Genomic DNA, 288,358 nt, shown 5'->3' with positions numbered 1-288,358 from the left:
CTCTCTCTCTCTCTCTCTCTCTCTATCTGTCTGTCTGTCTTTCTCTTTTTGTACTGGGATTGAATCAAGGACTTCACACATGCTAAGCTGGTGAACCAGAGATCTAGAGGTGCAGGTAGGGACTGGGGGAGACATAGGCCTCAAGGCCATGCTCCCAGAAATCTACTTCTGTCAGCTAGTCTCCAACTAAAGGGTCTAGAACCTCTCAAAACAGCCACTGCGAACTGGGGACCAAGCTCCCAACACATGAGCCTTTGGGGGAGGAGCACTTTATATCCATTCCTAAGAGCTGGTAGTGTTATTCAGTGTATTGGCACTTAACTGGAAAATCGCTATTATTTGGGATGCTGGGGTTTGAACCCAAGGCCTTGCACATGCTACTGACCTATTTTTTTCCAGCCTGAAAATATTTGTGTATAATAATATATACATGCAGAGTGACATGTATCCATACATAAGCGTGTATGGCAACCTCTCAGTGTCTCTTCCTTCTCTGTCATTTCTTTGTTGTCAGCATTAGTATGTTGGCTGCTGTTTAAGTAGAAGCTACAGGTACTGGAGTGAGCTTGGAGAAGTCATTCTGGGTTGGAGTTCTCTCCTGTGATCCTAGAAGCCATCTCTCCCCATCTTCAGTACATAATGTCTTGCTTACTTGCTCGTGTCAACTCCTTGTGTAATGAAATTATCTCTACAGTTTATTCCATCATTTCCAGCATCTTCCACACTATATGCTTTAAGAGATTTTTTTTTTGTGGAGTAAATAAATATTATAAGTAACAAATGTTAACGAAAGTGTCAGTTATAAAATGAAATGAATATACTGTACTAAAACTATTCTTTATTGTTTTATTTTATGTGTATGTGTTTTGCTTGTATATGCATGAGCGTGCATGCATGTATGTTTGTGTGTGTGTGGATCATATACATGCCTGCCTGATTTCTCCAGAGGCCAGAAGAAGGCTTTGGATTCACTGGAAATGAAGTTATATGGTTGCTAGGAATCGAACCTCGATCATCCGGAAGAGCATCGCGTGCTCTTCACTGCTGAGCCGTCTCTTCAGACTTCTAAAGCCGTTATTTATTATCTCATATTATATATATCATATTATATATATCATATTATTATGTCAATGGCTCTACCAAGACCAACTTCCAGATGCATTTCTTTGCCTGAGTTTTCTATGACCATCTGAGACTCAAATGAGAGGGAACAAATGACCATGACCACCGCCATTAGTCACCTCCCACTAGTCAGGGGATAGTCAGGTCCTGTGCCTAGGGTGGGATCACTCTAAGGTGTATGTCTTAGGTTTTGTTTCCAGGATTTCAAAGCAGGATTAAGCCCTAGGTACTTATAATGATAACTCATTTGAAAGTACAGGAGATACAGCTCAGCAATCTGCCTCCTCTACCGTGCTCCCATGATAATGGTGCTCAAGTGCCTGGGCCAAACAGCCATGGACTCAGCCTCCAGGACCTGGGCAGTAAACCAAATCTTTCCTACTTAAAGTTATTCTCTCAAGTCTTTTCATGAAGCCGTGCAGAATTGCTGTTACACCAACTGCAGCAGTTATCTTTGCAAAGCATGGCAAAGCAAATGTGGGATCCAAGCACAACCAGGATCAGGTGAGTGCTGGCCACGCATGGGCCAATGGCTACAAGGAGTGATAGGCCTGTCATTTACACTCGACTGTTCTCTAACTGTAAGGTTGCTCAAGGGTACTAATAGTTGAATGAATTGTACTTAAAGCCAACCCAGAGCAATGTCATCCTTTGACTATAGATTTCTGATAAATAGACTTTTTATGACAACTAAGGAAATTTAGATTGCATGAAAGAAAATGTGTTCTAAGATAAGTGAAATGTGGTATGAATTAACAGCCCTGAATTCTGCAATATGAATGTGTATAGCCAATAATTCATGCTAGAAGCTGAGCCTTATTCAAGATATCTTCAGCCGGGCGGTGGTGGCGCACGCCTTTGATCCCAGCACTTGGGAGGCAGAGGCAGGCGGATTTCTGAGTTCGAGGCCAGCCTGGTCTACCGAGTGAGTTCCAGGACAGCCAGGGCTACACAGAGAAACCCTGTCTCGAAAAACCAAAAAAAAAAAAAAAAAAAGATCTCTTTAGCCCCTGTCTGTCTTACTTGATCTTTATCTCTCAGATGCAAGATTCTTCTAAGCCTACACATTGTGATTCTTTTCCTATGATCTGCACATAGCTACAAATATTACTCAGTAAAGGTTGAATCTGGAGCTAGAGTTGCCTGGTCTGTACTTACTGTCAGGATTGAGCAAGCCTCTCCTCTGTCCTTTGAGTTTCTCTTTGGTAAGATGGTCATTCTATTTACTGTACATTACAGAAATGAAGCATGGGTGAGCTTATCAAAAGTCTTATAAGTGTAACTGGTACACACTGTACTCTAATACTGTCATTCTGCCTGCCATCTTTATCACTGTGTAGAGCAGGGAATGGCAAACGGTGGCTCTAGAGCCTAATCCGGCTTATCTGATCTCTACAATATGCAAGTGAAGAATGATGTTTACATATTTAAAAGTTCACTAGCAAGAATAAAAAACAAATAGCCATCAAAAATATATGTGGCCCATAAGGTAAAAGCATTATCTGTTAATTAACATAAGTTTGCCAGTTACTTGACTAGAGGGTGATTTTTTTTATTTTTTATTTTTTAAGATTTTTTTTATGTATATGAGTACACTGTTGTTGTCTTTAGACACCAGAAGAGAGCATTGGATCCCATTACAGATGGTTGTGAGCCACCACGTGGTTGCTGGGAAGTGAACTCAGTCAGTGCTCTTAACTGCTGAGCCATCTTTCCAGCCCCTAGAGGGTGATTTTTAATTGGAATATTTAATCTATTTACAATTAATGTAATTACTGGCCCAAGGCTTAACCATCCGTATGACTATTATTTTTGTTTATTACCTGAGAAAATTGCTCCCCACTACTAACTCTCAAATCTCTTTGGAGTTCATAAGGACCCACTAAATTTTCATTTTTTTCCCTCTTACTTAAAAACCAACAAACAAATTCAAGCCAGTTGTAGTAGCTCTTAGTCCCAGCACCCAAAAGTCAGAGGCAGGCAGATCTCTGTGAGTTCAAGGCCAGCCTGGTCTACAGAGTGAGTTCCAGGACAGCCAGGGGCTATGTAGAGAGAGTCTGTCTCAAAGCAAAATCAAAACCTCAAGATTACACCATGACCTTAGACACAGTAGAGTTTCCAGAGCATGAGTACTGTAGCGCCTCTTGGATAATGTGAGAATGTCGAACACTTTATTTAACACTATCGTATCCTTCTTTGTTCTAGTTATCATAGATTTTAATTCTGTATACATTTTTATTTACTTTTTATTTACCCTTTTTTCTTTTTTATTGTATATTTTATTTACATTTCAGATGCTATCCCCTTTCCCCTTTTCCCCTCCCTAGAAAACCCCTATTCCATGCCCCCTTTCTCCTTTTTGCCATACAATTTTTTTTAATGTTAATCAAAGGCTTTATAAGTTTGGTAATGCTCAATAACAAGATGCCCATACAATCAGAAGTGTAACCCAATACCCAACCTAGATATACCAACTATCTTTAACTGGTGGAGACACTCGAACATCTGCCTCCATGTCTCTCTCTCTCTCTCTCTCTCTCTCTCTCTCTCTCTCTCTCTCTCTCTCTCTTATCACCTAGCTCCTCCTCTCCTCCTCTCTTTACTTTTCCTCTCCTTACGCCTCCCACCTTAGCTCCTCCTATATATCACCCTTCCTGTTAAAATAAAACTTTTATCTCAAAATACAATTAGAGCATAACTATACCAATTTGTGTCAGTGAGGTACAAGATAGACCTAATACCCAGTCCATCATTTTGTTGACTAACCCGAACCTCTGTCATCTCTCCTAACTAAAACACTTAGTTCTGAACCTGGCTTTTTTCTTGGCTTTAGAATGAATGTCAGCTGAAAACCATCCTCTCAAATCTTTTCCCTCAAAGTAAATAGCCAGGATTGACTATGAGTCTTCAACCCTGTCAGAAATCCAGAATGACTGAGTTAACAGAAATTATGGGAAGCACAAAGCATAGCTTCTAAAACTTAGCCAATTTATAGTGACTGCTGAACACATAGACAGTCCCTATACTACAAAATGTTGGAGCATCTGATTTTCAGCATTCTGGCCCAGGATCATATGACAGACCAAGTGATGCAGAATTATTAAGGGCTGATTACTCTGTATTGGCAGATATAATCAGTCGACTATTCTGCAAGTGTGTCCTTTTCTGGACAGAAATTTGTCTGTAGAAGGAAAGAGGCAATTCTTGCCTAGTGGCTGTCTCACCACAACTGGAGTAACTCCAAAGATTCTCAATTTCTTCTTAGAATCCAAGACAGGAAGCTGTCAGGAGCAGACAGGTCTCTAATTAAAATGAACATTAATACAGAAATGTTTGTAACATTAATTCTGTGGACTTCTGACATTTTGAAAACCAACTATCCATGTAAGGCAATCTGGACTGTTGTCTGTTAACTCCTCTCAGCTATTTCTAAATAAAATATAGAAAACACCCTAACAATAAACTCAGAGCCATGAATTTGCTATAGTCCCTTAACTCACAGGCTAACCATCTCAAATCAGTTAGAAAAGTTAAAGAAGGACGGGGTCTAAGACTTGTATTTCTAAATGTGTTATATAGGCAAAATGCCTATGAGAGTAACAATATTCATCTCACTTTTATATTAATAAGAAGCTCATACCAATGAAAACCTTAAATTTGAAATAAAAGTAGCCGGGCGGTGGTGGCGCACGCCTTTGATCCCAGCACTTGGGAGGCAGAGGCAGGCGGATTTCTGAGTTCGAGGCCAGCCTGGTCTACAGAGTGAGTTCCAGGACAGCCAGGGCTACACAGAGAAACCCTGTCTTGAAAAAAAAATGAAATAAAAGTAAATTTTGTACCATTTAAGAAATTATAACTTCATCTTAATAACAATTATACATATTTCTACCAATAGGGTATGGCTGTGCAATAAATCCTAGCTAATCCTCCCTGTTCCACCAAAACCACTACTTTTCCCTAGAAAGACAGCCCAATATTAACCACCTCAGTCCCCAAGCCCAGGGAATAGGGGTGCCAACTCTTCATTAACTTCTTCAAGCTGATTATGGGCATTGAGATATTAGAAGAGTGGTTGGGGGAAGAGTAAATTGATAAGCCTCTGATGCTGTGTCTTCACTGCATCCTGCTGGAATTCCAGGACATCAGAAGTTCGAGCAGGTCTGCTTAGCTTGCTTGATGAGTAGATATACCAAGGCTGTGTATTCTGCAATATACAATTCTCAAAACGAATTTTAGTATCAAGATAATTTTTTGTTTGAATTCTGGAATCTAGTCTTCTGGCAGCCTGCCTCTGTCATGTTTAATCCATATAACTCTGGGAGTTTCTATGAGGGTGTGCTCCCACCATCCTCCCATTCCCGCCTCCCTGCTCTCGAATTCCTCAACACTAGGGAATCCAAACTCTCAGGCACCAAGGCCCTTCACTTCCACTGATGCCTAACCCTTTACCCCATGCTCCCTCCTCCAATTACTATGAGGATGTGCTCCCACCATCCTCCCACCTCCCTGCTCTCCAAATTCCCCAACACTAGGGAATCCAAACTTTCAGGCACTTCCACTGATGCCTGGCAAGGCCATCCTCAACTACCTATACAGGTGGAGCCATGAGTCCCTCCCTTTGTGTTCTCGGGCTGGAGAATTTAGAATGGCTCCTCCAGCTTGTTTCTTAGGACCATTTGCTTGAAAAATTGTTTTCCAGCCTTTTACTCTAAGGTAAAGTCTGTCTTTGTCACTGAGGTTGGTTTCCTGTATACAGCAAAATGCTGGGTCCTGTTTACGTATGTAGTCAATTAGCCTATGTCTTTTAATTGAGGAATTGAGTCCATCGATGTTAAGAGATATTAAGGAACAATGATTGTTGCTTCCTGTTATTTTTGTTATTAGAGGTGAAATTATCTTTGTGTGGCTATCTTCTTTTAGATTTGTTGAAAGAGGATTACTTTCTTGCTCTTTCTAGGGTATAATTTCCCTCCTTGTATTGGAGCTTTCCTGCTATTGTCCTTTGTAATGCTGGGTTTGTGGAAAGATATTGTGTAAATTTGGTTTTGTCGTGGAATATCTTGGTTTCTCCATCTATGGTAATTGAGAGTTTTGCTGGTATAGTAGCCTGGGCTGGCATTTGTGTTCTCTTAGGGTCTGTATGACATCTGTCCAGCATCTTCTAGCTTTTATAGTATCTGGTGAGAAGTCTGGTATAATTCTTATAGGTCTGCCTTCATATGTTACTTGGCCTTTTTCCCTTACTGCATTTAATATTCTTTCTTTGTTTTGTGCACTTGGTGTTTTGATTATTATGTGACAGGAGGTATCTCTTTTCTTGTCTAGTCTATTTGGCGTTCTATAGGCTTCTGGTATGTTTATGGGCATCTTGTTCTTTAGATTAGGGAAGTTTTCTTCTATAATTTTGTTGAAGATATTTATTGGCCCTTTAAGTTGGGAATCTTCACTCTCATCTATACCTATTATCCTTAGGTTTGGTCTTCTCATTGTGTCCTGGATTTCCTGGATGTTTTGTGTTAAGAACCTTTTGCATTTTGCGTTTTCTTTGACAGTTGTCTCAATATTTTCTATGGTATCTTCTGCACCTGAGATTCTCTCTTCTATCTCTTGTATTCTGTTAGTAATGCTTGTGTCTATGACTCCTGATTTCTTTCCTAGGCTTTTTATCTCCAGGGTAGTCTCCCTTTGTGATTTCTTCATTGTTTCTACTTCCATTTTTATGTCCTAGATGGTTTTGTTCAATTCCTTCACCTGTTTGGTTTTGTTATCTTGTAATTCTTTGAGGGATTTTTGTGCTTCCTCTTTAAGGGCTTCTACCTGTTTACCTGTGATCTCCTCAATTTCTTTGAGAGTGTTATTTATTCTTAAAGTCCTCTATCATCATCATTAGAAGTGATTTTAAATCTGAATTTTGCTTTCCTAGTGATATGGGGAATTCAGGACTTTCTAGTGTGGGAGAAGTAGGTTCTAATGATGCCAAGTACCCTGGGTTGCTGATGCTTATGTTCTTGTGCTTGCCTTTCACCATCTGGATCTCCTTAGTGCTACCTGCCCTGTCTCTGACTGGAGCCTGTCTTTCCTATTATCTTGGTTGTATCAGAACTGTGTGGGGTGGGTGTTACTACTGGGGTTAGAGCTGGGGCCCAAGATCTGCTCAGTGCTCAGGCACAGACAGGAAGGAACAAGTGCTCCAGGCCAGGAGTGACTTCCTGGATCCTAGTGGGTCCCAGTTACTCCGTGTTTGGGGCAGGTGTTGCTGTCTCCTTACCTAATTTACTGCCTGGGTTAGAGCTCCTGGGAGGCCTGCTTCGTCTGGGTTCTGTGAGATTGGGGGTCTTATTTTCCCTTTATGGTGCTCTCTGTGTGCTGTGAACTTCAGGGCCTGACTTTTAGGCATTTTCTTTTTTGAAGAACATTTTTTAGAATTTCTTTGGATTTGGCTTGGTTGCTGAGAAGTTCTTTCCAGGTTTGTCTAGAAAGTCTTTTTTGCATCTCCATCCAGAGTCCATCCCTCAGTTGCTGGGTCAGTGGCCGGCCAGCTCTTGTCTTTCACCGCTTCACACACCTGCACACACTGGTTTTGAAGTTTCCTGTGAGTCTTGTTGTTCCTTTGAAGTTCCTGTGCTCTTTCCTCTGGCAATGTTAAGATTTTCTTTGCTTTCAGAGTGTTCCTGTGATTGCCTAAGTATTGTTTCTGTGTTTTATCCTGTGAGAAGTTCATAGAGCTTTGTGAAGCTGTGATTTTTTTTGTGTGTGTGTCTTCATCCTCTTTTCTGGTTAGTTCAAATCCATATTCCAGGCAAAAATTTTATCTATTGCTGGGCCTAATTTTATACTAAACTTGCTGTTTCTAATATTATGTACTATTCCACTTACTTTTGGAATTTTCTTTTGCCTTTTAGGGATTGAAGCTGGCATCTAGTTTCTTAAACCACATTAATCATGTGTATCTAAAAGCCTTTATCTGGCTAGGCATGATGTCAAGAACATATGAGCCAAGCATTTGGGAGGCAGAGGCAGTCAGATCTCTGTGAGTTCAGGTCAATTTGCTCTACACAATAAGCTCCAGAACATTCCGTGTTATATAGAGATACCCATCTTAAAAGCAAGCAAACAAACAAAGTAAATAAAAGCCCATACCTGATCACTTAAATACTGGAATTACTTATTGTACTTAATTTTATTATCTATTATTGGTCCCTTCCACTTTTTCTGGTTATTTGGTCCTATCTCTTGACATGGATGATAATTTTTCTTTAAGTTATTCAATATATATATATATATCTCGATATACCATTTTCAACTGCTATAATGGCTACTCCAGGCAATAAACTGGTCTCTCTCTCTCTCTCTCTCTCTCTCTCTCTCTCTCTCTCTCTCTCTGCCTAGTGATCAGAATGTAGGACTTTCAGAAACCCTTGCCATGATGATAATGGATGCACCTATGAAACCGTAAGCAAGCCCTCTACTTCTTTCTTTTATGAGTGCTGCCTTGGTCGTGGTGTTGCTTCACAGCAATAGAATAGTGAGAAAGGCAGGTAGAGAGAGTCATTTTTCTTCCTGGGTGTGGCTACTAGAGATTGTTCATGTTTCACTGGATGGCTCGACACACATGTGTATATGGGCAGCAGAAATTGTACTACATGGGTTATAGAAGAAGAATGAGGAGGAGGCGTAAGGGAAGGAGGAAAAATGATCGTGATGAAGAAGATGTGGAGAAATAGGAAAGGGAAGACAATGACGTCAAAGGCTGTGTGAGGAGGGAAAGAGGTGAGTAGGTATGATCAAGATACATTGTATGATTTTGTGAAATTGTTGGGGAATAAATGAAAATATTACTTAAAAAAGAGAACAACAAAGAAGAATGTTTTAGTCGTTCAAGTTCCTCCATGATGCATTTCAATTGAAAAAATATTTGACTTAAATGTAACCTGGACCAACCAAAGAACAAGCCTGCGCTGGACCTAGGTCTCCTACACATTTGTAGCAGATGTGCAATTTTGTCTTCATGTGGGTCCCCTAACAACTGGAGCAGGGGCTGTCTTTGATTCTGTTGCCTGTCTTTAGATCCCTTCCTCCTGCCTGCACTGCCTTGTCTGGCCTTAGCGTGAGAGGATGCGCTTAGACTGACTTGCTGAGATTTGATGTGCCAGGGTAGATTGGTACCTGTGTGCGGCTCTCCCTTTCTGAGGAGAAGGCGAGGGGGTAATGGGGAGGGATTTATAAGGGTGGAACTGGGAAGAAGGGAAGGAAGGTGGTGGGGAAGGGGATGTAAGGTGAATAAATACATTAAAACATGTAACTTAGAGTCGGTTATTAACTAAAGGACACTAAGAAATGTTAAGGAAATATGGCTCCCATTGTTCCTGACTTATATCAAAATGGGCCGGGCTGCGCATGTGTACGGCTCACGTTCATACCGTCATGGCTGATGGAAGGATGGAAGTCCACCAAGGGCAGTGTATGTATGTGTACGGCTCACGTTCATACCGTCATGGCTGATGGAAGGATGGAAGTCCACCGAGGGCAGTGTATGTATGTATACGGCTCACGTTCATACCGTCATGGCTGATGGAAGGATGGAAGTCCACCGAGGGCAGTGTATGTCTTTACCCTGAGGTGTGATGTGATAGCTGAATCCATGTCTATACAAGAAAAGGGGCAAAAACAGCTTTCCTGGACGCTCATGGGCATGAAATGAGTGTCTTCCTTGAAAGTGAAGTACTGTGTGTCCTGTCTCCTTTCCAGTGACCTGTAAATGACACGTAACTTGGAGCCACTCGTCTTCCTTCTCTGCCACTAGGATCTGCTTTCAGTGCATTTTATCTGACCATGTCCTGTGTCTTAGCTGATGGACAGCCAAAGTGATACTGCCAGGCCACCTTGAGTATAAACCCAATCTCTGAACATTGTTTTTAATTAAAATATAGTTGTGTAGCTGGGCACTGGTGGCGCATGCCTTTAATCCCAGCACTTGGGAGGCAGAGGCAGGTGGATTTCTGAGTTTGAGGCCAGCCTGGTCTACAGAGTGAGTTCCAGGACAGCCAGAGGCTACACAGAGAAACCCTGTCTCGAAAAACCAAATATATATATGTATATGTATATGTATATGTATATGTATATGTATATGTATATGTATATGTTTGTGTTAAAAAATTCTTCAAGTAGATGTTATTTAGGAAATAATTTGGCTGATAATAGAGATATCATTTTAGCTTTCTTAATAATGAGTGACCTTCCCTTAAAATAACCAAATATCCATTTGTTCTGAATAAACATTAGAAAGTGTGAAAACAAAGAGTTTGTTAACATGGCCTTCTCATCCTTTCTCTTACCCTTGGAAGCATGTGGTCAGCAAAGACAAAGGGAGACTGTGTGTTTGCAGGAGGAGCGATTTAGCCTGTATTTAAAGGGTCATTTTGTAGGCTGCCTAGCTAAGCATGTGGTGCTGAAGACTGACTCCTTTTATGAGCTTTTCTGCATTTCAAAAATGCACCATAAAACCTAGATGGCAAAATGCCCTCTGATACCAGTGAAATATCATTCCAATCTGTAACTATTACTGCGCTCGTGGTAGTGAATGGGTTCAGCTGGGGGGTCACTTAGTCACAGCACTTTAAATGAGACATGCCATGAATCTTACATGAAAATCACACACACACACACACACACACACACACACACACACACACACACACATCTATACCTAAATCTAAACATGCACCCAAGTCTGGTACTAAGGAGACTAATGTTGATTGTTGATGGTTTATAAAATTAAAATCTTTCACTATATGTCATGCATCAACAATTGAAAACCAGTTTTCTTGCTTTGAACAACAACAAAGGCCACATTGTTTTGCTACATTTTCTTCCCCATAAAGCATTTCTCCATGTGGTTAACTTTCCCTGGAAGGGCCTGTAGTGGCTGAATAGTCTTTATTAGCACTATTGCACTATAAAATGGGTTATAATCCATCTCTGTATTTTACACCTGGAGGCTGTCTCAACTTAATACTACTAGGAATAGCTTTTGTCTTTTTAGCTTATATTTTTTTATTTTTCTTTTTCATGAGTTTTATGTATACAGAGTCTCACTCTATTTATAACCAAATCTTCGAACCATAGAGCCCAGGCTAGCCTCAAACTTGTAATCCTCCTGCCTGTGTCTTCTCTAAGTGTTAGGATCATAGGTGTGAATCACCAAACCCATCTCTTAAACAACAACAAGAACAACAATAGCAACAACAAAAGGAAACCCCATTTTTCACAAGAGAGTCCCAGAAAAGCACTCACAGGAAGAAGTGACCTCCTAAAGCCCACGATAGGTTTTTGTGGCTATTTCCCAGTATCCTTCCTGTCAGCCAGTAATGCATGTCTGCTGTGGTTTGCATGGTGGAATCTCCGCCAGACTTTGTGTGTTGAAACTTAATAGCTGATGTAATAGCATTAAGAGGTAAGATGCTGGCCTGGATGTGTTCATTCACTTGGTAGAGCGCTTGCCAAGCATGCACAAGGCTCCGAGTCTAACGTGCTGCAAAAAAGAAAAAAAGTAGAAAAGTGAAAAAGAGATGGGCCCTTTGAGTGATTAAAATGACTGGTGATCATTGAAAAATGGAGGTATTTCCCGATTCATATGCAATGGGGTCTTTCGAGTTGAGCCATTATGATTGGATGAGGAGATCTCAGGAAGGCCGCAGGTTGTAAGTTCACTTCCCTTCCTCTTCCATGCAGAATGTGGTATTCTTGCCCTCCAGACAAAGTGTTCAAGTGTCAGCATGTGATCTTGGACTTCCAGCTCCTAGAACCTTGAGAAAAAAACTTCTGGTCTTTATAAAGTATCTGGTCTAGGTTACTTTGTTATGGTAGTAAGGAGCCTCTAAGGAGCTGAATATATTCTTGAGGCTTATATGTTACATATACATAAGTCTATGGTAGACAAACCCCCGATGTTTCGTGTGTATGTGTATCAGTGTGTTTTGTGTGTCCATGTATCATAGTGCTCAGCTTTTTAAGACCATTCTGTATTTTCTTGGGTCATTGCTTCTGCCTGCTGCCTCTTCCTCTTTTCCATTTTAAGCAAGACTGACCTGAATCTTGAGATGCAAACCAGCAGTGAAGTGGGCTTTCACGATCATTTCTACTAAAGACTGTCAGCTTGATTTTGCAATGACCATACCATTGATTTATAAATGTATTGATATTATTTTATGCTTTGTCCATCATACCCCTAACAACCATTGATGTGGTCTGCCTTCTCAGCTTTATAAAGAGACTATAAAGTGGTCCGTCACTGTTTTAATTAGTACTTGTCTAATTACTTAGTAAGACTTGGAATTTTTCGTAGTCTATGCAGACCTTGGCTCTAACAACCTGTAAACGCCTACCAAGTTCTCTGTTGGGCTTTTCTATTGGATCTTGTTTAATGTTTTTCAAGAATACTTTAAATAATAAAGACTTTTCTTTGTGGTTTTCTTTGATGCGAGGGAATTTCTTCCTATCTGTCACCTAATGTAATTTGGGTTAAGAATTAAAACTAATCAGATAGAGCAAGATTTCAAGTGATGTTCAGTTTTGACATTCATGTCCTTTATCAGAGCTACCATTCAGTCAGCTTACAGCTACATAGAAGCTACCTTCCCTACCCAGGGCCTAGTGGCAGCCCATTGAGTTCACGAGGAGATGTTAAACATAGATTCGATCTTCACAAGGAGATGTTAAACACAGATTCTATCCTCAAGGATCTTAAGGCTTTGTAATATTGGTGGAGCAAACCATCAAGGAAAAAGGAAACAGAGTATATAGACAGGCAGACACACAGACAGCTATCATTGTACAATAACTACTTTCTGGGAAGCGAGAAAGTAGCAGAAAAAGGGAGAAAGATGACTTCTGGTAGAAATTGTAAGACAGCATGCTCAGTCTTAGATATTCAGTATTTTTCTTTCAGCCTTTTTTTTTTAGATGAAATAAATTAGAAATGATGTGAGACTTGCAGGGAAACCACAGATTCAGGTCCCCTTGAGCAAGATAAAGCACTTAACCAGTAACAATTAGCCCCTCATTCTATGAATACATCTTTGAGTCAATGAATAAATGATGTCTAAGTTCTTACTTTGTCTACAGCAGCCTGGAAGAGACATGTCACTGGGGAGCTGGCCTTGTTTGATGGACAAGAGCAAGCGGGAGACCTGGGAGAAGAGATGAAGCCTGGCTTTAGGTGTGGTCTGCTGAGGGTGGCCTGTCTCTCCTTTAGAGATCAGATGCTGAGATGCATGACAATCTGTTTCGAGACTGAGAGATTGTTAGCCTTCAGTCTGCAGAGGCTGTTGGGTATTGGCTAGTAACTCTCATTACATGTTTAGTACATACAAGGAAATATGCTAAACCCTTCACAGGCAGCACACCATCTAATCCACTTGATAACTGAAAGAAGATGCAACGCTGACACCTGTCTTCCTTCAGAGTCAGAATATAATCATTCAAGAATTGACTGACATGCTGGGCAGTGGTGGCGCACGCCTTTAATCCCAGCACTTGGGAGGCAGAGGCAGGCGGATTTCTGAGTTTGAGGGCAGCCTAGTCTACAGAGTGAGTTCCAGGACAGCCAGGGCTACACAGAGAAACCCTGTCTCAAAAAACCAAAAAAAAAAAAAAAAAAAAAAAAAAAAAAAAAAAAAAAAAAAAAAAAAAAAAAAAAAGAATTGACTGACATGCCAGAATATTCTAATTTGGGGGAGAAAATGCCATGAAATGTATAACCTAATGGTTATTTGGTACCCTACAAGATAGCACCATTAGAAGGAACTTAAGGATCTAAATGATCTTGGCAGAGGTTAAGAAATGATTGTGTTAAGGATACACAAAGAGGGCTAGTGAGATGGCTCAGTGGATAAGTGGACCTCTTCCAGAGGTCCCTGGTGTGGTTGCCAGCAACCTCAAGAAGTCTCACAATCATTTGTAATTCCAGTTCCAGATTTAGGAATACACCATCTCAGAAGCCTACAGCTGTTGGCTCCAGAGAAATGACACTCCTTTCAGATTTGCAGCCACTGGCAGTGTGAGCTCACATACCTAGCTCTTAGATGCAGCTGTAAGTCTTAGAAACATAACAGACTAAGAAAGTCACACCAACAGTGTGGTGTGGGTGATAAGTATAAAGCTGCTGTCTTTATTACACATGAATAATATATATATATATACGTAATGTGTAATATGTAATATAGAATATGGATATGTAATATAGAATATAGAATTATATGTACTATAGACTAAAATACAGAGTAGTATATACTATGTAATATGTAATGCATAATGTATAATATGTAATATAATATATAGTAATATATATCACAGGTCACAGTTTTGAATGAAAGTAACCTAACATTCTTACACTGCCTAGCAAAATCAGCAACCATGACAAAAGTGGAGAACCATGGAAGATACAGGATCAAAGCAATTAATGTGTCTCAAAGAGACACTCTAACAGTAACTGCTTATGTGGTTTAGATTGCATGTATAAATGGTAGCCAAGATGAGTGGTGTAGCAGGATAGAAGTACATCAGATGAGTGCATCCTCGAAAGAAGGACTTCAGTGGGCCCAAGACATCACAAACTATATCATATTAGCACTTTGAGAATGGGCATCTGGCATGCTTTTATGTACTGCATGCTTGTCAGGGTGCTAAAATAAATCCACACTTTGGACTCCTTATCATGCAAATCAATCCAGATATAAAGCTACAGCTTCACTCAGCAGCCATGCAGCTAAATCCTACCTCGAGGATCTGCACATGGACATCTGTGGCAGAGAGAAAGGAAGAGGGAAACAGTAACACTTTGGGGGCATACAAATATCATTTTTGTTTGTTCTATATACATATACATGGATGAGATATCATGAGCCATATGTAACATATCAAAAGAAAAGGATGGCCTGGCAAGATGATTCAGCCTGCAAAGGTGCTTGAGTTCAAAGGACCAGAGTTCAGTTCCTGAGACTCACATGATGGGAGAGAATCAACAGCTGAAAGTTGTCCGCCAACCTCCTCACACACACAAAGGCAGGTACATACCTGTCTGCACACACACCATAACTAACACATAATCATGTAAAAATATTAAAAAGGAAAAGATAAAAAAGATAAATGTTTAAAGGTGAGCTTGTTATTGTGGATACAAGGTCCAGCACATGGAAGAATGGGAGACAGAGAGAGGGAGAGACAGAGAGAGACAGAGAGAGACACAGAGAGAGAGACAGAGAGAGAGAGACACAGAGAGAGAGACAGAGAGACAGAGAGAGAGACACACACACACACACACAGAGAGAGAGAGAGAGAGAGAGAGAGAGAGAGAGAGAGACAGAGAGAGAGAGAATATCTTCAATGAATTGAACATGATTTATTCACTCACTTCATATTTATATAGCTGAGAAGTGTCTATAGTCTTTGCAGCCATCCCTTTAACATCTCTTCTTAGGTGTTTTCTGTTTCCTACAAAGTGTATGCTGTTTTGTCTCTGAGCCATCTGGGGATGGGAACGAAGGAAGGAGGCTTCACATCCTTCAGATGCATGAGATTTGGCGTGGGCTGTAGTCTTCCACTTCCTGGTGGTTTCCCAGCAGATGTCGCAGTCATGACTTTATTCAATTCCTGTTGGATGTCTGCAAATCTCTCCTTTTGTAAGTTTTCCCTTTATCTCTGGGAAGAGGCAGTGAAGTTTGCTTTCTGCCAGGTGGCTTTGATTCCTCCCAGTGCCTGGAACATCAACAGAGTTCCGGGGGCAGTCCCATGTGTCTCTCTAGCAAAATAAAAAAGAATACACAGTGGGGAAAAAAAATCAGAGTCTAGTCACCGTGTCTCATTCCCAACACCTTTACAAAAGGTGCATGATTAAAGGTTTACACCTGATTATCTGTAAAGAATACCACTCTAAAGACTTTGCAGACTGAGAAAAAGAAGACCATGCTGGGACTAAAACAAATCTGATCCAGGGAACAGAAGAATGCATCCACGAAGTGAAAATGCACCACAGTGGGTGAAGCACACACAGATTCTGCAAGGAATCTGTAAGTTTAAAAAAAAAGATCAGGCCAGGCACAGGGAACGAACTACTGCATTTAAAGGGCCATTGTTTTTGTGAAATCCTTGAGGGGTAAGTGAGGCAGCTGTCCAACCAAAGTCTGTTACAAAGCTGTGCAAACTTCCAGACACCTGTAGGTGTGTGTCCTGTAATACTCCAGCCATCTGATCCTGCTCCTCAGCTGGTGCTGCTCAGAAGTCTGCTGTGCACACTTGGGCATTCATTGTGGATGCAGGAGGAAGGTCTGAGAGAATAAATGAAGATGTAGGTAGAGGGCACGAGGAGAACTGTGTCCTTTGACAAATGCACAGCCTTGACGTACGTGACTTCTCATTGGCAGGCCGCTCACATCTCACCACCATTAAGAGGAATGCGTTTCCTTTGTCTAAAACGTTGAGTGGTTATGAATAGTAAGGGTAGACCATCTGTAATTATTTTTTAATTATTAATGGTTTTGTTAGATCCTTTCCCTTTTACATTACATTTCTGTTAATGTAAGTTAAATCAAATGTACTTCAGTTCCCAAGCTGTTCCCCAATGTGTTTTTCATTGTTTCATAACATTACTTCAGCTGTCTGTGAGGTGTCTTTGAAAGAGCCTGCCTCCACGGAGCCCCCCTGACCACGCTAACAGACTCAGGTACTGTCTGCCAACACACCATCCACTGGCCACAGCATTCGTCATGATCAAATTGTTAAATTCCCAGCGGTGTCCAATGTCAGAGTCATGCATGCGCAAAAACTTTCGACTCTTAGCCACTGTCTCAAAGGTGAACACAGGAACATCTATTTTTATTTGGAGCCCTCGGTGAAAGGTCTTTTAACATTTTACACGTACAAAGATTTTTCACTTAACTGGAAGCTAAGTGAGGAGAAAGGAGTAAGTTTGAAAAGAATTAGAGGGGAAAGAAAACCTGGTGTTCGACTTTAGTGGTCCGACTAAAGGCCCAGCTGAGTAATTTAATCAGAATAAATACTTAGTATTTGGAAATTAGGAAGATAACGACACTCAGAAATGTATGGAGGGAAAGCTTTCCTTTGAGAGAAGGAAAAACAATCCACCATTTAATCAATTTTTCATCACCAGCAGAATGGCTTTTGATGGTGCTTCATCCCTCAGAGAAGCTGTCCAGGGCCTGTTAGTTACCATGGGACCTGGCATCAGATCTAGCGTTAAACATCCCTCACAAATTCAAGTATGATAGTCCCAGTGAACAGGAAGACAAAGAAAAGAGAATGGATAACATTTTAAATTTTGTTTTATTTTATGTAATACTAAGCTTGAAGATTGCAGTTTGAAAAGAAACTGCCAGTGACTGATCAGGACTGGCTGGAGCCAAGAGGACTTAGAATGAAAGGTCTAAGGTGGAGGAGGGTAGGAAGCCTCAAGGAACCTTGCTTGTAAGGAAGCAGCTATATCTCCAAAAGTACACAGGTACCATACAGTGAACTGAACACAAAAGCTACTAAAAATGACCGGATAAATTATGCAAAGGGATTTCTGGATTTCTTTCAAGTAATTAAGTTTCGATTTCTTACATTTATTTTCGTTCCAAGAAGCACAAGGCGCCAATGACTGCAAAAATCTTCATTGATTGTTCCAATACTTTCCGTTAGATTTCGTGACTGGACTTAACTTTGAATAGAGGCAAATACACTGACTGGACCGTGGAAATTCCCTGGGAGGAAAAATAGTTTACCTGGAGGGTAAACACAGGGGAGCCTGCAGAAGGTTAGGAAGAAGGACTTGGGTTCTGCTCTTAAGCTTTCTGGGAGAGGAGGGAAGGGCCACAGGTGACTCTCTGTCTGTGTCTCTGTGTCTTTCTCTGTCTCTCTGTCTCTCACTCTGTGTGTGTGTGTGTGTGTGTGTGTGTGTGTGTGTGTGTGTGTGTGTGTGTTGAGAGTGTATTCAGAGGTGTGTGGATTCGCACCAGCTCTGCAGAGTTGAGAGAGGAGGGGGACTTTGGTCCTCTCTGCTGGCTCCTTGCTTCCAGTATTACTCTTGTCAAAGGATCCAATCAGCTATCATCCCTCCTGGCCACTCTTAGCCGCTGCTAACTCACTAGCGGCAACAGCCGGGACCCCTGGGATCCCCGGGCCTGCTGGCTACCCTCCTCCCATTACCAGAGAGAGCTTTTCTCTGCTCTCTTTCCCTACCAATTAAAGGGGGGGAGCGTTGTTTTCATTTCTTTCGTACCCCTTTCACCTCGTACTCCTCTCCTGCCTGGTATATACACTTAAACGTCAGGCTCAGGCTCAAGTCTCCTAACCACCTGAGCTCTCTGTGTTAGCCACATAATTTTGACCTTCTTTGCCCAGTGGGTTCAGGAGGTGGGGGATGGAGGAGGTTGTGAGCTCTTTGGAACCTTCTGGGAAGTGCCATATGTGGCGAGATCTGAGGCGGCTAACCTCTAAGGGGAAAATTAAACAAAAAACCTAAGAGCTTTTGTGTTGAACAAGGGACAGTGTCTCCGTGAAATTCTTGACCTCTCTTTCAACGTTCAGTACCAGGACTGTCCTTTCCTGGCGTTTTCACAGATCCTTGGTCGTCCCGGAAACTCTCCATTTCCGAGCCCTTTCCCTCCCTTTTTTTTTTTTTTTTTCTTTTCTTTTCCCTTTTTTCTTTTCCTTTGCTTTCCAGGTACAGCCAAGGCTCAGGAGTTTGACCATTCCCCCACAGAGTCAGTGTCCATGAGAGAGAGCGTGAGAGCGTGAGTGTGTGTGTGTGTGTGTGGGGGGGGGTCGTCCTCCTGCAGAATCTGAAGCAAGTTGGCTGATCACCTTGCATTTGATAATGTGGAAACCAGGACTGAAGAATTCCTCCTTGTCTTTCCCATGCTCCTTTAACTCCTTTAAGTGTGTTGGCGCTTTGAATAGGGCAGATTTGTCTTTTGAGAAATCTTTCTTGTAGTGCATTTCAATTCTGTTTGAAATACAAAGAAATCACACTGCCCTTAATAAATTAAATTTTAATAAAACACATTAAATCCAGTAAAATATGAATGCACTACTTAAAATTTTAATAGTAAATTAAGACCCAGAAAGGAGGAGACAGTGGTTTGTCCCCCTGGGATGGCTTCGGGCATCAGTCGATTTCTGGGTAGGGGGTGGAATTGTAGTGCAGGGACTCTGCTGCTGCCGCCAGGAATCCTTCCTTGGTGAACTCCTCGACTGGAGAGAGACAGTTCACATCTGTCTGCATCTGGCAGTGGATGGGACAGAAGCTACTGTCTGACAAAGAGGCTGGGTGGGAAGAAAGTGAGAAGCCCCTGCTCTAATCACACAGTTGATATACTTTTCAGCCCCCTTCCCCCTTTGATTGCCTAAGTAGGTTGGCAGACGCATTGAGTTTTGGGAAGGAGGATTTACAGATGACTGTGTATTGAGATCATCTTAAACAAGTTTGTTATCTGGGTCCAATTTACATTCACATCTTGGTGGGTTTTGTTTGTTTGTTTGTTTTTTGCCAACTTTCTAGCAGTTTAAATTCCCCTGGTAAGGAGGGCTGGGGCTGGGGCTGGGGCAGGGATTTGGATGGTAAGGAGGGCTGGGGCTGGGGCAGGAATTTGGATGGTAAGGAGGGCTGGGGTGGGGCATGGATTTGGATGGTAAGGAGGGGCTGGGGTGGGGCTTGGATCTGGATTCCCTGTTCCCAGATCAGCTTCCAAATTCTACAGCTGCTGAAGTACTCTCCAGCAAAGCCTGTGGGCAAGACTGAGATAGGTTTTATTGATATGACCACGAGGATGTTGGTATTCTGGACACCCCTGAAGGGAGAGACTGCAAGACTGCCAGTCTTGCTGATGAAGGAAGAATTTCATCTTCTCTCTAATGTAACACAATCACTGTTGTTCATTCTTCACTTGGAGTAGGAGAAGAAATGAAACTCTGATTTGGCTCTTAAAAATGCACAAGTTTTCTAGAAGGAAGGAGAAAAGGGGACCATTTCTAAGAGGCAGGAAACAATTTCTCCCCAGTCATACACTCACCTCCACTTGGTAATTAGTTAACAGTGATGTTTCTTTTCTTGTCTGAAATTAGAGAGATCACTTAAAAAAATATTTCAGAGCTGAATAGTAATTTAAGGCTAACTTAATGATGTATGTGGAATCCAATCAGAAAACTTGTTTCATGGAAGTTTTTTTTTTTTTTTTTTTTTTTTTTTTTTTTTTTTTTTTTTTTTTTTTTTTTTTTTGCCTAAAGAAATAGTTTAGTCAATAAATTTCATATTAAGCAAAGTTTGTCCAGTCAGTTCAACAGTATCCCCTCTATTTCATGAATTTATTATACTATCTTATTTACCATATAAAGTGGTGACAAGTGTTTAGCATTTTGGAGATCAGTTGTCAGTTGGTATTAAAATCAAGATTAATTCATATTAACGATATTCATTTCTCAATACTCCCAGATGACAACATACATTAATACAACTATTACAAGTGATTAAGCACAATGAAAGAGGAGGGACAAAAAGAGGTTCAAAACACCCCAAATATTTGATTTTGTAATTCAAGTTCAGCGGACTGTAGCCACAGTAGTGTTTGGGCATCTCCTCAGGGCTGCTTTTGACTTTACATCTAATTAGACACCTAATGAAAGAGAAGAATTCTTTCCCCATGTGGTTTTTCCATCTTGGTATCTTTGTGCCTTTATTTATATACATAAACACATGGTTTAGGAGTTGAAATACCACAAAGTTTTTTTTTTCCTCTTTCTGTAATTAACTCACTGTAACAATCTGGGGGAACTGAGTGGATGACAACATTTGTCTTCCTGTTATTTCCTACTCTGCTCAGAATTTCTTTGGGTATGTGGTTCTTCCTCACTCAATACTGATAAAAAACACACCCACATATTTTAATGGATTTTTATTAGGCATTTGAGATGCTCAACAGTTTATACTAATTAGACCATCCAAAGCCTTTTGAAGATTAAGCAAATTGGACAACCCTTGTTAATTAGAACATAATTTGAAGTTTGAAATTATATCACTGATGAAGTGGTTTAATTAGTATGACGATATGTTAATGAACCAGTGAGACACGGCAGTGGAGTTTGGCATGGACCTCTCTAAGGCAGGCACAAAATTCTCTCTCTTATACTGGCATTAATAAAAGATTTCTATAGACTCCAGCTTTTCCACGATGACATACAATTTATATACACACAATGCCCACAGTGCTGTTCATTTTTTCACTATTATGAAAACTAATAAATTCGTCAAGCTGAATTAAGCATACAAATCAGACGAGGCATAGCAGATTACACGGTGAAGCTCGGTGTCTCCCGAGCCTAAATGAAATTTCAATCTAATAATTCCTTCCTGGCTGGGTCATAATTTGTTTAGAGATGCTGTTGTACTTCTTTCAAAGCGCTATTCACACTATAATTAAATGATACTCAAGCTTTTAACTTTGATTTATTTCATTTCGCGAAGCTTGAGACAGTGAGAAGTGCACAATGTTATTTTTTTTTCCTTGAAAATTACCTTGGCTGTTGAGGTAGAAATTAAACACCTAAGCACTTACTTGAACAGTCTTGCACACAGTCACGTTCAAACCCCCCTCTCCGAGTCCCGAGCCCTGAGAAGCTCTCAGTGGAGAACATGGCTCGTAGGAATCCCCTTTGGCTACTGTTTATTATTTTCCTTTACGCAGGGGAAGAGAAAGGCGGGCTCCAGACTGGCGAAGAAAAGCGGCCGAGATTTAAGTACCACGGACAGATCCCGCCGCGCGGTCAGAGCTGAGGCTTTCTGGGGAACTCCAACCACAGCTTTTCTAACTTGAACCTGCCTGCCGGGGCCTGGATGAGGTCAGGGGATGATCAGTGGTTTCCTGCTCGCCGCTACCGCCGCAGGGCTTCCGGGTGCTGACTCCCAGAGGGCTCCCCTTTCCACGCTTGCCCTCCACTTTGTTTTTGTCCTAGCGCGCGCCAGTGCTTCTTCGGCCTGCCGCCTGCTCTCGCACCTGCTGGCCTTCCCAAGCTCCCAGCGCCTGCACCTGCTCCAGATCACCCTGTCCCAGACCAGCCACACTCATGTCCTCACCGGTATCCGCACCCAGTGTCCTCCGCGCTCTGGGAAGGTGAGAGTAGCCCCAAACACCGCAGGACGTAGAGAAAGGATGGGAACGTGAAGGAGAGTAAATAGGTTGTGTTTGGGGGGTTGAGGCTGGGGAGTGGGCCACACTGTCTGCTTTTGAACTGGAACTCAGAATGTGTGTCCACTTCCAGGAAAACTGGTTTGCACTAGCACAAAAGTGAGAGCAAAGTGTAAGCTAAAAATAGTCTCTGCACACAGCGACTGTGGAAATGAAGATAAGTGGGACTTATACCAGCCCCTGAGTGTGTGTGTGTGTGTGTGTGTGTGTGTGCGCGCGCGCGCGTGTGTGTGCGCGCGTGCTTGTGCTTGTGCGTGTGCGTGTGCGTGTGTGTGTGTGTGTGTGTGTGTGTTGTGGTGGTGGTGGTGGTGGTGGTGGTGGTGGTGGCATTCGGCAGCACATGCGCTCTGTATTTCTGGCCCTTCTCTTCCTGTCAGTTGCTCCTTTTCCTTTGATTGTAGCTAATGAAGAATAATACATCCAGAGTCAGGGTTTGTCAGGGGATCCTCCCAAGTCCCAGCTCACCCTGTACTGGACATAGGGAGGAGGTGGAAAAAGAGAAGGGGTGGGGGGAGAGGAATCTTTACCTGTGTTAGAGGGGGATATGCCCACAAAGGGGGGAGTCGCATGCGCACAGACGCCCCTAACGGGCTGTGTGGCTGTCCAATCCGCTGAGAGCTGAGGGAAATCGAGGGAGAGAAAGCCCTGCAGCCGGGCAGACCCACGTCTTTCTGCACTAGGCACCCGCCGGGCGGTGGGATGTGAAGCCCAGGGCTGATTTCAGCACCTGTCAAGGCGGGAGCTCAGAGCAGAGCGGAGGACCGGGTCGCCGCAGCGTCTAGATCCTCACCAGTGGCCCGCAGCTGGGGAATCAGGGTCACTGGAGCTGACGGGAGGGGAGGGCCTCTGAAACTTAGTGGTAAGCAGAGGGTAGGAGAGCAGGTGGCCAGGTAAGGTGCACCTCACAGTATCGGGCCAGTCGCATCGAGGTCGGCTTGGGACGCAACTTTTAGAGGGAGTTTCTTTTCCCAGGGAGGCGGAAATCTGGCAGAAGCAGCGGGAGGGGCTGGAGGCTGGCATTTAGGTGACTGGCACTGCCGGGTGACCTGAAGCACCGACCCGACTAGTTGGGTGGGGTTGAGCTGGGGCGCGATTGGAAGCCGGAGTTGCAGGCGCGGCGTAGGAGTGGTAACAGCTGAGCGGGTGCCGAGGCAGGGAAGGCAGCGGGTCCCGAAGCAGAGCGAGAGGGGCGGGTGCAGGGAGAATTGAAAGGACCGGAGCCTGGGGGGAGCCAAGGGGGAGCCAGGGCGGGGAGAAACCCACCCAGAGCCAGTGCTTCCTGGCAGGGGAGGGCGGGGGAGAGAAGGAGGGGGAGGGCGGGCGGGGGGCAGGCGCGGGAAGAGAGGACTATAACTCCACGGCCTCGACGAGCTGGGGCACTCTGGGGCGCTGAGGTCTGAAGTCAGCGCCACCCGGAGCAGGGCAACAGCTCGGGCAGACTTAGCAGGCGACGCAGGAGCAGAGCTAGCGGCCAGACTGGGAGAGCGAGCCTGGAAGCGGTGGCGGCTGAGCACAACTTTGCAGTGTTGTCCCCTCTGCTTCTCCGGCCGGGTACTTCTCCGGAGGGTCGGGTAGCTGGGACCAAAGTGCTCCACTGACGAGCGCGCCGCTCAAGGGAAGATGATGATGATGTCCCTGAACAGCAAGCAGGCGTTCAGCATGCCTCACGCCGGCAGCCTGCACGTGGAGCCCAAGTACTCGGCGCTGCACAGTGCCTCCCCGGGCTCCTCTGCGCCCGCGGCGCCCTCGGCCAGTTCCCCTAGCAGCTCCAGCAACGCTGGCGGCGGCGGTGGCGGCGGCGGCGGCGGAGGCGGCGGAGGCGGCGGAGGCCGGAGCAGCAGTTCCAGCAGCAGCGGCAGCGGCGGTGGCGGCGGCGGGGGCTCGGAGGCGATGCGGAGAGCTTGTCTTCCAACCCCACCGGTGCGTATGTCTGCATAATCACCGCTTAAAGGCACATTTTGACAGCCTCCTTTATCTGCTTGATGTTTTTTTCATGTCTGCACAGCAAATCACCCCACACCTCCAACCAATCCCCCCTCTCTTAAGTATTCAACGGGTCTTGCCTTTCATATTAATTTTTATGACCTGGGATGCTGCCTGTGCGCGCGTGTTGTGTTGTGTTGTGTTGTCTGTGGCTCATTTTTCCTCCCCCTGCACATTGGCTTCTCGCGAAGGCTTCTCTTCTCTCTGCCGAGTTTCAGGATCTTTGTCGTTATTATTATTTTAACGTTCTGGGAATGCTGTAGGCGCGGTGGCGGTGGCGAGCCCTGGGCCGGGGGCTTCCGGAGAGAGCGCGCACAATTCCCTGCTGAGCGTAATGTGTGCCTTCTACTTACAATTGCAGAGCAATATATTCGGCGGGCTGGATGAGAGTCTGCTGGCCCGTGCCGAGGCTCTGGCCGCAGTGGACATCGTCTCCCAGAGTAAGAGCCACCACCACCATCCGCCCCACCACAGCCCCTTCAAGCCGGACGCCACTTACCACACCATGAACACCATCCCGTGCACGTCGGCCGCCTCCTCTTCATCTGTGCCCATCTCGCACCCGTCCGCTCTGGCTGGTACCCACCACCACCACCACCATCACCATCACCACCACCACCAGCCGCATCAGGCGCTGGAGGGTGAGCTGCTGGAGCACCTGAGCCCCGGGCTGGCCCTGGGAGCCATGGCAGGCCCCGACGGCACGGTGGTGTCCACTCCGGCTCACGCACCGCACATGGCCACCATGAACCCCATGCACCAAGCAGCCCTGAGTATGGCCCACGCGCACGGGCTGCCCTCGCACATGGGCTGCATGAGCGACGTGGATGCAGACCCGCGGGACCTGGAGGCGTTCGCCGAGCGCTTCAAGCAGCGACGCATCAAGCTGGGTGTGACCCAGGCAGATGTGGGTTCTGCGCTGGCCAACCTCAAGATCCCGGGCGTGGGCTCGCTCAGCCAGAGCACCATCTGCAGGTTCGAGTCTCTCACGCTGTCGCACAACAACATGATCGCGCTCAAGCCCATCCTGCAGGCGTGGCTGGAGGAAGCAGAGAAATCCCACCGCGAGAAGCTTACCAAGCCGGAGCTCTTCAATGGCGCGGAGAAGAAACGCAAACGCACGTCCATCGCGGCGCCCGAGAAGCGCTCGCTGGAAGCCTACTTCGCCATCCAGCCAAGACCCTCCTCGGAGAAGATCGCTGCCATCGCCGAGAAGCTCGACCTCAAGAAAAACGTGGTGCGCGTCTGGTTCTGCAACCAGAGGCAGAAACAGAAGCGAATGAAATACTCGGCCGGCATTTAGGGACCCTTCTCCAGGGCTGGCCCTTTCCTTTCATCCTCTCTTTTCTACCCCCACCCCCTTGCCTCTCCTGCCTCTTTTCTTTCTACTTTGGCTATCAGAAACAATTCCGGTAAATGTGAACCCAGACTAAGCCAGGAGCAAAGAAGCAAGCAGTTGAGCCCAAATCAGAGAGAGATTGTGAACCGGTTTCGCAAAGTGAAGAAAAAAACAAAACCACAAACAACATGAAAAGGAATGTATCAAGCTGTAGCAGAGCTGTCCCCTAACCGCACCTCGGCTGCTCGGCTTCATCAAGAAAGAGTGGAGCTGTCTATCAACAGGAAGGCAGAGGGACAAGCTTTTGAAAACCCGCAAGAATGAACAAGTAAGATTTGTTTTTATTCTTACAGACGTCACCTTGTTCACGTTTAAAAGTACACTTTGCAACTATTTTTCAGAGATAGAAATTGATTCAGGACTGAAACTCGAAGCTAGAGTTGATGTTTAATGTGATATGATAGAGACATCTCTAAAGTATTTTGAATTAAAAAAGATGGCAGACTTTCTGCATTTACACTGTATATTATATATATATTTTTATTGTGGTTCTTACGCTTTCTTCCTTCTCTGAAGTGTTAATACTTACGGAGGGAGTTGCGCCTGCTGTGTTCACTGATCTTGACAGCTATTATTAGATTATTGCCGTACAACCCTCTGTAAATTATTAATTTATCTCTCTGGCAACTTAATTTTGTGCACATCCTAATTAATTAAACTTCTTTAGTCTGAAAAATAAAACCGGCGGATACGTATAGCTAGTGATACTCAAACATTTTCTTCTTTTTTCTCTTTCTTTCTTTCTTTTTTTTCTTTTTCTTTTTTCTTTTTTTTTTGTCTGCCGAGTTTCCTGGATGTTTACAGCTTCCCAGTTAGACTGTGTTCTCTTTGGCCTAGTTGTATATTCTCACGTTGAATGAAGATTGTTTCTTCCCTTTGTTTTTAACTGGTAGTGTTCTGACACTTGATAATTGATGTCTTAATCGTGTAGACCTGATTCACTGTCCGAAGTCTTGTTTACTTCCTTACATATTTAATGGGGATTCCCACATTGTCCCCGCAGCACACGTGCTCTCTCACTCACCTTACATGCCTACACACAGACACAGTACACGTCTCTAACAGAAGAGAGGAAGCAGTTGGAGGTACAACTGATGACCAGCTTTAGGTGCGTTCTCCACTTGGTGCTTACTCTGCTGGATTCTAAGATCTCACCAAGGTATTTCAATCTCCCAGTTTTCAATTGCTTTGTTGCTACATTTTAACCTTTATAGGAATCCTTCAATTTTCCTTTTAGGAGGTTTGTTTGTAGGGGGAAAATTTTGAAACTATAAGAAAGACAGTGCACTGCTTGTAAATTCACAGTGTTTGGTAGAATCCTTTTGGAGCACATACACAAAAATAGGTACACAGCAACTGGTACCTTATCTATTGTAAATATTTCATTCAAAATGATGCACATATAAATATATTCTTACAGAATTTGCTGTAATTGCTGATCCATTTGAGGCTTTCCAAAGTTCTGAGTTCTGTATATGACCTCGTTTCTTGTTTTTGTTAATGGATTATTTACTATAGTGATGTATTAAGTTATTTTGGGTGTTGTTTCATTGTCTTTCATTGAAGAGATGATTTTAATGTTTTACTGGCAAAGTATGCTGCTTTTTTCATTAAAACATGCTATTAATATTAAATGACTTTTAAAACGTGATGCAGTTTTTAATCATTTATGTGGGAATTATTTTGGTGCTGATTCTTTTAAAAGACAAGAACACAGAGAGTGGCCACTATTAAAAGGTGGCTTGGACTTTGTAAGAGGCAACTCCCTGGGAAAGGCTAAAAGAACAACAGGGTTTATAATTTCATGTTAATGGTCAGAGCTCATCTCACAGGGTACTTTTGCTTTTTAGCTTAGATGAAATCATGGTGTCTGGCTCCAGATAGCTGCTCTGGAGTCCCTTCTCCAGACTTGAAGTAATTCTGTAAAGAGAATCTTACAAAGCTAAGGTCAGATGGAAACTATTTCAGCCATTCCTTCCCATCTCCCATGGGGCAAAGAAAGAAAGGAACTCAGCCCACATTTCAGTAGCTGTGGGAGGCTGGGTGTGGCAACAGTGGGGGCAGGACTTGGTGAGCAAGGAAAGGAGCTCAACCCCCTGAGTTCTCAGTTCTTTAGCCTGTCCTGAAGATCAACACACAAGCCACAGTAGAAAGCACCTGGGGTCCTGGCAGGTGAATAAAGTATGTCTTGGTGTCCTCTGTCTCTGTCTTTTCCTATTCCCCATAACCTTTAAGGAAACTAGCATTATTGCAATAGACAGGGTGTGGCTGAGGAAAATCCTTCGTGGTTAAAAGGAACAAATTTTGCCCCCCCTTTTTTGTGACTTTGTTTGGCACAGGAACTGGAAGAAGTCTATTAAACATTGATGTGGCCATGGGATTCTGCCCATTTGGCATAGCCACTTCTTTTTCTAATCTTACTTTAAGACAATCCTCTCCCATTATGATAATTTTCAGGCCCTTCACAATAGTTGGGCAATGTATTGGGCTTTCAATGTTTATTTTTTTCTAGTAAGGCTATGATTTGTAGTTTTACACCATCCACAGTTCATAGAATTAATTGAGAGCATTATATTATTGTATAGATTAAACAAGAATAAAGAAGCAGGTACTGACCTGTCCTGAACATGCTCTCTGAGGATAATTCTTCTTAACTCTATCAGCCTTCCCCATATGAAACTGCCACGAGATTTCTCTTTATTGGGAAGAAGCTAAGAAAACAGCCCACAAATATATGAACATTGTTACACTGGTCCAATTTGGGAATAAATGATGCAGGAAAACTGATTATTATTTTCAGACAGAACAAAAGTAGTTATAGAAGTTGGATGGTACATGCATGGAGAGACCATCTCTTCTATAACTGAAACAAAGTACATGCCTCAAAAACAAGATTCAAGTGTCCATTTAGATTCAATGAGATGCACTTCATAGGTTTGGAAAAATACACTGGCACATAGTGTTCTAGGAGAAAAAAACTGTAAATTTAGGCACAGTGATATTGATGGTTTGGTTTTATTACTGTGTTTAGGAGGGCAGAAAGTTCTGTTTCCATCCTCGGTTTCAGGTTTTCTGAAACTCTTTCTCTCTCTCTTTTTTTTTTAAAGACAGCTCTAATGTCAGTAGTCTGCGAAGCAATTTCAGCACCATGGCCAGCGACCACGGGCTGAGCAGGGAGCGTTTCAACAGCTAAGCAGTTGAAGAACTTTTCACTTGTTCTTATTTATTTATTATCCCCCATTTCAGACCAGAGATAATGAGAGGGACGAGTTGAATGTGTAGCGCATCACACTTTCTGATATGGAGCATGAGTGATTTCCATAAGAAACAATTTTCATCTTCTTATGATTTGCTCACCAAATCAGAGAATTAGACGACAGAAGATTGATTAGTGTGCTGGTGTCCTCGGACAACAAATAAGCCATCTCTCAGTGTAATCACACAACAGCAGTAAACTGAGAAATGGTTTTTGAGCAGAGATAAAATAAGTGTTTATTCTTCTTGGTTCATTTTGAACCATAAGACAACTTACACATATGCTTGCATGGCCAAAATTCTTCTGAATTGGAGAACTTTTTACTTCAGTAGGGAAGACTGAAATCCTGTATTTCCCTCTAATTTACCAAGTTCTTATATTCCTGAATTTTTAAAACTATATCACACTTTCAGCTCATTTGTCCATTCATTATTAAGAGATTGCTTAAATGTGTGTTTTATGAAAATATTAGAATTTTCAAAAAAGCAAGTACATTCTGAAAGCTTTTATTAATGAGAGTCGCAGACATACAGAGCCAAAGATTTGGAGAGAAGAAAGTTGGGCTTAATGAAGGATTCAAAGGTAAGAATAGACTAAGCAAATTCTTGAGAAATATTCATTTGGTATTGATTTTCAGTGTATTCCTGAATGCACAGCAGAATATGTCTGAAATCTTTGCCATGTCAATCAAAGCCATCAGCATTCATGACTAATTTTGTATTTTCTCCCAAGGCCTCAATTGCTGTCTTACTGCAAAAAGATATATTATGGATTGACTTAGCAGCCCAGTTAGTGATCCTCAGTCTCATGTTTCAGAACTGTCTAGTTTCTTTTTGTTAACTTCTGTAAAAGCAAATGATTTGATCTTTTTGTGTATATGAACACATAAATCCACACTGAAATGAAAAGAAAATCACTTAGATGGGGCATGGTGGTGTACCCTGTAATTATAGAACTCAAGAAAGTAAGATGGACAATCAAGATCCAAAACCTGTCTGGCATACATGGAGAGTTCAAGGCCCTCTCAGGCTACCTAAGTGTGATCCTGTTGCAAAAATCACAAAGCAACACAGCATATCACACACACACTCATTGATATCTAAGTTCTGTATTATGCTGTCGGGGAGACTATAGTTGCTATCGGAATTTATCAATTTCACCAATACATTGCTTAAGGAAAAATAATGACGACATGAAGATTTGAATAAAGTTATTAAAATTTAGAAAGTTCTCTCTTATTTTATATGAAATAAATTTGTAAATGAATAACAGGCACGGTGGCTTGCATTTATAATCTCTGCACGTGGGCAGAGCTGAGGCAGGAAGGAGTGTTGCTGCAAGCTTGTGGCCATCCTAGGCTACTTAGTGACTTCCATGTCAACCACAAAACCATATTTCAAAACAAAAGGAAGTAAATCAATAAGAAAATAGCATTTAAAGTAAAAATAAACAATAGTATATTGTTAGTTTTTTTTTTTTTTTTTTTTTTTTTTTTTTTTTTTTTGCATCAAGTTCAGTTTCTGTAATTTTTGTCCTGGATAATTGAACTGGGGGTGCAATAAGCTAAAATGCTTTATTTCAAACTTCAGAGGAGTCTTTTTTTAAATGTATTGTGAAAACTCTTGACGTGGGCTGGACAAGAGCAATGAAGGACAAAGTGCCCCCCCCCCCCCCCGTTTTATAAAACATTCTGTTTAGAGGGTAAGCCTCAAACTTTCTAGGCAGGCCATGACAAAGGCTTAGAAACATGTATCTGTAGTTACTTGGCCCAAGTGACGTCTAACTCTAGGCAGAGAATTCACTTTATATTGTAGCTGGCTGTGAAGGGATGGGCTGCCAACAAAAGTAGAACTGGGTCTGTTCCCATAGAACAAAAAGGGGACAAAGGCTTCTGGTTGGCTGTGATATCTCTGAAATCTACATTTGTCAAGAGACAGATTTATAGCATTGAGAAAAATATTGCTAAATTTTCCCTGCTTCACCCCTTTAAGAGTCATTCCCAGAACTGAAAGTCTATTATGAGCGAATTAATAAATTACACAGTGAATTATTAAATCCAGATAATTACAAGGAATAAGTAAGTAATCATTAGTTATCTCAGCTAATTACTGTGGGTCAGAGCCAGCCAGAATGGGAAATCCTCCCCGGGAATTGAAATTAACTTTGCAAGGCGAGTCTCTCTGCTTGACATCCTCACTCTGTAGGCTCATGGCAGCTCCCCTGTGAGCCAGGCTTTCTATTTAACTTGGAGAGAATAGAAATAAAATTAAGTGGTAATGTGATAATAGAAAACAGCTCGGAAAGCAAACTGTGGGTTTTATTCTGTACTTCCTGTGCCTGGAGAGGAAAAGGTTTATTTACACCAGTTAAAAAAAAAAAAAAAAGATTTTAAAACACCCTTGTTGAGCTGTGGCTCCAGGAAAAGACCAGCCCAAACAACTACAGTCACCGCTGTGACAGGTTAGTGGCACAAGAGGACAGCCTCTCTCTCTCTCTCTCTCTCTGTGTGTGTGTGTGTGTGTGTGTGTGTGAGAGAGAGAGAGAGAGAGAGAGAGAGAGAGAGAGAGAGAGAGAGAGAGATATGGAAGGAGGCAGCAGTCAGAAAGAAAGATAAAATAAAAATGTTACTCTTTCCTTTTATCTGCACAGTGGAAGGGCTGCTGAAAAGTGCAACCCAGGTATAACCTGCGTGTTTGTTTGAGTAACAATGTGCTTTCATCTTGCTACAGGAAGATCCAGCTCTGTGCACATGTTGTTTCTAGTTCATCTCTTCACCAGATGCTTCGTGAACTGCTGTTACTTTTTTTTTTTTTTTTTTGCACCACCTTCTGTATCCAGCCTCTCTTACCCTCCCCACCCCCTTCCCACCAAGCCCCTAGGCCTTCCAAAGGACAGAAAAGAGGGTGAAGCCTGATGCTTGTTGGAAGGTAGAAAACGAATCCGTGTGATAATGTGACTGTGTGTATCACAGGTCTGGGAGAGCCTGGGCATGTGAAGAAAACGGTTGTTAATATATTAAAATGAGGGGGAAATCGAAGAGTGCTCTCCAGCTCGCTTTCTCTTTTTATCAATTGCAATTAGATGGACGGTCTTTCCGCTCATTCCCTGCTCTAGTCTGGGATGATAATAAAAATTTAATGAAGCCTGGGACGAGTCGAGAGCTCTGTCGAGGGACCGTGGAATAGAATATTTTAACTGTACATTTATACCAACTGTCTAGCTTCAAAGACGTGACTGCTTTTAATCTCGAATTATAAAACCAGAGACTTGAAATTAAATATTAGATACCCTCGGATCCCCTTCCTTTCTGAAATATTGTCACGACTCTGTTTTTCTCCATTGCCCTGGAACACACATTATCTTGGGTCTCCAATTACATTTCTGTGAATAATAGATGGCTTTGATAGGGTATTCTAGAGCGTGTGTGTGTGTGTTTAAAAAATAGAGTTGATGCAATATTAATTGGCTGTAGATGTTATAAAAATGCACAGCCCCCTTTGCAGGAACAAATCGATGGGCTAGGGATGTGGGAGAGGATGAAGGCGAAGGTTTCCCCCAGCGCGGGTCACTTCTTTGAGAAGGGGACCTTTCAGAGCACCAGTAAGCGAAAAGACGCCCCAAGTTCCGGAACCAGCAGCCTGAAGCGAGGTCCGCCGGCCAGGACAGAGTAGAAAAGGTGGGAAGAAGTAGCGGGGCGCGCGGAGCCTCCACCAGCGGAGGCTTTCTTCTCTTTCCAAGGTTAATGCTTGGGCGCCGAGGAATCAATATCCTCACCCAACCCTGCGGTCCGGACACCTTGTGGTGTGCACCTGCTGATCTTGGGTTGTCCGCTAGCCCCAACCCCTCTCTTCTCTTTACAAGGTCCGGGTTGTGCGGTGGCAGATAGTTGGGAGCGGAGGGAGGACAACGAGCAGAGCCACCCTCCAGTGGCTAGGGAGCCTTCACTAGCTCTGGGCAAACCCCCAGAGCCCTGGGTAGCCTTGCCAGGCGTACAGCCAGAAACCGGCAAGAAAGAGAGCCCCAGATCCGTGCTCCCTTGCATTTTACTAATCACGTCTATTTAAATTCTAGCGCGGTCTGCCTTGCTCTCCCCGGGAAAGCTCTGGAGAACTGGACCCATCAATTATTCTGAAAAAAAAAAAAAAAAAAAAAAAAAAAAAACCCAGACTCTGCGAGGCTTCAAGCCTGCCAGAGGGAGGCGGCGGGAGGAGGTGCCCACCCTCGTTCCCACCCCGCTCTCTCCTCTCCGCCCCTTCTAGGCGACCCTTGGGTGGACACTTAACTTCAAGGATCTGGAGTCCCATAGGGCTTGTGTATGGCCTCTGGGGGTGGGGGTGGGGGAGGGTGTTCGCACTTTTGAGGGCAGAGAGGGAAGATGGTGGGAAGAGGTTGAGACTCGCTTTGTTTTCCCTTCACCTTAGGGGCCAGGTGTCAGTCCTCTGCAGAGACACCGACTCTTCTGCACCTCTGTCTGACGCTCGATTTTGCCAAGTCCCGCATGCTTCTTTGGTGGTTGGGGACTATCGGGGAAGGGCTTACGGACTGGCCGTTGCTGCTCCTCTGTTTTACCATTCTGCCTTGGGTACTAGTTCAGAAGTCTTTTAGGAATGTCGGGTTAACGCTCCGTAGCCCGCTCCCCAACCCCCATTCAGTCTCTGGGATGCCCGGAGGCCGAGCAGCAAAGCAGCAATCCCTGGTGCGCAGCTGGATGCGCAGAAAGAACCCGGGTCCTTGTAAAGTAGGGAGGCGGGTGAGCTCGGCTAGTAATTACTGCTCCCCATCCTTGCCCAGCCTCACCAGCCCCCACTCCTCACTGGGTCTGCAACCATTACTCCACCTGTCACTTGGCGAGTATAAACTCCCTCCCCCCACTTGGCTGTAGCTGAGAGCGGCAATGTCCCTGCACCCTCCCACGGGTCTAAGCCACATCCTTACTTTCTGTCATCATGTTCATTAGCACCGTATTTCTCTCCATCCTCTAACTTTTTTAGTTTTCTGACCCTGGGAATGGACCCAAAGTCTTTTTTGGGGTATGTTGGTGAGTGGCTTTGTTTTGAGCGTCATTAGCAAGGGCTTTGGTGTACTTTTGTCCTTTGCAGGTCTTCCTGAACAATTTGAAAAGGAAAGACAATGTGAACTATCGTCCTACAAGAACTGATATTTTTGAAAGAAGGCAGCTTACTTCTGAAATGACTATGAGGTGCCATTCTCCTTATCCAAGCTTGAAAGCAAGTGTGTTTGTAAATTATTAAAAGGGTTAAAACTGTAAATCAACATACTCACTGGTGGGCTTCTTTCACTGCACAGTTTGTGTTCTTGGAAGATTATGATGATGAAGGTTGGCAGGCTCAATCACTGGGAGAAGAAAGACTGATAGCCACCTGGCTTCACTGTCCTGTGCCCCTAGTTAACTACCCTGACTGGGTGGAGAACTTGTTGGTTTAGCATGGAGGTGTAAGTGGTGGAAGAATCTTCTTATGCTGAAATTTTAGCAACAACCCAGGGCCCAGGATGTAAGGGCAAGCTTTCCTGGTGATACTTGTCCAGACTATGCGTCTTTCCTGCTGCAATCCTGGCGCCTGGCCTTCCTAGTTATCAACTCCAGGGGGCTCTGATTATACTGGGGTGGGAGTGGAGTAACTGTCCCGGGTGGCGATTAGTGTGATAGTCAGGCCTGGGTTGCAAAGGTGGTTGAGCCAAATCACTTTACAAGAAATAGAAGTAGGATGCATGTTTTACGGTGTGGAGAAGGGACAAAGTTTGTCAAATCTTTTGTAGGCTTGTATTGAAGTCATTCAGAGATTCAGATACTAAAAGCCTCTACCTCAACTCATATTTTCATGCAAAATGCTTCCCTAGGTTACAGTCACATAATCCCATGTGACTCATGTGACCCATGGAGGCTCATGAAATGTACACAGAGAACACCCACCTCTCCCACCACTGTGAAAGTGGAATCTCTTCTCATTCTAACTAACACCCTCTTCTCTAGTGAACATACCGAAGACTCAGGTCCATTTTTATCTCTTTGTCTCCAGGGAATCTGTCCGTCTGTCTTTGGCTTTTATCTGTTACAGGCGTCCTTGCCCACTCATCCTGCCTCACTTAGAAACCAACGGTGACTCCAAGCACAACACTTTTTAACTCAAAAGGTAAAAAGCATCCCTGCCTCTCTGAAGACTGGAAAGCACTGTTGGCAGTCCTGATCATCAGGAATGAGGGATCTCAGTTAGCTCTCAGTTCTTTCCAGAATACTTGATTCAGAGCTTTAGGGGCCCGATCTCCATGAGTTTATATTGCCTTCCAACGAGGGCAGGCTGGCTAACTTGTTGCTTCTGGTCTTATTTGGGTATCAAATTTGAGAGTCTTATTGCCTGTAGTAACCAAGGTGGCTAACTTCCTGAAGATGAGTTCTTCTTCACCTGATACCAGGATGAAGGCAACTGCTTTTCTCCCTTCACCAACATTCTGGAGTCTGTGAGGGAGGAGAAGCTGCCTCTGACAGGTAGCTAGGGCATTTGATTCCATCTGGGAGAACAGTTTGGGAGGAGCCTGTGTTGGTGCTCTTAAATAAGCTCTCATCTTTCTTTCTGAAGTAACTTGGATTTCCTTCCATCATTTCTTCACCTTGCAGCCCTGAGAGATTTTAGTCACAGTATTGCTGGAGGGATCTTTCTTTCTTTCTTCCTTTTTTTTTTTTTTTTTTTTTTTTTTTTTTTTTTTTGTTTTGTTTTGTTTTTGAGACAGGGTCTCACTATATAGCTGAGGCTGGCCTTGAACTCGCAGAGCTCCACCTGCCTCTGTCTCTCAAGTCCTGGGATTAAATTTACCACCATCCAGCTCATTCTTCCATTTCTTAAATAATTTCATTGATTTCCCACCCCACACTGCTTTTCAGTAAAACACCCCCTTCCCTAGGATTCACTCAGAGGTTCTGAGGTGGATAAGAAAGGAGTATGTGAAGAGAAATGGCACTTTCCCCAGTGGAGTGGGGGAGGGGGGAGAATGTCCTTCTCCCACCTCCCTGGGTTACTATTACAATGCAGATGTGCTACAGATTACAATGCAGATGTGCTACAGATTACAATGCAGATGTGCTACAGGGAAACTGTTCCAATGATACAGGGCTTCCCTGCAGTGGCTAGAGCCTCCCATCTCACCAAGACTGTGAGGAGAGGAGTCAAAATGTTAACCCCATAAATTGTACTTAGTTTTGGCAATAAGTGTTGGCTTGCTGTAATGAAATTAAAGTATTCTCCAACATGATGGTCCATTAACTGTAGATGCTTGGAGGAAGGGGGACTTCTCTGAACAGAAATGTGATAAACAACTGCTTCCCACTCAGGAAAACTCAGCCACCTTTGTCCTCGAAACCAGGTGAGACCAGAATTCTATGGTTTTATTATTCACATTGTAATGTCAATAATTGTTAACTTTTTTTTTCTCAAAAATATAGCTTTCCTGTCTGATTTTGACATCAGAATATAAGATGCTCCAAGCCAGAGTGAAATTGGAGGCTTCTCCTATTGCTACAGACTTAGGAGTTTAGGAACTAGTGGGTAGGAAGAATGTCCAGATCTTTCAGGAGAAATAGTTGTAATTGGGGTTGGGGGTTTTGAAGGGAGAGCAGTCAGATTTAATAGAAACTCAGAGCAGTCATGTTCACTGTGCCTCAGTTGGAAGGTATTTCACAACTTAAATAATGACAGTCAGGACTATCCTTCTTCCACAACACCCAACTCATGGCCATTAGGTAACAGTTACTGCAAGACAAAAATTATTTAATCAGACTAGACGTCTCTTTAGTGCCTAATCCCTCACCTTTCCACTTCCCCTCCCCCCTTCTCTAAGATAAATGAGAAGATGTTAGAAGCTTGTGCCACTCATTGAAAGAGCATTTCTTCATCCGCTTTAGCTCCAGTCACTAGTTACATACAGAAATGATTACAGTCTACAAGACAGAGAATCCACACAGAGATGTAACACTGTTTGGCTTCCCAGCTGGGGTAAGGCTGGGACTTTGTTTGTTTGTAATTTACAATTAACAGGCTGTTGATAAGGCGGAGCAGACATACTTTCCAGGTTTTGCAAATTAATTTATATGGGTCCAGTTCTCCAGTGTTTTCCCTTCTACAGGAGAGGGTGGTATCCTTGACAACGGAAGCCAGTTGCATGAAGTGTCATGAAATCTAGGTTTCAGACACAACCTTCTTCCAATATATGGCTACCAGCAGAAACTGGATGGAGTGAACAACTTAGGATGCCCTTTCCCACCAGCTTCCCATTGGCCATCAGAGCAGGGACAGGTTAGGAGGAAGTAAGGGCTAAGAGTCAGGTCACACAGCCATTCATGGTGATACCTTAAGACTTGACTGTATACTGTGTGGATGCAGAACACAGCAGGCCACATGAGTGAATGAAGACTCAATCATGGACCCAAAGCCCTAAGGGCTCCCCCACTTCTAGCTGAGTTTTAGATTTCTTCCTGCCTTTCCTGTATGCATTGCTCTCAGACTCTTGCTCCTCCTTCTTCCACCTTACTGTGGCTTCTCCTGCTCCTTCTTCTCTTTCCCACAGTCCCTTCCAGCACACTTTTACAGAGTGTGAATTGTATGCCAAGCTAGGGAGAAATGATCTTAAGCAATTTCACATTAAGCTAAATTTCATAGGATTCTAAAAAGTGATTCATGAAGCTTAGATCCCAATTTTGAGGGTGACACTGGTTGGAAAACATGTGAGACAGATTGGAGTTACAGGAAAGAACAGAACTGGGTGGCTATCCTGGGTCTCTGGTGTAAGGTGTTGGGGGAAAAAAAAAGAAAAAGAAAGAAAGAACAAGATATTCTCATTTTGTGATACTTTTTAGCCCAGTTGAAGAAGGCATCAAGGACTCTTTTATGCTTTTTCCAAAAAAAAAAAAAAAAAAAAAAACCACCACCACCAAAACAAACACACACACACATAGATGCAATTTTATATTTACTACTCAAATACTCTGACTTTTGGATGGAAATGCCATCAGTTGTCTCTGCCCAGTTCTTTTGGAGATGTATTAATCATAACCACAAGGATTGCTAAAATGGCAGGGCTCTCTTCGCTTTTCAGTTTATACAGAACAGAATCATTTACATAAAGTCCTTAAGGCAAATAACTGTTGGGGCTCTAATTTATATCTGATCGAAAATTAGCCGTCATTATGCGCACCATTAGCTGCGTCTTTAATGTGCTTCTAAGCACCATTTGTCAAGCGGCTTGTTAATATCCTTCAAGTCTTTAAAGTTGAGAGCTCATTAAAGAGTACGCTCCGTTATTGATGTAATTTAGATGAGTTTGGAAGAGCAAGCACACCATGCCTTGAATGGGCAACCTCCAGAAACCAGGGCTAAGGGGCATTTGGTGACCAAGTTCACAACCAATGATTTCCTATAAGGCTTCTAGTTCCCTGGGCAGCAGCTCTGAGTCCTAGAAGGTTGTTTCCTATGGCCCACTCCCTGATTGAGAGTAAGCCATTCACCTCTCCAGGAAGACTTGTGTTCTCTTGAATTCTCTTTTTGTTTCCATTTATTTTGCTGAGCTGTCTTAGAAATGGGTCCTGACCCAGTACATTTGTGGGAGAACTCTATAGTACAGTTTCTTCTTCACAGCTCCGCCCCTGGTTAGCACCTACTTCTGGAGACTTCTTTATTTCCCATTGAGAGAACTCTAGGCCTGGTGACAGAGATGTTGCCCTTGAACCTATTTTGACTGAGGTACAGCAAACCCGCTTAATTATGTACATGTTATTACATTATCTATCAAAAACCCCATCAGAAGAGCATAAAGGCCAATAAATTATCTCAGTTATTCATCTAAAAATCCATATATTTTGTCATTTTCTTTCAGGAGGAGATTATGTTAGTGTAACACAATAAAGAAAACCATTAGCACAGCCAGAAAATTGCAACTGAGTGCAACAATAATTCCACTGGCAAGAATAAATAACAGTTAGAGAGTGGCGTTCCTGCTTTAGGTTTTCGGGGCGGGGCGGGGCGGGGGTGGGGGGTGGGGGGCGTCGCCGCCGCCGCCGCCGCCGCCTCCTGTAGATGCCAGTCTTGACTTTATCAGTGAATCTTGCTATCAGGGGTTTAGTTACAACTCTAACTCTCACATTTAAAAAAAATTAAACCCCCATAATTTCTGAATTCCCTCTTCTGTTTCTACTCTAAATTCATTCCCCCTCCCGAGACCTCCCCTGTATTCAGAGATTAATGCAGATAATGAAAGACATCAGGACTTTTATTCTCCCCTCTAAATTTCTGAGATTCCTCCAGCTTAGAAGGTTGGGTGTGAGGATGGCTCCACTCTATTAGGGTGGAAATGAAACCAGTAGTTTAGGGAGTGGGGGAGGGGCGTCTCAAGCCCTCCTGCTCTTCCTTGCCTCTTCTTTCCCTCCCTCTGAAAGAATAATCTTTCTCATCATATCTGGAACAGCGTCTTCGCTCGCACGTCCACACCTTAAAAGAGTTCATTACATACACAACAGAGATGGAGAAGGGAGAAAGAAAGATATAATAAGATCAATTTAAGGACATATTGAGGTCATAGAACAGCACAAATATTCTCAAGTGCTCTGTATAATGTGCGGCGGGGATTTTGGGCAGTTTTATTGTGTGGTTAGGATCCTCATCTCCGTTGTTTTTTACAGGATTCCTCCAGGCTAAAGTAATAAAGCGAGTAATTAGAATGCTAAAGACAGATGTAAATAACAGGAACGAGACAGCGGTGACAGATGAGCGGCTGGGTCAGGAAAGAGCCCAGTTGGTGGAAATGACACGGCTCCACACTCCCTCCCCCACCCCCACCTTGGGCCTCTCTGCTCTCTCTGGCCGTGGCCTTAGGCGGCCAGCTGGGGACACAGTGGTCAAAATTGCACTGGGAGGTGAGGCGCTAGGAGGCCTCCGGAGCCACAGCCAGGCCACTGCTCTGCTCGGCAAGGAGGGCGCAGCGCGGGGCTCTCCGGGCGGTCCCGGATCGCCGGGTCTCTCAGGTCATCGCAGTTCTAGCCCCGGGCCTCGCCTCCGCCCAGCTGCCTTTTGCTTTTTTTCCCAGTCAGCTCTCGGGTCCAGCTATAGCCCAGATCCTAGGAAACCACCCTCCTCTACAACCCTTCCGTCGCCCCCCACCGCGGAATCCAACATTCCTCACAAGTTACCAGAAATCACAGGAAAACCTCCACACTCCTCTCCCCTCTCGCCCCAGTAAAGCAATCCCTGTCCCCTTGGAGCAAAAGGTGTAACCCTGGCTTTTCCAAATCTGACCCAGCGATTACTAAGTACTCCGGAAGCCAATGGAGCGATTCCTCGTGAGTGAATTTCGTTCTCTACACAATCTGGGTGGAAGAGCAGCCGGGGCTCAGTTTGTTACTGAAATTTTACAAAAGGGCCAGAGCTACTCAACCATTTTAATCTCTGGCACCAGAGGATGAACAATTAGATCTGATTAAAGACTCGTGATGAACAGATCCTCGAGTCCCACGACAAAACCCCACGGGCCATGTTCAGAACTGGTGTATAGCTGGTCTTTTATTTCCTTTAGAAGATCCTCAGTGTGGACACGCGCCTGTTCGGGTTTGCAGCTTTACCTTAAGGCTAATTCCTGGGCTACTGCTGCCGGTGGGAGTGGAAGTGGTCTAAACAGACCTGCTTTTCTGTTAGTTTTACAGCATTAAAGGCCTTCTAACGTTTTTTATAAGAACACCCTCCTTCCCTAACAAACCAAGCAACAGACCCCAGAGGGAGCCAGAGTCTGCCAAAAAGCTTCCCTGGTACCTCCTTGGAATGTTGGTACTGGGGTGGGCTCAAACCTGCTTGTGAAGCAGAGCCTTACACACCAGTCCAGAAATCCCTTTATTGTGGTCCAAGTTAAAGACAATAGTTGGACACTCTACGGAGAAAAAGAACCCAAAGATTCCACCCTGTCCTTGGGGTAGGGGGTAAAATAATGGGTTGGAGTAAAGTAAGGCAGTGTAACTTGAGATCCAAGGATGTTTTTGGGTTTTGAATACCTGATCAGTCTATACAGCTTTCTCATTTCCTCGGCTGTCACAGAGGCATCTCTCAGCCCATTTCCTACCTACCTCAGACTGGTAGCATCTTGTCTTGGTGTAGCGATTTTACTTTTTGACCATCTCTTCCTGTAAGACCTAAAAGCCAAATATGAGAGGAACTATATATCTCTGTCTTAACTTCCATTTTCTCCTTAAACAAGCAGAGTCGTGTCTACAGAGTGTCCACACAGCTGGTGATGGCAGACACCCTTCGGCTGAGACTTCTTAGGTGTGTACAGCCACAGCTAAATCGATGCATTTCAGATCACGGTGACTGGGATGAAAACTACATTAACACAGTCAGGTGCAGTGGAGAAACCACAGCAACACTGGGGAAAAATTGGCAGCCTCCTCCGGATGATCAGTTCCTGTCCTTACCAGCCTGACCAACGCAGATGCTCTGACTTGCAAGATGGGACTGGACTTTAGTGTGACCAGGGAGAGACAGTCTAGCTAAATCTCCAGTTATCACATTTGATTTTTGAGAAAAAAAAAAGATAAAATTGAACACCTCAGTGTATTATAGTCTGAGGACCTGAAATACAGTTATGATCTAGAATTCTTGTCTTGCTGGCTTAGATAGCGATCTTTGTTTATGCTCGTAAGGGCAAGCTTGCTATCTAAAAATCAAGTCCTGGTGAAGATAGAGAGAGCCTGAGGGGAAGTTGCAATGCAAATGGAGTAGCCAAGTGGTAGGTGCAAATTCCTCCATGGCACACCAGCAATGTGACTGGGTGTAAGGTCACAGCCAAGGTCACTGAGGGAGAGGAGGTGAGGAAGAATGAGCAGTCAATGCAATTACTGAAAAATTTTACTCCTTTGTGAAAGGTCCCTTTCCTCTGGGGAAGGTACTTCCTGTGTGCAGAAATTCTCTCTGTTGTGGACGTTTCCAGCTCTAGGTTGTGACTTAGTGATGAAAGAACACACGTTAAAGAGCAGAAAGGGAGTAAGGCCTATCTGCACAACTCAAGTCAGAGGCAGTTTCTCGTGACAAGGCTTTAGTTACATTGTGCTGTTTGTTTTTGTCGGGTTACAGTGTGAAGTGTATTTCTTTCCGTGTGTTTTAGGGAAACACTTAAGAATGTATTACCAGCCTTCAGTGAGAAGTCTTTCCAGGCCACATCAGCCATAGTGATTTATCAAGGTTTTGTTCCACTTGAAACTTTGTTTTGTGCATTCAACACTTCTCTAACACTTCTCAGAACTCTTAATGTCATCATCAGGGTTAAGAGTTCCAAGGAACTGAAACTCCTTCAGAGGTGTGTATTCTACAATGCTCAGATCGTCTCTAACTCGGGTTTGATCAACTATACCATTATCAAATGTAGAGAGTTAGCGACGTGTTTAATTAAAGCAAGTCCCCTCTCTCCTCTAATTCTCTCTCTCTCTCTCCTCTCTCTCTCTCTGAATCATTTCTCAGCCTGTCCTCTTTCTGAACACTAAACTCTCTCATGTCTCCTATTGCTGTCTTTTGTTGTACTTTGTAATGTTTGTCTAACCTTGGAAGGTGCATGCACACACACACACACACACACACACACACACAAGTGTGCACACACAAACACACACTCATCACATCCACCAGGCCAGCACACACCAAAAACTATAGCTAGAGACTGAGGTAAATAAATCAATGTGCCTTTTGACCAAAAAGTTGTAACCTCTACTAACTTACTCTTCCAAAACCTGATCTAGCAATTTGGAGGAAGGGAAGAAAGCAAATACAGCGACTCCCGAGTGACCTTCATTTTCCTTCTTTCAATTTAAATAACTGAAAAGCCTGGTTCTAGTTTGCACATGAAAGTTAAAAAATGGTCAATAAGTGGTGGCGCACGCCTTTAATCCCAGCACTTGTGAGGCAGAGGCAGGCGGATTTCTGAGTTTGAGGCCAGCCTGGACTACAGAGTGAGTTCCAGGACAGCCAGGACTACACAGAGAAACCCTGTCTCGGAAAAAAAGAAAGAAAGAAAGAAAGAAAGAAAGAAAGAAAGAAAGAAAGAAAGAAAGAAAGAAAGAAAGAGAGAGAAAGAAAGGTCAATATTGAGTAACCACTGTCTTTGCTATAAGAGAAGGAAAGTCAGGTCTGTTGTGGGCCTCCAGATGGACAAGCCCTTCAGTTGCTGCAGTCTCACAGGCAACACCCAGAAGAGCAATGTCTTCCCTTGTCCTCCTTCCTGCTCCTTCTCCTCTTTTCCTCCCTGTTTGTTTGTTTGAAGACATTTTTCTGATTAGCCTTGACTGTCTGGAACTTGCTCTGTAAACTGGCTCCAGACGAACCGGGCCGGCACCATCGCTACAGCTGCCCAATGTTTCCTGCACCAGAGAGTAAACATCAGAGAAGTGCCACCCCTTAAATTTACGTGTTCCTAGCCCAGTCCTGGTGCAGTTCCTTAGTGACACATGGCCACTCATTAAGTGCTTGCTGACTGAAGGCTGAGCTGAGCCACTTAAAGAGTGACCTGACAGTCAGCTGCTTTTCTTTCTTGTTGTCAAGAAAGTGTTTTGCTTATGAACTCATGATGGGGAAGGAAGACTTAAAGTTAATAATCAGATAATCCTCATTGGAAGGTCAAGGCAGTAGGATTCAGAGCTTGAGGCCAACCCAGGATACCTAATGAGACTGTCTGAAAAAAACTGAAAAACAAACAGAAACAACAATAAAACCCTAATGATTGGAAGGAGTTAAAACCTATGTGGTAACCCTATTTACTTTCTTTTGTTTTTCTAAAATCATGCTGTTTGGTTCCCCTGTAGCTGGTTCTAAAAAGAGGCCCCTGTAAGAAGCAGTTATAGGAAAATGGAATTCCCAGTGAGAGGTTCAGTCGCAAAAACTCCTAGGGATGTATGAGTTATTTCTCTTTCTGGATAAATGGGGAGCTCTCTTTTTATTGGATAAATGAAGGCAGCAACCCCTGTAAATCTCTCTCTCTACCTTGCCTGAGGTTTAGATTAAATTATAACAGTTTTCTCTTCCACTATACATCTTTTCAAATACTTACCATGTGATTATCTAGCGTTTTCAACTTGGTTTTTTTTTTTTTGAAATTTAATTTTTTTACTGAATCACTTTACAACCCGCCCACTGCCCCTCCCTTCAGCTTGCTTTTAAGATTCTACATTATTACTTTCTGTCTGCTACCTGACTCTATCACACCTGTGATAGCTTAGCACAGACGATATGGCATGCACCATCTTGGATCTTGATGGACTTGAGTTCAAATGCTGGATGAGGTCAGATTGGAAAACTTTCTAGTCATATGATGTTGCAGGGGAAGCCTCTCTATGAGTTGTTATTATTATTTTTAAATCTCCAAACCTACAGTGGTCACTTTCCTCATTGTTTTAATTATCATTTGAGACATCATAGTGTTTAGTGCTATTTATTTATTTATCCATCTATTCATTTAGAGGCAGGGTCTCTCCACATAGCCCTGGCTGTTGTGGAGTGCCAAATGTACATCAATCTGGCTTTTAACTTACAGAGACCTTCTTGCCTCTGCCTCTCAAGTGCTAGGATTAAAGGCAAGTGCCACCATGCCCAGCCTTAGTGCATTTCTACATACTAAATAAAGATTAGTGCTTTCCCTTTTTATTTTGAACTTTGCACAATGGAAGTGTTCCAGATGGTAATTTTGTGTTTTGTGTTGTCTTTTGAGAACATGGTAAAGTAACCTTATTTTCCCAATTATTTCATCTACAAAATATAGACAGTAATAATTATATGTCCTTTCATAACATTCATTAGTAATAGTCTTTATTAATTAATAGAAAAAGACTATTAATAATAGTCTTTATTAAGACTATTAATGGATATACAGTTTTTGGCAATATTCATGTATTATCTAAGAATGATCTCAAAAAGGCACATGTATCTCCTAAAAAAGATGGCTCAAAAGGCCGAGAATATCATTTCTAGTTTTGGCAATCAGGTTTTTCAGCAGTACTTATAACATGTAGAATTTTACTAATGTTCTAGGCATAAATTTATCATTTGTTTCTTGAGGGAATTGAAATTAAAATTATTCACCTTCCCCATTCTGCTAAGTGGTTCTAATGCATACAGAAAAATGTGAAGTGGATTGCTGCTTTGGCTTCAGGGACACCACGCTGACCCATGAGTACTGACTGGGTGAATGTAAAGCTAAGATCTAAGCAGTGGCTGCATAGATTTGGGTGGCAAGGCACCCACGCTGCACAGCCAGACTCTGGAGATCAGCTGAAGCTCCAGGTTGCAGGGGACTGATACTCTGGGAGGAGAAACTGGGTTTTGACACCAGGAAAAGGCAGGGTGTTGTAGAGGTGTTCCACACATGATCCCCTCCCAGGACTGACATGGACAGAAGCTTTTTCCCTGGTTAACTTTTGCCTTGTGAACTTTATATAGTCTTTGCAGGCCTCGTGGGGAAGGAATTGCAGGTCAGGGCATTCGGCCACCAAGTACCCGTTTCGAGGCTGACCTTGTCTTTCATACTTAGTGATGCTTTCTCTTCTATCCAAGATTTCTAGAAAGTTTATATTAGTAAGGGAAGCCCCAGTCACAATTACTTTACTTGAATTGCAGGGCGCTAGAATGGTTATATTGGCAAGGGAAGCATTTCAACTACGTTTGTTGACTTTCTTTGGATTTCAGGTATTCTGAAACATGTTGAGAATGAAAAACACACCCTAATTTTGAAAATCTAACAGTTCCTTGGGAAAGTCACATAAAGAATAATTAAAGGATGCTTGTGTGTCTACATTCTATGGAAGTGGAGTACAAAAAAGGCTGTTGGCACCTGTAGCGGGCATCGTGCACCTTGAATTAATACAGGCAATAGAAACAATTTTTTCTCTTTCTCTTCCCCCCTCCCTTTTAGGACACAAGGTATGTAGCCTAGGCTGATCTTGAACTCATGATTCTGCACCAAACATTCCAGTGCTGAGATTATAGCTACCATGCCTAGCTGAGAATGCATTTCTTGCTTTGGAGCTGGCTTTGCTAAATTCTAACTATTTGTTGAAGTCACTAGACTTTAAATACAAGAGACAAACCTTCATTAATTCTATGTCTTTTAAGGTTGGCCCTGAAGTAGAGAAGACAGATAGTTTGCCTCTTAATTTAGCACATATTTTCCATTTCAATTAATTTTTTGTTTATTCAGTGTAGTTTTTGATACACTTGCTCAAGAACTTTACTCACGTTAGTAGTAAATGTCGTCAGCTAAAAGGGAAAATGAAAACTCTATCCTTCATCCTTTTAATGAGAAAATATACTGTCGTCTTGACTCACAGAAAGCAGAGTATTGTAACCGGAAGAGTCAGGCTAGTAGGTCTGGCCTGTAATCCCAGTCACTTGGATGAATAGGCAGGGGAACTGCAAACTTGCTTCAGCTGCAGTGTAATCAAGGTCAGCTTGGGCCTTTAGTGAGGCTCTGTCTTAAAATGAAGAAACACAGACAAGGGCTGGAGAAAATGCTGAGAGGCTAAAGGCATGGGCGACTCTTGCACAGGACTCACGGACAGTTCTCAGCACCCACACAGGACAGCTCCCAACTGCTCTAGCTCCTTGGAGATGCCACACCTCTGGCCTTGAGGGCACCCACACACAGGTGGGCATACAGCGTACATACCCACACATACGTAATTACAAATAATCTTAAAAAATATTTCAAAAGTAAACGGGAGGCTGGGAATGTCACTCAGTGGTAGAGAGCGCTTGCTTTGCATGTCCCAGGCCTTGGGTCAAGCTGTGGTGCAGAGAAAACAAGAGAACAAAATGAAAAAGCGGGCAATAAATGGTTTCTCTTTGTTCACTTTGTGAAGATGCCGTTGTTTCAATTGCTGTAGGTGCTGAGGATGAAGGCCAGGACCTTGCCGTGGCTGGAGGTGAGTGCCCCTTGCTCTGCATGACGATAGAGCCGTGCAGCAACGGCAAAGCTAGGTGATGGCACGTCAATAAGTCCTAGAAGCTAATCTATTCCTCACCTGCTTCTACAATGAAACAATTTGGCTGCTGAATTTGCTTCACATTCTTTAGCACCTGGGGACCTGGCTTTGGCAGACAGTGTCCCTCGGGACTTGGCTGGGGGCCAGGCCACTACAGAAGGCAGCATAGAAGCCAGGGAGGGAGAATTAGTTAAGCTTTTAGATAATTCACATTTTACTGTTATAGGGATGTGTAGAGATTCCCATCATCAGTTAGATTTCAGTTGCTCAATCCCAGTCACATGTCATCAGTGAACAATGAACATTAAATCCACTTATTGAGCCTTAAGGATGATAAAACACACACAGAGCGAGCCTCTGAATCGACAGGAGCCTAAGAGCCTAAAACAAGCCACATAGACTTGGAGGGAACAGAGACACCTCAAGGGGCTGAATTTCACTCGGCTCTGTGAGGCTAGCTGCCCTGGTGGGCCTGGAAGTCACAGACTGTTACTACTGAAATAACCGAGAGACATTCAAATACATTCAACACGCACGTTTGCTCATAGCTTAAGCCGATGCATCCGGACATTCAATTTACTTACACTTGCAAATTGTTGCCCTTGTGGGGTTTTTAGTAGGTACAGATAGGTTCATTCATAAAACCACTGCTTACAGTTCCTAATTCTCAAAGATCACAGATGTGTGTGTGTGTACACGTACGGGTGTGCTCACCTCTACAGGATCTGTGAGGACTTCATCATTTTGAGATGTGGTCTCTCACTAGGGTTCACTCAGCTCATCTGTCTGACCCGTGAGCTCATGAGATCTGCTTGATCCTTCTCTTTGCTCGGGCTGGAGTACAGACATGCCACTGCTCCAGCCTTTGTGTGGGTGAGAGAGAGCTGAACTCGGGATCTCGTGTTTCAGGTACATGGTTTTGTCCACCAAGCCACCCCTCTAGCTCCTACATTTCCTAATTCTTGTTTTGTTTTCAAGACAGGGTCTCACTTTGCAGTTCTGGATGTTCTGAAACTTACTCTGTAGACCAGACAGGCCTCAAACTCACAGAAATCCACCTGCCTCTGCCTCCTGAATGCTGGGATTGAAGGTGTGCACTCATTTTCTGATTCTTTTGTGCTGCACTTTTGAGTTGCCATCTACTGAAGTGGCCGCTGTCTCCAAAGTCAATGTTTTTGCTTAAATAAAAATACTGCTATTACAAAACAAGAGATGCCGGTGTGAACATCTCAATTTACTCAATGTCGACTGAAAGCAGCGGCTGGCCTTCTGGAGACATGGAACGAAACAGCTTATTGTCCACAGAGCATGATCTGTCTACCCAGAAGGATTAGCCATTTGGGTCTTGGGCTTTTCAGTAAGTGCAGCCCACACAAGGTGCATGTCATAAGGTAGACAGTCAAGGACGTGGCTGTTGGCGAAGCTCTCACCTGGTGATGTCTGTTCTGTGTTCTGTTGTAAAGTAGTGAAGGGAGCTGGAAGCAGGGACACATAGTGAAGGGCTGGATTCCCTGTCTGGAGGATTTATTATGATAGAAAAAACAGTACAAAACGGGTTGATTTCTGAGTTTGTAGTTTTTCAATGACAAAGTTTTAGTGACTTGTTTCTTGTATGTGTGTATGTGTGTGTGTGTGTGAAAGAGACAGAGACAGAGACAGAGAGAAAGAGAGATCTCACTGTCAGGGTAGAGTCTTTTAATTGTACCTACATAGCTAAATATTATTTCTGTGAAAATATTAAATGAAAGCGATCCTTTTTGTTTTTAATGCTAGCATTTTGATTTTATACTTGAGTGTAAAGAGTTAGTATACACAATAAGCACATGGGTAAACTGTAAAATTTCCAATTCCATCATGCAAGAATGAACTCAGATCCTCCTGCTTCTGCCTCCACATGCTTGGAATACGTGAGTGTTGCCATGTCTGTTGAGGTGATTCTAAAATCCAGTTCCCGTGTTGTCGGAAGGTAAACAGCTTCCTTGGCCTTTCCTTCATCTCTTTCCTCTTCCTCCTCCCAAATTTCTAATTTCTGTATCTCAGTTCTCACACTGTTTCCCACTTAAACTCCCTTTCATGTTCTCAGCATAGACTTTATAAGAAACCTATTTTATGCTACAATGAGTCTTTTAATTGTACCTACATAGCTAAATATTATTTCTGTGAAAATATTAAATGAAAGCGATCCTTTTTGTTTTTAATGCTAGCATTTTGATTTTATACTTGAGTGTAAAGAGTTAGTATACACAATAAGCACATGGGCAAACTGTAAAATTTCCAATTCCATCATGCAAGAAGGACCCCAGGGAAAGACAGTTAGCAAGCAATAACAAAAGATGTTAGATTTATTGTGCTTTATTTTTTGAAGCGTATAGCTAAGGCTTGGTAAAAAGATTTCTATACAGTAATAAAACGTTATAGCTAAAAGAAGTTTGAAAGATGGTTTAGTCAAAAGTTCTGTTACAGGAGCAAAGACTTATCTCAGGTCATGTACAAAATAAGCCATCTAGTTGGTCCTAGACTTCAAGCAGAATGAACCATCATTCTACAACACGCTTATAAAGACTCAGGATAACATAAAACAAAGCAAAGTATCCCAGCTATCAGCCGCCACACTGCACGTCTGTCAGTCAAATTTGAAGCAGCTTTTCAAGTTTTCTGACTCTGAAGGACCATGGGGAGGAAGTACTCGGTTCTGGGGAGTACAACAGAGCAAGTATTGGGCTCCTGTGTCCCTGACGCTGTCAGTTTCTCCTTTTCCCACCTTCCCTTGTAGCCCTCTGAACTAGAAGGCACATTTTTTTTTGTTGCTTTGTTTTTCTTTTTTGAAGATAAGGTCTCTCTGTGTAACAGCTTTGGCTGTTTTAGAACTCAGTCTGTAGACCATGCTGGACTCGAACTCACAGAGATCTGCTGCCTCTGCCTCCTGAATGCTGGAATTAAAGATATGTATCACTACCACTCAGCTAGAAGGCAATTTTTAATAACCCTCTTCATTCTCTAGGGTGGAGCTTAAGAGTAGTTTGACTCACAATGCCAAGAGATTGTGTTTACTTAGAATAGAGTGTGTGGAATGGAACAGATGGGATCAGGAGACAGGAAGTCGAAAGGTGGGCATGGCTGTGGATCTGACTTCAGTCTTACAGTGTCCTAGGTGTTTCTGTCTCATTCTACATGACTGAAATTCTTCCTTATAGAAACAGCTGATATGCTGTGTGCTGTCTCAGGGCATTGCTCAGCTGGTGTAGCTCAGTGGTGGACCACAGGAAAGCCTTTGTGCAGCATGTGTGAGCTCACTGGCTCAGTCCTCACCACTACAGTATATTTCTTCATTCTACCTTACGTTGATGCTAAGTATTAATTATACCTACATCAGTGTTGGTTACCATGGATACCATGCTTAGAACTCTTAAATCAGCTATAGGTTTCTAGAATCAAGATAAATAATAATAATACAGAAACAATGATAAGTGTATTACTTTTTCTCCTCCAAAGCTTTCTAAATTATTTATTCGAGATACTAGGGTCAAGTTACTGGGGTTTCTTTGCTTTATTTGTGTTTTCGAGACAGGATTTCAATGTGTGCTGACTGTCCTAGAACTTTCTTTGTAGTCCAGGCGGCCCTGAACTCACAGAGCTCTGCCTGACTCTGTCTTCTGAGTGCTGGGATTAAAGGCATGTGCCACCACCAGTCAGTTTTTTTTTTCTTTTTCTATTATTGGCTTGTTGGCTAAATTATGAAAATAATCTTGTACTGGGGCGGGGCATGGTGGTACATTCCTTTAATTCCAGCACCTGGGAATTGAACGTAGGTCTGTGATCTCTGTGAATACAAGGCCAGCCTGTTCTACGTGGTGAGTTTCAGGTTAGTCAGAGCCACACAGTGAAACCCTGTCTCAAACAAACAAACCAATCAATCAACCAAACAAAAACCCCTCTAAAATCTACATTAATTTCCTTCTAGAGTGTTCTGTGTATTACTTAATTTATGCAATGCTTGTATTTTATGTGGCACCTCATTTGAAGAAATATTCTATTTATTTCAGATTTCCTGGCCTGCTTGGTAGATAACATTGGTCTGAATGACTCCTAATCCCACCTGCTCAGAGGAGAAGGGAGTAGGGGATGAGGGATGAGAGATGGGGGATGGGGGTGGGGGATGGGAGTGGGGGGATGGGGGATGGGGAAGAATTGTGGGAGGAGGTGACTGGGAGGGTGCAGTGAGAGAGATGTAAAGTGAATAAGTAAAAAAATAAATAAAATTTAAAAAAATTTAAAAAGTCTTCCATTGTAGAGTAGGCCAAAAGGGAGGAAGTCCCTTGGCCTTTTAGGAGCTCATGCTTCATTTGACTCCCAGAGGATTCAGAAGAGAATTTCCCAAGTATTTTTCCTTTTAGTTAACATTTCACTTAGCTTTTCATCAGCTGTCTGTTCAGTCCTAGACAAAAGACGATGGAAAAGATTTGAGCTATACCACATTTCGTCTTCTGGTGCCAAGGACTTGTTTTGGGGTATCAGCAGTTGGTTCTATTAGAGAAGTCAATGGTGGCCATTATGTTCTCATCCAATACTTATCATCAGTCAGGTGACACGATAGGAAACAGCAGGCAGAAGATAGGAAAGCAAACATGACAGGAGCCTCACATTGGTGGTGGTGGTGTGACTGACAGGAAAAAGCAGCCTTCCCAACCCGACCCCTGAACCCCTCCATTCTTACTTCACAGTCTATGCAGCCCACTTCACAAGTTTCATCAGAAAAATAAAAACTGCTTTGAGCTGATGAGTTCTGTTTTTTTTTTGGGTCCTGTTCATCTTACATTTTCCTAACACTTCCAGGAGGCTTCCAGATTGGCAGCATGCACTAGGGCAAGACTTAGTATCATACTTAAAACTCTCATGCTTCTCAGATCCCTCCATCTCAACCTATCTTTGCAGCGTGGGAGCAGGAGAGGTAGTCCCGCCCCTCACTGGCTGTAGCACTTGGGAAAACAGGCCCTCTACCTAGTCTGGGCAACATGGTAGAGGGTGGAGCTGTCCCCTGCTGGCAAAGGCACAGAGGAGTCAGCCCTAGGGTGTGACAGCAGGAGAGCAGTCCCAGCCCCTCACAGGTTGTAGCACTCAAGAAAGCAGGCCCTGAACCTTGACTGAGTAGCACAGTGGAGCTGGCTTAGGGGGTCAAATGTAGCTGAGAAGGCCCCAGGACATGAGGGCAGGAATGCTGGCCCTGCTTCCTGCCAAAGGCAGCACTGTGTGGTCTAGCCATAGCAGTGCTGGAGAGGTTGCCCTGGTGGTGGGGACAAGGGAGAGCTGGAACACTGAGCTACCACCTAGGCCCACATCCAGGGCTCTAAGTTGGTCTACCCCCAAAATCTATATTATCTGAGAATGGTTGGGGCGAATAAGGGGGCAATCCTGCTGTTTCAAAGCTGCAGGATCTCCATGACACAGGGCAACCACAGGATAACTGGGAGGAATCCTGATGAGGATCCAATATTGATGGTGTCCAGAAGCCAGAGATCAGGAACCAGACCACTGACTCATTGTTATGAACATTTGCAAGTAAGGATGTGTGAACAGACAGACTGTGGGACACACTGTGACAGACTACAGCTTCCACACTGGGATGTTTTTATGCTGTGTGTGTGTGTGTGTTTATTTTGGGGGGAGGTTACAAAGATGAGGGGCAGATACACGGGGATGGGGAGATGAGCAGGATTGGGGTGAATGATGTGAAACTCACAAAGAATCAATAAAAAGTTAAATCAGCCCAACAAGTTATGTCTCTCTTAAATGCAGAAACAGGAAGCCTAGACCTCCCCTAAGAGTGTTCTTTTGGTGCTGAACAGCTCATTGCCAATTGTATCTGACTTAAAACCCCGACTGTTTTCTTCAGAATACATAGGAGATAGGTTCTAAAAGAGTTTGCTGCGTTGTTCTGACAAAACACTTATTTTCTGGCACATTTGGCAAGCGAGGAGAGGAGATAGCCAGCGTGTAGGATGACGGATGTCCACTGGTTGAGGGGGTTGGTAAACGGCGTTTATGCCAATGCACTGCTTTAGATTCCTTTTCCTTTGGGTGGGGGACCTGGGGAATGGATTCTGGCTGGTTGCACAGTGTCTTCTCACAGAGATGATAAACACAGCATCGTGCCCTAACCGTTCGCATTTACACAGAAACCCTCGTTCACAGTTTCCCCTCTGGCTCTTCTTAAACAAGCAATTTATTCTCAGCAGTTTTAAATTTAAAATCAATATTTCTAATAAAATAGTTTTACACTTTTCATCTTTATGTATGGACATGCGTTGAAGGAGAATCCAAATGAGTTTAAGTTTAAAGATGAAACTATTAATAGTAATCATTCTGGGGATTGGGTTTAGAGACTAGTGAAACTGCCCCTTCGTTGTCTAGATTTTAAATAGCAAGTTCACTTTCAGGGAAAGAAAGCAAACCAACTAGTCACATGAAAAAAATGCATTTGGAGGCTGATGAGATGTCTCAGTGGGTAAAGGCAGTTGCCAAGAAGCCTAACCTTGAACTTAGCTACTGGATTCTCACACCCCCCAAAAAAGAGAAGAGACTCCTAAAAGTTGTTCTCTGAGCTCCACAGAAACTCTGTGGCACTGCCTCCTGTCCCCAGTAAATAAAATGTTACATAAAAACATCTTTAAAAAGCATGTAATCATTGGGAAACAGTTTGAGCAGTTTGGTGTTAACACAAATACTGACTCTTGCTGTGCTCATTTGTGTGTGTGTGTGTGTGTGTGTGTGTGTGTGTACATACCTAGGGCTCCATTCAGTCTAAACACATACTCTGCCACTGTTTAGCACCCAACACGGAAACCCACCACTGGTACCTCTGTTCATGGCCTGCTTCAGTAGAACACAGGCTAAGAAACTTGAGCTGTGAAGTCCAGAACATAGGCACCCGCCTTCTTCATGCTGTTCAAATGCTTACAGTGAGCCATCATGCAGATTATTTTCTACTGATTTGGAGAAATGGGATGGTGAAGTTCTGAAAACACAAAATTGTAACAACTTACAAAAGTGATGGTATGAAGTTTATTGGCCTTTTCAATGTGTTACAAAAATTTAAAGACCTGATAAAATGATTGTGAAACCTAGCGTATATTCACATTGGTGTCTTCATCTCAGCCTCCCATAATTCCACTTGAGATTGTTGACTGTATCACCTTCATTGTTCCCTTGTGCAAACACAGCAATGGGATCACAGGTTCTATTCATCTTTTATCATGCAAAGAAGAGCATGCAGTCTTCGCTCATTTGTGTTGAAGTAATTATTTTAAAAACGGCCACCAGTCAAGCTGACTATCTATGCTGTGGCGGCTCTGCCTAGCTCAGCTGCCATGTTCTGTGGCCAGAGGCACGTGTGCGCCGCAGCTAGAAATGGCCAGCCAGAAACACCAGCCTTGCCATCCACAAGACGCCAGTGTGGGAGATGGCTCCACAAGGCTGGGCATTGCCTAGACTATCCTGCCATCCATTTGGGCCCTGTAAGAAAATGAGACTCTAATGCTTAAATATTAATCAAAGGCTTTATATATTTAGTAATGCTCAATAACAATATGCCCATACAAAGAGAGATGTTTCCCAATTAGCTAACCTAAATAAAAGTTGTTACCTGCAACTGCTCTCCATACCTGCGTGGCTCTCGAGGGCTCCTACATCTCCCTCTCCCTAGCTCCCCCTCTTCCTTTTCCTCTCCTTACTCCTCCTCTTCCTCTCCTTACTTCTCCCACCTTAGCTCCTCCTGCAATTTGTGCTGCCTCAGTCTGCATGCATGTGCATGTGTGCAGGTGGCTACAGAGGTCAGAACAACGAATTCAGGGATCTCCCCAAGCAGGAGCTACAGGCACTTGTGAGCTGCCTGGCTTGTGTGTTGAGGAAACAACTGGAATCCTCTGGAAGAGCCTCTAAAATCCTAAATCAAGGTGCTGGCTAGTGAACACCTGGTTCCTAGACATCTGTTCTTAAATGATGGGAAGCAGAAGGAAGGGGAATTATGTCTGAAGTTTCTCATGTAAGGCACTACTCCTACCCAGGAGAACATGGTCCTTTTGTCACAGTCTCCTCTTAAAGGCCTTGCATCTAATTACAGTGCTGCTCAAGCTTATAAATGTTAAAGAGGATGCAAGCATCCAAGCACAGCACAAACTATGACATCACTCCTCACGCACTTGTTTTTTCCTTGTGATCAGTGGATCCTGGTCAAGTTTCCAAATAAGTTTGCAAGGTCATCCTCATTCTCGTCTTTATCACCTTTTCCTGTATTTTCTTTCCTTCTGCCCCTCCCCCATTTTTGTATATTATTGTGTAGAAAGCCATTGTGTAAATTTACTACTACTTATTTAACACATTTTCTCACAGTGTATACTGAGACTGCTTCTAAACTTTGAATCTATTTAAAATATTGTAATGTGAACCAATATGTGTGGAATTTTTCATTTCTGCAGGCTCATTTATAACATGCATACTTGGACTAAAGCCAAAACAGAGCCAGGGTTTTTACATGAGTAACTTTGGAAATAGATAGTAAAACATACCCTTTAGTTACAGAATATTTGAAGCTGTTTCTAGTTAGGGTGTGGCCCAGCCCTTGGCACACACTTTTAATCCTTCTTGCTGGAATACAGACAAGCCGTTAATAGTCAGTCACCTTTAATCCCAAATGATGAAGGGAAAGTTAAAATCACCTGTGTTTAAAAGTGATGTCTAGTTGAGTGGCAGACAAAGTGATGAATCAGAGAAAGATCTGACAGACTAGGATATGCTCAACTCTCATTATTGGAGAGCCTCTTGATTGCAGGAGCGAAAGACCTCGAGCCCGGAAAATGGCGCTGCTTATATAGGCTTAGGAGTGGCATGGCTGCACAGGATTGGCTCCCCTTACAGTATCTCATTTGCTTGCCCCAAGATGGGCAGTGACTTGGCGCGTTAACCCTTTTGCACATGCGCACATTGATTGTTCGCGCCGCCTCAGGTTGCGATCAGCGCCATCTTGCAATGGACGCTGATCTGCGGCCTCCCACAGAAAACATTCTAGGCCTAGAGAAGATTGTATGGAGTCTAGAAACTTCCAGGACTAGGCCTAGGTTAGCAGACTGAGGCAGTGAGCTTCAGAAAAAACAATTAAATCAGGTGAATTGTTGGGGTCTGAGAGTCGCTTGACAAACTAGACATCTCTGTCAGTCAGACAGGGATGGTTTATTGAATGCCCACCCTAATACTGATCAGATCAGGGACAACAAACATTTCTCAGGACAGGCTTATAAAGGAAAAAACCCACAAACCCCACAATGAGCTCATATACAGGTGCAGGAAGTGTTACCTGATGGTCAGCTCTAACTCAAGATATTTTGGCTAGCTAGCTAGAACAGTTCTGACTGACTTTTATTCTGACTGGTCCTAGGTGGAGCTTATGGTTGTGGAACATTTTTTTAAAGATCATCAAACCTCAGAACATACAGAACATAACAGGGTGTGTGGTCAGCATGACCCTGCTCTGAGTCATGTTATTTTTCTGTGTCAATGACTGACAGGCATGTTACAGCAACAATATGAAATAGTTGGCAGGCCTGGAACAAAATGGCTACAGCTATGCGGGGTGGGGGGAGATTTCAAGAGAATAAAAGTGACTTTTACACTTTTCATGAAAGAGGAGGGAACAGGAAATAGTAAAACATTCCCTTCAGGAAACAGAAAGTTACAGGAAGTATTAACAAAAAATTCACAGGTCGATATGTGTTCTAGAGGTTTTCCAGACGTGGCCCTCAGACCCTTAGGCTCCGTAGAGTGACTTTCAGGTAGTTGGTGTGGTCAAGTTCATTTTTACAGGTCTATGAAAATATCAGTGTTATTTACTGTGTTGATACTTGTACCAATGATGCTAAAAGAATAATGGGAAAACCTGGGGCAGACGGCAATATCAGGACAAGCATCTTAAACCACTTGGCGGTGTAGTGGTGAGTGTGGCCGCCTTCCCGGATGTTTGCAGGCAGAACTCTTCCTTGCCTTGTACTCCAGATAATCAAATAAAGAAGCCAGCTACAAAGATACATGAAGAAAATGTGGATTTTGATTAAATCTGAACCCTTGAATTCTCTTCACAGTGTGTGTTGCGTGGTAAAATGTGGGGTCTGCACAGAGTGCCCCGCACCAGGAAACACGCGGCAATCTGAGCTGTATGCTGCACTGATCGTCTTTGTTTCCCGTTTTACTTCAAAGAATGAGGAGCAGAAATGTGCGTGGCAGATGCTTTCTTCAAAATGAACAAAGTGAGCCTGTCACTTCAAGAAAATCAGTTATCTTATTTTTCTCTTGCCAGTAATAATTTGAGTTTTCAAATGAAAAAAAAAAAATCGGAATTTTGGGAAACATTTTTCTTTCATCTTGAGCTTGCAAGCTTCAAAACACTTTCTGATGAGGTTGGTAGTGATATTGTTGAATGCAATTAAAAATATTGTATAAAGAAGCTGGTCAACATTTGAAAGAGCTGCTTAAGTTTTTAAGTCAATATTTTCCGAAGGATCAAGGCTTGATGTGATACAAATCCTCCATGGCTGGGCTGGGGGTGTAGCTCAGCCGCAGAGTGCTTGCTTTCCCACACAGTGTATCATGAGTGTGATCGATTCCCCAGTGCCACATAAACCGAGCGGGCTGCTGAATGTCTGTAATCCTAGCACTCAGGATACAGAGGTGGCAAGATCGGAAGGTCAAGCCATCCTCTGTTACTTAGGGAGTTCTGATCCAGCCTGGGATACACCCTGCTGAAACAAACAAACAAACAAACAAACAAACAAAAAAACATAGCTTGCATGGTTTAAATGCAAAGTAAACGGGAAAAATTTACTGCTGTCGCTACAAACTTTATTTTGCAACCAACCATTTAAAAAAGTATCACTTGGTAAATGTTGAGGCTGTACTGAAGGAGATGGTCAGCAGCACCTGGAAAGCTTTTAAATAACCCAGCTCCCCCAGCTGCCAGCGCTCGCGTCTCCACTGCTAGTGCCCCTGAGGGTGCATTTCTTCACAATAATCCACTGCGAGTAATCCTTTACCGGATCAATTGTAGACAAGTCTGGCCTTGAACTCACAGTCATCCTCCTGTCTCTGAAGGTATTGACTTTTATTATTCTATTTAGGATACACCAGGAAGCACATTTTATTTATTTATTTATTTATTTATTTATTTATTTATTTATTTATTTATGTATTTCGAGACAGGGTTTCTCTGTGTAGCCCTGGCTGTCCTGGAACTCACTCTGTAGACCAGGCTGGCCTCGAACTCAGAAATTCGCCTGTCTCTGACTCCCAAGTGCTGGGATTAAAGGAGTGCACCACCACTGCCCAGCCAGGAAGCACATTTTTGGGGGTTCCTTAGGAGTGCTCTTCCAGTGGGGAACACATTGGGGATGGCTTTGGATGGGTGGGATGATTGCCTGGGATTGCCCTTCAGTGCTGCAAGTGGCAGAGGGTTACAGGCAAGAATAAAGAGTCAGCATCAGTAATGGCAAGGGCAGCCAGAACACTGTCCATGAGGACACTAGCTCACCTCATCTCTCATTGCTTTAGACATGCAAAGTAAACACTGCAGATGAGGATGTAGGTGTGGGTGGATATGGACGCAGCATGAGATCAGATGCCTGGGTGTATGCTTCCTTTTAAAAATATGCCTTTGCATCTCTGTGAGTTTGAGGCCAGCCTAGTCTACAGAGTGAGTTCCAGGACAGCCAGGGTTGTTACACAAAGAAACCTGTCTTGAAAAAACAAAACAAAACAAAACCAAAACAAAATAAAATGACCAAACAATCCTCCCCAAACAACAACAAAGATTCTCCTCAATAAAAAAGGAAAAAGAAGAAAAAAAGAATATGCCTTAATTTTATATTAGTTTCCTGTCTTAGGGTTTTATTGCTGTGAACAGACACCATGACCAAGGCAACTCTTATACAGAACAACATTTAATTGGGGCTGGCTTATATGTTGAGAGGTTCAGTCCATTATCATCAAGGCAGAAGCATGGCAACATCCAGGCAGGCATGGTGCTGGAGAGACTGAGAGTTCTACATCTTTATCTAAAGACTGCTAGAATACTGGCTTCCAGGCAGCTAGGGTAAGGAAGGGTGTTAAAGTCCACACCCACAATGAAACACCTACTCCAACAAGGCCACACCTCCTAATAGTGCCACTCCCTGGCCCAAGGATATTCAAACTATCACATTTCCATGTTGGGATTTTTTTCCCCTTGTTTTTTTTTTTTTTTTTTTTTTTTTTAGATTTATTTTTTATTTTATGTATATGAGTATACTGTTGCTCTTTTAGACATGCCAGAATAGGGCATTGAATCCCATTATAGATGGTTGTGAACCACCATGTGGTTGCTGGGAATTGAACTCAGGACCTCTGGAAGAGCAGTCAGTGCTCTTAACCTCTGAGCCATCTCTCCAGCCCTTTTCCCCTTGTTTTAAAGCTATGGCTTTTGGGAGGCTAACTGGACAAAGGGCTACTTTAGCTGACGTCCATAGACATTTTGTATGATCTGTGGAATAAGTGAAAAGCTCACCATCTACCTGAATCCTTGTTAGCAGCACAACAGAAGCATATGATACACACTGTAGAACTGAATAGTCACTATCAAATAGACATCTGCTCTCTCTGTGTACTTCGTAAGGAAAAACATCAGTATGTTTATAATATTGAAAGTCTATACTGTCTGTTGGAAGAGAAATGCAAGCATTATAAGAATAAAATGCAACAACAATGATTGTGAACACTTATAGCTCGTTATACAAAGTGATATGGCCTTTCAAATTATAAAGGAAGAAGGCAGTAAATTTTTAAAAAAGGCTAACATTCATAGAACAAAAGTTAGGTAACTTAAATATTATTATGTGGGTAGATATTTATACATTAAAAGTAATACAACACACAAATGCAGAAGCATTATCACAATGATTAAACTTAACGCTTGGAGTTCCTGTGAGAACTTCTAGATATTAAAGAAAATAGTTTTTAAAACTGTATCTATAATTTCAGAGAAAATTATTTAATTCTATTTAGTTTATAAGCCCTTCCTCCCTCCCTTCTTTCCCCCTCCCGTCTCAGCAGCCATGGTTGCCTGGGACTCACTGTGTAGAGAACCGTCCGTTTCTGCCTCCCCAGTGCTGGGATTAAAGCTTTTCACCACAGTGCCCAGCTAATTCATGAACCTTTCACTCTAATGGTCTCTTGGATTTTTTTTTTTTCATATTTGGAAGAATGACTATAAAGCAAATGTCAGCTTTGCCCTCTTAGACTTTCCCATGACACTGGATGGTGGCAACCCAGGCCTTTAATTTCAGCACTCAGGTTTGTTCAGCACACAGTACCATTCATGTACGGATGGCCACTTATGTCAATCTAGCTCTACAATGACTGCAGTCTCTGTGAGGTTGGGGTTCCAAGGCAAGTAGGCTACACAGTGAAATCCTGTCTTGGAAAATTTCTTTTCCCTATGTCAAGGAAGCAAATCAAACCATGTACAGCATCATCTGTGATAAATCACCTTTGATCTAGATATTAGACAGAATATAAAGAATAAGAACAGGAAAGGGAAACCAAGAACTCCTACGGCACCATATTCTATCAGCCTCATGACAGAGAGAAAATGGTGGCTACCAGAGGCTGATGTGTGTGTGTGTGCGCCTGTGTGTGCCTGTGTGTGCCTGTGCATGAATGTGTGCATTTGTGTGTGCCTGTGTGTGCAAGTGTGTGTATGAGTGTGTAAGTATGTTTTTATGTGCATGTGTGAGTATGCCTGCACATGAATGTGTGCATTTGTGTGTGTGTGCCTGTGTGTGCAAGTGTGTGTGTGAGTGTGCATGTGTGTGAGTGTGCCTGTGCATGAATGTGTACATTTGTGTGTGTGCCTGTGCATGCAAGTGTGTGTATGTGTGTAAGTATGTTTTTATGTGCATGTGTATGAGTGTGCTTGCACATGAATGTGTGCATTTGTGTGTGTGCAAGTGTGTGTGTGTGCAAGTGTGTGTGTGTGCATGTGTGTGAGTGTGCCTGTGCATGAATGTGTTCATTTGTGTGTGTGTGCCTGTGTGTGCAAGTGTGTGTATGAGTGTGTAAGTATGTATTTATGTGTATGAGTGTGCCTGCACATGAATGTGTGCATGTGTGTGTGCCTGTGTGTGCAAGTATGTGTGTGAGTGTGTGTGCATGTGCATGTGTGTGTGCCTGTGCATGAATGTGTGCATGTGTATGTGCAAATATGTGTGGGTATGGGTGTATATGTGTGTACATGTGTGTGAGTGTGCCTATGTGTGTATGTGCAAGTGTATGTGTGTGTGTATGGGTAAGGTTGGTGACAGTTGGAGTGGGGATGAAGAAGGGATTAGACAGCTATTTGTTAAAGGACACACAATTTCAGTTAAATAAGAGAAATGAGATCAAGAGAAGTATTCTACATTTCGATGCCTATAATTGGGAACAACATGTATACTTGAAAATGGCGAAGTGGGTTGTTTCTTCCATGAAAGAACACACACACTGAAGAGCTTGAAGAGGCCTTTCCACAAGGCACACAGGAGTCAGACAGGGTGTGGTGTCTTATGCATAAACACACTTTCATTTACTAATTCAGGACGAAAAAGATGTTGACATTTACCTGAATAATCCTCTTCTTGAAGAATTTACTAAAAGGTCTATCAAATGAGCCTGGTATGGCTTAGAATATTGTCACTCATTCAGGTTGAGGCAGGAGGATAATGAATTGAAGACCAGCTTGGTCTTCTATTTTTTATTTTATTTATTTATTTTTGGTTTTTCGAGACAGGGTTTCTCTGTGTAGCCCTGGCTGTCCTGGAACTCACTCTGTAGACCAGACTGGCCTTGAACTCAGAAATCCACCTGCCTCTGCCTCCCAAGCGCTGGGATTAAAGGCGTGGGCCACCACTGCCTGGCCAGTTTGATCTTCTAAATAGAGACAAACTCATAAACTTTGAAACAAAACAAAACTCTCAGGTTAGCCTGGAGCTAACTTGTTTTATATATTATTTCTCATAAAACAAGCAATTATCTTTTAAAGATTCTAATTTAATCACAACAAAGATACTTTGACTTTGAGGCTAACAAGAAAGAAATTAAACTAAAAAGGAATGATATTATTAAGACAAAATTATAAAAAAGAATGTCTTCTGAATAGAGACTGGAAAATGTGAATTTCTGTTATGCATTAAAATTATTCTTGTCACATTTGAGAGCTGGAGGCAGAAGAATCTTAGGTTTAAGGCCAACCTGAGATATATATTGAGTTCAAGGCTAGCTTGGGCTACATAATAAAATTCTGTGTGAAAAGCAAATAAATCAACAAATAAACCAGCAATTAACATTCCCCAAATTCTTTTTTTTTGGTTTTTCGAGACAGGGTTTCTCTGTGTAGCCCTGACTGTCCTGGAACTCACTCTGTAGACCAGGCTGGCCTCGAACTCAGAAATCTGCCTGCCTCTGCCTCCCAAGTGCTGGGATTAAAGGCGTGCGCCACCACCGCCCGGCTCCAAATTCTTTATTATGTGTTTTATTTGCTGTTTAGAGCTATTTGCCTTGAGATGCTACGCACAAAACATATGCCTTAAAACAAACAAAAACTCAGTATGTCTGAAGAAAAGTATTTTTTTTAAAAATGACTTATTTGTTTTTATTTTATGTATATGTGTGTTGGATCCCCTGGAAGTGGAGTTATAAACAGTTGTGAGCTGCCATCTGGGTACTGGGAATTTAACCTGGGCCAATGCTCTTAACTGCTGAGCCGTCTCTCCAGGAGCCTAGAAAAAGTAATTTTAAATTAGTTAATTAATTATTAAAAATTTGTTTCGAGAGAGGGCCTAGTCCTAATTGGCTCCATTTTCTAGAAGGACTGACTGAGTGGGAAGATCCTTTCCTGAGTGGGCAGTACCTTCCACCAACAGACGGTATCTACAGAGATCTGAGGAGAAAGCAGTGCTGGTTTTGCCTGCTCTCCTTCACTCCTTGCTGGTGAGCACGTCTACTCTACTGTTTCTACTGCTGCTTGGAACACAGCCTCTTCAGCCTTCCTCCATGAATAGAAGACCAGTGACTTTCCAGGCCTCTAACACCAGATTGGGACTGCTGAGGTGGCCAGCCTAGTGGACTAAGTAGCTACTGGGTTCTTGGTTTCACCAACATGCAGACAGCCATGTTGAACTACCCAACTTGTATCATTCCCACTAATCCAGTAAATCTCCTTTATAATATATAATTGTTACATTAGTTTTGGCTTTCTAGGGAACCTTAATATGCTGTATCTTCACATTTCAACATGTCTTTTCCTAGAAAGTCTTATTTTCATAGTTGTGCCTTAAAGTCAGGGCTGCACACACCCTATACCACTCCACAACTCCAGAGCCGCCTCTTGTCTCTTGTCTCTTGTCTTTCTCAAGAGCTGGGGACAGGCCATGATTGGTAAGCACTTCACCCCTGAAATGAGTGCAGTCTTTTTGCAGCTTGATATGTCCTGTGATGTCTTGGATTTGAAGTGTTTCCCAAGAGCCTATATACTAAATGATTAACCTCAGCCTGGGATTACTATTAGATGTCCTTCCAACCACTGCCACCCACCATCTTTGAGGTAGTTCCTGTCATCCACCTCCTATAGGCTCACTAAGGTTAGACTAGCTGGCCCCAGGGATCCTTCTGTTCCTGGCTCTCTAATGCTGGGAATCCAAGCACACAACACTGCCTGTTTATTTTTACATGGGTTCTGGGAATTGAATTCAGGTTGAATCACCAGCTGAGCCATCTTACTAGACTTAGGCCAGGAAGAAAGAATGAGGTGTTTATAATGTAAATTATTATTAAAGGCTTTACAAAAAGGTAGGGGAATCCTTTGTTGTTTTAAAATTATTTTTGTATGTATTATTTTAAAATATACACACATATTAGCATGCATGCAGAAAAATTTAAAAATACACGTAATAATAAAAATAAATTTCTAGAGATATTCAAAGTTCATAATTGGATTTGGGTCACTAAAACCCTCTTTTTAGAATAAGCATGGCGGTGGACACCTTTAATCTCAGGGAGGCAGAGGCAGGAGAATCTGCCTCTCAGTTTTATTTTTACTATGGTTTTAGTTTTATTTTGTTCTTTGAATGTATACCAATTTGATTACTCTTTCACCGTCACAGTTAGATCCAGCTTTTAGATATTATGAATAAAACGCTACAGATATTCACAGAGAGGTCTCGGTTGTAGGTGTGTGTTTCCATTCCTTCTGTGGAAATCCCTCCAGTTGGGCTTGCTGGGCCACAGATGTGTGCTTAGGTTGTAAGGAACCACTGAAGAGTTTTCAAGCAAAAAGCGTCATTCCGCTTTTGACCCACCACTGTCTGAGCAGTCCAGTCTGTCACGAGTCCTTGTCAGCACTTAGTGTTGTTAACTGTTTGTTTAGCCATCTTAACAGCTCTGGAGCGAGCTTCGCTGTGGTCTGAATGTGCACTTTTCTAATGACTAACAGCGATGCTGCAGAGGTCTTCAGAGGCTTGATTGCCGTAGAGGTATGTTCTGCGCTGAAATGGTACTCAGTGTTTTCCTTTATCCCTTAGATTATGTCTTCTCTTATTATTGGATTATAAAAGGTCTTTATATATTCTCAATCCTAGTTCTTTACCCAACGGGTGTTACAAATGACTTTTTATCAATGTGGGTCATGAGTTTTTCTTCACTTTTTTTTCATTTTATCTTTTCTGTGTTGTTTCTCTTTTCCTTCCTTTTTTCCTCCCTTCCCCTCACTTTTTCTCTCTTACCTTCTTCTGCTTTCTCTCCCCTTCTCTCATGCTCCCTCTCTCCTTCCTTTTCTCCCCTCTCCTTTTTTCTCTCTTTCCTCTCTCATACCTTTGTTGTAATTCTTTTGAATGTATAGATGTGGATTTTTGGATCATATGACAATCATGCACATGCACACGCACACGTGCATGCACATGTGCGCGCGTGCACACACATGCACTCCCCTGCTATACTGTTTTCCCTGATGGTTCTGTCCTATGTCACCAGCCACACACAGGTGGCTAGCTTGACTCCTGTTTCCTGTGTGTTTTACTAGCTCTTGATTTCTTTCTTCTTTGAACCATGTCTATGCATCAATCGTCTTTTTTTTCTATTAGATTATATTTCTCATCATTTCTTTGTTATCTTTATTAAACTATAATTATTATAAAATATTTGTGTTTTTTATGCATATAATCCTTTTGTTGTTGCAATCTTGTCTCCCAATCTGTTGTTGGTCTTTTAATTTTATTTTATTAAAGTTATTTGTTTGTGTCTTTTAAAACAGGGTCTCACACTCATACTCCAGGCTGGCCAATATAGAGCTGGTTGACCTTGAACTTGTAGCTGTCTTCTTGCCTCTGCTCCCTGAGTGCTGGCATAGCAGGTGAGTGTCACCAGGTCAGGTGTAGTAACATTTTCTAATTTGTCACATTTGTAGTAGTTGTTAACCCCATGCCTGGCCTTAGCTTTTTATTTTTATTATTTTTTAGAAAGATCTTTCTTGCGTGGGCTCACAGAGACTGAAATGACATAATCAGGGAGCCTGCGTGGGTTTGACTAGGCCCTCTGCACATATGTGTGCAGCTTGGTCTTCTGGCGTGACTCCTAACAGTGGGAACAGAGACTGTTTCTGACTCTTTCCCTGGTTTTGGGAATCTTTTCCTTCTACTGGGTTGCCTTGTCCATCATGGGGGTGGTGGTGGTGCATAGTCTTATTGCAAGAGGATGCTTGAGACCCCTGGGAGACCTGTTCTTTCATGAAGGGAAAGAGAGGAGGGCTGAGGAGAAGTAGACTAGGGAGAGGAGAAGTAGGCACTGGAGAGGAGGAGGGAGGGAAACTTTAAAACTTTGATCTGAATGTAATATATGAGAGAATAAACATGGAATTAAAACGGAGAAGTGTTTCTCTGTCTGTGACTAGAGGGTTTTCTCTCTCTGTTCAGCAACTACTAGCCTCTGATTTCTTTTTTGAATATTTTCTTTTTAAGATTTACTTATGAGTACACTGTAGCTGACCTCAGACACACCAGAAGAGGGCATCAGACCCCATTACAGATGGTTGTGAGCCACTGTGTGGTTGCTGGCCATTGAACTAAGGACCCCTGGGAAAGCAGCCAGTGCTCTAACTGCTGCTCTCCCCAGCCCTGTCTAGAGTTCTTATACAGATAACCAGGAGTTTCAGTGCATCTACTAAAAAGTCGGCCACTTTTTTTTTTTCCAGACAGGGTCTTGCTATTTGCTAGCTGGAACTCTTTGTGATGAAGTCTTCTTAGGTCTAGAACTCACAGAGACACTCCTGCTTCCCTCCCTGGGTGCTGGGGTCAAAGATCAGACACCACATTTGGCTTACCACCATTTCAAAGTCCCTGCTTTATTATATGTTGAACATTTTAATATAAATCGGTTTTTTTTTTTTCCTGGTTCACCAGTTTGTCAATTTCTAGATAGCAACCCATTTCAATAAAAACAAACAGGACATTTTTGGAAGAAGATGACCCAATCTCTTTGGAAGCTCTAATGTCTGTGACTGCTAACTAAGTTCTCAACACCCTCCCCCTCCCCCTCCCCCTCCCTCCCCCTCCCCCTCCCCCTCCCTCCCCCTCCCCCCTCCCTCCCCCTCCCCCTCCCTCCCCCTCCCCCTCCCCCCCTCCCCCTCTCCCTGGGGGGTGAGGTCTCATTTTAGTGTCCTGTAATTCCCATCCCCCTGTAGGCAGACATCTCGGGCAGACTAAAGAGGGAATTGCATTTAATTCTATTTTTAGGGTGAGAACCAGAAGACAGAGCCCAGAGACTGGGGTGTTCTGGAAATTGGCTCAAGGCCCAGGAGAAACCTCTTCCCTCATTCACCTTAACTAAGTTGCGGCACCGACTTGTCAGTGTCACACTTCTGCTAAACTGATCTCTTCTTGGGCTGATGGGTAGCACCTTTGCACACCTGAACACTCTCTGAACACTACACTGTTCCAGAATTAGTCTCTGCTCTGCAATTGAGAAACGGAAGGAAAATACTCTGACTGCATTGAGAGGGAATAAAGTCTTTATTCTTGGTACTATACTACCTTTATGGAATCACCTGAGGGGCCCCAGAGGTTTCAGAGGTAACCCTCTCAGCCACAGTCTTTCAGTTGCAAGCACACCAGCAAAGGTTCCTGAGACTGAGGATTCCCCATCTGTCTCAACACACAGGGGTAAGTTAGGTTGTGTCCTGTCAGCTAAGCATGCCGTGAATTTAAATTTCTACACATAAAGCAAATTGAGCAGCGTGTAGCAATACAAGCCCAGCCTGCTTGTGGCCCTTTGCATCTGCTGAGGTTTCCCTGGGATTTTATCAGATTATCATGTATTTATTCAGCATGAAAGATTTAACTCGTAAATATTTTGCAATCAGAAACAATTCAGATTAAAACTCCTGGATGTCATGCGTTCTTGTGGAGTAACATGTAGGAGACATTCTAGAGTTTATTTTATGAGTAACTGTTGATCGTTCTAACATTTAAGCTGCACTTCATCTTCATAAACTTGCCATAGTCACGGCAGCACAAAATTCAATAAAAACAACCGTAATCTTTTCTTTATAACTCCCTATCACTTTTTACGTGCTCCTGTCTAATGAGGTCTAAGGCTATGTGCTAAATTTCTTCTTGCTTTCATGTTGAGCCACTTCAGTTTCATGTTATTGATTATCTGGAGATCTGAAATAAAATAAATGATAATATTAACTTTTGCATTGTGATAGAATATATCAAGTATAAAGCAACTCGCTTTGAAAGAGATGTTTGCATCCTCCTGTGTATATAAACATTCCTTAAAGATGAAAATGTCTTGAAAATGTTTCAGAGCAAGCCTGTTTATGGCTTAGGGGCAGTGCCTCACAGTAGCTTAGTGAGTGCCAGGTCACGTGTTATTGCTGCTCGGAATAGACTGTGCTTGGGGATAGGGCAGGTGGCTCAGCACTTGAGAACACTGGCTGCTCTTATAGAGGACGTAGGCTCACAATTGCATGTTACTTCAGTTCTAGAGGATATGATGCCTTCCTCTGGCCTGCTACTCATGGTGTACAGACAGACATCCAGACAAACCACTCACACACAGAAACAAAACCAAAAGAATATAAAAATCGCCAGGTCACGTGTTATTGCTGCTCGGAATAGACTGTGCTTGGGGATAGGGCAGGTGGCTCAGCACTTGAGAACACTGGCTGCTCTTATAGAGGACGTAGGCTCACAATTGCATGTTACTCCAGTTCTAGAGGATACAATGCCTTCCTCCGGCCTGCTACTCATGGTGTACAGACAGATATCCAGACAAACCACTCACACACAGAAACAAAACCAAAAGAATATAAAAATGATAATGTTCAGTATCCCACAAAAGTTGGAATTTAGTGGAAAGTACCTTCTTGTTTCCTCCTGAGCATCTGGGAATTGATATATGTTATCTTCCGTGGCTCTTCTAGACTCTCCTAAAAGAAAAAGAAGAAAACAAGTTCAAAGCTCTATCCTGAATAGTTTCCATTTATTGTGAGCTGATGTCAATCCCACTGAAGGAGAGTGAAGGCCACTGACTCAAGCATTTTGGTCAAATTAAGCTTCACTTTCTTTCAGAAAGGGCGATGCTCCTAGAGTGAGCTTTGAGAAAACAGCCCTGAATGCAGGAGAGATGGTATTTTTTTTTTTTTTTATAATAGCCACAAAAATGCAAAGGTAGGGGGTTCCTGAAGGTTTTTGTTATGTAAGAACTTGTCAGAATATCTCAAAAACGATTTGACAGAGCATCTGAAGGTGAAGGAAAGGTTGTAGAGTGTGGGACATGCCAAATCTAGAAAATGGGTCAAGACATGGTCAAACAAGTTTTACAGAAAACATAAATGAACATATTTTGACCTTGTGACAAGATGGCTTCTCATCTTAAGATGCAGGCAGGGTAGTCCATGACTGAAAATGTCTTTTCAATGAATGCAATTCTTAGCACTTAAATAATAAGGGTGCAGGTATCACTGGGGCAGGTTAGATGGTCCAAAGATGGCCACTGCCCCCATTCGACAGTCCTACAGCATGACCTTGCCAACACCCACCAATAAACACAATCTCATTCCTCTTCTCTTGAACTCAAACTATCCTTCAGATATATATTATATAAAATTATACATATATGTATATGCATACATATGCATCTGTGAATACAGTATAGCTGTCTTCAGACACACCTCAAGAGGGCATCAGATTTCATTACTGATGGTTGTGAGCCACCATGTGGTTGCTGGGAACTGAACTCAGAGCCTCTAGAAGAGCAGGCAGTGCTCTTAACTGCTGAGTCATCTCTCCAGTCCTCCTTCAGGCTTTTAGAAACCAACAGTTTCATTGGAAGTGGCTGTGTGCACGGCTTCCAAGGCTAGCTCAGGAGAGGCCTTGCAGCTTCAACCTGTTTGTCTCAGAATGCTTCTTTCAGAGAAGGCAAGTTCAGCATATGAGATGTTCTTCCACCCTGAGACTGCTTTGCTGGGCACTACGGATGAGTTCCCCAGCGGAGAGTCCCAGATAGGCCCGGCCTCCTCGCTGACTACACAGCTTCAGTGTGAGCTACCAACCCTCCTTTGACCCTTCAAATCACACCATTTGCCATTCTGTGATACAATAACACTGGCTGGGCCATTGTTGGTAAGATGAATTGTTAAGATGATACTCACAACCTGTTAACTTAGAGAGCAATGTAGATTACTCAAATAATGAGGTCAAGTCTGCCTGTGTGTCAGCTGCTTATGTATGTCAGTCGGCTACCTTACGTCCATATTTTTTTCTTTTTCTTTTGACGTGAATCCACTGGGACAAACCTAGAGGGATGCTCCATCCTGTGACAGTTTTCAGGAGGCCCCCAGTTTCCTGTATTCTATTTTCAAATATGGGGAATGTGAAGCGCGGTATACTAATCGTACCCCACTTTCTGTCTTCACCTTTGGGTTTTTGTTTTGAGAGTCCAGAGACCTCTTTTCTCCTGTTCTTGCTGCTGGCTCTGGAGATGAATGTGCGTCTCCACGGGCCACTTTTCCTTTAGCACATTGGTCCTCTCTTTTCCTTTTTAACCCCCTTGTGGTCAGATCGCACAGCCAACCATTCACGTCAGCACGCTCCCTCTATGAGTGGGATGGTTTGTCCTCAGCGTACTTGTGGATCACTGCACTGGGGTGGGAGGGGGGGGCAGCTCCTCAGGTTCCTGATTCCGTGGTTTCTATTCTTTGCTCCCCGAAGCCGCCATATTCCTTGTTCATATGTAGAACTGGCCATTACAAGCTCCTCCCAGTCTCGATCTCTTGCATCTGTGACTTAGCTGCCATTTTCTGGATTTTTTTTCTCTAACTCCAGCCATCCCTCTGCATTCCAGGCTCTGTAGCTCCACCACCTCGTCATTGTTGCTTGGCATTTGCCATCTTCTTTCTCTCCTTTCTTCCTACAGTTTAAGCCCCAAGGCCACTCCCTTGAACTCTGTACCCCTTTCCTGTCCGTTCCACTCCATGACTTGATAGTTCCATGTAGCTGGAGAAAACACATAGCCAGGCAGAGAAGCTCACGTTGAGTTTGTGGGCACAAACAGAAGACTGCTATTGCTCTCAGACCTTCCTATTAAACACTCCTGGTTCGGTTACTCTTTGTCTCTGTTAGACGGCTCTTTGACTCCCCATTTTCTCACCACTCCAGTTGAATATTCATTCTCGTACAGTGACTTATTTTCCAGTTTCATATTGGAAATGTGTCACACTAGGAAGGACATTCTACAGGTTTCGTTACCAGAGTGATCTGCAGAAGCCTAACATGCTGGGGTCTCCCATTACCAGAATAGAGAGACAACCAAGTGAGCTCACAGGACTGATTTAAAGCACATTAGGGGATTCCGGATAGGTGACCTCTACGTTAATTTGTTGGGTCCATCTCTACGGACATTCTATTACCAGGATGTGGCGTATGGAAACTTGCTGGGGAGATTTAGAAACTGTTGGCTGAGGAAGTAGCTGAGGAAGTCTGGAAAGTGCTGCTGACCCATTCATTGTCCTTGCCTCAGGACAGGTGGTGGGACAGCTTCTGAGGCCTGGACTTGCCTGAATTTGCCCAGTTCTTGGAACCAGAGATTTAGGCCTAGTCTTCTTACCTGCCGATTTGAAGCCGGTCATGGAATTAGCTTAGTCTTCTCAAAACAGTATAAGGTTGAGAAACCCTGTCCCAATAGCTCGTGGGTCACGTAGAGTGGTAAGGTTGAAAACCACCACCTCCATGTGTCCATGTGGCTTTGTCATATGAAAAGAATGCTCGTGCAGAATGCTCACTGCCAGGCTAGGGGGAAAATGAATGTCTTAAGCTACTATGCTTTTAGGTTCCCTATAATAGGATCACAGCCTTTCTCATAGCTAATACGCCCTGCTATTCTCTTTGAGGCTGTGTCTCACTGTGTACCCCTGGCTGTCCTTGAACTTTCCTATGTAGACTAGGCTGGTCTTAAACTCAGAGATCTACCTGCCTCAGTCTCCTGAGGCCTGGGATTGAAGGTATGTACCACGATTCCTGGCTGCCTTCTTTTAGATAAGAGCCTCTTTTGGCTTTACAATAGAATGTCTTCCTTGCTCCACAATATATGAAAACACCCAAGTATCCTTCGGCTTATCTCATGCTGAGCTTAATTTTCTAAGATAGGGTTTCAAGCAAGGTGAGCTTCACAGGGCTGGGGTCTCCATCACTACTGAAGCTCTCATTTTTAGTCCTAATCTGGGACTATTCTCAGCCTTGCTATGTAGCCAAGGATGCCCTTTAAGTTCTAATCTTCCTGCTTTGACTTCCCAGGGATTACAGGTGTGTACCACCACAATGGATGGGTTCACACTGTGCTGGGGATTGAACCCAGGGCTTTGTGCATTCTAGGGAAGCACTCCACCAACCGAGTTACATCTCCAGCTCAGGTCTTAGATTTGGCATTCCTTTTAGTGTGGCGAATGCAGTGGTGCCGTGGGCTGCAGAAGTCTTCCTTGGAGTGGTCCAGTTTGTTTTCAGTCTTATGGTATCTATTTCCCAGATGCTGAAGGAAGATGATGTTTACTCTGGGATACTGTCCATGAGAAGAGTAGCTACACATGCTGCTGTCAATAGTCTACTCCTCTTGGCTACAACTACCAGTGGAGCACAAAGATGTTCTATGCCGTCTGTGTTAGGAAGTCTTGACAATGGCTAATTTACATACAGAAACACCCTTATCCTTCAAGTTTTCTGAACATCTGTTCATGTGGACCAAGGTCGAGCACCATAGGACTGGGGACATTTGTTCCTGTCTTGTTCCATTTCTGGAGAAATGAGCACTTCTCTTTGGCTAGCAGTGCAGACATCCTTGGATTCTCTCAAGTGGGCAATGGAAGGTGTGGCTTACAGCATCTTCTGGTAAATTCTGCGACAGAGCAAGGCAGACAGTGTTGAATTGCAGACATCTGATTGTTTTGTCCCTTTTTTTGAAAGCAGTGGTGTATAACTTTCACACTGTGCAGGGCCAGCTATAAATGAGACCTTGAAGACCTGCTCTGTGGATAAGTTTGGACTGAAATGGAAGGGACAATTCCTGGCAGTTTGGTGACTAGATAGGTGAATGAATTTTTAAAATTTTTTTCATGCAAAACATTTTTAGTGGCCATATTCTAGAAAAGGGTAAATCATAACTCATATGTAAAGGTTGTGTCAGGGTTTATAGACTAGACCCTTGATAATGGATTCAACCTTTCCACAACAAATCAAAGGTATTGTTGTATGCTCACATGAATATACAATAGTCATTACCTTAAATTTAAAACTCACTGTAGGCGGCAAACCCAGAGAGTAGGATGTGAAGGCTGTATTGTATCAGTGTGGTATGCAGAGAATTTCTTTGTGCCGGTTTTGCCCGGTTGAAATATATGCTGCGGTTCAGAGCTAAAGGGATTACTTTTGAATAGTCATCGCAGAGCTTGATTACATTCGTCTATCATATTTAGCCGGACCCTGCAGGCTATTATCCCATTAGCTGGCCTGGCCCTGCCATTGTCAAAAAGTTGATCACCTGATGTTAAAAGACCATGCTTTCTGTTGACCTTATCAAAATGCTTCATCAAAAGGTTTTGTTAAAAGAACTTAGATTATGTGTTATGTAGCAGATTAAGGGCATATTCTATGTATAAAAATCCCCCCCCCCAATCTCTGAAAGGAACATGTACCTCTGTCATTGCTGAAGATAAGATTTTTATTTTATTTTATTTTATTTTATTTTTGTCTGTCAGCACATTTTATTTGAAAGCACAGACTTAATTTCAGGAGACATGACACTGCGTTTTCACCGTTAGTAAAGTCTCAGAAATGGATTTTTAGAAAGGAGTCCTTTTCTTTCCCAACATGCACTTATCTCACACAACATCAACACAGTAAAAATAAGCTGGTTCATCAGTGGTGGCAGTGAATCCATGATGCTGTGATGGCAACACGATTTCTCAACACAATTTCCCTGGAGAACAGACTTGCCTTGTATTTTGAGAAATATATGTAGAAACTGAAAAAAGTACCACCCATATTTGGTAATCAGAAAATGACTTCGAATAAATATATAGACTTCTATCTGTTTATTCCTTCTTTAATAGACGTATATCTTCAGTTATTTTATCAGCACAGTTAAATGATTTTAATGAAATAAATATATATTTTATTAAATTAGAATCCCACCATCAGTATAAGGCACATTTTGGCTGGGCAGTGGTGGTGCACGCCTTTAATCCCAGCACTTGGGAGGCAGAGGCAGGAGGATTTCTGAGTTCCAGGCCAGCCTGGTCTGCAGAGTGAGTTTCAGGACAGCCAGAGCTACACAGAGAAACCCTGTCTTGGAAAAAAAAATAAGGCACATTTTGATAAGCTCGACTTTTAGCATATTTTATTATGAATTATCTACTAGTAAGTAATAAAACAAATAGATCTTTAAAAAATATTGAGAATACAGTTTTAGTATTTAAAATAACATAAATACATTTTAAAAATTGGGATCATATTTAAAAAGCTGACTTCTAGTAACAGAGACAGCTGGGGAAGCATCACATGAACAACTGTGCCTTGAACTATGATCTCAGAGCTGGTGCTGGTTTGACACACTTGCAGATCTCCCTTGTAACTGATGGTGTGAAATGGCTGGTCAGGGATTCAGGCTATGATCCTGGAACACAGCCGTGTACTCATTTTGGCCCCTTCGCATTGTTCTCTAATCAAAAGAACTTCTCAGCACAAAGAAGTTCCAAACATGTCTTTTTTTTCTTTTCTTTCTTTCTTTTTTTTGCATTCTAACTTGACGTTCATGAAAGAGAAGTGGTGGTCAGTTAGAAAGGAAGAGATAAAGGCAGGGTTCAGGATTGACCCAGGAATATCAAGGGCCCTATGTATAACAAATAAGTATGTATAATATAATAAATATGTTAAGCAAATAAAGATACAACCTTCTTATCACCCCTAGGGCTGACCAGTAAAAGGAGAGATTGAGAGACAAAGACTTAGAAAAAGGATCACCTGAGAGAACACAGAAGGAACAGTTATAAATGAGCAGAAGTGGGGCATCCTAGGCTAACAGCAGCCAATTACCCTTTCTCCTGACTCCCCTCTCTTGAAAAAAAAAAACCACATCAGAATAAGATGTAAAACAAATGATTTTTGAAGACATTGGTTATCAAGAACAAAACCAGTGATCACTGATTGGCAGGGCATGAGCAACAGATTCTTTCTTTGAGTAAGTTTTCAGGCTTCAAGTTGAGAGAAGGAAAATCCAGGAGCCCAGCATAGCTCCTAAGTTAAAGAGATATATGGTCTTTTGAGTCAGGGGATACCAAGTCAACTGGAGTTTGTAACCACTGCTGCAGTGTGCTAAAAGTCAGTGTGTCCTCAGATATCTGAGACAAAGCCTACTCAAGATGAAGGACTTAATGGGTTGGATCTTTGGGAGGCAATTACACCATGAGGGTAGAACCCACAAGGATAGCTTAGCACACTTGTAACTAAAGACAGGAGACAGATGTGAAGTTACAGCCAGGCCATTTGCAAACCAGTGAAAGATGTTCAGCAGAAATTGACTATGCTAGCACTCTGACTTTAGACCTCTTAACTTTCAAATTTTAGAAAAAAAAACCACATTATATTACATTATATTATATCATATTACATTATATGCTTATGAGACTAAGGCCCTCTGTAACATGGCAGCCAAAACAAACTGAGACAAGGGCACCAGCAAGGAAGAGTCAGAGAAGAGAAGTCTGGAGATCTGTATGGATAAGTGAAATCTCAACTATTTACCCAAGTACAAATCAGAGCTTTAATCTGAGGCCAGAAAGAAAACACCGTGTGAATACAGAATGAAACATAAAGTGTCCACAGAGAGATGGGACTCTTCTCTGCTATTAGCAGCCATACCAGGAAAGTTTCCCAGGATGCTGGGTCTTGCTTCATTGTGGAAGCAACACTAGACCTCATTCTGACCTTATGTTACAGATCACAAAAGTAAGATCTTTAAGACCAAACTGCTCCCAGGTAACTTTACTGCATCAGGCCAAAGCTCAGAAATATTTATGGGAATAGAAAACTACATGACACCAAAAAGGGGGTTAATGTTTGCAAATGTCTGGGATCCAGGAAAAACTTACAAGACAGACAGATAAATTACCCACATTGATTCCATCTTTAGGGTTAGGGGGAGAGGCATTTAAGATGGTCACTGTAATTATATTTTAAACACTCAGAGTGCTTAGAAATACAGAATGTACAAAAGAAAATGTTAATGAATGGGAAGACAGAATGCCAGAAACTACTTGAAGAGAGGTAAATAGTTACTTATTTTATACGCTGTAGGACAAGCTCAAGCAGCCTAATAGAACTGTTTCTGCCTGTCCAAGTGAATTTATTCTATAAAACCTTAAGGCCTAGGTAACTGCTATTTGTCTAGCCTGCCATTTTGTGCTGTTACTAGGAAACTTTTTCATGCTCTAAATGATTGCAGATTCTGTTATGTTCTGTGCTTTGATGTTGAAAACCAATCATAATAGAGGTCAGTTAAAACTGCTTTGTATGGTTAGTTATAGTAAGCTTTATGTCTGAAGTCTTTTCTTTTAATATTTTTAAATGGTAGTTGATCACTGACAACTGAAACAATACAAGGTAAGTAGTATTGTGTTGTGGCCCGAGCTGCCCCACAGTTGGGGGCCAGAAATGTTGAGAACTGTACTACCCCACGTTTGGGGGCCAAAATGTCTCGGACCGCTCTGTCAATGTTGGAACCCGTACTGCCAAAAGCCTTGGGGGTTAAATTGTTAGAGCCCACACTGCCCCAGACTGCTCCGGTCTGCGGGTTGGGGTTCGGCAAGAGAGAGAGTGAGGACGGATGCAAAGAATGGAGACCAGACAGAGTGTGATTCAATCCCGCTTATTCTTCAGTCTCTCTTCCTAGTCCAAGTCCCAAGTCTTGAGTTCCTAGTCCCTAGTTCCTAGTCCCTAGTTCCTCCAAGTTCCAAGTTACTTCTTCCAAGTGCTAAGTGCCCAATAACTAATTCCAAGTTCTTCCTCCAAGTGCCTAGTGCCTAATAATCCTTCTTCCGAGTTCTCTAGTCCAAGTGTCTTCTTCCTCAATGCCTAATCCTACTCCGAGTTGTACTCTCTAACCTAATTCCTAGTTCCAAGTTGTACTTCCTGAGTGCCTAATAATCTGTTGTTTTCTTCTGTCTGCCTCCCGCCTTTTATGTCTCACTTCTAAGCCACGCCTCTAAGTCATGCCTTTAGGCCTTGTCTCTAAATCTGATCTCTAAGTCAGCCCTTAAGTCTCGGCTCTAAATCACAGCTTTAAGTCTCACACACCCAAGGGAAAATCCTGGGTATCTAAAGCAAGATGTTATCAGAGTGTGCTCAGCTGTTGTAGGCTGATGTAATCAAGTCTCTTATCTGGGTATATGGCTCAAGATGGCTGCAAGGATGATAGCTGCCTTCTGTCGGCTCCCCATAGTACTGTACACACTGTTGGAATTCTGGAAGGAGATGGAAGGATACTTGAAAAATATTTTAAGAAATAACAACTGAAAATTTTACAGGATAGATGAACTTCATAGATACATAGATCTAAGAAGGTCATCAGAAAGAAAAAAAGAAAAAAAAAATGTAAAAAGGAAAGTTTTGTCTGACTTAGAATTCTATCCCCAGTGAAAAAAACATTCAAAAAAAGAAGCTTGAGAAAGGACCTTTCAGATGGATAACAGCTGAAGCTATCCATCTCCAGCAGACCTGCCCCACCAAAGACAATAAGGTCCCCAAGTGGATGGAGCATGGTGACCAATGGAAATCTTATTCTGGACAGAGAACTGATAAGTGCCAGAAAGGCTGAGTACAAGAGAGATTACAAAAGGAGTTTTAAATGGCTCAGTTGGTAAAGTGAGGGGCTGAATTTGTATCCCCAGCCCCCATATAAAAATCTGTTTTTAGTGTTGTGTCCCAGTAAACCCAGTGATAGGAAGACAGAGAGGTGGATCTCTGGAGCTCTCTGGCCAGATAGCCATAGTGCATGTATGAGCTCTAGGTTCAATGTATGCATGGAATGTTTATGCACACAGACACACATGTATGCACACACACATATGCATACAGACACACATGCATGCACACACACATGCACACAGACACACATGCATGCACACACACACATATGCATACAGACACACATGCATGCACACACACATGCACACAGACACACATGCATGCACACATGCACACACACATGCACACAGACACACATGCACGTGCACACACCCCCTAAATGCATACATGTGCATATACAAATAAGTATACACATATATTGTACACAATAAGGTGTTAGATTTGTAACAGACATAAACGTCAAAAGCCCAAGAAGAGTAGTGCCAAAGTGCGGGGTGGGGAGAAACACAAATTTGATTGCACAACCTGGATCCATGGAAAATATCACATGTGTGGTTGTTATGACTTTTGTTTCTACACTTTAGCTTAGACATTTCAGCTACTTTGGCTAAAAAATATTTGCAAATTAACATTCTTCAGATCTGAAAATGAGAAACTCTGTCTGTAGTTGAAACATTGATTTGAAAATTCATGTGTTTTCTATATTTCCCCAAAGTTCAAGAATGAGTGAATGAAATTCAAAGCAAGGATTGTTTCATTTTTATTCATAATTTTCCCTGGACAAATTGTGGGAAGTGTGATCCACTTAGTATAAGGTCAAGCATTACTAGCTACAATTACATCTCTTTCTGGTTTCATTATGAAACAACAGAAGTTGGAAAACACATAAATCCCATGGTTGTGCTTTCCCAAATAGGCTATTTTAGAATAAAATATTATTTAGGAGATTTTTTTCAGCAGCTACTTACTAGAGTTATGAATGACTAAAATACAGTAAATTTACACAGCCTGATGAGTTTGGAAACTAGTGGGCAGCTGAAACCATTAACACAGTTTATGCATAAACACATCCATCAAACAGATGTTGTCTTAAATGAATAATCCAGAGATGTAAAATAAAGTTTTTGCAAAAACTGAATATCCCAATAGGCAGCAAGATCTTCAGAGAAAGGCTGCTACACACACAGTCTCTAGTCCCAGTATAAGAAGTCAGGTAAATATGGATCTCAGAAGCAGCCAAGTGGTTCTTGGAAATATCCTTTTGTTTGAAAACCGAAATGATTTTTCTACCAAAACTAAGAGTCAAAATTTTATGATTCCTATTTATTTACTTATTAGAATTATTTATTTATTTTATGTATCTGAGTACACGGTAGCTGTCTTCAGCTATATGTTTGCTGGGAATTGAACTCAGGACCTCTGGAAGAGTAGTCAGTGTTCTTAACCACTGAGCCATCTCTCCAGCCCCATCTCTTTATTTATATATATTTTTATAAGAATGAATGAGTCCATGTAAAGCAATGCCTATGATAAGTTAAATTATAAAGAAAACCTATTGTCCAGGCAGTGCATATTATCTGCAGTCTAAAGGAGTGGTTCTCAACCTTCCTGCTGCAGTGATCCTTTAGTACAGTTCTCATGTTGTGGTGACACCAACCCCATAAAACTATTTTTGTTGCTACTCATAATTGCAATTTTGTTATTGTTATGAATCCTAATGTGAATATCTGTGTTTTCCGATAGTCTTAGGTGACCCCTATGAGATGGTTGTCCAACCCCCAAAGGGGTCACAGCAGCTTGAGAACCGCTGATCAAAAGTGTGGCCTCCAAATAGGCAGTGTCATTTTACCTGGAGCTTTTTAGCTGCAGAATTTCAGAGCAGGGGATGTGGCTCAGTTGACAAAGTGCTTGCCCAGCGTACAGGAAGTCCCACAGTAATCACGCATTCAGGGGCACACCTGCAGTCCCAGCACTTGGGAGGTGGGCTCAAAAGGCACAGGAATTGAAAGTCATTCTTGTTGATCAAGAGTTCAAGGTTAGCCAGGGATATATTAGACCCCATTGCAAACAAACAAACAAACAAACAAACAAACAGAGGAAATTCTCAGAACCTTTTTTTTTTTTTTTTTTTTTTTTTTTTTTGGTTTTTCTAGACAGGGTTTTTCTGTGTAGCCCTGGCTGTCCTGGAACTCACTCTGTAGACCAGGCTGGCTTCGAACTCGGAAATCCGCCTGCCTCTGCCTCCCAAGTGCTGGGATTAAAGGCATGTGCCACCACCGCCCGGCTCAGAACCCAATTTCTATGCAGCAAATCAGTACAGCATCCTAAGACAGTCAATCAGCAACTTCATGTTTGAGAATCATTATTTTACACAACCTTGCTCTCAACTGCTTAACACCGGGGGGTGGGGGTGGGGAAGAGTAGCCTGCTCAGTAAAAGACACAGAAATAGATGTAGGAGTCCCAGTATGCTTTGAGAACATAGGTGATAATGAAGTGTTTCCCTGCATCAAGAACATATGTTGTTCTAGGAATGCCGCTAGCATTTTATTTAAACCTCTCAGCCCCTACAAGGGTTGTTAGTTTACAGACAAGGAACACAGAAGGCAACACTAACTTCTTCAAGTCTCACATAGCTGATGAAAGAATTGTTAGAGATTCAAATCTATGTCCACAGCTATTCATGTCATACTGATGAATCCCCAAGAGGAGAATGAGAAGCCATAGAGCCGATTAGGTGGGTTGGGTTTAGCCAGGTTGATTTGTTTGACCTTGTGGCAAGAAGAGCTGCCAACAAGCTTATTCAGGTTCTAACTGTCCGTTAATGGTTTAATTCCTTGTGTTTTAGAGGCTACTACAGCACTTACAACAATAACAACAGAAGCCAGATACTCAAGGCAACTCTGCTAAAACCATCAATCAGTTTGCCATGACAGCCAAGCTGGGGGAACTCAAATCCCGGCTGCATCCTGTAACTTAGCTTTATTTCATCTGATTTTAACTCAGCTCCTGATGGATTCATCGTCATGAAGTCAGATGAAGAGGGAATACGGCAATTTATTCATGCTTTCACCAGAGTTCCACTGCAGACAGGAAATTTCTCTAAAAATGCAAATCACTTGGTGCCACACAAGTGTGACTTGCCAGCTGAAGCACACAGAGGAAAGGCCGTCCCAGGGCTAATGTTTTTATGCTCTGTGATTGAATACATCGATCCACTTATTACACCGTCTTCACCTAAATTTTTATTTTTAAGCCCTAGATGGATGTGTCTAGGGGTAGTGGGAGCTTTTCTCTAACATTCAGAAAACGAATTACATTTGTTAATTTGGCTTTGAATCCTAGATATATCAAAATAAATACCATAAACAAGTGTTGAAGAAATCAATCTAGATCTGTTCAATATAAGAATGATCAAAGAGGGATTTGGGAAGACTCAGATGTGAAGCACTAATGTGCACACTAAGCCCTTATGTAATATGACTTTTTGACATGATCGGTTTAAGGACAGAGGAAACTATTTCTGAAGGCAGAAATGGCGCACTCTTGTTGCATTAAGGAAAAATCCCTTGAAGGCCCACCTACACAAAGCATTAATGTGAACAGGTGTCCCTGGAAACATCTCTTGTTTTTCATCCCACATTTTTCTTAATCCATGGGGCATCATACCACAGAGTGTTCTTATGTTACACAAAGCAGCAATTCCACACAACAAGTGTAGGGTTAGTTTTTAAATATAGATGAAACACCATTCTTAAAGCCAGGATACCATGAGGGAGGGTGGTCCTCTATTTTATTTCAGAGAAACAAAAGTTAAGGAGAAATAAAAATCATATACAAAAGCTTCCAAAATGCCATTACTGCTATTTCAAACTTGAGGCCAAGTAGCAAAAAGCCAACAATTTTTGTTTTTTGCTTTTTTTTTTTTTGTTTTGTTTTTAATTTCACTTGTATCAGGACGAATAAGACAAGCTTTCTCACTACAGCACCATTGAGAGACGGAAGCCACCTTTCCAGCTGTGATGTGGGTTGTGTTGACCAGGTTGTCCCATAGATAGTTATGGCTACTAGATGGTCTCAAGCAGTTTTCCCCATTCACTTCACATCCATTCAACAGCTGGCCACTGAGCACCCAGGGGGAGGAAAACGCATTTGTGGTGCAGAGGACCATTTATAGCACAGCTAAAATTGGATGGCGGCAAAGGCATAGCTGGTGTGTGGGGAAACAGACTCAAGTCTGCTATCTTAGATGAGGGCATAATCTTTAGAAAAGAAAAGAAATTTATATGCTATTTAGCTTATTAAAGTCATTTCATTCAGTAGGAGGCCCAGATTTCTTAAACAATTATTGACTTTTACTGAGTTCATATAATTACACTACAATTTCATCTCAGGAACACACCTGGTTTTTTTCACTAGTGTTCAAATGTTTTCATAGTATGGATGGGTGAAAGTTTAAAAAATTCACAGAAGTTTTTATTGATTAGAATATCGAATCACATTTTATGTATGTTTATGACTTTATTTATGGATAGATAAGTAGTGGTCATTTAATAAAATATTTTATATAATCTTTAATTCTGTGTATGTGTATGTATCAATGTGTTGGCATGTGCCTGTGAGTGCAGAAGTGTGCATGTGCATACGACTGCATATCTATGTGTGTGTTTGTGCCTGTGAGTGCATATCTATGCAAGTGCCTGTGGGTTCAGAAGTGTTCAAGACCTGAATCAGTATTGGGTTCCCCATAGACCTTCAGTTACAGGTGTTTCTAAGTCACCCAACTGGATGCTATCTGCTGAACTAGGTGCTTGGCAAAAGCACTTTAATCACTAAGCCATCTCTCTAGCTCCACTAGAGGTTACTTAAAAATGTTTTCTGGCTTGAACACTGGTTTATAAATCACCTTTTAAAAGAAAACCTTGCAGATTATAGATGTTTCTGTTTTTAACTTATATATTGACCTTTCTACTTACACTACCCTGTATAATGTTATAAACACTGTATATACTTAATTTTTTTGTTTTTTTTGTTGTTTGTTTTGTTTTTGGAGACAAAGTGTACCTATGCCACTCTGGCTGGTCTGAAACATGCTATGTATACCAGGCAGGCCTCAAACTCACAGTATATATTTAATTTAAAAAATGAATGTATTTTATAGTTTATGATTTGCTTTAAAATGTATTAAATATTGAACGACACATATAAAATGTTCACTAAATAAATGTCTGTTGAAAGACAGAATAATAGTGTCTGTTAAAATTTTAGATAAGAGCACAAGAGCACAAAGTACAAGAAAAACAAAGCTCTTAAAATTTTGCTTGCAACTGATTCTATAAACAATCTAGCAAGAGTGTAAGAAGTAGATTTAGCCATGTGTGTGTCTCTTCTTGCTTTTGTTACAGATTCTCAGGATGTGGCTCAGGTTGACCTCAACACTGGGATCCTTCTGCTGCAGCCTCTGACTGTCTGGATCACAAACACAGCCACCAAGCTTGGCAGAAGGAGGCTTGGAGAATTTGTACTTCTGTTAAATATTTTATTTGGTCATCTTACAGGTATGTAGGAAAATATCTAGTCCCAATTTCTGAAGTGCTTCAGAGAAAAAATGGTATGTTTTAATGTTCAACTTCTTCAAATAACTTAAGTCTTTGCCTTCTGTCATAATGAAAGAAGGTTCCAGATACACAAATATCCCCGTTTTCATGACTCAGTTTTTTAAAGGGTTAGGAGGTATTGAGGCAAATAACTAGAGGATTGCAGTGTTTGTGGCCATACACAGGAGGAGGAAGGGACACCAGGAGTTGGAAGATTGTTAAATTTTGGTTCATATTTCCCCAAATTTGGGGCATTTCATCACACATATTAGGGCAGAAAGTAAACTGAGTGTTAACTTCAATGAAAACCCTTTTATTTTAGTATCGAAATTATTCTTGAAATCTTTCCCTTACACAGTCTCTGATCCATTATATTTCTTACTTAGGCTAGCCTGTTCTTTAAAAAATATTTATTATATTTACATATATTTCTGTTAACATTTTTCACATTTAAATACCACCGAAAGATTTTTTCTTTCTTTTCAGCATTTGTTATCTTGCTCAGGCTTGGGTGGTATTTTTCACTACAATGGCTTACAAATTTATTTGGAATAATGTGCCTACTGCTTTATCCATACCACTGGGAACTCTGTGAGGCCACTTCTGCTAAACTATATGTCATATAAACAGTAAAGGGCTTTGAACTATGAGGAGAAAATGAATAGAATAGTACTTATGTGTTAAAATTATAGAAAAAATTTTATTAGACCTTTTATGAAAGAGTAAACAGTGGGTCCCTAGAAATCAGTATTATCCCTCATACGTTGTATGCCTTACTTCCAAGGTTAGGTATCACTTGTGCAGATGAGGTATGAATATGGGAAACTGTTTTTAAAAAATGGCAATTGAAGAATCTGAACGTTTCCACTCTCAGCTTCCTATTGTTTCTCCCCTAGAGGCAAACGCTGTTGCTGTTTGAGCACATTTTTTTCAGAAACAGTCTGTGCATTTTAAAAGGATAAAGAATCTATATTCATATACAAAACAGTACATATTTATACCTTCTATTTGCACAAATGTCATCATGCTATATTCATATTTCTGTACAGATGCAATATACACTGGGCATCATGTTCTCTGTTCTTAAATACACCAGTTTTCTTTAGAGCCATTTAGGCTCACAGCAAAACTGAGCAGAAAAAATTCTTTATGCCCTATCATATACATGTGTCCTATCACATACAGCTGCTACCACTACCCAGAGTGGTCCATTGTTCCGAATCATGGACCATACTGATAGATACATCATAATCCCAGTTCTATAGAGTACACTTTTGGATGTTCCCACATCTTGCCTTCGAGGATAAATCTGTTATAAACATCAGTGTGTGGGCATGCAGGTGTGCCTGAATGTGGTGTGGACATATGTTTTCAATCTAGAGGTGTGCATCACCACGCCTAGAAGATCATAAGAATTTTACCTAAAGAAAGAAGTAGGCTATCTGCGTGGTAATTTCTGTAACGTGAATACTACCTGGTCACTTTGCTGGTGTTCAGTGGGGCATGCATATTTGCTGTTGGCCATAGGTCCCTGCAAATTTTACTAAGTGTAATATTTCTTCAGATAACCATTTTTTTTTAACTCATTGACCTTTCAAAGACAATATGTGGAGAATACAAACACTTAATATTTTAAGAATAACACAGTTTTCAGAATTCTTGTGAGTTTCTACAGATTCTACTTCTCGTTCCCAGGAACCTAAAATTAATTTACTGGCAACTTGGACAAAGAAGAAATGTTGGTATCGGAGAACTAAAGGGAACTAGAAAGGAGACAGGGTCAGCTGACAAGGGTTAGCTAGGAGCCCATGCACTGTTTGAATGAACTGAGGGGAGCAGGGCTAAAGGATGCTGGAGAGAGTTTGGGGCACTGTGTAGGTACTAGAAAGGCCTAAGGTTAACTATGGGAATAATGAAATGAATATGACAGAAGACCAGCCCATTGAAGGAAACACCATGGAAGTGAGACTAGAGAAAGTGAAGAATAATCATGTAGATATTGAAGGTGTTCAAATATATCAGGCTCACTGATGGAGTGGCAGTGAACCAGCAACTAAGAGCTTCAAGGGATGAAGAGGAGACACAGTAAGGTAGCTGGGTACAATCAGAAACATCAGGATTATACAGACTTGTTGAGAGTTACAGAGCGTGTCCAAGCCAGCCAGAAGTGGTAAATAAAGTCAAGATTATGACCCAAAGGACTTAAGAACCCAGACAGAAGATGCTTCTGTGGGAACTGCAGAGGAACAGACTCTGAGAGCCAGCAGGTTCCCAGGACACGTGAGTGTTGGGGGAGAGCGAGGGTGAGGATATCCATTGTCTGGCCGTGAGCAGCTGACAACTCACAGGAAGTGTCTCCATTGGTGGAGAGTTGGGAGAAGAGATGAGAAGGAAGGATATGCCAATGAGGTTATAGGCAGAAGAGCCCTGGGAGATTGGAGTTTGTCATCCATGTTGCAGCAAGCAATGCTTATAGGGACCGTGGGACAGTGGGCGCGGGTAGCAGCAAACCTATGTTCCGAACAGTCTACTTCAGTATGGTTTTGACATGCTAGGAAATTTACCATCATATTTTGGTTAATACTTGGCCATTTTGATAAAATACGCTTTGAATACTTCTGTAAAGCTGACATAGGAGCTTGTGTAAAATAATGGCGTCCATGGGCCTGTTCATCTCCACCTGTTTCCTTGGAAATATAGTAGGCTAACAGTCACGTGGGACTCCAGTAGGTGTACTGAAAATATTAATATTATTTAAAAACAGTTCTGCTTACTCTAAAAAAGTATATATATATATATATATATATATATATATATATATATATATATATATTGCGACATGTGATGACTATTACAGAGATGCACAATTGTTCAGAATGGAGACGTTAAGAGGCGTTGGTGTTCTCAGCCATGAATGGCACATCTATGATACAAGCCCTTCAACTAAGGCTCAGGGAAAATAGAAGAGGACAGAGTGGGAATATTTAAGAAGCCAGAAGCCTAGGATACCCATTGATAAATCTTGGAAAATGCACCCATTAATTCTTAACAATATAGTTGCGTGGCCAAGACTACTGCAAAGACAACATCAGCTGACATGCCAATTCTGAGGGAGACAATTTCACATAGCCATCCTCCTAGATAAAGAGCCACAGGAGGTTAATCAATATGCAGACTTTTAAATCGCTACTGTGACATAGCTGCTAAGTGCTGGGGTCACAATCTGGACCCCAGGTCACCCAACCCAGCAGTCATCATTTTATTTTATTGAATCATTTTATTTGCTGAATGAACTCTCCCTCCAGAGTTCTCGCCCCACACTTCTGTCTGTCTTGCCCAAACTCTCCTCAAGGGAATCTGAGCATTCAAATGAATGGAATACTCTTTTCTTCTCTCAGTGAAACAACATTGCATTTCACATTTGTTCTAGAAACTGCTAAGAAGTGAAGGCCAGTTAGTCAATCTGCTTTCCTTTCTCGGGTTGAGGGGCCAGTGAGGGTTCCAGGATAGCCTTGGGATGTAAGTGGACAGTCACTTTGCTCTCAGCTGGTCAAAGTCTGACTTTTAGGTGCTGACCAAGGGCTGGGGACACTGGCTGCTGCAACTCACCCTCCTGCATTTCTTTGTGACACCAGAAATGCATCAGTGTGGGAGGGGGGTTACAGAACTCAGAAACACACATGCACACACGTAGGCACACGGAAACTTTGAGGAAGAGGATCTTAGTGTTCTTCTCTTTCTTTGAGCGCAACTCACTCCTTGAACATGTTAGAGATGGGATGGTATCAGTTCTCTCTCTCTCTCTCTCTCTCTCTCTCTCTCTCTCTCTCTCTCTCTCTCTCTGTACAGTATATACATCTACAAAAGTGAAAGGCATACTTCAAAACATTGAAAAAAAATCTTTTATAGCAGTGTGACCTCATCCTGTTCCTTTCTTCTATATTTCTTTATTCCCTTATTTCTTTCCTTTTCCTCTTCCCCTTTCTTTTCCCTTCCTTCTCCTCTTCCCCTTCCTTCTCCTTTTCTCCTTCCTCTTCTTTCTCTCTCTTTAACGTAAATAGGTTGACTGTAATAAAAGTATCAGAATTATTAGATGAAGCTGCGTCTGCAGTGTCTCTTAATGACGTCATTTCCCTTTTTAGAGAAATTTTAGTGGAAGCATAAAACCAGCTAAGATGACTGGGATCACAGTGGAAAGCTAGTTTGCTTAAAACCTGAGCTAGCTTCCACCCTGAGCTCACAGACAGCTCACCCCTCAGCTCCCGCCTGCCCTTCACTCTTCACTGACGTTAGTCACAGACTGTTCCTGGCAGGAAGGCCCAGGCAGTGTCTCTAAATATCATGTGGAAAACATGCCCAGAGACACAGTTAGAAAATATAAACAACCCGAGATTTGTGTCTTCTAGAAATAACAGGAAGCTTTATCCATGAAACCTCAACTGTATGACTGTTTAAACAAGACATAGCTGTTTAAACAAGTTCAACACCAACAGACATGCTACTATGGAAAGGAAACTCTCGCTGGGCCCCACCAGTAGACACAGAACTAGAGGAAAGTAAGGACTGATGAGCAAGGAGAAATAGCGCTCCCCAGGGACGAACCCCCTAAACAATTATCTGATACCAAGTGGTCAGCCCTGAAGTCATATACGTACAAGAAAATCAGAGCAGCTTGCATTTGTATATTTAAGCATTTATACACAAATGTATAACAAGTAAAGGAAACAAAGCTGTGAATTTGAGAGGGAGCATGGGGGGGGAGCTTGAGGGAAGAAAGGAGGAAATATATATATATAATTATATTTTAGTTAACACAATACAGGTAACTTTCAAAGACATGACCCAGTTGGGCTTTGTAGAATGAAGGGTGGTAGTGCACAGTTAATTTCACAAAGACTGACGTTTTATTAGAATGTTTCAAATGTTTCAAATGCTCTGCAAGGGAAAATTTCTTTCACCTCCTTTACAGATCACTGAAAAATAAGAGGCAAGCCTGGCGCCACCCAGGGTTCAGCCATGCCGTTTTCAAGCTCCAAACAGATATTGATTTTCATTTCAAACTCTAATGCTAGAATTAGCAGTGTCAGGTTGAATTAGAGGTGGATGGTTGCGAGAGCTCAAAAGCAAACCGTGGGCACAGCCAGGCTGCCTTTTCTGGTGATTTCTTCTCTTTTCATACTTTAAAGGAAACAAAGCATAGGATACAAGACCCCCTTCAGGTTTATTGCATCCTGAAAGAGGTGTTTAGCTCGGCTCCACTCCTAGGCCCGTGTAGTGAGAGTCTCTTCTCCAAGTTCACCAAGGGGTGAATGCACCTAGTGTGGGTCAGCCTACTGATGGTAGCTATGTTTTATACTCCATAGGAAAACGCTCTCCTGTATCATTGCTGATAGGAAACTTGAGGTTTTCTGATACACGAAGACTGCTTTTCTGCCTGCCCTACGCTGCCTCTCATTGTTGTACTAATGGTTTCCATAATTTATATGACAGCACAGTCAAGTATCCACAGCGTGGAGTGGGTGTAAACTGCATGGTCTTTTAAAGTACAGTGTGCAAATTTACTATTAAAATGTTAATCAAGGTCAGTTATAGGCACAAGACAGAACTTGGTGCTCCTGTGCCTTCAGTACCAGGCTCAATTGACAGTGCCTCAGATAGGACAATGTCATCTCACAGTGGATTCCTCCTTTCATGTAAAGAATGCCACAACAGGAAAAGCCATTTGCAAAGAGATTCTGTGCTTTCTGTACTGCAGTTGGGAGCACAGCTAATTCACTCTGTCCGACTCCCAGCTCAGCGATTGATGTTGGGGAAAGTTCAGTCTCCTAGAGCGAGAGGAGTTTACAGACTAGCCTTCGGCTTGCAGATCCTCCGTGCCAGCCTTAGGGGAGGACAGATTTTATAAATAAAATATTGGTGAACAGCAGTAGTCACAATATTATTACAAACCTAAAGAAAAAAAAAAAGATATCAAAGGGTTTGGCTACACGAGCCAGCAACAAGTCGGTACTGGCGTCTCCGAATCAGTCAGGGCTGGAACAGAATGCAAGACTAAATATTTTCAAAGAGAGAGTTCTGTATCAAGAATTAGGGGCATGGAAGATGTCAGAGTCTAAATAGACTTAGGAATAATTTTTCACTGTGTTCAACATTATACCGTTAGGTATTTGTATTTGTGAAGCAATTACACACTTTGAGGTGAGCACTAGATTCTGAAAATTAAGTGAGTTGTGATCCTGTTTTCAATATGTAGATAATCAAAATACTGGCTGTTCTATCAGTTCTGGGTGGTTATAGTTTAGGCAACAATGTTCCTGTTGTTTAGGCAACAACTTTTCCTGTAGTGAATGTGTGCTGGGGGTGTAGTTATCCTCTCCCCCAATCCTGGAGAAAAGTGTGGTTGTGCTAACGGAGAAAACTGTCACATCTTTAACTTCATAGCTCAGTATAAACACAGCATCTCCCAGGAATGACCTGAAATTTAATTTAGTCTTGTATCACAGGTTGAAATACAGTTCAAAGACTGACCGGAACCACGTGTCCACTATTGCAGAAGTGAGTTTTCTTCTGGGAGCTGTCATCCAAAGGGCCTTTGATCTGAAAATGAGCAGGCGATCTCTGGACTCACCTCATTGGAGTTGACTGAATTTCAACTTGTGTTTAAATAGAGTCAGAACCTGCGGTTTTCTTTAGCAAAGCCTTTAGTCTGGTTTTTATGTCTATTCTAGTATTTTCATGTGTGAGAAACCCTAAATATCCATAAAGTTCAAAAGATGCTACGTGCCAAAACCAGAATAAAATTTGTGTATCTGGAGTTTAGCATGATTTTGTGCAGAGTGGCTGGGGTAAGACCAACCAAAGAGTCATTGCTTCTGAAGGCAGAATCAAGACTGAAGGGACAACTCTATGTCCTGTTAGGATTAAGAAAGGCAGGTTCAGGTGGAGAGATGGCTCAGTGGTTAAGAGCACTAGTTGCTCTTCCAGAGGACACAGGTTCTATTCCCAGCATGCACATGACAGCTCACAACCTCCTGCAAAGGCCCAGGGAATCTGATGCCTTTTTCTAGCCTCTGATGGCATTGCATGAATATGACAGACAGACATATATGCACTCAAAACACCCATATACATGAAGAGAGAGGAGAGAGAGAAAGAGGGAGAGAGAGAGAGAGAGAGAGAGAGAGAGAGATTGCCTGTCCATGGCTAAGTTCATGTAAAAGCCAAGCTGTCTCTACAACAGCCAACTGCAAACATACTTCTAGGTGGTAGGTATCTGCAGAGTGTCGTTATCACTTTTATGGTCTAGGAAATAACCCTCAATTTAAAAAAGTTAGAGTAGATCAATTAAAGAACAGAAAGGCCTAAGATTCAGGATGATTATTCTCCGTGTCACATGCATGGAGAACAACTCGTGCTTTCCGATTCTTTAGCGATTGGCCAGCACTCACGCTGACCATTTTGTATACCGATGCATTAGTGTGAGATGAGGCCTGGATGTCAGCGGATGTCAACGTGGGATGCTGAGCTGGGAGGTCAGCACTGCCTGGAATTCCTCTGGGTAAGGGCTGAGCTCTGTAGGCATCAGCTGTGCACTGTCTCTAAACAGATTTTATTTTTACCGGTTTGTCTCCACTGCTCCCTTTGCTTAGTTTTTCTTGAGTGTGGGATAATATACATAATTTCGATAAACAGGGACTGTCTCTGCTGGCTTATACCAGCTAATTAATGGTGATTTGTTTGAGTTACTAATTAGAGTGGAGGTGAGTTTCCTTAAAAGAGTTTTATTGTTGTTGTTTTTGTTGAATTTTGGGCTCAGATCAATCCCCCCCCTTTTTTTTTTTTTGCTATTTACGTTTTTCCTCTTATTTTCTGCCATGCTTTGTTTCATCTGGTGCCTTACATTAGAATATTTTTAGCCTCCTTTTATAGCATGTTGTCTGTTTGACAAATAGCACTGATCTTGAATCTACAGACCTCAGCCACATACAGTCTATTTGTTTAAAGCCCCTCTCTGTCCCAGTGCCTGATTGTGTGAATTTAAACAACACACACAGCAGGAAGGACAAGCTAAGGCTCTCAGCTGCTTAGCCGTGTGTCTACTCTACCAGTGTGCTTTCTTTCTTTCACTTTAAAAATGTTTTTAGCCGGGCGGTTGTGGCGCACGCCTTCAATCCCAGCACTTGGGAGGCAGAGGCAGGCGGATTTCTGAGTTCGAGGCCAGCCTGGTCTACAGAGTAGTTCCAGGACAGCCAAGGCTATACAGAGAAACCCTGTCTTGAAAAACCAAAAAAAAAAAAATGTTTTTAAACCTTTATTTTTATTTATGTGAATGGATATTTTGCCTACGTGTGTGTCTGTACACTCTGTGCGTTTTGGATCCCCTGGGCCTGGAGTTACAGATAAGGTTGTGAGCTGCTATGTAGGTGCTGGAAACTGAACCCAGGTCTTTTCTGGACAAGCAGCCAGTGCTCTTAACCCCTTAGTCACCTCTCCAGACCTTGGTCTTTTGCTCTCTCTCCATGTCTCTGTCTTTGCCTCTGTCTCCCACTGTCTCTGTGTCTGTCTCTGACTCTCTCTGCTGGTCTCAGTATCTCTAACTCAGAAAACTATATTCTGTAAAAACTGACTATCTTTTTGACTGTAATTTAGTTCCTGCTGCTGTTACAGAACAGAGAGAAGCCTCTCCCCAGGCAAAGTGTGTGTATACAATTGTTGAATACACAATTTGGGTCTGTAAGAACAGTAGCTCCATAATTTGGTATGGCTTACCTTAATTTCAAGGAATCATGAAGTAATTAACTTGTGTGCCTGCCAAGACTTGGATTCAAGAGTATTTTCATGAGCCCAAAGCCCTTCTAGCAAAGATTTTTCAAGTAATAGCAAGATGTATATTTTCAATTTCTGTTCATTAATTTACATATATCTTTTCAGAAACAAGGCAATATTCAAAAATATATAATAGTTAAAGATTTTAACTATTAAAATAGTCATGAAATAATTTAAAGTTAAAAATGCAGATGATACGTTTGTCTTTTCAGTGGCCACAGAGTTAAAGGTTGACAGGCTTGTCTAATATTGAGGCATACAGCTAAAGAACAATTTGCCATGTTTTTATGATATGCTTTCAAAATATAGAACACATGTACAGACATACACATTATGATCACAGATATGGCTCAACAGTAGTGAGCTTGCCTGGAAGGCACGAGGCTCTGTTATCAACACTACATATGTTACATATGTATATACATGTATAAATATTTGTATGCATATAGACACAAGTGTAATGTAAGCACAGGATGCACACTGGGTTTCAGAGTTGACGACTGAAGCCACATTTTGCTATTGTCACCAAGCTGTATGTGTTTAGATAGCGTCGCTTTTGTCTTTTGTGACTGAATTCTCATAGTGACCCATCTTTGCATCTCCAACAGTTCAGCATGCCTCCTTGGTTACTCAGAATTAGGACATCGGGCACGCTGGTTCCTCTCACCCGTTTTTATCTTATCCGTGTGACTTTCATATGCCTGAGAGACCCCTCAGTTTTTCTGTTCTGCTTTTGATGTCGTCCTTTCCCCAACAATGCATGAGCCATGAGACCTTCTAAATATCTTTATGTTGAAATTGATAAAGCCATGTATTTGTTCTTGATCTCCTCTTGGATGAAGATTTTCCTGAGCATACCGTCCCTCCATTTTCCCCTGTTTCAGATCTTATTGAGCACAAGGGAGTCTCATTGGTGAGACTCTGGCTCTAAGGACAGCTCATGTCATGGAGGTTGTAGACCACGACTTCTGCTATTCAAAATGTGGAACAGGGGCAAGCAATTGTCTAATGCTTTTCAGATAGGTTTAGTTGAGTGTCATGTTTTAAAAATATAGTCTCTTTTAATTACATATATGTATATTTATATACACTCACTTTACATGTGCATTTGCCTGCACATCTATGTGCATCATGTGTGGGCCTGGTATCTTGAAAGGTCAGTAGAGGGCACTGGAGCCCCATCATATTGGAGTTGTAGATGGTTGTGAGCTGCCATGTGGGTGCTGGGACCCGAACCTGGGTTCTCTACAAGAGCAGCAAGTACTTTTAACCACGGAGTAACCTTTCACCTCCTAAGAAGTCTTTTTAGAGACTAGGTGAAAGATGACAGAGAGTGCATGGCAAGACAACATAGAGGCAACACCAGATTATCTTGGCCATCATCTTTGCAATCACAAAAGAAGAAGAGGAAGTTGGACAGCAGGCGCTGTGACCACCCAGTGCTCACTCATAGACTTTACAAGGATGCATCTGAGTTTCACCTGCACATATTTCATGTTCACGTGTAGGGTCTTCATTTTTTATTGGTTGAGTGCATGCAAGTGCTAAACTTTGTTCTTGCAAAAAGATCCCATTCATTAACAGAGCTGGTTATTGCTAAAGCCACAGGGGAGACAATAGTGATGTCCAGACAACTTGGTTCTCTGCTTGTGGCCCATCTGATACAAGGAAGCAATCTACCGACATTTCAAGAACACAGAGCAGAGCAGACTCCCAAGCAGGTACCTATGTTGACACATATGGATGTAAAATCCCTCATGATTTTTAACACTCAGAAAGAGCTTTTGCAGTAAGTATTCAATCACATCATGATTGGTTCCATTTTACTAGTGATAGAGGGAGAAACTAGACTCTGATTCGTAGCTACTGTCTTGTGCCCAATTCTTATTAAAAACAGCGCATTCCTGTAGCCCAGAGGGCTGACAGGTTCTTCCTAAGCAGGAGTGCTGCTTGAAGCTAACCTCGAGGGGTTACTGAGAGAGTCAGAGATGTAGCCTGCCCCTCTCTGCCGGGGCCTGGGCGCGGGAGAGGCGGAGACCACGGGATCTTATGTTGTCAAGCCTTCATCACCCCAATAGAGAATATTTCTTAAGGTTCTGCTGACTTCCAGGTCTATGATTAATTGGTTTCTAAGTGTGCCACTAAGAATAATTGATCCGAAAGGGAAACACCTTTGAATCAGTGTGCTTGGTGCGTACACCCAGCGTTTTCCCTGTTTTGTTTTTTCTCATGTTCAAACATGGTTGTCGTTTACATCTATTTCATCACTTGGGCTTGACATTCTATCTACAGATGATCAAAATACAGTAAAAGGATTGCTGCCAGATGAGGCTCTTAACAACCTTGAGTGAAGTAACGCTTGGAGACACTGCTAAGGAGCAGGAAGGCGATGAATAAATTCAGTTCAAACAAGACGCTCTTGTCCTGAGGTACCACTAATGCGCCTGTTTTTTTTATTATTGTCTGAAGAAAGTGACAGCGAGTGTGAAGACGGGGTTTTGTTCTTTGCCTTTTCACAAAGATCATCAATTTCCAGTTTACCGCCCTCACGTTTCATGGACGAGATGCTAACTCTAACATCAGCGTTCAGCACGTGTTCCTACGTGACAGAACTTCCTTCTCAAAGGCTTGACTAATGTTATACATCTATTTTCTGTACTATCTCGTCACATAATGGGCTTAGAAAATACAGTAAAGCTGGATGTGTGGATTCCAGGGTTCTGGAGGTGGAGGCAGGAGGATTAGAAGTTGAAGGTCATCCTTGGATACACAGTAAGGTTGAGGCCAGTATCAACTGAGCCTTTTGACATGCTATCTAAAAACAAAAACAAACAACCAAATAAAGACAAAAATGTAGTTCAAATTTGGAAAAATTTTGGGCTTATTTAAAATGCTTTGGGAGAGATGGCTCATGGTTAGGAGCACTGACTTCCAGAGGGACCTGGGTTCAAGTTCAGCACTTACACGGTGATCACAACTGCCTATAACTCCAGTTCTAGGGGATCTGACACCCTCACACAGATACACATACAGGCAAAACACAAATGCATATAAAGGGAAAATAAATCAATAAAAATTATAAACATGTTTTGGTCTTGCATTGGGGTTGAGGCAGAGATAGAGAGAGAGAGAGAGAGAGAGAGAGAGAGAGAGAGAGAGAGAGGAGAGAGAGAGAGAGAGAGAAAGTCTGGGGCCTTGCACATGTCAGACAAATGACCTACCACTGAGCTATGTCAGTAGCTCTTTATTTTCTCAAGATAGTCTTGCTATGAAATTCAGGCTCGCCTTGAAGTTTAGCTTTCTCCTGCTTTAACTTCCTGTATATTTTAAAGGCATGTGCATGTTGATATATTTTAAAATACAATGGTCTACTGTTTTATAAATTTAGAACATTATACCCTCCAGGTAAAAAGGAAGTGAGGTATGGTGGTGCACATCTTTGATCCCAGGACTCATTAGGCAGAAGCAGGTAGATCTTGCAAGTTCAAGACCAGGCTGTATGACATACATAGTAGTTCTGGGAAAACCAGGGCTACATAGGGAGGACCTGTCTTCAGGAAAAAGAAGAGCCAGGTGTGGTGGTGCATGCTTTTAATCCCAGTATTTGGGAGGTAGAGGCAGGTAGATCTCTTTGCGTTCAGGGCCAGCTTGGTCTACTATCAAGCTCCAGGCCAGTCAAGGCCACATAGTGAGACTCTGTCTCAAAACAAAAACAACAGCCACAACAACAACAAAAAAGTTGGCAATACAATTTTTACAGAAATAAATTATTAAAACAATCAAACCATAACTTAAATGCCCAATTATTTCTTTAAAAGAAACAAGAAATCACAAGGAAATGTGTATATAAAATGCATAGACTTTTCATTTACCATTATACAAATCAAATAACGGGATGAGTTTGGAAACAAAGCTCTAATTTTTATCTTATGCACAGTATGTACATGACTATTCAGTGATGACAAAGGAGTCTCATGCCAACATACTTGCTAGCTTGTACTTCCAGTCAACTGTGTGTGCCATGTGGCCCTAAATCAAGAGCATCTGAGATAGACAACGTCCAGAAGATGGGCAGACCTGAGCTTGTGCCTGGGCTCACCATTGATGGTGATGATGGTGATACTCTGTGGCAGTATTGGGAAATAGACACTTGGTCTAGGAGAGCAATTCAAAGGACATACAGCAACTGTCAGTAATTCTGACTAACATGTAAAGCTCCCGCCCTCTAGAGGGCTCTGCTGCTCAGAGCCTCTGCCACACACATGTGCAGGTCATATATTGCTGCATTCTTGGGGGGACAGAACACTCAGGGCAAGGTAGGAATCCCAGGGGAAGAGTGAATCTAAAGAAGGACTAAAGAGTTGTAGTATTACTTAAATTCAGTCTCTTTGCATATCTCTGGGCAAGAAGAGGAAGAAGAAAGGTAAGGGGGAGGGGAGAGGGAGAGGGGAAAGGGAAGGAAGGGGAGGGAAGAGGAGAGAAGGAAGGAAGGAAAGTAAAAGAAAAATATAAAGCAACCAAGAAAGCAAGCAAATGGTCATACAAATGTTTGCATTTAAAAACTGATGTCAGTAAACTTAAAGAAACAGCCAATTGCCAAATCTCAAATTTAGACCGTGGTTGTATAAGTAAATAGTTTTGACACAGGTAGAAAGGCATTTGGAGGTCAGGATCACCATGTACAATCTGGGTCTCCTCTTGTTTTTATTTTTTTGGTTTTTTGTAGACTTATTTTTTTTATTCATCTATTTGTGTGTCTGCATTTATGTATGTACACATACATGTCGATGTCTTTGGAGACCAGAAGAGGGCATCAGATCCCTTGGAGCTGGATTTCCTGGCCTTTGTGAGCCCCCTGATACAGGTATTGGAAACCCAACCCTTAGACTCTGCAGGAGCAGGAAGGACTCTTAACTGCTGAGCCACCTCTCCAGTTCCTTGAAGCTATTTTTCATGGTCACTTTTCTTGATTTCTACACCACTATATATTGCTAAACAGAAGTTTTCTAATTCCTCCATCATCTCCCCAGTATTAACACATATGTAAGGGCAGCTTCATTCTGTAAAGGGAATGGGAAGGGCCAAGAATTCATGAATGACTATATATTGTATAGACTCCCCATCTGATAAAAAGAATGAAAGGAAAACTGAATTGGTTTGTAATGAAACCATTAATTTTTAATATTTGTTAAAATATTTGTTAATACCTGTCATAATTGTTAAATCCCACTGCAGTGATTTTCAGAACTGGAGTTGACTTTGTGGCTAGGTAGACCTCAGCATTACATTTTACAAGATCTTTGATAAGAGTATGAAATCATACTCTTGGCAGATACAAATGGCAAGTATTTTTTCCTCACTCTGTCTAAAGAAAACCTCTAGTTAGGTTAGAGGAGATCTCGCAAAGACTGAGAACTGCAAAGAAGTCAGACAGCGGGCAGAAGTTAGATAGTGGGCAGAAGTGTGCCTTAAAGCTAGACATTCAGCAGTGACTAAGGAAGAGGTCACTGAGGAAAGCCAGTCCTTTAGACTCATTCGCTAATCGCCCTGCCCATTAAACCCCAGAGACCGCAGATGGTCAGCCAGCCATTGTGTTAGCAAGCTGACATCACAGAGCAACTGCAGATTCCCGGGGAATCCCTCAGAGCATGAGCCACCTCCAGCTAGTTTAGAATTAGTGAGCCTTGGTTTTAGTGCTCTCTCTCTCTCTCTCTCTCTCTCTCCCTCCTGCTCTCCTTCCCCTTCTCCCTCCCTCCTTACCCTCCCTCCCTCCCTCCCTCTCCCTCTCCCTTCCTCCATGTCTCTCTCTCTTTCTCTCTCTCTCTCTGTCTCTCTCTCTCTCTGTCTCTCTCTCTGTGTGTGTGCACATGTTCATATGTGCATGTGTAGAGACTAGAGGTTTACATCAAGTGACTTCATCATGCTCCACCTTACCTTTGTAGGCAGAGTCTCTTGCTGACCTCTGGCCTCACTGGCTGGCTAGACTGGCTGGTCAGTAAGCCCCTGCTTGGGATCCCTTTGTCTTCATCTCAATACCAGGATTACAGAAGTGTGGGGCCACACTCAGTGTCTTATTTGGGTGCTGGGGATCTAAATTCAGGCTTTACACTTGCAGAGAGCCTCTCTCTGGCTTCAGTGAAGGGGTGGGTCTCATGTCCTATCACCCTCTGGCTGGGACACTGGTGGGAGATTACTTAACACCTGCAAATCTCCACTCTCTCACTGAGAACGAGAGCCTCCCCCCCTTCACGTTCTGTTCTGACAACTGCCCTGTATCCCTAACAGTTTTGTTCTGATGGCCAATTCCTGATCTTTCTCTGTTTTTCTTTTTCTCCAAATGAAAACTGAACACTTTGTCCCATTGCTCCAGGCCTGGTAAATATGACTGCTCATTAATAATTTTCCTCTCAGACAATAAAATACCTTAATTTAGTGGAAGCAGACACCCCTTCTTAATCACACCCCACATTTATATACAGTTGCAGTTTACACAGCGAAATCTCCATTAAGCCACACAGCACAAGGTAGGACCCCACTGCCTACACTTTGTGGGTGAGGGGTGTGGTGGTAATAAACAGCCAACCGATTGCTCTCTCAAGGATGTGTGCATAGCTTGGGACTCAAGTTCAAGATCAGCTACTGCCAAGTCCAGTATTCATTCCAGTATCCAACTTTACTATTCTAGTCATTAAGATGTAAAGGGTACGCTGAGAAATACAAGGATTTCCTACTAGGTGATTGATGCCGCTAAAACAGCAAATGGAGAGGTGCCGCCTGACATTCACAGATAAGTGTGCTGACGGCAAGTTATTTAAATTTCCCAGGTCTCAGTTTCTTTGCCTTTAAAATGGAACTGTTGGACAAGGTAATGCCTCGGGCACATTACAGTTTTAAGATGCTATGATTTGATGAACACACAGACACCATCCTTGAGGGTTTTAATGTCAATTTCCATTTTTTTCATTTTATATCAGGTGTACAAGGAATTTGTAGTTACCAGAGAAACCTGATAGAGTTTCAAAAGTGTTTTATGACATGTCAAGAAAGAAGCAAAAACACAGAATATTGAGGATTTGACTGTGAGGATTTAAACTAACTGTGTTGTGTCGACACAGCACTGTCTCCTGAGGAGCTGTGCTGTCTTACAGTGCTCGGTTTTAGGATGGATATATGGTAAGGGAAGTGGTGTCAACATTCAACCATCCAGCAGCTGAATTAGCTTCAGTTTTCAGTAAGGGTAACCAGTGTGGAGACACCGGCACCAACATACTCATGGATTAAAGTGTAAACAGTCAGATGTGAAACAAGATCAAGCTGTGGAACCAATCTGGATATTGCCCAAGTTTAACTACAACTCTCTATTTATTATTATAAACCGCTGGAAAAACTGCAGCCTAATATTAGACAACAGGCTAAGGGCAGAATTAAAGGAAAAGATGTTTCAAACTAACCGCCCCCTTCCTTAACACAACGAGGCTGGCCGAGCTATGAAATTGTGATGGAAATATTTGAGCTGGTGTGTCTGAAAAAAAAATATACTGATCATTTCACTCTTCCTGGCTTTTAATGCTCCAGGGTTTTGGAGACGAATAGGAGTAATAAGTTCAGTTTGCAGGATTAATGCAGTAATTCTTTATCATAAAGGCAGAGCATTACCTCAATCTGATTTTGCTACAAAATGGTTCAAAGTCTATTTTTAATGATGGCCCTAATTTGTTAACACCTTTTACATTATTAATCCCCTTTATATCCAAGTAGTTATTGCATGTCATAACAATGTATCTATGCAGGGAATTTAATAGTGTTTTCTAGATGTCAAGAAAAGGCTTGTTCTGCAAAATGCTATTAAAACTGATAATGAGCTAAATATTTGCCATAGCAAACCCTGAAATTACTATATCAATCAGCATTGGGCCCTCTTATTCAATAAACAGAAATTAACCTATTAACTATGCCCAACTTTCAGCCACAAAATGCTGCTTTCAGCCCCTGCTTGCCAGCCCTAGTCTTTATTTTCTTAAAACCACCTATTGTCCTAAGGTCTCAGAGTTTTGGGTAAAATTTCAGTGTTAATGCTGGTGGTGCAGACCCTGAACAAGATGTGAAATCCTGGGTGCTTTCGCAGCTACGGCAGCTGTGAATATTTTTAACCTTCCTTTAAGGTTGGCATCTACTTATACACAAAAATTAGATCTGACCAGATACAATAACAAAACCCGCACTTATACACAAAAATTAGATCCTACCAGATACAATAACAAAACAAACTTTTACATTATGCTTTCAGAGTTTTCCAGATTTCCACCACTTAAAATGAAAATTTCTCTAGTAATTATAGAATGTGACTACAGTATCTCTGTAAAAGATACAGGAAAGGTGGCTGAAGGTCAGTCATTGGTCAAATACAGCATTTAGATATTAAAACAGAGACAAAGTATCTATTTTTAATACACCAGAAGAAAGCTGTATATTCAAAGATACATTATATATAATCAAAGACAAAAGAAAGCTTCATCCCTCCTTGTGCTTTAAGCAGCCCTGAGTGAGTGGGCTGCTCAGATCCAATTACCCTCTTAGCGACACTCAGTGGCAGTGGGCTAAAGATTAATGCTGTACGGCAGCATATGGGAACTGGGTTTAGTTCTGACACTATTCTGTTGGTACTTACATAGTTAAAAGAGCTTGAACATCTTTGGTTGTCTTCATGATTTTCTGGGCAACATGACATGACACATTTGATGCCATTTAAAGTCAGGCAATGTTGACGGTTAAATGATGAATTTAGAGATTAGATGGGTGGCTATGTGCATCAAAATAATATTTTGTGGTTGTGTTTCATAGTTTGCAGAGCTTTTAGTATCTGTTTTCCACAGATCCTTTGGAGCAGGCAGAATGCAGTGTTCTTACTGATGAGTTAAAGATAGGTCTAGAACAGTTAGCTGATTGGTTAAGTCAGTATGGGCACTAGGGAAGCGGCCTAAGATATGGTTTCCAGACTCATTATTAAAGAGGCTCTCAGTTTTGGTTAGTGAGTCAATGTCAATGTTGCAATGCCGCTCAGTTTGAAGCCCAGATCCCTTGGTATGAAGTCTCTCCATCAGTTTATTTTAAATTTATTTAGCATAAAGATATAGGGTACCCCCTGATCTTTTTGAAACATGCATATATGTATATGTATATATATATACGTACATATATGCATGTTAGGGTAAACATATCTATTTCCTCCAACATGCATCTTTTGTTTGTAATGAAAACATTCAGATATCTTTCTTCTAGTTAAAAAATGTATCCACTATATTATTGTCCTCAATAGTCACTCTCTTGCATCCAGGAGTTGCAGAGGGTTTAAAAGTGCATCCAGGGAGAGAGCATAGGGATCTTGTTAAAATGCAGACTGTGGTCAGCAGATATGGGGGAACCTGAGAGTCTATGTTTCAAAAAGGCTCCTGGACTCTGACAGGCAGAGAGCTTACGCTGAGTATCAGATCACTCTTCCTTACCACCAGGACTCCGTGGAGACATTGATGGGCAGGTGACATATCTCCAGGGGATGTTTCAGATGTAAGCATGGACTTCCATGAGTGGCTCCGTAATTTCTTTGATTTCATTGGATCGTGTATGAGTTCCCAGAAACACATTCACTTCAATTGTAAACTTCAGTTTGTTCTACGTTAAATAATCTTGTAAAAGCATAGTCTCTAGTTGGGAATAAGGATCAAGTAGTGCCTAAATGGTAGTTCTAAGAATACATTTACAATCTAGCTTAGGGCCAGATACCTGCTCAGTCAGACACCAACCAGTACACAGCCTCATGTGGCTGAACTTTGGTTCTTTAGAGTGTAAGGTGGGAGCAGTGCACAGAAGCTGTGTTTAGTCACTAAGTACATCCAGACCCTGTACATTAGAGAAGAGCAGGCACCCCACCTATAACCAGCGCCATGTCTTTGTAGGAAGAGACAACGATGCCTGCAAATTGCTAAGCGTCCGGCTGAGTCTGGCGTTCCAAGGGCTCTATAAATCTTAGTCATTATTTTGTATTAGTGCTAAAGTCTTATCTGTTATTATGTCCAATTAGTACATGGTGCCCTGATTTGTTGATACCCTAATAAGGACAGGAACCATTGATTAAATAGACTAATCATAATCTTGGGTGAGGGAACAGGCCTTACAGGCACATTATGTGAATAAGCCTAGCGTCTAAGAGCAAAGCCTTCTTGATTAAGAAATGCAAGGACCTTGGTTGTCAGTTTTATGATCAGTTTTTGGTCAAAGGTCTTATGTTGTTTGTAACAAAACAGACAGACATGTCTGCCTGAGTGACGTGTGAAGATAAGCAGCAGCAAGATTGCAAAATATTAAAAATATCTCCTCGAATGTGAAGTCATTAATAAATGCTTCACAGCACATTATTCAGTCGTTATTTTTAGAAGTTGCTCATTTGGTTAGTAGTTTCTTTTTAAAGAGATTTCCTACTTTTTTCATCTTAAGAGATGCATTTTTTGTCATTGTTGGTATTGTTCATTTTTGATACAGAGCTTTGAAACTAGGGTCTCACGCATGCCAGGCAAGTGTTCTCCCAGAATTACAGTCTTAGAAAGTCGCAAGGTTTTAAGTGTGTATAGCTTAAATTGTATTCTCTCACAGGCAAAACTTACATGTGGAAAGGATAAAAGGAGGTTTGTTGCCTAAACAGTCCCCCAGGGAGATGGATGGGCACAGGGAGAACACAGGGCTAAGATATAAATGGCAGGTCTTTCTCATACCATACCTCAAGTGTCCCAGGCCATTTTTGTCATGGAACCCTGTGGAGGTAGGACAGGAATATGCCTTCTTCCAACATATATGATGAAAAATGTATTTAAATTGCATTTTTTGGTTTGCACTTCATTCTGCATCCTTCCTGGATGAATAATTAGAATACTTTTCTGTATCCCATCTTTGAGCATCCTGGCCTCTGTAAGAAGGTACTTCTGGGGTTACAGAAAGTCTGTTCCCTGCTTACACAGAAGGGAAACAGGCACTGAATGCTTCCGACAGCTCATCTAACTCAGAGCCAGAACCCAGGGACCCAAATTGATGTTCCTGTCCTGTGCATTCCTCTGTTCCTTTTTTATCCAATCAGGAAGGAGGTTACACCATTCTTATTTATGTGTCTTAGATGGTTCTTTTAAAATTGAATTCATTCATTCACTCATTTTGTGTGCGAGTGTGTGTCTCTGTCTCTGTGTATATGTGTGTGCACACACATGCAAGCGTTTGTGTGTGTATACCGGCAAACATGCCACAGTGCACTTGTAGAAGTCACAGGCTGACCTGCATGGGCTGGTCTTTTCTTCTGCTCTATGGACCCAGAGGAATAAATTCAGACTGGCAGGATCGACAAAAGTGTTTTTGCTTGCTAAGTTCACTTCCATTTTGACTTTTTCTTAAAAAATTTTTTTGAGAACCTATTTGCTAGAGCATTCTAAATATTTCTCATTCGAACAGAGAAGTTGTAAGATGGGAAAAGAAAGGAATTTGTGTTGTACAGCATCTAGAAGCATAGAGGATGTTCTCACATAGCCTTTCTGTGGTCTTGGTGTTGCTTTCCATAACACTGTTTACAATGAATTCATCTTTACCTCATGGGACATTGGCTTTTCCCATTGTAGTTTTCTAAGCCTGGCCCTGCCACACCCCCAACTGACATTTTTGCTAACTTTGGGCATGCCTAAAAGTTCACCAAAATGTTTAAACAGTATGCTTGTGAGGTTCTCCATGTTACAAAAGATCTTGTAATACATAAGTGATGGGCCGGCCAGTGGGCTTTGTTCATTAACTGGATGTGGGGTGAGAGAAGAGACAGATGCGAAGATGACCCCATTCTGTTGCTTTTGGAAACTAGAAGGATATATAATCCAGAGAAGTCTGCTGGGTAAAAACCAGAAAGCTGCCATTGGTCTTCAGATGGTTGTGAAGTGTTTCAGTGGAGAAGTGAGGCAGACAGGAACCATGGGGACCTGAGTGCAGGGACTCTAAGCTCTTCACATCTGGGTGGCACCCATTGTAGGCTCCTCTTCAATGTGTAATGACTTTCCCTCAATATGATCTTCTTCTTCATCTCTCCTTGTTGTGTGTAATTATTAAAAAGCAATCCACGCTATTGCCGGCTACTCTCGGTGGTGGTCTCCCTGCCCCATGGCTATCCCTGTGGGGGACACCCTACTTTCCACTATTTTCTCAGTCATCCAACCCCTGTGGCTAGCTGCTGTCAAACCACTCAGCACTCCCAAATTTCCGAGGCTAGCTGGGGGGCACACTCTCACCAACACAGGCTCTGCTGTGGTTACCTTCTCCCTTGAGACTCAGTTGAGTCACCTCGAAATGGAAAAACCAGAGAGTCTTAGCTTAGAATCACCAGATAACACAAGCACTGAGCATGGAAACTATTATCCTAAACTCGTTAACTATTTTATGTTAGAAATCATCCTGTGGTGGATTCTGCCACCAGACCTAACAGTCCTTGGTATACATTTTGCCTGCTTTTGCTCCCCTCACTGTCCAAAAAAGGGATGCTTCTTTCTCTTTCATTCCCTCTTCCTCTCTTGAACCTGGAAGGCCTGCCTCCTCCTCACTCAGTGATTGGCTTCTTGTCATCTTTATTATCTAATCAATTAAAGGGAAAAATCTGCTCTATTTCCTCTCTCTTCCTTTAGAATCGTGCCATTACTCCAATGTTTTAATGTATATATTTAGTGCAGTAATTTGTATACTACTTCACTATAAATATTTAGTTTTAATACTCTGTCAAGAATTGCTTTAGTTAGCTGTTTCACTGCTTTTCATATTTTAACATTTTCAGATTCAGATTTAATATATTCAATTCTAGGAATTTTCTCACTTCCTTTTGGGCCTTTTTGTGAGGACCTATTTATTTATTTTTAATCAAATGACTATTTGAAGCATTTTAATTTCAGTTGGACAGATTCATTTGATACAAATTACATAAATTTTGTTAAGGATTATTTTCTGGGTGCCAGCTTTTCAAAATGTCTCTTGTGTGTTCGTTATTATCACAGAGACCTGTGGTTCTCAACCTTCCTAATGCTGCAACCCTTTAATACCATCGGGAGCAGATAAAAGGAACTTGTCTTAAGTGCTGCCATTTTGACTTCAGACTCCACTTTACCTACACTGACCAACCTCCTTTCTAAGCAACGATAGTTGCTGTAATGACTGTACCTAAGATAGAAAGAACAAATGAATTTGATTGGTTGGGCAAAACACATGCAATGTCAGCTGGCAATGATGGAACCCTGGGGGAAGTCCCTAATCCTCGAGTTCTGATTGGTAAAAATTATAACTAAACTTGTCCCAGAGGCTTGAGGGTTTGATGGTTATAAACCCTGCTTCAGCCCCTACTCAGGGCTGCCAGAAGAAACAAGGCTCAGGTTTGTCTGGTGGCCCTGGTCCATCAGCCACTCTGGTATGTGGGGGGAATAATGAAAGATTTTGTTGTTTCCTCATGATGTGAAAACCCCAACCACAACATTATTTTCATTGCTCCTTCATAACTGTAATTTTGTTACTGTTATGCACTGTAATATAAATATCTGTGTTTTTCAACTGCCTTAGGCAGCCCCCATAAAAGTTTGACCCCCCAAAGGGTTTGTGAGGCACAGGTTGGGAACCACTCACCTAGCAAGTCCCCACTGCTTGATTGTCATTTGTATTTATTGTCTTTTAAAAATATTTTTTGAAATTATACTATAATTGCAGTTTCCCTCTTTCCTTTTTCTCCCCCAACCCCTCTGATACACTCCCCTGCAGTCTCTCAAATTCACAGCATTTAAAAACATTGTTAACACATGCACACACACACACACACACACACACACACAAACACGCACATGCACACGCACATGCGTGCAAGCATGCAGACGCACAGGAACTCAAAGATGGATTTCTTTTGCTGTACGTGATCTTGGCACTGTTACTCCTTACATATGGTGCCTTTGAAATTTCATGGTGACCTTGGCGTATCTAAAATTTTACCAAAATTTATAATAATATGCTAGCTGGAATTCTCCACTCTGTGTAAACATGAGCCGCTCAGCCTGTATAATGTTCCCTGAATGCATATGACCTCAGGGCTGACCACTTGCTACTGGGAAAGCAAATTGGTGTCCACCATTTTTAAAAGCCCACCGGATTGGATTTCATCGCTTCTTTGTACGGGAGCATTCATCAACTGTCCAGATTTACTTTAGATTTGGCTTTTCCTTTGTCTCACCACCCCTAATTTCATCTTAGACCTACCCTCCATGATTCCTTTGTCCTCCAGTAAGCATTTTAGAATCTGCTTCAGTGCAGCTCACAGTGAGTCAGCTTGTTTTTCTGCAAATGTCTTATCCTGCCCATGGTCTTAGTTTTCTGTTTACCATTCAGGGTTTATCGTGACTTCTTTTATTAGAGCAAGGTCCATGTCCTGACTTCCATTACTGTCATTTGATAGCATGTCATCTTGTAGCGCTCTAGTAAACTCTTTGCCTTCTGGCTGCTATTCAGATCTTTGCTGTCTTTGAAGTTCTGCAGTTTTACTCTGAGGTTTCCAAATTGTGGATTTTTATTTTTCCTTTGCTTTGACTATACTTTGAACCTCATTTCTTGGCCCTTCTCATTCTCAACCACTGGGCTACTGGGTGTTGCTTTTCTCTTATTTTCTCATGGTGTAGCTCTCCAGCTTTTGTATCACAGGTATTTTTAAAAAAGGGATTTATTTATTTTTATTTGTATCTGCATTTTGCCTGTATGTATGCATATATGTATGTGTATGTACGTATGTAAATATGTATGTATGTATGTATGTATGTATGTATGAATGTGCAACATGTGTGCACCTGGTGCCCACAGAGCTAGAAGAATCTGATAGGTTCCTTAGAACTGGACTTAAGGATGGCTGTGAGCTGTCATGTAGGTGCTGGAAACCAAACCTGGGCCCTCTGCAAAAGCAGCAAGTCCTCTTAGTCGCTGAGCCATCTGTCCATCCTGGATGTTTGCTCTGTCTTTGATTCTAACTGTTTGCCCGTGGTATCTTTTGTCCGTTAACATGCTCCATTTTGAAGGCATGGTTTTTACTATATCAGCTTTCCCTCTAACTGGCTCTCATCTGACGTTTAGTATATTCATGAGGGTTTTGTTAACATTCCTTCTACATTTCATTGTTTACCACATTATTTTCTCTTTGGTGTGAGCTCTTAATTCATTCTTTTGGTTTTTGAATATTAACTTAGTAAACCCAAGCCTACTTCAGTCTAGATGTCTTCGCAGTTTGTACTCACAGAGTACCTCACGTCGTGGAGAGGAGCCCAGCGCGATGACAGAGCTCTCTTTAACCAGCGGACACCATCTCAAGTGGTCCTTAGCTTGACTTTGGAACAGCCATCTACTGAGCCAGCACACATCCCCTTTCATTCTAGGAGATGACTGTGTGTCGGCCACACTCTGGACCTTGCATGTCCTCTAAACGGGGAGTCTTTGGATGATTTAGGCTGCTCTTTAAGGAGACTGTAGGATTCTGGACCCTTCCTCTTCTGACCATCTGCTTCTTGGCCATGAGATGAATGAATTTCCCACCTCGAGCTCCTGTCACGATGTGCTCCCCTCCCCCACCCACCCTTCATGCCTGGCTGGGCCCTAACAGCAGAGCATCTGCGTGATTGTGGGTGGAGCCTTCAGAACTGTGAACACAAACAGCACTTTGCTCTTCATAAGTGCTTGACGGTAGTAGCAGAAAGCAGACTGACACATCCTTTGTGTCTCAGTGTGATCTCTGAGGTGATGGTTTCCCTACTGCACTGTGGTAGCTGAAGCAGTTAAAAGATGACTTGGAGAAATATCCAGTATGTCATCTCACCTAGCTTTCCTGTGCCTACATTTCTGTGAGAAGGGGGGTGTGTCCATCCATGCTCAAACCTACACCGCCACTCTTAGGAGCCGTCCATCTGTCATGCCTCAACAGGGACGCTTCACCTTGGAGTCTCTTCTCTGTTTAACTATCGTTTCTTCCCTCTCCATTGGCTCTTTCGAAAACCATCAGCCATCACCTCTGGGAGCTTTTCTTCTACCACTGCTTCTGGTTAGGCTTCTCCTCTGAAACCAAGCTGACTTCTTAGCTCTATTACAAGCATGAGGACACACTGCGGTTTAGGACTCTGGGTATTTTTCAGCGAAGCTCTGCATGTTAGAAGTTTTTGAAATCATTCACCATATTTCAGTGGGAATAAAATGCTCCATGGTGGCAACGGTTTTCATGGTGAAGCCACCACACTCTCTTGCCTTCTTCCATTGCAGTCTCCCCAGGAACACAACTCAGAACATCACTTATCTTTATTTCATAAAGTATGCAGTACTATGGATAAAGTATACCTCCACCCCACCCTGTCTTAAAATGTCTTGGCCCTGAACAGAAACATCGCAAATCTCTCTGTTCCTCTCTACCCGACACTACATAAATGTCACTACCCTGTTGCCAGCCAAATTTTCAGAGGGACAATTTCAGAATGCTGTTTAAACCTTTTTCTATTTGTTTTTTTTCTTTTGGTAGGAATTAAGTTGAAATGTTTCCTTTTCACTTTGCACTTGGGGCTCGGCGTGCTTCTGTTTTGACAGACTGCAGCGAAGAAGCCTCCGAATGTGCAAGTGCACCAAACAGCAGCTCCCAGGGTGGAGGCGGTGCTGAGCATGGGCAAGGTCCTGGGGTCATCCTGGGAAACTGGGAAAACAGAACAAAGAAACCCAAACAGCTGCTTCCATGCTGCCAGTTCAAGCTTCAGCATGTGTGGTGTTTGTACCCTGTGTGTATATGGCTATACATTTCCACATCTGGGAGAAAACAAAGTATATATACTGAATTCATTCCCTGAAGTGATAAGAAACCGAGTAGCCACACAGAAGCATTTAGAAATGCTGTTTTCTTGTGAGCAACTGCTCTGAACAGTGAGGGAGGAGCTTGGTCCCACTACAACTTGCTAAGAGTTAATTTAAAGAAAGTATACAAGAGTGAACATCTAATTTCACAATTACCGTGTGAACAGTTTAGAAAAGGATTTGGTAATAATTTTGGCACTGTCAGTGGATATTACTATCTCCTTACACATTGTGCTGTTTCCTCTCCAGTGTGCTTCCTCCAAACTAATTTCCAAATTTTTCTGAGTCACTTTTAATTTTCCTAATGTTAAAGTATAGCTTGAGAACATAGTCCAGACGGATATATTTTAAAAGACATTTGCATAAGCTTACAGACAGCTTTTGAAATACATTGTAAACTGAATTTGAACGAGATATAAGGCATCTTCTTAAATTGGCTCCCCTGCTAAAAACTCAGAGCTGTAGCACTAGTTTTAATATTTAGCCAATTACCTAGATGATTTTTAATAAAAGTAGATAACTGGACTATCTGCTTCATCTTTGTCACACTGGGCTGCTGTAGTCTGGGGTTTCAGACCAGGTTCTAATTAGGGAGATTAGGCACCGTGTGGCTGAGTCTGGCCACCACTCTGTTCATTCCATGGTCGATGGCTCCCAGCTATGGGGAGGCTGCCAAAGGCTCATTTTATTTCCTTTACATTGGTTCTGAATCTCTACTTAATGGAAGACTAACCTGGAAGCTAGTCAAAAATCAGACTGAATTTATAGGTTTTCGTGCAGACTGGAACCACCTGCTACTTCTACTGCCTTTAGAGCCCCTTGTAACCAGACGACTGACTAGGGCTAGAAAGTGAATCTTAAATTCACACCATCTTTTTGGCTGATAAAATGTTATATTTTACCCCCACCTGGGCTTAGTAATGACATTTATAGCTAATTGGGATTCTAGACCTGCACAGACTCTCAAAAATTGAAATGTTTTACAATGTGAAACTATTATGCATATTTTTACGTCCTTGTGAAGTGTCAGGGATAGTACACACATTCCTAACAAAAATTTTTAGCCCTAAAAGAAAGCAAAGAACATCTAAGTAAGATAAAAATAGCATCAATTTTCAGTAAAGAAGATAAAAGGAAAATACTGTTTAAAAACATAGTTAACTACTGTCTTCCAAACCACCCTATCTGAAACAAGTGTGACATTACAGTTTGTGGTAAATCTTTGCAAATATTTCAATTATATTTAAACAGTTGTGAGAAGGTGGTTTTAGAGTGATAAAATTCCCACATGTTCTTCTGAATCTGCTAAAACCTATGTTTCTCCCCACACTGAGCTTTGGGGAATTCTTTTCACAGTGGACGGCCACAGTGTCGTGGAGGAGTCCTGGAGGGTCTGGGCAATGCATCAGGCTGTCTTTAAGACAGAGTGTGAGCAAATGAACGGCACTCTGTGAGTCCCATGTGGTGTTTGTATTCATGTGTGTGTTACAAGAATCTTCATTATTTTATTCCAAATTCTTATACAGCTTAAATTGCTAAAATGCTTCACAAACACGAACTGCAAAACAGCACTTTCCATTTGCTTTCTCTAGGAGTTATCTTTTAAACTTGTGAAAACTATTTACTTAACATGTATATAATTATCATAGTTCCAAGGGTCTCATACTCACTTGTTTCAGTGTTTCTCTATTAGTGTGTTTTCTGTTGCTGTCATGGTCAATCAACCATATGTAATGAACCATTGGCAACCAAGGAACACTGAGAGCAGGAGAAACAGTCTTCCCCAGGGAAGAGCTCACTAGGTGTTCATCCAATACCAAATAGTCAGCCTGAAAATGTATATACAAGTACATTCTAAGACTGAACAAGTTGTATTGACATATTTAGGAATGTATATATGTATGTATGCATGTATGTATGTAGATATATGTAACAACAATTAATGAAAAGAGACTTTGACTTTGAAAGAGAGGAAAGAGGGTTATGTGGGAAGATTTGGAGGGAGGAAAGGGAACGGGGAAGTGATATCATTATTTATATTAGAATCTCCAACAATAAAAGAAATAATTAAAAATTACCGAAGGCTGGGTTCTTTATATGGAATGATATTTTGGGACTATTGGTTCAGCTTCTGATAAGGACCCATCTGGGCTGCATCAAATCATGGCAAATGGCATCATGAGAGGGAAAGATGGTCCAGTGAGACAGGAAGCTGGAAACACGGTGGCCAAGTCCACTTTTTTTTTTTTTTTTTAAATAGGAGCTCACTTTACATGGAGCTAATTGTGGCCTGAGAGAACCATGTTAACCTCCTCAAAGGCCACTTTCCTTGATCTAACTATTTCCTCCCCACCTCACCTCCTGACCACCCTGAACTGCAGCAGCACACTCAGGACTCAGACTCCCTCCATGTCCACCCGCTTAATATGAATGACTTGCTCAGGTGACAAATCAGAAAATAAAAATCAGATGGCCAGTGATGTTGGGGTTGCGATTAGAATCCACAGCTTTGCCTCCTCCTATAGATAGCTTCTTGTTTCCTTCCCAACTGATTGGAGTTTGTGAATTCGTGTGCCTCACAAGCATCATTGTGTGTCTCACAAGCATCAAAATCCCCTAGCAACTCTTCAGAAATATACCTGCCACGTTTAGTCCAGAAGAAAGTGCAACAGAATAAGAACTGATAACTGTGTGTGACTGGGACTGCTAGCTCAGACTCCGCAGCTCTACAGGGCTTGGTCCCATCCTAAGCAAAGCATACAAGCAATATGAATAGTTTGATAACCTCATCCTGAAGTCAGCTAACTTGACAATCAAGCATACACATAAGATGCTTGCAAGTTCCTTTTAAAAAAGACTTCTGAAGCTGAGATTTGGAAACCACAATAAAATATATGGCCTATCTTCATAGTCCAAAAACATAGGATGGTTGAAAAAAATGGATTTGGAGTTTAAGATTAAAATCCTGAATTGTATGTGCCATTCTGGTGGAATAAAATTAATATGTTGACTGTGACATGAAAGATTTATTTAATACAAGTGAACACTATATAAGACAAATTCTTTTATATTTGGGGTTTGGTAGAACTTCATTACAGGTAAAGTCAGAAGCATGCTATTCCAATACCGCATTAGCTGAACTTATTCACCCGCAGTGTAGGACTACCAGAAAATGAAATTTTATCACAGCAGCACTTGAAATGTTTTACCTTTGGTATCTTGAGGAAATGAAATCTACGCAGGTACATGCCAGGAAACACTGCAAAAGTCATCTTATGCATGTGGAGACTACTTAAGGAACTCTCCAAGACTCATAGAAAGGAGATGTGGTAGTAAGTGTGAACTCGATAGAGATTCCAGCAGTGAAGGGGGAACTTGGAGTTTTCATTTTCGGAGAACAAAAATACAAAACAAAAGCCACAGGCAAACCTCAAGACCAGCAGGCGAGCGCATCCAGGACTGTGCGGCTCACTCAGGAGGCTGCACGGACTGTGGAGACACACAGGTTGTGCAGTGACAGCATCTTGGGTGCAGCACCGTTATTCACGAGCCTCATGGGATGATAGCGTGCTACATGTCTAACTTTATGTTTATTCTATGAACTGATTCCTGAGAGCGCCTCAGCGCACGTGGAAGACACGTAACTGTCCTTGTTTTCCCCCTTTGTCAGTAACACTTTTCTTTCTTACATTTCTGCTTCCTACGGCATCTTTCTGCATAAAGTACATTCTTTACCCTGTACTTTGACATAACCTCCCTAGCTTGTGTTCCCAAGCCACATGGAGCGTCCATGAGTATAAGGATTTGACATTTCAATCTTTCTTTATGGTTGGATTTCTGAAATGTGCCAAGCTCTGAAGCTCATCCAGGGATTCCAGGCAGGGAGAGAAGCACCCTCGTAGTCTTATAACATAGGAACCTGTGATATTTGTCCTCTACACTTGCAAAAATAGTATTGTGTCTTAGGCTATAGCTTGGCAAGGCTTTTTCTTGTTTTTTTTTTTTTTTTTTTTTTTTTTTTTGTTTTTGTTTTGTTTTTTGTTTTTTGTTTTTTTTTGAGAAAAAGAGAAAGATGGGCCCACAGATCAGTAAAAATTTCGGAAAGCGATTAACTTCGGTCTTTACCGTTTTACAATGCATATAACTGGCAACTTAAGGTCTATAATCCTTATCCTTCCTCAAGACTCAAAGAAAATAGATTCAGCCACTAACACTGGTGTGCAAGTCAGCTTTCTCCACTGAGAAAGGACTGAAATCTCAGTTATAGTATAGCATAACATGACCCAGTATATAAACAGTATTCCACATAATGTACACAATACCATACACTATGTAAGCCCTATATTTACCATACTCTTTGCTATATCATAGAGGGACACTGTATTAAACCACATCATATACACAAGGATAATACATAGTAATAGAGTCTCCCATTACTTTTCAGCATCTTTTGAGAAGATAGATGGTAAACATTTTCAGTAACTTAAATTTATCTTTGTTAGTACCGACATCAAAACAAGGAAATTGGCAGGTGTTGTTGGGGAGAGTGTGGGTGTGCTTTTCAAGTGCCTTGGAGCCCTGACCTGCTCATCTACCTGTCCTTGGCTGGATCTGTGACCTCTATGTTCCTGTCCTCAGACACAAAGTTGAAGTCCTAACTCTCAAGCTGATGGTGTTATGAGTGGGTTCTTGGGAGGGAGCTGGGTTCCTCTGCTCGGCAGGAAGGGCACTAGAATACGTCTTCTTTGCTGAATTTGTTCTTCCATCTTTCCAGTGAAGGGCAGATTGGAAATCAGGGCCTTGTGTGATTACTAGAGGCCCACAAGAGTATTTCCTTAGATTTTCCCTTTACCAGATTAACTACATTCAGGTGTTTCCATGCGGTTGAAGAAGGGAGGCCAATAGAAAACCTGTGTGATCTGACATGAGGCCACTGAGTTTGCAAGGACTCTAGGTTCAAACCCACATCAGATGGGTCAAGAATTCTATATGTTTGGATGGGCAGATGGGGGAGAGCAAAGACAGTGAGGAGAGACTATTATTTCCAGCCACTTACTGACTTAGTCAGTGAGCTTACAACTCATTGTGGGACAAATATATATACATTTATGAAAGATGGCAACAGCAGAAAGAACAGGCTGGTTGAAGCTGGCTGAAGCTGGTTGAAGCCACCAGCATCTGACAATGGACCGGGGGGGGGGGGGGTTCTACACTTTAATAAAGGAGAGATCTCACAAAAAAAAGAAAAGAAAAGGAAAAAGAAAAAAAAAGAGCCTCTTGTGCTGTAATTGCCAGTCTGCTTGCCTCAGCCGCACCCTGGGAGGAGAGGGAGAACAGCTGTTCAAGTCCCCTCTGCTTAATGATGCCTCTTTGGACACAGTTACTGGGTCATTAGAGAACCTTCCTTTCCCACAGTCTGACGAGTCACCACCTTTGCTCATGTGTCATGTTTTCCAAATGATCAAACTTTTTTAAATTATAGTTCTCAAAATCATTTCCAATGATTTTTTTTGTTTACCTTTTGAGCTGTCTGCTTGCAAAACCAAAATTGTGGTCAAATAATAAGGTCATTACCATTTACTTTCATGCAAAGTAATAGCAGTACTTTTTTTGAAATGGCTAATCTAAAGTGAGAGTTTAAGCATTTCCCTGAAGGTCAGTAAATGGGTAGAACTGAGAAAAATCACATTCTTTCCAACATCATTAATACGGAACGGATGCATGTGTGCACATCTGTACTTCTCACAGATGCATGTGTGCATATCTGTACTTTTCACAGATGCATGTTTGCACACCTGTACCTCACACACACTCTAGGATAATAAATTGGGATATAAGGAGAGCTTTTTCACGAATTGCTTTCAAGCCTTTATTCTGTTTAAGATTAGCTGAGAAGACACCAGGCCATGGTGTTAAAGCAAGATGGCTCCCTCTCCCCCTCCGCTGCACTGTGTCTATGAGCTGTACTCCCTTGCAGGTATGTGTGAGGTGTAATGAATGCAGAAGGACTTGGTGTCTGTTTCCCTTGAATAGCATGGAATCGCCAGGTGATGGTCTACATGATAGGCCTATGTTTGAAATATGTGCTTTACATGGATACCAAGTCAATTTGTAGAACCTAGTCTATTCCACTCACACTAGCTAAAAAGGAGTGCTTATAGCAGTGTTTCTCAATCTGTGGGTCATGACCTTTAGAGGTCAAACGACTCACCCACAGTGGTCACCTAAGACCATGGAAAATGTAAATACTACATTATGATTTGTAACAGTAGCAAAATTACAGTTATGAAGTAGCAAAGAGGCCAGGCGGTGGTGGCACACGCCTTTAATCCCAGCACTTGGGAGGCAGAGGCAGGCGGATTTCTGAGTTCGAGGCCAGCCTGGTCTACAGAGTGAGTTCCAGGACAGCCAGGGCTACACAGAGAAACCCTGTCTCGAAAAACTAAAAACAAAAACAAACAAACAAACAAAAAAGTAGTAGCAAAGAAAACATTTTTATGATTGGGAGCCACCACAACATGAGGAAGTGTATCAAAGGGTCTCAGCATTTGGGAGGCCAGGGAGATGGCCCAGGCAGTATAATTTTGCCATTATAAGAATGAGGACCTCTGCATAATCCCGTGTGAAATACAATACTCATGGAAAAGGTTGAGTATGGTGGCATGTACTTGTAATTACATTGCTGGGAAGGTAGATATGGGATGACATCTGTTGTTCACTGACAAGCCCCAGGTCCTAGTGAGAAACCGTCTCAAAACCAAACCAAACCAAACCAAACCAAACCAAACCAAACCCAACCCAACCCAACCCAAACCCAACCTAACCCAACCCAACCCAACCCAACCCAAAACCAAACCAAACAAAATAACAAAAAAAAAACCCACTGTAACACTCAAGACTGACATCTATGTATGTATACACACACACACACACACACACACACACACACACACACAAACACACAAATCTGAAAAATATGGTGGCTTATGTCAACCTTGCTTGCTTTACAGACATGGATGGAACCTTAGCACCATGTTCTGCTCCTCTGACCAGCTTCATTTCCAAACTGTTCCCACTGCTGGTGGTCCCCTGAGCTCTCCAGCCCTGACCCCCAATAGCAGGTATCTCACAAGGAGCCCTGTCTTCCCCATCTGAGATTCTATCGGCTCCCCAAGTCTTCTGGTTATTGATTTATCTCCAGAGGGAAAAAATCCTTTTGCTTCTGCTGCTTATTCTAATACCTGTACACATTTGACCAGTACTATGAGCTATTTCCTGGAAAATAGTTCAAACAAGTGCAAAAGAATCAATCAATCATCTGAAAAATATGCATAAGATGTAAAAGCTGATATGTAAACTCAGGAAAACAGTCTGTCCTTTGTAAGGAAAAAAAAAAAAACCTGAAGAACTGGGAATTGCATACTAACGGAGACAGGTACTGTGTTTGCCAATAAAGACCTAGGATACAGCATGAGTCTAAGCATCTCCAGGCCTGTCTAGCCAGGATGAGAACTTTAAAACAATGTGAAGGTCTGTGTGTGTGAATAGTGTCTTACTGCATCCGGACTCAGCTTAGCAGCTCATTTGGGCTGTTTGAAATTTATTCCTTCAAACACACACACACACACACACACACACACACACAAATGGGACTAAAAGAATTTTACTCAAAATACTGCTTGAAAAAATTATGTGAGATAGTTGAACATACACCTATTATAATACATTGTTTTAAAAAGTGTGTGTGTGTGTGTGTTTATAGATAGCCTATAGATAGTTAAGATATTTAAGCCAAATATTTGAGTCCTACTTGCCAAACTGGGGAAACTGGCTTACGCAATTGTTTGCTTAGGCTCAAATAAGTCCCATATACTGAGGTTTTCTCCTGTGCTTGTCTGTTTTTGACAGCTGTCAGTTTATAGGCCTGACTGCTTTATCTGGGCCTTGCCAAGGCCACATTCACATCTTCTGAAAATGGGCCGTGAAAGCTGCCGTTCCCGTGTCCCAAATCAATTACTGCATTCTTAAACTGGCAGTGTGTTCATCTGTGGGCACAGAGGCAGCCGGTGGGCACTGCTCAGAGGATAATGTCATGTGTAGCTGGGAAGAGGGGGGTGCCTCCTGCTTAATGGGTTGGTATTAAGTAGGTGGGAATGGCTTCTAATTAGCCAACAATTGCTGTGTTTTCTAGTTCCCCTCCTCCTGCTGGTCACCAGCTGCCTATCGGCCCTCATTTCTGGATTTTTTTTTTTTTTTTTTTTTTGAGTTCATTGCTCATTGCAATGGAAGCCTTTGTTTAAGAAAGAGGCTCCCAGGGTCTCAGCTGCCTGGGTGCAGCTTGCGGCCTGCGATGAGTAGCAACTGTCAGTTTATTTTATCTCAACCTTTTCATCATCCTGCTGAAACTGATCGACTGAACCCACCTGAGAGACCTGAGGATTCAGTACCTACAAGTCATTAGCTGGGACGATGCAGCCTTTTGCTGCAGTGGAGTGAGTCAACTCCCTTTCTGAAATGCAGTCCACCTTAACCCCATGTTGTCCCTGGAAAACACGGGAAATCCAGCCCCTTTGTGGTTCAAAGCTGAACTGAAAGGAAATGCTTCTTTATATTTTTCATGTATATATGTTTTGCTTTGGCCAAGGGACAAGGACTGTGCCTCTGTCACATGCTTTGCTACAGTGATCTTCCTCCAGGGAGAACACATATAATAGTGTACAATATTATTCCAGCCACAGGTAAAGCAAGATTAAACTGGACAACATTTTACAGCATGACTTTATAACATGAGGGGCTCAACCCCATTCTTTACAAGTATTCAATGAGTGGAACTGGAGCCTTATTTTGTAAGCATGTGATGTATGATGTTACGTTTTTAAAATATTTATTTAGTGTGTAGTTTGTGCAGTGTGTGTGTGTGTGTGTGTGTGTTTGCATGTGTGTGCCACAGCACACATATGGAGATCAGAGGACAACTCTCAGGCGTATTCTCCTTTCAATCTAGGGGTTCCAGGGATTGAACTCAGGAAGTCAGGCTTGGCAACAAGCACCTTAGTTAATCCTGAGTCATCTCACTGGCTCTAATGTAGCTTCTCTGTGGGGTTTCCTGTGTTTCATTTTACAATTAACCAGGGGCAATTTTCCTGCATGAATAATTGGTATTTGGAAAATCATTTCCTAAAGGAGCCATGGAACCTGTTAGGTGAAGAATGCCTCTAATGAGAATAAATGTCATGAGAAGAAAACCCTGCTTGTAGAGCAGGGGATATAGAGCACAGTGAAAACCAGTGGCCAGCCAGGCTACTGGAACTGGTTTGTCTTTTGCTACTCAGAAGTGTGGAGTGGCAAATGGATCGATCATATTTAGCTACAGTCAACATGGGTAGAGCGGCTTCTTGGGGGGGGGGTAACTGTGTAGAAAAAAAGCAGATCGTGTTAGGTAAATCGAGACATGGCAAATAGTGACTCAGGGCTGGACCTAGAGGTGGCAAGTGTTCAGGGAACCCTACACCACAGTCAGATTGGCTCTGAGTGCAAACCAGAGGGGACACTTGAGGATCTAAGGCAGTCACTGAGAACAAAGGCATCGCCAGGGCTCGCCACATCTCACATGTGACTTATAACCACTTCCCACAGAACCCATCTGCTTAGGGATGCTATGCCTTTAAGGGAAACAGTGTAGAGATATCGCCAAGATGCAAAGAGCTGTATACATTTAACCTTAACCGAGGGAATGAGTTTGGAGATGAGAAAACCTTGTTCTAATAACTAGTACATGGATTTATGTAGTTTAGTGAGGTGGCTTATAGTCATGAGGAAAAAATAACTGTGTGGTCAGCTAACATATTAAAGAAATTTAAAAACAGTTCTCATATACAAGATTCAAGCTTGAACAGAATAGAATAGAAAAGCAGAGGCTGATACATCTCACCATTAGAAGCCTGTATCTGTTAATTCTCAGGGCCCTAGAACACTGGTTTACAGTAACTGTATTCCAGTCTTATAATCTCGGTACAAGCAACCCTTACATTCCACCTTGAGAAACTGCTCAGGGTTAATGTGAAGTTAAGTTCCCACAGGTCATCTTAAAATATGTGTGTAGAATAGAAAATGCAACAGATTGTCCTGGTTCATCCAGGGACACTTCTGATTTCAATGTTGTTTTGTTTGTTCGTTTGTTTTTTTGTTTTGTTTTGTTTTCTGTTAGGAATCTCCTACTTGAACTCAGAAGACTGGACAGGGGACTACACAACAGAAGGATGACAGACTGCTTCCCAGGCAGCACACACTGTGTTTGTCCAAGGTTTGGTTCAGTCTCCTGTTCTAGTCACAGCTGCTCTTCCTCAGAGCGGAACTGGTCTGTTTGAAAAGTCAACCACTGTGGTGGCTTCCAACCTCTGGATAGTTCCGCTCACATTTCTAACAAAATCCAAAGCACTCACTGTGGTTTATAAGGACTATTAACCAGATGCCTCAACTCCTTCCCCCTCTCCCTTCTCATTCCTCTTCATTCCCCCCCTTACATCCCCTCTCCCCATGCCCCTTTCCTTCCCCTCGTTCCCTCCTCCTTCCCCCTCTCCCTTCTTCTCTTCCTCTTTGTTCCTCTCTCCCTTTCCCCATTCTTCTTCATTCCTTTCCCCTCCCTCACGTCTTTTCCCCCTCCCTCTCCCCCCACCGTGAGCCAGCCCAGTCTTCCCTGGATAAGCCCTCCTCAGAGCCAGCCCAGTCTTTCCTGGATAAGCTCCTCAGAGGAGCTTGCTTTTTCCTTCCCATGTCTGCTTTGGGGGACTTCTTGGACATTTCTATCTAGAGCAGTCCCCTGAACCACTGGGCTCTCTCTCTCTCTCTCTCTCTCTCTCTCTCTCTCTCTCTCTCTCTCTCCCTCTCTTCCAGACTTTATACACTTGGGTGGGAGGTGGAGAGGTATGCTCACTGCATATGTTAGGAAGAGACTCACTTTCCCCACCTTACCTGATGGACAGCAGGACTCCCGTGAGCCCTGATTCACCTATGCACTTTGTGAATGCTTCGCTTTGTGTTGGGAGCCAGGGCGATGTGGGGCTATCCAGAACCCAGTCTTGTGAGACATGGCCGAACTGAAAAATGTCCTTAGTATTTCCCATGATAATAAACTAACCCACCAAAATATACACATGGTTAAAAACCTTTTCCCGTGGATTTCTCACTGTTACATAAACTTGGATTTGATATATGCAAACCTGAAAGATTTGCTACCTGCAATTTTATTTGGGAATCACTCTCATATCCCAGCTACTAAGTCTATATACATATCTATGCAGACCTAAGTTCCCCTAAGTGTGATTACAATTTTATCTAATTGTTCAGTTCTCTCTTCAGTTTGATTTATTCATGAATGCAGGTTTCCATTCACAAGTATATTTAATTTCTGTAGATAGCATTATTTTATTTTTCTTTCTTCAAATAGGTTTGCAAAAGAGTCATGGAAATCTTGAGGGTAACCTTATCTTATCTTTCATGAATTACATTTTACTGAGAAGGCTACTCAGTAGAAAGTAAAAGTTTAAAAAAAAATCTGTGTTGGATATAGAAAGTGACAAGATTATGCATAATTATCTATGAAACTACACTTGCTTGAGCTTGAAGATTTTTAGCCAGGAATGCTTAATAACATTTGCATGGTTAAATGAGACAGCAGAAACAATAGGAAAGGCCTCAGGGCATGGCCATCTATTTAAGCATCCACTTGGATTTTCAACATAATTAGTCATATAATTGTGTGCCTAAACTTAGTAGATCCATGTAAGTAATTATCAATTATTAAAAAGCAGTGCTTGTAATGTTTTTCTCTGCTTCCTGCCAATCAAATTACCAAGGAACATACTACGTTCATGTTTCATCACATAAATTTTCAAGCAAAATTAGCTGTGAAGCCTTGGGTGACGGTGAGTGAGTGATGGGTCCGTGAATTCACTCAGATGAAGGGCAGCTAGCTCAGCCACTTGGACATCTGTGTTTTCAGGGAGTGTTCATGCTAGCCAATCCTAGCATCATTGGAGGATTGACAATGGTACACAGGACCACAGCACTTCTGAGTGTTCAGGGAGCAGGTACGTTCAAGTTCAAGTATGTTCGTAGTGACTTCAGGATGCATTTCAGAAGGACTGACACTGTCCAGGATGGACTGGGGCTAAAAGGAAGGGATATGCATGCATTTCATCTTATTATATTCTGGCCCAGTGTTTCCTTTCTGGTTTACATTGTGCTCAGCCCCAGGAGGCTGCCATCATCCATGAGAGGGTAGGTGTAAGTCCGTGGATTGATAGTCAAGTCAGTGTCACTGCTGAAGTACTGAAAGGAACTGCTACAAGAGAAATGGCCATTAAAGACATCTTGTTTCCTAGTAATTATGCCAAAGAGTCAAAGTTATAGAGCACTCACTCCCCCCTGTCTGAGAGATAAACTAGTCCTGCCTAGAAAAGAGAATGCCAAAAAGTCAGCCCTGAAAACACACACACAAATAACATCATACAGACCGGACAAGCTGTACTCAGGAATTTAGGAACACACATACACACACACACATACACACACACACACACACACACACACACACACACACACACACACACTAACGGTTAATGAAAAAAGAGACCACAAATTTGAAAGAGAACAGGGAAGGGTATGTGGGAAGCTTTGGAGGGAGGACAAGGAAGGGGGAAGTGATGTCATTATATTCTAATGTCAGAAAATAAAAATAATCATGCTCAAGGGGGATAGATGATGTAATCACATTATGATTTAAAAATAAAAATACTGTAAAAAACTTAAAAACCAAGTTAAAAAAATATAAGGATCTTAGAATAGAAAAATTTAAAGAAAAGTAAATTCTGGAATTAGGTTATAATTCTAAAGGAGAATTCCCAGCTGTAGAAGGTTTGGGAAGAATTAGAAGCCAAGCAGCAATGGTGGGTTCCTTCTGCTTTTCAGAAGAAATTCTGAATGAGACAGTAACAGAATCAGAGCTTTACCAAAGATGGGTGATGTATACCTAGAAGAGAGGTGCCATGTTCTCAGATTCTGCCAGTGGTAGAAGGATTTGGCTACATTCATAGGATGTCTGATACATGGCCACAGGTCAAGGGACATAGCTAGACAGAGGACACAAACATTTCTCCAGCAATCAAACAAATATGACCCGGCGACAGTCAAATGCAGACTTTCTGTTCTGGTGTTAGCACTGGTTTTGTATGGTTGAAACCACCCAAAGATGGTCCATAAGTTTCTCAAATTACCCAAGATAACAACAACAACACACAAAACAAAACAAAACTAGAGCCCAGGAGGGAGGTGCACTCTGTGCCCTGGAAAGTTAAGCCTGGTCACACTGAGCTCCGTGAAAGGAATCTAAAGGAGGGATAGTTTTTGTCTGAGCAGTCAAGAATTCTCTTTTATTGAACCAAGGCAGCAATAGAGAAGGAAATTCTCAGCGTGGGGGGGGGGCAGACAAAAAACCACCCACCTCTCAACCCAGAGGAGCGATAGTCACATTGGTATTCCCAGTGAAGTGATTCCATCTTGTCCTCCAAACTCTATTTTAAGCTGCTATCCTTGGAAAGCTACTGTTTAGAAAGCTATTGTCTGCTTTCCTTGAAGTGATATGGCCCCCACCCTTGGGCTCAGAGAAAGAGACCAGCATTCTTTTACCCTCTCATGTAATGCCAAGGCTTAGAAACCCCCACTTGCAATTTTTTCTTTATAAACGTCCTTTACCTAGAGCTGGGGGGTCCCTCTCCTCCCTGATCTATCAGGAAGATTTGTAGCCCAACCTTGAGCTTGAATTAAGACTCTCGTGTGCTTGCATAGGAGTTGGGGGTCCCTGGTGGTCTCTTGGAGGTCTCATGAACTAGACATAACAGTATGAGGCTTGTCACCACTTGTGGGGAATCCTTGCTTATGTAAATAAGGTAAAAAGTCATTGTTCATGAAGCCTTCAGCCAAGTGAGGAGAGCATGACAATTTATCTGTCATAGCACCAAATTGCCTTCTAAGTATTTACGTTTATACCATATACAAGTGTTAATCTCAGCCTTAATCAGAGCTGCTTCTCTTTGTAATGAACGGTGTAGTTGCTCAGGGTGCTGAGCCTAGGTGACAGTTGAGTGCTTAGCCATAACAAGACATGCCACTCCCTCAAAGGGTTAGGGAACATGGCAGAAGAGGGTGCAGAAAGATCGTCAGAACACGAAACAAGGAAGGAGGGCAGTGACTTGCTAGCCTCTGGTGCGATACCAACAACACAACTGCAACACAACACAACTCCACAGGAGCTTTGGCTGCATGTAATTGGCCTGTCAACAGTGACATGGGTTCAGTCAGGCTCTGGAGGGTCCTACCTTCCCTGCCCTAACAGTTGGTTACTGATGGACTCTGGAGGAGGGGAACACATCCTTTGCAGTTAGTTAACCACTGATAAGTCCACTGGACTCCAGTGGTTGGTTCAAGACACGTCATCATAGAGACGGCCCTGGTTAAACTCAGTGACTCACAAAACAAAAGGACACCAAAGGGGGGAAGGGACTTGCCAGATAGAGGAGATATAGGGGGCTGGGTGGGAATTCAGAGAAGGCAGGGGTGACAAGAGCAAGAGCACATATGTATAAAACTGTCAAAGAACAAATTGAAGTTTGTTAGTCTGTTGGATAATTCCATGATTGTCTCTTCATATTTATGGGCATTAAGCTCACAGATAAAGAGTCCAGTCAGTAGCCTATGAAGGTTTTGTTATGAATGTGACCTTCTCCTATGCCTTAAAAGGGCGACGTAAGATCATGAATGAGAAATGAAAACAAAATTTACAGTAGAAAGTGACCTGATACTCTGGGTGCAAGGTGAAGCCACCGTGAAGTGAGAGCCGAGAGACCAAGGCACAACATTGCTTGTTTTTCTTGAGGAATAAAAGTCATAAAACCAAGATGATAATTTTTCCATCCATGTAAACCTTGACATGACATCACATGGAATACAGTGTGTTTGTGTTCCAACTAGCTGGTGTGCTCACGTGTCTCGGTGCTCAGGGTTCGCATCTTATCTCTCTGATGTAATTTATGTTTGGCCTCCATGAGAAGGTGCATGGAAATCCTGTTACGACACAATTCTCATCAATGATATAGCTCACAACATTGGCATTTATACAGCTGCAGCTGCACGCAGGGGTTTACACTGCTGGTAAGCTGAAAGAGGAAAGCTTTTGTTTCTACATTGCAGTGTCTGTGATTGCAACATGAATCACTTTTTCCCACTAAAACAAACATTTATTTGATTGATATCTTAGAAGATATCTTAGGTATGGGAAGTAAAGGATACTCTGGAGAATTCAGTAGAACTTTGTAGGCCTTTGAGCCTCCTAGAACCAAATAATTAAAGTTGCCTCAGGATTGAGTAATCTTACTGAGTTGTAATAAAGTTGATTTTTTTTTAACCCCTCAATTGTTAAATTTGGGAGATTCTTAATGTTGGAAGGGAGGACAGGTGGTATGGAATCATTCTGACCATCTCCTGGTATTTGAAGAGTCTGTTCTCACTGGCTGTGTTCTGTTGAAGAGGCACAAGATGACAGTGGCTGCTGGTGAGTCACCATCGTATTTCATCTGCAGACCTGGGTCTTTCACGCTCTATTCCCTTAGGGGGTCATGTTCTCTGCTTAAAAGAATATTGGCAAGTTCTTTGAGCTAATGATTTGTTTGGAGGATGGAAGTCTCCAAGGTGCCAATAACTGCACAGCTTTCATAATGTATCTTTCAGATCTCTGATCTGTTTTTTTTTCCCCTCTGAATATACAGGACCTTCAATAGCAAGATTAAAGATGCCTCTTCCTACAAGGAAGGGGAAAGTTGAAAACTTAAAAGCTGCTCAGATTTCCAAATAATATTTTTGTACCTTTTCATTTTGTCAACATCATGTTTGAGGAGCACCTTCCTTCATTCATATGGTAATTGGATGGCAATCCAAATACCGTGGTGTCATAGGCTTCTCAAGGAAGCATTGCACACCTATTTAAGAAGTGCTTAGTGCAAATTAGCTTGTGGTCGGGCTTAGGAACCCATCTTCTATTTGATTCAAACATTTACTTGGGACTTTGTAGGTATCAAATATCGTATCTCCTCCCCTAGAAAGTATCAAGAATTTGGAATGTGTGTTCCCATTGCTCCCAATTGATCAGTTAATTAAAAAAAAAAAAACAAAGTCATGGCACAAAATGGCTTGGAGAAAAATGAATGCCATTCACTGAGATCAGAGAAGAGAACATATTCAAGTGGGAGGGGCTTCAGGCTTCTTCATCTAAGGATGCGGCTGCACCTGGAGTGACGTTCTTCCGGCTGAACTGAGCTAGAAGGAAGATGATCAATAGTTGGTGTAGGGTGGAGTGTGTGTAGGGGAGCAGACAGGAATGAATTGGGTTTGGAAACGTCAACAGACCTTTAATCCAGTGAAGAGCCAGTGAGGAGTTTTAAGCAGAATAAAAATAAAGAATATTCTCAAAGAATTTTAAGTGTACTCTGAACTAAAAATACACGTATGCAAAAGGCATGTTTAGTAATTTCCTATCAGTTTTATCTCCAAGCAGAGAAGCTGCTCTTGACAATGTGAATGCATCTGCGGAATGAGATCTCAGTGCTTATTTATGTGTCTGAACAATGATTATTTCTCACGTCCACAGGGACGTGGCTCATCCCTGCACAGAGCTCTGAGCCATGTGAGAAGCACAGATGGACAGGATTTCTATAGCACTCTGAAGAAGGCCACACCCTCCACCATGCAGACCATACAGAGATTTAGTATCTGAACCACACTTGGGCAATGCACGATTTGTTTCTGCTACCAAATCCTTCATAAGAAAATATATGCTCTCAGAAACAACCTAAATAACTACAAATTTAAGAGGCACGGATGAACAAAAGAAGGGTTTTCAGAGGTAGAAAAGAAGGTGCTGAAAGACAGACCTGGATCTTATCAGAGGACCGCTCCCCTCACCCATCCCCTACCTGGCAGAATTTTTTTTCCCAGTATCATCAGGATGGTGAGAGTTTATTTAAGACAAACCTGCGACGCTGAGCTGTTTGGCTTATCCTCTGTGGACTGAACCTTTACCAGCTAACAGGAATCATTTCCCAGGATTAGTTCCTGATATTCCAGGCGGGAGACGTCAAAGTCTAAGATGGAGGTAACTGAAGGCTGTGGAATAAACTCTCGAGTAACTGACAGTGAGCTACACCTACAAGTGGCCAACTCATGATTACTTTCAGATATTTGGGGGCAGTGGAGGGCATGGAGCTTTACACACCAAGTGTTTACAGGTTTTGTCATCGTCTTACTGTGTGACGTGGAATGAAGCTTGCTCTCATTTAGTGAAGCCCCAACATTAATTGGGGATTATTAACCTATACCTGTAAGGTCTTTCCTGTTGAATTTACTGTTTTATTTGATGGTGGAAACAAACACAGAAAAAAAAATCTTGCTCCTTCTCAATTATCTAAGTTTGGTATTCAGGGCAGGCAAGATGGCTCAGTGGGTAAAGGTGCTGGCCACTCTGCTTGAAGACCTGAGTTTTATCCCTCAGGTTTAATGACCCTAACTTTCCAAGTTGACCCCTACACATGCTCTGTCTGTTTATAATAAAATAATTTAGTTATTCCCAAGGCAAAGTAGTATAAAGAGACACTGCTGTAAAATATTTCCCAAATATCCAAATTCAAGATAATAAAATAATATTAAGTTCTATTAGTAAAGTACATCGTATATACTAGTGTCTCTCTATAGACACTTTGTATACCTGTATGGCTGGATATTATTAAAAACCATAAGCTGATTGTTCACGCCTTATTCCTTGTTTTAAATTATTCCTAACAACTGTTTGGTGCACAGTGTGGCCTCTAAGATTGCTGGGAGGTTTGAGAACAGTGACAGATTGGCTAGTAGGACAGACCACTTCCACTGTTTTATGCTTCTGTTAAACGTTGCCAGTACTCGAAAGTATGTCCAACCTCCAAGTAGCAGTGAGTAAACAGAGACAAAATTACCAAGCAAATTCAAGTCACCAACATGTGAATAAACCTTTCTGGCAAATGCCTTAGCCCCTAAGAATGACACAAAATCTAAAGTGTTCCAGGAAGCCAAAGCCTTACCCAGAATTGGATCGTACTCGATTTGAGTTCTAGTCTCCTTCCAGGACAGCAGGCAGTTGAGGCTGTCCGTGTTGGCAGATTCGATGTAACCCTTCATCGTCAGCATCATCTGGTGGGCTCTAGCTATCCCAAAGTGGACTTTGGTTTCATCCATGAGCTCCATTTTCAGGAGCTCCATCGCAGTGTTGAAAGCTTGTTGGAAGTACTCAGAAGCCTTGCTGTATTGCCCCTAGAAAGGAAGAGAGAATAAAAGTCACCTTTTTTATTTCTTACCTTACCCATGTCACAGATTTGCTCACCTCGCCTCAGCACACCCGTTTTTGAGGAGGACAGGCTGGCAAGCTGGCTTTCCATCAGAAAAGGCTGTCTTCTGTGAACAGGGCCCACTTGATGGGCTGGATCTTGAACCACCATGATTGTGTCTTCATGCCACACGCACATGGAAGCACAGATGGAAGCAGCTTCAGCTCCACAACCCTCCGTGCAATCCTGATGAGTGGTCATGAGCAAGTGCTTGCCCAGGCGAGGAGTGGCTGCTCTCACATGCAGCACACGTAACACTGTATGCCCTGTGTCTATAGGGCAGACTGGGTAGATTCCCTATTCGAACTATTTCTTCTGCCAAATTTGCCGATGGATGTGGAGCCCCTTTATATTGTATAAGTAATAATTGTTGGTCGCTGTAAGTGATTCAGTCTTGCATTATTATCAAAAAACGGGATTTATAATGAGCAAAGATTTGATTAAAGCCATGTCAAATGTTGCATCTGTGTTTCAATTATATATGATTGAGAACCATGACAAATATTAAGGATGGTGAAAATGCAGATTATCTTGATAGATACCAATGAGATAGGACAAATTACAGGAAAAAAAGTCACAATTTGGCAAAAAAAAAAAAGCCTTAAAAACCAAATTAAACAAAATTGCAGCATCTAATTGCTCCTGTTATATTTCTGAATCTTAGGCTGTTTATTGATTTCTGATGAGAGTTTGAATTCATTTGCTCATTCATGGGACAACCACTGTATGTGAGGTTGCATGTCAGCCAGTGTTACTCAGCAGCAAGAGCAGGAAGGACAGGCACCGCAGGGAGAGGAGGAAGGACAGGCACTGCAGCGAGAGGAGGAAGGACAGGCACCGCAGCGAGAGCAGGAAGGACAGGCACTGCAGCGAGAGGAGGAAGGACAGGCACCGCAGCAAGAGGAGGAAGGACAGGCACTGCAGCAAGAGGAGGAAGGACAGGCACTGCAGCAAGAGGAGGAAGGACAGGCACTGCAGTGAGAGGAGGAAGGACAGGCACCACAACAAGAGGAGGAAGGACAGGCACCACAACAAGAGGAGGAAGGACAGGCACTGCAGCAAGAGGAGGAAGGACAGGCACTGCAGCAAGAGGAGGAAGGACAGGCACTGCAGCAAGAGGAGGAAGGACAGGCACTGCAGCAAGAGGAGGAAGGACAGGCACCACAACAAGAGGAGGAAGGACAGGCACCACAACAAGAGGAGGAAGGACAGGCACTGCAGCAAGAGGAGGAAGGACAGGCACTGCAGCAAGAGGAGGAAGCAGCAAAGTGTGAAATGTTGATCGGGCCGTGTTTAACCCAAGTGCCTTTTCTCCCTAAAACAGGATTGCAGTTAGGTAATTGTCCTCCCTTCAAACTGTGCCTTGAATCCCAACTTTGGATATACAAACAGCTGTTATAAACCAATGATGAATCCTCTAAGACACTGTCAGGTACATGCAATATTCATTCTTTTCAGATGTTATCATTTTTTAAAACATACCTTTGGGAATGAGTTTTCCTTAGTGTCTACTGTATTTCCAGATTCTTAATTCTTTGAAAAAGCTTACTATGTAAATTTAGTCTCCTCTAAAACTCTGTACAACCATCTAAAGTTCATCTTTGTTCTCAAGTCATCTCTATTATAAATTTCTAATGATTATAGAATCAGTTCTGAAAGTATTAAATATAAACTTGGGATTGTGCTGCAAACCACAGATGTACCAGTGCATTCATGAGAAGACAACCTCAACCAATGTTCTGAAAATCCCTGATAATTCCAGAGTAAGACCTCAGTGACATCATAGACCTGGAAACAAAGCTTATAGAACTTTTATGCATTTTTCTGTTTCCTACCAGGTCCTACTCCTTATTTAAAAAGTCACCTATCCAATAAGCAAACTCGAAATAAATGGGTGTTTTCTCAACACTCAGGGCAAATCTCCCTCTCCTTCTCCATCTCCATGTCCCTCTCCCTCTTTCTCTCTCCCTCCACCCACCCTACCCCCTCCTCCCTCTCTCCCTCTCCTCTCTTAGCATGTGTGGTGTTTCTCTGTGATTGTGGGCTTACATGCACCATGGCATACATGTGAAGTTGAACAAGTTCTGAGGATCGGTTGTTTTCTCTCACCCGGGTTTGGAGGATTGAATTCAGGTCCTCGGTTTGTGTAGCAGTGCTTTGGCCCATTAAGCCGTCTCATCGGCTCTTTACTGTTGCTAGTTTAACATAGAAAACTCTTTTAAACTCTTTTAACTGTGATTATTTTGAGATCTTATAAAGGCTTGAGAAATCTCATAAGGGCAGATACTTGATTATGTCCCCTAAAACACTCTCATTTGGCCACTTTATATTAATTATATATTTTCAATTAACATTCCACCAAAAATCACATGTAGAGAGTGGCATGGGAGGTCCATTCTCCCTGATTTTATAATAAAATGCTAACTAAGATAAATATTAATATTATTATCCATTGTTATTATTATATCAATTTTTTTGAAACGAGGTTTGTCGGTGTAGCCCTGACTATCCTGAAACTCACTCTGTAGACCAGCCTGGCCTCAAACTCACAGAGATCCACCTGCCTCTGCTTCTTGAGTACCGGGATTAAAAGAATGCGCCACCATGATAAAGACTATTTTTAAGATAATGCACTAATTTAAATTGTAAAAGCATGGCCATAATCACAGAATATACCAATTATAGTGCCTTTCAAATAACAGTTTTGCCTATTGTTGCTAACACCACCATTAAAATCTGTGGCAGGAGCAACATGGTGTCAGACAGGATGAGGGACAGGAGCTAGTAGATGTCCTAGTTCACTGTTTGTTGCTGTGATTAAACATCAGGACAAAGATCAACTTGGGGAGGAAAGTATTCTCCCTCCCTCCAACCCCTGCAGCTTCCTGTCCATCATGAAGGGAAGCCAGGGCAGGAAATCTAGGCAGGACCTGAGGCAGGGGCCATGGGACAATGCTGTGTATTGGCTTGCTCCTCACATCTTACCCTGCCTTCTTATAGAACCCAGGACCATGTCTCAGAGGTGGCCCCACCTACACTGAACACTCAGACTTGCTTACACGCTGGTCTGATGGATCGTGGCAGTAATGTTTGATTTGTTTTTAAGGATTCAGGACTAGTTTTCCAAGTGATTTAATATTGTGGGGAAATGAAAGAGAAGTGTGGGATTTGAGAAGCAAGAGAATGCTTTCTCAAGTGGTCTGATGTTAGACCGGGCAATAAAACAATAACTGCACACAGGGTCTCACCTCTTGTGATATGTCATGAATGTCCAGAATCCTTCAAGTTTCATAATGAGGATAAATGGATAAAAGTTAGCTTTTAGTAGTTGATACCGTCTTTGGGTATAAAACTCTTCTTCAAGCATCAAACACCAGATAATAAATCACACTTGTAAAATTAAAAACATTTGGCAATGCTTGAGAAAATGAGAACATGAAGCTATTACTTCTGTTTGTCTCATTGTCCCTGTCTTTCTGACACAAGGGAAACAGGTGGACACTTGGCATTCCTGTCATATGTCATCTCAGTGTTCAAGGTGTGTGGTGGATGGTAAAGCCATAGCATTGCGTGCCCCATGGTATTTCTGAAGAGCAATGCTCTCAAAGCGTCTGTTGGTGTCTATTGGTTCAGTGTGTCAATTCAGCTGTGTGTGGGGAGCAGTTCCCTCTTTGATGAGTCTTAGTATCTCTGCCTGCCACCACTTTGACCTGAAAAATAGATTAAAGCCAATGTGGGGGTCAACAGAGAAGAAGTGGTCCATGTGTTAGAGGCATGAGATGAGGAAGGTCCTGGAGGATGGACATGGAGGGCAGACAGAGGAAAAGCAAAGTGGGAGACAGAGGGAGCAGAGCCAGACAAAGATGACAGTCCCTGAAGGAGGAGGCAGGACAGCAGGAGAGAAGTGAGGGGGATGGAAACCAAGAGGACAGGAGGCCTTAAGAGCTCCTTCCACAGGATCTCCACAGAGGTCTCTGGGCAGTGAAAGAAATGGCATTATGGTTAGCATATTGGCTACTTCTAGTGTCTTAGTGCTGTGAAAAACCCATTCTGAATTCCCTTTCACAAATGATGCTGGGATGGTGGCTTCTTCTCCTGGGCAAGGCAGAAGAACTAGAGGAGCAACCAGGAGCTGAGAGAAACAAGAGGACATGACTGCTCACAGGAATTATTCCCAAGTCAGAAAAAACAAAAATGACTGTCATTCATTTGTATGAATTTCAAATTCATTTTCCCAAAACACATTATAGTGGTTAAAAGTGTGGGTTGGAATGTTACAAAGTACTTTGAGTCTGGGGGACATGAAGTAAGTCACACTCTTGAGGGGTCTGGGACAGTGAAACATTATGACTGGGAGCATTGCCATAGCAACACTCACCCACTCCTCCTGATAGACTCTTATGTTCCAACCTGCTGTCCTCACTAACTCAATTTCCCTTTCTTTCAGTATTTACATTGTGTGCAGTGTATGCTTGTGTTTGCATGAATTGTGCAACTGTGCATGTATGTGTATGAACATATGTATGGAGGCCAGAGGTCAATAGCTACTTTCTACCTTGACCCCTTTCTTTTTTTATAATTGCATATTTTATTTATTTACAGTACAGATGTCATTTCCTTTTTCCATTTCCCCTCCTTAGAACCCCCTATCTTATACCTCCTCTTCCTTTATGCTTTTATACCATTTGATTACATGCATGTAATAAGGTCAGTTCTAGGTTGAGGGTCTAGCAATATAATAGGTGCAAATAGTCGAGGAACAAGCAATACAATAAACACAAATAGTCAAAAAATGCAAGGCATTAAACCCAGTTACATGAATACTCCTGTGATCACTGTTTCTAAAGGCTTATCAGGATGACCAAAGTATCTGAGCCTACTTCCCTATCCTAAGCCCAAGGTCATTTTCATGTCTGAAGCCTACTTCCTTGTTCTAGTCTAAAATTTAGAATCCTGTCTGAAATTACTTCTTTGTTCTGGCCTAATATTCAGATTCCTGCCTGAGATTACTTCTTTGTTATAGTCTACAATTTAGACTCCTAACTGAAATTACTTCTTTGTTCTAGTCTAATGTCAGATTCCTGCTTGAAGCCTACTTCCTTGTCCTTGGACAATATCATATTCCTGTCAAGCAGCCCCTTTCCTTGTCCTTGGCCCATGTAAGCTTTTTGTCAAGCAGTCCCAAAGGGTCTCCACCTTACCCCCTTTTTAATTTGGTTATCAAGACTGAACCTGTCTTAGGTCGTTCTGACAAGAATGCCTTCCTTACCCGTCATGGAATATGCATTATCAAAGGCAATGCACTTATGTCTTAGGTTGGTAAGGCTCTGTGCAGAATCTTATCTATCCTTAGCTTAACAGCCTGTTAATTTAATAACTTTGTCTGGGGGTCCATTTTCAGGTTTAAGCCATTTACTTTGGCTGCCAACATGTTGGTGTTGTTACAGATAAGCTTTAACATGATGGACAGGAATAAAAGTATTCCCAGGGCAAGAAGGGCTAGCCTGATCTAGCTACATATGCCATTCCTGAGGTTTATCTAAAATAGAAATACTGAGCTCAGGCCATGGACAATTTTATCAAAGGTCAATAGAGCAGCATTCTTTAAATTAATAATCTCATTATGCAAAGTTAACACATCCAGAGAGGAGTTAGGATCATGTCAAATATCCTACAGGTGTCTTTAAAATTTTTTCTAATTATAATGACAATCATTGTGAAGTTCAAAAGTAACACTACTCCAATAATATTTGTCATGACATTTGGGATGGCTCCTAACTCATGAACCCTGAACCTCCTTCAGATAATTTGAATGGGTTATAGAGCATCATTCGTTGTTCCAGATACCTATATAAATCCTTTTGTATATTCAATACATTAGTAACATTTTTTGCTAGATGGTTAACAAAAATAGTTGTCTTAACTCCTTGTGTCAATGCTATTGCATAAGCAGTGGTGCTAGCAATTAATGGAATTAAAGCTGTTATACCAGCAATAATCAGCCCTTGCTTCTACTTAAAGCCAAACTCACTTCTTCCAGCACTTTCAAGCTTATTTATTTATTTATTTATTTATTTATTTTGAGAATCAAGGTTTTCTAATACTCGGGGCAGTGAGACAAAAGCTGGTTGATAGACCTCCATAACAGACACACCAGGTTTCAACATACTAACATAATTGGAAATTATACAGTCAATGCACCTTACAATAAATGCTGTAGAAGAGACAAAACCAATTTTAGCTTGACAATTAAAAGAGCCTTAAAACATGCACTAACCCTTGTTTGAAGTCCAGATCCTGTCCCAACTTTATCTCTTGCTATCCCAACTTCATAGCAAGCTACAGCTAGCTTCCAAATATGTTCTTGACAAGGTCCAGATCCAGTCTTCCAAAAGTAGACTGTTATTTCCCGTATTGGGTTGATTTCTAGACCAGTACCTGATTGAGTCCTAATAGCTGAGCACCTTTAAGAAGAATATAAGAGACATAGTTTCTCTTTTCAATTCTCTATCCCACAAGGTCTAACAACTTGAGGCAAGGCAGCTTGTCCCATCTGGGATATAGTCAAGCAAAGGTGGGCCAGGAACATATGTCCAATACAGCTCCCCAGTCACCCTTGTCAGGGCACTCAGCAAGCTCACAGGTCGGCATCATTCTTTGTTTCAGCAATAGTTTGTCCCACCAATCTTTTTAAAGTTCCATGGGCCTCTTCCACAATACCTTGTCCTTGAGGATTATACAAAATCCCCATAATAAATTGTTGACAAAAAGTCCCGACTGCTCAACTACAATTGCCAAACCCATTGTCTGTCTTTTTTGATTGGATTATTTTATTTATTTACCTTTCAATGTTATTTCCTCTCCCATTCCCCCCCAAAAGCCTTACCACATCCCCCCTCCTCCTATTACTATGAGGGTGTAGTCCTACCATCCTCCCATTCCCACCTCCCTCTCTCGAATTCTCCAACACTAGGGAATCCAAACTTTCAGGCACCAAGGCTGTCCACTTCCACTGATGCCAGGAAAGGCCACCCTCAACTACTTATATAGGTGGAGCCATGAGTCCCTCCCTTTGTGTTCTCAGGCTGGAGATTTTAGAGTGGCCACTTGAGCTTGTTTCTTAGGACCATTTGCTTGAAAAATTGTTTTCCAGCCTTTTACTCTAAGGTAAATTCTGTCACTGAGGTGGGTTTCCTGTATGCAGCAAAATGCTGGGTCCTGTTTATGTATCCAGTCTGTTGCCTATGTCTGTTAATTGACGGATTGAGTCCCTTGATGTTAAGCGATGTTAAGAAACAATGATTGTTGCTTCCTATTATTTTTGTTATTAGAAGTGGAATTATCTTTGTGTGGCTATATTCTTTAGGATTTGTTGGAAGAGGATTACTTTCTTGCTCTTTCTAGGATATAATTTCCCTCCTTGTATTGGAGCTTTCCCGCTATTATCCTTTGTAGTGCTGGGTTTGCGGGAAAATATTGTGTAAATTTGTTTTTTGTCATGGAATATCTTGGTTCCTCCATCTATGGTAATTGAAAGTTTTGCTAGGTATAGTAGCCTAGGCTGGCATTTGTGTTCTCTTAGGGTCTGTATGACATCTGTCCAGCATCTTCTGGCTTTTATAGTCTCTGGTGAGAAGTCTGATGTAATTCTGATAGGTCTGCTTTTATATGTTACTTGGCCTTTTTCCCTTACTGCTTTTAATATTCTTTGTTTTCTGCATTTGATGTTTTGATTTTTATGTGTCAAGAGGAATTTCTTTTCTTGTCTAGTCTATTTGGAATTCTGTGGGCTTCTTGTATGTTCATGGGCCTTTCTTTCTTTAGATTAGGAAAGTTTTCCTCTATAATTTTGTTGAGGATATTTACTGGCCCTTTAAGTTGAAAATCTTCACCCGCATCTATACCAATTATCCTTAGGTTTGGTCTTCTCATTGTGCCCTGGATTTCCTGGATGTTTTGGGTTAGGAGCTTTTTGCACTTTGCATTTTCTTTGACTGTTATGTCAAAATTTTCTATGGTATCTTCTGCACCTGAGATTCTCTCTTCTATCTCTTGTATTCTGTTGGTGATGCTTGCATCTATGACTCCTGATCTCTTTCTTAGGTTTTTTATCTCGAGGGTAGTCTCCCTTTGTGATTTCTTGATTGTTTCTACTTCCATTTTTATGTCCTGGGTGGTTTTGTTCAATTCCTTCACCTGTTTGGTTGTGTTCTCTTGTAATTCTTTAAGGGATTTTTGTGCTTCCTCTTTAAGGGCTGTTACCTGTTTACCTGTGTTCTCCTCAATTTCTTTGAGAGTGTTATTTATATCGTTCTTAAAGTCCTCTATCATCATCATTAGAAGTGATTTTAAATCTGAATCTTGCTTTCTTAGTGATATGGGGAATTCAGGACTTTCTAGTGTGGGAGAACTAGGTTCTAATGATGCCAAGTACCCTGTGTTGCTGATGCTTATGTTCTTGCACTTGCCTTTCACCATCCGGATCTCCTTAGTGCCACCTGCCCTGTCACTGACTGGAGCCTGTCTTTCCTCTTATCTTGGTTGTATCAGAACTGTGTGGGGCGGTTGTTACTACTGGGGTTAGAGCTGGGCCCCAAGATCTACTCAATGCTCTGACCCAGATAGGAAGGAACCAGTGCTCCGGTCCAGGAGTGAATTCCTGTGTACCGATGGGTCCCAGTTATTCCCTGTTTGGGGCGGGTGTTGCTGTCTCCTTACCTAAAATACTGCCTGGGTTAGAGATCCTTGGAGGCCTGCTTCCTCTGGGTCCTGTGCAGTTGAGGTCAGAGCTGCCGCCCGGGATCTGCTCAGTGCCCGGGCTGACCGCTTTCAACATTAGTGTTTTGAAGCTTGGTCTGTCTCACTGACCCTGGAGCTCACTGACTTCACTAGGATGGGTGGCCCATGAGCTCCAGTGTCCTACCTGTCTTGCCCTCCCATTATAGCCATGTGCTGCCTACTTTTGTTGAACATGGTGTTGGGAATCTGAAATCAGGTCTGCTTGCAAAACAGGTATGCTTGCAAAACAGACACTTTAATGTCTTAGTCAGCTCCTTCTTTCTCTTCCTTCCTTCCTTCCTTCCTTTCTTTCTTTCTTTCTTTCTTTCTTTCTTTCTTTCTTTCTTTCTTTCTTTCTTGTGTGTTTATGTGTGTGTGCTCGCGTGTGCGCATGCACATGTGTAACTATGTGAGTTTACGTATATCACCTGTATTCAGGTGACTGCAAAGGCCAGAAAATGGTGTCGGATCCCATGGTGCTGGTGTTATACATACCTGTGAGGTGCCTGGTATGTGTGCTGGGAATCAGGCCTCTTTTTCAAGAGCAGCAAGGACTCATAACCTTTGAGCTATCTTTCGAGCCCTCTAGTGCTGATTTTTTTAAATTAACATTTTAGTTGCTATAAAAATAATGACTTTCATCATGACACGTTCAAACACACACACACACACACCATCGTACCTTGTCTTGTTTACTGCCCTCTACTATCCCCTCAACCCCCGTGAGATGAAAAAAAAAAAAAAAAAAAAAAAAACCTTGCAAGATGAAAAAAAATCAAAGCACCTAGAAGTGTAAATAACTTGTTCCAGGCCCCAGATCTTATGAGTGAGGGAGCTGGGTTTGTCACCCAAGCGGTGGGACACCACAGTGGTGCTTTTAATCACTGAGTACTCAGATTAACACAGAGTGCATGAACACAGTTGGAGAATATAATTACCCTAAAAAATGATGGATCTGACTCATGATCAAAATAGCAATTATAACCAGAGAAACTGGCTTCTTCCATACGGTTTCTAAAGGAGACCCTGGGCAACTGAAGATAATAAAACTGATATTACAACTGGTGCATTTACTAATCATGGTTCCTGGGATGCTGCAAAACCCCCTAGTCTAAATTCCCTTTGTAATCATTCTTAGGATTTTTCCTTTCTTCTCCTGTTGAGGCTTATTAAGGAGCATCCCAATTGGGTTAAAAAAATAAGAATTTGGACAAAGAAAAGAGCATCAGAGCAAGCTGATAAGAGCCATCAGTCTTCACAAAGTGCCTTTGAATTTAAATTTTTTCATTGTTCCTCACAGACAGTTACTTGGAGTAAGAACTGAATGGCAGTGGTCACTGGTGGTGGCACCGGTACCCCAGACACCTCTGAATACCAGATGAGGAGGAAAGAGGTCTTTCTGGTTCCACTTCTTGCCTTGGGTCTGTGCTACAGCCTGCAATCTCAGCCACTTTCCATACTGACTTGTGGGATGATGAGTATAAACTGGGTGCAGACTGCAGCCTCTGCACGCTTTCCCACACACAAAGGACACAGCACTCACCTTTTCATTGTAGATGTCGCCGAGCATCGTGCATGCTTGAATCACATCGAGGCTTTGGAAGTTGTTTCTTGCAATTATCACGAACTTCTCCAGGTATTTAATTGCTTCTGTCGTCTCTCCTTGGCTAGAATAAAATAGGGAACTGTTAGTGTACCATCTCATCATTGATGTGAAAAGACGACATTTTGTCTTCACTGTAAAGAATGTGGGGTGTTGGTCAGGACAGTTAGACTTAAAATACACACATTTCTTTAGACCCTGCTTATCTCTGTTGGAGTATGCAATGAGTTAAAACTCAAAACATTTTAAGTTAAGTATTTGAATTCTATTCAAGTACACCAATTCCTCCTCATCCTCTCCCCCACTCCAACTTCTCTCAGGTCCTCTCTACTCCTTTGAAAATTCATATCCTCTTCCTCTTTAGTTATTATCATTTCATGTACACACATATACACATGCACACACATAGACACACTCGAGTGTGTGCACGTGCACACACACACACACACACACACACACACACACACCCCAAACCCATGCATACATAACCTGCTATGCCCGTTTAATGTTGCTCATATGTATTTTTTTTTTAGGGTTGGCCACTTGGGATTGGATAACCTATGTAGGGGCTTGTTCTTGGAGAAAGCTGATTCTCCCTCTTTCAGCAGCCTGCAGCTCTTCATTTAGGGTGGGGCTTTGGGAGATTTCTCCCATCCATGTCAGCGTGTCAGCTGGTCCTGTTTAAAGTCCTTCAGGTCTTTTATAAGTGGCCACATTGTCAATATTACATGGGTGCGGCTTCCTTGTCATATATTGAAGACACAACCTTACGGTAGATATCCTGTTCTTTGGCACCCACAGACCAGAGGTCTTTCCAACCTCTCTTCAGTGATGCTCCCTGAGCCTTAGGTGCAAATGTGTTGAAAACTCAGACTTCTAAAGCCTCAAGGATGGTTGGTGTGAATGTGAATTGGCGCCACCACTTTAGAAAACAAATAGACAGTTCCTCAAAAGCACAGAGTTAACACATGGTCCAGAAATCTGGCTGCAAGATACGCAACCAAGAGAAACAGTGATGTGTCCACACAAAAATCTACACATTGATGTCAGAGCAGTGTTTTGAATAATATCCACTGAGCGGATACTACTGAAAAGTTCATCAATTAGACGATGCCTTAGGATGTGGTATGTTCATACAGTAGAATATTACTTTGCCATAAAAATGAAGCACCTATACATGATAAACCAAGAAAAACTTGAAAATACTTGGTGAAAAGAGTTAGACACCAAGACTATATATTGTGTATTCATTTTATACAGTGTGAAGAATGGAAAAAACCCAACAAAGACAGGAAGTAGGCTAATGTCTGCCAGAATCTGAGGGAGGGAGATGAAGAGTAACCCATACAGGGTTCCTGTATAGAATAATGGAGAGTTCCTGAAACAGAAGGTAGTTATAGCTACCCAATTCTGTGCATGTATTACAACCACCAAGTTGTGGGATTTGAAAGGACATTAGGATCTGCACCTGGAGCTGACCCTGTGCCTCGGCTCTTCATAGCCAAATCCCAATGGGACAGCTGCTCTCCCAGGAGTGCTGGCACACCTGTGAGCACAGGTAAGACCACCACTTCTGGTCTGAGGGACCTGCCTGGAGACCACAGGACAACCGGGATAGGATCCATCCAGTCTCCATCTGCACCCCGGAGCTGACCCTGTGTTACAGCTCTCCATACCCAAATTTGCCCCATAGAGAACTGGTCTCCCAGGAGTGCTGGCACACAGGCGTATAGGAAGGATAAGCCACAGTCAGAGACAGCAAGATTAGCTAACACCAGAGATAACCAGATGGTGAAAGGCAAGGGCAGGAACATAAGCAATAGAAACCAAGGCTACTTGGCATCATCAGAACCCAGTTCTTGCACCACAGTGAGCCCTGGATACCCCAACATACTGGAAAAGCAAGATTTTGATTTAAAAATCACATCTCATGATGATGACAGAGGATTTAAGAATGACATAAATAATTTCCTTAAAAATATTTATGAGCAGAAGAACACAGGTAAACAAACATGTAGAAGTCTTTAAAGAGGAAATAGGAAAACACAGCCAAACAGGCGAAGAAATTGAACAAAGTCATCCAGGATCTAAAAGTGGAAATAGAATCAATAAAGAAATCACTAAGGGAGACAACCCTGGAGATAGAAAACCTAGAAAAGAGATCAGGAGTCATAAACGCAAGCATCACCAACAGAATACAAGAGATAGAAGAGAGAATCTCAGGTGCAGAAGATACCATAGAAAATTTTGGCATAACAGTCAAAGAAAATGCAAAGTGCAAAAGGCTCCTAACCCAAAACATCTAGGAAATCCAGGACACAATGAGAAGACCAAACCTAAGGATAATAGGTATAGATGAGGGTGAAGATTTTAAACTTAAAGGGCCAGTAAATATCTTCAACAAAATTATAGAGGAAAACTTTCCTAATCTAAAGAAAGAAAGGCCCATGAACATACAAGAAGCCCATAGAATTCCAAATAGACTAGACAAGAAAAGAAATTCCTCTTGACACATAAAAATCAAAACATCAAATGCAGAAAACAAAGAATATTAAAAGCAGTAAGGGAAAAAGGCCAAGTAACATATAAAGGCAGACCTATCAGAATTACACCAGACTTCTCACCAGAGACTATAAAAGCCAGAAGATGCTGGACAGATGTCATACAGACCCTAAGAGAACACAAATGCCAACCTAGGCTACTATACCCAGCAAAACTCTCAATTACCATAGATGGAGGAACCAAGATATTCCATGACAAAACCAAATTTACACAATATCTTTCTACAAATCCAGCCCTATAAAGGATAATAGATGAAAAACTCCAACACAAGGAGGGAAACTACACCCTAGAAAAACCAAAAAAAAAAAAAAAAAAAAAGATCTCTTTTCAACAAACCCAAAAGAAGATAGTCACACAAACATAATTCCATCTCTAACAAAAACAATAACAGTAAGCAACAATCACTTTTCCTTAATATCTCATAACATCAATGGACTCAATTTCCAAATAAAAAGACATAGACTAACAGACTGGATATGTAAACAAGACCCAGCATTTTGCTGCATACAGGAAATGCACCTCAGTGACAAAGACAGACTCTACCTCAGAGTAAAAGGCTGGAAAACAATTTTTCAAGCAAATGGTCCTAAGAAACAAGCTGGAATAGCATTCTAATATCAAATAAATTATCTTTCAACTAAAGGTATCAAAAAAAAGATAAGGAAGGACACTTCATACTCATCAAAGGAAAAATCTAGCAAGAGGAACTCTCAATTCTGAACGTCTATGCTCCAAATGCAAGGGCACCTACACTCATAAAAGAAACTTTACTAAAGCTCAAAGCACACATTGTACCTCACACAATAATAGTGGGGGATTTCAACACCCCACTCTCAGCAATGGACAGGTCATGGAAACAGAGACACAGTAAAACTAACAGAAGTTATGAACCAAATGGATTTAACAGATATTTATAAACCTTTCATCCTAAAACAAAAGAATATACCTTCTTCTCAGCATCTCATGATATCGTCTCCAAAACTGACCATATAATTAGTCACATAGCAAGCCTCAACAGATACAAGATTGAAATAATCCCATGCATTCTATCAGCTCACCATCGACTAAGGCTGATCTTCAATAACAATAAAAACAATGAAAAGCCCATATACACATGGAAACTCAATGATAAATTGGTCAAGGAAGAAATAAAGAAAGAAATTAAAGACTTTTTAGAATTTAATGAAAAAAGAAGGCACAACATACCCAAACTTACGGGATGCAATGAAAGCAGTGCTAAAAGAAAAACAAAAAGAAACTGGAGAAAGCATACACTAGCAACTTGAAAGCACACCTGAAAGTTCTAGAACATAAAGAAGCAAATACACCAAGAGGATTAGACAGCAGGAAATAATCAAACTCAGGGCTGAAATCAACCAAGTAGAAACAAAAAGAACTATACAAAGAATCAACAAAACCGGGGGCTTGTTCTTTGAGAATATCAGCAAGTTAGATAAATCCTTAGCCAGACAGAGACAGAGACAGAGACAGTATCCAAATTAACAAAATCAGAAATAAAAAGGGAGATATAAAAACAGAAACTAGGGAAATTAAAAAAAAACAATCAGTTTCTACTACAAAAGTGTATACTCAACAAAACTGGAAAATCTGGATGAAATGGACAATTTTTTAGACAGATTCCAGGATCAGATAAACCATCTAAACAGTCTTATAACCTCTAAAGAAATAAAAGCAGTCATTAAAAGTCTCCCAATGACAAAAAAAAAGAAAAAAAAATAAAAAAAGAAAACCTAATACCAATACTCTTCAAACTATTCCACAGAATAGAAACAGAAGGAACACTACCCAATTCATTCTATGAAGCCACAGTTATGCTGATGCCAAAACCACACAAAGACCCAACAAAGAAAGATTACTTCAGATCAATTTCCCTTATGAATATCAATGCAAAAATACTCAATAAAATTCTCACAAACTGAATCCAAGAACACATCAACACGATTGGTCACCACGGGCAAGTGGCTTCATCCCAGGAATGCAGGGATGGTCCAATATACAGAAATCCATCAACGTAATCTACTACATAAACAAACTCAAAGAAAAAAAACCCACATGATCATTTCATTAGATGCTGAAAAAGCATTTGACAGAATTCAACATCCCTTCATGGTAAAAGTCTTGGAAAGATTAGGAATTCAAGGCCCATACCTAGACACAGTAAAAACAATATACAGCAAACCAGTACCCAACATCAAATTAAATGGAGAGAAACTTGAAGCAATTGCACTAAAATCAGGAACTAGACAAGGCCCATTCTCTCCCTATCTATTCAATATCATACTAGTTCTAGTTAGAGCAATTAGACAACAAAAGAAGGTCAAGGGGGATACAAATTGGAAAGGAAGTCAAATATCACTATTAGCAGGTAATATGATAATATACTTAAGTGACCCAAAAATTCCACAAGAGAACTCCTACAGCTGATAAACAACTTTGGCAAAGTGGCTGGATATAAAATTAACTCAAACAAATCAGTAGCTTTCCTATACTCAAAGGATAAATGGGCTGAGAAAGAAATTAGGGAAATGACACCCTTCACAATAGTCACAAACAATATAAAATATCTTGGTGTGACTCTAACCAAACAAGTGAAAGATCTATACGACAAGAACTTCAAGTCTCCGAAGAAAGAAATCAAAGAAGACCTCAGAAGATAGAAAGATCTCCCATGCTCATGGATTGGCAGGATTAATATAGTAAAAATGGCCATCTTGCCAAAAGCAATCTACAGATTCAATGTAATCCCCATCAAAATTCCAACTCAATTCTTCACAGAGTTAGAGCAATTCTCAAATTCATTTGGAATAACACAAAGCCCAGGATAGCAAAAAACTATTCTCAACAATAAAAGAACATCTGGGGGAATCTCCATCCTTGACTTCAAGCTGTACTACAGAGCAATAATGATAAAAACTGCATTATTAGTTCAGAGACAGGCAGGAAGATCAATGGAATAGAATTGAAGACCCAGAAATGATCCCACACACCTATGCTCACATGATCTTTGACAAAGGAGCTAAAACCATCCAGTGGAAAAAAAGACAGCATTTTCAACAAATGGTGTTGGTTCAACTGGAGGTCAGCATGTAGGCAAATGTAAATTGATCCATTCTTATCTCTCTGTATAAAGCTCAAGTCCAAGTGGATCGAGACCCTCCACATAAAACCAGACACACTGAATCTAATAGAAGAGAAACTGGGGAAGAACCTTGAATACATGGGCACGGGGGAAAATTTCCTGAAGAGAACAACAATGGCTTGTGCTCTAAGATCAAGAATTGACAAATCGAACCTCATAAAGTTGCAAAGCTTCTGTAGGCAAACGACACTGTCAATAGGACAAAATGGCAACCAACATATTGAGAAAAGATCTTTACCAACCCTACATCTGTTAGAGGGCTAATATCCAATATATACAAAGAACTCAAGAAGTTAGACTCCAGAGAACCAAAGAATTCTCAATTGAGAAAACTCAAATTGCCAAGCAGCACCTAAAGAAATGTTCAACATCCTTTGTCATCAGGGAAATGCAAATCAAAATGACCCTGAGATTTCACCTCACACCAGTGAATACTAAGAATACTAAGATCAAAAACACAGGTGACAGCAGATGCTGTCGAGGATGTGGAGACAGAGGAACACTCCTCCATTGTTGGTGGGATTGCAAGGTGGTACAACCACTCTGGAAATCAGTCTGGCAGTTCCTCGGGAAATTGGACATAGTACTACCTGAGGACCCAGCTATACCACTCTTGGGCATATACCCAGAAGATGCTCCAACATGTAATAAGGACACATGCTCCACTATGTTCATTGCAGCCATATATATAATAGCCAGAAGCTGGAAACAACCCAGATGTCCCTCATCTGGATATAGAAATGTGGTACATTTACACAATGGATATAGAAAATGTGGTACATTTACACAATGGAGTACTACTCAGCTATTAAAAACAATGACTTCATGAAATTTGCAGGCAAATGGATGGATCTAGAAAATCTTATCCTGAGTGAGGTAACTCAGTCACAAAAGAATACACATAGTATGTACTCACTGATGGGTGGAATACTCATGATACAGCTCACGGACCACAGGACACTTAAGAGGAAAGAAGACCAAAGAGTGGCTGCTTCAGTCCTACTTAGAAGGGGGAACAAGGGAAGTAGAGGGTGGGAGGGACTTGGGAGAAAGCGAAGAGGAGGGGAAAATGAGGGGCAGAATCAGGTATGGGAGGAGATGGAAGAGATGAACAGAGGGATAGGAAATTAAACAGAGGTGTGTAGCAATGTGGGATGTGGAACTGGGGGTAGCAACAGAAAGTTCCAGATGCCAAGAAAGCAAGAGGCTCTCAGGACCCCACAGGGATGACATTAGCTGAAATCCCACAGTGGGGAGGGAGAAACTGCAGAGACCATAGCAAGAGGTTAGGCATGGGCCCCTGGTTGAGAGGTGGGGCTACCCACCCATCTCCACAATTTTAATCCAGAATTGCTCCTGTCTAAAGGAAATACAGTTGCAAAGAGTGGAACAGAGTCTGAAGGACAGGCCATCTTGAGACTGCCCCGCCTGGGGATCCATCTCATATTCAGACACCTAACCCAGACACTATTGCAGATGACAAGATTTGCTTCTTGACAGGAGCCTGATACAGCTGTCTCCTGAGAGACTCTGTCAGAGCCTGACCAATACAGATGCAGATGCTTGCAGCCAACCATTGGACTGAGCACAGGAACCCCAAATGGAGGAGTTAGGGGAAAAACTGAAAGAGCTGAAGGGGTCTTATCTGGCATCAGTGGGAGGGGAGGCCCTTTGTCCTGTGGAGGCTCGATGTCCAGTGTAGAGGAATGCTAGGGCGGTAAGGTGGGAGTGGGTGGGTAGGTGGGTGGGGGAGCACCCTCATAGAAGCAGGGTAAGTGGGGGATGGGATAGGGGGTTTGCAGAGGGGAACCAGAAAAGGGGATAGCATTTGAAATGTAAATAAATAAAGTATCCAATTTTTAAAAAAGGAGAATTAGTATAGTTTTATGAATTGTCTCAATAAATCTCCTTTAAGAGCTCTCTCTCTCTCTCTCTCTCTCTCTCTCTCTCTCTCTCTCTCTCTCTCTCATACACACACAATGCATACAAAGTGAATACTGTCTTGTAAGTGTCTTTCAGCAACATTTCAGGCATCACTAAAGTCACACACATAAAGTGGTATTTAGTCCAGCAAAATACTCAAGGAGACCCATATCTTCCAGCCGAGTCCACAGTAAATGCTAGTCACTCAAATACTTCTGGAGGCAGGCATGGAGGCTGGAAGGTGGATAGACGGAAGACAGAGTCCACATGAGGGCTAAGCATCAAGGAAAACACGAGGGATTCTCAGTCATGGGGACATAAGGAGTTCCCTGACAAATTTCAGTCAGGAGACTTAGTGAGATGGGAATGCAGCTCAACTGGTAGGGAGATCAAAGTCCTGGGTTTGATCTCCAGCCCCACACCAACCATGAGCCATCCTAGTACTGGGGAGGTAGAGAAGAGGTGGGGAGCATCAGAAGTTCAAGGTCATCCTGTGAGTTACAGGGGGAGGGGCATCAGAAGTTCAAGGTCATCCTGTGAGTTACAGGGGGAGGGGCATCAGAAGTTCAAGGTCATCCTGTGAGTTACAGGGGGAGGGGCATCAGAAGTTCAAGGTCATCCTTGTGAGTTACAACCCAGCTTGAGATACATGAAACAGTGTCTCACAAGCAAGCAAGCAAACTCTGAACTTTAAAAGCCTAGCAGATGTTTTATAACCCAAGGGTTTCTCTGTCAGCTTGGTGGGGTGAATGTAAAACCACATGGGACTTGAACTGTAACTGCCCCTATGAATGACACAAAGTAGCTAAAATCCTGCAGTGCCTTGGTTTGACAGTCCATGTAAGAGCAAGACTGGCATTGGAAGGGCAAATTTGCTCTTAAAGGGCAATTAGAAAGAATTTAAAGCCAAATCTCCTGAGCACAATACTGACCAAGTATTCATAGAGATCATAAACTGTAATGCACACCGAGGGGCTGCCCTTGCATGTTGACCTGTAGATGACAGACTCTCAGTACACTTTCAACCCATGGACCATTGCCTCCTCCTCCACCCTCGACTTGGCCTGGCACACACAGGCCAGGGGGTGATACTGTGAATCCAGGTCATCTCTGCTCTCTCTGCCTTGGTCCTTTGCTTCTGATCTCACCCTGACACTGAGCAGGGCTCTCTCTCTCTCTCTGTCTCTCTCTGTCTGTCTCTCTCTCTCTCTCTCTGTCTCTCTCTCTCTCTCTCTCTCTCTCTCTCTCTCTCTCTCTCTCTCTCTCTCTCTCTCTCTCTCTGTCCATGCAGTGTCTTGCTCTCCTCTACAATGCATGGCTATTTTGGGTGCATCTCCAACACCACACGGTGTGACCTGTTCTGCACCAGTGTTTGGCAAATCTCTGTCTTGGGAAGCTCTGGTTTGCCTCTGCACTTCAGCTCTGCCCTTCCTGTTCCCAGCTGCTCTCAGCACACACAGGAGGCAGTTTCCTCCAGGTGGTCAGTCTCAGGGACAGTACCTGCCGAGAAGCCAGGTGATGCTTATGGGAATTTTGTCATAACATAGTGGAAAAAATGTTTATTAAATAAATTAGTGAATTTTGCCCCACAGTAGCATTATATGTACAGATGTTTCCTTCCTTTTTTCTTTTTCTTTATTTTTTGTTTTCCTTTACTTTTTAAATCTCTCTCTCTCTCTCTCTCTCTCTCTCTCTCTCTCTCTCTCTCTCTCTCTCTCAAAAGCTGTTTTCTAAGTATGGTTCCATTTTCTCTCTCTCTCTAAAATGACTACATATACCTCCAAATCTGTGAGCATGTGCTGCTATTGGGGTGAATCTAACCAGTATGAAACAAGGATAACAAGGATAGAAGCCGTGTTCTGGGCACCTGTTATGCAACAGGCCACAGAGGGAGAGGCTCTTGTCCTGTGTGAGCTCTCCAGCTCTGGATGGCGACATTTATTTTCCTCAGCCAGCTTGCTCCTAAGGCAGCTGGATCATGTAAAGTCAGTGGGCAGATCTTAGGAGGGGCCAGGCCACATGCATACTTGGTATAACCTCTTTCTCTTCCTCTTTTGTTCTCTTAGATGAATAATTTTGATAATATTAAAGTTCTAGACCTAGAGAAAATTCCCACTTCTTCATTTTTAACATGATTATGAATAGCTCAGTTGTGAAAGTTGTGTAAATGAGCAGGTGAGTACGGGGCAGGGATCCAACAGTGACGTAGCAGGTGACTGGCCCTCCATGGCTCTGCTGGAGACTGTCTACCATGAGAGACAAACCCAGCGTAGCTAAGCATCTACAGTGAAAATCCCCACTACACAATAAACTAGTGAATGAATGTTAGTCAGCCCTGCAGACACATGAAGCCCTGGGTGTTAGAGCTTATCAAATACATTCTTCCTTTCTTGTTGGTAAGCCAATGCTCTACAGAGCAGAAATAAGATAAAATTTCACATTCCCCAAAGTTGTGATTACTGCCTTTCTTGATTCCATATGCATCATTTTTCATACCAGAATCATGAATCATCTTCCAGACTGGGGAGTAGGTCAAGTTTCTAGAAAACGTACACTGTTTGTGAACATATATTAAACTATAAAGAGCTTCACTATCTATTTTACTCAAATATTTGTCTGTATGTGTATGTTTTCAGGGAAGATTGTTTGGTATTAGATAACCAACCAATCTGTGTGCTTTTCCCTGGGGAAGAATATTTTTTTCAGATCTCAGCATTTCTTAGCTGCTTGTAGTTCTTTGTCTAGGGTTGCTAACACTACACAAACTGAGTAGGTTGTATTTATGTATTTAGGAATATATATCTACACACATATGTGCACACACACAGATATGTAACAACAATTTAGAAAAGAGGCTATGATATGAAAGACAGCGGGGTGGGTGGTACATGGGAGGGTTTAGAAAGAGGAAAGAGAAGGAGAAATGATGTAATATTATAATTTCAAAAAGATTTTTAAAAGCATTTTAAATATTAACTGTCTATAAAAACTAAGATGAATTGGAAAAAGAAGAGTATAAAATATTGATAAATAAATGAACATAAATAAAGCATATGAGCCAATAAAATACTAATCAATAATAGTAAAATATTTCTAGGGCCAAGAATATTTTAGCAAACTGATGTTAACTTTTCAAGCTCTTTTCTGAACTATAACATCACAATGAAGAAGGAAACATCTTTACATACCACTTTAAAACCGTAGGGAAAATCCATTGTTATTTATCTAAAATAGAGTTAGCAGAGGTTATTTATATGTTTAATGTTCCTTAAAAGCTGGGTATGATTTTGGATAGAAGTACACTGTAGATTAGGTTTGGCCTGTTGAGGATAGTTAAATCATATGGTTTTCAAACAGCAGTACAAAAAGAAGTTTAGTGAGCAGAATACAAACAAGTATAAACACAATGATTACTGGGAATTTAGAACTTCTCTCCAGATGCCCGGGAGCAGTGATTTCCCAAGTGTGCACAATCATCCTGGACTTTGTGCTGAAGCAATGGCAGAGAAGGTCCTCTTGTTATAACTTACATTTTCCACTCATCGAGTGTACAGCCCCACGTCAAGGCCACCATCCAGCTACTGGGACATAAACAAAAGTGGAGAGGAAGCTTGCAAGCATGGGCATTAACAGAAGCTCGTCTGTCCTTGGTGCAAGGTGGGAATCAATTTTTTTTTCTAGAGAAAGGCTACAGATTATTTATATAAGTTCAAAGGCAAGGTTAAAATGTTAGACAAATATTAATTCCAGTTTTCCTATATGCCGTGCACAGGTGCAACTTCAACAGCAGATTATATGATATAATCATTAAATTCATTCAAGCAGACCTCAGAGAGTTAAAAGCATATATTCCAAGGACCTGGACTCCTCGGTCCAAAGAATGAGAATGGAACAGGGCAGAATATTTGTGTATCAAGGTGATTCCAGTTTCCAACTGGGAAAACAGGACCGTTAACACCCACGTCCCCTGACAACTGTCCAATTATGTATATCACACTTGGCCTAGTGTTTGCTGAAGAAGTAATCAATAAAGGATGCGGTTGACTGAGCATAGATTTTGGTTGAACCAATGCATGAAAACTTAATCATTTACTCGGAGAGAAGAAATCAAGTAGAGCAGAGATGAACGGCCACGGAGGGGTTTGTTGATTGTGCCACCAAGTTTGTGGGCCACAGATGAAAGTAATAAGGCAAATGGGATCTCAGGCAGGAGAAAATGTAAAATGCTATTCTTAATTCCATGAATTAATAGAAATGTTTCTGGTGGTCTTTTTTTTCCCGTGTCAGTTTTAGCAAATTTCACATCGAAGCCTGGATGTTCCATTTTCGAGAATATATGAAAATTACTAGGGCGTGTCATTTCTTTCAAGCAAGGAAAAATTAATCTTTGGCTGTAACAGAAAGGTAATTTTCACACTGGAAACTTTGTTGGAATTGATTTGAAGATCTCCACTGTGGAAAGTTTTTCAGGAAATCATTTAAGTCAAGTGTGTGAGAAAATTCACAATGGGCATGGAATAAACCCAGGAACAGGGTAGCTGTGCCCAACGTGAATGCAGGTCTGCGGGTTCTCTCTTTTCTACCTTCTCTTAGGGAGCTATCCTGGTTCTGTTGCAGAGCTGTGACATTTCAACAAACGAACTGGTTAAGTAAATGAGAAATACACAAGCGTACACATTCCATAAGGAAAATTAAGGGTTTTTCTGTTTTGGGGTACACTTGTACCTCCTCTTGCTAAAATAATAATAATAATGATAATTAATAGTAATGTTTACTTGGTAATTTCTCATATCACGTTTCCTTTACGAATCACAACTAACTGTCAGAGTAGTGTTACAAGACTCTGGGAGACTTGACTCTTCTCTTCAGTACTCTGGGAAGTAAGGAAGAGATGACATTGTAAATGTTTAATTTTTCCTACACTGCTTAAGCCCCTGTTCAGCGTATATTACTTACATTAATAATAGCAAAAGAGAGTTGGTCACTACTGAAGCTTTCCTTTATAAGTCACACCAGGTCTGGCTTCAGCAGAAAGAAAGGGTAGCTTCATATCACCAAATCCTATCCTGAGAGAATGTGGTGTTTTCTAACTGAAGGCTTAGTATAAATTTTTGTAACCATTTTAGAAGCTTCCAGCTGATACACCTTTCAGGCACACTCAGCTGATGGCCTTGGACACCCACTTAGCCTAGACATGGCTAGCCTCCTCCATTTTCTTTAAAGAGATAAAATACGTTTATAGGGATAGGGCTGCCATTAGCGAAACGGTTCCAGTCACGCAGGTTAGGAAAGAAGAGATTTACGGGAATCCTAAGCTTCTCACACAGCCTGATTTGTTTCTCAGCCACCTCGGCCATAACTTCTTCTGTTTTGCCTGTGTTACTTCTTGTGTGATGCTGTTAAGCACAAGACAGTTGAGGACTGTGAATGGAGTCAACAATGTATGTACCGGAACACATGTGTGGACATGTTTATCAAAGTTAATACCAACCCTTCAAAGCAGCATTTTCCTAAAAATGACCACAAAACATGCAAAGGTTTTGACTTTAACAGACTGATTTAAAACAAAGGTTTCCAAATATCCAGGCTGCTGTTGTCCAGAATGTTTTGTTTGAATGAACATTGAAGAAATGTTAATAGGACATAATGTCCTTGACCAGGACCATGCTCCTCTGAATGCTCCCATGAGCCACTGCTGCCAAATGGCAGCCCTGTCTTGAGAAGACCATGGCCTGGGACTTCAGAAGGAGCATGCCTGTGCCCTCTGGCATTCTACAGGACATTACCGAATTAAGGATGCTTGTCTGTGCACAAATCATGGAAAGCTTTACTACACCTGAGTAGAGGGCAATTGCAATGAGTGGAATTACTTTTATTTGGCATAAAATAATATGTGAATCTGTTTTTGTTTCTTTTATTTTCTGTCTCTTCCTCTCTCCTCCCCCTTCTCCACCCTACTCCCCTTTCTCTCTCTCTCTCTCTTTCTCTCTCTGTGTGTGTGCTTGCTAGAGGAGAATGTTAAGAGTCTTCCCTGACTGCTCACTACACTAGTTTTTTTTTGAGACAGGGTCCTCACGGAACCTGGAGCTCATCAATTAGACCGGCTTTCCAGCAAGCCCCAGGGATCTGCCTGTCTTGACAGTGTTGGGATTACAGTACACAGCACCACGCCTTGCCTTTATGTGGATGCTGGAGGTCTGAACACAGGCCTTCATGCACAACAAGTACTTTCTTAACTGGCTCATCCCTAGAGCTCTGTTTAGAGCTCTGTTTTCCATGCTGCTGAGAATATTGAGAAAAAAAGAAAAAGAAAAAAAGAAAGGATTGCCCTCATTCGTAAGAAAGCTTCCCACCTCCTGGCCTGTCATAGGCAGTTACAGTCTTTCCTACCTCAAACACATTCAATTATCTGTGTTTTCAAAGTTACCAGATTATCAGAATTTCACACTGGTAATCTGTCTCCTCAGCTTTGAATGGACAGATGAGGAATTCAAATTCTGAAGTACAGACTGAAATAATCCAGATGAGACATACAGTAAACCTTTGCAGATAATTTAAAGCCAACCTTTAGCATCTAGATGTTTTAAAAATAAATATAAGAGCCACCAGTTACCAAAGGCCATCACATTTATCCTGTGACATAGCAAATGCTAAGAGAGGGTTTTTGAGGAAAAACATTCCCTTGAGGGTTTCATCTCTTTAGCTGTGTAGGGTGCAATGGCTATTTTGTTTTCTAAGAATTATTTTATAAGCATGTGAAGGAACACATTAATATCACTGTGCAAACCTAGGTCAGGCTTGTCATTACAAAGATAAGGAATCTAGTGATTTTTCTGGGGAACAGAGAGATAGCACAACAGGCAGAGACAGCACAACAACTTGACTGCTATTGCAGGGCTCAATTTCCAGTACCCACATGGTTGCTGACAGCCACATATATATAACTCTACTCACAGAGGATGTTACACTCTTCTTTTCTGGCTTCTGTGAACAACAAGCATTCATGCAATGCACAGATACACACACACACACACACACACACACACACACACACACCAGGCATGCATGCAATACACAGATAACACACAGAGACACACATACACAGACACCAGGCATACATACAACACACACACACACCAGGCAGGCATGCATGCAATACACAGATACACACACAGACACACATACACAGACACCAGGCATGCATACAATACACACACACCAGGCATGCATGCAATACACAGATACACACACACACACACACACACACACACACACACATCATGCATGCATGCAATACACAGATACACACACACTAGGCATGTTTGCAATACACAGACACACACACACCAGACATGTGTGCAATGCACAGATACACACACACACACCAGGCATGCATGCATGCAATACACAGATACACACACAGACACACATACACAGACACCAGGCATGCATATAATACAAACACACACACACACACACACACACACACACACACACCAGGCATGTATGCAATGCACAGATACACACACACACACACACACACACACACACCAGGCATGTATGCAATGCACAGATACACACACACACACACCAGACATGCATGCAATGCACAGGTACAACACACATATAAGATAAATAATAACAAACAAACACAACACAAAAAGAACACCCCCTACACATACACATGCGCACACACATACAAACCCAACTGTTTTCTACTGGTTTGGGACAATGATGAGACCCAAAGCAAGTAATTTAGAAGCTGAAATGAACTGGATAGAGAGTGCACAGGGTCACTAAGTCCAAACAGATAGTAAGCTGGAGACTAACCAATGCCATCTTAGTTGCTATTTGGAGAGTAGAACTTTCAAGACAGCTGGGTTGGTCTTCTGGGGACTGGTCACTATGTTTATTTATTATGAGGGCCCACTCACAGGCTGCTTGCTTCCCTTACATGTTGCTGGCCCTGTCTCTCTCCAGTAAATGTCCATACTCTCATCAGTATGCCTTCTCCTAAGACATTTGTCCAACAGTGATCATGTTTAACTGATATTATTAGGATACCTTCCATTTCACTGGTCCTGGTATTTTAAGTAGTGATTCTTTGTAATATTTTTGTATTTAATATTATGTATTTATATTTACTTATTTATATTTTTGTATTTAGTATTATGATTTTAGTTCATGAAGCATATAGCACAATGCCTTTCAACAACACCCCACCTTTTCAGATTGCCCTGTAAATATTTACAATGAAAGACTAACGTGATGTTACAATGGGGCACCTTTCCATCTGCTACTATTACTATTATTTTGAACAGGCTACATTTTGGATCTAAGATAACTATTGAAAACCAAGACTGTAGGCTTGGTGACTTTTGGTATTATGAGTGGCTTCCACACAGTTATGCTTTATGATGAATAATGGCTGAGGTGCAGGAAGTGAGGGGCAATCATGAAGTTCTCCACCAAAAGATACATATCAGAAGCTGTTCCCAGAGACTGTCCTTAACTTTTCTGTTTCAAAAGAAATGTTGGGCATGTTGGTTTGCACCCAGCTGTTAATCCAGGTTTACTTAATGGAAGGAGCCTGCTGCAAGTTTAAATGGAACTCTTCCCAAAGAGCTCAGGAACTTAGGCAAGTCACTGAAACGCACTGTCTGGCACCAGGCTCTCCGAGTTCCTGGCCTGTGAGATGTGACCTGATTTTTTCCCTTTCTTTCTCTGGTTCATTCAAGGTCATCACTAAACTTACAGAAAACCAAAAGGGAGCTTACACAAAGGAGGGACAGACAAAGGAGACTTTGGATACATCTTTTTACAGTACCACACTGGTTTAAAATAACTTACGACCAAAGGGTCACTTAAGAAGGGCACTGCTAAAAATTTAAGCAGGCAGTGATGGAAAGCGACAGACCTCAAACAATTTAAGTCTTTCACAGCTGGGTGACTCCACAGAGACAGCAGGACAACGCTGTGCTAGCTTACCTCTGCAGGACCTTGGCGATCGCCTCGTAGGCTCTCCCCAGGCTAAGATCATCATTCAGACTTGTGGAGATCTCACTGTACCTATCAAGCACCTATGGGGAGAGGAACATGCTGAGTGCATAGCCTGTCCACATCTGAGGATTATGCATCATAACAGAGAAGATGAAAATTAATAATTTCCAAAATGTCTCTTTTTGTTGGCTTGTTTCTTTGGGGCTGTGCTGTGGCTTGTTTCATGAACATGTCTTTGAGCCGTGACGGTGAAGTCTTCCTTTTGTAAAAACACCCCCAGCCTATCCCAATTCTCCAAACCCTCCCTTATTTATTTATGTGAATAAATAATTGAATGCTTTACAGAATTATTTTAAAACACAGAGACTATTACCTAAGGTAATATAAGTCCTATCAGAATGTTCTACTATGGTAGTTCAAATACCATGGTTCTTTCTATAAATAGTTCTTTGAAAAGAATGAATTTAGGCAATAGACCTTTTCTTAATCTGTCATTTTAGGAGAGCCTTGTCTTGCAGTGTTATGTGTATATAGCTCACACTAAAAATATTTCTTACAAATGTACTTCATTACCAGCAATCTCCCGATAATCAAAAGATTGCAGCTGCCACAGCCAAACATATGATCTTAATTTAATTTAACACTGACATCACTGTGTGCTGTCATTTTCTTCTTTTTAATTCCCACCCCCATGCCCCTCCATTCCCTGACCAGGGGAGGAAAATACAGAAACCATCTCCCCCGCCCTCTCTTCTTCTTTATTGTTACACAACCCAAGCTATTACACACATGAGGACACAGGAAATCTCCAAGGACCTTCATGGAAATCCTTTTTGCACATTTTTCTAAGAAAGTATTAGTGAAAGTCACTTTCTGGTGTTTGAGAGGGTGAGCGGGTGGGGGCCCATCTGCCTGGTGTGCTCTGTCTGGTTAGGGTTGAGTCCTAAGACAGGGCTTGTATTTGTCGCTATTCTTTTCCCTCCTGTTTCTGGTATTTGCTCACACACTACTCTCCCCTGGAGTCCTCTTCCCCATTTGCTTCTCTCTTTCCTTCCCTTTCCACCATCTGCTTTTATGTCACATTTATCTTTATTTCCTCAAAGTTAACATTTGGGAAATGATTCCAGTGAGACCACCATGATCCTCACTAGAAGCAGATCTGTGGTTTATAAGGGATCTCTTGAGCTAAGACCATCCATGGGTCCATACCAACTCTGGTTTTGATTCTTATTGACCCCACAGAGTTCTAAATTTTGAAAACACTTTCAATAATTTTAATTCACATGTAGCGATTACGATTATTTATAAGATATAGTGTCATGGTTTGTCCTGTGTATAACTGGGTGCTCCACTAACAACTTTCCAACTTGTTATTGTTTTATGGTAATAATGTTAAAAAAGCAAAAAGAATGCATATAGTATATTTTTATTATTTGTGTGTATGTGTGTTCATATGTGTGAATGTGGGCACATACACGCCAAGGTACATGTGTGGAGGCCAGAGGCTCCCACACCAGCTGCAGGTGTCAGATCTCTCCCTCCACCTTGTTCTCACTGTGGAACACAGTTAGGCTGGACCGTGGCTTCCTTGGACTTGCTGCCTCTCATCTTGCTGCAGGGATGTTGCACTTACAGGTGCGCACTGCCACATCTGGCTGTGTGCAAGCTTACAGGTGCGCACTGCCACATCTGGCTGTGTGCAAGCTTACAGGTGCACACTGTCACATCTGGCTGTGTGCGGGCGCTGGAGATCTAAGTTCAGGTTTTCACACTTGCAAAGTAAGCACTTCACCCACGGAGCCACGTCTCCAGCCCTCTCTTAGCAATTTAAAAATATACAATGCATGGTCATTAGCCTTGATCCTTATTTTTAGGCCTCTTAATGAAGCTCCGGTAGAAACCCGAGGACATTCTTTCATTCTGCCTCACAGCCAACTGGCCTAACCTGAGAGAGATGCCTTGCCAGAAGCTGTTCTGAGGTGTGAGATGGAACCACTGAATTTTTTTTAACTTTTAAGAAACCTTGTTGAGTTGATATATAAAAAACCTAGGGAGAGACTTTATAGGACTTTATTTTGGTCCACATATTTTTAGATGACATTCTAAAATCTAAAATTGAAGGCTAATTATTAATATATTTTATGCCCAAAATAGTTCATTTGCTTTCTTTCAATAAAAACTGTCACCCTGGCCCTGGCACTGTTTTAAAGCTTACAGAATTTTATAATGGCGACTTGTCTGCAGCACTGAGAACATCTATGCATTAGAGTGCAGACTTTGGACCAATGCAACTCCGTGAACCATCAGTCACCTGAGGCAGGGTTCTCCAGGGCATGAGCTGGGCTTACACAGTGAGTCTCTCCTGTTCCCAGTTACCGTGTGGCTTCTTCGTGGTGATGGATACGGTCTCCTGGACTGAACACTAACCTAAGTGTTCCTCCTATCTGTTGCTCTTGTTCCCCCCTCTCTCTTTGTAAGATGGGATCTCACTCCACTCCCAAGCTGTCCCTGGGCTCAATCAACCCTGCCTTAGCCTCTTGAGTAGCTGCAGCTACAGGCATAATACCCAGCAACCACCAACCCCAGAATAAAGAGACTAAGATAATATAGTTAGGCCTCAGCTCTCCTATACCTTTCCCATATTCCAACAGCAGCCAGGGGAACTCTTTGTATTTAATCTCCTCCTTAAAGAAGAAGGCCTCCCTCTGAAAGCTGTCATGTGGGCACTGTGATTTCATACATCATACTACATAGTCTGCACACTATACAACAAGAATGCTTAATCTCTTCCTCAGCCTCCAGGAGCAGCCCCGTGCAAGAGTTTCCCTCCCCAAAGTAAAGACAACGAATTTATTCTGTGGCAGGAGATGAGTCTGTATTTCTTTAAAACAGTTGCCTGAGAATCTGGAGCTACATAGGTATGATTCATTTTGTTGCCAAACAGAGAAGCATTCAAATACACAAGAGCCACACTGGGTTCCCTGTGGAAGATTTGGTCTAAGATGGGCTACCCACCTATCTACCTATCTGCCTGCCTACCTGCCTGCTTGCTTGCCTGCCAGCCAGCCTGCCTGCCTGCCTGCCTGCCTGCTTGCTTGCTTGCCTGCCTGCCTGCCTGCCTGCCCGCCCGCCCGCCCACCCACCCACCTGCTTGCTTGCCTGCCAGCCTGCCTGCCCGCCTGCCTGCCTACCAGGAGCATGAGCTCAAGAGAAGAAGCATGCAAGTTGGAGAAGTCTAAGGACAGAGAAAATAAGTTTTATATAAGCAAAAAGAAAAAAAATATGACTTTAAGTAGAAAATAGGATGAAATTCTGAATTCTGTGGAACATGGAAGTATTTTATACTAATTTGTGGATAGTTAATATGATGATTAAGTTTGTCACCTTAATCTTATTAAGAGATGTGGCAGGATATTTGATCACACACTGTGAACCCAGAGATTGAACAAACAAACAAACAAACAAACAAACCTGTTTTTAGTGGTGGTACGGGCTCAGCCCTTAGCACACACCTTTAATCCCTCTGGCTGGATTAAAGGAGGGACACACCCTTAGTACACACCCTTTGTACAATCCTTTAATCCCAAACAATGAAGGTAAAGTTAGTTTGTAGAAGGAAGTACCCATGTTTGAAAGTGATGTTTAATTGAGTAGCAGACAAAGTGACAAATCAGAGAAAGATTTGTCAAACTAGGATATGCTCAAGTCTCATGAGAAGAGAGAGGAAAGGGAAGATACTTAAGGGAGAGACAGACAGTACAGGAAGAAGAGAGTACAGTCCAGGAATACAGTACAGTTTGTGGAGACAGTACAGTAGAGCTGAGAGGGAGAGAAGAGCAGCAGAGAGGGAGAAGGAGGCAGGTTTACCAGGAGAGTTTTACGGAGACAAACTGAAGAGAGGACAAGCCAGACACAAGTAAAGACAGAATGAACAAGAGAATGAGAAGGAGCCAGAAGATTAGGACAAGTTGCCAGAGTTAGTATGAGGCTAGGCAGAGCAATTCAGTCAGAGGTTGAGAGAAGTCACATTAAACCAGTCAGCTTGTGGAAGAGTTTGAGCCAGACGAGCTGAGTTGAACCAACCAGACACAGCTCAGCAAGAACAAGAAAGAGTGAGCCTTTTTATCAGTAAGTCTCAGAGCTCAAAACATTCTAGGACTAGATAAGATTGTACAGAGGCTAGAAGCTTCCAGGAGTAGGTCTAAGTTAGCAAGACAACAATTATGTCAGGTAAATAAAAGCAACTTTTATAGACGGGGTGTCTAAGAGATTAGTAAGTATATCTCCAGGTATGTATGAAGGGCCACGTCTAGATAGAATGGACCAACAGGGGCTGGCCTACCTTGGACATGGGTAGCGCCATTCCACAAACCAAGTAGGCTTGTGGTGGGATAAAAGAGGAGAACCAGGAAGCCCTTTAGTGCAGACATTCCTCTGTTCCTTTCTGGCCTCCATGATGTGGACTGCTCTGCCTTTTCTTCCTCAGTAGGACAGACAGGAACTTCAAACATGGCCCCACACATGCTTCCTTCTTTACACAAGTGTAATGTGACCTCTTAGCTGCTTTTGAAAGCAGATGAGCTGTGATCTACAAATTGCTAGGGAGTGAGCAAGTCCTGGTCAACTGAAATCAGTGAGAGAGACCAGACAAAGAGTGCAACTGTGTCTACAAGACACAGCACGGAGGAAGATGCACAGGAGTTAGCAGCATCTGTGGATGTCTGAAGGTTGAACACACTCGTGCTGCCCGCGTAACTCAGAGAAATGGGAACAAAGAACTCGTGGCGTGCAGTGAGTATTCTAATGGATGAAGAAGTCTTACCTTTCAAAGTTATACTTAGTGGAGCTCACGAGCATGGAAGGAAGAAACACTGATCTGATATGCTGCTGTGTCAACTCCTACCACCAAAGTGTTCAGACTTCCCCCAAATTCCCCACAGGCAATGGCAGGTCTACTAATGAATTGAGTGTCGGGTGTCAAGCGATTCCATCTTTCTCAGCCTATTTCCTCAGGATTGAATGGAAATTAATAAAGCCTATTTTGGAGGATTGTTATAGGTTCATATGTGATGTGGTATTGAGCATCCTTACTGAGGACTGAGCGAAGCAACACCCTGGCTTTTCCTTCATGCTCACCTAACCCAGCTATGAAGGCGCATCTGCCAACATCTGAAAACAGTTTAGTTGTTAGAATCAGGTGAGGGTTGCTAGCCCTGTGGTACACACCAAAGCACCCAGAACAAAGATTTATCATGTGGCTTAAAATGTAAGTAAAGCCACTGTTGAGAAACTCCCAACCTGGCCTCTGCTTATACAATCTTCTTGACTGGACACTATTGAAGCTAGACACACAATCACCACAAAGTTCCATAAACAAGCTATAGGTTGAGTTGAGGTAATCTCTGCAACTCTCATGTGCTTAGCCAAAATTCTGTCTCATGGGGGCAGCAAGGGGACTCTGTCCATCTCTCTATAACAACCTCTAATCTTGAGACATGGCTGTTTCTTCCCTTCAGTCCTGGGCAGGTTCATAGTCACCCAGGATGTTTGGAGATGATAAAGAGCAAACCTTCTACTGTTTAGCCACATTTAAACGCTTTCCCTCTATTTTTGTCCACAAATCTAAGAGGACTGGAAGAGTCAAAATAAACCCACTTAAATCAGCCACTGTAAAGCCACAATGGACACCCAGCAGATATGTCTGTAGATAAGAACTTAGGAGTCCACCGCCTGGGGTCCAGTTTTTACTTCTTTCCCCGATGACCACAATAAAAAGTCAGCACACCTGGCGTCATTTGTTATACACACTTTAGAGACTCCCTAGATCATCTAGTTTATAACGAGAGTTAGGCACTAGTCTCAGCTCATAGCTTTTCTTTGAAGGAAGGAGAAAACAACACAAATTTTTACTTGCATCATAATAAATGTAGATAATTTAAAAAGTCAGGTTTGCCACCGTGAGCTTGAAATCATTTGTCAAATCTCATTGGAAATACGTTTATTCTGATTTCTGGCACGCTAGCCCCCTTCAGCCACCTCACAGTTGGCGAGCAGAGGAGGCGCTTCTGCGTCATTTACAGTGTCTGAACCCGATGCAGACAATCAGCTGCAACATTAGTCAAAGAAATCAGTGGCTAATGACTTCTGACAGGCACTGTAGTCACAGGCTGAGACCAGCCAGGGCATTACCAGCATCCAGGGGGATCTTCCTGGAGATGGAGCGTCATTGTAAGAATGGGGGGGTGTGTGTGTCTCACTGCCACTTAAGGTTCACGTACACTTTCTGGAAAGGCATAGCTTCTGACGTGTTTATTAACAGTGACACCTTCATACAGCCATGTTATCCTGAGTGAACCATCGGGTCATCTGAGTGTGTGACTTTGTAAACTTAGCAAATGTAGCTTCACTCTGCTGCTGTATGTCATCGTGCACTGAACATTCTGAAATTCCCTTCTTCGATTAGAGGTAGCCTACTTTCCTGCTTCGAACATTGGTCATTTATAGGGTGGTGTCGTTTTTGTCCCTGAAACCCATTACTCATCATCGAGCCCATTGTTACACGTTGATGGCTTGTACTGTCTAGCACACACCTCGGAGGCTTCGGTGTGGGGCAGGAGGGACTGAGCATGTGCTGCTCTCCCCTGTCTGTGTGGCTCACTGTGGAACCTTAGATAAGAAACTTTGTTCCTCTGGGATTCTGGGATATGAAGGAGTTGGAATGAATGGCTTAGAACTCACCCTTCCAAAAGTATGGTTTGGAATTTCGAATGCTAGAGTGATGTGGTTAGTCATTTAAGATATGCTCTACTTGTTTTCAGTAACTTAGCTTTAGGTTAAGAATTCCAGATCAGAGGGCAAGAGAGATGGCTCAGAGGTTGAAAGTGGGTACAACTCTTCAGAGGACCCAAGTTTGGGTCCTAGCATCCACTAGAGGTGGCTTGAAACTTCCCCTGGAGGGAATCCAACATCATCCAGCTTCTGCAGGTTCCTGAACACAGATGTGTGCACACATGCATGCATGCACACAGGCTCACATTTAAAAAGAAAATGAATCATTAAAAAAAAATCCCTCGTCAGGGGCTGGAAAGATGTCTCAGTGGTTAAGAGCACCTGTTGAGCAATCTTGAGTATTCCAGATGAATTGAGCATCCTGGAAACACCCATATTTCTAGCTTCACGCACTAATGTCCTCTTCCAGCCTTCAGGCAGGCACAGGCATACACAGTGCCTGCAGCCAGACACACACACACACACACACACACACACACACACACACACACACACACACAAAGAAATGAAATGAGTCTTTAAAAATGTCCCGAATGGAATTACTTTATTTCTTCTTTAAAAAGTTTAAAGAAACAAGATAGTGAACCATTTCAATTTAGTTGAAATCTTTATGCTTTCTCTGCAGTTGAAGAGTCCTGAAAACTCTTGAGCTGATTGTGTTCAAACTGCCACTGAGTTACAATAGCAGTTAGCAGAAGTGAGTTACATAGTAACCAGTTCATCTTAAGAGGCCATTCACACCCCCTGTTCTTCAGAACTAGCAAGCATTTTGTTTTGCAGCTTTAAGAACCTGATGAAGGGGCTCGTGAGATGGCTCAGAGGTTAAGGGCACTGACTGGTCTAGAGGTCCTGAGTTCAATTCCCAGCAGCCACACGATGGCTCACAACCATCCATAATGAGATCTGATGCCCTCTTATGGGGTGTCTAAAGACAGCTAACAGCTACAGTGTACTTACAATAAATAAATAAGCCTTGGGGCTGGAGCCTTGGGGTGGGAGGGAGTGGGAGAAGGGAATGGGGAAAAAAGAAAGAACATGATGCAAGTTCAAAGTCATCCTTACAGCCTGCGTTGGAAGTCGGAAGTGCTGTCTATTCCCCCGTGTGCCGGAGCCTGACACCATACTTTTAACAGCCTTATAAGGATAGAAATAAGTCCCAGAACATTTCCAGTCTTTTACCTAAAACTCCTCCCCCTCTGTACATCCAAGAAGCAGAAGGTGCTCACCCTCAAGGCAATGAGATAAATTTCCACATGTAAGTAGAAAGCAAAGTTTTCCTCAGTCCCGATTTGAAGCACATTGCTCCAAACAATTTCCAAAGTTGCTTGTTACAGTTTGTACTGTGACAATACTAATACTGCATCTGAACAGCTCCACTGAGCTTCTCAGCAGTGATTTTATGTCGGGAGTCAGAGGCACAGGGATATCTACCCTGGGCAGCCCAATCATAGTGTGAGTTATGTTATATTTGCAGTTCCTTGGAAGAAAATATCTCCCTGCCCTTGACCTCCCACAAAGAAAACCATCGGAGGCTTGGTTTTATATTTTGTTCAGAGGCCCTTGACCAAAGGGTAGTTAATTTACAGGCAGTCTGGCTCTCAGTGAGGTGGCCTGATATAAAACTCTCTGCTCGGTGGAAGATAAGAGTTGGTAACTTGGTTCAATCACAGCCTCATAGGACAGTCAGACTGTGAAGGGGGAGGGGCCGTGCCAGGAGAAATGCATCAAGAGAGGAGACCAGCAAGTCAGCTGAGTGCACCGTGGCTGGCTGCTGCAGCAGCTGCAGGGGAATAGGAAGATTCAGCCCTCCTTTTCCAAGAGTCTCTCCATCTCAGCGGGGTCCATGGTTGACTACTCTTGGGATTCCTAGGGCTGTGGTCTGTTCAGGACATCCGGCATTTTACATTCACCCCTCCTTCTTGGTATAATGAATGGGTTTCTTTCTTGAAACAGAACCGGGAAATTCTTTGAGACAAAATAACCCTCCAGAGCTGAAGTGACAGGTTAATGATTTTTGCTTTCCCCCCTCCCCCCCTTTTTGTTTGTCAGCCACAAACACTGTAAGAGCATTTTTGCCCTGGTGAAAGACAGAGTGGAAGACACCAGGAATCTCATGATCAGAATGAGCCAAAGATGTATAGTGTTGGAGGGTTTGGTCCATGCGTTGCTTTAGGGAAGAAACTGCACACTCTATTAGGAAGAAGAGTGTGACAGACGATCAGCCTGCACGTGTGATGACGTCAGACACAATGCCAGTGCTCAGTTACTTATGAACGTTGGAGATAACTGTAGCAAGCGGCATCGTGTTTAGTGCCAGTCAGATCTAATCAGATTAGATGCTGTCTGGCACGCACTTTGCTCATGCAGGAATGACATCGTTTACAAGTTGCTGGGGTATGGCTGGCTGCAGGCCCTTTACTCCAACCATGCAGACACCAGGTCAATCACGACCCTGGTTCCCTCGGCCGCTGGACTCGGTAACCTTCAAGGCCCTGAGCCTGTAATGCTCTTTTCTGCTTTTCTCTTGTTTTCCCAGAGCATTCTCACAGGGAATCAGGAGTCTTTGCCTAGCTCCACTCCACTGTCCTGTGTATCTATTAGTATTTGTGAGTTTGTGTCACAAGGACAGAAACCCCACCTGTCTTGTTCTCCATTGTACCCTTAACTCAGTCCTGTTAGCACTGAGCGTTGTCAGTGTTGAATATGGTTGAATCTGAGTGAGTCAAGAGCGGGGTGTGCCTATTGAGACACTGATGTCATGGTGATAAGACATGCTATGGATTGATATTTACCTTAGTTCCCCTGCAATAACGAGTAAACATGACACTTTATACCTATGGCCAGTGGAAAGTGGGTGAACATTCTCGATTGGCAGCCAGTCTGGAGAGCTGAAACATCAGTAAGTAAATGTAAAAAAAATATAAATTGTTTTTGAAATGATACAAGGCCTCCCAATCTACATGTGTGACTTAGAATCTGTCTAGACCTGCTCTCAAACAAACATCAGGACCCCTGTCATGCTGAGGGCTGCTGAGTCAGGCCAGAGCTTTACAAGAACAATGGCCCCAATCGTGCCCTATCTGCGAAGTGAGTGCAAGGCGTTTCCCTCTTCATTTTACTTAAGAATGAGAGACACATGCAGCTCCTCTCTTCATAGGGGACAGTGCACGTCTGAGGCAGTGTGCTGCAGAGAACACGTGGCAAGCTCGGTGTCCCTTGGATGCCTTAAGGAAACCATGGCTGGCTCACGGGAAAGGCTCTGGAATGTTCTATAATTGTCAAAGATTTTAAACAAGCACTAGTACTACAAAGGTTTCCATATTCTTGCGTGAACCTATTACCAGGAGATTTCTCTCTTTCCCCTCTGTAATCCCTTGTGCTGGATTTCCCTCTCATGGAAGGCAAGATTCAATAAAAATTCATATTCATTTCCCCTTGTAAGAAATCCACAGGAGTCCCGAGAAGTATTTTGAGCATACCTCTGTGGACTGCACAGTGTCCTTTTTACCTCAAGCCATTATTCTGGTAAAGTCAGTAAACCCTAATTTATGTTTGCCGTGTCATGCTTTCCTGTCAGTATGTGAGAACTGTATCCTTTCAAATAAAACATGGTAGGAAAGGTTTCCTCCATCGCTTCCACACCAGGGAGCCTTTGTCAGATGACCCTTCCTCAGTGACAGGAGAGACAGGGAAACAATTTATGAGCCATTTCCATTCTGATGGGAAAGGCGATGGCACCAAGAGCTTTTATCAAGTAGGTGATAACAACTCGTGATAAACGTAAATAATAAATGTGGGGACTCCTAGGGGATATGGTGGTGATAGGAGGCCTTTTGGGGTACTGCTGATGGGGTGCTAGTAGTCTTGGAATTCCCTGGCTCCCCAGTAGAGTTTGGCCTGACAATAAACAACAGTTTAGTACTTTATCTAATCTCAGCCGGGAGGGAAGCTCGCCAGCAAGCTTTGGCAGATGTTCACATCCAATAATCTATCCATAATTGATGAAACAGGGAGGTCAGATGTAATGGCTGCTACTATCCCAGCAACAAATAAATGGTTATTGACAAAACAAGCCAGCGTGGCACAGAGTACTGGGCGGCGACAGGAGGAGAGGGCATGGAGGCAGAGGCAGGGGGACCACAGGCAAAGAGGCGGTGGAAGGACTGCGCTGGCAACAAGCAGACCAGGCGGCTTGTCGAGGGGCATGGCAGAGGAAGCACGGAGCACACCAGGAGATGAAGGTAAGCAGAGATGGAGAAAGGCGGAGGGGACAAACGAGGCAGGGGCTGGGTACGTGCAGATGCATGAATGGATCCGATGCCTTGGCATGCTCGAGCTGTGCCTGACTGTCACACTGTGCAGGCTAAGGCGAATCCAGGTCAGAGTGGGACATTTGGGGGACGCAACACCCCCTGATGCTGAGGGGCATTCATGGATCTTCCATGTATGTCAGACCTCTCCATCATGTTTTTAAAACAAACCTATGAAAATCACTTTCGTTATTTTAGGACTATTTCCAGATAAGTTTAAAGTACCAAATCAAGACCTTCGAAAATTTGCTTGAACTGGAGGGAACCTGAAATGCATGCTGCTTAAAATTGAATTTAACTACAAAGGAATGAGTGTGAGGGAGGGATTTCTTAAAAACGATAAAAGCCTAACACTGTACTTTATTCACCTCGACTTACGCAAAGAGAACAATAAAGCCTTAATCGAGGGTGCTTTTATTGACTGAATAAAATTCAAGATGTTTAAACATAAACAAGCAGCTGCACTTCTAGACGTCCATTCTAAAGCGAGGGCATAAGTTTGTACCCAGTTTATTGCATAATATTATAAAATGAAGGATGGTGGGATGAAACTATGGTTATTATTGCTATAGTTGGTCATAAAGATACATCGAACACAGACATTTTAAATATTAATACTCCCTCAAATAACTTAAATCAATTTAACACTCTTTAGCGGTTTGTTTAGAAGTGAGATTCATTTTATTCTTTGCAACCAATGCCTTTGATCAGTTTTGGAACATCTGAGCCGGAAATGAATGAGGAAACAAACAGCTTCCTCGAGTCCTTGTGCTCTAGGCTCTACCGCCTGTGCCAAGACTCTCCACTGCAGCTGGCATTTCCAAATTGCTTATCAATACATAGGCACTGGGAACCCGAAGGCTCAGAAGGATCCTGTGATCTTCACTTCAGTGCTTGCCAAGAGCCTCTCCTCCGTCTGCCCCAGCTGAGCCCCTGTCTCATGACGAGAAACTTTCTTACAGAGGCTTGGCATCTCTGTACCTCGTCACAGATCCTATTCTGAACTTTGACCTTTGTTCACATGACTGGACCTTTGCCCATTCCAAGCCCCTTGGGTTTTCTTCTTTCATGTCATTGCTTCTTGCTTAAATCTGCTTTTGGCCCTTGGCTCAGTCCTGCCTTCCTGAGGAAGGAGTCTCACCTTTGGGCTCTGGACAAGGTGGCTTAATGGCTGCCACTAGCCCATGACAGTTGCTAACACTGACTAAAGCTTACATGTGCCAGTGTTTCTCTGCTCATTGTATGTTTGATCTTTATGAAACCCTAGAGATACATATAAATATTCCCAGTGTGTAATCAAGAGAAACAAAGCACAGAGAGGCCGAGTGTCTCATTCTAAGAGGCACAGTGGTCAGGAGGCAGAAGCTTTGAACTTGGTTGTCAGAGCCAGTCTTTGAAGCTTGGCCATCATAGTTGCTGTTGCGCCATCCTGGACTGTACTGTGCCAACCTCTGCCTTTGCTTATAACTGCCATCCTGTGCTTCGGTTGCCTTAAGCCATTCCCTCATTGCTGTCAGCAACAGCCACAGGAGCCCCAGATCCTCTGTGTTCTAACTGTTCTAGCCTCCTGCTTTCTGGTCATTGTTCTGCCTGCCTCCTACAGCCATTTGATCAAGATTGTTCAATTACAATCATTAAGAATAGCCAACCATGAAAACTTTTATGTCATTCCTTTGCCTGTAGCCAACATCTTTTATTTTTATTAATTACTATTATTATATTGTCTTTTGTTTTTTTTTTTGAGACTGGAGATCATGTATCCTAGGCTACAATTGGACTCTCTGTAGCTGAGATAACCTTGAATTTGTGATCACCCTGCCTTTACCTCCCAAGTGTGTATGCCACCACGTCTACCACATCTACCACCACACACACCACTACACACACCACCACACACACCACCACACACACCACCACACACACTACCACATATACCACACACACACCACACACACCATCACACACACCACCACACAAACCATCACACACACCACCACATACACCACCACACACACCACACACCACACACACACCACACACACCACCACACACACCACACACACCACCACACACACCACCACACACACCACCACATACACCACCACACACACCACCACATACACCACCACACAAACCATCACACACTACCACACACACCACCACACACACCACCACACACACCACCACACACACCACCACACACACCACCACACACACCACCACACACACCACCACACACACCACACACACACCACACACACACCACCAAACACACCACCACACACACCACCAAACACACCACCACACACATCACCCACACCACCACACACACCACCACACACACCACCACACACACCACCACACACACCACCACACACACCACCACACACACCACCACACACACCACCACACACACCACCACACACACCACCACACAAACCATCACACACCACCACACACACCACCACATACACCACCACACACACCACCACACAAACCATCACACATACCACCACACACACCACCACATACACCACCACACACACCACCACACAAACCATCACACACACCACCACACACACCACCACACACACCACCACACACACCACACACACCACCACACAAACCATCACACACCACCACACACACCACCACATACACCACCACACACACCACCACACAAACCATCACACATACCACCACACCCACCACCACACAAACCATCACACACCACCACACACACCACCACACACACCATACACACACCACCACACAAACCATCACACACCACCACACACACCACCACACACACCACACACACCACCCACACCACACCCACACCACACACACACCATCACACACACCACCACACACACCACACTGGTTTAATGTGATGCTGATAGGTGAATCCCAGGGCTTCCTAATTCTAGACAAGGTATTGCTAGCCCTAAACTATTTTTTTTCTTTTGTTTTGTTTTTATCTTATTTATGAGTACACTGTAGCTGTCTTCAGACACACCAGAAGAGGGCATCCAATTTCATTACGGATGGTTGTGAGCCACCATGTGGTTGCTGAGATTTGAACTCAGGACCTCTGGAAGAGCAGTCAGTGCTCTTAACCACTGAGCCATCTCTCCAGCCCCCAACTATTTTTTTTTTTAAACCAGAAAAAAAAAAGGCCTTGCTTTTTAACATGGCCTCCCAGGTTCTGTCTGTCCATCTTTAATCTTCCTGACCACTGCCTACTGTCCCTTCTTTGGCTTGCTGGGGCCCCCATTAGCACCCAGTAGCACCCAATAGCACCCAGTAGCATGTTACCCAGTCTGGTCTCCTGAAATACCAGGCACAGCATTACCGGCTCTTTTTAAAGTGGAGACACTGAGGCACACAGAGATGAAGCCCCAGGGAAGTGGTCATGTGGGAGGAGCTTCTCACAGTGGAAGTAAGCTCAGGTGGTGGTGGTGGAGGAGGAGGTCTACAGACAGGGCTTAGATTTCAGCCATGGTTGCAGAGAGCTGACATGGGTCAAGAGAGAACGCACAGGACTGGGAGGCAGCTCGTCTGGTGAGATGCTAGCTGCACAAGCTAAGAACTGAGCTTTGATCACCAGTTGCTACGTTGTCAGAAGCAGCCTTGCTTATACACTGAAGGCCTAAATCAGCCATAGGCCTAAGTCAGACATACATGCCTGCTAACACTGAGTCTTGGCCTCTGTGGAAAAACACTGACCCGAGAACAGATAGCTATAGACCTTGTAGACAAGAAGCCTTAGTGGAAATTTACCAGCCTGGATTAGAACAAGTAGTCATAGGTCTTGTGGGTAGGTAGCCTTGGTGGAAAGTACCAGCTTAGATAAGAACGAATGAATCATAGACAGAGTCATAGAAACCTGTTCCCTGCCTCTTCTGTGAACCTTTACCCAGCCAAAACCCTGTTCTGGAAAACATCTGTACTCCCCCTGAGAACACCTACGCTCCTGCATCATCCCCTTCCCCACATCCTGCCTCTATGTGTATATAACCCCTGTGTGAAAAAATTAAAAACGCTGTTTTTCAGCCTATAGACAAGCCGCTGTTCTTTGCAGCTTTGTTCCTGTCCTCCAGTTCTTTCTTCCAGGTCTCCTGATCCCAGTTCAATGCCCGGTGGGACTGGGGTACTACGTAAAGGCCCAGCTCACAGCAAGCACCTGCAGCTGTACTGCTAGGGTGGTGGTACAGGTGGGTACCCAGAGTGTGCTGGCCAGCCAGTGGGTGAGCCTATGTCTCAAAAGTAAGATGGAAAGTCATTGAAGAATTCACCTGAAGCTGACTTTTGGCCTCCACCAGAGGCACATGCACACACAACCCCCACCCCAAACACACACACAAGGAGAGAGGGAGGAGATACTAGGCCTTTTCACAAACAGTAGGAGAAGCGGCCTTTTATCCAGTCACTTTGGTAGGCTTGCCTCTAGAAATTTCCCAGTGGTCACTTATATGACATTTTCTGAGACATTGCTTCCTAGTACAAGACACAAAGCAGTAACCTGTTCGTTCTTAGAGACATTATGACATCACCCTTTACGTTATGTTGCATTTGGATCTAACGCGTAGTGAGAAGTGAGTAAAGAGAATTTCAATGCATACCCTTTAAAAAGGAAGGCAGGGAAGGGACACCGCCCATCCCTTTAATGGGTAGCAGGATGTGGGGTAAAGTCCAATCACCTCTTGCTCCCAGGGTGGTCACTCATCTGGGAGGTGGTGGCCACACTCAACAGCTCTCCTGTCTAAACCTCTCTCCCACCTCCCTGCCAAGATGGTGCCTGATGCTGCCCCTGTGGAGGCTAGGCTCAGGCTTCTGAATCTTTCTGAGACAATCTGTCTTGCTGTCAATTAATCAAGATTATAATGGCGGTGTCACACAACAGTGCCATTTAGGGACTGAACAGAATCTAGGCCAAAGAGTGTCGTGACAAACCAGAACGCAATCCCGGATGCCTGAGCCCCAATTTAAAAGTATTTCTGCTCTTTTAAAAGCCAATTTTGAAGCCTGCAATGACTGCAGAGATAGTAGAATCCTATTCCCATGTCATCTATTACTGTAAACAATTAAAAAGTAATTTTAGCTTTGAAATCTTGTGACAAATATTAATGTTTATTTACATAATGTTTTTAAAGGAAAACATTGATTTTTAATATCTATGATATTATAAACATATAAAATGTACATAATAAACACTTGCTCTGCTGTAAGCTAATATAAGCTCATAGGGAAAATGAATATGTTTAATTAAATTTGGGAAAAACATATAGTTAAATCACTTGTGGTACCAATAATAAGGACCAATAAACCATTATCTCCTTACTGTTCTGATGGAACTTCATCAACATGCTATATTAATAAATATCATCTTCATTCTACAAAACAGGAAGTGGGGCTGGGAGAGTCATCCAGGATCTCAGGAGTTAGCAGAAGCAGGAATCCTACCATCCACCTGCTGATCCCGCAGGATCACTCTTGAACTGTTGCATAGTGCCGGGGACACCTAGGACCCCTACCCCCACCCCACCCCCACTCCCACCCCCCCACCCCCCCACCCCACCTCCACCCCACTCCCACCCCATCCCCACTCCCATCCCACCCCACCCCCACCCCAGTGCTTTCATTTTCTATGTCACTTCCTCTTCACCATCACTTCCAGGGGAGTTGGGAACTCACGTAACATGCTGCAGGAGAGGAAACTGAGGCACGAGGAGGCTCCAAGGCCACAGGATTTACAAGTGGTGGGATCAAGCATCTGAAGTGCTCTGACTCCAGAGACCAACCTCCGAACTGACACCTCAGTCTGTGACTCCAGAGACCAACCTCCGAACTGACACCTCAGTCTGTGATAAATGCTGAGCTAGCAAGGAGGGAAGCTAGGGTCTACATGACACACCTGACCCTCTCGTCATCGTCTTCTTCTTCTTCTTCTTCTTCTTCTTCTTCTTCTTCTTCTTCTTCTTCTTCTTCTTCTTCTTCTTCTTCTTCTTCTTCCTCCTCCTCCTCCTCCTCCTCCTCCTCCTCCTCCTCCTCCTCCTCCTCCTCTTCCTCCTCCTCCTCCTTCTTCTTCTCCTTCTTAAAATTTCCAAAATCATCTCCTCTGAGAGAGTTTTTTTTTTTTTTTAAAACTGGAAATATAACCCCTGGCACTTTTTAGGAACATACTGAGTAGCTTGTGGGTAGCAGGTCTGTATCTGAAGCAAGGAGAGCCAGCGAGGGTCACAGCAATATGCTGCAGTCAATGCTTTTGAAAAAGACTTAGATACTAGTCTGGTTTTGATTTGTATTAACTCTAATGGACATAGCGGTATTGACAGAAAACTGAAGAGAAAACAGGACAGATGGACAGAAAGAAGCTGCCACTGGAACCCAGTTTACTCCATGGTAGAGAGGAAGAGGGAGGCAGATGTGAGAAACAGGAAGTAGGTGTGCCTGGTGTCCCTTTCCAGGGCCTGTTGTGTGACACCTGCTCTGCTTCCTGTGTTCTTTCCCATGTGTTGCTATACTGTATTGATTCTCAGCTGGTCCACCCAGCAGCACACTGGTGTCTGCTCTAAGTTTCAAGTGTTATTGGATAATATTTCCTCCTAGGCAATAATAACAACATGTTATCCACACCAGTAAATCGTTCAGTAACAACAGATGGGAATTCTATTAAACATTTATATGAGGATCCAGAGAGAAGGCTCAGCAGTTTAGAGCACTGGTTGCTCTTCCAGAGGACCTGAGTTTGGTTGCCAGCACCCACATGGCAGCTCACAACCATCTGTAACTCCAGTTCCAGGGGATCTGATGACCTCTTCAGTCACCAGGCATGCCCACGGTACACAAGCATGGTAATGCAGACTCAAAACCAGCACGTGTAAAGTAAAATAAGAAAATAAATGTGAACAGTCATATTTCAATTTGTGAGGAGGCAATGAGTTTAGAAGCCACGCTAGTACCACCTCTGCCACTTGTGACAGGAGCAGTTTACATCAGTTGGAGGCAGAAGCTGAAGGTGGGGCTGGATACTGGCTGGCCTGGTCAGCATGGACAGGGATCTTAGTTGTCCTCTCCTCGGCCTCTCTCCAGCAGCCCTTTTCCCCAAGCAGGCCCACTTCCCTGACATGCCAGCTCCCACCTGAAATCATCTTCAGGGTCCTTTATTACTGGCTAAGTACTTAATAATTCTTTTTAATGTTTTGGGCTGTTACAATGACTAAAGGCTGTGACCAGTGGTACCCTGAAGAATTTTACTATAGGCAGTCTATATAACCCTATTGAAAGCATCAATTAAGACCATTACATTTCAGTGGAATGCAAAGGAGTAATAGCCTACTTTTTACATAGCTTTTCCTCTTTTAAAATATAAAATCAATATGTTAATTGTGTGAAATGTGGTGAATATATGTCCCATTGTCTTTACCCCAATAGAAAATTAAAGTCATTTGTTATTTCTATTTCCACTGATTATCGTGGAAAACAACTTGATGTTTCTAGTATTTTCTATATATTTATGTAGTATGTGTATAGATGTTTGCATATATACATATGCAAATAGAGTCATAATGTACAGTGTTTTGTAACCTAATTCTTTACCTCAATATATCAATAACGTTTCTGTTGTTATAAATGTTTGTTGTTTAATTCCTGTTGTCTGCTCAGGGTGCTCAGCAGTGCTTTAAACAATTTGTTGTTGTTTTACATTTATTTTGCTTATGGATTTTCCACCGTGATAAATGTGCTTATAAAATTATATATAAAGGTCACAGCTAGATCTCTGTATCAGCTATGCACATGACATCATGGCTAAATATTTGTATGTTTTAACACGTATTCTCTTCAGACAAATTCTGAAATGATTACTCCTGAATCAAAAGATATACAAATTTGTACATGTCCTTTTTAAAAAGTAATATTTATTGATTTTTTTTACTAGATAATAGAAGCACTATCTCTTTAGCTCGGTTATTCCCATGGGACATTTATCCTCTGTTTTACAGGTATGGAATTCCCTCAGCCCAGCAGCTGCCTGTGCCCCTCTCAGAATCTCAGTAGCCTTGGGCTGCCCTGGCCAATCCTGACCTCTTTCCCGGGATCACAGCAACCTAGAATTGCAGAGATGGCCTCCTCGGCTTCCTTGGGAGCAGCATCTGCCCAGTGACCGACCGGTGAGAACCATGGGAAGAACGCTTCCTTCCTCATCTCTCTGGATTTCGCTTGTGCATGGACACTGTTTTGTGATTGAGAGTGTTTATTACTTTCTTCTCCTTTTTTGATTATTCCTGGCTTTGCGCTCGTGTGTGTGTGTGTGTGTGTGTGTGTGTGTGTGTCTGCATGTGTGTGTACATGTGTGCATGTGCACACACACATCACACAGAGAAAACCAAAAAATGCTTGGGAGAAAAATGAAAGCAGTCTTAAATAAGAACATTTTACTAGTTATCAATTAAAATTATGGACTTTTGAATGTAAAAAGTTTAAGTTATTAGATAAAATAAAAATCTACAAATTTATGAGTTAAGTATTAGGAGTATAGAATAGATGTTCCATTCAAATGTTCATAAAATTATTTTTATTGAGCACTAATTATTCTGAACATCTAAACTCCATATTGTTATTGAGTGAAAAGTAACCCATTTACAGTGCTCATATGCATTTGAGAATACTTGACGTGTTTTCTTCATGTGAATCAAACTTAGGCCCATTAGGAAGGCTGGGCTTTACCTTTGAGCTAGCCCTAACTCTGGATGACAGTCGACATTGGAAGACTGAGAGCCCAAGGCCAGTCTAGCTACATGGCCAGTTCCAAGCTAGACTCTGCTACACAGAAAGACCCTTATTAAAATAAATGTTCCATTACTTTCTTCTGTTATAACTCCTCAAGGAAATATACTTGATCTATCCAACTTTATAATGGCAAAGCCTGAGCCATACACTATTTCTTTTCACCCATCCAGTCTCATAAGCATCCCCTGTTTTCTCCAGGTTTGGTGTCTCTTCTTTTGAGCCTTTAAAGCAATGTGCACTAACAGCTGTGCCTCTGTGTCTTTGCCTCCAGGTCTGTCACACAATTTGTCTTGTTTTTTTCTTACTGCTTAGAACATCTTCACAGGCAAGCCCTTGAACTTTAATGTGTGTTCATTGTGCCATCCTTCAGAATAGGCTGTTAGAGACTTGATGTTCTCTCTTTTTTTAAAGAGACAAATAAAATCTCTTATCCTTCTATTTCTATTATCTGCTCTCAAAATTAATATCAGAATCTTTTTGTACTATTTTATAAAGTGGGAGTGACTGGAAGCTAAAAATTCAGCATCTCTGTAGAGAGCCCATAGAAGCAATTTTTTAAAAAATGATTTTGTAAGACAGTCATAAGGTATTGGCTAGTTGGTATTTTCCATTTCAAGGGAATCTAAAACTATTCATATTAAAAACCCAAAGCAATGGTGATATAGGTTCATGAGAGCTGGCAGGCTGACCAACTCAGCTATAATCCAGGCCCAGATCCAGGGTTTTGAGTTGGCCCACCCCAACACTTACTCCATCTAAGAACTGCTTGAGCATGTGCAGGGGCTGGTCCTGCAGATCCAAAGCTACAGGATCTCCATGACACAGGGCAACAACAGGATATCTGAGAGGAGTCATGATGAGGATCCAGTATTGATAGTGTCTCAGAAGTCAGAGGCCTTGAACCAGACCCATGACTCATTGCAACGAACATTTGCAAGTGAAGCTGTTTAGGCAAAAATGTATACTGTGTAACACACCACAGCTTGCAAGGACAGATAAGTTTTTTTTTTTTTTTTTTTTTTTTTTTTTTTTTTTTTTTTTTTGGCGGGGGAGAAGGAGGTTGCAAAGGTGGAGAGTGGATACAAAGGGACAGGGAGATGAGTGGGATTGAGGTACATGATATGAAATTTACAAAGAATCAGTACAAAGTTTTTAAAACCCAAATTGTATGTTATTACCAGAAAATTAATTTTTATTGTAATTTAGTCCATGAATTTTTTTCTGATATAAACCATTTCAGAGTTTTGATGAAAATTTGAGGTTTTAGCTTACAGATTCATACTTTAAAGTTCAGTTTCTCAGAAACCTCAGAAATGACCCAATGGGAAAACTACTCACTGTACAAGTGTGCGGAGAGACCTGACTTCGGATCCCCACTACACAAGAAAAAGCCAGACATTGAAGAATTGCCTGTAACCTTAGTGTTTGAGGGTAGAGACAAACAAATCCATGGGCTGCTAGATGTCCAGCCTAGTAGAATTAGAGAGAGCAATGTTCAGTGAGACACCAGGTCTCAAAAGAGTAAGGTGGCGAGTTATAGTGCCTCCACATGCACACTCACAGGTACTTGCATAGTATATGTCAGCTAGCTGAGCCACACATTGGGCACCAGCTGTGGTATTCGTGATGGGGAGGGCAGCTGTGGTTTCATGTCTTCTGTTTCCTCCTCTCAGGGTGTCCAGATGCCACTGCCCACTGGACTAGAAGGATGAAGCAGAGTCCAGAATGGGTGGGGTTCTGCAGGATCTCAGTCCAGCTGGAGTGAGAGCTGATGGGAGAGAGAGAAGGACTTCTCCAAGGATCTTAGTGTTACAGCTCTTTTAGGCGAAGGCCTTCTCTGATGACCTTCAATGATCTTTCTCGTGGATGGTCTTAGCTTGTGTGCATACCTTTATTCAGGGAGAACCGGGGGTACATACGGACATGGGGAGTGGGAAGGAGCTTTCAGGGTAAATGAAAATCATTGGCCAGAGTTTAAAGTCCTGTGAGTGCCTCATTTTTGTGGAGAGGCATTCCAGGAATCCCAGGTACTTGCTAGGCAAGAAAAGAGAAAGTTTGTAGGCCTGCCAAGGACTACTAAACCTATCCCAGGTAGGGGGTGTAGGGAGTAAGAATCCCCAGACAAGGTCAGAGAAGGGAAAGCCCTACTGGTAAAGGGAGTCCTCCATTTTGTGCTGAGCTCAGATGAGCTATTCGGTCCACCTCTTTAGCTGCTTCTTCCTTCCACCTGCTTTGCTCTAACCATCGGTCTTTCCTCACCTACCTTGTCAGTGCCCTCTCTTGTGCTCTTGGAGCCTGCTATGCCTTCCAGGATGCTTTCTACCTAGGAATCTGTCTCTCTGGCTCCTGGACTGTTATATGCCCTCCAGAGTATCCACCACATAGGTATGATACTTATTCTGTTCTCATCTCCCCAGGAGCTTCCAGATAACTCTGGAAGCTTTTCCACACCATCATGGCCTTTATGATGCTGGAATCTTGTTCCTCCATGTCCCTTAAGGCCGCACTGTCCCCTGTCTCTCAGCTCCCTCTTGGAGCTTAGTGGAACCCTTCCTGTGGCTGAGTTCATTTTGTGACTCTTCTTCCTTTTCTTCTTGAACTCAAGTCTTCCATGAATTCAGAGATTTTATTAAAGCCTTGTTGTTTGACTGTAAACAGCTTGGCTTCAGTACAGTTCAAAGGCCAAAGATGGCACATGCAAGTTCCAAACTCTCACAGATTATAACAACTTCTGCCACATATGATCCCAGTGCCTCTTATCGCTAAGATTTTACAAATATCCACTTTAAAAATTTTTCTATATCTATGACTTCTCTGTGCTCTACTTTCAAGGAACCTTTGAAGACTCTAAACAGATTTTATCTCAGGATTTTTAAGTTCATTGGGTGTGGTAAAAAAATCTATAAAATCTGTAACAAAATTTGGCTTAAAACTTGTAACAAAACTATACATAGGTAATTTTAATTATATATATACACACATATGTATATATGTATATATATATATATATGTAGAGAGAGTATGGTACAACATATTACATATGTGAGTCATCTTTTGCTTAAAACATACTCTATGTGTAACTTGAATTTAACTCTTGTTTAAAAAATAGATATACTAAGAAAATAGATGTTTTAAATAGCAACTTCGTGACTTGCTTTTACGTTGAGCAATGACCTCATCAAGATGGAAACATGTGACTGATGGCCATCTTTACTGAGGTTAAGGGGTATATGCCATGTTACTTCACCACCATCTTGGTCAAGATAATCACATAGTATGAAACAACTAAAGCATCAATTATAAAACTTCTCAGTCCTACCGAGCCCTTGTTTATCATTGTATCTGGTTTTAGACTAAGGGAGGGCTCCAAAATATTTTAGATTAGGATGAATTTTTGTATGATGATAAATTCTTAAGGTTATAAAGGTCTGCTCAGATTAACAAAAGCTGGCAGAGAGATTTACATCCAACCACCATGTCTTTGCTAACTGTTTAACACCAGACTTCTAGAAAAATTTAAATAAAGGACAATGTATGTTTAGTAAATACACACACACACACACACACACACACACACACACACACACACACTTGATCAAAAAAGGGTTTACAAATTCCTAAGGTCTACTTAGGTTGACAAAGCATTCGTCTTTGCTCACTTTGTTACGCTTCAGCTCTTGGGTAACCCGAGTCACACTGGAAACTGTAATATTCTGTAATGGTTCACTATAAAGAAGATCAAGAAAGTTCCTTGTTTCTCTAAGGACTGCATTTATAGCTTAAAATTTACAGTGATAAAGTTGTAAAATCCTAATTTTATAAAAGCTACTAACTTGTAAACTGTTATGCAACTCATTTAGTGACAAGCTTTAGTTACCCTCCTGTATGTGTTTTCAAGATTAAGCCTGACACGAGTAATTAAAAACAGGTAAAGTTTGTTTAAATCATGTATACTTAATAGATAATGGCCCTCAAGTTCTTTAGAGATTTGCTGAATAATATGACATTTAACACATTTAATAAAGTAGCTTTCTGTGACAGAAATGCCAACTCCTAAGGTCTCCAAAGAAGACAACGGGCATAGATTACCCCATGCAGAGCACGGGAATGCTCACCACTACTGTCCTGCCCAAACTGTAGACACTTTTGTGTTGGTTGCCCTACTTATCCTGCCAACACTTTTCCCAAGTTCCTACTCCACAGAAGAATTTCTGAGATCTTCTGTGTCTGTCAGTCAAAGGTGGACGTTGTCCTGTGTGCAGCTGAAGGCAGACTACTCTGCCTCCCGACAAAATCATTGAGATTACCATCTATGAACCTTGGGTGGCTATCGCTGGACATTTCACTGGGTACAGAGGCCATTTAGATTATATCTGTTGCTATAATTTATCCTGCTTGGATCTCTCATGACTTTGATGGCTAGCTGTAGCTTTATGTTAACAGTAGCAAGCAAACTAGCTCCTCCCCCGAAGGCCACAGATACCTGTTCAGTTCATTTTATAAAACTAGGCTTCACTTTTATTTATTTATTTTTTTTCTAGAGCTGCTGGGTCTCTTTCAGAGAAAGGTAGTCACCATTTACCTTGCTAACAGGCTTCTCAAAATAGATTAAACTCACAAAACAGGTTTAAAAACGGTTCAGATTTCTTTCCCTCTCAATGCTTTTGTTAACTGGGACTTCAAAAGTTCAGAGTTTCAACACTGATCAGTGGAGTTCGGATGAGCGCTTTAGCCCTGGTGAAGCGCTGACTACTGTTATAAACACAAGCTCAGTTTTTTGAATTTCCTTTTGTTGTTTTATAAATATAGGCAAAAAGTTCTTCTCATTGTGCTGAAAACACCTCTGACCAATCTATATGTCCAGTCCTTTGGACAGAAAAAAATGCTTTTTACCCCAAATCATTTTTGGGGCCTTAAACTTTTACTGTGTCTCAAAGCTGTGAGTCTGCTGTTTTTTCTACAGTGTGGATTTCAGTACAGATCACAAACAGTGGTAATGCGATGTAAAACTTTTATCTCTTTGTGTAAAATTAAAAGAATCATGTAAGCTTCAGGGAGTTGACTGGAATCCACTTCTTGCAGGTCAAAAGGACTCTGTAAGTATCCCTAACTCTCCTCACCTTCCTATTCCCAAAGGAGGGAGTGAGCCCTTCCTTGGTCTTGGGATTCCCTTCCCTCAACTACCAGGACTGTGGGTCTGAAAGTCTCAAATGCACATCCACAATAAAATTTTCCATAAACTCCCTAAGCTTACCTTCTGTTCCTAGTCTATGCTGGGGTCTGAGAGTCTCTCCACAAAGCACAGGAATATTGATCTCAGTCAGACAGGGATGGTTCATTGAACGCACACCCACTACTGAGCAGATCAGGGACACGGCTCAGAATTGGGTCGGGGTTATGGCAACAAGCATCTTTCTCTGTCAGCTTATAAAGGAAAAAAAAATAGAGAAAGCACAATGAGCTCATACACAGATGCAGGCAGTGCTGCCCAGTGGTCAGCTCTGACTCAAGCCGTTTTAGACAGAACAGGTCATATTGACCTTTAGTTTAATGAATCGTACATAAAGCTTTGTAGAATTCTTTAAGATTAACAAACCTCAGAACATACAGAACGTAACAGGAGATGTGGTTAGCATGACCCTGCTCTGAAAGTTATTTTTCTCTGTCAATGACTGGCAGGCGTATTAAAGCAACAACATGAAATAGCTGGCAGCCATGGAACAAAATGGCTACAGCTATGCTGAGGTGGTGTGTATGTGTGCGTGTGTGTGTGCGCGCGTGTGCGTGACCACAACAGTCTATATCTATCCCAACAGATTTCCAATCTACCGAAGACAGGAAACTGCTCCCAACACACCAGCCCTAGATGCTTCTGGTGGAATTTCTGAGCAGCCCGAGGCCCTGCATCTTAGACTGCTCCAAGTTTGCCTGCACTTTGCTAGTCCCAGGTAGTCTCACAGAACCTGGGGAGTGGGTGACACAGATGTCCTCCAGCCTGTCCCGTCTACCATTCCAGCCTTCCTGGCCTCCTCCTCCTCTGATGATGCCCTGATTTCAGCAGAAGGCCTCTATACAAGAGATTATGTGGTCCCTTCATCATCAACAAAATGCTGGCATGTTAGGTTTCCATCCCACCAGTCTCACTCAGTACTGTGGCTCCTCCCAGCACCTCTTACCCCGCCCCCTACACTAAACTTACCTCCCAGGGGCTGGGCTTCACCTCCTCCCTCAGCCTGATCCCTATAACGCAGCCATTTTGTCTACACCAGTCTCTTGGCCTTGGTCCAGACCGCCTCTTGGTAGGCAGCTCCTGCCTTCCTCTGCCTCCCCTCTCTCCTTTCATGGTCCAGTTTAGTATGCCGGCCATGTTCAGCCTGGACTCTGTTTGTTTTCTCCCCTACGGCTATAATAAAGATATTCCCACACTATAGGATCGCTTAAGTACTCCTCCTTTTATTTCCTTTTTTTTTCATTCACTTCCAAAGACATAAAGCCAAGAAAAAGAAAATGAAAAATGCAAAGATTTTCTAAATCTATTGACAGTATTGAAAACCACTATAGAGTTTCATTCAAGCAAAAAATGTGTGAGGGTTACTCACCTCACTGTGAGGAAACTATAAACCTTATGATTTGATGTGATCTATTTTTCTGTGCAACAGAAACTTCAGTAATTATTATAAAGTTACCTGGTTTAATGTTTCAGGAAGGCTATATCTTTAAATACAAAGACAAGGCCAAAATTAACCATAAATCAGCTGCTTTTTCACTCTCCAAATTATTAAGACAGATTTTCTTATAATTTTTAAAAAGCCACTTTGCACATAAGGCGAACTCTCTGGAAGACAGTGTGCTCATACACTGAACTTATGTCTGAGATCACTGCTAAGTAATTTTGAACCGTGTTACTTCCTTCCATGCAGTTCAGAAATGAACCCATTTTTTAAAATGGGGGAAGTTTCACTACCTTCCTTTTACACTGCTTTCTGTAAGTCCTCACTCAGACTCGTCTGATTCGGGGGATTCCGGACAGTTCTCTATTTAACATCACATACGGAGTGAAAGTGCTGTTTGCATGGTGTCAGGCGTGCGCAGGGTGTGTGTGAGCGCAATGGCTTGTGGGACTCGAGTCTGTGAGAGCTGCTTCCTGTAGAGTTCTCAGGGATGCTGTCAGAGGGCGGAGCAGAGGAAGACAGTTCTTGATACAGTGATGAAAGCTTCTGTGTCAAGTAAGTGAACGGCTGCTAGGACCTGCACGGAGTTCACGTGTTTCTCGGGCTTTAAGCAAGGACTCCTAATCATGAGTAAGACACATTTCGTTTCATGGAAAATGAAACATGTTACATTTAGTTAAAGATACGGCTCAAATTCTTTTTGGGGAATGTCTTTTTTTTTCCCTCAAAGAAAAGGTATATAAACAGCTTTACACAAAATGTTGCCTTATTTTCATTATAAAAATGAATGTCAATTAAAAGATAAATTTATGTGTTATGTAAATTCACAATTGAGATTAGTAAATGATAGTTAAGAGAAAAGTAAGACTAGAGTTGGTGCACTGGCTCGGGGTGTAAGAACACGTGACACCAGGCTGACCATCTGAGTTCATCCCTGGGACCCAAAGAGTGGAAGGAGAGAAGTCACTCCTTCAAGTTCTTCTTTGACCTCCACACTCATGCGATGGCACGCGCACACATGCACACACACGCACATATGCACACACACACACACACGCGCACACGCACATATGCACACACACACACGCGCGCGCACACACACACACACACACACACACACACACAGAGTATTTTTTTTAAAAACGTATTTCCATAGTAGATAATGCCACTTATTAAAGAATCTCTAAAGGCGCTTTGCCTATGTATGTTGGTCCAAAATCTACCAGTGTACACATGCATGCCAGCCAGACTGGCCGCAGCTCACTACCCTAGGAAGCTGTGTACAGAAAAACACTAAGCAGGAACAATTATTAAGAGTTATTTCCTCCTCCCAAATTCTCTATCCGTGAAATGTTACAGAAAGAATAAGTCATTCTTTGTGAGGAATGACTTTTATATATATCTTGCATCTGTTAGGTTTGAAGGATAAATAAAATTTCACCACAGTTACTTAATGAAATCCCAAGAATGCTTAATAAATATGATTAATACTCTCTATTGTTAATGGATATATATCAAGCAAGATGTAGGTTGCCAGAATAGTAATGTCACTATTTTTTCGGACATATGGTATGTACTTGCATTCTTTTTATGCAATGCTGCTGGGTGATGATGAATTATAGGTCAGCCATGCATACACGTTAATAGCTTTCTATGTCATCATAAAGATGATAGCATGCTAGACATGGAGATGGCTGCATTGGGAATGCGAAATAATTAAATAAGAGTCCGTGATGAATCCTGCTCTATAAAAGCAAATGAAATAGCAATCTGATGAATTTTTCTTTCCTTGTACACATTTTAAAAATGACTTTATTATATTTACCTCTCCCTGTCTGTCTGTGTGTCTGTGTGTCTGTGTGTCTCTGTGCATGTGTCTGTGTGAGTATAGTGTCTGCAAAGGCCAGAAGATGTCCAACCCCTTGGAGCTGGTTACAGGTGGTTGTGAGCCACACAGCATGGGTGCTGGGAATCAAATTTAGGTCCCCTAGAGGAATGCATTCTCAACCACTGAACTATCTCCTTGTATAAGCTTTCTATGAGACCCCATATAAATTTGTAATAAATTACATTATTACTCATAATGGAAACCAGATTATTCACAGAATGAACAATTGAATAAGTTGGTTTCCAGGAACTGTTAAGGTGAATGAGGTTTTAGGAAGAAAGGAACTTGCCAGACAAAAGGCTGGGGGGAGGGGGCGGGACTTCTTTTTAGGGTTACAATATGATTGGTTCAACTTTGCAGAAAGTCTTAATTGTGACTTTTAGTAAAACCCATTTATCTTTCAAAGAAATAACATCTAAAACTCAGAGTTGCATTTTTAAAAAATCCTTGACAAGTTAAAAGATGTGGGCCAAAGGGAATTCAATTCCTTTTCTTAGAGGCCGACGTAAAGGTCATGTTCTCCTCTTGACAGTCAGGGTCTCTATGGCCTTTTACTCCGTGTTAGTAAAGCAGTCTCAGCTTCTCTTCACCAAATACCCTTCCTTCCGTCACTAATACAGACTTCAGCCCTAATAAAAGTTCAGCTCAGCTCTATTGTGCCATTCTGGAAGGAATGAGAAGGACCAGGGATTTAGTTTGTTCTCTGTCGTTACATCTGAACGCCACAGAAGGTGTTTGTTTGTTTGTTTGTTTGTTTTTAAAGAGAACGAAGACTGTTTGTCTTATGGCTCTGGAAGCTGAGAAGTCTGAGTATGGAGCTGCATCTGGTCAGGACTTCCTTCTGAATTCTATATAACAAGGTGGAGGGCCTCACACAGTATGGCAGAACAAACATGCTACCTGGAGTATCTCCACTAGACTACCGCTCTTACCATCATGGAGACCCATGACGTCATCTGAGTCTAACCTCCTCCTGAAGCTCTCACCAGCAAACACTAATAGCATATGGCTTTGGGGAATAAATCACTAACAAATGCATTGCAGGGACACCCCTAAACGGCAACAAACGGCAAGAAGTTGCTCCCTAAACTTTTATTCTTTTTCTTGTTAACACATTGTTTAGTTAGATATTCTAATAATTTTTAAATAAAAGTCTTTAAGGAGAAAAAAGAAAAACAATGGCAAGCAGAATTACAGGAGAAAAATGAAATCGCAGAAAAAAGTTTAAAGAATGGTTGGAAAATGCAAAAAATAAACCTCGTCCAGCTGCAAAGGGCTATGGTTACTCCAGTGGAAAGCTCACAGGTTTTTACAGTGGAAATTCCTACCCAGAACCAACTTTTTATAACCCAATTCCATGGAAGCCAATTCATATGCCCCCTCCTGAAGAAGCTAAGAGTGGACCAGGAAAGAAGAGTAAATGACCTGCAACAAGTCAGCCCCTCACATCGTCCTCCCTGGCAGTTCATAATGCCAAGAGCAGCCTGTGCCTTGGAGCTCTGTGCCAAGGACAGAGATAGAGTGTGTGCACATAGTATACTTAGCTACCTGGAGCTTACGTTTAAAATCAGAATATTTTTCTTAACACTTCTTAATCAGTAAGTCGACATATGATGTGGTAATTGACAGGTACCAAAAATTTTACATTTGTATATGGAACCCTTAGAGTTAAAGATAGCCTTCACATCTTGGTTTTTATAAACTGTTAAGGTTAATCTAATGATTGTATTTTAGTTTCTATTAAAACTCACTATAGTATCAAGAAAAAATAAAAGTCTTTCAATAAAGGCACATTAGCAAAAACTTAAGATGCCTCCTTCCGGTCAACAGAATTATTGAGTAGAAATATTTCTTTGAAAAAGATACGACAGAATCATTAAATAGATTGGTGTGAGAAATGTATGAGAGGTTGAGTCCAGAGGAAAAATACTAAAAATTTGAAGATATTTCAGCTTAGAAGATAAAGCACAAGTGGCTGGACAAAAGCCAATAGTTTTAATAATATCAGCTGTCTTCAGAGTGGGACGTCTCTTAGGGGTTCCAAGACGATACAGCAAATACGGGGACACCCTCACTCTCGTCCCCAGCCACATAGGACGAGACACTGTCATTGCTTTAAAGCATGAAGGTAATATTGAGAGGTTATTGATTAGACTGTCAGAGTACAATCTACAAAGGACCAAAGTGAGGGCAGAGACAAGTGCTGCACGTTTTCCATCTACCAGTCAATCATCTATCGCCAACCTAGCTACCTGCCTGCTAGTATCATCAGTATCAACCATCTCTGTGGCTGTCTGTGAATGGCATGAAAGAATCAGGGGACAAGTTCAGAGGGAGGGAGCCAGAAGGAAAGAGGAGAGCAGCAAAGTTCAGTGGTGCACATGTGTGACGAGGTCATCAGTCAATCCATTATTCTGTATGCTGACTTTGCTAGTCAGTTCCATCTGTCAACTTGACTCAACCTAGAGTCACCTGGGAAGAGATTCTTAATGAGGAAGTGTCTAGACCAGACTGGCTTGTGGTTATGTCTGTAAGGATGAGGGCTGATATGCTAGCAATGTAAACTTGAGTCAAGAAATACCATCAAAGGGGGAAGAGGCAGGTCAGCATCTCCTCCCAGGGCCATCAGTCGGGTCCTGATGCTGCATGATTTCGAGCTCCTGCCCTTCCAGTGGTCCTCCTCTCTCTGTGCTGTCTTTGTTCCTCTGTGTGTTTCACAACCTCTTCTGCCCTTCTTTGTAAGATGAAAGACTTTGGAATTAGAGCCCCACCCCAGTCAATCCAGGACAATCATCTTATCTCAAGGTCCTTAAGCTAATTAAGTTTGAATTCACTGGTTCCAGGGATCAGGGAATGTCTGGGGGCTGGCACCATTTGACCTATTATGCTCAACAGAGTAAGCCTACTTATTACTCCCACAGGGCACATGAAGTAATTGAGATGTAGAGAGCTCAAGGGACTTGCCCAAGGTTACCCAGATAATCGGCTGTGAACATGACATTCATATTTACTTCTAGAAAAAAATACTTTCCTAAAAATAGTTTCAAGAATTTTCCATTTGGATGTCAAATATAATTTTTGTAATCCAGTCTTTACTGGACTATCTTATACCACTGACAACATAGGATGCACCAGAATCCCGCACTTAAAAAGCAGTAGTTCTATAGTTAAATTAGTCATATCTTATAAGGTTGTTTATTGCGCACTGTATTAATTACCTTTTGCGTAGCTGTGACAAAATGCCTGAGGAAGACAGAGGGGGAAGAAGGGTTGTGACTTATGGTTTCTGAGATCTTGACCTATGGTGCTTGCCTCCATTGCTCCTGAGATTGTGCACAGAGAGGCAGAACATCACAGCAGAGGATAGTGAGGAGCAAAGAGACTCACCTCACCTCATGATGGACAAGAGGCAGAGAGAGACAAAGACGGAGCCCAGAGCAAGACAGAACAGGAAATGGACCTCAAGAACACACTCCCACATCCTGAGACACCTACTTCTTGGTTTTAATTTTTTTTTACGTATTTATTGATTGTGTGTCTGTATATGTGGAAGTATGTGCCACAGCACACATGCGAAATTCAAAGGACAACCTTGTTGTTAGTCAATTAATTCATACCAATTTGGGTTTTTAGGTTTGGCAGCAAGTGCTTTGCCAGCTGGACTATGTCATGGGTTATCATCATCATCATCATCATCATCATCATCATCATCATCATTTTATTATTTTTACTTTTGGTAAGGTTTCTTCTCTTTTTTTTCCCCTGTATTGTTGTTTTGAAATAAGGTCTTACTCTGTAGCCCAGGCTGGCCTGGAACTCCTGGCAATCTTCTAGCCTTTGAATTTCAAATATTGGCATTAGAAGAGTGAGTGTCTTAGTTAGGATTACAATTAATAAGATGAAACACCATGGCCAAGAAGCAAGTTAGGGAGGAAAGGGTTTATTTGGCTTGCTCTTCCATGTACAATCCATCACTGAAGGAAGTCAGGACAGGAAGTCAAGCAGGAGGCAGGAGCTGATGCAGACACCATGGAGTGGTGCTGCTTACTGGCTTGCTCTTCATGGCGTTTTCAGACGGCTTTCTTATAGAACCCAGAAGCACCAGCCCAGGGATGGCACCACCCACAATGGGCTGTGCCCTCCTACACTGGTCACTAATTAAGGAACTACCCCACAGACTTGTCTATAGCCTGATTTTATGGAGACAGTTTCTCAACTGAAGTTTCTTCTTTTTAGACGACTTTAGCTTGTGTCAAGTTGATGTAAAACTGTGGCTCACAGCAAGCCACCGTGACTGGTTCAATCTATTTTCTCAAAGTTCTTGTCTATAAAGTTTCCACTACCTCCCAAGTATGGCAGTGGATCACCAAATCTTAGCTGGATGTAGTCTACTAGTGATGGAAGTATATCTAGTACTCCATCCTACCCTAAAGTCCCATCTCTGAACATTGTCCTGGGGACCAACACATAGGAGGCTTTAAAGGGGTCATTTCATACTCAAGCAGCAACACATATAATTTACAATAAAGCTATTGAAAATAACCTTAATGTCCTCCTATAGGAGGCTAAATACACCGTGGTCCAACCATATGTACCCATGCAGCCCTTTAAAAATGAAGTATCTACAACTACACTTGATCTTTTCTAAGAGAGTAGATCTTGAGTATTCTCAGAAAAACAGGATGAGTTACAGAATAGATGGGCTAATGAGTTAGGTTGTCGTGATCACGTTCCAGTCTACGTGCATCTCAAAATGGCACCTAGCATGTTTTGCATATTAAATGTTTATCTGTTAATCACCCCTCCATGAACCTGTGAAAATTAAGACTAAAAGTGAAGCATGCCTGAATTGGTGTGAAGACGTTCACTCCGAGTCCAGAGCTGTGTGTGAACTGTGAGTGTTTTGTACACAACAGAAAAACACACATGATCTGTGTGTGTGAACTGCAAGTGCTTTATATACAACAGAAGAACACACATGAGCTGTGTGTGAACTGCAAGTGTTTTATACACAACAGAAGAACACACATTTGTATGCACTTCTATGTGTTGCATATACAGGGTGTTTTACAAAGAAAAGTCATACATTTGTAACTATATTTGTCTTTGAAAAAAAGAATCATGGAGCGAAGTGTGGAAATGGGAGATTCCCTGTTGTAAATGCTACTGTGTTGTTTGAAGTTACCTTGCTATAGATATGGAGAAGGGGGATGGGAACAGAAAGTGGGAGAAAGAGAAAGGATGGCTGGTGAGAATCTATGAGCTAGTCTCTTCTTCTTCTTCTTCTTCTTCTTCTTCTTCTTCTTCTTCTTCTTCTTCTTCTTCTTCTTCTTCTTCTTCTTCTTCTCCTTCCTCTTCCTCTTCCTCCTCCTTCTTTTTCTTCTTCTTCCTTTTTCTTTCTCCTCCTCCTTCTTCTTTCTTCTTCTTCTTCTTTTTCTTCTTCTTCTTCTTCTTCTTCTTCTTCTTCTTCTTCTTCTTCTTCTTCTTCTTCTTCTTCTTCTTCTTCTCCTCCTCCTCCTCCTCCTCCTCCTCCTCCTCCTCCTCCTCCTCCTCCTCCTCCTCCTTCTTCTTCTTCGACAGTCTTGCTATGTAGCCCAGGCTGGCCTCTAACTCAAACAATCCTCCTACTTCAATTTCCTGAGGCTGCACACACCACCCTGCTTTACAATTTTTTTTATCATCTTCTCTTAATACATTTCATCTTTCCTCAGCCAATTCACTGCTTCCAAAGGTATATGCATGTGGACATGTGTGAGCATGTGTGAGGATGTGTTCACGTGTACCATTCAGTCATCATCTTTGTGTGCTTTCTGCATATAGAACCACCCCACCCCCCCTGTAACCTCCCGTATTCTCAGTGTTGAGCCTGCCCCTCTTCTCTTCCCTCACAAGCTCCTTGTCTACATGACTTTGAATCATGGCCCTGTTTCTCAGTTGGTCACTTTCATTAAATTAGCTCCTGCAGGAAAGTATACATCTTGGGGGTTTGTATGCTCTCCAAGCAGCAGAACAGAGCTTTGCTGAACACATATCACTGACCAAGAAATTTAAACAGAAAAGCCATCTAGGAAAATCTATGTTTTCTATGATGACCAATTTCAAGGGAGCTAGAAACTAACATGTGACCCAGATATACGAATCCTACTTAGCATAAACATCTAAAGAAGCCAACGAGATAGATCTCAAAGCTAAGCATCAAACCTATACGATCTCCAAGTCAGGTAAGGGCGTGAGATGTAAACGGTTAGGAGGCTACATTTTGTAACCATTACAGAGGCATAAGGGAAGAAAACTAATTCACTTGAAATGAAAACACAGCTCTTGCTGTTTTTACCTGTGTAGACAAGCAGAGCGGGCCCAGTTACACACTGTATACACACTAAATTTGTCATGGAGTAGAGTGTGTTAAGGACTATCAGTGGCCCACCGTTTCTGCTGTACACACCCTCTCCACTAAAGACTCACATCAATGCACCTCACACTACAGTTTAACAGACGCCTCCTCTCAAAGCGAATGGTCCCAAATCACATTATAAAATCACCACACTCACTGCCTAATCTTCTTTCATTTAAAACTATTTTCCCTTGTTCTGGGAGAATGGGAGTAGAGGGTCATATCACTCTGTGTGTGTAATGTACATATATCTTAAAGCCATTCATTGTAACTGACTGTATCTCAGCTTCGAGAACTGATGGAACTGGCTTTTTCATGCTCCTAGGATACTGCTATTCAGTTTTGATCTCCATAAATGGGTATATGGAGGGCAGATGCAAGCCATCTCTCCTGATCTTATGATAGCATCAAATAGTTTAAAATGACGAAGTAGAGAGGATTAAAAGTTCTCTTCAACTTACTGTTAGTGCAGTTTCATATTCTCCAGAAGCCAAGTGGGCCAAGCCCAGGTAGTAAGAAGCCTCTCCTTCCATGCTTCTGTCATTGCCTGAAGTGAGGATGTAGAGAGGTCACCATGGCATTTTGGGGATGGGCTAATCAATTAAGACAACAGCCAGTCATTCTTTTAAAAACATACACACATAAAAATGATCCTTTAACTGTCCTTTAAAAGACAAACTCTCTCTCTCTCTCTCTCTCTCTCTCTCTCTCTCTCTCTCTCTCTCTCCACACACACACACATTCCCCTCTGTGTGTGTGTCTACATGTATCTGAGTATGCACATGACTTAACGAAAACATATCCTGATCTCAAATGATAGGTTAAGATATTTTAGCCATATAATTATAGATAATTCCCTCTATACACACAGCACAGTATATACATCCCACAAGTCATAGAATGTTTACATTAGTCTGGCACATGTAGACCTACAGTTGTCCAGCCTGTAACAGCTTACATGAAACAATGAACAACAGGTAACAGCTTAGCTGGATGCACACTCCTGCCATCATCCATGTTTCTGACAGGACACATGATTAACAAATTAAGACTTCTTAGTCTGAGGATATATATCTATACATATACATACACATATACATATCACATAATCAAACTATAACACTATCAACGACTCAGTGTGCTACAGCATGGTCATTTGCATCTAATTATACAGGAGCAGGGCACTCACCATAGAGGAGGCAAGAGAGATAAATCTACCCATGATGTCACACTGTGAAGCAGCTTGAACAGGCAGGGAGCACAAGCACAGTTCTAAGAACTCGTAGGCTAACGGCATAACTTGGCAGTGGGGTGCTCCTCTGAGAGCCATCCCTGGCACACTAAATAAATAAGTAAATGAGTAAGTGAGCTGACCCTTAGACATGCCAGCTTCTCCTGGTTGTTCACTGGGACTGAGTTGTGACAAAGCAAAAACAGCAGAGCAACAGGAAAGCATCAGTAACAACAAAAACTGAACACTATACTGAAATGTTGGCACGCTTAGAATGGAGTGATGAATGGGCCAATGGGATGGAGACAGAAAGTGGGCCTGTTTGGTGAGACATGGTGAGAAGTGTTCTGGGGGGCGCAGTAAGGTAGAGGGAACATGGAGCAGTGAGGGCAAGAGGATAAAACAGGCTTCAGTTCTGAATGGGTTCGTTAGGAAGATGTCACTGAGAAGTCAGCATCCACAACCAAGTGGAATTAGCAGTGTGGAGCAGAAACAACCGAGGACCTCACTGCTATGTGGAAACTAAGCACACTGCTGAGTAACCATGGGGCAAAAGGAAAGAAACCACAAGGCAAACTACAAAGTACAGAACATGGTGAGAGGAACAAAACCGATAAATGCAACCAATAGGAGATAAAGTAACAGATAAAGTAACACAAACACACACAGATTACTTATGGATGCTATAGGTGTCAATTGCTGTGATAAAACACCATTACCAAAACCAAGGTGACAGGGGTTTGTTTCAGCTTGTACTTCATAGTTCATCATGAAGGAAAGTCAGGGCAGGAACTCAAGACAGCAAGTCAAGCTGGAGGCAGGAACTGATACAGACACCATGGAGGATGCTGCTTACTGGCTTGTTCCCATCACTTTATCAGTTTTCTTTCTTATACCGTCCAGGACAACTTGCCCACAGTGAACTGGGGCATCCTGCATCAATCATCCATCAAGAAACTGCCCTGCAGAGCTGTCTCCAGGCAAATATGATGGACAGATTTTCTCAGTTGATGTTCTCTCTTCCCAGATGGCCCATGTTAACAACAGCATCAGAACCGAACCAGCACGATGGCCATGTGCATTTATATCTAAACATAAGGAAGATGTTTTCCTGACTAGCCAAAGAAGACTGACAGAAACAGCAAAAAGAGAGGACAGAGTGAAAATGAAACAGAAGAAAGAAAGGCAACAGAGGAAATAGGGCAATCAAACCACCAATTATAAAGTAACAAAATATTAGCCATGCTGACCAAGGCATGAAAAGGAGAAACACTCAAATGGTTATAATGGAATCAGAAATGAAAATGGAAGACTACAGACCTTGATCATATGAGAATTGTGTAAGTATGTTACAGAAACTAAAATTAAAATATCCCAGAAATAATAACAAAAATAATGACTCTTGACACAAACACTCAAGAGGAAGAGGAGGAAGATGGAGGAAGAGGAGGAGGATGGAGGAAGAGAAAAAGAGAAGAAATCTCTGATACAATAAGGAAAGCAACTGAATATGATTATGACTGAAAACATTTTACAAAGAAAAGTTCAGTCCTAGCTGCCTTCATTGAAAAACAAATACCAAACATGTAAGGAAGAATTAACACCAATCATATTCAACTTCTTAAAAGCAGTCTACAGAAAACATTTCCCAAAGCATTATGTGAGGTCAGTCTTACTCTGAGACAAAAATACCACTAGAGACCAAATCAAGAAGCCCTAACAACAGCCGTTCCTATTGATACAGGGGTGAAATTAAACACACAAAAATCTAGCAAAGCAAATCTAGTAACATAAAAAGGATTTTAAATCATGATCAACAGGGATTTATTCTAGCAGTCCGAAGTTGGTTTAACATAAACAAATCAGTACTCTCACATCAGTAAAACAAACAACAAAAGTGTAGGTCATCTCAAATGATACCAAAAAAAAAAAAAAAGTCACTTAGCAAAACCCAACCCCCTTCTCATTCTAAAACTCTCAGCACACTTGGGATAACAGGAAACCTCCTTATTGTGTGAGTGGACATCTAAAACTCCCTCATGGTCATGTTTAGTGTGAGAGACTGACAATGATCCTCAGAGCAGACCGAGAGCAAGAACATCATATCACTTCCATATTTTAGTCAGAGGAACTAGTCCAGTGAAGCCACCAGATCAAAAAGGGAGAAAAAAAAAAAGGTGTGTTCAGGATTATGGCCTATTTGTGTGTGCAGGCATGTGTGCTGAAAGTTGCAAAATATAAAGTTAGATCCTCTTCATGACACACAGACAGACCATGGAGCTAAATAAGTATGTCAAACTACTAAAGCTCTTAGATCAATTGCAGTAATTACTGGGGTCTTAGATTAGTCAAAGCCTTCTTAGTTATGATAATGAGATCACACACACACACACACACACACACACACACACACACACACACACACACACACGTTGGATTCATCAAAATTAAAAACTTGCTCTTGGTTGAGTACCAGGAGGTGGAAGTAACCACACTGCTTGGGAGAAAACGTTTTTAAATCAAATAGCTGATGAAAGATTCACATTATAAATATATAAGGCATCTTAACAACTCAATAATAGACAAATAACACAACTGAAATGTGCAAAGATGGTGGGCATGGCCAGAGAGACGAGCACTCTGCAAGCTAATGATCCTCAGAAGGGAAACATGGATCACATGACTCAGCATTCTCCTGGATTTGCACCAAAGAGAATTCAAAATGCACAAGTAGCTCCACCAGGGAAATGGGACAGCTTAGATGTCCATCAGAAGGAGGCGTGTGACAACCATGCTATTTGGTGGACGTATGACAGATGGAAGCGTGTGTGTGTGTGTATGTGTGTGTGTGTGTGTATTCTATATTCCCTATAGTCAGATACTTGGGAAATTGTGATAAATGTTTAGTTAGGAGTAACAAAGAAATAGCACAGCAACAGATCTTAAATGTCTTAAAGCGCCAACTCCACACACACTGCTCAACTTGCACCTTACACCGTGTTGCCTGGAGAAGGATTTGGGCCTCAGTGGATGTGTGTGTCTCTTCAATGCTACCTAAAGCCAACACAGGAGGCATGTACTTCCTGGCTTCCATTCCTTTCTCAACTATGCTACCACACAGAAAGTGCAAAACTAAAGTATGCTGTCTTCTCCTAGTGTACATGCCTGTCCTCTGAGATTCCTGTCTAACCCTTCTGTGTGGTCACAATTTGCTGTTGACACTGGTGCCTGTGCTTCAGATCCAAATGCATCTTTACTGCCCTAGAGAAGACCTGGGCCACCGTTTATGCAGAAATAGTTCATTTGATGAAATTTATTTTTTGGTTATGGAAATTTCCTTTAAACATTTCAACTAAAGTTAACTTTTTGAATAACAGAATAAAAAGAGCTCAAATTCTTATTCTCCCCTCTAAACTAAATTAAAATCACACCCCATGGCCAGTCCTATTCGCCCCAAATAAGCCATCAGCTACTTAACAAATGAATTCATTAAATATGTCCATGAGTCAGCCCTGCACCTTCCTTTCCCCTTTCATGGAAAACTGCTCTATTAGAAAATTACTGTGTGCGATATGGTAATGCAAGGGGCATTTTTCTTTGTGTGATATAAATTAAAAGTTTATAAGCTTATGCTCCATTTTCATTATGTTTTATACAGAGAAAGATGCTGTAAGATATTAAGGATATGAGTTGCTTTCCCCAAAGCATTTTTCACTGCTAAGAGTGTGAACGAGAATCACATGGGCGCCCTGCCAGCCTGCAGATTCTGCTGCGGCCAGTCTGGGGTGGGGTAGACTGTGACTTCGATAGCATGCCGCCTCTCCTAGTGATGCTGCTGATGCAGGGCCAACAGCTGAGCTCTGAGAGGCAAAGGCCCAAAGTACATTGCAGAGCTAGTTCCTGGTTACTCCTAACTAAACATTTACAATAATTTCCCAAGTATCTGACAATAGGAAATTTATAAACAATAAAGGGTTTCTCAGATTTTAGAAAATATACCACACACACACACACACACACACACACACACACACACACACACAAGGGAGGGGGAGGGAGATGACCTTATCTCCTCTTTGTGGGTTCCCTGTTTTACAACAGTACCCCCAGTGGATTGTAATTTTGGAAATAAAGCTTTCAAGAAACTAATGGATTTCCCATTGTCCGCACTGAAGCCTCCCTCTGCCTTACAGCAGGCCCTGAAAGCATGTTGATGGCTTTTGTCTTTGCATTTCATATGAAATAATTACCTAAGACTTGACAATTGTTCCACCTCTCCTGGGAGAGCCAGTGTCTGTCCACTAAGGAAAGCTGTGGGAGAGCAGTCTTTCCCACTCACCTTCTCGGGCTATTTCAGAAGCTTTTATTAGGATTTTGATGGCCTGTTTGTAGTCTTTGTTTTCCAGCATTCCGTCTGACAGCAGTCTGTATGTCCTCACAAGACTTTCACAGGCCACCAAGTTGAGAAACTGGCCGGTCTCGTCCTTCCACAGCCGGCCCTGGGTCAACTCGTGGAATGCTTCATAATGCTCGGCCGCTTTCAGAAGCTCACCTAAAGAAGAAAAGCCATTCGTAAATAGGAAAGTGCCAGCCAAAACTTGTTTTTCAACTGCACTACTTTGTGTAGTGTCAGTGTTACTCACAATGGCCGAGAGCCCTACTCGGTGGGATACATGTGTTGGCGCTGCTCTTAAAGGGTAGGGACAGAAGCAGAGCCACGCAGTGCAAAGCCCTTGGAAACTGTGCACGGTTAGAGACATCACGAAGGCCCATGAACAGTTGCTAGCTTCACTGGCTAGTGTCTCCAGAACACCATGCATCCCCCACTGAACCACCACACAGTCTGGTGGAGCAGAACTCACGTCATTCCATTTTACAGAAGAGAGAGTGGAGGCTCAGCTCAACAGTACGTGCTTAGGGGGCAGTGCAAACGAAGGCTTTCCAGAGCCCGTGCCTGCCTCCATTATCCTGATTGCTTTCCTGAGATGGCAACTGCCTTGCTCTTAGGGAGCATTTAGATATCATGAGAAAAAAATGCACTGGCATAGAGGGTTTAAAACTGCTTCTCGGAGTCTGAGGGAGCTACCTACACTGTCCCGGTGACGAGGACCTCATTGAACTGCAGTTCTGGCTCGATTGCTTTTTATCAGTTGTTCCTAATGTATCTTCTCAAATCCCAAACTCTAAGCCTCAAACCATCTCATTTCCTTAAAATATGAGACAAAGTATTTCTGGGAGAACAGTCTGCAGTTCCATGCTGTGGACTGCATCTTACATGTAAATCACCTTTGGGAGCCCTCCTGGTATCCAGTAAGGTAAGCAGTCTTTGACAACTTTAGAGTGGCACCCCTCATCCGACTCATCCAAGACAATTTCACACCTAAGCTTTTCAACGGTAGCAATTAAAAGTGAGAGAGGCTTTCAAGCAGATGGCCTGTTTCTTGTTTGTTTTTTTGGCTTAGGCTAATTACTGCCCCCTCTATGCCTTTCTTTACTATTCTGTGAACTAAGCATATACTGTAACGATTCAGAAATTAATTACTGCATGTTCCATGTACTATGGAGCTAGGGTAAAATAAACATAGAGAGTGTTATCAGTTTGGCATAGTAATAGCATTTATACAATAACTAACAGCTAATTGCAACATAATCATTACATATACTTTAATCCAGTGTATCCTGCAAAATATAAGAATTAGTCCTTCTAACAATATTACCATGACTGTTTGAATTAACCTTTGCAATTCATATTAGGATCAATACAGTTCCACAAATTGTTTCATTGGATACTGTGGGCAGGAGCAGCATTGCCCTGATTTTATAATCTGTCCCCACTGCTTGGACTGACTCTGTTCTTGAGATGACGATTAGTGACGACACAGACCAACTACGAGTATTGGTGCACACCCGTGTAACACCAGCACTTGGGAGCTGGCATAAGAGGATCAGAATTACAAATAGGAGACTGTCTTAGGTAAGACAGGGTTTCAAAAAAAATACATCAAAATAAGAATTACATTTCCAGAGGAAGATAAAGAATGTGGAGAGTCGCTAGCAGATGCATGGTAGCAAAATGCAGTAAAATCATGGGCAGGGTGAGTTTGTACCGTCTGTACCAGCGTGGGAAGGAAACAAAGAGACAGAACTCAAGACTCAAGGTAAGGAGTCCTGTAGAGCTGCTTAGAAACTTATCATACAGCTTTGGAAGAGAGGAGAGAGCACATCCATAAATTGATATTACCAAAGAATGTCTCATTTCATAGGTGTTTACAATAAATGAAACTATCAGAAAACTGTAAGTAAAGCAGTCTGTCTGGGAGGAAGGGGTATGCATAGTGGGTGGTTTGGATCTTGATTTTCTTTTTTCTTGGTTGTTTTTTGTTTCTTTCTACTTGTTGGCATTTTGTAGAATTGTTATTATCAAAATGTTTATTTTGTAATACGAAATACACAACTGAAGTCGTTTAAAAATAGTGCCCTCAATCTCTTTTCGTTTTGCTACAGGTGCAGACGGGGATGCGCAGACGAGGATGCGCAGACCGGATACGTAGACGGGGATGCGCAGACAGGCATGCTCACTGCTCCGATCTGTCCTTGGGTTGCCGCTGATCCTCTCTGTACCTCCTGGGAAGACCAGCAGAATTTTCCAGTTCTGCCTTGGAGCACCTCTCACCGGAAACACCTTCCTGAAATACCCACGGCCCTTATGTTATGGGGGAGGTGTGAATTCCAGTGGAGCACTGGCATATGTGTGTTATGTTTCCTCTGCCGACTGTATTTCTGCCCACAAAGGATAGCTAGCTTCAGAACTCTGGAAACGTGTGCACAAAGGCTCCTTTGTCTTCTCCAGGACCTATATATTCATAAGGTAGAAACACATTCTTCTTTGGGCCATGTGATTGGAGAGTAGTGGATACAGGAAACAGAGAAATCAGGGCGTTCCATCAGGGGTGTGTGTGTGGGGGAAGAAGTCCAGAGGAGATGGCTCTCTAGATACACAGCTCATTTAAATTATATGTAAAGGAGGCATAGTGGGTTAGATAATAAGTGATAAGAGGTGATAACACCCTTAACCAAATGTGAGAGTGAAGTTGAAGGCAGGGAGAGGTGGAGGTGAACCCGAAGATGGGAAGGTGGGAAAGAGCAAAGATAGTATCTCTGTCCTCCCTGTGAGCCAGACATCCCTTTGCTAAGGGTCTTAGGGGCTGTTAGGTTTTCTGGACAGACCCCATATGTGAGGAAGAATAAAGTCTGGGAGGCTTTGGGGACACTGATCACTCTGAAGGGCCATCTTGGAGTAATCAGAAATGGTCTTTTTGTAGAAATTTGGGGTTTCTAAGCCTTGGGGGTTAGCATCAGTGGACTACTTAGTTCAAGACTGTCTGGGATTCAGGTCTCAGTGTTTGAGACCTCTATAAGAAAGTGGCCTAAGATGCTGGGTGAAAAACAGGAACCTCCTTTTCTGGGTGGGTAAGACATTGTTCAAAACAAAGGTTTTCTTCTCCACACATTCTCTTTTAAATGTCTCCCCAGCCTGTTGAAGTAGAGATAATTTCCATTTTCTCACAAATGGGGAAATGGAGGCTCACGAAGATTGAATGCCCGAGATCTGTAAACCACATTCAAATTTGTTATGATGGGAGGTTGAACTCATGATCCTTGAAGTTCCATATAGCTGGTTCTACCACATCAAATGTGGCACCACAGACTAGGTCAGGAACTTAAGCTGCCTCACAATTGCAGCCATACATCCCTTATGTTAAAAGCAATGCTAGAGTCAATGTATACTGGTCTCTTCTAGGCCTAAAATATTGCCACTCAACTCGGGCTGTTCCTGCAGCCATTAACAAAAACAGGATATAACAACCTACTATGAACGTCTGGGTCTTCCTGAATACCCTGAAATAGAATCAGTTCCCCCAAAGCCCGGGTTTCTCCTCAGCCGCATGTGAACACCTCAAGGACACCGAAAGTTCCTTGCATGTTTCAGATGTAGTGGCCTCTGACAGCCAGTCATGGCTTCAACCCCACCTTTTGCTACTTTGGTATGAATGAGGTTGGTCCCTAAGTGTCTGTTCAGAAGGGTTTTTACAGGAGTCTCCTAGTCCTTCTCCAATGTAAGGCTTCATTTCTTAAGTTATGTCATACAAGTAAATAAGACAGTAATGATTTGATTCAAATGACTGTCTAAAGGCTAGCCAGAACTTGAAAGCACACATTTGACTGAAAATATTAAAAGACATGCCTCTGCTACAAAAACGATATTGTAATTTAAATGCAGTTGCTCCCTTGAAGCAGGATCAACAATGTTACGATTTCTGTCCAATCTCTGTGTAACAGTGACAAGACCCTTAGTAATCATTTTACTTTATGAGTATCTGTTGCTAGTTGAATAGCTATCTATTGAAATACAACGTGGGTTGCTTTTATCTGAAAACTTTCATAACGCTACTAAAATATTGGGAGAGGTCTAAAATAACTGTCACTTTAACAAAGCTAAGCGTAAATACCAGTGTATCAGTTACAATTTGTTGCTGTGATAGAACACCAAGACAAGCTCCGAGGAGGAGGAGTTTATTTGGGATTATGGTCCATGATGGTGGAATAAAGGAAGCCAGTGGTGGGCATGGCATTTGGAGCAGCAGCTGGGAGTTCACATCTTTAGACACAAGCATGAAGCAGAGAGAACAAACCAGAAATAGCTCATCTTCCAGTGACATAGTCTCTCCAAAAACCCTTCACCACCAGAACTTCCCAATCAGCACCATTAACCAGGATCAAGTGTCCAAGTGCCCAGCACTATGGGGATTGCTCACTGAAATCATTACAGCTAGATTTTCAAATCTGGCTCATACCATTCTTTATAACTTCCGTGAACTGTTCGTATATAATCTACCCTTCATTTCAAACAAAATTTAACACATCAGGACCTACAGGGATCTTTCTAGATCCCACTGGCAGTTGTTTAGAAGGACAAGAGTGAGTAGCTTTGTGTGTCTGGGGGGCGGGGTTGTTTTGTTTTCTGACCCATGTCTGAATTCTCAAGTGTGGACATTATTTTCCACTGAGGAACAGCAAGAGAGGCAGGAGAAATGTCTAAACCAGGTACCACAAAAATAAAACTTAGTAGAAGCCTCATATCCATTAGACATCTCTGAGGAGAGGGGATCACAAGGCAGCAGGATCATTAGCAACCCCTCAGCAATGTAATATCAGGGTACCAGTCAATGTGAGACAGGCCGAGTACTGTTGATCGGAGAGCCTGGTGTGCATGGCTCCACAACCAAGTGGAAATGTACCATGCTACTTCACGTGAGTCAGGGAAGAAAACAGGACTTAAATGTCCCAGTGGAGGGATGAATGGTGGCCCTCTGTAAGCACTACCAGTGGTCAGTTTCTTTCAAAACCATGAAACAGCACTGTAAAACACATCTTAGGTGAAGCTGGTGAGCCGCTGGCTGGAACGGGGATATGTAGGGAAGGACAGAGGTGGCCTAGCCTCCGTTTTATTTTGCTTGCTTTGAACAATTATATAACATCTACATAAGCAATAAAGACTTCTGTGTGCTTTTTATAGTTTTTCACCCCAAGCAAAGTATGCTCCTAAAATAAGTGTATTCTAAGCGTGTTTCCCTGTATCCAAGGCCCACACGAACAAGAAACCCATGCACTTATTTAAAAACACCAACAAAAGCCAGACAACGCTGCTGTAAACTGCACAATGCTTGGTGGGATGTTAAGACGAACACACTGTGGAGAAAATACAATTTTATATATTTGGATATTACCCAAATTGTGGCTTCTCCTTTTCTGCACGCCATCTCTGAAAGTTTATAGATATTTGTTGTCTCACAGCAGATGCCTAGAACAAATATTAAGCAAAGGGAAATGTATATGATCTCTCCTGTTTTAGTTTTTTTTTTTTAAAGTAGGAAGATTGACTAGATATTAACACAAATGGGTTTAAATGTGAAGCTGCCATAAAGGCAGGAACATAAATGTAATTCTCCCAGCCGCTATTTTGATGCACATTTTTGATTCCATGAATATTTTATGAAATGGCCCAAACTAAAGCCATATAACATTCCTGCATTACTGATGCCTGCGCCCGTAAGCTACGAACATTAGAGGCATGATTGAATGCATTAAAATGAACTCATTCAGCAGTGCATTGATTACTTGAAGGGGGAGGGAAACAGGAAAGAGAGAGAAGGAAAAAGAGAGAAAGAAAAAGAAGTCATTCCACTTCAGGAAAGCAACACAGGCTGGAAGACAGTGTGGTGAGGGCGCGACCGAGGGCAGTGACACTTCACAGAATGTGACTCACGCCAGCCTTGACAGTCATTAGGCAAGGTGTTAATTACGTCCAAAGATGGCTGCTGGTATTGTTCAAGTAATTTAAAATGTCACAGTCCTTAAGATGCAGAGACCTGGTCTGCTTTAGCTCCATACATCAGCAAGTCTGAGAGTAACTAATTATTTCTTTTTCTATCAACTTGTACATTTGCCAGTAAAAACAACACCGCAGAAACAATTGCTTGAAAATAATTTGACAGGTCCGTGAGGCCCACTTCCCCGGCGGCGCGGGCATACACGGGAAGCATATTTAATTCTAAACTGTGCACGTTTGTTGAAGACTTTAGGGAAATATTCCACTTTAGTTTAAAACAACAACCCAAGGAACAATAAAGCTTTATGTATATTATGTTGTGTTTTAATCTGGAACAACTGGCCATCTTTGGCATAAATTATCATCCTGTACAGTGTAGACACAGAATGTGCTAGAAGCAATATTGAGCAGTAGCAAAACGAGAAGAATGTTACTGCTCTGGTGTAAAAACCAAAGACAATGGTTTCCATTTGGGCTTAACTGCAGAAGCAATTTCCATCACCTTTCCATATTTACATTCAATTATAATCATTACAACAGCGCTACACACGCTGACAGAGTTGAGCCTCACCATCCTGCCAACAGGATGGATTTCCAGCGTTTGTCTCCTGCTGGGGGAGATCTGCTGTGCGCACTAATCCACTGTAAGCCATGGCAAGATGGAGTGCAGGAAGACAAAGGTTTACAGCCATAACTCAATAACATCCCTAATGAACAGGGCAGAAACTGTGCCTGTAACTTTGAGGGAGCTACCGTGAGATACACGGGGAACTTTGACAGCTGTTTCTTTTCAACACAGATTTCAAGTGGGCTGTGGGAAGGCCACTATCCACTAGGGAAAGAGGCTCACTAAAGGAGACAGTGAAACAGGTTCTAGGAAGGCAGGTGTGTGTGTGTGTGTGTGTCTGTGTAGGTGTGTGTATGCCTGTTTGTGCCTGCCTGCATATGTGTTTGTGTGTGTATGATATGTGTGTTTGTGTATGTGTGTGTCTGTATGTCTCTGTGCATGTGTGTTTATATGCATGTCTGTGTGTGTTCGTGGGTCTCTCTGGGTGTTGCATGTGCGTGTGCTGTATGTGTGTGTCTGTGCGTGGAATCAGGAGACACACAAAGGCTATGAGTCCTGGATCAGGGTAAAGCCTGCCTTGATCGTCAGAGCCCCTGGAGGAAGTGCTGTTAACAGTTGCTGTTTGGATATTTGTGTAGCCCAGCTGCAGTAACCGCTAAATGCCAAGAGTTGGTGTCTGAGTTTGGGGATTTTAGGTGCTGGCTTAAATGTGAAGTGCTTCTCTTCTCCTCTAAGGCTTGCTTGGTTGTTGGCTTTGGGGAAGAGATCCATTGGGATCTGCCCTAATCAAAGGATCGGCCCTTGGTGGAGTCAGGATATGAGATTATTATTTGGAAATAGGTACCCAGGACTCGCCAGAAAGTTAGGTCTTACCCCTGGTCCCTACTGTCTGTTCTTGCTTCCTGTCTTTCTTGAAGTGAGCAGCTCTGCTCCTCTCTCCTCTCTGTAGCATGAGGTCCCATTTCACCTCAGGCCCAAAGTAGAGAAATTTCTGTAGCCATGACTGGAGACAAACCCTTACCTCTTTGAACTGTTTGTCATAGCTGTAAGAAATCTGAGTAACAAATTTTCTTCGCTCTTAATCATGTATAAGCTGAAGATATCAGATTGTCTCAAAAATTTAAAAAAATATGTAAAACACTGGGTTTAAGACCCTGATGTGGTGGTGCACAGCTGGAATCCTAGCCCTTGAGGGGTAGAAGTAGGAGGGTTATGAGTTCAAGGTCATCCTCAGTTTGAGGCCAGCCCGGGTTACATGAGACTCCATCTCAAAAACAAAGGTAAAAGCCTTTATTGAATTTATTCATGTGAAATTAATGCTTTTCATTAATAAAGCTTGCAGGATTTCAAATTTTCTTCATATAACATATTATTTTACTTTCATGTTTTTACCTTATTTAAAAGTCCCTATTATAATTTTCAAGTTAAAAAAAAGTAGGAATTTAACCCAGTAATTTGGGCATACTGGGCCAGCACTGTATGAATCGCTGCTCTGCACGTTCTCGAACTCAAACATCCCAAGTAAACATGTTGCTAGGTGCACATGGCTGCAGATCAAGCCCCGTCCTGACGCTGGCACACTAATGAGAAACTAATGAGAATTATTTCGTAGTTTCCACGGCATCACTCTTACGCAATCCACGGCATTCCTCGCCACTCATGATTTTAAATAAACTACATTCTGTCTCATCTGAGTATGCTTATATGAGCAAGGAGAAAGATAAGGACCATTGGCTGCCAGACTCATTATCAGCATGTGAGTGAGGAGAGAGGAGCACCTTCTCTCCTCTGCATTTTCATTTAGGCGGACACTGAACATGCTATTTGGATGGGACCTTACAAAGGGAGAACCAGCTAACCAGCTGCAAACGTTCTATTTCAGTGAAAATGAGGGAGAGTTGAACACTTAGTAGTTGCAGCCAGGATAGTAAATGATTCTCTCCATGTGTTCTCTTTTCACCCCCTTCCTACCTCCCTCTCCCTCTCCCTCCCCCTCACTCTCCCTGTGTCCTCATTTGACCCTGAGGCATTACCATCTGTGTGTCTACACCTTAGAGCTAGGTAACAGCCTTTGGGACTATTCTGCTCGCTACTCCCAGGCAAGGCCCTTGTGGAATGCTCCACGTGTTTGATTTCTTGGCATCAGGTTATGATCACCCCTTTCACAGGTGCCTGCTGAGCTCTTTTCAGCAACGCCAGCCAGACTCAGTTTAGCTGCTGGCTCTTGCTGAGGAGGTGGTGTCAACCTCTAGCTGACTTCCCAGTCGCTCAGTAATTTTGGTGCTTGGTGTCTGCGTTTTAATTTATTTGTGAATTGATAGTTTTCCTTTCCCTTTGCTCCCTTTCCCTCCTCCCCCCCACCCCCCAACTCCTTTCCCTTCCCTTCTCTCGTTTCCTTTCTTTGATATGGAAGGGTGTCCCTTGTCCCATTGAAGGCTGTTGACATGGTAATTGGAAAGCATTTGCGCTCCTCTGCAGACACAGTTTGGGGGCAGTGCTTCTCAGCAGCAGAGGAAATACCGGCCCAGAGCAGTTATCCACTGCACAGGCGGCTGCAGGCTTGGTGCAGCCAGCCAAGGCCTCCTTACAAAGCTTTCAAACAGAAAACCCTGCTGCAAAGCCAGCACCTCTGAACCAGGCGGGGGCTGCCTCTCTGTGCTACTCGTTAAACAGTAAATAATTAAAACCCCCTGAAAAAGGCAGGTAAAATACAAGCCACAATGTCAGTAACACAGACATGAAAGAGAAGCGGGAAGAAAATGAATTAAAAAAAAAAAGAGCAGCGAAATAATTCATTTGAAGCTTTAATAAAGTTCCATTTGCAGTCTTGTTTAAAGATATATCAGACTTCAGGGATGTAACCCAATTACATTTTTATTCTAAGTTCCATTCAAAGATCCTGGACTTTGATTCTTTAACACACATCAAACATGGTATAATTTTCTCCTGGTTATCAATACTTAAAAAGAAACTCTTCATTAAATACTGTAAGGTCTTACGAGTGTGTACACAGAGTAGGTGGATAATAAACTGAGACGACCCAGAAAGGGGACAGTTACAATCTGTATAGAAGCAGCAGTAGAATCCACTTGGTTTCTTTAGAAAAGTTTGAGTGACTGAATCCTTACAGAACTGAGAGTGCCTGAGTTTCCACAGTATCTGGTCTGGTGGCTCCTGGAAAATATGTGGTAGGCGTTACTTCTTCAATTAGTTCCTGAGGTTTGCAGAAATGAAGAGATGAAAGAGCTCCCAGTCAGGCAGTGTCACAGCCACCTCAGGGAGGGGCTTCAGACAATGCTGCTGTTGGCCCCTCCCCTGGTTGATCTCTAGTAGTTTTGGAGTCTCCTGTCCCCAACCGCTCATTTCAAATTCTTGTCTGCAGAGCTCTGTGCCTTGTCAGGCCCCCCTCCGTTGGAAACGGAGACTCTTCCTGAACAACTTTCCTCCAGAAGATATTTAAGACACACCTTCGAAAGCGGCTTAGAAACAGACGTGTGGATTTACCCAGTTGTTTACTTCTTTGGAGGCTGGGATTGAACCCAGGGTAGCAGGGTAGCAGAGTGCCAGGCAAGCACTCTGACATCCGAACTATGTCTCAAGTCCCTTAAAAACAAAACAAAACAAAACAAAACAAAACAAAAAAAAAAAAACTATAATGAAGGGAGAGAAATTCTCCAGGAACTGGCTTAGTTGTGCAACAGGTGTGTCTAGGACTCCGCTATACCAACTGAAAAACCTAAACGGAGATTTGCAAGGGATTCTGAGAGTGTCCTCCCGCCCCTCATTTGCTTTTGCTCCTCCTTCAGAAGCCCGCAGCGCCCACGTACCTATTGTCACTCTTAGTGCCATTTTCTCTTGCATGTAGGGGAGGCTTCACTATAACAAATCTTACAGCTGACGGCAATTTAGATGGAGAAAAAAGTCTATCAAAGCCCCCAATACTCCTGCTTGTCAACAACCTTCTAACAGCAAATAACAGAGACACAGTTGTTCTCCCCAGTGTTAACACAAGAATAAAATAGCAGGACTTAGGAAAATGTACTGCTCCTCGTAGGTGACCAGTTCTAGAAAAACAGATGAGTTCAAAACCATATCAGCAGAACTGAAACTCTTGAGGGAAAATTCTTAGAATTTTGCTGACAATGACACCGTCTGTCACTTGAGGTCTACTTATTTTGCTCGTTTCACTCTGTTCTTTTCTTTCTCGTTGGTGTCTTTACACAGCTGTGAAGAATGGATGTAGGTTTCGTCTGGTCCTCGTCATAGACTTCCCACGTGTGACACAGAGAAAGGAAAAGGAATAGAACTAATTCTGGAGTCAAGTCTGTGACCAGCTATGTCCACCCCACATAGCGGTGTCTGAACTGTTCAGTTATTCCTATGTGTCAGAGACCTTAGAGTTAGAGTGCTCTCAAGATTTGATATGGCACTAAAATTCATTCCTCTAAAAGAACTAAAGCCATTAAACTACCCAGCCTGGTTTTGAGCCGTGTTTACACTTCTACATTTCTCTGCTTTCTCTAGAAAGCAGGTCTCCTGACCCTGCTATTAACATCATGCCTCTCCTTGAGCAGCAGCTGTGAGAATCCCAACTCATGAAAATCAGCCCTCATAAAAAATTTCTGCTTCTCTCACCTCACTTCCACCTGTTGGCTCATTTCAAGTAACCATCTAATACAACATGGGACAAGAAGAACAAAAAGAAAAATCAGCAAGCTCCTGAGGCAGAGTCAACTGCTCCACGTGCCTCCTGCCACAAAAAGTCGTTCAAATAGCAAGGTTGCCCTGTTCTACATGTATGCGATGTTACCAGAAAAAGATAAGATCTTCTTGAATCGAAAGTGGAGCAGATGTATGCCTCTTCATGGAAGATGTAAGCCCCCCAAAGTAGCTCACAGAGACATTTCAACATCTCTCTGCATCACTATGCGGATGTGTAGACCCATGGAGTACTTTGGAGCACTTGAAAGCAGGGCAGAAAATTCGAGGACAGAAATGGAATAAATATCAGGAGATGCCATGGGAGATGCTGAGGGCAGAACAGTAGATGCCCAAGCAGGAGAGCGAGGTCTGGCAGGTGCCTTTGCCAGTTGTTGCCATCAGCATCTGCTCTGTTTCTCTGTAGACTTTCTCAAGATTCAAATGTGTTTACTGGAGCTGGGCTTTGTAGGTCTGATGCTGATTTAGTCTGATACCCTGCATCCTGCAGAGGCAAGGTTGAAATGGCAGGCTCATCAGAGGACAAGCGCAGAAGTGACCTTAGAAAGGATGACACGCTCAGCAGAGCCGGAGCAGCACTAATGTTACTTCCTCCCAAACCAATATTCTCAATAGTTATTTTGACAATCAAGAGAGGCATAAAGAGGGTTGGAGAGATGGCTCTATGATTAAGAGCACTTACTGCTCTTCCAGGAGACCCAAGGTCAGTTCCCAGAACCCATGTCAGATGGCCAACACAGCCTCTAACTCCAGCTCCACAGAGCCAGTGCCCACTCACTCTCCACATATGTACAGAACAAACAATAATAAATCTTTAAAAGATCACTTGCAACAAGTGTTCAAACTGCCGTGCCTCCCCACCAATGATGCTGACCACTCTCACGGTTACCTGGCTACAGAATAACTACTGTGTGTACTGACGATGTTCATCATTTTATAAGACTTAAAGTCATAGTTGTTGTGGGTCTCTGCTAGATTTTTGTCATTATGACAAAATATCTGAGGAAGTCAACTTAGAAGAAGGAAATGTTCTTTTAGCTTCTTGTTTCATTTGGTTTTTTGGTTTGGGCTCTGTGACTTGACAGAACGTCAAGGCCAGGGGACTTCTTGAGGCAAACTGTTTATCTCATGGCACAAGAAGCAGAGATACAGAGGAAGATGCCAGAGTTGCAACATTCCCAAACAGCTTAACTTCCTCTTCTGGGTTCACCTCCTAAAGGTTCCCCCAGGACCCAAGAACACCCCACAGGCTGCTAAACAAGCCTCTGACATTTACTTTCAAGAACATTTCCACTGGGCTGAGTGCTTAACCTGTGAAGATGATCACAATGATGATGGGCTTTGTCCAGTTCTGATGGGACACTGTGGTAGCCTGAATTCTATTTAGAAGGAGGTGGGGATTTGGACACAAAGACAGCCACATACAGAGGGGAAATGATTGAAGACACATCTCTGCAAGGACACAGTCTACAAACCAAAGAATGCCCAGAGCTATGGGAGGCTGGGGTGGGCCTGACACAGGCCTTTCCTTAAGATCCGGAAAGAACCAAATGCTGCAGGTATCTTCATTTTGGACTCCAAGCTTCTAAAACCACGAGTTCACTTGATTCTGTCATTTGGGCCACCTAGTTAGCAGTGCTTTGCTATGGAAGCCCCAGAAAACCAATATAACACAGTGACAAGGACTTCTGTGTGTAACAGAAGATATTACTTCAGGGAAAAGCATATGTCAGGGATGTACTCAGTGCGCATGAAGGATGCAGGGCTCATTTTAGAAATGCCGAGTTATACGACCATGTGGAGGGTGATCAATTGAATAGTATCTAAAACAACACAATTGACTTCCAGAAACTCTTTAGTGTCTCATATAAATAATCCCTTCCTAGCATTTTGGCTTTTTATTTTAGTACATATTCTGTTATAAATGTAATTTTATTTTTATTCTTTAGCATTTGAAGTTGATTATCATGGTATTCAGCTCTTTTTTTTTAAAAGGTAAAAATATAAGCATTTAATATAACCAAAGATGTCACATCAAAATTGATAGAAATTTCATTGTAATTCCTTATTTGTCATGGGATAACATTTGCCAGTTTATTAGAAAAACAGCCTTAATAACTAAAAGACATGCAAAGGATATATCAGTTTTTAGTGTGGTATTTTATTTTCTCTTTCATTTTATTAAAAATTAATAGAGATGTAAGCGCTGTTGAGAGGATTTAAAACCCTTCAAGATATACAAGGTCTCAACTGGGGTGGCCTCTAGAGAAGGGTACTGAAGCAGAATGATGGGGAACTCACTTTGCAGGGTGTGCCCTTTCCTAGTATTAGAACTAGTAGCCGTGTGTGTGTGTGTGTGTGTGTGTGTGTGTGTGTGTGTAATTTATTTTTCAGTTAGAGTAAAACTAGCCAGTTGAAACTCTGAGACAATATAAAAAAGAATAGAAGGTTTTAAGAGATTAACCATGGAGACTGAAGAACCATAGAAGTCCACTCCCAAACTGTGAAGTGAGAAAGTGTGAGGCTGAGGTACCAGAAACATGAACGCCACACGTAAACTGAATGGCCATCACATGGCAGAGAAAGACTGACTTTGAGAGGACTTGGAGAGCAGATGAGCGTTTGAAATTAAAACAACAATCAGAGGGGCTGGTGAGACAGCTGAGCAGGTAAAGGCGATTGCAAGTAAGTCTGATGACCAGAGATCAACCCCCAGGACCCACATGTAGGAAGGGAAGAACCAACTCTTCTAGGTTGCCCTCTGACCTCCACACATGTGCTGAAACACGTATACATACACACAGACACACAAAATAGATGTTTGTTAATCAATGAAAACCTGAACATTCATACAAGGAGGTTTAAATTGGTGATAGTTGACAGATGTTGAGTGACTGCACTGGTTGTATTCATTCTTACATGGCATCAAACTCAACAGTGAAGCAGTTGATAGAAGTTTTAAGTTGAGCAGTATGTTGAGATTCTCTCCCGACACTCGGCTTACTTATGACCTTTGGGAAGTAGGTAGGTTCTGCAGCATCACTGCGTGTGCTAACATCCTTATCTTTTGAATGGGGGTTGGAACACAGTGTCTGTTCAACTAATTTTTTTTTTAATTTCTATGGATATGGGAAGACCTGTTATTACACAGTCTATGTGCTTCCTTATTTACTCATTTGGATAAAAAAAGAACATTTTTGTGAGAAGTAGAGATGTAATTGTATATTAATTTCTTTATGCTGCTCTTACTTTTGGCATTTTAGGATTTAATTTTAGTTTTTTAATTTATGTGTGTGTATGTCTCTGTGGACATGTACTATGTGTGTGATTGTCAGTAGAGGGCACACCCTTAACCACTCACTTATTTCTACAGTCCCACAAATTACTTTTAAAAAATAACATAGCATTGACATTTTTGAGTGGTTTACTTTTTAAAATATATAAAGTTGGGGCTGGATGGCTCAGTGGTTAAGAGTGTAGACTACTCTTGCAAGAACCCAACTGTGGTTCCCAGCACCCATATCATCGCAAACACTGTGCTCCAGCTTCAGGTTGTTTATCACAACATACCTCTTTAGGGGTGTACACCCACGGTGCAAACAAACTCCAATACAGACCTACACATACACACAGATTTAAGAAAACTAAAAAATATTATTAGCGTCATAATTTTTATTTTTATTATTTCCATTTTTATTATTTTGTAAAATCCAATTTTTTTTTTTGTTTTTGTTTTTTTGTTTTTTGTTTTTTCAAGACAGGGTTTCTCTGTGTAGCCCTGGCTGTCCTGGAACTCACTCTGTAGACCAGGCTGGCCTCGAACTCAGAAATCTGCCTGCCTCTGCCTCCCAAGTGCTGGGATTAAGTGGTGGCGTGCGCCACCACTGCCCGGCCAATGATTTTTTTTTTAGAACTGTTTTCTTAATTCTGGTTCCTATTTAGTGGCGTTTCTCACCAGTTTGTAAATGTCCTTTGCTTTAGCATAGTAATTCATGGTTATGCTTGTTTAAATATGTTCTACTTTTATTTAATGCAGTTGAATTGGGCCTTTAAAAAGCAATTTTAAAAATTGCACATCAAATTTCTCAATTTTGTTTCTGCTAGAGAGAAATCGACTCCCTCCTGTAGCCTCGTGGGGGAAAGGACTTTTTCCTTCCCTCTTCACTTCTAGAATGAGAGAGAATGGCAGATCTGGTTGGTGGAGTTCTGAACCCTTGTCCTCTCTGCACTCAGTCTTTAGGAGGTGTGACCTCTGAACTTTGAGCAGGAAAGCCAGAGTGGGGCTGCAGGGGCTGGAGGTAAGGATTAATTCCCCAGACACTGGAAAGATGGCAGTTAAGAGCATTTGCCGGTCTTGTTTAGGACTCAACACCTATGTGGTGGCTCACAATCATCTTTAACTCCAGTCCCATGGGATCTAATGTACTTTTCTAGATGCCATGGGCACCAGGCATGCATGTGGTTTATATACATACACGAAGACAAACAAACATACACTTAAGATAAATCTTTTTTAAAAAGTTAAAAAAAACTGATAAAATTAATCCTCCAGATGACAGAGAAGTTGACATGTCTAACCCAGCTCCTCAAACAGTCTTAGCAAGTATAACTCTCTCTGTTCTATTTTTTTTTTTTTTTTTTGCATCCATCCTATACCTGGCACGAGGGGGGTGGGGCATAGTCCTTGTTCAGTAAAGGATTTCTTTCATCATCCTTTTGCTCTCTCTCTCTCTCTCTGTGTTTCAAAGGTTTTCTCATGGAAGACAAATACATATGTATCCATATATCCTACTTGTTCTTTATAGTTCATTTAAAAATGTTTTTCATATAATTTCATTTAAAATAAGATAGATTTAACATAATCTAAGGATATGTGTCAGGGATTGCATCTAATGACCTGTGCTCCTTTTGTCTGTGATATTTGCTGTGTGTGTGTGTGTGTGTGTGTGTGTGTGTGTGGTATATGCACATGTTTGTGTGGGCACATGTGTACATGTAGAGGTCAGAGGGTGACACTGAGTGAACTGGTTGATTGTTCAACTAATCGACACCTTAGTTTTTGAATCTCTCACTGAAGTTCATCAATTCAGCTGTGCTGGCTGGTCAATGCACTCCAGGTACTCCCCAGTCTCTACCTCACCCAGTTCTGGGGTTACAAAATTTGTGTAACCCAGCTTTCATGGATGCGAATGCTCCGAGCACAGCACCTCATGTTGTACTGCAGGCGCTTTACTTACTGAGCCACTCTCTCAGCCCCAGTTTAATCTGTCTTAACACTATTGCTTGCCATGGACCTTTGAAATATACCCGTGATTCTGTTTGAGGGAGGGGCTTATGAGGCTCCACCCCGATCTGAGGAACTCTTGGCAGTTGATGGCTTCTGGAGGAAGAGAGTCATTTTTCTTTGAGGGCGTGGGTGCTGGTCAACTGTCCCACACCCATGCATGCACAGGTAACACTAAGTGGACTCAGTGGGTTCTTTACAGAGAAAGAGAAGGCTATGAAGTTGGGAGGAAGACACACTGGTAGTAATCTGGGTGAGTTAGAGGAGGGGTGTGATCTAAGCTGTACATGATTGAAATTCTCAAAGACCAAATACAACCATATTCAAACAATTTCATTCGTGTTAGTAATATCCTAAAAGTCTTCTGTTTTATTTGCTAGACTTAATACAGGGTTAGAATAAATTAGAAAAAGCAAGCTAATGTTTACATTTCCCATTTGTATTTTATTTATATTTTCTTTTTCATAAATACTTGTTCAAAAAGATTTAAAAATCATTTGGCACTTTGGTATGCCTTCTAAGTGTTAAAAATTAAATAAGCTGGTGGAGCAATCAACGCTGCTTCCAAACGTTTGGTAAATATGAAAAATTATAAAGAGAAAATTAAAATTATTTTATTTTATTATACTTAATTTTTATGTGTCATCCACTAGAACCATTTAACTTCTTTTTGGTAAATGAAGTTTTACAGTTGCTTGGTTTGAATGTTTACGGCTAGTTCATATGCATGAGGCTTTCCCTTGTCTTGAATTTTTCATTTTGACTGGTATGGTTCTAGACCACAGCACACATGGAGGCTACATTCCTGGTGCCTTTAAACCACAGCTCTCTAGTCATGTTTTCGCTTGGGTGTGTGGGAAGCCAGGACATAGTCTGTATGTTCTGCCCTTGAACACACTTCTAAGACTTACAGCATCCAGATCTCCTTTCCTTCCCACTAAGCTGCCCGGTCTGCTCTTTGGTCTTCTGGTATTTGTTGCTGAAGTGAGAAAACCGAGCCTGGTTTATTTTTTGTCTAAAGGCAGGCTGTGTTCTCTCTTTTCATATAGGTAGATATCTCTCTCTCTCTCTCTCTCTCTCTCTCTCTCTCTCTCTGAAGTATTCAAAAATTTTCAAGGAGTTATCAAAATATGGGTCTCTTTATTAATGTTGACTGCAGCAGGAAGGCTATTTTAATTTCAGTTTTAAGATACTTTTAGGGTCAATAAAGCTTTCTTGAGATAATTCTGGTTATTGCGTTAGTTCCAGTTATGAAGTGCTCTCCCCTAGAGACTCTATATTTATCACGGTCTCGTTGCATTCGTCTCTCAGTCTTCTTGCAGTTTGAGGCATTTATTCAAGTTTGTTGTAGACATCATGAATGCATCGTTATATTAAGCCAATTACTGTCTTTAAGGAGAGCAGTCCTGTTGCAGAATCCCCAGATCTAGGATACAAAGATTAACATGCCAAGAACTGACCCCCTGCAGGCTAGTTTCTCAGAACAGCCATGGTCCTTTGGAAGCTCCATGGAAACCCATTAGGTGGGTGCTGGGACAATTGCTCTTTGTCTATACCTTGTCATTCTCTCATGGCCAGGTTTTCCAACCTCTGAAAGCCTCAGTAGTTAAGTCTTCTTATGTAGATGTCATCCCCCAGGACTGTAAGCCCAGGGTCTGCCCCAGTGTCTGTCTCCAATCCTCCTGTCCCTCTCCAGCCATGCAGGAAGTGGGGTGGGGTTGCACAAATCCTGAATGCTAGGATGGCTGGCATCAAGTCTCCCCTATGTCCAATTGCTGTTGTGTTGGGTCCTGATCACATCAGGAGGTTAATGCACCTACTGAATCATAAAGCAGCCTATAAAATGGGGGAGGGGGGGGTGTGAGCATGCACTTCTCTTCCTGACTCAGTGAGGGAGGCAATGCAGTAAGGTGCTGCCAGAGAGTTTACCATGGTCTCCTCCTAGCGTCCACTGTCCTAGCAAACTAATCATCTACCTAGGAACACACAACACTCTTCTGCAAGAAGTTCAAACTAGCATCGGCTAATTGTCCAAACTGGAGTGACAAGTGGCCATGTATAAGGTGACAAGCCTTCAGGAGCTGATGGCTCTAAGCAGGAACCAGCAGGAGGTTAAGGCTCACAATGGAATCCTTTGTGTGAGAGAGAGGGGAAGAGGGGGAGTTGAAGAAGGAGAGAGAAGGACAAAGAGGGTAGAGGGGGAGAGAGAGAGGAGAGGCTGGAGGAGGAGACAGAGATGCAGGGAAGAGGGAGGGAGATAAGAAAGAAGGGAAGGAAGGAAGAAAGGAAGGAAAATAGATACATAGATAGATAGATACATAGATAGATAGATAGATACATACATACATACATACATAGACACATAGATACATAGATAGATACATAGATAAATAGATACATAGATAGATAGATACATAGATAGAGACATAGATAGATAGATAGATAGATAGATAGATAGATACATAGATAGATAGATAAATGGAAGTTACCTAGGACTGACTGTTAGACGTCTGCAAGTAGCTTAGAACAGACCACACTAGATCAAATGGTTTGGGGGGAGGGCATTTATTCAGGAGATAGGGCAAAGGTGGGGGGGGGGGAGAGAAGTAGAAGAAGAAGATGGAAGAAGAGAGCGAGGTCAGGGGGTTCTGCCTGTTTTATATGGGCGGTGACCTAGCCTCTCCCAGGTAAAGGTGAGGTAGCCAGGTGGATCCTGAGAATGTATGGGGGTTGCCTTGGCAAAGATGTGGGAGTCACCTAGATGTGATGTCACTGGGTTTGGAGCCTGATACCAACACTGATTGGCAGACTGCCTGACTGACAGAAGTTACCTAGGGTGTGATAGACACTTAATGACAGGCAGTGGAACCACACTGCCCCTAATAAAATTTATGATAAAAGTGTCACAGTTGGGGATATTCCCCATGATCATCAGGAGTGGGAGGCTCAGAGGTGGCTAAGTCAGTAGCGTATTTGACATACCAGCTTGAGGACCTGACTTTGATCACCGGAACCCATGTAAGAAGGTTGGTGTTGGGTTCTGGGGAGATAGCTCAGTGGGTAAACCGCCTGCCACCCAAGTTGGAGGATCAAAATTTAGATTGCCAGCATTCATGTAAATGTCTGCAGCCATGGAGGCCTTGCTCTAACCCCAGTGCTTGGGAAGCAGAGACAGGGTATCCTTGAGGTTAGATGGCTGACTAGACTCACTGAATCAGTGAATTCTGGGTTAGAATAATCCACGTGAATACTTGACATCCAGCTCAGACACAAATGCTTGTGCACATATGCAAGCCTCCCTCCTCAACACACACACACACACACACACACACACACACACACACACACACAGAGAGAGAGAGAGAGAGAGAGAGAGAGAGAGAGAAGAGTAGAGTAGAGTAGAGTAGAGTAGAGTAGAGTAGAGTAGAGTAGAGTGGTACATGCTTGTAATTTCAGCATGGTGGAACCAGAGACAAGTGGATCCCAGTTTTGCTGGCTGGTCACTGGTGCCTAAAGTTCCAAGTCAATGAGAGACATTGCCTCCAAAACACAGTTCAAGGAACCTGAGGAACAACACTGAGGGTTGACCTCTGGCCTCCACATGCATGTGTATGTGCACACACATATGTACATCCCCCAAACATACACACAAATTAAAAAAATAGATAGAGCAGGAGGTAGGGGAAGATGACAGATCCCTCAGCATACAAGGATAAGTGAGAATGGAAATTCTACCTCTTCTCCATGAAATCAGAATGGTAAGGAAACAGTCCCTTAGCAGCAAGCCGTCCCTTGCCACTCCTGACAGACCTTCCTTCAGTTCCTGGATGGGACAGGAACAAGCTGGTGGTCACCCTAGTGTGTTTTCATGATGGTCCTGGAGATATCTGGTCTCTAGGTAATCTGCACTGAGACGCTATCTATCCATCAGAATGACAATTAGCAAACAATTCCAGGACTTGAACTGAAGGGAGCCATGTATGATGGCTCTCCCTTTCTTCCAAAGTTTCCCAGTCACTGGAAGAATGTAGGGTTAATGCTGTGGAGCTCAATTAACTGTAACTCAGTTTCTTTGCAGCCATCAAACTTTCTGGACTAGAAAACATGCCCTTCCTAGGTAGTAATTCAGGGATATCGGAGAGGAGTGTACGAGTCACGTGGAGGTTTGGAAGTGATCAGCCGCTGAGCTGTTTAAGGCATATTAAAATATAGAGGTGCATATGCGCCTTTCATTTGAGAACCCAGAGCACTGGGGTGGGTAGTGAGGAGCTCCACCACCGCCACACTGGGGTCAATTCGCGTAGTGTTAATCGGGGTCAGCAACATTACTCCTAGTTTCCCCGGCTTGTCTGTGTGTACACGCTCAGCGCTGAACACTCGCCACTCCTACGGAGCTCAGTGGCTACGCACAGAGTCTGGGGTGAGCTGGAATGAATTACTGAATGTTAGCAAATGGCACTTGGAAAGCATCCACTGGAACTGGGAGAAGAGGCAGAGCATGGAACGTGAGGTGGCTGAAACAGAGGCTTAACCTGTCCAAAACTGCTGCTTTTTATCCAGTCCACCAAAAAAAGAGACTGGTCTCCACATGGCTCCATGGAAACAAGCTAGTCTTCTTGCTCATGTCTAGTGGGCAAAAAGCAAGGCTTGGATCAGTTACTAAGTCACTGGGGGAAAGTGGGAAGGCTGTGTTTTCTCCACCAAAGCTATAGGTTTGCACCTCCCCCACTCCGTCTTCCCACCAACAGTGCTGCTGCAACTGTAAGCAGGGCCAGCCATCTTATGACGACAGAGAAGGGGCCAGCTTTGCCAAGTTGGGGATGGAAGTTAAAGATGGCTGTGTCTTGGCCTCAGCTCACCCTGCACTTCCCTCTGGTCATGTGTTCTCCCAGGTCTGACTCATGGTTCACCTAGCCCTCTAAGAACTGCTCCAGATTCAGCGAGCCCATCTCCTGTTGCTCTGGTATCTGGTACTTTCTGTAATGCCCACTGATGCAGGATGAATGCTCCTTGCCCTTCGTTCAGTGTGAGTGTTCCTTGCCCCTGCATGCTGGCTGCATGATAAGAGCCTTATAAATAACATCATGATTCTAAAAGAAGATGTAATCAGTGACTTGCTACAAGAATTAGTCAGTATCTGATTCCCCCATGCTGACTCCTACTGCCATAACTCTGCAGATACTCTCATTGAAGAACAAGCCCGCCCGCCCTTGAGCCAGGGCACACTTTAGACTTCAGCCATCCTTAGCAGAGTGGGGACTTGAGACTCTCTGCTTGACTTGGCCAAGAGGCTCTAGGTAAGAACAGGTCACATTTGTGCCTGTGGGCTGCATATCACCCTCACCACAACCATGTGCCCAGTCTCTGACAATGGCATCTGCTTTTGTTCTTCATGTGCTCTGCGGTTCCCTGAGGGAGCTGGAGCCCTGCCCTGAACCTGAGCCTGCTTGGTTGGGCCCTGACAACCTGCCCATTGCCATCTGCCGGCTTACATCCTCTTTAAACCTGAATGGGGGCACCCATGGAATCAGGAGGCTGCCACCTGCCCCGGAGCCCAGCTGCTGCCTAGATGTTGCTGTGGGGCCTCCATTTGCCTGTCGGGACCAATCAGATCAGATGAGTGGAAGGGACCCTACAGCCGGGTGAGCCCTTCCATTCTAGCTGTGTGTATCGACACTATGTGAATTTACTTTTCTGGTGAAAATTCTACCCCAGGCTGCAGAAGCTGCAGATAGTTCTCTCTGTCACCAAGCAAACTTTACAATTAGCACCAAGGCTGGCTTGCTTGCTTATTCCTGTTACAATTAAAATGTAGCTTGGGTGCTCAGGCAGCGTTCAAGGGCACAGATCCCATAATTTTAGATCTGAGAAAAGGCAGTTCTGAAACAAACCAACAGACTACAACTTCAACATGGCTCCAAAAGCAAAGACCTTAAAGTATTTTAAAGACAAACATTAACTTTTCTGCAGACACAGGTATGTTTTACGGTGACATAGGCCATATCGAAATGCGAGCAATCTAGAGACCTGAAAATGTTACCTTTCAGGGGCTCCACTGGGATCACATGCCCTGCACTTGGCCCGGCTGCTATGCCTGTCATCAAGAGGTGACAACCTCAGTGCTGTGGCTGTTTCATTTAGGATATAGGATACTCCCAAGAGTTGTGGTGTGAGTGAATGAATGAACATATAAAACAGTAAAGTCTGTGATGCATACACATGGTGATCAAAACTTGCTCAGGGATTCTGAAACCTGGGAGGAGGGAATATGGGCACAGGGCTTCTATTCAGTAAGACAAAGGGCTGGAGATTGATCACTCAGTGATGTGAATTTGACTCCACACACTGGACTGTACATGTAGAAACAGTTGGGCCTCATGGTTACCAGGACTTGGTCTCTTTCCTGTGTTGCCCTGGGCACAAGTATTTGATAAATGTACTGGTACATTGATTACTGAATGGATTTTGCTTAGTTGCAAGCTCATGACCACATGGTAGTCTATGGCAGAGAATTGCTTATTTAACTAACCCTCCAGTTTTGAGCTATTATAAACTATAATTGTAATGGAATAGTGTAATTCATTCTCTTAAATCCTTTTTATCTGCTTCTTCCTAGCTATATCATCAGGGCAGCTTCTTAGCCACACCCATTCCTTCTTAGCCACACCCCTTCCTCCCACAGTTGGCATCTCAGGTGGTCTTGAATACCTTTCCTTGTCTGCATGTACAGAGGCTCACTCACCTTCAGACTATGAAAGGCTGCCACTTCTGCCTCCCCTTTCTGATGCAATTTCCACTCAGAGCAAGTGGTCCCTCCTGCTCCTCCTGCTGCTATGGCTCTTCTTTCAAAGCATGGCACTATTATTTTTACACATCTAAATGCCAGCAATATTCAAGTCCTATCAATACCTCTCAACGTCATCATGCGTCCCTTGAATAAAGTTTGCAGGATCGCTCACCGCAAGCTGACAATGTCTAGCTCCCTGTGCTATTCGTGTTTCATGGCCCCTGATCACGCTGTAGTGCCTGCCATGTCTTAGGATACAACCCAACTTAGCTGTAGCTTTCCAGAACACAGAAAGTAATTTTTAATTTAATTTTCTTTCAAAGTCCTAGATCATCCTAGTCACAAAGTTTATATGCATCAAATATATATATATATATCAATACATATTGATATATATCAAATATATAAATACATATGTATGTATCAACAATCACAATCACACACTGACCATCACAATGTTCATTACACAATGACCATCACACAGAGGCTATCAGACAGTAGCCATTAGATAATATATATATATATATATATATATATATATATATATATATATATATATATCCTTCCCAAAGAACATGAATGCTGAAATAGCAGGTTCATAAACTGTTTTCATCTTCCCCTGCATACTTTTTGCATTTTATCTGTACATACATTTCCTAGCTTTCCACGGGGAACTCTTGATCAATCAAAACATTCTTGATCATTCTGTTTTTTGGGTTTGATTCGGGGTTGTCTTACTATAATATTAAATACAAAGTTTTGTTTAAAGAAGCATTTCTTTCAGCAATTATTGTAAAACCACAGCAAGGCAGAATCTGATATGGGTGGTTTTGATCTTTTCATCTCAGAGGAGGAGGAAGAGGAGGAGGAGGAGGAGGAGGAGGAGGAGGAGGAGGAGCACTAGGAAACCTCACAAAGGGAGTTTTCATTTTCTAAACAACTCTGTAAGTGAAAATTCTATTACAAAATAGACAAAGAGGGCTGGCATGAAAACAAGAACAACAAAAAACGACAGCAGCAGCAGCAGCAGCAACAACAACAACAACAACAACACACCACAAATAAACCCGATGCAGTCCCCAAACACTGAAGCGGACTCTGGCCACCCGCTTTTGCTTTTTGTAATACCTCTTCGCATTCAGGTTCTTTTAACTTTCATTTTGGTTTGGTCTTGGGATCCCCCAAAGCATCCCCAGAGAAGACGGACTCACCCTCTTCCTCGAAAAGAAGGCCCATGTGTGCCTCCGCCTCTGCTTCTTTCTTCCCACCATCAACTTTGATCAGCTGAGCAATATTAAAACAGCGTTCGTAGAAGTGATTCCTCACCCACTTGTCTTCAGAATTATCGAAATAACAGGCCAGAGCGTACAGGTTGTTATACACCTCTTCATAGTACGCTTTACAAAGAAGAGAAAACAGTGCATCAGAGACACAGCTTAGTTTATACGAACATGATACTGCAAATTACTTCTATATTTTTCTTAAATACATGGCCAACTGTCTAGAAAATGAAATCTAATGCAAAACGCCATTTATTTTAACTATTAAAATAATTAATCAAAGGATGTGTACATAAGACAGGCAACAAACATCTTTCCAAAAAAAATGCAGACACACTAGAAATTGAGACATAGTTGGTTGAAATGGGACTTCTTTATACAACAGAACCAGAACCAGAGTATCTGTTAGCAAAGTTCTCTTTCCCTTGGAAGAGGAGGATAGTGGTGTCACTGAGGGAGAGGGGAAGGGAGGGGAGGGAAGGTGGGGGAGGGCAAGGGTGAGGAGGGCATGGGAGGACAGGACAGGACAGGACAGGACAGGAGAGGGACTGTTCTACATCCCGGTGATGGATCTAAAGCCTGGTAAAATCAGTGTTTCTAAACCATGAAAAAATAAAAGCAAATGAAAAGAGAAACAGGAGGCTGGAAGCTCCAAGACATCTTTATCCCAAAAGGATACAGTGCAGCTGATATGTACAGGAGACTTAGGGTAAACTGCGTGCTTCATCCATTTTCTACCAATGTTTCCGGAAATACACATGTGAAGTGTTGCTAAAAAGGTAGACTGCGATGCTTCTGTTTTGGGATTTTTTTTTTTTTTTAATTGAGAATGTGTACATTCTTTTCACTCAGACTTCTGGTAATTTGTTATATACATCTTTGTAATTTGTACATATATATGTCACACCAAGAGTATGCCACTGAACTGTGACCCCCTTCTGTGAATGATGCTGCAGTGGTGAAGCTGAGCAAAGATGTCTCTGTGGTAAGAGACTGTGCCGTGACCCTGTAAATCACATGGCCTACCCAAGCTTCAAACATGACATTCTTCCTGCCTCTGCCCACCAAGACCTGGCATTACAGGAGTGAGTCACTGCATTCATGACTACATTGCTTTTAAACAAGTCACTGATAGCAACTTCCCACTATTACTATAAGGGTCAGCTCCTAAAATGACCATGACTGTGGACAATATTGTCTACTAGTATGTTGTATGAGATTAAATGAAAAAGCCCAGAAGAACTAGCCTGAACATACAAAAGATAGCAGCCAAGAGCTGTAAATAAGTCACTTTATTATGTCAAAGTCATTTCTTTGTGTGTACATGTGTGAATAGAGTGGGGTATGTGTACGTGGGTATCCATGTGCATATTTGCAGAGGCCAGAAGAGGTGTCTTCCTTACTTGCTTACTGCCTTATTTCCTTGAGGTTGAGTCTCTGAACCTGGAGCTAGGTTTGCCTGCTTTGTTACGACTAGGGTGGCTAGCCATTCACAGTGATGCTCTTGTCTCTGCCCCCACCTAGCGCTGGTGTTACAGTGACATTCAGCTATATTCAGCATCTTAGTCAGGGTTTCTACTGCTGAAACGAAACACCATGACCAAAAACCTAGTTAGAGAGGAAAGGGTTATTTGTCTCACACTTGCACATCATAGTTCATCACTGAAGGAAATCAGGACAGGAACTCAAGCAGGGCAGGAGCCTGGAGGCAGGAGCTGATTCAGAAGCCGCGGTGAAGCTCTGCTTACTGGCTAGCTCCCCATGGCTTGCTCAGCCTGCTTTCCTATAGAACCCAGGTCTATCAGTCTAGGGATGGCCCCACCCACAATAGCCTGAGCCCCCCATCAATCATTAGTTATGACAGTGCCTTATAGCCTGATCTTATGGAGGTATTTTTTCAATTAAGGTTCCCTCTTTTCAGATGACTCTAGCTTCTGTCAAGTTGACATAGAACTAGCCTGCACATCCCGCTTTTCCTTGGGTTCTGGGAATCTAACTTAGATCTTTATGCTTGCACAGACAAGAAGTCTCCATAGAGCCGCTATCTCAGTTCCTCAAGACACTTCTAAACACCATTCCTTTTTTTTTTTTTTTTAAACAGAAACTTCCTGCATAAACTTCTCACCTAGTATGAATAGACTGGTATAGTTTATCAAATGTTTCATTTTTACTGATTAGAGTTTCTGTTTACAGGCACCAGTGGATATGTCAACTTTCTATTTTTACAAATGTTTATGTAAACAATTTTTGGTTTTTAGTAAATGGAAATTTAATTTAAAATATTCTCATTATTATATGTACAGAGTATTTTTTAAAGCAATGATTTGTAATTATGTAAGTTCCCAGGATTCTGTTTTTAAAGACTGCCTATCAGCTGAACTATTTTTTTTTTCTGTAACAACAACTGTATTCTTCACAGTAGCCTGTTCTCCTGGAGTCACCAGCAGACATCATCTGAAGATGAAAGTTCATTGTGGGTTTGTTATTCAGATGCTATGACCTCTACCATAAATAGGGGATTCTCTGCTAAAGTAAGTTTGAGAAATACTCTCGCTAATTTTTTCTACTTAGGGAAATAACACAACACACAAAAGTGTACACAATGCTCAGAAAAGTACTTCAGAACCAGGATGTTTAAGCCCAGAGCTAATTAACCCTGGAGTCTTCTAAACTTACTTTACTGGAAGTTTTCTCCATTTTTTTACTTTGCATAAAACTTACATTATGTGAGAATCCACTCAGGTCCAACAGATTTTGTGTGTATTAAACAAATGTTGCCAGAGACAACGTAGCTAGTCAATGCTCAACCACTGAGAATGACACTCCAGGTGATACGGAAAGGACTCACAGTGGGGACTGTGAGATGTGTCTGAGACAGTATGTTAACCTATGGAAGATCACCCCCAAAAGAAAGACTAGATTGCTTTAAAACAAGTTGGTGTGAAGCAGTGAGTGGTGATGGTGATTTAGATAATGCTAACGTTACTGCTGTGCACATCTGCTGAGGCTGAACTGGTGCAGAAAACCGCTGTTTGTGCCACAGATGAGGCAGCACTCACGTGGATGACAATTGATACTGCCACAGCTTGGATGAAATGAGCTTCACCATGGCCCTGGATGGCTGGCTGGATGGGTGGATAGATGGGTGGATGGATAGATGGGTGGGTATGTATGTATGTATGTATGTATGTATGTATGACCTTGAAAGGCAGCCTGGTTTCTGGTCAAGCACAGGCTGGAAACCCCGGCGACCCCAGATGATCCTGAGGGACCCCAGGTGACCCTAAGGGATGGTAGGCGTTTTGCCACACCCCCAGACTCCAGGCTCCTGACACGAGGCCACAGCCCTCCATCGATTTGTGTCCTTCAGTCACGTAGGGCAATGCTCCCTAGTCCCTCCACAGGTGGAGGATGTGACCTGTGGCCACAGAGCCTCAAGACAGATCTCTATTTTAATGAGGTACCTAAAGGCCAAAAGGGCTTAGCCAAGTAAGCATTCCTTCCCAGACCCTCCTCTCTGCAAAAGATATTTAATCTCAGGCCTGCCCTGAGAAACTGGGGTACGGTTTTCTCATTTACTTTCTGCCATGACAATAAAAGCCTTCAAACCATGGACTTCTTCTTTTCATCACGATCCACTGTGGGGAACAATGGAGAAGGCCTTTGCTTAACGAGCCGCTGTCTAATCTCACGCAGAAGACCTCTTTGTTCCCAGCCATGGCGACCACCAAGGCAAGCCAAGCCAAGCCAGCCAAGACAAGTCAAGGACTCTCCCTGTGGGGCACAGCCGGAGCTTCTCTCCCCGTCTCCCCTTCAGCCACGGGTCAGTCCAGCTTGTGGGCCGCCACTTCGTTCTCAGCTCTTCCACAGCTTTTAGCAGTGCCCGGTTGCCCAAGAACCTGAGAATCATATGGCCCCCCCGGCTGTTCTGCAGGCTCGGGCTCCCCACCCCACCTCAGACTGCACTACCCCACCCCCCCAGAGCAGGGTCTTCTCACAGTGTCAGTGTGGGGTGAATGCAGTCAAACTCCCTGTGGCCCTCCTCCCCAAGTGGCCTGAGCCTGGTGGTGGAGTGGACGCAGGACCCCCATTCTACCAATGTATGTATGTATGTATGTATGTATGTATGTATGTATGTGTGGGGATGGTTGGGTAGATGGATGGATGGGTGGGTGGATGGATGAATGGATGGGTGGGTGGGTGAATGGATGGATGAATGGATGGATTGGTGGATGGATGGATGGATAGGTGGATGAGTGGGTGGATGGATGGGTGGGTGGAAGAGTGGATGGGTGGATGGGTGGATGGGTGGATGGATGGATGGATGGATGGATGGATAGGTGGGTGGATGAATGGGTAGATGGGTGGGTGGGTGGGTGGGTGGATGGATGGATTGGTGGATGGATGGATGGATAGGTGGATGAGTGGGTGGATGGATGGGTGGGTGGAAGAGTGGATGGGTGGATGGGTGGATGGGTGGATGGATGGATGAATGGATGGATGGATGGATGGTTGGGTGGGTGGATGGATGGATAGATTGGTGGATGGATGGATGGATGGATGGATAGATGAGTGGGTGGGTGGGTGGATGGATGAATGGGTTGGTGGATGAGTGGATGGGTGGGTGGGTGGATGGATGGGTGGGTGGATGGATGGATGGGTGGATGGGTGGGTGGATGGATGGATGGATGGATGGATAGGTGGGTGGATGAATGGGTAGATGGATGGATAGGTAGATGAATGGGTAGATGGGTAGATGGGTGGGTGGATGGATGGATGGGTAAATGGGTGGATGGGTGGATGGGTGGATGGATAGGTGGGTGGATGAATGGGTAGATGGGTGGGTGGGTGGCTGGCTGGATGGCTGGCTGGCTGGCTGGATGGGTGGATGGGTGGATGGGTGGATGGGTGGATGGGTGGATGGGTGGATGGGTGGATGGATAGGTGGGTGGATGAATGGGTAGATGGGTGGGTGGGTGGCTGGCTGGATGGCTGGCTGGCTGGCTGGATGGGTGGATGGGTGGATGGATGGATGGGTGGCTGGATGGATGGATGGATGGGTGGATGGATGGGTGGATGGATGGATGGATGGATGGATGGGTGGATGGATGGGTGGATGGATGGATGGGTGGATGGATGGATGGATGGATGGATGGATGGATGGATGGATGGATAGGTGGCTGGCTGGCTGGCTGGATGGGTGGCTGGCTGGATGGGTGGATGGGTGGATGGGTGGGGAAACAGTAAGGACTCTAAGAGTCATATTATTCCAGCATCACCTTCTCACAACCCAAGCCCACACACTGTGAACCCTGAAGACACTCCTGACAGAACTTTGCATTCTAGGTGCTTGGATATACATCTTAAACCATACACAGGTGTTTTCAGATTTAGGATTCATTCAAGCTAACAAAAGCAAACATGTAGATGTGTTTTCTGGAGTTTTCATTCATATCTCAATTTTTTTCTCTAATAAATTTCAGGTGTGGAGGGTGAAAAAAATAATGCACAAAGTTCTAAAACCTGATTATCCTTTCTGCAATAATTCTAATTTTCTTTATTTCAGCAAGGCAAAAGCCATGGCACCTCATAGGAGATAACCCTATGGGTGAGCTATTTTGAGCAAACATGATTTTGTCCTATTTAGTAAGTACACCTTTATTTCTCAGGCATGCATGATAAACCACACAACGGCACTTGAACAGGACCTCACCAGGACCTGGTCTTCTGTGTGTTCCTTTTAACTTGAGCACCCTGTGGTTTGTCGTCCCACGGGAGATCTGCGGCAGACTGACGCAGCGATGGCCGACCAGGGCAGTCAGGCGCTTGCTTATGCTCCTCAAATGAAAGCCCCCAATTTAAGCTGCTGATGAAATTAAACCTTATAAAATAAATAATGGGCAAGGTTTATCTTGGCTAGTTCTATTTCCAGTGTAAATACCAATTCAGGATTTTGTTCTGAAAGTAGAATTTGGGATTTGGCTTTTGTTTGTTTTGTAATAACATACCATATTTTTTAATAATAGTCAGTTTCTATGTTTAAATTATATGTTGAAAGTTTATCAAAAGACTGCATTTCAGTTCTGCAGTTCACAATGCTTCTTACACCCTAGAAGACCCCCTTGTATTGTAGCCTTGGGTTTTGTGTTCACATTATGCCCTATCTTATAGTCTGACGCTCCTGAGCTCACCTTGAGGGTTAGTACTCGGGCTGCCCCCTGCTCTGTGACCTGTCTCCACAACTGAAGCAGTGAGCAGAGGGATGGAAAGACTCGCCTACTGCCTGTGTAAAGGCCCCAAGAGAAAGATCATGTTGTCGCATATAGCATGGGCCTTTCTTGTCTTTCTTTATGTATCCTCTTGTGTTTTCGGTCAGAATGATGCAGGAAAAATTTGAAATGCCAAAATCTATATTTTTTCTCTTTTCTAATGAAAACAACAAATGCCTAATACAGACCTAAAAATATTAAAGTCCATATAATTTTATCAGAGATTTTCTTAATACTTAATTTTCTTAAATACTTTAAAGTATTAAGTACATAATACTTTCAACATAAAGCACCAACTTTATTAAAAAAAAGTGTTAAAATATGACAAAAGACTGCCTTAAAATTCTTTTGTGAATCATAGAAAATTAACTTTTGAAATCACAACCATGGATTGCATATTATTTTCCCCTTTCTTCTGAAAAAGTGTCTCATAAAGAAGCTGAGGCTAACCCCAAACTCAGAGTAAGCTGCCTCTATGTTCCAAGTGCTGGGATTACATACAGCCTTAATGACATCCCAGAAACTAAAGGCTTTTCCTTCCTTCCTTCCTTTCTTTCTTCCTTTCTTCTTTCTTTCTTTCTTTCTTTCTTTCTTTCTTTCTTTCTTTCTTTCTTTCTTTCGGCTTTTCATGTCTTTTAAATACTACCGTTTTGTGATCCAAGCCAACAGGATCTCATGACAAAACTTTCAAAGCTCATTACTAGATGCTAAAACAAACTAAATCTGTGTGGTTTTCATATGACAGTGCTTTGAAAACTTGTCAATATTCGTACAAAGCAGAGACGTGTTCGTACAAATCAGGATGTGTTCTTGATGATAGGAAAATTTTACACCTGTTGGGAACTTCTGGAGATGTTTGGTAGAACACTGCCTTCCCAGGCTTACAATGACATCTGCAGAATGTCTCTGTAGCTGGTCAGCCTGGTGCCTGGTCATGTAGTCCTTAAAGCTGCTCAGTGGAACAGGTTGAATGTGCGATTTGTCTTAATGTACAGAATTCATAGGCCAACGTTTGGAATCTTCCCTGCGGTGCACCCCCACATCCCTGCGCTTACCTTTCCTTTCCGCAGCCTCGGCCCTGGTCAGGTAGTGGTAGAAACTGTCCAGCTTGTCCGGCTGGTCCTCCAGAGGCTTTTGCTGCCAGAAGAGGGACCGCGCCTGCGCAGCTTCCCGCAGCTTGTCCCACTGTTGCATCAGTGTGAAGAGCTCGGTGAAGGACTTGTGGAAGCCGTCTCGCAGCATGTCCACGCAGATGCTCTTCTTGTATGAGTTCCTGTGGCTGGGAACGCGAGCAGAACATCAGTCATTTTAGACCAGAGAGGGGCTCCCGTTCTCTAAAAACCAGAGGTCAAGGCAGGCTTTCTTACTCATCTTCCTCAGTGAGAGCATGAAAACTATCCAGAGACCTTTGTGGCAAATCAAGCAACTTCCGTTTAAGAAGGATGCTGGGAGCTTATTTAACATAGTTATGTTAATGTAACTGCACTTCTGAAAAATTTATTACTTAACTATTCAAAGGGTTTTCATAGGCTTCATAGGCTTTCATACGTTTTAAGACATATGCACACTCCTCCACCCCCACCCCATGCCCTACACCCAGGCTTGCTCAGACCAACCATCCTATCAGCAGATCAAACAGACTTGCCAGCCAAGTAGAAGACCAACAGGATAAGAGAAACTTGTTATTAAATATTTAAAAAAAAAAAAACCTTGGTCTCTCTATTATGTAGTTCTATATTCTGCTATTGGAATTTGATCATCTTTAGTCAATCATGCTTCTGCATTTAATGTTTTAAACAATTACTGAACTACCATAGTAGATATATACATAACTCTTTACAGGTAGGGTCAAACGAATGGTTTGATCATTCAACTATCAAGCAAGTAGATAAACAAATGGAAATTCACTTTCTAGTGAATTTTGAAGTCTGGAAAGCTGAGACAGGAGGATTATTCATTTGCGTTCAGTCTGGGCTACATAGTATGAGCCTGTCTTAAAGAGTAAATGAAATTAAAACCTCCTAACGCATACTTTATTGTTCATAAGCAGGGATAAACCAGCAGGTGACTCTCTGATGTATTTGTTCCACAAATCCCCACTGGCCTTCTCATGATGAATACCCACTTTTCCCATTTTTTATGTGTGTTGTGTGCATATGTGTGTTGTGTATTTTTTGCATATGTGCAGGTACAAATGCATGTGTGTGCCAGCAGGTGGAGGCCTGCCGTTGATGTGAGGGACATCCATGATCACCTTTGAACCTTATTCTTGCCTGCAGGGTCTCTAAGTCTGACCCAGATCTTACGGATCAGCTAGTTTTACTAGACAGTTTGTCCTAAAGACTCTCTGTCTCCATTCTCTGAGTTAGAGGCAGGTAAAGGTGGTGAATACACTCCTTGGCATATATGTGAGTTCTGGGGATCTGAACTCCGGTTCTGACGCTTGCATGGCACGTGATTTAGCTACTGAGCCCGAGAACTCAGCCATCTCCTTAGCCCCTTCTCCTCCCAGGATGCACTGTTCTAGGCCAAAAGATTCAGTGCCCTCGTGAAATCTGTATATCTGCTCGAGGGAAGACACAGACAACGAAACAGACACATAATAAACAATGATTGAATGTTTATTTAAGAATTACATGTGTTGCCAGGTGTGGTGGCACTGGCCTTTAATCCCGGCACTCAGGAGGCAGAGGTAAGCAGATCTTTGTGAGTTTGAGGCCAGCCTAATCTATATGCTGAGTTCCAGGCCAGCCAGAGTTTTGTAGAAAGATCCTGTCTGAAGACAGACAGACAGACAGACAGACCAAAACAAAAAGGAAAGAAGCAAAAGGGAAGAGAAATATTGTGCTTATGGAGAACAAGCATGGGGTGGTCACTGTTTAACCAAGAACAGTTAGGTGCTGAAAGATACCGTTTCCTGTTAACTACATCTGATCACTCAGAATCAGGAGTCCTGAGGTGGAGCCCGACATCCGTGAGCCCCATTCCTTTCCCTGTGTAAAAGCCTGTGTTAACATCAGTCTTAACCACACTACAGGACTCCTCTAGGAACCCATGAGATGAATGAATACAAACCCTGTGGTGGTTGGTTCTCGACTTCTAGCCATGCATTGGGATTCACTGGTGGGGGTTTGAAAACAAAACCCAGCACAACTGTGCAGGCCCCGCCCACCAAGAATGTCTCCTGCAGTGGCCCTGCTTAGGTATGGAGGGATGCTAAGTGTGGTGAGACTGTGGGGCTGCTAAGGCCAAGAGTGACAGAGCTAGCTGCTGAGGAGGCTGGGTCAGCGCTATGTTAACAAGATGCACCTGAGGATAGTAATTATTATTGTGGTGCTGGGGTTGGAACTCGGAGTCTTGGAACATGCTAGGCAGGCATTCCACCCTGAGCTCCACCCCACTCACATGACTGCATTTGAGAAGTGTCTGGAAGTATCGTCCTACATGAAGTTGAATGTCGGCTCTCTCCCACCTGACAACCAGATTGTTACAGAGACTGCTGATAGAGAGTAAACAAACCATCTTCCTATACCAATCAAGAGCTACCATGTGATTCTAGGAGATTAAAAGAGAAGACTAATGCATGATTTCTGTTTCCTGTCATGTCCTCTGATCCAGTGAGAAGGGCACAGAAGGATCAGGAGTGAGCCTGTGAATGGGCCACCTCTCAAACACTAGCTGGAAATGGGACTTGGTTTCCTGTAACATCCAGAAGAACTGGATGGAAGGGGGCAACTGTACCCATCTCTTGTGGGATGCATGAAGGTATGAGGACAACGACCATCTGTCTCCTTGCCCACTTCCCTGATCACAGGGCATAAGGAAACAACCAACTGTCAGGAGGTTCTAAGCAGAAGAGAGCTGGCCCTTTAATTTCTCAAGGACCTAGGACAATACGAGCACCGTATCATTCCGCGTGCTCTGTGTGTCATACTGAAGGGTTTGGACAGAGAGGGCCACGATTCCTGCTACCACAGTTTCAAGCAGCTGCAAGGTTTGTGCGAGGAAAGGCTGTGTATAGGCTGCTGGTGAGGACAGACACGAGGCACAAGCTGCACCAGAGACATCTGGCAGCTCAGGCTAGCGCATCTGCGGAGCTGATGCCGAAGCTCTGCCGAGTGTGTTAGAGACGCCACTTCTACAGGGTCCCATAACGCAGGGATTCACTCAGTAAGAGAGTTCGCCTTCCAGTATCTTAGAAAATCAAAGCTTCTAGATTTTTGCTAATGGCGCATAGCAGAAGGTCTGGCTGAGTGGCCTGGTGGATTCAAGGGATTATTTTGTTCTTTGTGCCTTGCTATCAGGCTGCTGCAAATCCCTTATTTTTAAGATGAGAAGAAAGAAGACTGTCTAGTATGGCCAGGCCTGTCCCTATCTGTGGGCAAACCATTCCTGTAAATAGCAGCCTGTCATCATCTCTGCCTCCCTGGGTGGAGCTGTGTCAAATGCCACCCTGCCACGCTGCAATGAGTCTGCAGACCAACACTGCCTTTGGTCAGCATCTTGCTCAAGAAAGGAAAACACTATATCAAGTATACTGACACTAAGAGATGCGTTTCTGACGTGTGTGAACTAAAGCTGTATGTTCATACACCTTTCCATTTGCGGGATTCAGTCATTCCATTCCCTTCAGCTCCACAGTGAGGATTAAGGCTGAGGACCAGGAATTAAAATGAGGTGATAAAAAAGTAAAGACTTAAGAGCCTGACTCTGAACTTCACACCTGATCCAAGAGAGGGGACAGGGAGGACAGGCCCGGAAGGTTGAGGATGGATAGTGGGCTCAGCCGGCCATGCACGGAAAGGGCTGTGGGCCTGGAACTAGGGCAGAGGAGGAGGAGGCTGTCAGCTCCAAAAATGTATTTAGGTGATGGCATGTGGGTGACTTGGTGATTGGTGTTACCAACATGAAGAAGCAGATTGACAACGGGTCATATTCTAAAGACAGAAAACAACTGGTGGCAGACACTTTAAAAAAACGATTAACTGGAGTTTGGGGAATCTGAGGGTGCATGTGATTGGCAGCCCAGGAGGCAGGGCTAGAGAGACCAGAGGAGGGGGGTTGAACTCCAAGCTTTCTTGAAATAAGAGATGCCACCTTTGTGTGTTGGTGGCTCTCACCATGTGAGCGAGAAGATCTCCTGGGCCTGGGTCAAAGATAAAGAAAAGTGAAATGCTGGCTTTAAACACTAGGCTGGGCATCTGGGAGAGCCTAGGCTGGGCATCTGGGAGAGCCTAGGCTGGGCATCTGGGAGGGCAGCTTCTGTGAGGTCAGATGAGAAACAAATGCACACAAGCATTGTGGGCCTTCTTTTTGGTCTTTGAGAGATGGAGGAGGGTCATTTGCTTGAGGTGGCCTGCTGCTCAGCAGCTAGCAGCATTCTGGAGTGTGTGGAAATAACCAGCTCCACTAGGGATAAGATTTCTGTGGGTCAAGAATTTTAGTAATTTAATCAGGGCCTTTTTTTTTATTATCAAAAGGATGAGTACTGAGGTAAAGTGTTGATCACAGACTATCTGGGAATCAGGGTGTAAGCAGGAGCACAGCTCAGTCAAGAGGCAGCGGCTTCTTAGGAGCACTGGTGGCCATTCTTGCTATCTACCGTCTGTTAAGGGTCCTATGACTTGGCCTTTCCTTCTGGACCAGGTTCTCTCCTAATTTCCACCTAATTAGTTACTATACATCCTTCCAATAAGGCCACTTCCGCTTAATTTAATCAAGATCAGTTGCTGCTCCCTATGGCCCCAAATCCTCAAAGCCCCGCAGAAGGATGGATTGAGATTATTTCTGAGATAGCTTTCAGCTTCCAAACATTCTCGAAATACAATTAACATGCATTTCAAAAATATCTAGTGAATGTTTAAGTGACCATTCTTCACAAAGATGTTCTAACAGGCAATATTTCAATATGTATCTATAACTATGTGATTTTACACCATGTATCATAAAATAAGCCCTGTTATTAATACCCAGGATAAAGAAAAATCAGTGATGCTAACTTTCTCAATAGATTCCTGTTCAGACCTTCATAGTTGATGTAAATTATTTAGCTGCCCCAAATCTTTATTTATTAACATGCCTTGGTTATTTGGAAGTAAAAATGTACGTTAGTTCTTGACAGTATATGTGAACTCTTCAAATTTCTGTTTCTTAATAGACAACTGTAGCCAAAGTTCACTGCTTTGCAGAAATGTTTGTTTTAAATACAAATACAATAGAATTTTTCCTTGGGACCTGATAGTTTTACTCCTCAACTTTAGTGCCACACCAAAACATTTATGAATATTGGTCTAAACTAAAATATTGTTTTTAGACATCAACAGAAAAAATTATACAAGGGAGAAATGAGAGTTCTGAGAAACTCATGAAGGAGTTTCATATTATGGAATTTGAGGACGGTGCTCACAGAGCACAAGGGTATGGAAATAAACGCGAGGCCACTCCTGACCACACCAACCACCTATAAAATGTGTCCAGGAAGTGATCACCAGAAGCGCACGAGGCTTCCGTGACATACCAGCTAACCCAACCTAAGCTGGAGGGTCATCGGAGAGGAGCCAACCTCCACTGAGAAAATGCTCCTGCGAGACTGGCCTGCAGGCAGGAAAGCAAGCTAAGCAAGCCATGGGGAGCAGGCCAGTAAGCAGCACCCCTCTGCGGCCTCTGCATCCGCTCCTGTCTTCAGATCCCACCCCCCAACTTCCTCCCTTTTGAGCTCCTGCCCTCACTGCCTTCAAGGGTGAACTGTGATGGGGAAGGGGAAGCTAAGTAGACCCTTTTTACTTAAATTGCTTTGGGTCATGTTTCCTCACAGCAATTGGAATCCTAAGATACCAGGCTGGGATCTGCAGCTGGGGAATGGATTTTAAAAGTAAATGTAATCTAGTTCTATCTATTTATCTAACCTAGGTCTGCTGCTGTTTAAAGGCACCACTCAATAGTGATCTGCTTAACTATTTTAATTTGCATCAAAAATCCTCTAAAATATCTGTGTTGCCCAAAGCCGTAGAAGCTTGCAAGGGGCAGAGCTGAGATTCATACACAGCTCTCTCTGCCTCCTGATTCATTATTTTTTCCACTCCCCCACATTGCTGACAATTAAATAGACAGCTTTACCCTTCTTCATCTTGTCTACGGTGTTCTCCTTATTTGCATTGTTTATTTAAAAATTTGATATATTCTGACAACTATGATGCAACTGTTTGAATCACGTTGTCTTTATTGGAGCTAATCTTTGTTCAAACTGGGCCAGGAAAAGTGACCAGAGTTATTCTGAGACCCTCCCAGAGGATCTTTCTTCTTAAAATGAGGGGCTGGCATGTGATAGCATCCATGACAAATGGATTAGATAGCCGAGCTTCCTTCGAGGCTATAAAGGAAGCATGCTGTCAAACATTTAACAAGAATGAAGCCACACCCTTCTACAAACAACCAGTAAAGGGAGAAAACAGACAGGCATGGTCCGTTTGCACATGAATGTCGGTCAGCTAAAGATGGACTTTTAAAACCTAAGTATTATCACCTCTCCAAAGATATGGGGAATAAATTTATCGTATTTCTTTATGGGCTAAACTGGAATCACACTATCAGAGTGAACCCTCACATTCAGAGATCTCAAGCACAGTTCAATAAGGAAAAAACATACTTTAAAACAAGATCATAAAATTTTTATTTAATTCGACAAAGATAAACTTGAAAGATCTGTAAGAGCTCATCAAAAGTCAGGCTAATACTTTTATTCCATTAAGTTAATATTTATAAGCCACTAGTGGGATATCTGTGTCGGTTTTAACAGTCTTACATTCATATTGGAGGGATAAATGTTATTGGAATCACCTGCGGGATAATTACACTGATTTAATGAATACTGAAACAGCTTCAGTTAATATAATTTCCGTGAAATAAAGTGAACCGCTATTCTTACCTCTGCTTTTCAGTGTAGTTAGATATTACACATGATCAAAATGAAACAAAAAGTTATTTCCATGCATACAAATACTGATAGCGATTGCATAAGTGCCTTGGGTCTGTTTCAATACTTTTTACTTTTGTAGGTTTTTTTTTTCTCCAGAAGCTAAACAACAACAACAACCATTGGAAAGCACGTCTCTATAAATACATAAAGCTAGAGGAAATAGACAAAATAAGAAAAATTCATAGCACTTAGAATAATTTTTCTTTAAAATAGATGGAATTTCAGAAAACAGCATTGAGTATTGAAACATCTGCTCTAAGCAGTTCTCGGTGAGCGATGACTAACCTGGTTGAGACTCATCCTATATGCACAACACATACTGGAAAGTGAGAAACGAATGGGGTTGCACTTATAAGAGCCTTTATTTTATTTTCCACATACTTCTGAATATAGCCAGAAACAAAGTTTTAACATTAAACAAAACCAAACAAGCCAACAAGCAAACCGCCCAAAACATCCCTTCCTTTAAAAAAGCACAAGGGTTTCCATGAGTTAACTGGTCTCTGGGGGCATCTACTGGAAATTTAGCAAACTGCAGTCACATCATGTAAATCTGGTAACTTTGTTTCTTCATCTTAATACAGATATTATTTTAATTGATATGCAAACAAGGTGACACCCAAATAATATACATGGAAAGGTATGCATGGCATCCTAGCTGATCCATCCGACGAGCAAAGGAGGAAGCTGTCTGTGAGTCTAGTGATACCCCATTGCTTCAGAGGCATGCTGATTAACTAGCACATTAGGCCAACATTTTCAAATCGTTTAGTTCTTATTGGTGGGAGAACTGGGATGCTTTTTCAGTAGTAAGTATCCATACCTAATAAGGAAAATGCAAACACTTTCCAACTGTCACGTTTTCTCAGAAACCCACACTGTGTATCTGTACAGACACTAGTTACAAATTAACAGTGTAGTTTATTTTTTAATGGTTAAGTTTAGCTCTTCCATGTTAATATATTAAAAAGCAGAATTTTGGTATACTTAAATTTAAAACTCTCTTTAATTATGAATAGTCATTGTAATTTGAATTATTCATTAGGATTAACATGACTGATTCTTCTAGACATTTCAAAAGGTGAAGAATAATGCACATATTTTTAAACATACATTTCAGTAAAGAACTTTCATGTTATTTTATTTATGACTAATTGTGTGGTAAGAATTTTAATGGCATAATTATAATCACAATCTCTACTCTTTATGAAGCTTATGGTCATATATTTAAAATAAAGTTTTAAAAATAATTTTAGATGTTTAAGTATTGTGCTATATCTTCTATCATTACATATCTTACATGTAATTATAATATGTAAAATTCTCTTTACAATGATTAAAATAATTAGCATCTAGCATGTATCAATTTATGTGTTTTCTGAAACATCTCATCACCTAAATAAGATGATATCATCCATTATATAAACTTTAAAAATGAAAATAAAATATTATGAACAATTAAAATATAGATATTAATATACTAGAATATTTTGTTTTAGTTTAGATTTAGACTTGATTAGGTATCTAGGTTAACCTGCTAATTTAAAAAATAAATAAAATCTGCCACATTGACAGTGAATAGAATTGTTACATAATTCTCTAAACGTTATAAGTTTACTGATTTGAATCTTCAGAAAAACTGTTATACATGCAAGTTTTGATTTATGTCTTTGGAAAATCAAATTCATATCTATTAATAAAGTAGGAAGCACAAAGTTTCAATATTTTTACAGCACAGATACAGAATATTATTTGAAAATATTATTTGAAAACTTCTACTTAACCCAAGCACACCTTTTCCTTTTTTATTTGTTAATTTTTGAAAAGAAACCTCGTAATAAAGTGGGACTATTGCTAATATAGTTCTTTTGATGGATAATTCAACATTTAAAGACATAGTTAACCAAAAATCCTCTCAACAAAAATGTATTTCTAGACGGGTAACATCACTTTAGAATACATGAAATATTTCTGTAGCACGAAACCACAGTTAAGTCATCTATTCCATCACTAGAATTGCCATTTGGCGTTCAGTGCAGTGACTCTGGTGAGACCAGGGATTGTTTATCAACCCACAATGTTGTGTTGGCCATGGTTACTGGATATCACAGGAAGGATGGATTTGATTTGGCAGGCAGAGCAGACCGCAGTCCTTCGAATGGCTTTAAATAGTTCTCTTAATAATATAAAGGCATTTAAAAATGTATCGATCACACTCAAACTGATTTACCCACTTGATTTCCATTCATTCAAATCTTTGAATCATAGTGGCCACCATTAGTTGAGCACAAATCAACAATGCACCCAGCAGTACAGCACGGCACAGAGCTAGTTACCCACGGAAGCTGTCACAGAGATTTTAGCAGTAGACATCTTCTTTGCTGAAAACTAAAATCTCCAAACTTAGCCACAGTTTTACAAAGTTTCTCTGGGAGCTTCATATAAAGGCTGGAAGAGAACCCTTATATAGGTCTCCAGATTTGTATGCGATCTAACTATGTTGCAAATCTTCCTGAGAGGGTCAGGATCAAACTCTCTTAACAGAAGAGCAGCATCTGCGGAAGACCAGGCGCAGTGAGCTGTGCACGGAATGCCATTTTAAAAGAATTTTTCCAGGGAATGAGTTTTAAGCAGGAATGAACACCTTTGGGTAAAAGGAGCAGCCACAGAGATTCATGGTATTTTCTTTTGTTTTTGTTTGTCTTTTGTTCAACGACACTGTAATTTTAACCCTTGGAAAGCAACAAAAAAGTAGTTTTTAAAGTGACTTTTAGTGAGAAAAAAGAACTTCAAGTAGGTAATATAATTTTATTATATTGTGTCCTGATAAACATTGAATATGAAGTAAAAATTAATTTCATATATCATGACTACAAACATACAGAAGTATTAACATTGCTACAGCAATTGAATACTTTTGTGTAAATTAATATAATTTGTGTTAGCATAAAACTCCACAGAATATTGTATCCACTATTTTTTAAATGTAATTTGTTGTGTCCTGCACAATTTTTGAAATCATAAGATTTGAGATTATTTTTCTCAAAAAAGGTGCCCCCCCCCAAAAAAAAAGCAAAAACCCACTTTCTTTATTTCAGCTTTCATCTCTATAAATAAAACAATTGGTTTTCCATTTGGTGAGTAAAATGGGAAGCCATGGGAAGAGAAATCCGGGGCTCACTAGCTAATCTTAGGGAGCAACCTGTGCCTTACAACAAAGGCCGGGCCTTGCCTGTCTAGCCAGCCTGGCCGATCTTGTTTTCTGGGTCCTGCCTGGCTATTTTCAGGGAGTGCACCTCACACTTTGCCTGTGCCGGGGTTCCTGAGTTTTGCAAGTAAAATTTCGTTTCTTGCACTCTTGCTGGGAGTCGTGAGAGTCTGTGGTTTGCACCTTCCCATTAAAAATGTATTGTATTTTTTGAAATTATTCACCCCGCCTTTTATCCAGATCGTGCCTTTGAAAGGAGGAAGTGGATGATGAATAGAATAATTCATGACTTCCCATTAAATATGAAACTTTCTTTTGCAGAGTTTAGAAAATGAAGTTCTACATAATGTACAGAAGTTGATTAGAACTTTTTCTACATCTTTTTTTTTTGAAACCTTTCACATAAAACAACTGCACGAAGAGGCTTCTCAGTGAAAGGCAAAGCAATAGGTTCTTTATACCCATAGTTTTGAGCTAACTGTTCTTGTGTTTCTGCCTCTAAACACATGGACAGACACATGCATATGCACATGCACACGTGCGCAAACACACACACAGTCATACACACACTCATACATGTACTTCTTTACATTACTTAAAAAGCATTAAAATAATCATAGGAACCGTGTGCGTGAGGCTCTTTGGTTGACAAGTATTTAAGAGAAATGTGACACCCTTAAAACACAAAAGGAAAAAGTACATAATTTTAAAAATGACAGCAAGCAAAACACTCATGCTCTTTAGAATGAAAATAAATAGAAAATTTTGGATTTTGATTTTTTATATTAGGACATTTCTTCTAGTGAGGTGGTGACATTTGCCATTAAAACTAAACAAGACCTCATCTCTTCAGACCCTCCTTGCTCCCTCAGCCTTTTCTCTGTCCCCCTCTCCAGGGGACTCTGCTAACCATACCATTGTCCCCTCTTTCTTTCTTCTTTTTCCTTTTGAAAAATTAAGTTTATTTACGAGGTTAGGCTCATTTTAACAATGTTGTTTTGTATTTCTTGAATAAAAAAAACCTATGGTATATTAAGTTATATGTTACATCTGAATGTTCAAAGGCCGCAACAGCACTAATTTCTGAGGTTCTGAGGTGACTACCTCACCAAGGGCCTGGGTTTCATTAGCATGCTTTAACTTTCTCCCACATGAAAGGTAAGTTCAGGGTGTGTTTTCCCTGTCAAACTTAAGGACAGAGTTATAAGGCACGTGGAGAAAAACCTTCATATTTTGTGCTCTTTGATTATCATTACAAAGAGAGGAGTTTCGCAGAGATAGAGAAATGAATGCTCCTCACAGGCCCCTCGCATGAGGGATCAAACTTCCAGAAAGCGGCGAAGACTGCAATAATGAAAACCACAGACCCTGATCCTTGTTGTGACACTCTGCAGAGACAGCGTCTGGGGAGAAAAACGTGCCCTACACGTCATGTTGACCTATTGCAGCTATCATGAATATTTAGAAAACCACTAGTTAGGACTAACAATATTTAAATCAACTTTTGTATTAACAAGAGTGTTGTAAAACAAAGAGGAGATATTTTTGAGAATGCAAAACAATGATGAATTCAAACTTAAACAAAAACCTACATAAAATAGACAGCAGGCCGGGAGCTCTCTCTAGTTCCCGCACAGCACTGAAAAAAAAAAAAAAAAAAAAAAAAAAAACAAAAAAAAAAAAAAAAAAAAAAAAAAAAAACCGCTAACAGGAGGCTAGCTTGAAGCCTTCGCAGCAGGACCAACGGCCCACAGAACAGAATTCAAGCACAAAACCAATTAGAGGAGCGGAGGGCTCAGAAATTAATAAATGGGTTGATTAGTGAGAAATGGGGCAGGTAGAGAAAAATGCACCAGATGCCACAACCTCAAGATGTAGAAAATCAACAGGACAATGAAGACAAAGTGATCAAAATGAATTTTCTCTCAGAAACTTACAGATAAAGTAAAAGAAAAATTACATGGCTAACATATACCTGGCTGAAGGGACTAACAGACGCAAGCAAGCTGGTGACTGGATCCCAACAGCTATGTCTGCCAACTGCTCAGCAAGTAATGTAGACTATGCATTAATTTCTAAGAGGTACAAGATTGTTTTTATAAAAGTTGACTATGTACTAGCTACACTGGAAATCTCATGAGCTGATATCATGTGCTGTGTATCATCTGAGCAAAGGTTCCCTCCTCAAACCCTCATTTTCACTGAATGAAAGCACAGAAAGCAAACACACAAAAACCATTCCCCTGCAAACGCACAAATAAATCTCTAATTTATTCATTCCTTCAAAGTGAAACCCTTCATGGACACTTGACATATTTGGGATTTTAAAGATGCCCAAATGTCACATCCCTGAGAAGCAAGCATCCTTGGGTCAGAAGGAAGCTTTCCACATGAGTGTTGTGAAAATAGGGAGTAGCCGTTCTGCGCGAGGAAGGAGCTTTCAACTCAGGATGACAGAAAAAATTCTAACGAAACAGACACAATGAAATAAGCCCAAGACAGAGCAAAGGAGAACACATCAGGAGTAAACTGAAAGATAATAAAATAGAAGGAGGTGGGGGGGGGTCTCACAAAACAAACAGCTGCTCATATAAAAGACAGAGTAGCTGCTGCGAACCTTATCAAGAATGAGGCAGGGGCACAAAAGCGGATGCAGCTGTGCGCAGCAGCCACTCAGCCCTAATTACGGCAACAGCCACCGTCTTTCATGTACAGATGCTGATCGCAACGCTTGGCATGTAATTATCTGATTTAAACCTCCCAATGTTTTCTATAAAATTGCAGGGCAGGAAAAGAAAGATTACAGGTTAACCCTATGATTTAGATGAAAATGCACACACACACACACACACACACACACACACACACACACACACACACACACACGGAGGGTGAGGGGAGAGACAGAGGGAGAGAGACAGAGAGAGTAAGCAAAATAAAGCCACACCATGTAAGTAGGTTTTACCCCAGAATTGAAGGATATAGTCCAGTATTAAAAAAAAAAAAAATCTAGTAACTTTATTTTCATCTCAGCAAAATTTCTGATGGCCTCCGGAAAAGAATTAGGAAATTATTTAATAATGTTAAAAACCCATAATGTCTAAGAAAACTAGAAACTAAGGAAACTTTTGTTGGCAATGTGTATCTATTAAAAACACATAGAGGAAAATTCTTCGCATTTTGCAGTACGCTGGAGAACCCTCGAGTCAGGTATGCGGAGGAATGCTCCTGTCATTATGCCCACTTAACTCTGCTGAAAAGCAGAGTTCCCTTTAGTGTGGGGGCTCAAGACTTTAACGGTATCATCTCTTGTAGAATAACATTTAAATTTGGTGCAATCCCCACTGGAGATCCAAGGATGCTTCCAAACTCTTGACAGGATAGTTTTAAAATCCATACTAAATAGCAGTATGCAAGAAAAGCACTTGGAAGAGAGGGGCACCGTCTGCAACTGTATCCAGGAAGAGGGCTGTGCAGCTGACGCCAGGGCAGGCAGATAAACCAATAACACAGAACACCTGTGCTTGTGAGTGTGGGGCATCAGAAAGCACACGTGAGAAGCTGACATTTGATGTAAGAAGTACTGCAGTTTGGGACAAGATTTGGGGACAATTGATTTATTTGCAGATTTTGAAGGCTATTTTTTAAGATCAGTGTCTTGCACACACATGAATGTATGTTGCACATGCTGTAGTGCCCCTGTTCATTTAAAAGTGTTGGTTTCAAGTCACCTTCTCGTCCATTATACATGATAGGGTCATAGTAGTGTCACCACCAATATCCAGTATTTAGCCTATTTCTTGGTATAGTGACTTTGAGGACACATATTTTAAACTTCTGCATTAGGAATTGTTTATTGCTTTGAACAGTCACCTTTTTCTTAAATACTGCATCCTCCCATTCCACTTGTGTGGCCATTTATGAGGGAAGGGTAGGGAAGATCCAGATAGGCCATGTGTGTGCACATGCGCATGTGTGTGTGAGTGTGCATACATGTGTGCATGTGCACATATATGTTTGTGTGTGCATGCATGCATACGTGTACGTGCGTATGTGTGCATGTGCATGTATGTGCTGTGTATTGTGTGAGTGTATGTATGTGTGTGTATGTATGTATGTATGTATGTATGTATGTATAGGTATGTGTGTATGTGTGAGAGTGTGTATGTGTGTGCATGTGAGTGTGTGAGTGCATGTGTATGTGCATGTGTGTGTGTGTGTGTGTGTGAGAGAGAGAGAGAGTGTGTGTGTAAGTTGTCAGCTTTTACACCAGCTGTAAATGACTTTTGGTTGATGGTCTATCTGGCTGTACCATACTGCAGATTTTGAAGTCACCTTTCTTGTTCTTCTTGACTTATTATAATATTTCTTGTAATGGTAATATTTCTTTCTCTGTGCTAATTTGGAATCTAATTTTGTTATTTTTTTTAGTTTTATAAAAAGGAAGCTCAGAGCATTGGTTTGTCACAGAGAAGAACAAAAATCGAGAGGCAATCAGAAAATACTCGCAGCAAACAAAAGAAAGGCAAAAACAGGCGTTTCAAAATGTATGTGATACAGCCGAGGTGGTGCTTAAAGAGAAATTCACAGCATTGGAGTGCTCCTATGTCAAAAGTACAAATATCTACGGGAAGAGTGGCATAAGAAGGGAGGAAGGGAGGGAGGGAGGGAGGGAGGGAGGGAGGGAGGGAGGGAGGGAGGGAGGGAGGGAGGAATAGATAGGTAGGTAGGTGGTGGGTGAAGAGTCTATTCCCATCCTGGGAATTCTGGAGGAGTCTGGAGTCTGGACTCTAACGGGAGTCATCGTATCCTCTCTAGCTTAGCCCCTTTCTTCTTGAGGAACCATTTTTCCTACCTCAACACTTCTGCTTCTCTATTACATTTTTTTTTGTCTCGTTGCTAAGTGTCTCCCTGCACATGTACATACTGTGCATATAAATACATAAGACAAAAGTTTAACAACCTTGCTACACAGTGTTCTACTCCTCTTTTGATGACTATTAACACAATCCTATAGGCACTCTGAGCCCAGCCTGCCCATTACTACACCTGCTCTTCCAGATGAACAGGCTCAGTTAGAGGAGGTTAAGTAAGTGGTCCAAAGCCAGCCAGTTCTTTGTGAGAATAAAGCTGGGAATCAAGCACAGAGGGTGTAGCTTTGAAATCTGCGCTCTGCTCCACCAAGCCTGGTAACCTCTGATGAGTCTCACCGAGTACAACGCTCGCTTTTCTATTTTATTTTACGATCCCCTCTTTTTATTTTTAAAATGCTGGCTGTGATCCCCAAACTAATGGGTCATAACCACTACTTTCTAATGGGTCACAATCTATAGTTTATTAAATATTAATGCTTGGGGAAATAAAGCTCATGTTTATGATGGTCCACAGTTACTCAAAGAGCAGCAGCAGGAGCTTGCAATTCTGCTGTGTGGGTGAGGAGTGGAGCAAAGCAAAGGAGGCCTCACACAACAAGAAACAGGTAACCCAAGGCCGAAGGAGGAAAAAGAAAGGCTTATCTGGTACATGAGGCATGAGAGGGAATGGAAGGTATGTCAGGTGCCAGGCTAGGAAGGTGATGGGCAGTCACTCACTGATTCATCCCCACCTGTGATCTGTGGTCCTCCTCAATACCAAAGATGCACAAATAAACAAGATAACCCTCTTCAGTATGCCAGAACAGGATGCGGAGGTCAGGACAGTAACGGTAGTGACAGTGGCAGTGCACCGGAAGGGTAGGAGAGGATTACACAACAGTGGCAAGTTTACCTGATAGGACTGAGCCACTTAAGAATGAAGAAGGACCAGAATACAGTCTAGGCAAGAGTGGCAGTGCCCTTAGGATGGGAGATGAAAAATATGATCACTTGGTAAAGACCCTAGGAACTCCAAAGTCAGGATGGCCTCAGGGAACAAAGGTGGGCAGCACAGCTGGAGTGTTGAGATCTAAGGTCCATCCGTGTACCATACCTGGGCAGCCTTGGTCAAGTAACTCAGCACCTCTGAACTGCATTCATGGTTATAAATAAAACTGACAGACATGTTTTTTTTTTTTTTTCAGGATTAAAAGAATTAATACAGATAACATATGTGAAAATGTCTGGAACATTTTAAGTGGTCATTATACTTCTTATTTTAAAAAAAGATTCAGAGTGAGAATAGAGGGGATTTTATTGGAAAAGGCAGGCATATGCTTAGGTAATTCCACCCCGAGTTAAGGGGATATTTATTGAGTAACTACTGTATGCTGCATATTGTTGGAGGCACTGGGGACTCTGCTGGGAGTAAGACATTGCCCTGGCTGCTCAGGCTGATTGGAAGAGTCTCATCTAATTCTTCCTTTATTCATCCCTACATCCATTCTGTCACCATCTCCAATCACCCAATCCTCTCAAATTTAATCTTTTAAATTTAGAATTTAACGTTCTAAATCAGACCCCTTTTTATAATTTCCTGTATAATTCTTTGTATAATTCCTCACACAGGTCAGGTCACTGTCAGCTCTTACCGGGGACTGCTCCACACTAGGACACACACAGTGCCAAGCAGCCATGAGCTCAAATTAAAACGAAGCCATCTCTTGTCATTTCCTTGTACAGAAATATTCCAAAAATGTTTCCAACATATTTAGAATAAAAGTTAGGCCCCTCAGAAACTATACTGACCAAGTCACATCTGCTCCCTTAAAAACAGTACAAATGGAATGAGAAAAAAAAATCCACACAAAAGAAACTGGGAAAGATTCTTTTTCATTGACCACCTAAGAATTTTGGAAGATACTATGGTTATTAATTAGTTAATTAATTAATTAATGACTAAATGCATATATAATTAATTCATTTTAATTAATTCAAGGACATTTTATTAGGTTTAATTAATTTAAGGGCCAAGGGCGTCAACATTGGTGAATTTTCAAACAATAAAAGTCTTCTGTACCAAAAGCTACAGTGAAGCAAATACTAATGAGTGAGAAGCATGACTGAAGTTTCCTAAACAGTCTCAGGACCAGGGGAGGTGATCAGAGCAAAGCCCTGTCACTCACTCCTTACTCCATGAGGATGTAATGCAAGCACATTGAAAATGGTGTCTCCAGTACCCAGTCATTTCTCACTTAGCCTTGCAGTGGTGGCTAATCCTTCTGGGGTAGACTGTGAATCGATACTTCATTGTCTAGCTTCTTATTGGTTTTGATAATCTAAATAGGAAAAACGGGTTTCTGTGGAAAATAGCATAATCAAGCTTATTCAATTAAAACCCTTCTAATTCTTTATAATTTCTAACTTGGCTATTTGGTTCAGCAATGGATTTACACTCTTCCTTCTTCCTGAGAGCGACATGCACAAGCCATGTCTCGGCATTTTTAAAGGCATGTAACCTATGTGCAGATGTTGCTTGCCTAACGCTAACACCTGAATTAGTGAACTGTTGAGTTTTGCCTGGGTGTGTGGATCATGAAGAAGAAAAGGATGTGATTTTTCTGAGTGTGTTTAATTTTAAGATACATGTTAATCTGAAGAAGATGGTCAAAATGCATGATTTTTGCTCAGTGGTAAATAGAAAGTTAATACTATTGGTTAAAGCACAAGTCTGAGGATACACACTCACATACCAACACACAATATACGCACACTTACAAGCATGTAAATACCTGTGTGTGTCTTGATAATTAACCCCAAGATTAGGAGAAATTGGGTGTTTCTAAATAATCGAATTAAAAACTGCAGAAAAATGTTACCTTAAGTGTTCTTCTCTTTATCATTTCTCATAGTTAGACATAAAATATAACTGCTTCAAAAAAGAGAAAATTAAAATGTTGTACTTTTTAATCTACAGGTGGAGAATCCCACCATTGCACTGACTAGGGAAGATCTTGATCTAGACGTTTCTGTGGAGACAGCCAGAGCATCCTGGTGAGCCTACAGTCTGGGTTGCTTTAAGCACTGAGAATATGCATTATTCTGTGTTTAATACGATACCACACCCACTTTCTAACATAAAACACAATGAAGTGTGGGCCAGGAGAATGGTAGTGCTACAACATCAGTATTTTAGGGATTGTTTTTTTTTTTTTTTAACCATAATGGAAACCTAAAAGGTTCTGCATAGTTTCAAGCCTTTCCCGTTCTAATGCTGACAGAATACAATATCAAAGATGAACCTTACTTAACATGATAACACCATCATATAACCATTCACCCTGCAACTGACTTCTTCAGAAGTTTTAATTTGCCAACTCCCTTAGAGAGTTTATTATTTTACAGCAGTGAACAGCGGTTTAAAGGGGAACAAGATGATTTCACACCGGCAGACAACAATGAGCAGAGCAGAGCAGAGGATGCACACACCGGGAGGAATTTAAATTCCCACAGCAAGCTCTGAACTGTTAGATCCGGAGTGAACATCTGCTCTCTACACCTGTCTAGAGCGCACGGCCAGTGTGCAGACCCAAGCACCCGATTGGTTACCTGAAGGTGGGCAACTGGCAAATGTGAAAGGCACATCTAGTAGAAGGTTCTGAGATTCCAGAGGAAAACCTTCTCTGGTCAATGCTAATTTATTTCAATCCAGTAGGGGTTACATATGCAACTCAGAATGAAGAAGAAAGGGACTGTAAAATAGTTTTTTTTTTTTTATTCTGTTTCCTCATTGAACTGGAACTTTACCAGTTATCCGGACTGGCTGGCCAGTGAGCTCCGGGGACTCTCGTTTCTGCTCCTGCTGGGATTGCAGCTGCTCGGGGACACATCCAGCTTTTACCTGGGTGCTGGGGTTCTGAACTCAGCGCCTCCTGCTTATGCACCAAAGCACTTTACCAATTGAGCCATGTCCACAGCCCTAGTTCGTGGTTTTGTTACAGCCCAAAGTTGCTGGATGTGACAATCCTTGCTACCTGACTCACAAACCGAAGGCTTCTTGCTGAGGCTCAAAGAAAGATACCTTAAAGAAAGCAGCGTCTCAGAGAAGTACACAGGTCTAAACCCACCTTCTTTGCTCACATACTGGGATTTGGGGTTTGAAACAGAAACTATTATGGAGTCGATTAACATTATCTGTCCCCAAATGACTTTGCCCATTTGTATCTCCACATACATTGCTACAAAACTGCGGCTAGAAAATTTTATTTGATTCTATAAATGACACTTTTATTACTTAGCTTCTTGGAGCAATTAAGATATGATAATAAGTGATATTTTAAGTGCTTTTAGAAAAACAATAATGCATTCTGATAATATACAGAATTAAAAAACCCAAAGTGTACCAAGAGTTGTGATTCAACAATTTTCAGCAGTTAAATATTAGTTAAAACAATATCAGTAAGCCTAACAAGTAGATCTATGCAATAAAGTTGAATCACTGTCAAATGCAAATGTAGTACATCTTATTTTGATAATGTAATATTTAAGACATAGCAAAAGGCACACTTAAAAATTAATGGGTTAGGGACTGGGACAACAGCTTAGCAATAAGAGTGCTCACTGCTCTTGCAGAGAACCCACATTTAGCTCTCAGCACTCACAATGGGCTCACAACCATCTGTAACTCAAGGTTCAGGGGATTCAAAATCATAGCGCCCTCTTTTGGTCTCCACAGGCACCTGCAAATGCATGCTCATTCATAATCATACACAGAGATATGCACATTTTAAAAAATGGGTATGAAAAAAAAATGGGTATGATGGTTTGTTCCTTGAGAAACGAGGCAGGTCAGTCAAGAGTTCAAAGTCACCCTCATCTTCAGAGGTGAGTTCAAGGCCAGCCTGGACTATACAAGGCTCTGTCTCAAGAACTAGGTGTTAAGTCCCTAAGGTGTGTTAAGTCTGAAGACACCACACACCTTGCTTGCAAGGTATAAAGAAATCCAGAGGGAACTAATCTGGAAGCTTCCCCCCTGCCTTCATAAGGCTGGGAGGTGTGACACAGGCTGTTGGGGAGAAGGCCAACAATGGCCTCACCCAGCTGCCAGCCCTGTGGTTTACAGCATCAACTTGTCAAGCAAAACAGTGTGGTGGTACCAGCCAGTGTCTGACTGGTGGGCAGTGTGGTCTGCCCCGCAAGCAAGGATGTACTGCAGACCTAGCGGAAGACCCATGGCTGAGAGTGTCTTAGGCCCTGAGGGTAAACTTAATATCGTTGATTAGCTAAATTGTCATGGTCCCAAGCTACCTTCTAAATAGTTATGTCTATCCCTATAGAAACGTGCTACTTTAATCAGAAAAACTCCTTTTTTTGTAATGAGTATTAGTGGATGCAGAGGCAACTAGCTGCTCAAGGTGCTGAGGATAAGTAATACTGGAACATTCAACCCAGAATGAGACATTTATATACTCTCTAGCCAATGCATGAAGCTAACATGGCAGAAGATGGGGCAGAAAGAATATAAGAGCCAGGGGAGGATGGGGAGGAGGGGGAGGCGGAGAGGAGGAGGAGGAGGGGTGTGGATGCAGTCACCCATCACCTCACAGCAGCTATGGCTACTTGCAGTTGGACAACACAGGCCTAGCAACAGCCAATCATGGTAGACTTTAAAGTACTCTACCCTTTCCTGATGAACTATTGGCTATTGGTGAATTCTGGGGGAGGGAGAATCATTGTCTTCAGTTGTATACCCACCGAGAAGCCACCAGATTCGGAATCCACAGTCACGCAGACGATCCTGGTTAAACTCAGCAACTCTCAAACAAAACAGTGGTGGCGGCAGCAACAGCCGCAGCACCACAGACAACAAGGAGGCCATGAGTGTAAGGAGGATGGAGAGGATGAGAAGAACAGGGTGAGTAATGATAATTAGAATGCACACTGTGCTTATATGATATTGTCAAGGAACAAACTCAACAAAGGCTAAACAAATACTCAGATTCCTTCTGCATACAGGGATCAGATAAAGCCTGAGGTCTTTGCCTTTGAGCTATCTTGCCCATTCCAAAGCAAAATAGGTAGGATGTAGCCCACTACTGGATTTCCCCAGTAACAACTGCATTCATGTGTCCTGCTTGAGTGTTATTTAAGTTGTATTGTGGAATGGGAAAGAGCTCCCAAGGATGGGCACACTCAAAGTGACGAACTTCAGGACAAGAAGGAGCATCAGTAATGAGGCCACACTGCAGGGACAGATGGGCTGACGCAGGCCATGTGGTTGGAGAAGCAAGCAAAGCAGCAGCCACACACAGCTTCAGGTCTACCGCGTTTACATGCATCACAGAAGCAATAGACTCCTATTCAGAAAACAGTAGAGAGAAGAGTGTCTCAATCCTTTTTATTATTATTGTTGTTGTTGTTGTTAAAGTTTCACTCTGCAGCTAGATCTGGCAGAGCCAGAGTACCCAGGAGTACCGCAGAGTAGAGGAGTAACTTACATGATACTGAAGACTGGAGGGAGGCACCAGAGAGCAGTGCGGGGGCTCAGGATCGACTTTCACCATCCATCTGCTGGGACATATGATGGAGTGTAGGCTAACACAGGCCTGCGATGTGGGGCCGGGTCAAGGGAAAGGCTGCTGGGGGAAAGACTATAGGGAGGCCGCTGGAGTGGGATGCAGGAGAGGAGTCTCATGGAAGCAAAATCCTGTTTCACATTGCTGCAGCCTGTGATGTGTGTTTTGTATCTTAAGTAGACACATCGAGGAGGCAGTTCAACATAAAGGACTTGGAACCTGATGAGCTTGGTGCTGGATTTGCCATCGCAGTGACCTTGTGATCATCGCTAGCCTTTTTTTTTTTTTTTTTAATATTGGGTATTTTATTTATTTACAGTACAGATGTCATCCCCTTTCCCCGTTTCCCCTCCCTAGAACCCCCTATTCTATACCCCCTCTTCTCTTATGCTTTTATACCATTTTGATTACATGCATGTAATAAGGTCAGCTCTAGGTTGAGGATCTAGCAATACAATAGATGCAAATAGTCAAGGAACAAGCAAGACAATAAACACAAATAGTCAAAGAAAAAGCAAGGCATGAAACCCAGTTATGTGAACACTACCATGATCACTGTTTCTAAAGGCTTATCAGGATGACCAAAATATCTGAGCCTACTTCCCTATCCTAGCCCAAGGTCATTTTTATGTCTGAAGCCCACTTCCTTGTTCTAGTCTAAAATTTAGAATCCTGTCTGAAATTACTTCTTTGTTCTGGCCTAATATTTAGATTCCTGCCTGAGATTACTTCTTTGTTGTAGCCTACAATTTAGACTCCTACCTGAAATTACTTCTTTGTTCTAGTCTAATGTCAGATTCCTGCTTGAAACCTACTTCCTTGTCCTTGGTCAATGTCATATTTCTGCCAAGCAGCCCTTTTCCTTGTCTTTGGCCCATGTCAGTCAGCCCTTTGCCAAGCAGCCCCAAAGGCTCTCTACCTCTCCCCCTCTTTTATTTGGTTAACAAGACTGAGCCTGTCTAGATTGTTCTGACAAGAATGCCTTCCTTACCCGTCATGGAATATGCATTATCAAAGGCAATGCACCTCTGTCTTAGGTTGGTAAGGCTCTGTGCAGAATCTTACTCGTCCTTGGCTTGCCAGCCTGTTAATTTAATAACTTTGTCTGTGGGTCCATTTTCAGGTTTAAGCCATGTACTTTGGCTGCCAACATGTTGATGTTGTTAAAGATAAGCTTTAACACAATGGGCAGGAATAATGCCCAGGACAAGAAGGGCTAGCCCGATCAAGCTATATAAGCCATTCCTGAGGTTTATCCAAAATGGAAATACTGAGCTCAGGCCATGGATAATTTTACCGGGATTACCTGCAGCATTGAAGGTCAACAGAGCAGCATTCTTTAAATTTATACTCTCACTATGCAAAGTTAACACACCCAAAGAGGTGTTAGGATTATGCCAAATATCCTACAGGTGTCTTTAAAATTTTTCTAATTATAATGACAATCATTGTGAAGTTCAAAAGTAACACTACTCCAATAATATTTGTCATGACACTTGGGATGGCTCCTAACTCTTGAACCCTGAATTTCCTTCAGATAATTTGAATGGGTTATAGAGCATCATTCATTGTTCCAGATACCTATATAAATCCTTTTGCATACTCAATACATTAGTAACATTTTTTGCTAGATGGTTAATAAAAATAGTTGTCTTAACTCCTTGTGTCAATGCTATTGCATAAGCAGTGGTGCTAGCAATTAATGGAATTAAAGCTGTTATACCAGCAATGATCAAGCCCGCTACCCTCTTGCTTCTACTTAAAGCCTAACTCACTTCTTCCAGCACTTTCAAGCTTTTTTTTTTTCAGAGAATCAATGTTTTCTAATACTCAGGGCAGTGAGACAAAAGCTGGTTGATAGACCCCCATAACAGACACACCAGATTTCAACATACTAACATAATTGGAAATTATACAGTCAATGCAACTTACAATAAATGCTGTAGAAGAGACAAAACCAATTTTAGCTTCACAATTAAAAGAGCCTTAAAACATGCAGTAACCCTTGTTTAAAATCCAGATCCTGTCCCAACATTATCTCTTGCTATCCTAACAACATAGCAAGCTACAGGTAGCTTCCAAATATGTTCCTGACAAAGTCCAGATCCAGTCTTCCAAAAGTAGACTGTTACTACCATATTGAATTGATTCCTAGACCAATACATGATTGAGTACTAATAGCTGGGCATCTTTAAGAATACAGGAGACATAGTTTCTCTTTTCAATTCTCTATCCCACCACCATCATCATCACCACTGGCGTGACGTAGCCTGGAGGACAACCATCCAAGTCTTACCAGAAGCCACAAGAATGTAACAAGAGTGCCCTCACTCTGCCAAATGCAGCAAACGTGGCACTTGAGGTGAGAGCAGAATGAGTACTGACAGAGGAAGCATGCTGGAGGAGGAGAGATACCGGGAAGCACAGCCACTACAAATGCACTGGGAGAATGTGCGATAACACATGCAGGGCATAAGAAGACCAGAAATACTAAAGCAGGTTTAAACACTAGTGCCACGTGCTGATTCACTGCACAGGGGAATGTGATGACATATACCTGAAGGAAGGAGCTGAGAGGCAGTGAGAGGGAAGGAGTACTCAGACCAGAGGTGAGACCTTTCTGCACATCCACCATGATCTGGAAAACCATAGGTCTTAATATCTCAAATACATGTTAAGGCTTTGGGATAGGATCAAGTACCTTATTGCAAAATGTCACTGTTTCTCCCAGTGTGGAAAATCTCATATTAGATACAAGGTAAGTACTTGGTACCTACTTGTTGACCAATTTATCTTTTTAGAGTTGAATGGTTAATAAAACGCTCTGTGTAGCAATTCCTCTGCTAATAGAATATGCACAATTCCTCTTGGCACCTGCTAGGCATTTCTGGGAGATGCTGAAATTATTCATCAATTTTCTCCTTTATGTGTTATTCAATTAGTTTGTCTAGAGTGCAATCTAGAACAAGCATCAATCAAAAGCATAATAGCAAGTTGTGTGTGAGCTCTCTCTATGTTAATGGTTTACATCAGGATCTCACAGAAAGGACTCTTGTCCAGATAAGTATTAGACTCTTGAGTCACACTTATGGTCTGCTTTAAGAATGCAATACGAAAGACTCAGCTTTACTCAGGGCAGTTACTGTTTTCTATAACACAGGGATGAACTTGGAATCAATTTGGTGGAAAAAATCATATGGCTAATGTAATTAGCATAGTCTACTTTGCACACTCTTGGATTGAACAGTCTGCACCACATGGTGTGGTGCCCAGAGTTTCTAGTTTATTGACCTTTACAAAGTGTACATTGAATTCTTAACACATAAGTGCAACTAAGCTATTTGCATATAATTATATTTAAGTCATAAAGCAAATACCACTTACATATATTTCTTATAATTAATAACCATGCTACCATACAATAATGATCACCAGTTTTATACAACAGGTTACCATGGCAAGTTAATGAGTTATCAATCCGAATAAAATTTGATCAAACATCTCAACTGCTTTGTGGAAATAAGTAATATTAATTATTATATTTTGAAGGACTTTCTTGAGAGGGTCTCAAGGGAGCCCAGGCAATCATCCAACTCTTTATGTAGCAAAGAATGAACTCAAATTTTTGACCCCACCTGCCTTTGCCTTCTGGGTGCTGGGATTAACAGGCACCATAACCCAAGGCCACTTGTAAAATGTTATCATTCTATTCTGGAGCTAGTAAAAAGATGAACTATTTTGTTTGCCTATGTAATACATGCATTTAAAAAGATCAAATCAGACATAGTGAAATGTATTGAGACTTAAAATTTTACACAGTATCCAACCTGTAGTGAAAACATCATTAGGCATATTTCTTCACTAAATTAGCATTAAGGCATATGTTATTGGATACTTTCTTCTTCTGCTTCTGCTCTTCTGCTTCCTCTTTCTTCTTTCTTCTTTTTCTTCTTTCTTCTTCTTCTTGCTATTGCTTTATGTATTTACAGAGTCCAGTTAGTTTAGATGCCTCTTCCATGCTCAGGGTAATTCACAGTAGTTTTATTTTCTCTACATGAAGGTATGTTGTTGTTTCTTAGCTGTGCTATTAGATTCTTTAAAACATATTTACATTAAAGATGACAGTGGGTATTTGTGAACGTGGTGTGATGTATGTACCCTCTGGAGACATTCATTTTCAGTCCTTGTACCTAAAGACTAAACCTGTACACAAGCAACCTTAAGCCTCTACAGTTGTTCCTTAAAAACAGCTGTTCTAGATGCATAGTTATAAATAAAAGATATAATTTCTATCTATTCTTCTAATATATATGGAATTTTTTCATACTGCCATTCATCCCACAGATTAGATTCTACTTAATGATGAAATAGCAGATCCAGACAATGTAGAAGTAATTTTACGTTTGAAAATGAACTGGAATTCATTGATACCTTTAAGCATTCTTGGACAGAGGGAATAAAATACACCACTAAGAGTTATTTTTCATTGTTTTAACTATCAAGAAAAGATATACATATCTTTCTTTAAAAACTCTGTTCTTCCCCACAGAAGCAATATTCCCTAAAATGGAGATTAATAATCAATTAATGGCTCAGACTTAACTCAATAATTGCAAAGGTGCTAGTATAATATCTTGATAAATATAAGAATTTTGAGAGCCCAAAATTAAAGACTTTGATGTGTGTAAGATCAATAGACGTGACTTATCACTATTTAATATCGGTTTTAATTTTTAAATGCCATGTTCCGGTGAAAAAAGTTTACTGCACCAGGACATTGAAATTCCAAGAAAGAATCCAGACAAAAGAAACAAACTTTATATTAAAGTGCCATTAAGGGGCCACACTTACGCAGCCACCTCTTCTTTCGACAGTCCTTTGAAATTCTGCTCCAGGTAATAATCTATGTCATCTTTCTCTTTGATCAGCTGGGCCCTAAATGAAATAGAAAGAAAGAATACAGTACTGCCCAACCAAGTTGAAAGGCTTCCAAACACAGAATGCTACCAGGAGAGAAGTCACACTCAGTAGACAGAGGCGTCCAGGGCGAGAGCTCTGCTGTAGCTGCAACCTTACATTTTGGATCATTTCTAAATAACTTGAAAGGCAGAAAACAGGGAACAGTAGATGTAATGAATAGCGGGTGTGCTGTATTACTGGAGCGTATTGCCACAGGTCACGGGCTGGGGTCCTGTCGTCTCCCAGCTCACTCATGGCTGTTGCAGCATTACGCTTGCTATTTTCTTTGGTAGAAGACCTTGAGTCAAGAACAACTGTTTGATTCAAATGTTTGAAACACGTCCCAAACATTATTAAAGTTTTCCCTGGGATGCTGTCAAAAAGCTTTCCTTTTAACCCAATTGTTCTATTGTTTTGGTTTTGTTTTTCAGACAAGTCTCGCTCTGCAGCCCAGGTAGGTCTTGAGGCTGCCTCTGCCTCCTGAGCACTGATCCATCACAGATGTGCCCCATCATGTCCCACTAAAAACCTGCTTGTTTTTCTTTATCAAATAGTGCATGAATATTAAACCATTGAGATGCAACATGCAAATTTTTTAAAATAGATTTCATTGAAAAATGTGTTCATTCTAACATCTATATTTGTGAAACTAAATACAGATTAAATTCGGAGAGCCTTGTGTGCATGGCACTAAACATCCCGAAACAGTCATGCTTTTACTTACAGAATACTTATTAAAGAGTGATTGTAAAAAACTTTACCCTAGATAGTAATAATAACGATATTTTCTTTAATAACATTCTTTAAAAAAAAATCCATCTGCTCTCAGGGAAGCGATGATCAGATGTGTGTATTACTCATTTCAAAAAGAATATGTCATCTTAATCAGGGCAAAAAGACAGACAAATCAAGCTTTTTGAATTTTGTAAATATTTAAAAAATTAAAGAGCATACACATGCATGTGTGTGTGCACACCCATTAAGCACTTGCACTTAATCTCAGCCAAGAATGTTTGCGTTGGTTTGGTTATGCATTTACTTTGGTCCATGGGCTCAGTCTTTCCAAGAAAGACTAAAAATGCAAGACAAGAACAAAGAAGCCTTGTAATAATCCGATGGTTCTACTTTACAGGGATTGACATAAATGCGCAAAAAGAAAAAATAGCCAAAAGTACATATGCAAATTATTTCTAGTCATAAGCAATATGTGTATTCCTGAAAGCCAATGCAGTGGCAAATGGCACCTTCAAAGCATCTCAGTGTCTGTTAATATTCATAAACACAAACGCATCAATTTCTTGTTCTGGATTTTCTGACAACTCCAGTAGCTTGGTAGCTGTTCGTCAGCACCAGCTGTATGGGGAGAAATTTTCAGTCCCTCTTGTCATTTCAGGAGCTAAGTCTGGCCTGCCAATCTATCCCAGTAGGAAGCATGCATCCTGTAAGAGCATAGCCCTCCAAAACAGAAGCCAGCCAGCGCTGGAGACTTTATGAGCTAAAAGCTGCTTCCACTATAAATCTTCTTCTTTATTCCGTCTGTACATATTTTCAACAATCCCGAAACTATAAAAAAACATAAAATAATTTCACAGGAAATAAAAAAATTAAACAACCACCAGCTTGGTAAATAAATATACTGGTTATACTTGAGTGAGTCTCACAAAACCTTTCAAAACGGTGAACTTGAATATTTGACTATAACAATGCGAAAATTATTTCTCTTCTTTACACAACTGCAGTTTTGAGGCTGCTATTGACCCTGCTGGCTGCAGAAACTGTACTCTGTAGGAAGCAGGGCTGCATACCTTGAGATTGCTTTTGAAGAGCATGGTAGCTTCTGCCTGGCTAAGATCGCAAGCCTTGTACGAGTCATGGGAAGTGGGGGAAAGGCGGCCATTGGGGGCTGCAAAATATAAGCAGAAATGACAATTATAAAAGGATAAATCTTCAAAGACTCCTTGAAGATAAGATATTAGCAATGTCCTGTGTATTGTCTGAGGTGAGGGTGTCTCTATATGAGGCTATGTCCCTCATCTCTTCTACTGTCTATCTTTTGGACAACTGTCTGTATCCCTACACCAGATTGGTTTAGAAGAAAGTACATTAAATGCATTGATGGCTCAACTTTGTTAACAGTTCTGTTAACAGCCATGGTTGCAGTGCAAGAATGAAGCCTCTTTGGATAGCCGTGGGTTTCCAGATTCATGCTTTGCTCTCCTGTTACAAGACTCAGAAATAAAGGAGTCCCTTACAATGATAGATGCCAAGAATGATTCTCAGTAAGGAGGCAGCTTCCCCGGGGAAGGCAGATAGCTAAAATATGTAATATAGCAAATTATTGCAAAATGTGTTGGTTTTAAAAGTTGTTTAAAACAACTTTCCCTCTCATGCCTTGAATGTGTCAAGAGTTTGGATAAGGTGTAAAAGGTAGCTTTTCTTTGACCCTTAATGACCGCACCTCTTCTATCTGCTTAGAAGATCAGGTGACCTCTCTAGGGACAGGGCTTATCTCCACTTATTTATCAGGTGGAAGGGACTATCATCTGGGACCCAAACAGAGCTATCTTCTAGAGCACATACATGTAGTGTGGTCATATACCTCGCATTTTCCCATTGTATAGCAGCCTCAGCATTTCTCAAGGCCAACACAGGGCTCCAAAGGCAAGCACCTTAATGAAAAGTCAAGAAGCTGAGTCCCTCTTAGGTCAGGGCCTCCAGGACACACAGCCCTGTCATAACAAGTCCGTCCCTATGCAAGGCATGTGGATACAGAACCATCCACCTGTGGAAGACTGTCACAGTTACACTTGAAGAAGAGCATTCTGGGTAGGAGAGATGATGGCAGCCTTTTTTTTTGAAATGCATTGTGCCACTGGTACTAGCATTGAGAAAGGAGAGCTAGTCAAATAATTAAAACTATGTCCCCAAAGAAAGCAAGATGAATCTTGGTACCCGAAGGACCTAAAGAGAAAGGGTATCTAAGGTGACAAGGCTCTCAGCTGCAAGAGTCTACTTGCTACCTAAGTAGGGAGGCATTAAAAAGGCCAAATGTTCCTGATGCCATCGATGTTGTACGTACCAGCTTTGACTCCATCCCCTCAGCTACCTGAAAGGCTGCCTCTAAGTTTCAAATCACTTTTCACCCTCATTTTATATGTGTGTAATCTGAAGTAAAACCATCAACTCAGGCCCCAATAGTCAACAGATTACTCACTGAGCCACTACTTTGTGACAGGCACTGTCCTAAGTGCTGAAGACATACCACCCAGCAAAAAAGACAAAGATCTCTGACCTCATGAAATTTCTATTATGGGAGTGGATACTCAGAAAAGTAAACAGCAGTTACATAAGCAAAATAAACAGAACATCATGTGGTGATAAAAAAGACTTCATAGAAGAAACACAACACAAATGCTAAGCAACAGTGAGGGGCGCACGAGACAAGAAGACGAAGTTAAAATTAGGGAGGCAGAGTCTTGAAGCTACTGTAGAAACTCTCATGTTTTCCTGATCGACACAATACTCTTTCTACTGTAGGTCTTCCAGATACCAGGACCCACCCTGGTATTGTGTCATCTTTAGGGTGGCACAATTTCAGCTTTACTTTGAAAGGTTTACCCTGATTCTTCTGAGATTATGCCACAGGGAAAGGAATGCCAGGATGCAGAAGGGCTACTGTTGAGGCATCTGTGAAATCTGGCAGGAGAGGAAGGTGGGAGGAGATTCAGTCAGACCTTAGACAGCTGTATACAGACAGTGGAGTGCTGGGAAACCTCTGGGACCAGGGGAGGGGAGGGGACACCAAAACTTCACAGGAAGTCTGGTGAAAGTCAGTATTGATAGGTTTAATCTCATGTTTCTAAGGACAACTATCACATCAGACTAAAGTATTTTTTGCATAATTAAAGAGATAGTTTAAATACAGATTAGTATTTTACTTCTGATACATTAGAATCCCATTACCCTGTTTATGTAGACACGATTAGCTGCATGGATCATAAAGTAATGTATTCTATGCTTTTATAGCATGTGCATACAGCCTGTGCACAGCTACACAGTCTGAACACAACGTAGGTTTTTTTTTCTGCAGAATAAGCAACAGAAGGTAATTACAAGGGATAACTTCATAATATAATAACTTTTTAACTCAAAAAGATCTAATTTTTTTCTGATCAAATGTTATATTAAGTTGGCTTATCTGGATGCCCAGAATTTATTAAATCAAAGTCTTAAGCACAACATGTGTTAAGAAGTCTGAACTATTAGTAGACAATCCTCATGGATGTGCTTAAAGAAACACCAGGAGGCCCCCAAATACCACCTTCCAGAAGCTTACTCCAAAATCCATACAGAACCCATAAGGCTTTATTCCAGAGTATTCAGCATTACAGAGGACAGTGGATGAGTTCAGGTGTAAGCCCCACCTATCTACCCCTAACAGGTTTCTACGGGGAAGACTACAGGAGCTACCATGGCCTCTACTCAGCACACCCGTGAGTGAAGACATCCTGAGGCCCCATTCTGCTTTCCAGGGCATAATAGAGTGGGCACTGGTGCCAAGGAGTCTGCGCAGTTGTGGCGGCCTTTAAACGACTCACCTAGGAGCTTCTCACATACCAGGCAGACTCAGTTATGTGCAGGCGATGGGGCAGTGTCAGGAGTTCTGATATGGCCTGCGTTCTCCACCTTGGCACCCCTCAAAATGGGCTTTCCCGTATGTTATACAAAAGCAAGCAGGTTAGCCGAATTTTCCCAGAAGATGTAGGTACATAATGAAATCAAATGCAAATGATATACTTGGAAAAGAATGTGTCTTCGTTGTCACACAGATCAACTGCGATTTTTTTTTTCAAATTGTAAGTCAACGTTTCCCACTATTAAAGTTTCAGCTGCCAGCTCCTTCATTTTGCTCTCCTCTGATCTGAGAGCAAGAGCAGCGGGAACACCTTTACTCTTAAATTTAGTTTAATGTAAGTATTGCAAGCCCTGCTGGCAAGCCTCAAGGCACAAACTCTGAATGAGGGGTGGTCAGAGCTGAATTATAAAGTGGGGAAAAAAGTTATTAACTGCATGCTGTAAAGACGTCGCTCAGCCCATCCGCACTGCAGAGTGGAAGCTACGCATCGGGGTGGATGCTCTCTCCTTGTTCTCAGTCCACATCCTACCTTGCCTATGATTGCTAAGCAAAGGCATTTTGTTTTCCACAATTAATGTGCGGCTGCCACTTCATCTATTTATACAATAAAAGTGTGTAGTTTGAATTACATCTTCAGGTGGGATTTGAAACACACTCAATATTGAGTGTGATCCTGCACCAAATTAGTTTCTGAAGTAACTGTACTCCCTTTGGTGCCTTATAAGTTTGGTCTTACATATGTTTTTATTAAAGCAAGTAATAGCACTAGTAACAGAAGCTGAGGAGGATGGAAGTAGTGGGAGGACATGCCAGTGTGTGAAGGGGGCTCTCTCTCTTCAGGGTTTTGTTCTGTTTGTAAAGTGGCAAAAGCTGTTAACATGACTGAGTCACTGTCCCATGATTCCCAGACCTGGGTGTTCTAACCTCAACTTAGCAATAAGGAATTTAGTCCTGCTGTACTACCTGACCTAGGCCAACAGCAAAAACGGAAGCCACCCTCAACCCTTGCCCATCAGGGTGGACCCCAACTCATCCCTACAGAAGAGAGCTGCAGGAAGGCAATCGCTCAGTGAGGAGAGGGAGGGTACCTCTCAGGCTGGTACCAAAATGTGCTTGGCCCCGGAACCCAGGCTGAAGCAGTGCACTAGGGAGGACCCAGGGGGCATTTTCCCCTCCCCTTCAATGCCAGTGCTACATGTGGCTGAAGCAAAGATCAAAAGGCCGCCTGGAGCCATTCCACAGTTGGTATTCAGAAAAGATTTGGCACATCCTTTGATCTGCTGGTTGGCACTCACATCAGCTGCAGTTACAGCCTGAGTTTGGCCCCCACGTACAAAGACAAATGAGAATGGAGAAGCAGGGGATAAAGGTTTGAGAGTTCCGGGTCAGGCTGCATGTGTCCCATGGTGGGAGTTTACATCTCTGGCCCCCAAGTGAAACTCTTCAAAGAGTAACCCTTCTGCCCACTCTCCCTTGACATGTCCTCAACAGGAGCCACAGAAGAGAGCAGATGACTGTGTCCTCCACAGTCGCAGTTTAGAGAGGGACTGTGTCTTAATGACTGTATTTCCAGGTCCAATCACTGTGACAGTGGAAGCTGACATGAAGAAAACAAAGCCAACAGACCCAGCAAACAAATTATTATGCATCACCAAGAAATTCAAAATAAATATGATTTCCCCACCAATACACGAAGTCATTCTTATGATTCAGAACTTTTTATATAAGAATTCTTTAGCTCCAAAAGATGAAAGGAACCACAGCATACATTGAGTAGACTATTCTCCTTACAAGATTGAAAAGCAAGTTCACATAAATAAGTTTGAAATTTTGGAACTCCTAGCGTGTTGTGGTGGACAGCTGGATGTGCTGTGAAATAAACAGTAATCACACATTTCCCACCACCTGACACTTAGTAGTGATTCAATTAAAACATCAAGTAGGGAAAGCCTTAGAAGGTAAGACGCATTACATCCAACTTATATTTGTTCTGGATTGCTTTGGGCTCTCAGACACCTCTGAAAAAAATCACTAAGCAAAATGCAACAGCAAAGAAAAGAGAAAAAAAAAAAAACCGCACTTAGCAACATAATTCCTCTGTGCTCCTCAAGTCAAGAAACAAGACTCATTCACACCGGTGGATAAATAACAGTACTGTGTACCCAGATTGTAGCATATATTTAAATGAACCAAAAAGCAAAACGTTCCTGTTAGACACTATGAAACTAATCACTAATTCAACAGAGTGCCCCCCCCCCAACACCTGAAATACATGTGTTCTCATAGTCAGTTCTTTCTCTGACATTTGTGAGCCCGAGCTGTTTTTAATGACAGCTGAGAAAGGAGAATGGCTTTCTCCCCTGCTGTTTCCACCCACCTCTGAACCGGTCTGCTATGCCTATAAATATATTTGGTTTTTCTTGGCGGACCACGTGGTCCAGGGGGCAAGAATAGTGCCTTCCTCTCCTCTGGAGAGGGGATTGATTCTGGGGGGTGAGTGGAGAAGGCCTTTACTCTCCGGAAGCTGGGGCCCAAGTAATGGAGGAAAGTGTTCTTGGGAAGGAAGAGCAGCCTACTCTCCTGGGAGCTGACCAGGTCCTGTCCCCAGTCTTGACCCACAAACCTCAGAAAACTGGCTCTGGAGCTGTGGTTCTGTGTCTCCTGACTAAACTCCTGCAGGAGGTGAGGGCTGGGCCCGGTACTCTCATCCCAGGTTGGTGGCCTGGCTGGGTGCAGACAGGAGACGCCTAAAGCGTCTCCAGGGAAACAGAGGGGCGCGGAGGGACACATGGAGGCGTAGTTAGGCTAAAATGGGCTTTGGGATTGGTCAGCTTCAAGACTCTTCAAGCGTGGGGGCGGTGCTTGGAAGGGGGGCGGTTGTTGATGAATGGGTGTGGCCTGCAAGAGGATCTGGTTCCTCCAGTAGACCAGCCAGATTCCCACAATCCGAGGACCTTCGAGTTTCTGAATGCCCCTTAGTTGTTTCCTTTAGGGTGCCGCTTTTTCTTAAGTATTTTTCATTATTTCCATGCATTCAATTATTTCTCGTGAACATACAATTGATCTTTGTGACTACCTATGGGCAGCGCCACCTCTGGTCTACACCAGAAGAGCCTCATCCACTCTCCTGAATTCATTTTGTAGCTTTCAGAACCACCTTTAACCATTTGACTCCTGTGAATTCTCTCCCAGACTGTGCTCTCTGCTGATTTTCTGCACGGGTGATTTGTGAGTTCTGTTTGCTGTTGTCTCACAGGTAAACCCCTCTGAGTTGGAGATCTAGAAAACTCTATCCTGTCTGTCTGTTTGGAGTTATTCTCCCAGCTTGCTGTTCCTAACTCACTGGAAAGTCTATGATTGATCCTTCTACTGAATATGAGGTTCTTTAGAGATAGGTCTTTGCAAATGATAGAAAACTCAACTGCAACAAAAATCAAGGGGAAACAATTTCCTCCAAGTGAAGGGTGTGGGCTTCAGCTACTTTCTTTCTCAAGGGACCTGGACCTTCCTGAAAGCACTGCAGACCTAAGAACATGCCTATCTCTATCTACATAAAATTAATCTCACATTATTCTTTTCACTTATAGATGTCTTTACTATGACCCCATCTTCCCTGAGAGTGTCAGCTAAGCATGTGTTTTTGTCTTTCCTTTTTACTAATTTCCTGTGATAGCATGGGGACGGGGGTGTGATATGTATTTATACAGGTTTTGAATTAACTGAATGATTGACAGGACAGACAGAAATTTCTCCAATTGATTCTTCCTCATCTAGAATTCAAAGGGGAATGGGGAGCAGATACAGATGACCACTCAAGCTGTTACTGACCTACTGTATTCAGAGTGTCTTCTGATCTGTGCTCTGAAGATGGGTATTTAGGATAAGTCAAAACTCCCTTCAAATGCAAACTGTAATCCTCCAGTGGATGCTACCACATCCTAGCCACTCCCCATAATGGATCTCAGTGCTGTTTTGACACCCCACTCGTCAGTTCCAATAGGAAAATTTCCTGGAGTTCTTCTCTTTTGACTCAAGTGTTTTATTGAACGTGTCCCCTTGCAACACTGAAGAAAGAGTATTCTAGGTAATTTGAGTTCTTTTGGGGATGATATTGTCCAACTTTCCCCTACAATCTTGATACTTAGAAAGTATCCTTTTACATTTACTGACCCTCATGATGAGACCCAAGAAGCCCATTTACTTGTCCCTCCTGAGTAGGTGATCTCCTAAGAAGATCTATGTTGTCAATGACAGTCACAAGCCTTAGTTGCCTAAAACATCAAAGCATTTCAGTACTATGTGCTGTCACAAGTCAGCCTTGGGTTCTGCTCTGTGCTACTGTCACAGCAGACCTGGGCTTCAAGGGCTGCCACCGGGACATACCTTGCCTGCGGAGAGATGATAATGGAAGCGAATTGCCTATTGGCTTCAAAGGCTTCATCTAGAACAAAAGTAACAGCTTTCTCTCACGTTTCATTGGCCGGCCACAACTTACATGATCCTCCTCGACTCTGAGAAATGAGGAAACTGTCACCTTATCATGTGTTTTAAAGAGAAACCAAACACCTGTAAATGACAGGTGAAATAGTCACAGTGGTTCTTTCCAGTGAGAACTTACGTAGCTGTGGCTTCCCTGGAGTACTTGATCCTCCACATACAGGGTTTATAGGTAGGCTTCATCAGAGCTAGCTAATTCTATTTTATGCTTTTTGTTTAGACATCTCATTAGGCTCTTGAGCAAGAATCCTTCAGTCAACTTCCTGTATATCCTTCCTCACTTTTACATAACTGTAAGATATTACTTTACAAATAGTTTTTTAAAAAATGTTTTCTTTTTCTATGATTCTGATTATTAATATTAAACCCCCTGATTTGAATTTTTAACCCCTAACAAATTCATTTTTTTCATTTTCATTATTTTTACCATTTTGTTATATATTATCTGTAAAGTTATTTATATATTACTTGTCAGCTCCTTATTAATGCTTTTGTATATGGAGAGAATCATGTTTAGGATCTGTAGCCTCTCATATTGTTTCATTAGATTTATTTTCATTGTGTGGTGTGTGTGTGTGTGTGTGTGTATGTGTGTAGAGATGAGAGTTTTTGAGGGTGAGTTTGCTTTCTCTTCTTCCAGTTTGTGGGACCTAAAGATCCCTGGGCTTTGAGATAAGTGTCTTTACCTGATGACCATCTTGCTGGTTCAGGACAGCCTTCTAGCTGGAGACGCTGGCCGGCCCCACAGGTCTCTGTACATGCTAAGTATGTACTCTGCCACCGAGCTCTGTTACCAACTGTTTTTTGTTAGGAGCCGAGGTGAGCGTGACAGCATTCGCCATTACAAGATGGTGTGGGCATCCTGTGCTCCCACAAGTAAACAACTAAACTGCGCAGGTGCAAGAGTCGAAAGTGCACCAAGCCACTGCCCATCCCAGGGCATAATATGGGGTGATGAGTGAACAGCCAATCAGAAGTGAACACGCCACTCTAGGGTGCATATAAGCAGTGCCTTTTCCGGGCTTGGTGTCTTCCGCTTCAGCTGATACAAGAATAAAGCCTCGTTGTAGTAACTACCCGAACACTGCCTCCCGTGTCTCTCTTGCGGGCGAGGGGACTCGGAAGGGGCGCGGAACAATTTTTAATACATTCTTTTCCATGAACAGAGCTTCTTTTAAATTATCACTAATGTATCATATTTTTAAGGTTATAATTGTTTTCTATAAATTGTATTTGCCAACAGGAAAGTTTTTCATTGTTTAATGTTGACATTTTCTGTATAGCCGACTATACTTGGCTGCTACAGTGCTTATCAGTAGGTTCAGCTGCCAGTAACAGAAATCAACAATAAGAGAACTGGATCATCAGTCCACAGTTCCCAGCATCTGTTTTACAGCTTAACTGGATGTGGAGATCATTGTGGAGGAAGTCTTCCACAACCAGCCACAGCATCTGCATCTTATCTGAGGAATGCACACACAGAACATCGGCATGCCAAGATGAACCACTCAGCACTGCTTTATCCCACTAGCTAGGGCTTCAACACTTCAAGCTTCAAGGACAGGTGGGGAAATGTCAGCTATATTCTGAATATCGCTAGCTGTGGCCAAGAGGAAAGAGTGAATGCTGAGGACACTGGACATCAAAGCTCACCACACTGGCCATCCTAGGAATTAGCTGCAACTCTGGTATAACTCATCTATTTTCTGAATGGGATTGATTTCCCAAATTTTCTCTGGTTGCAGTGGACACATTTTTTAGAGAACTACCTCTCAAGCTGTGTCCACTGAGGGGACTCTGGCCAGCCCAAGCATGACACAATGGCTCTGGTAGGCCTTGTCCTACTTTCCCACCCCTTCTGCCTTGCTAAAAGCCATTAGATTCCATGCATTCCTAAAGCTAGCCACCAGGCCCATTTCCTTATTTGGTTACTTCCTCCTCCTGAGACTGTCAAGGTCCAGCTATCAAAGTACTGATGTCAACCAACCAAAATCTCCCTTTGGCTCACCTAATTACCATGCCAAATTAAAAGTAAGCACCTTTTACACAGGGCTTCCCTTTTAACCTTTATAAACTGACATTTGCCTATGGGTCACCACTGTCTCCTCTCTATCCAGAGGCAGTCACCTTTGTGCTGAGAACTTGGTCTTTGGCTGTCCTGAGCCGATGCTGATCCTTTTCACCCACTAGAGTAAACAAGAGATCTATCCAGATGTATCAACATGTGCATCTGGAGTGCACATGCTTTCTTGACAGTTCATTTGACGTAATCAGAAACAGGTATGTGGTTTAAAGTTTGCTCCCTGCTCTGTGTCTACAGAAGAGGCAGACGAATGGCATGCAGACTAGCTGGATTGTACTGTGCTCAGATCTACATGACTCCTGGCGTTCAGTCCCACTCCACCTCCTTCATCCCTTTCACCTGCAGATGCTGAACAATGATGTCAGGGTTGCTTGGAAAGCTGACCATTGTAGCAGCAATGCTGTGGCCTGCTTTGCCAGGCCCATCCTTCTGCTCACTCCCTTCTGCTTCTGCCCAGAGGGCCTCTGACTCCCACAACCATTGGCATTCTCTGCTGTTCTCATTGTATGTGTTATTATATTGACTTATTTATGATATTCATAAATTTGCTACTGGATATAGAGATGGGAGGAAGCTAGGCGTCTTCATTTGTCATAAGCTTTTCTGGAGCTTAAGAAAGCAATAATAAAATAAAACAGGAGAATTATGGGAGCAGATAAAAAGAAGGTAAAATATGGAACAAAAATGGAAAATGTAGTGAAAATGACAGAAAGGAATTAATCACTGATTCATAGTCACTAAGTCATAAACCATTTACTGTTACAATAGTGCTGTGTGACAAGGCTTTTCCTGGAGACAGGCAACATACATATCTACTCAGTCCAGATAACATACATATCTACTCAGTCCAGGTAAGGAGCCCACGACAGACTATGGTATGGGTACCACCAAAGTCCAATTCAGTGAATCAATGAATTTTATTGAGAGTACTTACAGGAATGTGGGTGAGGGGTTACCTATAAGGGCAGAAATGACTCACAGACAAATGCATCACCAAAGCCCACCCCAGCATGTGTGACAGTTCACAAGAGCTGAGAACCTGGAGCACAGCCTGTAGCTCAACAGGCTGAAGGGTGTCCTTTCCAAGTAGCTCAGTATGCACTCACTGATAAGTGGATATTAGCCCCAAAGCTCGCAATAGCCAAGATACAACTCACAGACCACATGAAGCTCATGAAGAAGGAAGATCAAAGTGTGGGTGCTTCAGTCCTTCTTAGAAGGAGTAACAAAATACTCATGGGAGCAAATATAGAGAAAAAGTGTGGGACAGAAAATGAAGGAGGGGCTTTCTGAAGACTGCCCCACCTGGGTATCCATCCCATGTGCAGTCACCAAAGGCAGACACTGTTGTGGATGCCAGGAAGTGCATGCTGACAGGAGCCTGATACAGCTGTCTCCTTAGAGGTCTGTCAGAATCTGACATATTCAGAGGTGGATGAGGAGCTAACCATAGAACTGATCAAGGGGTTCCCAATGGAGGAGTGAGAGAGAAGACTGAAAAAGCTGAAAGGGTTTGCAGCCCCATGAGGAGAGCAACAATACCAACCACCCAGAGCTCCCAGGGCCTAAACCACCAGCCTGGGAGCACACAGGAAGGGACCCATAGCTCCAGCTGTATACGTAGGGGAGGATGGCCTTGTTGGGCATAGGTAGGAAAGGAGATCCTTGGTCCCATGAAGGCTGGATGCTCCAGTGTGGGGGAATTCGTGGGTGGGGAGGAGGGAGTGGGTGTGTGGGGGCACATCTTTATAGAAGCAGGAAGAGGGGGGATGGGATTAGGGGGTTTCTAGGTGGGGAGAAAAATGGGGAAGGGATAATATCTGAAATGTAAATAAAATATCCAATAAAATATTAATCTAAAAAAAGAAATGGCATAAAGAAGATGATGCAAAAAAAGAGAGAAAGAAAAGAAAGAAGAGAAAAGAAAAAAAAAGAAAAGTCCTCCAGACAGCTCAACTGGGTTTGGCTTCTTCCAGGCAGCTATCTGGTCTGCTCTTGGGTCATCTGAGAGGGACTCTCTCAGCTTGCCTCCTTTACTTTAGGGAAGAGAGGGCTTCGTGAATCTGGTCAGTTTCAAGGACTTCCTGAAGCTATTTTGAATTATTTACCTTCTGGATGGAGGAAGTTTCCTGCAGGATAGAATATTTCCATCTCAGAGGAAACTTTTGCACCATAAATAGCTAAATCAACTAATTTACGTTTCTAAAAATCTCAGTCAGATGAAGCTGTCTGCATATAATCTATCTGCCCCATACCTACCTCCTCTGCCAGCTTTCATACCTTACAGTCTTGTGAAGGAACAAGATCATGGCAGAAGCCTGGTGAGTTTTAGGTATTGACCTTGGAATTTGAAGTTTGAATAGCAAAGCAAAGCGAAAACAGGAAGAACAAGAAACCCAGTAATATCTGCATGTATTCTGCATCAGCAGTGCTCGACTTAGGAGGTAATTCCTGCCCAAAAGTTATTGTGATGACTCTGGCTGTCTTATTCTTAAGAGTACCTTAGTTCTTGCAGTTCCCAGGCCCAACTTTTTATGTTCTTATCTCTTTCCCTTAGGCAGACTCAACTATTTGGAATCACTCAGAGAACTATATGTTGGGTCCACAGACTGCTTTGTGGAGCCTATGTATATTTAAGGTAAGTCTATTTATTGGTCCTCTCACTCTCTCCCTTCTATGCTCTCTGTGTTCTCTCTCTGTGTCTCTCTGTGTGTCTCTCTCTGTCTCTGTCTCTGTCTCTGTCTCTGTCTCTCTCTCTCTCTCTCTGTGTGTGTGTGTGTGTGTGTGTGTGTGTGTGTGTGTTAGAGAGATACAGTAACAATTAAAGAAGAGGTTATGGTTGTGAGAGGGAATGGGGTCTTGGGATGTGTTGGAGGAGGAGAAAAGAATTGGAAATGAGTATAGTAATGACATTTGTAGTTCTCAAAAAATTAAATGCAAAACGTTTTTCTGGGGAAATTCAGACATAATAGCGACTAACAATTCCTTGAATGTTGGCATATAATCTCCAGGTTTGCTGGACAAAAGATGGAGAGAATCCAGTTAAACTGACAGGGAGTTGGACAGACAGTGATCCTGACCTGACTGTGACAACCTACAGGTGATAGCTTCACGGTGACTCTAGCTGTGTTACTGTTTCTGATAGGACCTTTCCGAAGGAGCAAAGTCATATGTAGCATACACGGTTTCCACCTGTATGTTAATAGGTAAGATGAAAACAGTTTGCTTCTACCTAGGCAGGGCTAACTTTATTTTTATTTTCCAGTGTAGTAGTAACCTGTGAACTCTGGGTTTTTCTTGTTGTTGTTTTTTGTTTTGCAAATTAGATTATAAGAGACTTAATTCTCTGTCTCTGTCTCTGTCTCCGGTCTCTGTCTGTCTGTCTCTCTTCCTGTCTCTCCTCCACAATCATGGTGGTGTACCACACTAACAGGTATATTAAAAGACCGCAGAGTAAGAAATAACAGATGTCTTCCATGAACATTTTCATACCCTACTCTTTTGTCTCAATGATGTTTGTTAAAGGGTGATGCATACAGGACTGGACACTACAGCATGGAAGTCAATTTGTCACAATGTTGCTGTCTAAGCAAAATGCTTAATTACCTATTTTTGTTGTTGTTGGATTTGTGTTTGCTGATTCTTTAAAAAAAATTACACCTTGTATTGTGTATATGGGGGTCAGTTCTCTTACTATCATGTAGATCCCAGGACTTGCACTCAGGTCATCAGGCTTGGCAGCACGCTCCTTAACCTGCAGAGGCATCTCACCGGCTGCTGCTTGCCTGTTTTGTCCCTTTGGTGGCCTGATATGAACCATTTTTGCAGCTGTATCCTATCATGAGAAAATTATGGTTCTTGTGTAGGATCTGCCTTGCTTGGCTTCACAGTGATTTAGCAAGTAATATCACAATGTCATTCATTCAGATAAATCACTTGGAAAGAGAGTGCCAATGAGGAATTGTGTACCTAAAGTTGGCCTGTGGTGTGCCTGTGAGGGATTTTCTTACTTGGGTTAACTGATGTACAATGACCCACCCAGAGGTGGCTGGCTCCACTTCATGAGCTGGTCTTAGACTAAGAGAGGCCCTGAGCACTGGCAAGCATGCACAGATTCATCCTCTCTGTGACTAGACGGTCAAGTTCCTGCTGCTTCATCTTCTCTGTAGTGATACACTTTAACCTGGGACTGAGAGCCAAAAGAAACCGTTCTCCCCTAAATCACCTTTGTCAGTGTATTTTATCATAAAAAAAGAAAGGAAACTAGGTACTAGTTTAATAATAATTAACTATTAAATAATACAAATTAATAGGAAATTTAATTTAAAAGCACAAACTTATAGCTATTAATTACATGCGATACTTTTGCTCACAGTAAATATCTTAGAGTATTATATTTCTCCTAAAGTAAAAGTTGAAACCGTACAGTTTTATTGAGACATGGCACAGAAATTTAGTAACACTAGTTTTAAAAAGTTGAGGCTGAAGTATTTCATTTATATTGTACCAAATCTTGGGATGTTATTGATCTGACTTAAAATACTGTGAATTTTTTTGAGGTTCAAACATCCTGGATTTGTATGCTAAATCCGATGGAGAAGTCTAGTTGCTATTTATTGATCTACCATAAACAATACAACGAAGTAGTTATTTGATGGTAAAACAAGTCATTTGCTTATTGATGTTTGAAAATAATTTTTGGAACTAAACTTAGAGTGTAAAGACCTTTATAGTTTTTTCTGATATGTGAAGTACTTCTGTAATTGTAAAAGTGCTGAGTTTCAGAGCTGATCAAATGCAACCATCCAGGCACTGTCATCATCTCACCAGTCACACTGGGACTGACACACCGGGGTTAGGAGGGGGCACTTTCAAATGCTGAGTGTTTCAGACATGATTTTCTTAAAACTCTCACAACTTAAGGTTCCCTGGAAAGTCCTCAGGTCTTTGGCTTGAATGGTATCTAATCTGTACTCATTGGTTAAGAGTCGAAGCCAGCCACCTTTTGAAAATAATATCATTGGAGCTAAAACACTCAAATATGCTCTTTTGAAAATTTGCATATAGTTTTGTGCCTTTTCACAATGGACACAATTATGACAGGAAATTTTTTTCCAAATGGAGAATTAACTTCCACAAAATAATGTTTGAATACGTATATAAATCTCTTTAAACCTTAATTATGTATGAACATACAGAGTAGTCACCTTTTGTTACAATCAATACTTGAGATAAAGCAACTTATAAAGGGGGAGACTTGCTTTGGTTTGTGTGTTTCAGTTCATAGACACTTAACCCCATTGCTTTGGCCTTGTAGTGTCAAGTGCATGATGGTAGAGGGCGCGGTAGAGAAAGTCTTTTCGCTTCACGGTATTCAAGAAGCAAAGAGAGAGGTAGAAAGGGGTGAGTCTCCTATGTTCTGCAAAGACATGTCCCCAGTGACCAAACTCCCTTTCATTAGGCCCCTTAAGCTAAAGTTTCTACAACCTCCCAATAGTGTCCCAGGCTGGAAAACAAGCTGCAGCACTGGGGCCTTTGGAGGACATTCAAGAGCCACCCTATCCTGGTATAATAATAAACAATGACAAGTGTAAAATTCTATCCAGCGACTTACACACGAGGAATGTCATTCAGAGATATTAGGAGACACGTTAGCATTTTCCTTATCTAATGCAGAACCGCAGCTTCTTATTTTTCCAAGGGGGGGGGAATGTGTGTGAACAAGGGGAACTCTAAATTCAGAAGCAGATGTAGAATATAATGGTAGTCCTCAAGAACTGTTATAAGAAGTGACAAACATCACATTTGGTAAAATTCTGCTGTAACTCCCAATATGCCACCCAAGAAAACAATTTGTTAGGGATTAAGGTACCAGTGTAAACTAAAATAGGTATATAAAAGCAAAAACTGGGACAACGGTGCTAAGTACTGAATCCGAGCATCTCATTGTGGCTTCAACAAAGAAGGTTTGGGTAGGATAGTATGTCAGTTACTTTTTCTGTTGCTGTGGAAAAAAACGATGAAAAGCAATTCCTAGATGAAAGTGTTTGGGGTTATAGTTCCAGAGGGATAAGAGTTCATCATGGCAGGGCCATGGCAGCCATGGCAGCAGGAAGAGGGGCAATGTCATCTTACTGCACATAGGAAACAGAGAGAGTGAACTGAAACTGGGAGAAGCTATAACTCTCAAAGCCTGCAGCCAGCGATGTGTGTTCTCCAGCCAGGCTGCACACACCAAAGATTCCATAGTCTCCCCAAACAGCACCACTGACTATCTGAGCCTCTGGGGACACCTCTCTGTCAAACTGCAAGTGGGAATGTCAGGTCAGGTTATGTCTCCCAGGAACTCGAGTCTAGGAGTGAACACAGATTAGGCACAACAGACCCTTTTATCCTGTTTGTTTGTTTGTTTGTTTAGCCCTGTCATCTGCTCAGCAGCAGGGAGAAGGTTTTTCTCTCCTAATGCTCTAAACTACTGGCTTTATCTGTTTCCCAGTTCACAATTCTCTCTGCTTCACACTAAGTAGATCTTTAAGGTCTCCCACCAATTCAGCACCTTGATCAACCCTTAATGCCTGGGCACTAATCTCTGGCCCATCAGTCATTGAAATCCCACTAGTTACCTGCTTCCCACCCCTATATAACCAGTTAGTCCAGAACCTGGCACAGGATAGGTCATTGCTCCTTCATGGAGCCTCCCTGTCCCTGGTCTGCAGTGCAGCACAGTGCTACAGGGAGGGGCCTCCTGGTCACTGCTCTAAAGAAGGATCATACAGCTCTAGCCTCAGGCCATATGGAAGTGTGGAAGTCATGAGAACATACATAGAAGGAATGGTGCTTGTAATGTGCACTTCCAAACCTTGAACAATGAGATGTGCTCTGCCTGGGATATTGAGGTGGACATAGTAGCAGACTCACATAACATCACTTAACATCAGGTAGAAAGCAGGGGAAGGTGCCACCAGCCCCCAAACAATGGAGCACTGCCCCATTGGCCATCCAACAAGGATCATGAAGACTTGTATAGATAACCGATCATTTATTTATCATTTATTTATTTATGTGCACTACAGCATATTACTTTTTTCTTGTGTCTTTGAGATATTATATATAATTATTACATCATTTCTCCCTTTCCTTTCTCCTTCCAGACACTCATATTGCTCTCTTTCAAGTTCATGGCCTCTTTTTTCATTGATTATTGTTACATGCATATATTTATATATGTATAAACATATTAAGTTATTTAGGATTATAATTAAAATATGTAGTGATTGTATAGTATTTTTATGGTTCAGATATGGTAGAATTATGAACGCTCTTGCAAAAATTAAAATGAACTCATTATTTTGAAATAAAACATTTTAAAGCCATGGGGTTCTTGATGGGCTGTCTCAGTCACCTACAAGCGTGTTGAATAAAGGTACTTGGTCTGCTGTCTCCAAAGCATCTCTGTTACATCATCGTCTTTATTTAGTTTTCTTTCCTCTCATTTTGCCAACACCAAGCAACCACATCTTTAATTTTCTCCTCTGTGCAGAGACTCCCTCGTTGATAGATGGTAATTCTGTTTAATTGAAAGTATGAATAGATTAAATATTTAAATTCTCCTGAAAGTGATTATTTTGACAATAAATTAATTGATGTCTTTGAACACGTGGTCCCTATCTGGTGGTGCTTTGGGGAATAGTTCTGAGACCTCGGTAAGGAAGTGGAACCTTTCTGGAGAAAGTATGTTACTGGAGTGAGCTTTGAGGTCTTTTTTTTTTTCTTTTTCTTTTTCTTTTTTTAACAGTATCCAGCCACTTCCTGTTCTCCCTCTATGCTTCCCATGCACACATGAAGTGTGATCCTACCACCTTCCTGTTCCTGCCGCCATGTCTGTTGCCATGTCTTGTCTGCCGTGGGGAACTGTATCCTCTCTGAAACTGTCCACTAAGACGAGCTCCTTCTTCCCTAAGTGTTTTTGGTCAGGCTATTTTTGTCACAGCAACAGAAAAGTAATAATAATACAGTCAGAGGGTGTGAATTTGGTTAAAGCCTTCAGTAAGATGTATTCCTGAGCATGCTGCAGTTTCCAGATCTGGTGAGCTGCTGTCTGACTGGAGTAGCCCAAACAGAAAGGGCATTCTAGCAGATACGTTGCCTTCACCTGATGGTATCTATCTTGGACCCCTGGTTACTATTGTAGCATGTAGTTTTTACTACCCTGCTTTAAGCTCCAGATGGATGGCGCTACCAACCCCACTCAGGTTACCTTGGATCCTTGGATGAAAGATACACATACATTAACTTATTTTTAATATGATTTTTAGATTAATGACAGGCACTTCTAAGCCTCCCATGGCTAACGTGTTCTTATCTTCACTCCCAGCTCAACACCTCTAATTCTTCCCTCAATTTAGTTGTTCGGTTACCTTTAGTCCTAGCTCAGCACCCTAAATCTGCCCTCAACTTAGTAGTTGTGTTTCTAATCTCCTGCCTGCTACCCCAGGCCCAGTTGGGGAAACAGCCAATGGCTACTCTACCCCGAGATCTCACATGGCTGATGACTTTCCTCTCTACCGACCCCCCACCCCCAACCGTCCCACCACTCTCCAACCCCCCAGCAGCATGGTGAATTCTCTTTTCTCCTGCATCTTCTAGCCTGCCTGTGGGAAACTGGAAGTCCCACCTATTCTGCCCAGCCATCGGCTGCTAGCATCTTTATTGATTGATCAAGGGCCAGTTGGGAAACAGGACCTTCAGTGTTCACATGCAGATTCCAGATCAAAGCATCAGAACCACCCCTTATGTCTAAGATAATGAAGAATCTATGCGATGTATTAAAACTTTTTTTTTTGAGAGCCATATGGAACTGTAAAAGAAAGTAGAATATTAAATGAACCTAGCAACTCTTTTGGTCTGTTTGTGCAGCCTTTAAAAATACTGCAGAACTAGACAATTTATAAATAACATTTATTTCTACAGTTCTGGAGGTGAGAAGTCCAAGCCCATGGTATAAGCCATGCTTAGTCTATGGGGAGGGCGTGACTGTTGCCTCTAAGGTTGCCCCTATATCTGAAACCTGAATGAGTGGAAGACATGAGCCCACCTCTTAAACTCCGTTATAAGAGCTATTCTTACACCCAGAAAAGCTCTGCCTTTGTGATTTTGTCAACCCCTGAAAACCCCATTTCCTAGAATATTGGTGATATTTCAACACACGAATTAAGGGTGAGGGTCGTGTTCAGACCACAGTAGTCTAAGTAGAAGGGAAGACTTTGGGATTTTAAAAACCAGGATCAAAAAGTAACTTTAGTTGGTTTATGAACAATTTTACCAATAACGCAATTTTCCTGCTAATGTAAGACTTGAGTACCTAGTGTCTATTTCATTGGGTGTGAAAATGTTCTCCACAGGTAAGTAATAACTGAGAGTGTATTTAAGGAGAGCCTCAGGAACTGTGTTTTGAAATGTCTGCCTTCTTAGCCTCCTTTAGATTGTTTCTATTCAGTGACTGAACAGCGGAGGCACTGAGACACCTTGGCATCTTGCAAGGGCCATATTTAGGTTAAGGGTTCCTCTGTGATCTTCTTCAACCTAGGAGTAGAGCAAGCACTCACTTCTGTTTCTTTTAATCTCCATTTCACTGGGAGTGAAAACTTTCTTCATCTCACTTTTTTCTTTCAAATAGACATTTCTTTAAATAAAACTCCTGCATTTTTAATCCCTTCATATATCAGCATCTTGAAAAACCCTGGTCAGTTCATCTAAAAACTTTCCTAAATTCTCTTCTACATTGTGTATCATGATGTGCAAAGCCAGAGTTTCAACCAACAGAGCCCATCTCTCTGAGGAAGAGAACATTAAATAACATCATTTTCTTGAATTGGTCTACTGGCAGTTTGTAACAATGAGAGGTTCTCGTTTTTCTTTGCAACACTCTTTACAATAGTCACAAATAATATAAACTATCTTGGTGTAACTCTCACCAAGCAAGTGAAAGACCTGTACAACAAGAACTTCAAACCTTTGAAGAAAGAAATTGAAGAAGATATCATAAGATGGAAAGATCCCCATGCTCATGGATAGGTAGGATTAACTTAGTGAAAATGGCCATCTTACCAAAAGCAGTCTACAGATTCAATGCAATTCCTATCAAAATTCCAACACAATTCTTCACAGACCCTGAAAGAACAATTCTCAACTTGATTAGAAAAACAAAAAACCCAGGATGGCTAAAATAATCCTGAACAATAAGAGAACTGCTGGAAGATGCACATAGTCTGACTGCATCGTGATATGCCAAGGCTGCTTGACGTCTATGAGAGACCTTCTCTTTTCTGAGGAGAAGGAGAGGATGGGTGGTTGGGGGATAGGTGAGAGGGAGAGAGTGAGAGGAGAGGAGGGAGGGGCAGCTGCCATCAAGACATAAATGAATATCTTAATCGACAAAAAGGAAAGAAAAAAAGGACTGAGGATGTTCTAAATCAAAGTGAAACATGCTAAGGAAACAAACAACTTAATATCTTCATGAAGTTCCTGAAACTGACCAGATTTACGCTGTATTTAGGTTTATAAGCCGTAAGAATTGTTGAGAAACACACTCTGCCTAGAAGAGGCAGAGACCAACTGAGCTGTGCGTTATGTAGTAAATTCCAAGTTTGTAGCTTTTGTGAGCCATCAATAATGCTGGGGTATGCTTCAGTGATACAGCTACGTGTGCATGCTCTCCGTCCCCTTACCTTCCTTCTGTAAATAACCCCGTAAACTCTTTGCTTCGATAAGTCGGACTTTGGTGGTATCATTCCTTGGTTGTCACTGACTCACTCTCTGGGGTAAGTAGACTTTTCTTCATGTTTCCTTAGGGACAGCGTGTCACGGCACCTGCGTGAAGCTACCTACAGATGTGTGCACAACTCTGATGCTGCTTCAGTTCTCCCAGAAGGAAGTGCATAGAGCTGGGATTTGTTCAGGCATTTTTATTAGGGGTTTATTCTCTAAATTCTATGACCCTAATCACTAACCTGTGCCCGCAGGAACGCAGACAGACTGAAATGCTAATCAGAGAGCATGCATAGAATGGTAGGGCCTATGCCACTGACCCAGCTAATCATGTCTCATGGGAAGAAATGGTCCCAAGAAGGTAAGCAGCCTCCTCTGGCATTTTGAAACCACATTAATAAGTAGGACAACACCTAGTGACAATATCAAGTCAATATGATCAGCAAACCATGTTTATGGTTGAAAATTTTAACATCCGTCTGCCCAAACAAGCCCACAAGTCTCACGGTGCTAATGGGATGCTCATATCACCTTTCCTGGAGAGACATCAGTGTATCTTCACTAACACATTTCTCTTTCCAGAAAACAAAACAAACAAACAAAAAACAAGCACTCAGCTACCCGTTCAACATGGCTTCTGCCACTTGGATTCTTCTTTTTTCTCCTTCCAGAGCTCCTGGGGTGCCTACTCTTGCTCAGTGTCGCTCGTGTCAATCCTGGCAACTGAACTAACATGTCTTATAGTTTATTTAGAAACTGTTTTTGAGACTATGAAAAAGTATGTTTGTGGGAAAAAAGAGATTCTTGAAATATATAAGGTATCTTACTGGGAGAGTTTATCTTGAATAAGAACTTATAAATACATGCTCCCCTTTCCGTGCTTAATTTTGTACAGAATTCATAGAGAAGAAGCATATTTTAATATTAGCAGAATCTTGCTCCATTGATGTTGCCTTCTGATTTCCTAATAGAAAAAAAAAATAATGATTTCAATTGAAAAACATACAAAATTTAAAGATCACCAGGTCATAAGAGCCTTTGGAAAAAGGTTCAGGATGAGAGATGGGTCTGGAGAGCCGCACTGCTGAGGATGAAGTCAGCTATTGTTGTAGACATTATCAACAGATGCAGTTCATTGTGCAAGTCATTAGAGGAGACACTCCAGAAACACTCATCTGTGTCACGCCTCGCTGCTCCAACAACACACTGCAAGGGAATGAGATATTTTCACAAAATTTGACAGACATCCAGTGTATTTATTTCTGACTTGCTATCATCCTTCCATCACTTTCTGCTCCAAAGAGAAAAGTTGAAAGTAAGAATGGTGTTTTCCAATAGCTTATTCTTCTAAATATTGATAAATTTTTATAATGAAAGTATTTTTTCTACCCTATTAGTGATACCTAAACTAGGAAGTAGATGATTATTTGATAGAGCCAAAAGCAACCCACACAGTGAGTTCATAGAAAATATATGTATCTAAGAGATTATATAGAGAAAAGTAAGGAGAAGAAAAAGTTTTTTGAGTGAAACTGAAAAACATAAAAATTGAAAATATAAGGGGGGGGAAAAGAGCAAATATTGCAAGTAAGAAAATAACAAAGTGTGAATTGTCTTGTAAATTGCCTCCAGGGGCTTAGAATTATAAAGACCTGATTGTTTGCTGGAGGAAGTAAGTTTATAATCAGATTGAATAAGTATAAGTTATCTAGAAGAGATGGTGTCATAACTGGGGCAGGGGGAGTAGAGGGTAGAGGGTGAGCCAGTCTCTGGCAAGTACCTACCAGCAGTGTGCAGAGAAGCCAGGGCCAACTCCAAAGGTAGGTCCAGCTTCATGGCCACTCCTCACAGAGGCACAATGCTCTGTCTTTCTAGGGCATCTGACTCTTATAATTACTTGCTTACCATGTAGACTTTGTGATGTATAATAGAACTGATTTTCCTTATTGAAAAGAGAGTTCTGGCTTTGATAGGATGGTTTTTGTTGTATCTTGTTATATTTGGGATTATTGAGTCTCAACCCACTTTAACTAAGAAGTCCAAGATAAAAGCAGCAGCAGATTTGGTGTCTCCTGAGGACCCACTTTTCTGGTTCACAGGTGACATTTTCTCATGGATGTCACACAGTGGAAGGGATGTAGCATGCCCTCCAGCCTCTTGTAGAGAGACACTAATTCCATTCATGTCAGCTCTCCACAAAGGCCTACCACATAGTCCCTCAGGGGTAGGTTTCAACATGAATTCCAGAGGTACCCAAACATTTAACCACTGTACTGTCTTACACATCAGCTCTAGTGACACCCACTCTTGGCCGTCAGTTTAACATGGATTATGGTTAAAGAGGCAAATGAATTAGTAATGGTAAATTAAGATTTTACAGAAGTGTGATTGATTGTGGTAATAGATACAAAGAGAGAACTCCACACTGGTATATTTTTTCTCTTACTGGAGGATTTCTTCTCAAGAGCGATTCTTATCTTTCTTTCATGACTGTGAAAAAGCAGGAGCTTAGGATTGCCTCAGGCAAGTGAGCTTGAAGGTCTTCTTGGGATTGAGCAAAAGGTAATAACTGAAATCTAGGTCAAGATACTATTTATTCTGTAGAGAATTGTTTAAGCAAATGCTTAAAATTTAAGTTAGAACATATTTTAATCTATGATTCATACCATGCCTATCAGATATTCTTAATGACTGCACACATTGTAATCTTTTCCTGACTACTTTGAGGAATTTCCTAACATCAAGTAGAGCAGCCATTAAATTATCATTATAAAGATATCAAGCTCTCTTCATAGCATCTAACTATCTCTCAAGGCACATGGATGAGCTATGTGTCTGGAGAGCTTTGGAAACTTCAATCCATCTCTTCAGAGGGAGAACGAAAACAAAGAGTCTACGGGAGAAACAGTAAAAGAGAATAGGAAAAGAGAGAGGGATGGCACTCAGAGCATAACGAGGAACCAGATGAAACCACCCACGGTAACAGGGAGAGATACAGACCTGTCTAATCTTGTAATAATTATCTTAAAAATAAGTGAAAATATGCTTGAGAATGAAATAGGAAGACATTGTAAGACAGTAACGATTGAGACTCAGTAAAGATAGTTATTCGTTGCAAATAGTTTTTATGAAAGAAATTAAACTGCCTTGCATGTGACTTAATTTCAGACAAAATCATTCTCATTCACTAAATACCAAATGACCATTTGATATTTAAGAGTATGAACTTAAATGCATAGTGATTTACTCTGAAAGCATTTTTTCCTCCAATTCATTCTGGCAGTTGATTATGAACACTGCTAATATATGAAGAAACATACCTCATACCATGAATGATCTTAGGACAAAGTAAAAAAAAAATCTCAAATTCAGAGGCAACTGCTCAGCTAATCTCCATAAAAGACAACAGAACAAAGTTGCATTTTCTGGATAAAGATTTTCCATAGCAACAAAGTCTTAGGAAGAAAGGTAGAGACGCATGCTTACGTTATAATAGGATAAGAACTAAAGATATGTGAGAATACATGTTTGAATTATATTGGAGTAACAGTTAATGTTGGCATACTTTGAAGTCTAGATATGCTAAGAGAGAGACTTGGGAGCCGATGCCTGAACTCTGTGGATATATATTCACAATAAAGGCCATGTATCCATCAGCATCAAAGACAGGAGAGAAGGCCATGTGAGATCACACAGTGTGAGCTGTGGGAATAGCAACTGGCTGGAGGTTTTTATGGAAAGAGGACGGGAGGAACAAGGAACTAGTGAGAAACAAGGCAGATTTCTGGCTCTGTTTTATACCTCAGAACTTCCTCTACCGTCCAGCTGTTATCCTTAAAAAATACAGATTCATGGTCACAAGGAGACTAGACGGTGTAAGGACCTTTAAACTGCCAGTGACTGAATCACAGGGTGTTTTTCTCCTAGGCAACTGTAGAACAGTTAGCCGAATTCACCGAAGAAACGTAGGTCTGAAGAGAGAAATGATCATCCAGCCAAGCAGAGGAAGATGAAAACAGGGCAGTCAACACTTAAAAGGCAAGTCTCTCTCCAACACACTGGAAGGGCAGCATGTTCTCTCCTCGACAGACAAGCTAGATCATTGAAATTCACCAATAAGCTCCAATCTGCCTTTATAGTCAAAATGTCCAACTTTCCCCCCTAGCAAAATCAGAGAGAAGTAATCTGGCCTAATTGATGTGAGTTTTATCTTCCTGCATTTCCTCTCTTATTTCTTGTGATGTTGCTAATAAGGAATGAAATAGCCAAAAAATCAGAAAGAGAGAAAGCGAAAAACGCTGAGAAGCCAGAATGACTAATCATCCAGACGTAACGAAGCCTCGGTGCTGGGTCTGAAGATCAATGGCCTCCCCCACGGTCTAAACTCTCAAAGACCACAAGTGGAGAAGGACCTGATAAACATTTTATGTACAATATTCTAGAATATTCTTCCAGGGAAAGCTGAAATTTCATTATCTGAAATAGACTCGCTGTTGTCCTCATCACAAAAGGTATAACTGGAAACAAAATAAAAATGGTGCTCCCCCCAGCCTTCCCCCAGCATCTTAGTGAGGCCGCAGTGGTCCACCCTACTCAATACTCTCTGGAGCTTTGCCATGTCTCCCTCTCCTGAAGGACGACAAGAAGAAGAAAGATGCGGGAGAGTCGGCCAAAAAAGACAAAGACCCAGTAAATAAATCTGGTGGCGAGGCCAAAAAGAAGTGGTCCAAAGGCAAGGTTTTGGACAGGCTGAACAATCTTGTCCTGTTTGGCAAAGTTACATAGGACAAACTCTGTAAGGAAGTTCCCAACTATAAGCTTATGACTCCAGCTGTGGTGTCTGAGAGACTGCAGAGTCCCGGGTGCTTATCCAGGCAGCCCTACAACAGCTACTTAGTATCGAGCTGGTTTCTAAGCACAGAGCCCAAGTATTTTACACCAGAAACACAAAGGGTGGTGAAGCCCCAGCTGCTGGTGAAGAAGCGGGAGCAGATTCAATAAGCTGTAGATGTGGGAAAATAAACTTTTACTGAACCCAAAATAAAAGAAATAAAAGTGGTACAACAGTTGAGTTTTCTCTTTTCGTGATTCTGTGTCTTCTTCTCTTGTCCTCTAGACAAGTATCTATACTTGGAGAAGGAATGTTCCCTCTGGCTTCTTAATGCTCTCTGCCATCTGCACCCCCTCCCCCTTTTTGTCTCTAGCAGCAGTCTGAAGTGCTGTTTTTCATTTCACACCATCATATCCACATTCTGAGGACAGGGACACTTAAAGGTGATTTTCTGTCAAGCACGGTTGGCACATGCCTGTAATTACAGCACCTGGGAGGGAAGAGAGAAGCTTGAGGACTTTAAGACCAGGGCCAGCTACATAGCAAGCTTGATTCCAGCTTTGGCTACATTAATCCTTACCTCAAATAAGCAAACAAACAAAATTCTTAGTTTGTTAACCCATGGTTCTGCCCTTTTCAGGCCTGTGGTCCCACTGTCAATCCTGACCTCTAAGACTATGACCACCATTGGGCCCTTCTTCCCTGGATTCTCTCTTTTCTCCCTACCTTCCTAATTCTATGCTGCCCCAGTCCTGAGACCTCAAGAATCATTTCCTCCTGTCATCTCCTCCTTACGTGTGACGGCTATCCTTGGTTGTCTTCTTGACTGTGTAAGGAACTAAATAAACCCACAAGTTAGAGGGAAACACCAGTGAGGGATTTTTGCTTAATTCGAAGTGAGAAGAATCACTTTGAATTGAGATCTTTGAGATGTGAAGACATATTTTTTTCTTTTTCTTTTTCTTTTTTTAGTGGGATCCAACATTTTTAATCAGTTTCACTCTGGGTAGCAGGGAAGGGAGACCTGAGAGGCTAGTAAGTAGGAAAGGAGAGAACAAAGATGCTAACATTAAACAAGGGGGACTCCTGGCCTTGTCATTCTATGTCCATTTGCCTTATCAGCCTTGTGGCTTGGCTAGTAAGATTCACAGGGGTGGGGGTGCAACAGGGTTTTCTGTAGCCCAGGCTGGCTTCAAACTTGCATTGTAGCCTAGAATGACCTTGAAGTCATAATCCATCTGCTTCCACCTCCCTCGTGCTGGGATCACAAGCATGTGCCACCACTCCTGGCTTATGAAATAGAATATTGTCTATGAGCTGGAGAGATGGCTCAGCAGTTATGAGCACTGACTACTCTTCCAGAGGTCCTGAGTTCAATTCCCAACAACCATATGGTGGCTCACAGCCATGTGAAGACACATCTTTAATCCACATGTTTTTTAGTGGGATGGGCCATGCCTTCTATGGAAGCTTATACAAGGGCATGGGAGAAGAAGGAGGGAAATGTTCTTTGCTTGCTCACTCCCACCTTGATAGCAAGTCCATTCCTTCACTGACATTAGAACCTACTTTTTGAGGATTTCAGTATATACTGAAAGCCAGCCGAGGCACCCAGCCTCATGGACTGAACGATTACTAGATTCTTGGACCTTTTCATAAGCAGCCATTGTTGAATTAGCTGAACCACAGCCTGTAAGTCATTCTAATAAATACCCTTTCTATATATATAGATTCAATCTATACATTCTGTTACTCTAGAGAACCCTTACTAACACAGATTTTGGTGCCAGAGCTAATTCTATAGCAACAGAAATATAAGGATTAATCTTGTAAGTGTTTGGAATAGGCTTTCTAATTCATCAACACCCACAGTTACCAAGGCCTCTCTACTTACTGAAGCCTCTCCTGGAGCTCAGAAAATACTGAAAGCCAGTGGTGTAAATGATCTTACACACATAAGGCTACAAATAAATTTGCTTATCTTGAGTCACCAGTTGTGAGTGGCATCGGATTTGTTGACTCTACACAGACAACTTTTGACAGTTTGTGGGAAAATAAGGAAACTGGTGATGTTGCTCAGTTGTTCCAAGCATCTCCACAGAAGTTGACGAAGGAAAAGCATGAGATCCAGAGTAAAATAAACCAACTTCTAGCATCTTAGAAAATGGTGAAGGACTACAGTTAACTTAGTGATAAAACGACCAGCTCCAGATGCACATAAGCAGTGCAAAGGTTTCCAAGTGTGCCCTGGAAGAGAATCTGCTTTCCGGCAATCACAGAGCTCAAGTTTCAGAAATATCAAAGTGAAATCTTCATTATAAGCATGGCTGAATTACAGTGAAATTTTAAATCCTAGCCTCAGTGGATGTGGTGGTCACAGGAAAGCCATTAATTGTCGAAGAATGGAATTCTGTAACTTGGGATAGGAATGTGTAGGAGGACCCTCTCATGCTCAGATTCTCAAGCTTTTACCTCACCTGAGGAAGTAGTCTCTCCACCCTCAGCAGAAGATGTACTCATGCCCAGCCCCTGAAATACTCCCCCTTTCACCTTTGACTTAGGAAATTCTCCCTTCATTGTCTACCAAACCAGCAATGACTTTCTCTGAAAGAAAGGCCAGACAGACTGATGCCACTCAGCATCCACCAATAGTTACCTCTAGACCTGTAACCAGACTCAAGGCACAGCAGGCTCCTAGAGGGGAGGCAGAAAGTGTGGTCCATGAGGAGGTCACTGCACGACTATAGAGCTTAATGAGTTTGCTAATTCATCCAAGTAGAGGTCTTGGGGATATTTTTTAATGAAGCATTAGGTAATCTGAAAGCGTTACTCCAAGTTTCTTCTTGTGTTGCTGAATGGTTTTCCGTTCTCCAAATGCACAGGGCATAAATCATGTTTCTCTTGCTCCCTGCAAAAGAGAGCCCTCAGAATCAGCCCCCTGACATGAAATGTTGGCGTCAGACTGAGGATTCAAAGTCCTCATTTATTATTATTTTTTTTTTATAAGTTCTGGGACAAATGACACTTGTGGCTCTTTGTGTCTTTAAAAGCCGCCCTTTCTCTTAGCTTGCCGTGTTAGGTTTCCTCAGTGACAACTGTGGATGTTTTCGCTGTCACAAGTACAAGTCCACATCTAAAACCAAGGCTGACAGTGCAGATGGCTCCGTTCAGGGTCATCACTACCTTTGCCTTTCTATCCAACCAAATTTGTCCCCTGAATTCTATGCAGAAAGTGCCACGCTTATGGGAGAGACTTTATCTACTAAATGTTTATTTTAACTTCTAGAATATTCATCTAGTCAACCCCTTCCTGGTTTTTGGTTTGTTTGTTGGTTGGTTTGTTTTAAAATACTCATTTCTTTTCCAGGTTACAAATAATTTATATTTCACTTAAATATTAAATTGGGTAAGTTATGTTACTCAGATAATTGATCCAATTCCAGTCTAGGAGTTGCCATGAAGGCATGCTAAATGTCGCTGAGATCAACATTGAAATCAATACACTTTGAGGGAAGAGTATCTGATATGTGTCGCAGGAGAGGGCCCAAGATGTTTTCTGTCAGTTTATATTCAACAAAACTTTCATGGATGGGTGGTTTTGCCAACAAGCAATTTTTGGCAGAAATCACTTGAGCACCCTATAATTAAATTCAACTTTCATACCATCTACCTAGAGTTACAGTTAGACCTCTGGGCTAAGGGTTTAGTTTTCTCCCCATGTCAAATATCAATTGTAAGTCTAGAACATCTGACGAATCAGGGATCAGCTGGAGAACATCTGACCAATCAGGGATCAGCTGGAGAGCATCTGACCAATCAGGGATCAGCTGGAGAGCATCTGACCAATCAGGGATCAGCTGGAGAGCATCTGACCAATCAGGGATCAGCTGGAGGCTCCTATCACATTCATCCAGGTTCGGTCTTTTGCTACCATGGCTAAGAAAGCTCAGAGAAGTAGTTTTTTAAATTCACTACATGATGATAAAGGAATGACAGACAGCCATAGTGGTGCACAAGTAGAATCTCTGTTTGTTAGGCAGAGGCAAGAGAATTTCAAGTTCAGGACCTGCCTGGGCCCTAGAGAGGCTTCAAAGCCGGCCTGAAAAACTTAGCAAGACCCTGCCTTAAAATAAATAAATAAAATGAACTCGATGGTAGAGAACTTGCTTAGTGGGTGAAATATTCAACAGTGCTAAGAATGAAGAAACAAGCAGTAACAAAAAGCAACATGTGTGCTTGATCTCTCTCTCTCTCTCTCTCTCTCTCTCTCTCTCTCTCTCTCTCTTTCCCCCCCCTCTCTCTCTCTCTCTCTCTCACACACACACACACACACACACACACACACACACACACGCACCACCTTGTTCTTAGTAACCCAAAAGGAAGCTCGCCAAAGCCAATGGCTGTGGAGTTCTTATGGAGGCATCATCAGAGCAGGCACAGCCAAGCACTACTCAGTCTTCAGTTTTCCTCTTCCTGAGGCATGGGACCTGAAAACCCCAAGCTTCAGGCTCTTTGCCTGAATTGAGAAGTGTGCTTTACTTAGGGTTCTTCAGAGGAACAGAATCAATCCATGGGCTGTTAGAGTGTGTACAGGAACGTGATATTATGCTCTGTGAAACGAATCTGTATTTTTGTTCTCATCCCTGAGTTGGTTACTACCTGTCCTGGTGCAGGGTTCCTTAGATTCCTGTAATTTGGGGGTAAAAGGGAGGAAGGGAAAATATTTGTCAGACATTGGCTCACAGAAGGCTCTTTCTGGTGGCCTGGGAGTGGCTTCATTTTAACAAGATGCTTCTGTCTCCGGTAATGGTGAGGAGTTAGAAGCTCTGCATCATGAGCCATGCTGAGAGAGCCAATGTCTGACAAATATTTTCCCTTCCTCCCTTTTACCCCCAAATTACAGGAATCTAAGTGTTGGGAGCTGACTTTAAGCAGAAAGCGGCTAGATCAACTTTGCAGCCATCTGGAACCATATACCCTGATGAAAGACTTGGTTTTCAAAAGCCTATAACAGCTGAAGCACACTCTGATAAATATATTCTTTATCCCACATAGCTTGTTTTGCTGTTTAGTGACCTCAGCTGTATGGTGCACATGGTAAAGTGTTTTCACCTGTGTTCTCCTGCTTGTGTATATAAATACCTCAGACTTCCCTTCAATAGGAGAGACTTGAGTAAATAGAAAAGAGACTTGATCACACCCTGTCTTGTCTCCATTCTTCGCGTCTCCTGCCCCTGCAGCCCCACTCTCTCTCTTGACCAGAGCACTTAGCCCCAAAAGCGTTGAGGCAAAGCGTTGAGGAAGAGTAAAGGTCACATCATCTAAGGAGCCCTGCATCAGGATGGGTAGCAAGCAACTCAGGGATGAGAGCAAAAATACAGATTCGTTTCACAGAGCATAATACCACTTTCCTGTACACACTCTAACGAGTCCATGGATTTTGTTCCTCTGGAGAACCGTTAAGTAAAGCACACTTCTCAATTCTGCCTGGGCCTACCCTCTTCCGTGACATTGCTTACCTTTTCTTTCATATAGACAACCAATGGAGGCCATGCCAACATCCCTAATACGTTGTATGAATATAAGAATCTCTTATTAATTACCGCTGATTAGCCAAAAGGCAAATATTTAATTAAACCTTGAGAGATAATGAAATTGCACATGAATTATCTATCTAAGAGCACACAGGTCTGTACGTTTCATTAAAATGCTTTAGCTAATAATCGCATCTCCCACACCCAGTCTTAGTTAGCATAAGTTGATTTTTTTCAAGCCTGTTTCCCTAGAGGGATGCCCCCTCGACCCCTCCCATCCCTACCTCCACTAAAGCAGTGTGTCTGTTGACTTGTTACTTTGTAACTCATCCATGTCCCATTAGAGCCACTGCTAATCACGCCATCACAGGCAGACATTTTGTTCATTATCTTTAAGTGAATATCCTCAGGAGTAGTGACTTATCAGTTTGAATAACAATGAAGCTTCTAAACAGAATTGTCTGGAAGACGAACAGTGCTCAAGTTTGGGTCAATTTTCCTGTTTCTGTTTTCTAATACTATGTTTGATGCTTCTGGCTGTGGATTTAGCCAAGGTAAGACAGGTACTGTGATTTTGCTGAAAGGGTTTTCAGTGCTTACCCCAAGTATGCACATGGATTTTTATTTGATTTATTAAGGATTGTGTCAGACTTTTCCCTGCTATAACTAGTGGGAAAAATGTATCTTAGAGATGATTTATTTTAGTTTACATTTTCTGAGGTTTCAGTCCATAGTTTCTGGCATTGTTGATTTTAGGCTTCTGGTGAGGCCGAATATTGTAGCAGCAAGAGCATATGACAAGAGGCTGCACTTCATAATGGACAGGAAGCAGAGGGTAGGGACTTGGGTAAGGACTTCTTTCCTACAGTGAGGCCCTAAACTCCTAAAGTTTCTAGAACTTCCCCAAATAATATCACAAGCTACAAAGCAAACCCTTTCCAAATTCTAGCCACTCTTCCTTTGCTGCCCCTCGAATGTCTATCTACGCAACGGAGATTTGGGAATTATCATCTTTCTCTAAGTGGTTGTCCATTCCTGCGGCCAGACAGCATTGCCGGAGTGCTTGGCACAAAGATGGTCTCCGGCCACAGAGCCAAGTAACGTGGACTGCATGTGGTCCTCTGCTGTGGAGCTCGTTCCTCCTCTAAGCAAATGGGTGGGGCAACCTAGATGATGGCCTACAGGTCAGCTCTCAGGACTGCTCACGCAGCATGGGTTAGTGCTGGCACTCGACAGAAGAAGAAGAAGCATTAAACTGTAAATTGGACTAGAAACACAACCTCAGTGAGGCTCGGAGTTTGGCATATTTCAACTCATTTAATCAAGCCAGGAGATACAGTCGCGTGCCATATACTCACATACTGGGCAACGATAAAACTACATATGCCACGTTGGTCCCTTAATAATAAAGCTAGTGATGTCTTAGGTCATGCAAGCTCCTTAAATTAAGATGGTCATAGCTGTCTTGGCTTATGGAAGCACACGATTGTGTTTGCGCAATAATAGAATTGCCAAGCCCAACCCTCAGACTGTGAGCCTATCTTTAAGAACAGCACAAGTATATTTAATATTGTGTGTCTTAAATTATGCATGCTATTTTAATTGTATAAATGGGTCTGATGCCTTCTAATATAAAGGCGGCATCAACATATTGAAAACATTCTGAGTATACAACTGAAATGATTTTTGGAAGAATAATGCCCAAGATAAAGGTCCCTAAATTTGTGCTAGTTCAATGTTGCAGTCTTAATGTCAGTTATTCTATTGTGTGCCTTAGGTTTACATCACCACTCTACACTGCATATTTAAAAGGCACAGAATAATAATTCCTTTTTGTGTTGGCTTGAGACAGAATTTTGCTATGTAGCTCAGGCTGACCTCAAACTCGTGACCCTGTTTTCCAACCTCTGGCATGAGTCACACCTCTCCCCTATCATAATTTGTCTTTTTGCCACTGTCTTTATACATCTGTGTTTACTTACTCCAAGTGTCTTTTATGGGGTAGACACAGAAAGTTCCAGTCAGTGGAGAGCTGAGGGCTGAGTCCTTACATATACAGTCTTGGCCAGAGCAAACAGATGTTTCACAGAAGGAAACCAACCCTGTCACCTACCAGCAAACTTGTAAAGCTAACAGAGATAACGTTTCCAACTTTCCCTTCCTGTCCTCTCAATGATGTGATAAGTTAGAAATCCCGAGAAGTGTCCACTGGTTCCAACTGTGGACTTGACAGAGGAGTGACACCTTAACAGCTTCGCTGTGACGTTTCTCATTGATCTGTGACTTCAAGGAGAATGAGCCAACTGAGTTAAGTGGTTCCTATTGGGAGTGGAAGCTCACAAGCACCACAGTGGGAGCAAATACACAAATTTGGAAATAACGGATCATCTGGAATATTTGGAGATGAGGACTGAGAAGACCCAAAAGCAAAAATGTGATCCTTTCCAGAACAAGGTAAACGCAGGGAGGAGCTGCTTCCTGGGCGACCCCATCTTGCTTCCAGGAGGGAGTGCCAGGGGAGCCTAGATGAGCCCCGACCAGCAGGAGTCCCTCAAGTTAAATGCAGAGACTTTCATTCTGAGTGCAGTTATTTAGACTGAAAATGGAAACGTGTGACTGCAAGGCAGATCTCATTCATGCATAATTGAAGCACCCAAGGGTAAAATACCGAGGCACAATAGCTGACATGTGATAAAAAGGGAGTAGGGGGAAAGGAG

The 288,358-nt window shown here is 42.1% G+C and overlaps 2 protein-coding genes and 1 pseudogene across 2 annotated transcripts; 2 read left to right on the top strand and 1 right to left on the bottom strand.

Moving 5' to 3' along the window:
- The first annotated feature begins 23,708 nt into the window (after positions 1-23,708).
- Pou4f2 (POU class 4 homeobox 2) lies at positions 23,709-27,382 on the top strand. The gene is made up of 2 exons (XM_034522614.2): positions 23,709-24,278; positions 24,703-27,382. Exons 1-2 carry the CDS (start codon positions 23,979-23,981, stop codon positions 25,642-25,644), a joined length of 1,242 nt encoding a protein of 413 aa, XP_034378505.1. The 5' UTR covers positions 23,709-23,978; the 3' UTR covers positions 25,645-27,382.
- Positions 27,383-67,095: 39,713 nt separating this feature from the next.
- On the bottom strand, positions 67,096-260,692 carry Ttc29 (tetratricopeptide repeat domain 29). The gene is made up of 12 exons (XM_034522949.2): positions 260,550-260,692; positions 255,096-255,193; positions 253,183-253,266; positions 226,776-226,999; positions 219,383-219,568; positions 194,763-194,975; positions 189,654-189,739; positions 154,336-154,427; positions 137,643-137,766; positions 127,019-127,247; positions 68,472-68,538; positions 67,096-67,768 (listed from the first exon to the last, which is right to left on the bottom strand). Exons 2-12 carry the CDS (start codon positions 255,185-255,187, stop codon positions 67,750-67,752), a joined length of 1,416 nt encoding a protein of 471 aa, XP_034378840.1. The 5' UTR covers positions 255,188-255,193; positions 260,550-260,692; the 3' UTR covers positions 67,096-67,749.
- A 17,410-nt stretch (positions 260,693-278,102) lies between these two features.
- Positions 278,103-280,306, top strand: LOC117723440 (small ribosomal subunit protein eS25 pseudogene; annotated as a pseudogene).
- The last annotated feature ends 8,052 nt before the right edge of the window (positions 280,307-288,358 follow it).

The sequence above is a fragment of the Arvicanthis niloticus genome, chromosome 18 (genome assembly GCF_011762505.2).
Source record: "Arvicanthis niloticus isolate mArvNil1 chromosome 18, mArvNil1.pat.X, whole genome shotgun sequence".
Taxonomy (NCBI): Eukaryota; Metazoa; Chordata; class Mammalia; order Rodentia; family Muridae; genus Arvicanthis; species Arvicanthis niloticus.
This window is presented reverse-complemented; position numbering and strand designations above follow the sequence as displayed.

Coding starts and splice junctions, on each gene's coding strand:
- Pou4f2 (XM_034522614.2), top strand. CDS start 23,979: ATGATGATGATGTCCCTGAACAGCAAGCAGGCGTTCAGCATGCCTCAC. Junction 24,279..24,702: donor CTTGTCTTCCAACCCCACCG/GTGCGTATGTCT, acceptor TTACAATTGCAG/AGCAATATATTCGGCGGGCT.
- Ttc29 (XM_034522949.2), bottom strand. CDS start 255,187: ATGGCCGCCTTTCCCCCACTTCCCATGACTCGTACAAGGCTTGCGATC. Junction 253,267..255,095: donor TCTTCAAAAGCAATCTCAAG/GTATGCAGCCCT, acceptor TATTTCATTTAG/GGCCCAGCTGATCAAAGAGA. Junction 194,976..219,382: donor CCTTCTTTTCGAGGAAGAGG/GTGAGTCCGTCT, acceptor TTTCTTCTTTAG/GTGAGCTTCTGAAAGCGGCC.